General features: G+C 50.9%; 7 protein-coding genes and 4 long non-coding RNA genes across 24 annotated transcripts; 6 read left to right on the forward strand and 5 right to left on the reverse strand.

The window, feature by feature from the left end:
* Positions 1–4,114: 4,114 nt before the first annotated feature.
* Positions 4,115–22,498, reverse strand: LOC311420703. Its single transcript, XR_014684488.1, has 4 exons — positions 22,397–22,498; positions 22,023–22,210; positions 5,305–9,060; positions 4,115–5,259 (listed from the first exon to the last, which is right to left on the reverse strand). It is a non-coding gene; the product is annotated as an uncharacterized lncRNA (long non-coding RNA).
* A 21-nt stretch (positions 22,499–22,519) lies between these two features.
* Positions 22,520–23,578, forward strand: LOC311420704. Its single transcript, XR_014684489.1, has 2 exons — positions 22,520–22,729; positions 23,148–23,578. It is a non-coding gene; the product is annotated as an uncharacterized lncRNA (long non-coding RNA).
* Positions 23,579–36,080: 12,502 nt separating this feature from the next.
* RGS9 (regulator of G protein signaling 9) lies at positions 36,081–205,927 on the reverse strand. The gene is made up of 21 exons (XM_084491814.1): positions 205,924–205,927; positions 69,074–69,166; positions 63,554–63,650; positions 60,890–60,940; positions 60,620–60,726; positions 59,797–59,848; positions 58,736–58,794; positions 58,267–58,343; positions 56,430–56,511; positions 55,728–55,790; positions 50,432–50,461; positions 49,735–49,796; positions 47,379–47,492; positions 46,283–46,398; positions 45,772–45,859; positions 45,104–45,242; positions 43,838–43,923; positions 42,033–42,150; positions 38,545–38,936; positions 37,230–37,314; positions 36,081–36,856 (listed from the first exon to the last, which is right to left on the reverse strand). Exons 2-21 carry the CDS (start codon positions 69,134–69,136, stop codon positions 36,722–36,724), a joined length of 2,016 nt encoding a protein of 671 aa, XP_084347940.1. The 5' UTR covers positions 69,137–69,166; positions 205,924–205,927; the 3' UTR covers positions 36,081–36,721.
* GNA13 (G protein subunit alpha 13) lies at positions 74,695–103,872 on the forward strand. Its single transcript, XM_084491829.1, has 4 exons — positions 74,695–75,037; positions 76,709–76,935; positions 94,470–94,520; positions 98,940–103,872. The coding sequence occupies exons 1-4, from the start codon at positions 74,755–74,757 to the stop codon at positions 99,510–99,512; spliced, it is 1,134 nt and encodes a 377-aa protein (XP_084347955.1). The 5' UTR covers positions 74,695–74,754; the 3' UTR covers positions 99,513–103,872.
* Positions 105,758–149,993, forward strand: ARSG (arylsulfatase G). 8 transcript variants are annotated; one of them, XM_084491819.1, is made up of 16 exons: positions 105,758–106,342; positions 106,475–107,293; positions 108,671–109,166; positions 110,868–111,039; positions 111,955–112,080; positions 133,866–134,567; positions 134,774–134,961; positions 135,863–135,910; positions 135,980–136,094; positions 136,312–136,449; positions 138,548–138,720; positions 139,290–139,370; positions 142,321–142,429; positions 146,153–146,273; positions 149,226–149,316; positions 149,631–149,993. In XM_084491819.1, exons 6-16 carry the CDS (start codon positions 134,374–134,376, stop codon positions 149,957–149,959), a joined length of 1,587 nt encoding a protein of 528 aa, XP_084347945.1. In that variant the 5' UTR covers positions 105,758–106,342; positions 106,475–107,293; positions 108,671–109,166; positions 110,868–111,039; positions 111,955–112,080; positions 133,866–134,373; the 3' UTR covers positions 149,960–149,993. The 8 variants fall into 8 exon arrangements, with proteins under 8 accessions (XP_084347945.1, XP_084347948.1, XP_084347947.1 ...); XM_084491822.1 differs by having other exon boundaries at positions 108,675–109,166; XM_084491821.1 differs by having other exon boundaries at positions 108,875–109,166.
* SLC16A6 (solute carrier family 16 member 6) lies at positions 116,938–128,759 on the reverse strand. 2 transcript variants are annotated; one of them, XM_084491815.1, is made up of 6 exons: positions 128,565–128,759; positions 126,654–126,895; positions 125,921–126,064; positions 125,210–125,338; positions 123,239–124,066; positions 116,938–122,644 (listed from the first exon to the last, which is right to left on the reverse strand). In XM_084491815.1, the coding sequence occupies exons 2-6, from the start codon at positions 126,886–126,888 to the stop codon at positions 122,391–122,393; spliced, it is 1,590 nt and encodes a 529-aa protein (XP_084347941.1). In that variant the 5' UTR covers positions 126,889–126,895; positions 128,565–128,759; the 3' UTR covers positions 116,938–122,390. The 2 variants fall into 2 exon arrangements, with proteins under 2 accessions (XP_084347941.1, XP_084347942.1); XM_084491816.1 differs by lacking the exon at positions 128,565–128,759 and having other exon boundaries at positions 126,276–126,796.
* WIPI1 (WD repeat domain, phosphoinositide interacting 1) lies at positions 150,842–172,164 on the reverse strand. 2 transcript variants are annotated; one of them, XR_014684467.1, is made up of 13 exons: positions 172,057–172,164; positions 170,598–170,680; positions 168,928–169,097; positions 165,079–165,175; positions 161,117–161,214; positions 160,120–160,212; positions 159,688–159,758; positions 158,803–158,910; positions 157,873–158,037; positions 157,579–157,686; positions 156,193–156,314; positions 154,532–155,499; positions 150,842–151,399 (listed from the first exon to the last, which is right to left on the reverse strand). XR_014684467.1 is itself a non-coding variant. In XM_084491826.1 (13 exons), the coding sequence occupies exons 1-13, from the start codon at positions 172,143–172,145 to the stop codon at positions 151,352–151,354; spliced, it is 1,353 nt and encodes a 450-aa protein (XP_084347952.1). In that variant the 5' UTR covers positions 172,146–172,164; the 3' UTR covers positions 150,842–151,351. The 2 variants fall into 2 exon arrangements, 1 of the variants encoding a protein (XP_084347952.1); XM_084491826.1 differs by having other exon boundaries at positions 155,399–155,499.
* LOC311420687 lies at positions 169,111–171,468 on the forward strand. The gene is made up of 2 exons (XR_014684468.1): positions 169,111–169,452; positions 169,564–171,468. It is a non-coding gene; the product is annotated as an uncharacterized lncRNA (long non-coding RNA).
* Positions 184,520–200,306, forward strand: PRKAR1A (protein kinase cAMP-dependent type I regulatory subunit alpha). Of its 2 annotated transcripts, none has more exons than XM_084491827.1 (12): positions 184,520–184,634; positions 185,158–185,224; positions 186,592–186,770; positions 191,730–191,903; positions 192,521–192,612; positions 192,945–193,006; positions 193,511–193,557; positions 194,191–194,349; positions 195,008–195,068; positions 195,342–195,463; positions 196,039–196,120; positions 197,835–200,306. In XM_084491827.1, exons 3-12 carry the CDS (start codon positions 186,594–186,596, stop codon positions 198,005–198,007), a joined length of 1,149 nt encoding a protein of 382 aa, XP_084347953.1. In that variant the 5' UTR covers positions 184,520–184,634; positions 185,158–185,224; positions 186,592–186,593; the 3' UTR covers positions 198,008–200,306. The 2 variants fall into 2 exon arrangements, with proteins under 2 accessions (XP_084347953.1, XP_084347954.1); XM_084491828.1 differs by having other exon boundaries at positions 184,542–184,634; positions 185,161–185,224.
* On the reverse strand, positions 199,806–214,217 carry FAM20A (FAM20A golgi associated secretory pathway pseudokinase). 2 transcript variants are annotated; one of them, XR_014684466.1, is made up of 12 exons: positions 213,771–214,217; positions 209,153–209,337; positions 208,742–208,792; positions 208,456–208,534; positions 208,157–208,249; positions 207,243–207,358; positions 206,758–206,938; positions 205,780–205,889; positions 205,385–205,466; positions 205,248–205,307; positions 201,525–203,154; positions 199,806–200,593 (listed from the first exon to the last, which is right to left on the reverse strand). XR_014684466.1 is itself a non-coding variant. In XM_084491825.1 (11 exons), exons 1-11 carry the CDS (start codon positions 214,124–214,126, stop codon positions 202,890–202,892), a joined length of 1,578 nt encoding a protein of 525 aa, XP_084347951.1. In that variant the 5' UTR covers positions 214,127–214,217; the 3' UTR covers positions 199,806–202,889. The 2 variants fall into 2 exon arrangements, 1 of the variants encoding a protein (XP_084347951.1); XM_084491825.1 differs by having other exon boundaries at positions 199,806–203,154.
* A 10,610-nt stretch (positions 214,218–224,827) lies between these two features.
* Positions 224,828–231,054, forward strand: LOC311420663. 3 transcript variants are annotated; one of them, XR_014684459.1, is made up of 3 exons: positions 224,828–225,258; positions 225,409–225,562; positions 230,621–231,054. It is a non-coding gene; the product is annotated as an uncharacterized lncRNA (long non-coding RNA). The 3 variants fall into 3 exon arrangements; XR_014684460.1 differs by lacking the exon at positions 230,621–231,054 and adding an exon at positions 226,468–227,850; XR_014684461.1 differs by lacking the exon at positions 230,621–231,054 and adding an exon at positions 226,822–227,850.
* The last annotated feature ends 13,845 nt before the right edge of the window (positions 231,055–244,899 follow it).

The raw sequence follows: 244,899 nt of genomic DNA on the forward strand, positions 1-244,899 counted from the left end.
TTTGTAATGAACTCACGAGCCACAGCGATCGGTGTGGCGCTGTTAATTGGGGCACCCACCGTGCCGGCTTCCGAGCGGCTGCTGTTCGTGGCACCCGAGCGCTTCTTCTTCCAACAGGTTTGCTTTGCACGCCGGCACGCGCGGCTGCACGCAGCTGGATCCAGGTGGCTCTGGAAAACCAGACCAGGCTCCGGGGGGAGATTTCTCAGCGCAGTGTCCTCTGGAAGCCTGCTCTCCGTCCCGTCCCGGGGCGCTGGGGAGGAGGCTGGGGTTGGCGAGGTGTCCCATTAGCTTTATGGAAAGCCGTGTGCCTGGCCACCCAAGTATTTAGCTTCTGACGAGCTTCCACCTGCAGCAATAAGCTCGATCGGGTAATTAATACCAGCCTTTACTACCTGCGCTACCAGAACTGCTATGGAGATGACGGTTTTGTTATTTTTTAAAGAGCTTTCATGTGGTTACTGGGGCTTGTGAAAAAAAAAAAAAAAACTCTCTCCCCCCGATCGCCGTCTGTACGACTTGCTTTGTGTTTTCCTCCTCCCCCTACCCCCTTCCATGACTTTCGGGCTTTCAAGTCATGTAACGCTTCGACATGGCGCTGGGAGAACAGGGGAAGAACAGAATCATCACAAAGACATTTGAAAACCCAGCAAAACACTTTAGCAGCAGGGCTGGGTTAGTTAGCAGCTTTGTTTGGTTTGATTTCATCTTGAAGTTTATTTACCAGAGAAAGCTGGGCTCCAAGAGGCTGCATCTGTTTTTCCAGTGAGGATGTTCCAGCTTTTTTTTTTTTTTTTCTTTCTTTTGCAAGAAGCTAGGGAAGGAAAAAAGCCCAAACCTGTTGTTCTCCAGAGGGAGCTTGGCACGGCAGCTGGCCCAAGCCACATGTCCATGTTGGAAACAGCAGCGCACGGCTCCCACTCCACCTCACTCCCATCCCCACATCACCTTTTCTTCCTTCAGTCTCAATCACCAGGCTACTCCATCTGTGCTTGGGGTGCTCCAAGGCCAAAATTTCAGTTCTTTTTGCACCACTTGGTCTTGTATTTCCCACCCGAGGCCCTCAGAGGCACCTATTTAATGGATGACTGGTAGCTCAGGAGCTCAGCTGGACCTTGAGGGAGCGATGCTGGGCTCAGGGCTGCCCACACAGGTCTGGCTCTCCAGCACCCCTTAACTTTGAACATCAGCTTAAAGCAACTACCTAAATAAATGCTTCTTAGCCAAATGCACACGTCATGCATAGATCTGATAAAGTAAAACGACGTCAGCTCCATCTTTGAGTTCAACTACATCCCACTGTGGGGAGAAGGAGCTATTTGCTCTCCTCTGGTGTGTGGGTAGGAAGAGATATGGTCTCCTGGGATGAAGTCTGGGACCAGAAAAAGGGTGCTGGGGAGAAAGGCACCGCTCCTCAGAGGTAATGCAGGAGCCTCGGACGGTTGTGGCTGGAAGCCTGGAGAGGATTTGCAGTATAGCACATGGGCTGTGTGCTCCTGCACCGGGACCTGCAGGCTATGAGCCTCCTCGCTGAGGAGAGACAGCACATTTCACTCAGTAGTAGTGGGATCCCACAGCAGGCAACGATGCTACCAAAATATCCAGTATAGGGCCTCTGTGCTGGGCTTCCCTGGAGCTGGCGATGAATTTCTTGTAATGACTCCTGTGCCTTGCCCAGTAACTTGTTGCTCATCTTAAATCTAACTTTGAGAAATATTCAGTCATCATTTAAAGGCTCTAAGTGATAGAAAATCTGCCATACATCTGAAAAGGATGTTGGGATGATTAATTATGCTCTGTACAAAAGCTTTCCATCTTATTTTTGCTTTGACCTTTGGTAGCTCCAGCTTACTGGATCTCGCTAGTCTTTTGTCTGCAAGTTTAAAGGACCCTCTAACTCGAATTGATTACTGCGAATAAAGGGACCTTCTGCCATCCTCACTGCTTCAAAATGAGAACAAGGTGATTTCTTGGCAGTATAATCAAGTACAACCAGATGTGACGAGCTGCCATCTTGCAGAGGGAGCACAGCTGGATGCAGACACACACACCTGCTCACGTAGCACAGCTTTCACGAGCAGAAGCACGGGCATGAAGACCACAAAGGAAGGAAAGAGTAGCTGCATCCAGTGACCGCGTTGGGTTTTACCGTGTCGGAATTTCACGCAGGTTTGACAGGTTGCTGAAGATTTATTCCCCTTCCAAGAAAGGAGCAGCAGCTCCGAGAGCGGTCCAGCAGCTCAGCGAGCGGAGCGGCCCCTCTCCGGGCTGGGGACAGATGGCAGGAGCTCAGGAGGAGCGAGGAAATCAGTGCCACGACACTGAAGGGACCAGACAGCCACAAATTACCACTCCAGAAGGGATGTCTGGACCTGAGCACACAAGGGGGTTTTTGTTTCCTTGTTTTCTCGTTGTTTTGGAACTTTATGAGCATGAAGTTGTCTCCTCTCTGAGACCAGGCTTAGCAGTTGAGGGACATGATGAAAGCTGGCTGACAGTGCCTTTTCCTAGTATTTTAAGAAAAGAAAGGTATAGAGAGAGTCTATAAGGGGACTGGAAGAGTTATTGTAGTCCTGCACATCCCAAGGAATAACTGAATTTGGACAATGCCACCTTCCCCTTGCCATCAGGAGAAGGTACTGTTCCATGCCAGGCAGGGTGGTGTCGTCAGGACCTCGGCAGGAAGGAACGCATCAAAAAGCAGCAGCAGGAAAGGCTCTATTTTCAATTCTTCTGAAAAAAAGCATTTATTTTGAAATAACAGTTTGTTATTTCCTGAAGGTCACATTAAGATCAAACGTATTAAATGTCTGTCAGCCAAACCTGACCTTACTTTGAGAGAACATTCAGGCACACATTCTTCTGAAGTGTTTAGACAAATATGTGAGACATCAGGTTTCCCAAAAGTCTGCCTTATCTAAACTAAATCCCATTTATTTCAGTGGAACTGAAGAACTTTTCTGTAAATCTTGCAAGGCGTCTTCTGATTGTTTAGGCAGATAAATACCTCTGAAAACGTGTGCCTGCAGCTAGAATCCATCTTGCCACATGAGAGTTGGGTGCAGCCTCAGCCAGCCACATGAGCAGCTCCTATAACCAGTGGAGAGTGGATGTCACCCCCGGGCATTTCCTTAAACCTCCCCTGGGCATCACTAGGAGGACTGAAGCACTCTCCCCTTGGGGTACAACCTCTGTCTGTTGATCACAGCGGGACCTGAGATGTCCAATTCCAGCTAAAACGTGGGTTCAGTCTAAGTGAGGTGGATCCCAACCTCCTTAAATACATCTGAGAGATGAGCAAGGCGTGCTGGAAACATACTGCAAACACTTCTCTGAATTTGCAAATGGGTGAGCAGGATAACAAGCAAGGTGCATTGGGTCAGCGTGTGGTAGGAAAGCTCAGACTCCACCAGCAGGCAGGCTCTCCAGTAATGAAGCCTGAAGTTCAAACCCTTGAACGTTACCCAAAAGCAAATTTCGGGTCAAGTATTTTGTTGGTCAATCATCTAAGTCGTTTAAGAGGAAAGAGAAACGATCCCACATGACAGAGCTAATTTGCCAACGCTGATGGAGTGATAAAGTTTAACTCTTTCAGAATAAACAGAAGGAAGAAATAAAGTACAAAAACATGTACAAATAGCTCAGAATAACAAATAGAGGTGGTATTCTCTATAACTGGCCATCTGGAGCTACATCTGGAGCCTCGGTTGAGTCATACTGGTGAACCCTGTGCTTTGAGGAAAAAAGCTCCATTTCTTTGCTTTGGCCATCAGCATTGAAAACACAAACTGCAGCCTCAGAGCAACCAGTTTGACTGGGAAGTGAAAGCAGCGGGGAATTGTGGCTCCCTCTGAAGCAACGGAGCAGCAGAGGATCACCTCAAGGAACACGCCAGCAAGCTAGCAACACCCCCTAGAAAAGGCCACTTGAACAGCACAGCACCATCCATCACGGCCTCCCGAGGACAGCTTTATAGCCTTTAGGAACCAGGCTGGTAATTGCAACACAGAAACTTCGCACGCAGAGGGTTCGGAGCCCAAATGGCCCAGGGAGCCAGCAGCCTGCGGGCAGGCATTTGCATTTCCATCCTACAAGCGAGCGGGGCCAGGTCTGCTCTGGCTGGCCTAACTCCGGAGTTGTTCAGCTGAAGTCCTCTCCTCCTCTGCTTCAAAGAGAGGCCAGATGATCTGGTAGCATTATGTAAAACTATCAGTTTCTAATTATTCTCAAAGCGCTTGGCTCTTTCCATGTGAAAGGCCAGAGCTGAACTCTCCCTGGAAAGGTAACAGAGTACGGATCCCGGCGTGAAAACAGCCAAGAGCGCAGGATGTTTGCAATCTGTGCGAAGGGCCTGAGACCCTGCCTGGCAATACGAGAAGCCTGTCCAAAATCACGAGTTCTAAATTTAGCTCAGAGCACAGAACATTAGATCTGAATCTGTTTTTTTCCCTGGCAAAATGTATGTTCTGCAAATCTTATGATTTATTCATGTCGTTTGTTTTCCTTGGTCATCCCGGACACAGGATGGGAGCTGCTTGCAGACGCGATCCTGGAGAGCTGCGATTTGCCTTTTAGTATCACGGGAAAAGCGTGCTGTGCAAATGCAAGATTTGGAAAGATGATGTGGAGGCTTCCCAAGCCCCGAGGCACCACTGGCACTCGACACGCCAGGAGCCAGCGTAAGCAGCAGCGTGGCAGCACCAAGGGTCCCCGCTGCAGCACCTGCCTGACGCAGCCCTGCAGAGATCTCTGCGGTGAATGAGGTTTCACCGAGCCCACCAGCAGCTCTTCCACACGTGCACCACTGGACAGCATGGCCACAGATGGATGCTGAACAGTCCTCAGGGAGCATAGGCTGTTTCTCTAACATGCGTTTCCTACAGGAACATGTGTTATCTTTGGTTTCCAGCAGGACTTCTAAGCATAAGTGCCGTTAACTACGCTTTTAGTATTTGTGACTTGCTGTTTTGGCAAGATCGTGGCTTATCCCATGGGCTTGGGCGCTGCAAGGATCTGCCTGACATACCGGTGGCTTGCAGGGTGGGTGGGAAGACAATAAACCTGGCCACATACCAGGTAAGGGTATCACTTCTGTTCCCAGTTCTCTTTGATTTTTCCAGTACCAGAATCAGGAATACTTTGACTCCTCAGAGCAAAGCACAACCTCAGCAGAGGTCCCCAAAGAGGGCAGGGCTGCTCGAGAGGCTTGTTGGGAAAGGACTAGCACTAAATAGCAGCTGTAGGACCCCAGAAACCCAGCTTTAATGGGGACGTGTGGCCCACAGTGCCTGGAGAGCCCAGCACAGGGCACAGATGAAGAGCACAGCTCCTGTGTCCCCGCACACTCAGCACCTCCTGCATCCCAGCCCAGCACCTACACGCTCAGCTGACAGCCAGCTCTTGCTCCTCTCTGGACTAATTGCTGGCAACGTGTGTTTTCCCAGGCCTTTGGTACAAGCGGAGCAACTGCTCCATCTGATTTTATGTCGTCGTTCCCATGATAGCGCTGGGTAATTGTAACCAGCAGAACTCCTCTCGCTGTGCCTCCAAGGGACGGAGTCGGTGCTGGGCAGCGAGCACGCTCGTCTCTCTCAGCTCCACGCTAGCCACCGACGTGCCTTTGAAACCATTTGCATTTCAAAACCTGGGCAAATAGCTTTTCTAGTGATTAGGTCAGTTGACAGACAGCCTGTGTCCAAGGCAGAAAGAGGAAGGGAGCCTTGGCAAAGCCAGCAGGAAAGGGCAGAATGCTGCGTTTGGTGTGCCTGAAGCCACCCAAGGCCAGGCTGAGAAGGGACTGATAAAAGTGTCAGCATACGTCTATGGCAGCTATAAGTTTGCATACAACACTTACAAACTATTCAACAACACCACATTCACCATAAAAAAAGCTATCTGTTGAAAACTGGGATGAGATCTCCATCACCAAAGTAAGAGGTGCTGGTAGAAGTGGGTGCCCTGCGCTCACCCGGACCTTCGGTGCCTCAGCTGTGCAAGGGCTGCAGGAGATGGCAGAACAGTGATGGATCAATGCTGGTAATTCCTCTGAGAGTCTGAGATCAAAAGTACCACTAGAGGAGGGCAAAGCATTATATTAGCAAGAGCCAGTTGTTCTCCTCCTCCCTTGAGATCTCTTGCAGGTGATGTCCAAACACAGAGCTACACGCAGACCATTCCTGCGGCTCGGTATTTTCTTTCTTTTGCATTTATCCTGACTGAAAACTGGAAGGTAAATGTGACAAATATATGCACGCAGAGGGATCTACATCCTTGCTGGGCAGAGGCAGGCTGGATCTGCTCCCACTTCCCATTGCTGCTCACTTGTCAGCACTCCGAACGTATTTAATACAGGCACAAGAAAGGGAAGAGGCTTGAGCAGGAACGTGGGTTCAGTCCAACGCTTAGATCCTGAGAATGGAAAACTTGCTGTCCCTGAAGAGGAGAGTGGCTGGATTGTGGTTTGGGGAGGGAGAAATTTAATATGAGCCTGTAGAGTAAATAAACTGCAATCTCATCCCCATGCCTAGCGTGTGAGAATCGGCAGTCCCAGGCTGCGAGGGAGAAGCCCTGCCTTCGGTGGGTGCTGCAGCGAGGAGCAAAGCAAAACCAGATGCACGGGCAGGGTCAGCATCACCCACCAGGGCAGGGGTGTGATGCCCCAATTTGCTTCTTCGCAGAGGCTCCACATGCACTTGTGGTTGGGGAATGAATGGATGCTGCCCCTTGCACGTCCCCACCAAGCTACACCCGATCCCACTGCTCCAACACCAGGGTGTGGGGAAAGCAGCTCCGAGGGGCAGCGAAAGGAAATTTCCCTAAATCCTCTTGAATCCCCGAGGACACCCATGTGTCACAGAGCGAGGATCGGCCCGCGGAGCATCATTGTTCGCTTGAAAAATACCCACCGCAAACTTCCCCTACAATAAAAATGAAAACGGGGCCGAAACCATCCCAGAAGAGCAGCGCTGTAAGTTGGTGGCCAGCTCTGTAAACCGTCGGTCCCGGACTTTAATTTCCTGACGTGTCTCATTTCTCTGCCTCGCAAAAGGGAGCTGGAAAAATCCTCTCTCTTTTCCTTTCTCTCCTCCTCACAGTTGCTCTTTGAGCGAGGCCGTACCTAACAATTATTTGGGGAAACATTATGTTGACATTACTGTTTAGAAAATAAAGGGATTTTAAAGCTAGAGAGTAACATCATGACCATATAGCACTAGTGAATGATTAAAAATTTAGATGACTGCCTTTGAAACAATAAAAAGCTTTCGAAGCTTCTTAATGAGCAGCTATCAGAAATAAAGCATTTAAAACTTCAGAAAGTGCCTCTGTGGAAATTTCATTGTCTTTGATGCTGTAAAATAACTGCAGGGTGGATTCATTTCAAGTTCTTTTTAGCATACTGGTCGTTTAGAAATATTGGGAGATATCTTTCTTAGCAATATGTGGGGAAAACAATGTCTTGGTCGCTTTCATTTATCTGCAATTTGACAGGAGTGCAGTTTATTAACTTGAAAAGAGACAGATACATTATCTGAAACACAGAGAGTATAGTGGGTATTGCCTCCTTTTTATACCAGTGGGAGTCCATGACACTTTGAACTTGCTCACCATTAAACGCCTTCCTGAGTTGTTGAAGAGGCCTTTAAAAAGGCAGCCTGTGCATTTATGATGTAAATTCGTTATTTTGACAGTCTTTGAAATCTGTCATATTCACGTCCAATTTAATGCACCGCAAAAATTCTTTTCTTTTAAAATACTTTTAAGATTTCAAAGCCATTTTCATGTAGAAAACTATTGTTATACCTAATATATCCTGAAAGTGTTTTAGCAAAGGAACTTATATGATTCTGTTTTAAGTCATGTCAGGTTTTAAAACATGTCATTTCTTCAAATAAGCTTTGACCACGTTATCTTTTTTTTATTTTTTTTCATTAGTTAAAGTGCACTTGATTTCCACGGATACAATTAGTCGGGATATGTGCTACGGGATCATCACCGGATCAAATGGGGCTCTTTGAGGCTGTGTTCGGCGGAGCAATTGCCCACATATCTGAGATCAATACAGCCCAGCACACAGGTAGGCAGGCGCAGGGAGATGCGGGCTGGTTGAAGCACAGCATATTTAACAAGGACCTGGACCGGTGGGAAAATTAAACCGCTCCTTTTAAAATGATGAGCTCCGAGTATTTGCTCTGAGCGTGGAGTGGGGCGAGGAGGAGCGGGAGAGAAGAGGGCCAACGCGGCATCTGATGAAACCCAAGTTCAGTTTAATTCTGGTCGAATCCAAGCCTCAGACGTTTCAACTCCATCTTCAAGCCCAACAAACCTCCTTAGGCTCGCTAATCCTTATTACACAGTGGATTTTAGCTGTACCTGCACTTCTTTATCAGTTTGCAAGATATTTTCAGCCGGTACAGAGGTCTTCATGCAGCTCTGCTTCAAAGCGTTGTACAGAGGAGGCTCTGTAAAGACTTTCAGAGGGTGTTTACAGATGCCTTATCACGCCGGGAGAGGAGGTCGGTGGGCAGGGGGGACACATTGCTCCAAAGCAGCGCAGAACCATCCTAATCTAGGGAAACGATCAAATAGGAGTTTCAAAGATCTCCTACTACAAAGGGAGGAATTAAGCTCACTCCTCGCCTGCCCAGACTCCGGGGCTGTTTTGGAATCCATGGAAATATGCCTGGTGTACGGGGGAACCTTCCCCCAATGGTTTAAGTGCCATTTCACATGTCCCCGACGGCTGGCTTTAAAATACAGCGTATCGCCAGCGAGATAAACCGGGAGAATCATTACTTCGGTGGCATTTAACCCTATAATTGGGGTTTTTTTCAGCGCTGATTTTATAAGGTCACCCTGTTATTTCCTTTGCCGGCTGGCTTGTGATGGTGCTCTCACATGTTATTACTCTCTTCCATCACAAGGAATGATATTTCAGGACTGAAAGGTCGGGAGATTTGTAAGGACTGTCCTTTCCCACACGGCGATTGTCTGAAAGCTTCAAATAGTCAAAGGCTGAGCGCAAAGGTGTTTTAGATGGGGTCTCTGGGGCAGAAATCCCATCTGGTCCAGGGGTGGGAAAGAACTGTCAGGATCTGATCATTTTATAGTTAGATCATCTTGTCCCTCCACAAAGGAAGGATATATTTTCCCGATAGAGTTTGTATCAGATATTAAACCAATACTACGATTGATCTCGGGGAAAAAAAAAAAAAAAAAAAAAAAAAGGCCATTAAATCTCACAACTTGAAAAAGGCAGCTTGATCCTTGAAGCAGGGAATCCTGCAGTGCTCGCTGCCTGCTCACCCCACGGCCTGGCTGTGCTCGTTCACAGCATTCATTTCTGCTATCATTTCCCCGAGTTTCAGATTTCGTTGGCACGAGCAAAACCTTGGGCTGCATGAGAAAATACTTTGAAACGGTGCCTAATTGACTTGGGGCTGGTTCAGAATATAGTACACCGCATAAACCACCATAACATCAATCAGAGGGAGAAAGGATGTCCCCATGTTTGGCTTAAACTACGGGGTATTTCCTTTGCCGAAAGCATTTTAATCACGCTTAAGTATAGGTTTGCAGTGGCAAGGAGACCGACCCATTCCAGTTATTGATTTTTCCCACAGAAGGAGACTTCTGCGAGGCAGCCCGGCCGGAGAAACGCCCCAGGGTTCGTTGCACCAACTACAGCAACCTCGCAAGCCTCATCGGGTCGTCTGCTCTGCACTCCCCCAGCAGAAAGCATGTTCCTGTGGTCTGCGAGAGCAGCGTTTCCATCCGAGTTTGCTGGTTTTAGGCTCATTCTCTGGGATCTCACACTCCCCTCCAGCTTTCTTCCTGGGTTTTGTGCCCTTTCCCCTCGCCTCCCCCTCTCCAATTACCACCGGTTAGCTCCGACGGAGCCTCCCCGCAGGAAGAGAAACAGGATCCGCTTGTTAGGAACACACAAAGTTTTGTCATGGGGAACGCTGAGCACGGACAAAACCTGTGCTTCTCCTGGGCATGCCCACCCTGCCCGGCCAGCCGTGGGGCTGCCAAAAAATGCAGACACCAGCCAGCCCCAGGGACCTGCGGCCACCCACATCCAAGCATCGACTCCGCCACAGCAACTTCTGGAGCCGTGCCCGCAGGAGAGCCAACACCTCCTGGCATCGTCAGCATGGTTCAGGGGGGTCCCTGCTGCTTGTCCCCTAGAGCAGGATGCCATGGGCCATCATCATAGCTGGCCGCAGGGTCTGATCAGCAAAGGGAATAACGGGCACGAACGGGGCACAAAGATACTTGCATCTGCCACGACCTTTTGCCAGGGAGCATCTGGAGATCCACGGAGAGCCTGGACTCCACTACATCCCCAAATTCTGGCACCTTCAGGCCCTGACACTCTTAAAAACCAGCTAAGCCTTTAATTAATGCCTTTAACTCTCAAACAACCATTGATTAAATGTCTCCATTCACGGTCATGCGAACATCAGAGACCTGATTTTCAGTAAGCTTGGAGTGACCTCCATGAGAACGAGGGTCTCGAACCACACCAATCCAAGTCACATTTGGCAATTCACGCTGATCACTACTGCTATTAACTAACCAAGGGCCTCATCCTGCTGCTACATCAGCAGCCCACTGACACCACCTGGCTTCAGGCTGATTCTAGAAGCAGCGAAGCTGCAGACTGTGCCATTAATGTACATCGCCATCGCTGGAATTACTCAGAAATCAAACTCCCTGCCTGGGCACGCAGGGAACAATCATTAAGAGTGGTTTCAGTCATCATCTCCATTGCATAAGGCGAACAAGAACCTTGCCTTTTTTTTTTTTCTTCTCTTTCACTTCCCATGAAACAGTGGTGATTTGCTTACAGATATCAGCAAAGGAGAGGAGGAGAACAGGAGGAAGAAGCACATGTTCAGGCACTCTGATAAATCAGACAATACAGCAGGAGAAAGGATGAAAACCTTGAACGAGAATAAAAGCAGCAATCTCTAAGAAAGCCATATGAAAACCCAGCCATCCTATGACATGCTGTACATCTGTCTCATCCACTTGCGTGCAGACAAGAGCACAAACACATAAATGACAATTATATCCTGGCTGACGCCGGCAGCAATTTCCAGCCTCTTGAGATACCACCTCTGGGAATAGTCGTGAAATCAGAATTTTATTGGAATGAGGTTTCAGTGATAATTCCAGTTGGACAAATCTAGTTAGTGAATCACAGGCGTATACATGTCAGAGAGGATGGAGAGCCTTCCCCGTGCATCTCCTGCCACCGTTCCTCCTGTCTCGTGTAAGGGGCTGTTGGCTCACCTCTATCACCTGGTGGTGGCTGCCACAAGGACTCAAGCTGCTCCCTATGCACCCAAATCCAAACTGGCTTGGATTTTGGTGTTAGATCTGTTGCCTTTACTCCTACGTGAAAATTGAGAACAAGTGCAGATCTCAGAGTAATGTGTTCTGGCAAGAAACCCCGCTTAACAGGCAGGCTACTGAAACCTGCGCTCCCTGCAATTTCTAAATGGCTTTCAGGCATGGTCAATGTCCTGCCTGAAAAGAAAGACAGATGCTCCAAGGAAAAGCACGAGGAGCAGACCTTATCCTGCAGCTCTGTGTCCCAGACTCACTGCCACGTGCCTGGATCTGAAGCCCCAGGCTTCTCATGGGACTGGGAGGAACAACGACCCGCGCTCGTGTAGGAAAGAGCCGCTGTTCCTAACGCAAACATTGCCCAACCGTGTGAAAGGGCTCGGTGCCTCGGACACATGGATGCAATTCATGAAAGAATCCAAACAAGGCAAGATCAAGGAATCCTGAGCTGTTTTGCAACGTTTAGCCCAAGAACAAACACAGAGAGTCACTAAGGAGCGTCATGGCATTGGGAGGGACGCCAGGACACCCCGATATAGCAGCTTAACCGTGTCGAAGGGCAACGCAGAGAGCCAGAGACATCGCTGTGGCACAGAACCAACCCCTGCATGCTTCTTGTGGCTTCGAGCCCCTCCACGTCTCCCCCTGCCACCTGCCCACGGGTGCATGTGCCCAGCCCAGCTGCCTGCAGAGATGCTCTCAGTTCAGCCAAGCTCCCTCAACCCACGCCTTTTGCTAATATTCGCTTTTTTGTTACTTACCATGTGATTTATTTAATTTTTTGTCAGAGTAGCAGATCCTAACAGCAGGATTTACATCTATGACAAAGATAAAATTAAAAATAAAAAAAGGAAAATATAAAACCAAGAGGCAACTAAATATCTCCCAGACAGAAAGGGAAAGAGTAAAACTGCAGCAGTGGGTTGCAAAAGCAAAATCCATTGAACTTAGCAATCCTAGCAACACAGCCCTTTGTTTATGAGCCATCTGAAGCAAGTTTTACCCTGCAAGCTCCATGGGGATCCTTGATTTCCCTAGCCAAATTAACTAATTTTCCTAAATCATGCTAAAATCTGATCATTTGATCTGTCACTCAGAGCCTGTCCTGTACATAAATAACAACTCGGCACAGTTCTGATTGTGCAGACGGGGAGCAGTGACAGCACCCTGCGCGAGCAGGGCTGTGATGGATGCTGCGTGTTCTCCAGCAGCACGCCTCGGCGTAACGCTTTTTAGCCAGGAGGATCACAAGGAGCTCACCTTTTGCAGGAAAAAAAAAAATAAATCTTGAAAATGGCTGAGAGGAGAACTATTTTTAGGTTTGCCATAGATACAGAACAGATCGCATTTTTAGGGGGTATAAAAACATTGGCATTTAAATTCTCCAGTAGGTTAAGTGGGAGCGAGAGGCAGTGCAGCTTTGCAGTGCCTCTGGCTCGGAGCCCCCTGAGCACCAAGTGGGCAGACCTGGTCCTGCTGCTCTATAAGCAATGAGAAAAGTCACGCTTTTTGTGGCTGGATACAGCAGAATGACTCTTGACATGAAAATTATGGTCCAATTTGAAATTTCCAGGATATAAAATCCATCAGACTCGGGGCTGCTTCACTTGCCTATCTTCCGACAGGACTCCAACAGCTTTGCAGTCACCACGGGCTGATTCCTTCCATCCTGGTCCTTTTTCTAAGAAGGCTTTTGTCCATCAGTACCAGATGGAGACCTCAAACCTCATTGCAGTGAAGCTAAAATGCCAGAGACGACACAAAGCGATAACCTAAATGGAAATGCTGATGCTAGCTTCGTCTTTAAATATTCACATTTTTCCCTGCTGTCATTTCAGCGTCAAAGACTGTAAGCCCAGATAGACAGATATACAGACACAAATAAAGCTGTAAAAGAGCCTGGCATCTCTTTTTCTTTTCCCCCCTCGTGTTTTTATAACACTATTTGATCTGTTTCCCCAGCTACTAAGGTATGACTAACTACAGAAGAGGCTTGACAAAAGCAGCGGATTGCATCTGAAATTCATGCCATGTAGGTAAGTGACTGGGCACTTCAGGCCTGGGACACGTTCCCACGGCTCCAGTGTCCGTAGCTGGACAGGTTTCTTCTCCAGACCTTGCCCTAAGTGGCCATTCACAGAGCTGCTCCTGACAGTAGGGCCACAGCAGGAACATTTCGAGGGGAAAAGCCAAGGGGAGAAAGCACAGAGAAGCCAGTTTGGAAATACGGATGAAAATCTGACTCTGCCTCGCACACGGTGGTGCCAGCAGAGCTCCCCCTCTCCAGAATTTGAATGGGAAGCTGCTAAATATACTTTATAGCCTCTTTTTTTTTTATTATTAGTGTTTTACGCGCTTTTAGGTGAAGCTGTTGCTCACCTGTCTGGAAGCCCAGCTCACTGCAGGAGCACATCATCAGCATGGGCACTGCCCCTGCACCCTCCTGGCACCGCAATTGGGAGAGTTCCCAAGGCACAAAGCTGTTCTTGTAAGGCCTGCTCCATCTTTAACAAAAAAATCATTAAAAGAGTCAAATTCCCTGCTGCCTGCACACGCACGTCCAGCAGCTCTCCAGCCTGGGTGCATGTGCATAGCCCTTGGCACGTCTCGTGCGTGGTCTGGCAGCATCGCAGCTGAGCTGGGCAGGCAGAAAGGATAACTGGAGGCTGCCGACACCTCCCGTGGTGATGCTCGGTGTCAGGGGTGCAAATCCTCATTTGGGTTGAGGCCTCTTTAGGTTGGCGAAGTGATTCAGAAGGGCTGCAGTGATGCAACAGTCGTGGCACTGCCAGGAGCAGTGGAAGGATCTGCTGATATTCGGCCCCTTCGAGTTTTTCTTGGGGAGGAGGGAGTTGTTTGGTTCCCAGTTCCAGATTTCCTCCTGCAATTACATGTTTGTCCATGGAGGGGGGAAAAAAAAAAGCCTTCTATTGTAAAACTTGTCAAATGAGACCACCCAAGTGGCTGAAGGGAGGGAATGGGGAAGGAGGAAGAAATGCCTTGAAAACCATTTTCTTTTTGATGGTTTAGAAAGGGAATTGAATGTTATTGTCTCACTTTAAATATGTTCTTTATGAGGAGGTCATGTAGCAGGCACATCATTTTCTAATTACAACCACGCAGATAACATGGAAACAAAATAGATGGAGACTTTCCAAAACAGAGGACGCGCTTGCAAGCAACGTGCGGCACAGTTCATCTTCCGAGCCTCAAAACAAAGCGAGCAGCCTTACTCCAAAGGAGCTAGATGGAGTCGTAGGCTGTTAATCGCTTTCTTTTCCCCACTGTTTTATTGCCAGTGGGAAACCCAAACTCGGGCAGTCACTGGATATTAACTGGAAAGTGTTGTCTGGGCTCGGGCTGAGTGTTCCCAGGACGTGCTGGTGCTGTCCGTGGAAACAGCAACGGGTGAACCCAGACCTGCTGTAACACTGCCAGGGCCCAGGGAGCTTTCCCAGCAAAATTTACTCACTGTAAATTGGGTACGAAGGGAATTGTGTGCTCAAACCCCCCTCAGCTAACAGGAAATGAGGCTTAAGTGAAAACCAGCACTCATCTCCAAGCCCTTCTAGGCAGGCAGTGCCGAGGGGAGGCAGCAGCACGCACAGCTCATGGTGCTGGGGACAAAATGGACAAAAAGGGAAGCGTGGTCTTGGGGGAGATCTCAGGCAGGGCGATGGTGGATCTGCAGCATCCCAGCTGCCTTCTGGGCAGAGCAGAGCCCTGTCCTCCCTCCAGCCCCTCCGACGTTCCTGCTGGAGTTGCCTGGGATGTGCTGTCTCACGATGATCTCTTCCCTTGGGCTTTGGGAAGCTCCCTGCTTGGCACTGACAACACCAGGCATCCCCGGGATGCTGTGATTTCCATCTCTAGCTCAGGATGACGTGAAAGGCAGCACCTTCCCCATCAGCAGACAGAGCAAGGTGGCAAAAAGGAGAGGAAGCTGCAGGGAGATCTCACTCTGTGACACCACAGCAGGGGGCTGAGACCAGAGGCACAAAGCAGCACCCAGGGGAAGCTGCTTCTTCACCAGAGCTGGTGGGGGCCCATTTTCCCCCTGCCTCTCCAACACTCCAGCTTCCATTCCTTAGGGTGGCCAAGGAGGATTGGGGTGTCCTGCACTGCCCACATGCCCCAGGACACCCTTGGGGTCACATCCAGGGAGCTGGGTGAGATGTGCTGTGGGTGGGACACAGCCATGCATGGCCCAGTGCAACGTGAATCTCGCCACAGGGATGGAGAGCAACGGGAGAGGGCTGGGAGCGTGTCCCCAGGGTGCCCTTCATGGCCTGTCCCAGCTGCTGAGGTTGAAAGAGGAGATGTGTTTGGGAAGAAATCACCCAGAAAGGGTCCCCACAAGGGAACTCTGGGCTTTAATCCCCTCCAGGACTGGGATTTCCTACACAAGGAAAACCTTCCTGCATGAGATGGCGCAGTGGCTCCTGGTTGTTTGCTCTTACACTCCCTAACCTGCGTTTTCCCACAGGAAAAGAAACCAAAAAAAAGCAAAAACCAAACCCACACCACCTTTGAGTGAGGCCCTGGCTCCATCCAGCCTGGACTCAACCATAATGAGCGATCAGGGCTTTCCAAAAGGGCAATTCACATTGTTTACACTGCCGCAAACCCCTTCTCTGTTTGCCCAAGATGCTCAGGATAAAGGGATGGCTCTGGCCTCTGTATCTGAAGCAGCACAGTAGCATGTAATTGAGGGAGGACCACGTTTAGGCTAAGCTACCCTGATTGCAGTCCCCTGTAACAATAAATCAGGGGCTGAAAGCAAAGATGATGGGCTGGATCCTGCGCTCAGCAGCACTGTGGGAAAGCCTGGATTTAGGAGAACCCAAAGATGCCTCTCAGGTTCCTTCATCCTCAGCCCTCCCTATAAGAAGTGAGCCCATCTCCTTTTTGGAGGAGGCAACTCTGCCCGATAGTTGCACAGCATGGTTCAGACCCTGGTGTGGACTGAACTGCTTGCGTTTTTGTTATCTGTGATAACTGCAGGAGAAAGGAAAGCAGCAACGCCCACAGCGCCGCACCGCTCTTCTCTCACAGCTCGAGATGTTTCAGTTCCTCCTGATGCTTCACAGAAAAAGAGCAACCTCCCCCAAATCACATTCGTGGGCGCTGTGGATGGAGCCACTTCTCCTGGTCCAGATAAACTGCATCAGGAATCACAGACGGACAGATCGATGCCGTAACTTCTGTCACTAGCCTGAGACAATTCGAAGCCCAGCATCTTCTTCATTCCGCACACTTCTGCCAGGCAATTCTAATGAGGTCAAAATTATTTTCCTTCCTTTGCTCTAATCTCCTCAAAGAACAAAAAGAAGTATGAAAAGAAAACACAATATTTATTGTAAATCAGTGACTTCTGCATTAAAATGATCAAAGTGTGTTTGCTGCACACTTGAAGTTCAGATGCAAAGGGATTTCCAACTTAAATAAATAAAAGATTGTTTTTCTGTAATGCAAATTCGGAAGGAGCGATCCACACAAAGTAGTCAGACACGCTCTGCAGAAGGACTGTCCCCCTCCTACACCCCGCGTATTTTGCATGGGGGATGCTTTAAGCTGTTCAAAAGAAACATCTCTCCGTCAGGGCCTGCTGCCGTGTGCCGAGGGGAAACCAGTGGACGCCACTTGATGTGTGATTACGAGATGCAGCCTAATAATATAATTTCTCAGTTCAGATATTGATCCTTGGGAGCGATGCAGGGCTGGGAATAGAGCAAAGCAGGGGGGTGGAGAAATATCTGCTGCCCGTTTTCTCCTCTAACAACTCCCCAAAGAGCCAGAGCCTCATCCACCCCACACGGCCAGGCGTGCCAGGAGATCAAAACTCACCGGGGACACGCACTGTGCCTTTCAGGTAACTTATACTATTATTAACGATCATAAAAGAAACGATCACGGCGTTTTGCATCTCTTTCATCTGGCAAGCCTGCGAGCACACTTATTAATTGAGGAAGCCTCTCTTCTCTGCAAGGTGGATTTCAGCACTTCCTTGCTGGAGCAGGGAACTGAGGCACGGAGAACACGCCGTGACCCCGGTGCCACCGCTGTCACCGCATTGTCCTCGTTGCTTCCTCCCGTCACTGCCCCACGCTCCCAAGCTGAGCTGTTCCCTTTGGTCTGTGTCCCCGAAGACCACACACGAGAACAGACTCGCAGCCAACCTGCTCAGATGCCAGGCTGGGCTGCTGCAAGCTAAATGCTCTTGCTAGAGTTCAGGAAATAACGCATATTCCTGACAAAATCAGGTCTCACATCTCACCTGGCATTGCCGTCCTCCTGCCACTAAGCTCTGTGCATGCTGCAGAGGGGCTCACACCGAGGTGCAGCCACCAGCACTGCTCCAGCTGCTGCTAGAGCCAGGAAACCGCTCACAGGTGGCACTTGGGAAATTGAGACCTTTCCTCCTTCCCTGTGTTTCCAGAAGCTGCTCTGGTTAACCCCAAAACCACCACCTCACATGTCAGAAGCACTCATCTCAGGGAGACAGACAGAGCCTGAAGTCACCAGAAATATCCCAAATTCACAAAAAAACAAACAAAAAAAAAAAAAACACTGGAGGTTAGGGACATGCTCATGTCAGTATGTCCAAAGGGCAGGAAGGGGATTAGCGCATCAAAGCAACTAATTAGGGCACTGGCTTGTTTCTGAAACACGACCGGCTCTAACTCAAGGGGCGCAAAATGGAAGTTGAACCCGAAATATTTGTGGCAGACTCCTGGATCCTGTGGAAAGCAGTACACATGTTTAACTGTAGGTAAGTGAACGCTCCCATTAAGTGTGAGGCAAAACATGTGCTTAAGTGTTTGCAGAATGCAGGGCTAAATGCAAAACCGCTGGGTAACAGGGGGAGCAGCATTTGAGGAAAATAAGGTCACCTGCCCTCCGCAGATTAACCAAACCATCTCTCACTGCAAAATGACAAAGTTCACCCACAACACAGTCCAGGCTCCCTCGTAGACATGCACATTTTTTTGCAAACTACCCCAGGATGACAGCTTTTCAGCAAACCAGGACAAGCTCCAGGCCCTGGCTCAGGATCACGCTGCAGAGCTCAGATCCTGGTGAAAACTTCTCCAAATTCCCATGCCCTCCATCCCTCCAGGATCTGTGCCCACCTCCATGGCACCCTGGTGCAGAGGATGCTCTGCCCGAGCAGGACAGGTCCCCACAGACCCCAGTACATGACCAGCACCAAGAGCTGGGCTCAGATGCTGTATTTTGAAGCCAGCTGCAGCATCCTCTGCTGAGTCCCAGCTGCCAGGAGCTGGTGACGGGCTGGGCCCAGCAGGATGCTGTTTGTTGAGCTGGGAGCCTGAAAGGTGTCTCTTGCTTATGCATCTGAGCGAACGACTACATTACCATCTGATTTTTGGTTCCAAATAGGATAAAAATAGAGACTCATATACAAATTAAACATTGCTCTATGTATATTGTGTACCCTATAATTAGCAGGTAATAGTCGCTCTTTAATTAAATAAATTGTTACGCTAAATAGAAGGATTTTTGCTTAATTACAAGCTAATCCTATTTCCCCAGCATATGTGATATTTTCTTATCTCCCACAATGGAAGAGGCGCATTTGAATGGGAAGTACGTTTGTGTTCTCCTATGACATACAGGCTCGGGGAGAGACCTCGGTTTTCCGCAGAGCTGCTTGGCCCCTCATGCTGCAAAAACCTAAGGCCCTGTCACCAAGGAGGGGACAAAAGCTTTCAGGAGAAGAAACACAGAGGAACGTGCAAAGAGCAAATGCCTCCAAAGGGAGATGGGTGCCCGAGGCTGGGACCAGCTCCAGCAGCAGGGCAGCTCTGGGGTTTTCGGACACGTTCCTGAGGGTTTGCATCTTGCAGCAGAGCACAGGTTAAGTAAGACATCCTGCTTGTGTTATTTCCAAGCCCTCAGACCTTTAGAGAAATGAGTTGTAGCCAAGTAACTGAACCTGACAAAGTCAAAGGGTAATCCTGCCAGTTTAATAGACGGAGAAACTGAGGCCAGAGAAGCGTGGCAACAAACCTTGCATTGGGTCAGCAAACACCACCCAGGCACCGCTGCCAGCGCCTGCCTCTAACCACTGGGCTCGGTGGCTTTTGTGTTTCTCCTTTCCATTATGCATACCCTTCCTTTTTCCCTTAATGATTTAGTGATGTTTGTTCCCTCACACTGTGCGCAGACCTTGCAGATCAAAATAGCCAGTCATCTAAAAAAAATTCTTCATCCTTTGTTCTTCAAAGAAACCAAATAATCTCAATCCTTTGAGAAAACTCAAAGGGTGAAGGCAAAGCATCAGGACTGATGAGAACAATAGTGGTGTATCCCCCGATGAACAAGTAGATCTCTAGTGCTGTGTGGTTATTAAAAAAAATAATAATAATTCCTTGTAGTGAAAATTCCTGGGTCAATTACTTGTTGCCACAGGGAGATTTCCTAGGAGTTTTATTGTTATTATCACTATTCAATGATTATATGCAGCAACACAAAGGTGAGTTTTTATGTGAAGAGATGCAATGTTTGGTAAATCTTAAGCAGCACACAGCAGAGGAGGTGGGGGGGGGAGATCAAAGCCCCTGATATTCCTGCAACATTTTGGAGCCAATGACAGCCATTTATTGTTTCTTTCAGAGGCCCATAGTGTTTTTCCTCAGTAATGAAGGTTAAATAGTAAGATGGTAGTGACTGGACACGCAGCCATGGCATTTCTGCTATGAGCACATCCACAGGCACCATGGTCTTGCTGCCACATCCCTCACCTCTCAGGATGGTGGAGGAAAACCTTTGGGTTCCCATCACTTGCATCTGGCTTGGTTTCTGCCATCATGCTCCAGGCTGTGCCCAGTCAGAGCCTGCTCCGTTGGGCAGGAGCAAACACAAAATGGAGCTGGACAACGCTTCTGCAAAGTGCCTTTCTGATCCAAATAAAAGCTGCCTGTAATTCCCTTTTCAGTACCACAGCTTTGTGCACAGGGAGCACCTCCTCTGCAGCAACTTCCTCCAGCATGCAGAGGGCAAATACTGGTTTGTCTTTTATTTTATTTCATTTTTTTTCTGACTAAAGGCAAAAGGAAATATCAGAAAATACAAGAAAAAGTAGAAGGCCAATGCTTCTCCCCACATGCTGTGAATGGTAGCCTTCCTCTGACAAAGTAACACTAATTGTCCTTTTAAAAAAATATATACATATGTATATCAATACATATTTATAGACATACTGTTCCTTTCTCCTTCTGAGATGAATTACACATGTTTCCCAACCAGGTACAGCAGAAATGCTCCAGTTCACACCTGGAGCCTGCACTGAGAGCCACGTTTTGACTCAGAGCCTTTGACAAGCCCTCCGCAGGGTGTGCAGGCACCAATTTCTCCACACCCCAGCCCACCAAGCACACAGCCCCTGCCTGCACGAGCCATTTGCCCACCACTGCATGCCAGCCCAGCTCCTGGTGCCACACGTACAGACAATTTATTTGTCCCATCTTATTTTCTGAATGACAGAAATTTGGATTTTGCTCTGTTCACACTACCACAACACAGGACTAATGCTTTACCCAGTAACTCAATCCCAATCCCCTGCTCCCAGCAAGGTTTGTGCATCTGAATCACATCTCAGGGGGCCCCCACAGGTGCCACACAAGCAAAGCCACCGGCAGCCACACACCTCGTGGTTGCAGAAGCAGGGCCTGAAGAAGGAATGGTTCCCATTTAACCAGTTGCCTGAAGAGAATTAATGTGCTAAGTGTTCTGAACAGATACATTTGGATGTGAGCACTGATATGAGATGCTGTCTGGATATCAAATAGGTAGCTGAAATACATCTACCAAGCCCCTACTCTTTGATCACCAGAAGTCACTCAGCATTTACACATCACAGGAGGATGCTCAACACCAGAAGGCAGAGAGTCAGCCAAAAAGGAAGAAGGATAGCTGAGTATTTGTGTCTTAAAGATGTGCAGCCATTAAAAAAAATAAAAAATATAAAAATCACATATCCAGCCTCCCAAGGGCAGCAGCGCCTCATGCTCAGAGGATTTATGCATGCTTCACGTGATGATTAGCTCTGCCGTTCACCAAAGAGTTAAGAGATGTTTTCATTGCTCATGTCACCGAGTAATCTCACTTCCGATTCCTCTTACAGAGTCATGCCACAGGATCTCCTGTATTATTTACAGCCTCTCAAATGCCACTCCACAGCTGAAAGGCAGGACAGGGCTGTGGAAATACAGTTAATGCCTGAGGGCCTTACCCTCACCATGCCTGGACCCACACATCTGCGACATGGCCACCTGCAGTGCTCAGGGCTGGTGCCAGCCCAGGACATGAACCTGGCCAAGGAGGAAGGCTTCCTTACATCTCCTCAGTGCCCAGAAAGCCAGGGAAGACAGACTTGTTTTGCTTCCACAAACAAAAATGAGCATTGCACAAGGCATTTTTAGACTATATGGTTAAAAATCCCCTCAGACTGACTGATTTTAAGGTTAAAATAGGTTGTGATGCAGAGGGAGGAGCCCTGCCTGTTCTCACACAGGTACCAGGACACCAGACATGCCCCACACACCATGAGACCAGGTCAGAGCAGGTCCTGGACACAGAACACCCCCATCTCTGCCCAGACCTTTGCATCAAGGCCTCACTCACACCTACCACACTCAACTCACCCTTAGGGCCGCAGTCCTGCCAGCGCCTCCATGCCAGGCTCCCCCGTCCCATTGTCCTTCAGGGCTGTAGCAGAATCCCCAGCACGAGCAGGACTTGCTGCCAGCATCCCCACAACAGAGCCAAAAGGAGCAGACTGTGATCCTTGGGTGCAGATATCCCTGAGGAGGGCTGGGGCAGGGCTGGCAGCCTGTCAAGGCCAAATGAGAGGCACTTGTGGCCTGTGTTGCCACCTGGGCCACGTTCCCCTCTCAACTCCCCTCTGTGAAGGCAAAGACATCCCCACATAGCACAAATCAGCCCCAAATCAGCCCCAGGCCTCTCTCTGTTAAACTTACGGCCCTGTGAAACCTTTGGTACCTGGCCCCACGCTCACCTGGCTTGCTGCAAGTTCAGCACTCAACCCGGCTTCACCCAAAGCTTTTGCTCCAGCTTGCAAACTCCCCGAGCAAACCTGGTCCCAATTTGGAGTTGGTTTGAACTCAATTTGAGCTGATTTATAGTCTGGCATTAAACAACAACAACAACAACAACTGTGCTTCAAAATGGCAACTCTAACCATAATTTATGTGAGGCCAGATGGAACTCAGTGTTTTCCATTAAGTTTCAGCTGGATTTTGCAATTTTAGTTTTTGGTTAGAGAGCTAGAGCAAAACATGGAGGAAGGAATGGAAAGCAGCAATTAATTCACATAAAGCTTAACAGGAGGGTAGGTATATAAATGGCTTGCAGCACCGAGCGGTGCCCTTGTGTATGTGATTAGCTGTAAATGAAAGACAACAGTGGAAGTGTTGCTTTGAGCTTGTCCCTGTGCTGCTTGGCCAGGATTTCTTTCCACTCACCAGCCAACTTTGCAGCCCCTCAGATCAACTGTGCCATACACTATGCTGCAGTCCAAGCCATTGCAGCCTTGTCTCACAGCTACTTTCCTTGAGATCCCAATATTTTAGCACCTAGGATTAGGTCACAGTGCAGGCTGAACCTTTGGCATTTCTTCCCAGCAAAGAACTCATAAATTGATGTTTGAATATGCTCAGACCGAACCAATAGTTGAAAATTTGCTCCTCCCTGAGGTACCAAGTTTCAGGCTGGGTATTTTTTTTTTTTTTTTTTTTTTTTTTTTACAGAGGAATATCTGGAACCTTTTAAAGGATTAAAAATAAGTTGCAGTGGATCATTTGTTTGTGAGACAGAAGAGGCTTCAAAGATCCTCGAGCAGATCAAACAGGAGCGTTCAGAGGCTTCACAAACTGATGGAGGCCACCGGGCAGGAAGCGTCTCGAATGGCTTGCTCTTTTGTGCCCACATCAAAGTGCCCCTGCGTGACTGGCAGCCTTCTTTCTGGCCGGTGGTCCGCCGGGGACTGGGTGGCAGCAGAAAGAAGAGGATTTGCCTCCTCGTTCACCCCTGTGCAGTGTATGTGCAGGTCAGAGGAGATACTTGCACAGCGGTATGGCTTACAGCAGGACCTTCCCCTTGTGTTGCTTGCCCTGCTTGCTCTCTTGTCCTCTACTCATCCCTGCTTTTCCCTTCTTTTGGCTGGGCAAGAGGAAGCCATGTGAATGTGAAAATCTGCGGTGTGACCTACAGCCCACGTTGTACTCGCCTTATAGCTGGGGCTGCTATGCCAAAAAGTTTATTTATGGGATTTGTGGCCAACTGAAGGCAACGGGAAGAACACCGCTGGCAGAACTGTCTCGTGGGTGAGGCCTTGGGCTGATGGATCCTGGAAAACCTAAGTGAAGGGTTGGAGAATGCAGCTACTTGTCAAAGTGGGGGGCCTGAATGCACTTGTACTCCCCTTTTCTTTCTTCCTACCATTACTCTGAAGCTGCAGGAGGAGAAGGGAGCCTTCTGCTACCTCAGTCCTACAAATCTGGGCCCGGAGGAGTAATAGCTAAGGTGTGCAGTGAATAACTGCAGCCTCAGTACCCCTGCAGGCTGTGGCTCAGGACCAGGGCCCTAGGCTGGCCCAGAGACACCGCCTGCCTCAGCTGCCTGAGGTTCTGGCAGTCTGCATGTCCCAAACTGGACGGGGTCAAACTGGTGCTCAAAGGCTGCTGAGGAAAAGCTGGACCACAGCATGGGAGGCTGGAGGGATCTGTGTGACCAGGGCCTGATACTGCAGCTGAGGACCAAGCCCATTGATCTGCAAAAGGCTGCAGGAGCTGCAACCCGCCTGCATTAATTCAAGGCAGATACACCAGCAGCAGCCACGTGTGCCATGTGGCAGTGAGAACCTCCAGAGTTCATGGCAGGGGATGGCAGTTTAATGAAGTTTACTGTGAAATTAGCTAGGAAAACTCTACATAAAGGGAGGAGAAATACAGCCTGTACAGTGTGTGAGATCATTATATTACAGACACTTTCAAGGCCATTTCATAAGGAGACACTGGAAAAAAAAGACCTTATGAGAGACTAAAAAAATCCTGCACCTCTTAACATCCTGCACTTTTAACCAAAGGCTGAACTTGCACAGAGAGCAACGCTTTTCATATTTAAATCCAATCAGCACGATGGCAGGCCAGGGAGAAATATATCCAGGCTTTGGAGCCCAGCGATGATGGGGGGAGCACATAAAAATGGGGTCAGCTGGGAACAGAAGCTAGCAAAAGCCCTGGTGCAGCCACCAGTTCACTTTTGGGTTTTAAGGGGCAGCCAGTTGTTGTTCTACCAACTCTCCTTCAGCTGATCATCAAGCCCTAAAGAGGAGGTGTCGTGGTGGGGTGGTCACCCAGGTCACTGTGCAAAATCAGCAGCACTCTGCCCCTCAGATATATGGTTTTAGGAACTGTTCAGGTGGCCAAAAATGTCATCCATGGGAAGGAGAGGCTTGCTCCACTCCTGGGGAACACACTTCTTGCTCCCACTCTGTGCACCCCAAGGCTCAAAGCCTCCTTCGAGGCTGGCTGCTGCCAGCTCACCAGAGCATGCAGTCAGGGGGCAGGTAGGGAGCCCGTCTCCAATGTGTCTCAAAAATTTACCGTTCCTAACAAGGCTAAAACGATGGCATCTTAATTAGATGTAAAAATTACATCAAGCTCATTAACTAATTACAAGGGAAAGTCCCTGCAGCAGATGCCTGGATTGCCTAAAGTACTGCTTACTCTGAACTACTAACTTTGAAAAAGGATTCTGCTATTAAAGCATTATTTAGTTCCAAAAGCACAACAAACTCATCTATTTTTTATCATGTCTGTCCCATCTAATCCCTTTACAGCTTTTATGAAGTGTGTGCGAGGCAGGACGGGGGCGTAGGAAGACGTCCTTACAGCTGCCTGGGACCCTTCACGATGACACCAGGGGCCTTGGCAGGAGCCATCCGTCCCGTACCTGACACTCGGGGTCTGGGCTTCAACTGGTGCCTCCGCAGCTCCGTCAGGAGGAAAATATTGAATGGCCTGAGGGGTGAGGGCTGAAGCATAAAGTCATGGAGCAGCCAGGAGTAAATGCAGCCAATAAACTACCTATGGACAGCAGATCTTCTCCTTTCCTTTCCAGTGGGAGCTGATAAAGCAGGAGACAGAGATGGATATTGTGGTTACTCCTCATTGCGCCAGACAAGGACTCGAACTGGAAATACCATTTGTATCAGCGAGCACACATCGTTGCTTCCCAACCTGCTGGAGAGGCGCAGCTGTAGCAGATTCAGGGTACACAGGAAGCCAGCGGGGCTTCTTGTTGACCTCGTGAGTCAACGTGAAAGTGTTGTGAAACCCTCCCTTGTGCGGAGTGCCTCGGTGGTTCAGCAGGGTGAGCGTGCAATTTGCTGACAAACTGAACTCAGCGGAAACGTGCTGAGTGCTACGCAGAAATATTTGCGAGAGGTGGGCTCGCTTCAGGGAATACCAATTATATTTTCATTTTTTAACTGATAGCGGCTGACATGCAACCTGCAATAGCACACTCTCCACTTAGCTTTGAAAGGGTAGTTTCATGTTCAGAGAGCTAGCACAGGAAAGTAGGAAGAAATCTTGGCCAGTAGCAAAACAACAAACTTGATATGATCTCGAGAGGCTCATACAAAGGCTGGGTGCCCATTTGTCACCTACAAAGAAGCTCTGCTAATTCCAGTGGGAGTTACAGCAGAGAGAAGGTGGGACTCAGAGAGGAGAGGTGGCAGAGTGTGGCTGCAGTGTTTGTGGTGCTGGATCTGTGATGGAGTACGCCCAGAACCCAACCGGGATCTTTAGCAGAAATGCTAAACTGCACACCGACCTGAAAGAGAAATAATCTTTGTTTTCAGGTGCTTACAGGCTGCTTTCTGTCTCCCAGTGCGAGGGAACAAATGAGGGCTACACGAGTGACATGGGGCAGTAACACCAACAACACAGCGGAGATGAAGGGAAGGTCACCTGCAGAAAAGAGAGATTTGAGGCAGGGACCGGCTCTTTGTTGTGGGGTTTCAGGCACTGCAGTCACACCAGTAACACTTTCTCCCCATTAACTTGTAGTGGGAATTGAGTCGGGCCAGTTTTGCTCTGCTGTGGCAAAGGGATAAGAAGCTCCCGAGGTGTCCGCACCAGGAACCGTGGAAGATGCTGCCTCTGTGTCCGTGTTTCTGGAGTCGTGGTGCCCTTACCAACTGGAATACAGAAAATGCTGAAAGGTTTCAGAGAACCACAAGAACTGATCCCAATTTTGCAACAGCCTGCCCCATATCTGGCATCCTGCAGCCTGCGGGGCCTCAAGCCTCCACCAGCGTGGGCTCCCAGCTGCCTCCCAGCCTCGTCCCCTGGGGAAGAGGCACCCCCCTGCGATGTGTGTTCCAGCCATCCCAAAATATTTGCCCTTCTCCCCCCTTGAGGCTGCAGGAATGCCTTAAAACGTTTCTAATCGTGTAATCTCAGCTGTCACATGACCTCAGCGAGAGAAAATGGCCAAATTCAGAGGAAACTGTTTGCTTAAACCTACCATTAGCTCCCCCTCCCCGCCCCCCTTTAAATAAACAAACAAACAAACGAAAAACCCCGCAGCCTGTACGGGTGCTGCTGTTTTCCTTTCCCTCGAAAGCCGGAGGAATTGCATGCTCAGGGCACTTCAGCTATTCGAGGGCGCTCTGAAAGCCCCACGGCTGGCGAACAAGCCTCTCCTCTGCTCGCAGGGGCATTATCAATAAGGAGCGCCATAAATCGTCCGCTGAGCAGGAACTCAAAGACCAAAGCTGTGTAACTCAAACAGGCTCAAAGCAAAAGGAGTCCCTTTAGTGTGAGGGTGGTCTGTGTAAAGTTAGGAGACACCTGCTAGCAAGTCCTGAGACACTAGCATCTGTGTAAACTTGCCCCCTCCCTGCGCCCACAACCCTTCTAAGGTGTTGAATGAATCAGCTCCATGAAAAAGGCTCTGTCTGGGGCAGTTCTAAGGCTTACATACACCTAAGTAAAACAGAGCCGGTGCTGTGCGGCCCTGGGATGGATTACCAGGGACCACAGGGAGGCCTATTAATTATTGTGACAGCCCGATCTGCTTGCTGACTGGTGGCTGGAGCTGCGCAGAGGGGCGGGGGTGCGATAACACGGCCGCCCGTGCGAGGGCTTCGGGAGCCTGCCATGAACTCAAAGGGATGCGAGGAAAGCAGAGCATGAAGGAAAAGCCCAGGACTTTGGGGGTACCCAGCCTGGAGGGGACGGGGCCAGCCCCAGCACCCCGGTGCCACCCCAAAGGAGCGTGCTGGCAGCGCGGATCCGGCCGTCCAGGTGTGTGGGGCTGCAGTCCTTCACCCGCTGAGATGTGCCACGAGCAGGATTTGAGCCCTGGTTTGCTCTTAATTGAAAAGCAAAAGCTAAACAGTGAAATCTCTCCGCACAGGCCAGCACGCTTCCCTGTGAATTAAGCAGCGGGAATACATTAGCACTGGCAAACTGGAATCTGGAAATGCCAATATTTCACCAAAGCCGTTTTTTAATATGCAGCAGAGTCACACAGATCACTCTGAAGTTTCTAGCTGTAGGTGAAATCTTCTCATCACCAGCTCTCGCTATAATACGCGCTTATCTTAAAGGACATTTACTTTCCTGTGCTTACCGACTGTATTTGAATTGTCAAATGACACTTTGCTGGAAATATTAAAACCTAGAGGTCATGGAGGACCTGACTTGAAAGCAGGAACACGCATTCTTTCGTCTGAGCAAAAGTGCATATTTGGAATTTTAAATGCAAATTTTTTTTGGGGGGGGAGGAAGAATCGCTCTTCTGGCAGTCGAGTACAGGCAGCGCATTTGAAAGAAGGCTCTGCTTTAATTTTTGACAAGTGTTGCGAGCAGATACCCCACGCTGCTCTTAGGGGGAGGGGATGGAGCAGGGCTGTGACAGCGGGGTAACGGGGAGCCGGGGGGCCCCTACAGCCCCCTCTCCGCTTATCCTCCTGGTCGGTGTCTGCAAACAAGTGCCCCCACTCCCCGAGCAGCTCGCGGGCGGTCTGGCAGCCCAGTCCCTTGGGAGGGTGGTGAGGAGACGGGAGGTCTGGGGGCTCTGTCCCCCCCGGCCGCACGACCTTTGGCTCCGGTCCTAAGCCCCAGCAGCGAGCCAGGCTCCGGCTGCTGCGATACCCGCACGGCTCAGGCTGAAGAAAGGCAGGCGGTATCTGGCTTATATACTCTGACTGCAGGAATGTTTTCTTTCTGGGGGATAAGGCTTATCTGTTCCCCTCGTTCCTACTTCCTTTTAGGGTGTGCAGTGAATGGACAGGAAGGGGAAAGTAAAGATGTTTGGCATCTCTCTAAAAAAAAAAAAATCCTGGAGCAAAACCCCCTCATGGGACACTTGCAGATTAGCCAGAACCTTGCTGCTGGGCGGTGACACTCCATGGGACATGCCGAGGTGCATCCCAGGACATGCCTGGCTGCGGGGCCAGATCCTGCCAAGGGTGCTCAGGCAGTGAGCAGTGAGCCTGCATGCCTGAGAGGATGAGCAGCGACCACGCATGGAGGTAGAAACAAAACCCCTAGGGCTTCTGAGTGCAGTTTTCCTGACACCCCTCAGTTCCCATAGAGCTGGGCTGCTGGTAGGTCCAATATTTGGATGCAAGCCCCAAAAACGTAAAGGTTGCTCTGAAGAAAAGGGGGTGGAAGACACCTGCACATCAGGGAAGAGAATTCCCATCACCAGGCCCTCTCCTTCCCTTCCTCTTTACAAATACAGACGTGGTTTGAGCTACACAGACTGCAGACTTGCTCCTGGAGGTAACGCAGGGCAATCGTCCAGCACCATGACCAGCACTGCGCTTACCTGTGCCTGCAAATGTATTCATTGCTAGCCCATGCTGACATCAAGTTGTCCACCTCCTCCTGGACATTTTACCCTACACAACCTGGCTCAGTCTGTGCAGACGTGCTCCCAGTCACCCCATCACCTGGCCGTGGGTGCAGGACCTCCACCCCACGGGACTGCTTCACGCCCTCCTCACCATCCACAGAGCCCGCTCCGCGCCTCCCGGAGAGCTCCTCGGTGCTGATCTGCAGTTTGGATGCGGCGGTGTTTTTATACAGAAATGACATTATGACAAATGGTGAAGGATTAAATTACACTTCAATCAAATCAAGCCAAACCAGTAGGGATTGAGGTCCCAGTGGAAAGTATACATGGAGTTCCTCAGCTTCCTGATTTGAATGACTTTGTTCTTCTTCCAGAGAAAAGAGGGGGGTGAAGGAGAAGAGAGGGGAAAGGGAGAGGAGGGGGGAATTTGGCCTAAAATGAAACATTTTCCTTTTAAGTTGAACATTTGAAAATGGCTGGGAGGAAAGAACTGAAACCCTGTAATGGCTGATACTGAAGAACAGCCTGGGACTTTTGCTTTTCGAGAACAGAAGCCAGGGAGAGAGCTGTGGTGTGAAAAAGGCAACGCTGTGTGCCTTGAAGGGGAAGGTGTTTGCAGCAGCCCATCTCCTGCAGACACTGAAAACCCCCTGCAAGGCACTAACCCAATTAGCTTTGCGGAGAGCTGTGCTGTGAAAAGGCAAAGGCACTGACAGTGGTTTTGGTAAAGGCTAAAGACAGCTTCACTCTGCCTTGCACTCCCATCAGAGTCACTTTATTATCTTTGTATTACCAGATCTTGCACAGGTTGGCTCAAGAGCCTTTAGCTCCGCATCTCTGTCCAACTGGAAACCTTTCGTGCTGGTTCACAGCGCTCTTCTGAATGTGGGAGCCTTTCAAAACGCTGCAGAAACAGTCCTGGCATGAATGGAGCTGCCTGTAGACAGACAGATGTGCAGACAGACGGACAGGTAGCACGCTCTGGAAGTTGTGTTGGGTACTTTGGGCCAGAGCTTGTCCTAAATACCCACAGATTGCTGATTTCTACGTGCAGATCTTCAACGTTGTGCCCAAGAGATCCTGTAAGACAAAGCCCCTACAAGCCAAGCAGAACGTGGCAGGGACCCTTTGGCAAGCCCCTCTCCGAAGGGCAGTTTCCATTATTCTGGCCATAAGATGAGTGTCAGCCACGGGCACACCTGCTAGAAGACAAATCAAAATTTTAGCCTTACCGAAATGAAAGGCAAAACCTCCACTACAGCAGGGCTGGAAAATCATCCTCAGTGTATGGGAAAGCCTCTTCCACTGCCAGAAGAAGGAAGGCCACAACAGCACGCACAGGCACACGTCTACACATGTGCTCAGGCACACGCTCCAGCCCGCAGCTCAACGGGATGAAAAGCAGCAGATCATCCCTCTGCAAAAGTCGCTTTGCTCTGAAGTTTCTCCCCGCAGTAATAGGCTTTGCAAAGTATTTAAAGAATAACTTGAGCAATAATTCCCGGGAAACCGTTTGTTACCTATGGTTAATGTCCAATCTGTTCACATCACATCTCAACTTTCTTGGAAAAAAAAATCAAGGAGAACACTCGCGGAAATCAAGATCCAAATTGGTTCAGCCTCTGAGGATAATAAAGACTTAGAAATATGTATAAATTTAAGTGGTTTTGAATAAGGACAGAATTTCAAAAAGCAGTTGAATTGTTACTTTGAAATAAGCCATTATTTTCTGCTTTTTTAAATTCCAATCTTTAATAGGGGATGAGATCCAGACCGCCACGAACCAAGGAGAGTTTTTGATGCAAATGAAAAGCAGCATTTAAGAAGTCGAAGGATCCCATAATAGAGCCCACGCCAAACTGGCAGCTCCAAGATCTGCCTGGAACATCCAGGGGAACATCGGGCCCGGGAGATGAGAGCAGCAGGGCTGGGAGGCTCTTTTCGCACGCGCTGACCTCGCGATTCAGCGGGTGAGAGCAGCCCAGAGCAGGGTGGAGAAAACCCACAGGATTCTCATCCTTGTGCAAACATTTTCAGGAATGACGATGGGAGCTGTGGCTAGGTGGGAGAAGCTCGGTCTGTAGGTGTTGCATGCTTCCCCTGGCTGTACTGAGGCTTGAGCCCAGCCTCTCGGTGCAGCACCAGCCTTCCCCCTTTGCAGGGGGAAAACCCCTGCAAGGAAGCATCAGGGGTGTGAACATGATGCCACGCTTCCCCCCCACGCCACCCGTGCAGGGAGAAAGTGGGGAGCGGGGCGAAAATGGGAGCCAGCCCTCACAAAAGGGCCCAATTAGCCAACAAACAGCCCTCGTCCCACGTCCTTCAAAGGTGGCTCAGAAAATAAAAGGGCAGCAGTTGGGATTGGAGGGCCCAGGCGAAGTCGTGTACATCTATTTAACAAGAAAACTCATTGATAAGCAAACCACCTGATGCTTGCACAGCAGAAAAGAAAACACCTGGTTCTGCCTGTGGGTTGATAAGCCAATATCTTTAATCTTTTTTTTTTTCTTTTTTTTTTCTCTTGATGACTGAAGTACACACTCTGTGCGGCCCTATGCTCCAGCCACATTGGTAATAGTAACAAAGCTTTGATGTCCCCCTCATTCAACAGAATGTTGTTTAGTTCAAAGCGAAGAACAGAGGCAATTCTTTGCTTTTAAATTATTAGCTCCCTAAGTCTTCTGTAATGATATAGTTTGACTGAAGTGTGCAGTTTATTAACTACATAAAGACGATATTATTAGAGCGGAGAAAGGCAGCCGAAAGTTTTGCCTTTCAGCTCAGCAGCAGGGGTTTTTGATACTTTGATCTCAATCAATGCTAAATGTCTTTGTGAGATAGAGGGAGCAGCAGAAATTACCTTTGGCACCATGACTACATCAATTATTTAGTTCTTTTTCTTATAAATTAAAGTGTTCTTCAACTTTTACCCCAATTTTTTCTTCTTCGTCTCTCTTTTTTTTCTTTTTTTTTTTCCCCTTCAGTTGATTGGGAAAAAGAAAAAAAAATAATAATAAAAGCTGACTGGAAGAAGTCTGGCTGTGCACGTTAATAAAATTCCCACTGACCTTTCCCAGTCCTGGTCTGGAAGGGTCTTGTCTGGGGCGAGGAGACGGAGGCATGAGAACAGCAGCAGAAGGGGGGCTTGGGTTGATGTGCTGCTTAACCAAATGACTGCAGAGGTTCTTGCTACAAATTTGGCTGTGTCTAGCCTAATTTTATTTATTTATTGGTCATTTCCAATATTGCTAGCGTGAACGCAGACAGAAAAATGGGCCGCTCGATGAGAGCAAAAGGATTGCTCGGAGCAGGATGCGAAGTGCTGACATTTAGCAAAGCGCCTTCTGCTGCTCCTGGCGCCATGAGTGCACCAGAGGGAAGGTTTCAGAGCAGGAGAGGCCGCCCCACCCCAGGTATGACGCGGATAAATTCGGTCTCCTCGGGCATCATGCCGAGCCCTCGTTCTCAATAAAGCCACTAATGTGAGTTAGGGTGGAACGAACGTCACCAAATCCTACCCATATGCGAGTTTTGTCCTGCCTTGAGTTAGTCCCCTAGGGCTGACTGCTTCCACAGCCGATTTGTCCTGTCCTAAGGGCTGTGAGCGACCCCGTTCCCTGGGGACAGAGGGCACCCGGCATGATCGGAGTGGAGGTGAGCGAGGATAAAGCAGCCCGGTGCTTCCATGGGATGGCAGCAAGTGCGTGGACATTTCAGGGGATTTTGTGCTTTTAAATACTCAGAGAAGGGGCAGAGAGCTGAGCCAAGGAGGGAGGGTATTCCTGGGATTTATGGGGCAGAATTGGTGGCTGGGCCTCCGTGCTGTGTTATATCATGGTGTGTTAGAAGGCACTGGCACCAGAACCTCAGCTGGCAAGATGAGCAGCAGCAGGACCCACCACCAGGTCCGAGGCAGCCAGAGGATTGAAACAGTGTCCTCTGGCCTGAGGAATGTCAGTGAGGGAGAAATAAAAGAGGGCTTTGCAGAGATGTTGAAGCCTGAACTATAGGAACTTCAATATATTTATATGTAGAACATGTCGGAGAACAACATAATTCTGTTTTCATGGTGATCAAAGTTTTGCAAGAGGGAGGACTTGAGACAGTGTGCTAAGCTGCTATGGCAACATGAATTTTAAAAAGTAAACTGACTTGCAAGAGCTTATCTTTTCCTCTTTAGTGTGGTGTGGAAGAGATCTGGGGACCTTTACCCTACCGGGGATCCTGTGAGGTGCTCACCTCTGCTTGCAGGCCAGGGGTGTTGCAAAATGCACAAAACACATCCCTCGCGGCAAGGCGAGACCTCCCCCACCGACTGGAGTCCTTCCTGCATCCCCGAGGCCCTGCACCCCAAAAAGCCAAGTCATGCTGATGCTTTCGTAACGTATTTATCATAACACAGACCCTCAGGTGTCGGGGTGGCTGTGCTGTGAACCACTTGGGTTTCACCGAAATCCTCTTTTGGGCCCCAGGTGGGATGCTACACGCTGCAGTCCCCGCACAGAGGTGAATTCCGCCCACAGGGCAGGGTTTCCAAGGGCACCATGACGTGGGCTCAGCTCGCAGCTCGGCTTCCAAGCCACCCGCCCAAAATGTGAAGGCAGCGGCGTCAGGGATGCTGTGAAGAGCTGTCATGTTCTGAGTCAGCTGTTCTTCCCCGGCTGGCATTTCAGGCAGGAAGAGGCTGCTCGCAGAGCTATCCAAACCATGCGGCCTGCCAAAACCACACTGGGAACCTCATGGGAACAAGCCCTCTCCCGAGCCAGCTGGTACTTCCTGCTCCCGAGGCCTGATCCTGCGGGATGCTGAGCATCCTTTGTTCCGTTTTTAAATTAATGAGACTTGAGCGATGCACACTCTGAGACTTCAGGAAAAATTAAAAAAGAGGTGCTCAGCGCTTTTGGCACTCGGGCTCCGTTTCCCAGCTGGAGAGAACAGAGTGAAATGTCAGGCTGGAAGGGAGGCTTGAGAGATGCCGATCACCTGGGAAATAGACCTGAAATTTGGACATTTCAGCGAGGGTTTAGCTTCACTGAGATGCTGTGTCCCATCCTCCATCCTGCGGGTCGTGCCCAGCTGGATGCCCCAGCCCCACAGCACCACCACAGCCGCGGTGAGGCAGCACAGGAGGAGCAGGTCGGCCCCAAAGCTGGCAGCAGGATGCTGCCCATGGCTCCCATCCTATCCCAACAGTGTCCCCTTGAGGCTGTTGGCTGAGGCAGCCTGGGAAGAGCTCTCCCTGCGGCATGGGGAACCACAGAAGCTGGCCCACGGCTGCAGGGCGAGGATGCAACAACTCCCACTGGAGCTGGGGAGGCTGGAGGAGCCCAGCCCAGGAACCTCCACCTGGGAGAGGAGCGTGTTGTAGACACCGTGTGGCTAATTAAGCATCTCTCTTCTCCCTTCCCAATTCATCCAAACAATACCTAACATTGCAGCACGCCAGCATGGAGCTCTCCTGCAGCTGGAGATGCCCTCCTCCCAGGTGGCGGCCCCAGCAGCACCAGTAGCACCAGTAGCACCAGCAGCTGGCAGGCCACAGAGCCGTGGGAGGCGGGCAAGCAGGGCACGGGGCTCCCTCGCTGCTGCCAGAGCCTCCTTTCTTCTCTCCGCCAAACAGCAGGGAGTTTTCTGAGAAACTGCCCACAGGGAGCGATCACTTTTTCCAGTCATTAACCTTACACATCCCTCACATTATCGGAATACTTTGGATGTCTAAGTTGCTGCAGTGAGCTAATTCCTCCAGGTGACTCCAGGCAGCTTTAAATGGGCTACTGCACAGCGAGGGGATTTGAACTGCCGGAGCTGAAAGCGCTCCAGACTCCAGCACGCCAGGCCTCCGACGGGGGCGAGATCGTCAGATGTCACCGTGCGAGCGCGGCGGCGTGGCAGGAGGGATGTGGGGCCTCCAGAGCTCTGGTTTCCCTGCAGGCAGCTGGGGGTCTGCAGACCACGGGGGCTGATGGAAAGGAAGGAGGGAAAGCGAGGCGCAGGCTGGAGACTGACCACACAGGTGCCTGCCCCCCTGGGGAAAAATATACGGGTCTACAAAGTGAAAGAGATTGAAAGGAAAGCATTTCCTGAAGGGGTAAGTGATGGGAGCCCATAGTGCTGTCCTACGGGACGTGCATGGAGCTGTGTCTGGTGTAACTGTGTGATAGAGGGTGTCTGAGCAGCCAGGCTTGGATCCTGAGGTCTTCCCTCTGGTTTTGAGGAGGAGCGTGAGGCCAAGGGACCGTTTAATGCCCTGGCAATATTACAGTAATTCTTATCATATAGTGTGCGTGATATTAAATGGCAAAATGTAACTCTAATCCATCACATCTTCCTGTCGTGTTTCCTGGATTACACCGTAACTGCCTGATCAAGAGAGGCTGAGTAACAAGATCAACAAAAGCTATCACAGGAAACATATTTGTCTCTCATGGGCAGTGGGTGGACACTGCTAGTGACTGCCACAGCAGAACCAGATCCTTCCAGTAAAGCAACGCCAGGAAGAGCAAACACAGAGCCATATAAAGAGAGGCACAAAGTCCTGTTACCCTCAGTCACATCAAAACCTGGCGTGCAGGCACCGCGACTTCTGATGCAGCAAGGACTGCCCAGGTCTCATCCACGTTGTGTTCTACCAAAGTTATACCTCCTTTGCCTTTCTAGAGTTCTTGAGGCTGATTTATCAGGGCAAAGTCAGCCACGTACAACGCGCTGAACAGCACCTTCACCTCCTGCCATGCACACGGGGACCACTGAGCAGGCAGGAGGGGAGACTTCAAATCCCGCAGTAGAAATCAGCATGATGAACCACGTCAGCCACACAGGCAAAACTTCATTTACACTTAAAAAGTACAAAATAGCAACATCAAAAGTCACAGGCCGCATGGCCAACTTGCAGAATAATGGCCCGTGTCACACACATCCAGGAAACCCCTCTACATTTGAACAAAAAAAAATATCTTGAAACTCCAGTGAGACATAAGGAAAGCAATGTTCTGAGACTTTAGATTAAAAATCTAAGACTATGATAAAAACACAGTTAAAAATTGTGCATCAGGCAATGCATCAGTCTACGTTTGGAGAGGCTCAAAACGCCACCACAGAGTCACTTCTGACCTTCCTGAGTGTTGCAGGGATACAGTCCAATTCATGGTTTCAAGACCCATCCTGGCACTGAGAAGCCACAGAAGGGAAACTGGAGCTGAGGCAGAAGTGCTCTGGAGCCTTTGTTGCTCTCCTGCACCACTTGCTCTTCAGGATCCTTTTTGGTTTTGCTTAAGGGATGGTCCTATGCCATAGAACACTTGGCTTCTCAGGAAAGGTTTGAATTTTTTTCCCCAGCTATCAGCTGTTTCTTAATGAATTTGATTTAAAATTAAGAATTCTTATCAATAGTAAGAGGTGGACCCAAGCTGGGACACAGACACATCTGATCTTGGCAGTGCTTGAAGTCTTAGTCCTGCTCTGAAAAATGCCTGCAAGCTCTGCTCCAGCTGTGTTGTGTACAGTGTGCTGACACCTCATGGCAAAGCAAGTAACTCCGATAAGACACCATTTCCCAGGATATATGTACATAATTCTCCATCTGCTATAAGGCAAGAAATGAGGTTAATTTATCAAGAAGTCTATAATGAATGGATCTGAATATACTAAAGATAGGAAACTCAGTCCAGAAATGCTTCAAATTCTTGAATTACAAACAGATGGGTATATCAGAGTTCATTACTCATAGATGTCATAGCTGGAGCTGCCTTGATGCTGAAGGATGGCTCTAGTGCACTTCTTTAACAGCATGGCCCATGTACTGAGCCATACGTGGCAAACCTCAGCATCTCAGCAGGCGTCTGTTCGTTAGGGGGTCACATCTCGGCTGCTGCAGGCGCTGCTGGTTACCCAGCTCTGCCCTCCTCTGCGGGGCTCTCCCAGGGGCAGATCACCTCCTTTGCAGATTCCTTACAAACCTGGTGGCACTTGCGCTCTTCCTCCGCAGAGTCTACAGGGTAGATTCGTCTCTCCAAAGGAACGTCCATTTTTATTTGGAAGAAGCTGTGTTGTGAAATAAAAACTCATCACGCACAGGGCACTCCTTGATGTGCTCTCTGAAACAGCAAGCGTGCAGCACGGAGTCTGGCTTTGAGTGTTTTATTGTTCAAACCCCAAATCTCAAAGCAAAACTCCTGGGCACAAGCCCACATAGATGGAAAATGGAAAGAAAAAAAAAAAAAGTGCACTCCAACAGCTTTGAAGCAAAACTGCTGTGTGCTGGCGTGCACAGCCAGGTGGATAAAGAGCCCTCAGATTTGTGCTTCTGAATTTACAATATGGACTCAGCCACTTGGTCAGCAGTGTAGGTGGATTAATAGGGGCTGAGTAGACATTAATTTCAGTAAGGGACAAGGCCAGGGTTTGGTCTCAAAAGTGGCAGATTCTCTAGGCAAAAAATCCCCACTCTTACAGTATCCTGTTCCAAAACAACAAATGTTTTGAGGTTCTCTCTCAAGGTTTCTGCTCTCTTGTTACTTCTGGGTCTCCTCTGACCATTAAACCATACCTGAACCAGAGCTTGAGAATAAACACAAGCATTCAAGTGACTTTCAGAATTCGGGGACCTAAAGTAAAACCTAGGAACCTTACAGCATTAACAGGAGGCCTGAGTGCAGCAGAAAGGAACAACCAGGACCACCTCCTGCCTATCAGCAGAGAAAATGCTTCATGCAGAAAACAAACAGAAGCCAACAGGACAAGGCAGTTTTGAAAGGCTTTCTGTGATTCAGGACAGGCAGATCAAATACTAGTTGTGATTTGAGTTGTAAGAACCCTTCTGTAGCTGGGTTCACGGCATCACACAGCCACACAGTGCTAACAAAACACGCCAGCGACCAGCTGCCGTCGGTCTGAGGACCTGAAGGGCACCTTGTGGAGATTGTGAGACTGAATGGGAGAAATACCTGAATCGGACAAATTTCTGCTAATGCAAACAACAGCTCGGCCACACCGTACGCAGCTGCCTCACGGCCGCTGGTACCCAGGACAGGCGGGAAGATGGCGGCTCCTCCATTTTGTGCCCCAAAGCCTGTGAGGAGCGGAGCCGCTGCCCGCTTGCGAGGGAAGCCCTCAGCGAGCGGGCACGGGGGAAGACCGCGAGAGCTGACTGGAATATGAGGCAAAAAGCCTGCTTTGAGGGCTCTGTTGAGAATATTTAGCCACGAACTAACCACAAAACCAAACAATCCCTGAGGCGAGCCCTTGGGGAAGGCACCCAGGCGCGGCGCTTACCTGCTCACCGCCTTGGCGTCCTGCCGGAGCTGCCGCTCCCGCTCGCCCAGCGGCTGCACCTTTCCGTGGGGCATGGTCGGGCACCTTGGTGAGAGTGTGGCGAAGACGGGCGAGTTCAGGCAGCCCCTCCTCAGGAACCGTCTGAGGGAGAGGGCAGCCATACGGGGCTTGGCAGGTGCCGCAGTTCCCACCTTGTCGGGGAAGGGGCTGGGTATGGCCCCGCCGGGCTCCTGCTCCCTCTCGGTGCCCGCCATGCTGTCCAGGGCCACGCTGATGGGCGAGGGGCAGGCGGTGCTGTGGGGCAGGGCTGTGGGGCCGGGGGACGTGGGGGGCAGGCTGCTGGTGCCAGCGTAGACGGGCGGGCAAGGGGCCGGGGAGCTGAGGCGGCACGGCTGCGGGGAGGAAAAGGAGAGGCTCGGTCAGGGCAGCTGGCTTGTGTCCCCAAGCGTGGGGACAAGGCTTTGTCACCAGCCCCCTGTCCTGCACCCCCAGCCTGCCCAGAGGGGAGCGGAAGAGTCATGATTTTCTCATGGAAAGCACCAGGATTGGTGCTACCGGCCTTGGTGGGTGCTGGTGGATCAGACGGGGTGCTGCAGGAGACAGCAGCTTGTCTGAGTCTGCTGTTCTGAGAGTGTGAGCGCGGCTGTGTGTGGTACAGCCACGTTTAACCCAAAGCACCACTGTGCCAGCTGCTGTGGTGCCCGAGAAATAGGACAATGAGCTCAACCCCCTGATGACTGATAATACAAGACGTCACATCTTGTGCTGAAGGCCCCAGTGTCTCTAGCTGGTGCTGTGAAGACTCAGGCTGAGCTAACCAAGCCCTCAGGAAGAGCTGGGGGACAGATTTGTCCACAGAGTATGTGGTGCGTGCTCAGGACCTTCACCCACTTCACCACCAGCAGAAATGAAATGCAGCTCAAGTGGCCAAAGAGAAGTGCTTAGAGCAGAGGCACATACAGAAAATACACGCATGCATGGCAAAGAGATGACACAGTGAGGGATGAACATGCTGAGACAAGACAGAGAAGGATGAGCCGGGTTCTTTTTTCATTTTCTATTTATTTTTATTAGACAGATGAATGCGCGGAAGTGATGGCCAAGAAACAAACAACATGCTGCTCTGATTTCCAATGGAAACAAACAATTTCTTGGCTAACACAAAACAAAGTTCAATTTGTACCATGGTCACACTTTGTACCATGCAACCTTCCTCTTCAGGGACCGAGCAGCAAGGGACCAAGGAGCGGGACGCTGGGTTATACCAGCTTATTCAGCCTATAAGCAGAACAGAGCCAGCTTCTGCCTGCAAGTGGGGGACTGGTGTTTCACAAGCACGGTGACTCTAGAGCAGGCAGCATTAACCCATGGCGGTGGGGCAGCAATGCAAAGCGGAGATGATGAGAAAATCAGAGAAAGGAATGGACGGAGATAACATAAAAAGCAAAGAGACAGACAAAACAGAGGGAGAATCACAGGGACCGACTGGAACACACAGATTTGTTATTTATTATTTATACCCTGACTTGATCTTCCACGTGTTGCTGCTACTGGCAATCCCGACACGCTCGGTGTCCCACAGTACACAGACTGAAGGGACTGTAGAGCTCATCACAGCCAAGCAGCTGTGGACCAGCCCTGCCAAGCTCTTGAGTACCCTTCAGTGCTTTTATGTTAAGGTGAGGTGATGGTACAGTACTTCACACACAGAAGCCTTGAGGTTTTAAGCATTTACAGGCTGAGCCTGCTCCCCCTTACAGCATTGCAAAATTTGCTATTGCTTCCCTTGGGACTCAGCAAGCAGACCTTGACAGCAGCACTGAATACTCCTGTAACTTGATTTCAATTCCTCTAAACCATTTATCACTGTTAGGTTAACAGAGGTCACACAAATCTCCATAGCTCAGCTGCAAAATGAAGAAGGCTGGTTCTGAAGCGACACCAGATCAGACCACGTAGCCCTGATTCTGCCTCTGATAACACATACAGGGAGGGCAAGAATTGCCGTTCAGAGCTGTCTGGACCCATGGCCTGGCTGTCTCCCTGTCAGGGAGAGGCTGGTCTCCATACACCCTAATACCTCAGAATTCCCACTTGCATCCAGTTTTCTCTATCTCCATTTTCCTGTAAATTCATTGCAGTAATAAAAACGGATGAATAATGCAAGTAGGAGTTCAGAAGTTTCCTGTATTCCAGTGCTTCCCACCCAGTCCCTCCACTTCCCCTAAATTCTAACAAACAAGGAAGTTTTTCTGCTCCCCCACAATTCTCTTTACTGGCTTTGCAGGAATCTTCCCACTTCTGGTAATCATCAGCCTGGTCCAGACAGGCAGGGGGTTCCCAGCAAAGCCTGGAATCTCCCGAAGCTCTCTAGTGCTAACACAGTTATTTAGGTTTCCTTATTCTAAAGAGCAAAAGAACAAATGAAAAAACACTACTTAAAGTTGAAGTCAGCTCTTAACACCTCTGCCCTGTTTTCTCCTTGCCTCTGGGCTACAGACCAGTGACAACTAGAACTACCTCCTCTGAATTTTTTTAACATTATAAAATAGAATAGCAGGAAAAAGACAAGAGAAGAGGCAGAAAGGATTTGATAAAAGAAACACAAAGCTGTGGCTGTATCTCTTTAGCTCTCCAGCAGGCTCCTGAGAGGGATGGCTCTAAGCCTGCACACCTAGCTCGTTGTGTAGGGGAGGAACAGGGAGAGCAGAGCTTTCTACTGATCATCTCCAACGAGATGGGGGGATGTTGTTAAAATTCAAAGGGTCACCCAAACCTTCAGAAATGGCCGTGGTGCTATTCTCACAAGAAGCCTAGCCCACCCTTCTCTCTGTGACTCCTCTGCAGTGACTTGGAGGTGGAGGATACTTCGGGTGCCCTATGGCAGATGGAGAATTTATGTGACCGCTCCTCTCAGGGGGGTGCCCACTGTGCACCCCCTGGGAGGGTACACGTCCTGCTGAGAGGATGGATGCCAGCACGGACATGCTCTGAGGTGGACTGCCTCACCCTGCTCCGGGGAAGGCCGATTTGAACCCAAAGGACTGGGACAGCACAGCTCCACTCTCCCCTGTGCCATCCCAGCTCCTGGAGGAGCAGGAGGCAGGGAGAAGGGCCTGGGCTGCCCAACCTCCTGGGGTTTTGGGGCAGCCAGGAGGCATCGCACCTCCGTGGTGTGCACAAAGGGGTTCTGGCCCCGTGCCACGAGCCTGGCACAGCCAGCGGCCTGGCTCCGGCAGCATTCCCATGCCTGCCGTGCCTGGGAAGTGACATCTGCTGCTGCAGAAGCCATGGCAACATGCAGGAAGCAGGCTGCTGGCAGAGCTGGCCTGGGAAACCTAAAGCAGCACTGACACCTTCAGGAAGGGGAGACGAAGCTCAACACCAGCCTCAGCTTGTCTTTTCCCTGCGCTGTGCCCTGCAGGGCTCAGAGCCTACTTGGGAGGTTCCTGTTTGAGCTGGCTCCTCCGATCCAGCTTGCTCATGACCTGCGTGATGTCCACAGTGGTGGCAGCTTCTTTGGCTTTGGCCTCTTCCTCTTGCTGCCTCAGGATGACGGGGCTGGGGCTGGAGCGGAGCTGACGGCGGCCAAAAGGGAAATTGGAGCTGGGCAGAAAGAGAGAGAAGCAGGGTGTTACCGAGAGGTGGAAGGGCACCGAAACCACACCGACACTAACTGAGCAAGGAACAGTGTCCCTGAAACCCGTGCACCTCTGGTTGGCCTCAGGGACACGGAGTCACCAGTTGGAAAAAACACACTGGTTAAATCCCTGAGGCTGTGCACGGGGAGCGGGGCACCTGTCACAGCACCGCTGGTACCTGACCAGGCAGAAGAAAGGCTCTTCACACATGAAACAGAGATGAATCTCAGCATTTTGGCTGACTTTGCTCTCAAAGACTTTTGGTCTCTTAATGTCTCTCCCAGAGAGAAGCCAACGAGCACTCCAGGAGCTCATTACAGGAGGGCAGGCTCAGATACCGAGACAGAAATGCTGCTGGGCGCTGTCACGCACCCAACAACAGGGAAGTGCAAGTGCAGACTAGGTGGTTTAAACAGGGCTCAGTGACTCAGTGTCACACGCCAGCTGCAGAACTCCTAAAAGAGTAAAGGCGGTCTTGTTTCTGCTCCTAGTGGGGACACCGAGGCCAGGAGATGTCCAGTACACCGCTCTTTTGCTGTAAGCATTCAAAAGTAACTCACAGTCCTTGTGAACCCAAACAACGGCCATGGGGTGATTTTCTTCTCAATAAGATCAAGATAAGGAGCAGTGTGTGTGGTTCTGGCATCCCCGAGACCCCAAAAACACCTGCTATCTGCTTCAGCAGATGCATTACCAAGCAGTGCAAACAAATGTTAAACCTTGTCCGGACGGGGTGCCAGCCCTGCAGTGCCCTCAGCGTGCTGTCTCAGCACTGTGTGCCCAGGACAGGCCCTGACAGACGTGACGGTGGTCACTGGGGGTCAGCCAACATCTGCCAGCACCCTTGTGATGCGTGGCTCAGGGAAAAACTAACCAAGCCCCAAGCAGGAGGGTTTTGTTGGTTTAGTTTTTTTTTTTTTTTTCCACTGGCTTGAAACGGGCTCTGGATGAAGCGCTAGTGTGAAAGTCCACGATTCCTCTTTTTGCTTGTGAGGCTGGCGAGGGGAAGAGGAACAAAAAGAAGCACACCACCCAGCCTGGCTCTGACACTGCACATTCTGCTTCAAGAAGCAACTGCAGTTCAAACACTCCAAATTTGCCTTGCAACTCTTAGCTTGGTTTGGAAAAAGCCATTTCAAGCCTGCCCCTTCTCAGGCTGGCTACCTTGTGCCCTCACAGGTACAGTGCCATTCGTTTCCATTTTGGCTGCCTTTCACCTTCACTTCACAGGGTGTGAGCAGCTTTGTCCAGGCAGAGCTGAGCAGAATCCACCAAGGACCCTGCAGTGGCTCCGTGGCTCCTCCAGCAGCCAGTGCCTCGCGGCTGGGAGGTTTCCCATGCCCGGTACGCAGTGCTCTCTCCTTCCAGGAAAGGAGCCGTGATTAATTCAACAATCACAGCCTCTCTAAACAGACCCAACACACGAGGCAGCTGAGCAATCGGCAAGTATATTCTGGCTGCACGTGAGCCGTTTCCAAAGGGCTCACAAATAAAAGAGCATAATCAGTCTCAAAGCAAGGCATCTTCTAGTGAAAAAAATTATTTCATTAAGCAAACAGCTAAATCATAGTAATTTTGCTGCAGCTCAGGCTGTTTCTACCCTTGCTACAACAAGAAAAGCAAACCCCACAATTACATCCAGTTTCACTTGCCTTTTTTTGACAGTCTCTTGAGGCACAACAGCCTTGGCCAGCATTTCCTTGTATATTGGAGACTTTAAATAGCGGCCATAGGAGTCCTACTAGGAGAAAAAAGGGAAACTGGTTGTTACGGGCTGCAAACACCAAACACCACCAAATACAGCTGCTCGGGAAGATGGGAATTGGAAAATCTCACCCAGCAGCCTAAGAAACTTAGCATCTCTCAGGAAAACGTAGTTACTGAAACCAATACCCTTTCATCTTGCAAAATTCCCAAGATTTTTCTTTTTCCAGTAGAGTTTCCCAGGTAAGATTCAGACCAAGAGGTCTTAATCCAGGCCAGAGCTGTCCCACAGCCATTGCAGGGAGAAGTACTTATGTTTTGGAAGCCAAACCTTTCAGCAGCTGGCTAAAATCAATACAGCTCTTTTGCTTTCATTGTCCATCTACATTAGCTGCTGACCTGGCCAACGATGCTCCTTCCTGCTACGTGCATTTTGTATCACTTATAAGGAGGAGCTGTAGGCTATCGGTGGTCATCATGCCCTAGTGAAAGCCCCGACATTATTACCTCTTGCCCCTATCAGCCCTCAGCCTGCTGCACCAGGCAGACCTCAGAAAGGGGCATCCATCAACACAACCACAGAAAAATGCTTTAAAAAAATAAAAGCAGTAAAACTTATTTTCAAGAGATTAATCAGGTCTGGCTATGCTCTAGGGACACAACTCATGCAGCTGGATCACAGGTGCTCCTGCCTTTTCCATCCACTGCTATGAAACAGTTAGACACAAGCATCCCCCCACAGGGACACCTGATGTTGCACACAGTGTGGTACCAGCCAAATAAGGGAAAATAAAAGAAAATATAGCTGACTGTACTAAACGCTGATACTAGGAACATATAAAACTTCCAGGTGCTGAATTAACACTGAGTTAGCCTCACACCGGTTCTGCAGGTAAAAAGACACCAGCATTTCAAGTTTTCAGCCAGGGAGTCAAACGATTTGCTCGAGCCTTGCAGGAGCTGGTGACCAAGCTGATGTCAGAAAACAGGACTTGGAGCAGACACCCAACCTCGGCCACCGTGGGGGCAAGCTGCCTCGGAGGGAGGAAGCAGCAGCACAATACAAAGGCCTGAGCCAGTGCTTGCCTAAGTCAGCACATTGGAGGGATTTTTCCAACAGAGGCCACTTGAAAGCGACAGCTGATAACACTCAAAGGCACGGAAAGGCCCAGAGACCTGGAATCCCCCTCAGGCTTTGGAAACAAACACCAAACCTTTTTCATCAGCATGTAAATGTGGGTCTGAGCAGCATCCAGCACGTAGCGATGAGGGTGCTTGAGGCCTTTGACAGTGATGCCCATTGTGGTGCCGTCAATGTTAATCCAGCGCCTTGCTCCTGGAGCCAGGAAGAGCCTGCAAGGGGGAGGATCAACAGGGCCATTAACAAGTGAATTCCCAGAGATTCCTCTGCCTCCGGATGAAAGGAAAAGTCCCTTCAACTTCCCACTACAATTTGCTGTCCTAATCTTGGGCAATCGATCTCCTCCTCAGCAGAGTGAGCTGTGTGACCTACAGTTGCTTCCTCAATGTAAAACTAATTTTACCTCACTGGAATCAAAAGGGTCTCTCCACTCGCCTTGTGGCAGCCCCAAGATATTTGCTATTCCAAACCTGTATTGAAAATACACGCTGAGACCCCTCCTTGATGAGATTTAAATGTCATACTGGAGAACAGAGGGGAAAAGGAGCTCGATAACAAAACAATATTTATGCTTTCATCTTCACGAGCTCCTTTCCTACACAGGGACATAGCACAGCCATACTTAATGACAGCTTACAGAGGAAAGCCTCGGGAATAAATTGTTTGGAGAATGTGAACACAAGGAAGGAGTATATGGGACTCATGCAGAAAGTTTAAGAAATGTAAAATTTCCACACTCACTTGTAAATTTCTTCTGCTTTTTCTTTGACCTTGGATTGGTCTCCGTACTTGAGATCCTCACAGGCTTCCCAGAAACTCAGATTCTCTCCTGCATAACAAGGACTCAATCAGCAGAGAGCGAGAGCAAGGAATTTGCAATCCCATTTATTAACTCCTAAACCGAATTTGTTTGATTCAGTACAAGATGGCCCCAGCTCAGAGTCTTACAGCCACCTGTAAATCTCCTTGAGCCTGCAGGAGGAAACCGCCTTCCACTGCCTTCTGCTCAGTGATAAAACCTGCAGGAGGATGTGAATTCATCCAGTTCCAGCTTGCCTGGGACCAGTGCCCTCGCCCAAGGCTGCTCTGCGCTGTATTTTGGGTCCTGTGCCACTAGGTGGTATTGCACGCACTGGCAGCACAGCCACTGCCTCCAAAATCACTTCTACTCGCTCCACTTTTTGACTTTGTCATTATGTAGGACCAAAGCATCTATTGGAGTCTAAAGGAAAGGGGCAGCGAGCAGACCCACCGCTGAACTCCTTCTTCAGGAAGAGCTGGAAGTTCTGCCGACCTTTGGGGTCCCGGATCAGCTCGCTGAAGTTGAAGGCCCAGCGCTCCACACGCATTCTGGTGGGGACTTCCACCCTGCAAAGGATGAAGGCAAACAGCACCGCCAGTTTCACGGGGCCCATCTAAATGGCAGATTAATTAAAACTGAACCGTGCTTTGCTGGGGTGTCAGGAGACTTCTCGGCATTTTCTGTTTTGCAGAATGCCGTAACGAGCTCCTCGAGTCAGCCCACTAAGCAAGCAGTAATTAAGCAACTTGGTACACAGTGGGATGAGGATTTATCTTGGGTTTATTCTGCTCTCACAATGCCGGCCCAGCTTTGATGGAGGTTTGACTCAGTCCCGTTCTGGAGGAGGGACTGGTTGGTGCTCAAAGCTTTGCTTCGCATAAAGGCACTCTGTGAAGGTACCTTTGGGGCTGTCTAACGGGATATCAGCACTGTAACAGGATTGCTGCTGTCACGTTAGAACCAGCTACATGCTGTATGCTTCAAACCCGGAGATGCCTCTGTGTAATTAGCAGATGCTGTCTGAATGGAACACCAAGGGAGACTGCAGAGAAGGGGTGGACCACCAGCAGGTGTCTCCAACCCAAAGTCTCTATAAGAAAGCAACTTCAGGTGTGTGTGGAGACCAAATAGCTGAACTCCGAATTGCTACACCACTGGCAGCAGCTGAAGTAGTAAGGTTAGCACTAAATCCAGTGCTATACCTGAGCATAACTGGTCATGTTCCACACTGCTGTGCTAGTAAAACTGGACTGCACTTATCCTAGGGGAGGATTAGACCCACTCGGCAGCTTTTAAGTGCATACTCCCAACAGTTCAGACATTTCTGTAACATTAAAGAAGGCCCCACTTCAAGAAGATAATGCTGCAAGTTCAGCACAAAGTATTCCCAGGAGACACTTTCTGTAGCTGTGTCAGAAAGGGAATGCTTCCCTGCTCACAACCAGAGACCGGATATCACGATGAGATCAATGCTTCCCCTTTCTGATTTCTATCAGCATAAAGGTCAGCGTAAACCACAGGCTGGCAAACGAATATAAATACATACAGCTTGGCGTTGAGATCCCAGAACTCAGGGTCGTCTGTTACCCAGGGGTTGCTGGGGAGACATCCTGACAGGATAGGGTCATTGGAGAGGAACTGCTCAGAGTACTTCACAAGCCTGCAGGCAAATCCAGCAAAACGAAAATCTTAATTTGCAAGCAGAGTTGCTGCCAGCCCCGTTACAACCACCAAGTGGCTGCACAGATTTCGGGTATCTTCAGAGGCGCAGCCTTACCACGGGGGTCTGCAACGTGACCCCTGCCTTACTGCAAAAATTGATTCATTAGTGCTGTTCATCTTTTCCCCTTGCCTAGCAGTAATCTCCCGAGTGTCTTTCAAAGCAGGGATTTTGTCAGCTCAAGTGCTGGGAAATCCCAGTCTCTCCTCCCTCCGTTTTGCCTCCTCACTTCAAGAAGTGGGACTGAGCCCCCAGACGAGTGCTGGTTCCTTCTCCAGCCAGCAGCTCAGCCTGAGAAACGCCTGCCCGTGCTGTTTCGTGCCACACACTACAAGGAGGGAAGTGCCAGAGAAGAGGAAAGCAAGCATGGTGTTTGCTCGGGCTGGGTTCTCTGCAGCCTCCTGGCAGGGTGTGGGAGAGCCCAGCGAGCTCTGGGAGAGGTGAAGTGGTGCTGGGGGCTTCCCCGTGCCACTGCTCACCTACCACACAGCCCATTCCTCTGCAAATGAGTCTGAGGGCTCAGCACAAAGCAAAAATCTCCCTACCCTAGCAGGAACCAGACAAACATTTCTCCTACCTTCTAGGCTGGCGAGACTGGTAATTACAACCAATTTCACTAATGTCCTGGAATTTTAGCTTTCTCCTCCCTTTTTCATTCTTGAAAAAAAAAAAAATTCCTCTGGTTTCTCTGTTTAAAACTCCTTCCAGGCCAAGCTGCTTTTATGTGCTCAGAGCTGGGAGCGCACTGTCCAAGGGCCCGTAGCTAACAGGCACCTTGGCACGGATCCCTCGGTTCTACAATGCGACTGCACAAAGCACACCGCAGGTTTGGCACAGGAGTGCTTGATCCTATCTTCTCATCCAAAATGCCAAGGCATTCAGCACCTGCATAATTCCATCCGATCCATGTATTCTAATCAAGCTGCAAATCTAAACCTGTCAACTCGGGTAACATTGCTCCGTCCTTTGAATGATGAGTGCTTTGCAGCTCCTCCTAAATCAATGCAATGCTCTGATGCATGCACATTATCTACTCTCTGATCTTATCCTCATCAATAATAATTTGATTTGGAGCAAATCCCATAGCTCAAGGTGGGGATCCAACTTTTCTAAGGAGTTTTTGATCCAGACACTGGGTATTATCCATCATAAGACAAAGAGTACTGTGTAAAAAATGTTTGTGCCAAACAGTTAAGCACTGCAAAATTCCTAAAGGCAGACAGGTGCCCCCAGCTCCAGCTCACAGGTTGGAAAATTGAGGCAAGGAGCATTTCATGCAACCAGGCAGTCAGTGACAGGTGAAGAAACAGAGCTGCTGGTGCCTTGCAAGCTGTGGTTCTCAGGAGATGGCACAGCTTCCTGGGCTCATCCTCCTATTTCGTTCATCCGTAACTATCTTCTGTCTAACAGGCCTGAGCATCGTGTTTATCTCAGGTTTTATAGGAAACACTGGATGGCAAGGACTATGTGAAACAGCCTGGGGATGTGGACTGCACCTCCAGGGAGCTGCCCAGCACACAGGATTCCAGGTAAGAAACACCCGTGGCAAATGCAGCAGCAGCTAACGCTAGGACTGGGAGCTTTGCACTTAATTGGCTTCATCAAAAATCTGATCAGGAAACACTCCCACTGAGAAGAGGACTTGCTAATTAATTGCTTGGACTTTTCCTGGGGAGGAAAGTGTGTTCCTTCGTAATGCAGACTAATCAGAGACTCCCCCAGCCCTGCTGCCTTCTGAGGGCGATACCTTTTGAGCAGGAACACTCCCTGGGGCTGAATCCTGAGGCCAGGAGTGTCGATCTGTCTCCCTGCCTACTCATCCCACACAGAACAGGCACAGGACATAGGGCTGCACCCCAGCAGGCCAGCCTCCAGAGCTGCTTTTCCAGCCTGCAGAGCCAATCTCAAAGGGAAGCTCAGCTGAGAGGCTGAAGCTGCTCTGCAGGCGGTTGTAGTAAAGCTCCTTTAGCTGCAAGGGGCTCTTCATCGTGACTGGGGCTCTGCCCCCCCCTCTGCCTTGTGCCTTCAGGCACAGACAGGCAGGACGCAGACAGCACTGAGCGTGGCCACCGGCTCGATTCCCCCGGTGAGTCACTGGCTGCCAGAGCAGAGCTGAATCATCTCGCTAGAGATGAGCGCCGGAGCCTAATTAAGGTGTGGACAGAAAGAAATCAGGACTTACCCTCCAAGGGAGACGGAAGATTTCACTCTGGACTTCATGATGGCCAGCTGATAGTACATGATCTGAGAGGGATGAGAAACAGCCGTGGTTAGGAGCAGGGAGATGTGAAGACGAGGCCAGCTCCATCCGAACCTGAGTGCTGGAGGAGGGCATCCTCCCAGTAACCCGCTGGATGCCCACGGAATCACAGAATCCCTCAGCTGTCACAGTGAAGGGGCTATTTTCACCGAGCTTATTGCAAATATCACCAGAGCATTTTGCAATGTGCAAGTAATTAAAACCACTCTCCATGCTATATAAAAATTGGGTAATAGCTACCATTCTGGGCACCTAGAAACGCTCTGGATGATTTAGCATGTAATTATCATTGATCCTTGGCTGTCTCTACGCTGGCGCCGCTGGATGTAGCTCCCATGATTTCCCCACCACTAATTTTGATCGATTGGATTTCAGCCCCGGTGTCAGCCCTTGCTGAGCCTTCCCATCGCTGGGAGAGCTGCTGGCTGCCTGTAGTGGGAGAAAACATCCTGAAAACATATTGACTGGAAGCTTCATAGCTCAGAGACTCTGACAGCCAAACCCAGGCATCTTTAAAAAGAGTTTATCCCCTGCAAAGGGGGCTTTGGTCCCCCACACAATACTGAAATAAGCAATACATACAGGCTGAACGTGTAGAAATAAGGGACTGGTTAGTTACCTCTCTCCTATAAACATCCATTGTTTTTTTCTGTAACATAAAGAAACAAAAACCATTAAATTGGGGTGGGTGCTTGCACTCACCTTTTTTTGAAACACGAAAACACTATCGTGGGGCTGCTGTTGTGCAGTGCTCTCCAATTAATTCTCATTACAATTAAAATCAAACACAGCAGCTCAGCTAATCAGGGTACCATCAAAGCTAAGAGCATCCACACACCGTAAATCGTGCCATTAGCTCTATTTACTATTTAGTGTTGCTTCTTCCATCACAGCCTGCCTGTGTGCCTTCAATTAAGGGGGTATTCTAATGTAGCTAAAATAGATTCGTTTACGAGACACAGATTAGATCATTCAATACTCGCTAAAGGAGACAGGAACCAACACATTGCAAAATACAAACACCACAATTAAAAGCCTCAGATGCAGTATCTGCTGCGCAAGGGGTGCTTACGTCGGGGTTTGAGGAACGCAGACTGTGTTAGATGTCATCCACAAATGAGCAAGCAATTGAAGGCAAGAAATTAACTGCAGGGTGTTTATTCACCCAGCTTCCTTTGAAGCACAGTTACTTTGTGGGAAATAAACTTGAGGAAGGAGAGCGAAAGACAGGCTCAGTCGGTGATGCTCCCAGCAAGCCTTTAAAGGCTTCTGCAGCCTTTCAGTTCTGCATCTCCCATTTTAGCCAACAAGAGCCCTGCAGCTCCTCTGCGGCCCAGAATCACCCCAGCCAATTAACCCCGTGGCAGACACCAGGCTGCAGAGTGCCTGCTGGAAGCGCAGCGTTTGTGAGCGGCGAGGAAGGAAACATCTGCAGCAAATGCCAGAGGCAGCCTGCGTCTCCCACCTTCCCAGCAGGGAACCTGCACACAGAGCTGCCCCTTTTGGGGCTGACACATCAACGGGGTACAAAGCTCTTGGTCAACAACAGGATCGTTGGCCACAGGGCCGTACAGCCTCAGAGCTGGAAGGCACAAGGACTACAGAGCAGCTTTTCACCCTTCTCGGCTTAGCTGAACCCCTGATGCCAGGAAAGGTCTTGTGCGGGCACCTCTTCTTCCCCCCCCCCCCCCATTTCTACAGCAGCATTATTGTTTCAGATACACTTTAGAAATGGAAGTCAAAATAAAATTAAAATAAATAAATAAATAAATAAATAAACTTGCCACCTGCTTGCACAGAGAAACGAGCTGCAGTCACTGTCCTAGAAACGCCCTCTTTAGAGAACTTTCTGTTTCAGGTCACCTAATTCCTGCACAAGAGGAGCTCACTGTCTGCTTGGGGAACCTGAGACACAAGTGAGGCCCCATCAGATTTCCAAAGCGCCAGCTGACCTGTTCCGTTTGAGGAAACTTAAGAGTGGCTGGGGCATTTACTTTAGGAAAACCAAGAGGTTAAAACCATTAGAGGATTTTAAAAGGCCCCTCATGTCGTCTTCTGCTTTGTCAGGCGGGTGCCTTGGGCAGGCACGGTGCAGGGGTGAGGAGGTGGACGCTGGCTAACGGCTGGACGGCAGCTCATGAGGCTGTTAGGTTGGGTTTGTCTTCTACAGGGGTCTCAGAGTCACGCAGCACACCACACACACACGAGACAAATAGCTGTGGGGAAAGAGAAAGAGAACCCAGTGAGTTAAGCGTTACACAGAGCCAGAAATAAATTAAACTACCAGCACTGACGAGAAGTTATGTGTACATATGTAAAAAAAAAAAAATCAAAGCTAATGAGACATCTGCATACAGGGAAAGATTTTTTGTAGGTGCATCCTACACCGAGGACCCCCTCCTGCTGCAGCAGGTAGGAGCTGGGGGCGATGGCATGAGAAGGGCTGAGCATGGCTCAGTTGTCACAAACACTGAACTGGAGAGGACTCAAACAGGAGCCCAGCACGGAGCACAGCATCCATCGCCCCACCGATGACTGCAGGCGCTGGCTGTGCTCAGCCCTCTCCAGTTCTGAAACCAATAGCAACTGGGAAGGATCTCAGCTGTCTCACGCCATGGCTGCACATCATTTCATTTTCCTTCCTCCCACAGTGCTCCCCACAGCAGCATTTCCAGCTTTGCTGCTGGTACAAGGACCCTGGATATTCTCTGTCTCCTTTTGAGCTCCACCAGTTGTCCCCGCTGCACTCCCCACCCTGACCCCCAGCTGCTGACAGCAGCAAGGCCCCATAGCACCCATCTGCCCTCTGCCATTTAGAAGGAAATCACATTTGGAACAAAAGTGTAATTTCTCATAACGAGATTAATTTTGCAATGCGCTTAATGAGTGACTTAGCGCAATTACCGTGGATAAGCTCCCCAGCCCTGCAGGCTTCCAATCAAAATGGCAATTAGTGAAAGAGCTCCGGCTGACTCAGGCAAGGGCCACATGCTCATTAGAAGCACATCCTCCTCCCCGGGACCCAGAGCAGCCTCGGCACAGCCCGCTGCTGCCAGCTGAGCGCTCCCCGTGCACGCAGCTGCAAAGCGGAGCTGGGAGCCAGCCAGCACCCAAGCCAAGGGCTGATCCACGTGGCTGGAGCCCCGAGCTCCTACAGGGAGCTGGGACATCCCCTGCTAGCTTCCAGCTGGATGACAGACCTCCTCTGCTCTCGGCGTGGGCCGTCCTGACCACGCTGTGGAGATGATGGTGATGGGTTTTGGCCCATCGGGCTGCTGCGCAGTGTTTGCAGGGGATGCAAACAGCTGGACAGCAGCTTTCACGTGTGCCCAGATGGAGCTCAGAGGGAATTTTAGACCTGGTCGAATCACCCTGCAGCCTGTCTGTTCCCCGAATGATGGCAATGCCCCCCTTGCAGGTCAGTAAGCAGCAAAAATGAGCACGGGGATGCTGCGCAAAGCACCTGCGCCAAGCACGGGGCAGCACCAACAGCCTGCCCCCTGCACAGCTCGCTTTCCTGCAGTCAGAGCAAAAACCTGCAGGCACCGCCTGTCTCAATGAGCAGCAGCACTGGAGCATGCAGCCAGCTGCTTCTGCACACACAAACCCCCCTTTTGGTGTGCAAACCTCCCTGCAGGCAGCCAGCGGGGAGCCCTGCACTCCAGAGGCAAATTCAGCACCTAGCACACACCCATCTGCACACACAGCCCTGCTGCGCTCGTGTTTCCCCCCCCAACAGGTGGAAATCAGCCTTTGAGCAGTCCAGATGTTGGGTTCCTTTCAAATAGCCGTTTTTCCCCCCGATCTTGTTTATTTGCTCCTGATCCCGTTGGTTCACCAGACGGATGCAGCGGAAGCCGCGTGTTTATGGGGCAGCCAAACTGACGGGGGCTGGGGAAAATCAAGGTCAGCAGCGACTACAGGGAACTGCTGCAGCTGGTTTGCTGCATGCAACATGCCAGGGTGTTTCGTTCAGGAGTCCCTGAATCGAGCATGGTGATTTTGGCTAGGCTAGAGCACCATTTTAAAGGCCTTCTGCTCACAGAAGAAGGCAAAAGCCGCACCTGCAGGAGAGCCAGTGGGCTCTGGCAGTTGCCTGGTAACTCACTGAGCAGCGATGCTTCATCCTGAGCCCGAGACCTGGGTTAAAAAAGGCTAAAGCAGCCCTTAATTAGCTGATCAATGGACAACGATTGCTGCCTTGCTTCTCCTGTCCAGCTACAACTCCTAACTCATTCTCATAGCGTGCCCACGGGTGAGCGATGAAAGTCCCCTTGGAAGGAGTGCAACGTGTGGCTGAGCGCCTGTTTATCTATCAATAAGAGCGAGCAGCTCACCAAAGGGTCTGAGGCAAGCGAAAAAGAGATGTTCTTGCCACTAGCAGCTTCAAAGAAGCCATCCTGATGTCAGGAATTAATTATCACTGGGAGTCTTTTCTTTCTCGGCTGTCAAGATAAAGGTAAATTAATTGGCCAGTGAAGTCAAGCTATTTCTAGTGGGATCGGAGTCAAAAATCCAACAAATGGGTGCTGGATTCAAGCCCTCGTTTTCTGCTCCTGTTGTTTCACCTATGTCAGAGCAAGAGGCTGGGCCCACGGAAATCATCAGTAAAACTCCCTGCTGCCTTAGCGAGGGATGGGATACAAACAAATACAGCCCAGGTCCGAATTTACAGACAGATTCACCCCTTCTGCCCAACAGAGGCTGCTGAGCCACAGGTGTTTCTGTTTGTTATGCTTTCTGCAGCCTGCAGGGAAAAAGAAAAAAAAAAAAAAAAGCTTCAAGTCCAGTGGTGAATATGTGTGAGCTTTTGGCTGTCCACAGACTTTGGATTTTTTTTTGGTTTTGGATAACTATGGGCTGTCAGGCTATTTGCTAAGCTAAAACCTCTTGTGTCAGCTGTAAAACTGTGGGTGAGAAGCTGGCTACTCCTCTTCCATTTCTCTCTTTCCCCCCTCCTGCTCTCTCTCTCTCTCTCTCTCTGTTTCTCTTTCCCTCTCTCTCAAAAAAAGGGCTCTCTGCAGCTGCTACTTACAGCAAGAAAAAAAATAAAATACACCCCAAACCTACATTTTGCTCATTTTCAGTCTCTATGGTAACAGAACACAGTTGGCCAAAGCAATTATCCTGCCTCTGGCTGTTGAGATGTTTAAAGGCTGTTACAAAAATGAGAAGTTGTGGGAATGCAGCGAGTGTGATCGCAGTCCCATTTGCATTTAATTGCTGAGACACGCTCTGGCTTCACTTTCAGATGAACACCATTAAGTGCACAAACACAGGATCGCTTTAAAGGGCTGAGGAAGGAGCAGGAGATCAGCTCCAGCTCCTCCTCGAGCTGCGTTCACCTCATTGTGGACTCCAAACCAGTCCCACCCAGTTGCAGCCTCCACAGTCTCAGTTCATTAATTGTGTTTCTTGATGGTTCGGCCTCACAATGTGAATTCTCACACAACTATTGTGTCTCCCACCCACCACCCCAACTTTTTGCCACACATTTACCCCCACGGAGGGATTCTGCCATTTTATTTTAAACTCGAATCTTTCCTCTGGTCCTTTACACTCCTCAAGCCCACACTGAGTTCATTCAGCACTAATAACAAGGCAGCAATCAGCATCTGCGGGTAGAGGATTCCGTAATTCAGCCTCACCAGCAGAGAAAACACTTCCTCTAGCTACACACACACTGACGGCTGTGTCATGGAAGCTGATAAAGCCAGAAGAAGCTGCCAAAACCTATTTTGAGGGCCCCACACCCTGGACAATGAGACAGCTTCAACTTCTGGCACATTTGGCTGTCGTGGCCGGGCTGACTTGTACAGCCCGCGTTCCCCCCAAAAAACACCATCCCTGGGGACATTGTCTGGGTCCTCCCAAACGAATCCAACAGTGAACAAACGTTGCCTCACCTGGTTTACCTTATTTTCATTGGGATCGGTCGCGCGGTCTAACCCATACTCCAGGACGTCGAGCATGCCGGGCTGTTAGGAGCAGGAAACAAGCAGAGCTTTGTCACTGATTTAAAGTCTGGGGGACACACGAATGCACAGGGAGGTTCCCAAGCCCTGAGGGCTGCCACTCGTCACTCTCCACTCTCACCTTCAAAGCCTCTGACCCGAGAGCACAGAGCACAGCCCCAGAGCAGGCTGCGAGCAGCACAGGTTTGCCTGGCACTGCTGAGCACGCGTGCCCCAGGGGAGCTCTGCCCCGTCTCTGGGAACTCTCCCCTTGAGCACGGATGCTGCAGCCAAATCTCCTTCCCTTGCCCCTGGGAGAGCAATCACGGGGAAGGTGGTGTGAATTCTGGGCTCATTTTGCATCCCAGACTGGTTGTGGCTGGGAAGGCTGGTGGAGCTGTGGATTGCTCCCGTTTGGACACACAACCTCTCCCCACACCTCTTTTCCATGGTTGCCACTGAGTCAGTCAATTCTTCAGCCCTGTGGCCCCCTTTTCCTCTGCTCATGGCTCTCTACATTTCATAGAGGGTCCAGGCTGCAACGGGGTGCACACCCTGGGGCTGTGACCATGGCTGTTCCCCTAGCAGGCAGGAGCTTGTCCCAGGGGCTCTAAGGAGGGCACTGCTGAGACAGAAAGCCACACACCTCCATCCTCTACTTACAGGAGTCCGGTTCACAAGCCAGTAGGCTCTCTCCTGGCAATCCAGGGCGTACCTGTCCGCCTTCTTCCGCTCCTTCCCTGCCCTGCAAAGCCAAGAACAGGAAATCAGGAATGTTCCTCCCCTAAAAACATCAAGATGACAAAGGTGGCACATCCTCAGCCCCCCCACCATGGGTCCCAGCCTGGCTGCACAATGCTCTGCATCAGGCTCCTGACCACAGCCTCGCACAGCTAATTCTGGCCTACGCCGCCCGCCGTTCACATGGCCGCGCATGACTGCCTCTCCTCCCTGCTTCTAGCTTTTGAGAAATCGTCTTCTTCCCGAGCTCAGCTGGAAGCAGACACATCCTCTTTTGATCAGGCAGCCAGCCCTGTGGTCGGGTTTCACCCTGAAACCCCCGCTGCCTGCAGCCAGCCCCACTGCTTCGTGTCCATCCACCCCCGATGGCACCGTGTGGTACCTGAGCAGTGCTCTGCAGAGATGCTGCCCACACCCAGCCTGGCACCCCTCGGTAAAAGGCACATTTCTCAGAGAAATTATTTGGAAAGCAGTGCCAAGCTGCGTTCCCAGGCACTAAAAAACTCAATCTCTACTATTATTAAGCAGAAGAGGAACTAGCGTGGTTTGGGGCTGAACCAACTCATTTTTTCCCAGACGAGTTCTGGGCACATTTCAGTGCTGAGCATGGGCAAGGGAACATCCCCGACGGGGTGTTTGCATGGGGCCACCCTGCTGTGGCCGAATGCGGTGGCTGTGGGCTGCTCTGCACCACTCAGCACCACCAAACAGCCTCAGCCACGCTGAATCCACTAGTTCAGGCACTGTGTCAGCATCCACCTCCAGAATGGCATTTGGTATCTCTGAGCCCAAGTTTGACCTCAATTTACAAGAGCAACAGCGCCGTGCTTAATGAGACAGTTATCTGATGAGCTGCACGCTGACGGCTTGGCTCCCATCCCAGCAAAGGCAGAAACGGCTGCAGAACGGCAGGGGCAGCGCATGGCACGCTGCAAGGTAAGAAATGCTAAAAGGAAGCCACAGAACGAGGCGAGATCTTATCTCCAAAGGAGCGATCCCATCTCATTTCCACCAACTTTCCTGGGAATCTGACGGATTCAGCTCCCCACATCAAGTTGTTCTGGCACGCTGCCTAAGCATGTATTTCAGAGTTTTCTCCAGAAGTCTCTGCTGGGAACACTTCTTGAGTCAGCCCTGAAGTTCTGCCGTGAGACGTGTACAAACAGTAACTGAAACAGCCCAGTAATAGCTGGTGGCCAGACCTGCAAATGCTCACGGACAACCTTGGCATTGAGCTAAAGGCAGCTGTACCTCACGGGGTTGCATGCTGCAGCAGCTTCTGCAGGGAGTCGCATCAGGTGCAACATCTCAGCCTCCCCTTTCACACTTGTACATGTGCAAAAACCACTTGTGAAGAGCCATGTGCTTATGTCAGCTGGAAGGGCTCCCACCCCTGTGCTCTCGCTCTGACAAACCACACTGATTCCTGGTCCCTGGTGGACAAATGTCAGGCAGGGAGAGAAATGCAGGTGCAGCAGGTGAGGGTGAGACTTCACAAGGAGGTGTCCAGTCATATGAAAACGGCTGAAATCCTGCACTTGTGATGTGTGTAGTGAGCAAAGTTTCCATGTTCAATGGAGAACCCCTCAGCCTGATATGAACAGCAGCTTTATTTCACCATCCTGAGGAGCACTCGCAAGTTATTTTAAAACTGCAGTTTATGCTTTAAGCTGTAATTTAACTGTGTACCGAGACAGGAAAGCTCTGCCTCCTCATACCCTCCCCAGTGATGCAAATAACAGAACGCAAGTCAACTCACTTATACTGCTCTTTGGCTTGCATAATAACAAAATCCCACTTGTAGTTTATTTTTTTATTGAGCATGTTGTAATGTTCCTGGAATAAAAATGAAAAAGCAGTTAGTGTGAAAATTCTGGATAAGGTGCTCCCAGACTGGGGTTTTCTTCACTCTCCATAGCTCCACCAGGCCAGGCTGGCAACTGAGCCAAAAAATCTGGATTGCTCTGAATGTAATTATATGAATTGCAACAATTTGAAATGCCCTAGCAAGGAGAGCAATTACTCCTGCTAAAATTGTCACTGAATTAAAAGTATTTTTCTGCATTAGCCAAATATTTCAATTCCACAGCTTTGGTTTTTGACACAAATGGAGTAACACCTCATTGAAAAGAGATGATTTTTGCCATGCCCCTTTCACAGCAATGGAGGGCTACAAATTATACAGCAACTTAGGGGGTTGCAGTGGAATGAGTACAGCATCTCCTTACCTTTTCATATTCTTCTAAAATCCCCTTCTTCTTAATGTTCTTCTTTGCTAGGTAAATTGCTGTGGACAGAGAAGCACACAAGCGGTCAGCTATACTTGGACCAACAAATTCAAGAATAATTAATAAATTGCCCCCGTGGAAAACACAGGGACCTTGGTCTGTTATAATTCCCTCCTGGGCATGAGCTCCAAGCTCACAAAACCTCACTGAAGAGAAATGAACCTGCTGCTTTGCTTTGTCACCAGCACTTCGCAAGGCAATGTGTTGGTGGGGAACAACCACGGTGGTGTGTGCCTTCCACCAGCAGCTCCTCCTCCTCTGGGAGCTCAGGCAGGGTTTCAGGGGTCAAACTATACTGGGACAAATCTTTAAGATGTTGAGGTTTCTTAGAGTTCATCCTCCAAGTTTTCCAGTTACAGGCCAATGTTTTCTTCCAAGTTCTATTTAAAGCATTCCAACGTAAAATGTGCTTTTTTTCCAGAAGTTCTACAGCACAACATAGATAAAACCACAGAGGACAATCTTGGCATAAACAAACTCATCCATGAACTACACAACCCGGAGGAGCAAATCAAGCTGATCAGCCCTAGTTTCATCACCAGCCCGATACTAAAAGGCATCCTAATGGCAGCAGAAGATTGAGAGGGAAGAGCTGTCAAGAGATATTGGCAGGCACCGTGCATGATGTACAGAAAGAACCATCTCTGGATGCAGGGCTCGATCCGAACCTTCAGGAAGACAGCCTTGGGCTCATATCCAGAAATACACTTAAGGATTTAGGGAAATCTGACCTTGTGTTTAAAGTCTTCTGTACCCAGCAGAGCATTTTAGGTGCATTCCAGTCTGATGGAACTTGTTGGAATGTAAGAGGAGTTTAAGCACGTCACATCACCAAGGGCACGGCAAGGTGTGCACATCCAGAGCGTTCCCTCTGTTCAGCATCACACACCACCGTTCACAAAACAGTATGAAAGAAAACCTAAGGGCTGGTCACAGGACTGCAAGCACAAACACGTGGACTGGTTATATCCCTCCTAGACACATACAACGCTATCACGTACCGTAGTCTGTGTCATCAGCAGGCCAGCTCTGCGTGGGCCAGAAATACGGCGTCTGCAGAAAAAAACAAGCCTTTTGCTAGTGCACAACAGCCTTGAACTCATGCCAAGCAGCACACAGCACTGCCCACACTAGAGGGAGAAGAAACCTTTCCTCTGCCCCGCTGAGAACCTGAGCTCCTTAGCGGTGTCAGCACGCGCGGCGGTGCAGGACGGCTACAGGAGAAGAATCGGGGTCATCAGGCTGCCGATGCCAACCCCACTTCTGCCCTGCAGCCACTTAACGTGGCCAACCTTACACTGCTGCCTGGGCATTTGGACCGAGATGTTGGAGCCTGATCTGTCAGCATGAGGGAAACAGACTTCTCATTCAAAGTACCCCTAATTTCCCATCAGAGTGGAAGCTCTCCAGCCGTGAACCTTGATAAAATCCCACCTTTACTGTGGGTTTTGTGCATTCACTATTCAGCCTCCCCACATCATGCTACAATCACTCACGGATTCCACTTGCTACATTAAAGCTGGAAGGAAGCATACATTTGCAGGAAAGGACAGCTATTTTAAAGCTGAGCAGGAACACTAATTTAGTTAAAGGAAGTATCACGGTTTGCCTGTAAACCGTGCTCTGATACCCAGCACTGACATCAGGCTGGGGAAACTGGCCTGAGGCTGCTCTGTGGATCCCTTCTTCCTTCCTCCCATACCCTGAGTGATTTGCATGGCTACAGCGCAGGGCCTCGTGGCTCCAGCTCCTGGGGAACTGCCCTCAGAGCCCGTTTCCAAACCTCATGCTGAGCTCCCTCGCTTTACACAAGGTGTAACTCACCTGGAACCTGTACAGACTCCCATCTGTCTTCAGGGTGAGATTCTTTGGCTCCTGAAGAGGGTAGATGTACCCATATTTGACGAACAGGTCCCCCAGGTGTAGTGCCTCTGAAAACAGAGAAGGCAGATGTTTGATTGCATGGAAACACTGAGCTGGAATTTGGAAGTGAGCTGCTACTCAGGAGAGTATTCATCTAGGAGGTTTTGTCTATGCAGATCTTAAAGTTTTACAGCTCAGATTTGCAAATCACTTTTTACATTTTCTACCCACCTTCATCAGTGATCTGCAGACGCTGGAGAATCCACTGCAGTATGTCGTTACCTGTAAAGCAGAGAACACATCAGGCACTTGAAAGCAGGAGTGTGCAATCTGCAGGCCAAAAGGAGACCTCTCCACTCCTCACCTAACGCCGTCCCTGGAGCCCAGGGACTGCACAGACCCCTTCTTGCAAATATCACGGCCGGTATCTCCCTGGCCATGCTGTCATTATGGTGTTCTCCTGACCGTGTAGGTGTCAGTCTTTGTCTGGGAGCAGGAGCACGAGGCAGGCAGCGAACTCAGGAGGACACACTCACGTGTACAGAAGCACACACGGCCTGAGCAATGCTTAAACCCTAACCACTGGGTGGCTTGGGTGGTGCAACCGCTTACACTCACGGGAAAAGGGAAGTGCCCCTTGTTTTGCAAATCTTGCCTTGAAAGATTCCCTGCAGAGCATCTCCGGGTTCACAAAGCATGGTCCTGTCCTGATTGTAATAACAGCCCGGTGACCAGTCCCCTCCAGCCCTCTAAGGGAGACAAGTTTCAGAGCAGAAGGGTATCCAGGTCTTAGATCCAAGCTGCAGCAGTAACAGGCCACGTGAAACCCACACAAGATCTCTGCATTCACAAACTCTCCATCTCCCCCTGGTTTTGGTCAGTCCTACCCCGGTCAGCACAAACATCCACTGGTTTTAGTTTTCTGTTCTGGGAGGCAAACTGCATTAACCTCCTTCCACGTAAACAGGACCAGAGGAAAGCGCACTCAACTCCTGATCAGTTATTGGCCTTTTCCTCCAAAAGTCTCCCAGGATTGCAGATCGAAACGCTGACCTTTCTTGACATTGCAGTGATGACTTAGCTTTCTAATAGGGGCTTAGAGCTCTTATCCTACCGCCTGCTTCCTGAAATAGATGAAATTAAAGGATTATCTCATCACTCATTTCTAGACAGCTCGCTCTGTAAGCTTTTTCTCCCAAAGGCACGCATTGAACACGAACGTTTCTTTGTCTCCTCGGCTGTAAGCCATTTTACTGATGCTGAATCCACCCAGTTAGCTGCCTGCACGCAAAGACCTGAGCTCTCCTCTGTGCATCTGCGTCCACTGATTGAATCACCCTCCTGTCTTCACCATCCCTTTATTAAAAACGAATTAGTCTCTTACGCAACACCCAGAAGCCAGTCGGTACACATGCAACTCTTGCAACACCAAAACCATCACAGTTCAGAGAGTGATGACTGCGGTGCAAGGAGACTGCAACTCCCTTGCCTAGCAGAATTGGACTGAAATGCATGACTTGTGCGAGAGGTAACGTGCAGCAAGTCTGGCTAAGGAAGCAGAACAAAGCCCACGGCACGCAAAGACAACGAGCAGCAACGGGCATCTTCCCTCCACACCAGCCAGCCACGGCCTTTTGGGAAGTGGTGTTTCACACCGGCCAGACATCAGGAGAAGTACTTGTTCCCTCTGCACTTGGTGTGGCTGGCACGTCATCTGCACGACAGGAGGAACTTTTCTGCCCTAACCATGCAGTAAGGACTAGGGGAGGCAAGAACACGTCTTTTGCAGATGCAGAGCACCCCAACAAGGTCTGCTGTGTGACAGCTGTGTGAGCCAGGCTCTCGATATGCTACAACACATGGAGGATGCTCGTGAGAATGAGCTTCACCCAACTTCTCCTTACCCTTTCACTGCCTCTGACTGGATCCATGGGCAACTGCCTTAAACCTCTGTGCCTCTGCTTCTGCATTTAAGGGAAAAAAAAAACAGGGCAAACAAAATGCAGAGCCTACAGGGCTTCGCAAACGTGCTCGGGATGAATTCAGCTATTTGGCTGAGCTCTCTCCTGATTTGCCCACAGCAAGCTCTTTGGTTTCAGGGGGATTTTGTGTTCTGAATTTCAAAGTTCTGCAGAAAAAAAATAAAAAAAAATCAGGAGGAAACATTGGTTCAGTATGTGTGAATATTTATAGGGGAAGGTCCCCCACAAGAGCTTTTGTGGAGGCTTGGAGAACAGGGAACGGAGGTACTGGTGGTGCATTGCTGCTGCCCTGTGAAAGGAGCTAGCAGGCACAAAGGAGACTGTGCTAAGAGCTGCCTGTACCGCTAGACGTGACACCTCACAACCCAGCTACACATCTTGTTTCTTCTCCAGCCCGCTTGAAGGAGGGAAAGCTGTCACTTAGAGGCAAAGGAGTGGGCTGAATATTTTGTTCTTTTCCTGCATGATGAAGAAAAATGATTATTATCAGAAAATGTTAAAGGGGAGACTAATTGCTTGTTGCTCATTTCTGAAGCATGATACCTCATTTCGATTCCACTCTGCCTCTTTTAATCAGATCTTAATATTTATCCTTATTTGTGACCCAGCATCGCCAGCAATACTCCAGGTCTGGAGCTGCAGCACCTGTTCACCTCTGCTCTAAGAGAAACTCACGTGAGATAGGTGAAAGTGCGTGATTAGAAATCTGTGTCTCTTATTCAAAGAGCTAGGAATGAAACAAGACACGAGTGAAAGATAAAGGGAGATCTCACGGGCCATACAGCAAATATTCATTGCGAACATGGGCTCCAACGTGCCCCCATGAAGCAATAACGCAGGGGTGGCCAAGGAGCCTGCACACACAGTTTTTCTGTGATGAAGTTTTTGGCCTGGACCCCAGAGAAGCTCTTACCTGCCACAGCATGGGGGATGTTGGTGATCATCACCCTCTGCGTCTGCGTCTTGATGCCCGTGTCTGGGTTCTGCATCTCCATCATCAGCGCCTCGATCTGCAACACATAATGGGATGGGTTACAGGAGGGGGCTCAGCACCACTGCAGCTCCCAGCAGCATCCCAGGAATGGGTGCAACACCTCAACACCTCCCCTTTCCAGGAGGGTTCCTACTCCTCCTACAAAAGCCAATGTCAGCTTTTGTGCTGACTCAGTGTCACTGCCTCCTACAGACAGCACATGCACAGGCAGGGTGTGCAGACGAGGGACAGGAACTAACCACGCCATTCGAGATAAATGTTAAAAAAAAAAAACAACTTATTTTTTGTTTGTTTTCTTTTTTAAGCAGGCCTAACACCGCAACATTTTTCTTTTATTGACAGAAATCTCTGCTACCCATCAAAGTTCTTCTCCGGCTCAGTGGGCTCCTGGCTGGGGCAATACGGGAAAAAAAAAAAAAAAAAAAAAAAAGGAAGGAAATAAAATCTGGAAAGCTGCTTTTGTTGCAAAAATACCCCAGCTCTGCACACTTGTAGGTATTGCACCATGCACCGAGAAAACAAGCAATATTTTGGCCGTCACCCAGCCAGCAAAGGTTCTGCTTCTGGTCTGCAGAGAACAACCAAGAAGAGCACCGGGAAAAACCCCGCGCTTTGCTGTGGGGCTGAGCAAGAAGCGAGAGCCCCGGGCAGACGAGAAGGGCCCAACCTGAGGAAGCACAGCTGGGGATTTTCAAAGGCATTTTCCTTCTCTTACATTTGATGTCCTGACAGCAACACCCTAACAGAGCACGAGCCTCCTGCTCGCGCTCAGGACCCTCTGCTGAGGTGAGGGGTCTGCAGAAGATGCTCTTCCTTTTGCCTTCTGCTGCCAGAGATATTCAATCAAAATTGCCCCACCAGGACCGATTCGGTCTCTCCACACTTCCATTCAGAGGCAGTAGCTTTTTAGCTGGGATCAGTGGATTTAATGAACGGGACTTGATGACACCCCGGCACAATGAGGGGCATTGTTTCCACAGGCACCACAGTGACTTTGGTCCCTGGGCTTGCCAAGTTCAGCGAGGATTTAAGCTGTAGTGACAGGATGCAATCTGGGCTTGACAGTAAACATGTATTTTCAGCTGTTTTTAAAGCCAGCGTCAAATTATTACTGTAACAGAGAGAGCTGCTAACATCTCACACAAGTACTTCGATATAAATACTCCCATAAAATACTTCAAAATAGCAAAACCAGACCCAAACCAATGCAATGTGATGATTTTTTAAAGACATTTTAACTGACCCACTGAACTGAACCCACTTGGTGACAGCACCATCTTGGCCAGATGCAGCACGGACAAAGTCGTCACCTCCTTGGTTACCTTCTGAGATCTGAGACTTGTGGGTTCAGCTTCAGCCCTGAGGATGAGGAACGGGACTTTTCTTGTGCAAGAGAGCTGGAAGACCCTAATTTACTCACTCTGAGCTGAAAGTCCTCCCTGTCTCCAGCCCACATGGCTCTGCAATCACTTGGGTCCCAATTTCAGCCTCAGCAAGTCCCAGACCAGGCGTGGAGAGGCGCCCACGCGGTCACACAATATGGGTTGAAGCAGGACGGTCCCACAGGCAGGGCACTGATTTAGGAACCTCATATTGAGTTCAAATCCCCGAGATCCCCCTAAGCAAATGCAGGGGATCTCGGGGAATTCCCTTAGCCTCTCTGTAACCCTCTGCTCTGCAAGGCAGCATCTCCTCACCCCGCAGGGACACCGGGAGGTAAATTCAGGCTGCCCATTGCCACCAAATTGCTGCACACCGGGCAAACCCCAGCTCAGCCTGCCTCTTCCCCTTCTCCCAGGGGAACTCCAGCTCGTTCCAGGTTGCTGGAGACAAGGAGCCCACCAGCGGGAGGCCCGGTTAAAACCCAGCGAGGGTATTTCCCTGCTTTGCTAAGGGCTGTCACCCATTTTTTCACGCTTTGGGCCGGGGAAGCGGCGCCTGGTTTGAGCTCTGCAGGGCGAGAAGCCACATCCTGCCCTCGGTCGATGGGTGGGGGACGTGCAGAGAGGTAAATACGAGAGGAGCCGGGCTCTGGAGCAAGCTCGCCTCGAGCACTGAGCTGCCACAAGGCTCGAACCCCGCTGAGGAGTCCCGCCGGGCCAGCCGGAGCATCGGCACAGGGGCGGCGTCACCCCAAAAACCACAGCGAAGACAACAGGAAAACTGCCTCCCGACCGCTCGGCGGGGTTGTGATGTGCAGAGCGAAGCTCCCCAAGCCGGCAGCGGTAAGAAAAAGCATTTCGGGAGCCCCCACGATGGAGAGGGGCCTCCCTGCGAGGTGCTCACCGGCGGCTGATGTGCTTCGGATGGAAAGATGAGGAGTTTTCCAGCAGCTCCGGTGCTGGAATTAAACACCTGCAGCCTCCGCCGTGACCATGTGCCCAGCTCTGGTCCCCCCCAGTGCCTCGCACCACCTGTAAAAAAACCCCAAACACCTCCCTGCCCCGCTCCCCAGCACACACTCCCATCGTTACTCCAGCCTCGCAAGGCTAACTCCATTTTTTTTTTTTCTGTTTATGACAGTCCTGCTTTGCATATTCAGTGATGATCAGGAAAAATATAAAAGAAAAGAAAAGAAGAGTCCCTTGTTACCCAGCTAAAACTTCCTGCTTTACCTTAGCCAAAGCTGAGGGCTGGAGGCCTGTTCCCATCCCACACACACACACCCTGAGGCTGTAACTGGGGAAAGGAGGGCTGTAAATGGGAAAGGAGGGCTGTAAATGGGGAAAGGAGGGCTGTAAATGGGAAAGGAGGGCTGTAAATGGGGAAAGGAGGGCTGTGGCTGCCTCTGCCCTTCCTCATCAGGCCGCCAACCCCACTGCCAATTAAAGCCACAAGGAAGCAAACCCAAAGCAAAGGGCAGCTGTGCGCCCGGCCTCACCAGGGCACGAGCTTCTTGTCCCTAGGAGACCATGGGGAATGAGGAAGGGGCTCGCCTGTGCCCACCTCATCTGTGGGGATGGGGCAGGACAGACTGGGCATCACACCACCCACAGGTTTCCTGGCAGCTCAGCTCCAGCAGCGTACGGGGCCTCAGGTAAACGGGAGCCTCCTGAAGGGCTCCTTCCAGTGACACCCCAATTCCAGCGCTAACACCCCGCTGGAAACGGCCAGGGGGATGAAGAGAAGCTGGAGAGCCTCTGTGGGATGAGGGTACCGGGATGAGAAGCCCCTGGCCCTGCTGCAGGCCCAGGAGGAGCTGCCCGGCCACCAGGGACCAGAGCAAGGAGGAGGCAGAGGCAAATCCAGCAAACCCTACCCACCAGCTCTGAGTCACGATGCAGCTCCTGTGGCACAGCAAGGAAAAGCACACAGCCCACCAGCTGCCGGCGAGCACGGCCCCTGGCAAAGTCCCATCGCAGCATCTGGCCTGAAATGTGCCTTTTGGGGGCTTTTTCCCTGTCCTGAGGGACTTCCTTGGCAGTTTAGGAAAAAAAAAATGTAATAAATCAGCCTAAGCATCAGTCACGGGCATTTTGTGGGGAGCATCACAGAGTCCTGGGGGGCTCCTTGGTTCCCCTGGGGGTCAGACACGAAGAGCGAGGCCCGCAGAGCAGCCCCACAGCAGGTACACGGCGCTGCCCACCCCCAGAGCAAACCCCTTTTTATCTCCCCTGTCTGACCACGGGACTGCTCCGGCCACGAGCAGCCTGCTGGAGACACATCACAGCTGTAAGGGTACCACGGACCCGCGGGCACCCAGCAACGCAGGAAACCCCTTGTGCTGCTGGCACGAACCACAGCTACGGCATCCGTGCCAGCCGGTGGCGAAGCACGAGCATGGATTTAAGCAATTAACAAAGCTTCTCTCCAGGAGTTTAGCTCCTCGAGGCTCTAAGCCCGCAGGGCACTCGCTGGAGGCGTGCCAGGCACTTGGATCCCACCGGGGACAGTCACGAAAGGTCTGTGGGGTGGCAGGGCTGTGCCCCGGGGATGCAGCCATCAGCACAGGTACTGTAAGAGCTGAGGCTCATCCACAGCTTCCCTGAGGTCTGGAAGAAAGAGAGGAGGAAGGGAAGCAGAGGTGAGAGCCGAAGCTGGCCCGCTGACAATCCAGGAGCTCCCCTTCCTCAGCACTAGAGCAAGAACTCGAATCCTCTGCTGCTCAGTGAGCTGCTGTGCTTGAACAGCTCTGCCCACCTGAGGAACTCCGAGCGCTTTGCGAGGATGGCTACACCCCCGTGGAGCAGCTGAAGCACGGCTGGGGGAGGTTTTCCCAAAGCACACAGCTTCTCCTCCGCGCTCCTGCGTAAAACCCCGCGGGGTGTTACTCAGTGCAGAGTTTGGCCCAGCGTGTTTCCTCCGGCAGGGCTCCCCAGCCGAATTTACCTCGAAAGACACAGCCCCGAAGAAAATCTCCTCCTTGCTTCCTCCAGTAAGAGGAGCACGGGGGGGCTCTTGTCGTGCCGGGCTCTCACCTGAGCGCTGAACAGCCTCAATTTTACCCCCTTTTTCCCCCAGAACCTCCCCAGCTCCTCAGGTCGGGGGCGTTGCAGGAGAGCTGTGATTCGAGCAGCGGCTGGGGGCTGTGCTCGTCACTGGGAATCCAGCTAATTCCACTCAACAAGATAAGCCACGGGCAGGAGAGGTGGGTGGCAGGGAAGCTAGCTTAACACTCTGCTTTCTGAAACCTCGGCAGAGAGCAGCTGGGCTAAAACCGGTTACACTTCTGAATGAATTCTGCAGGAAAAAAAAAAACACACCGAACGCTTTACAAGATTACACATCGCATCCAAACGCGTGGGCATGCGTCTTCCCACTCCTTCAACTGTTTCTGGTCACAAATACGCTCGTTTCTGGAAAAGGAAAAAGTGGAAAGAGGCAGGGAGCGAGCAGCTGGCCAGGACGCGTGCCCTGGAAGCAGGCAGTGGCTGGGAGCGCTGGGAACGCACCGCAGGCCGTAACACGGAGCAGAAGTGGGCGGCCAGGCACCGTGTGCGATGGGATTTCCCCTAGGGAATGACACGGTTTTTGGGGAAACACGTAGGAGAGGGAGAAAAACTGGCACAATAATTCACCTGAAGCAGTTCTAAATAAATAAATCAAAATTGCAGATTTCTTTTCCCCTGTGACTTCTGACCAGCTTGCCCCCAGCCCCCTAACCCCAACCCGGGCGGGTGCCAGCAGGGCTCCAGGTGGCTCCGCAACAGGTCCTGGCCCCGGGGATGGGGACGGGACCCCAAAAAGGCTCCGGGGAGCTGCAGCCCGGCGGGATGCTCGGGTGGCTGTGGCGCGGGGCGGACACAGGGACCCCTGCCTGGAGCATCCGAGAGCACTGCCTCGAGCATGGCATGGCATAGGATTGCATGGCACGGCACGATATAGCATAGCATGTCACGATATAGCATGGCACGTCACGACACGGCATCGCATGTCACGACATGGCTTAATACGAGCCCGGCGTAACCCCCAGCGCTGCCAGGCGGGCTGTGAGCTCACCTTTTTCAGGAAGGCCATCCGAGGCCGGTAGCGCTGCCCCTGGTCCAGCCGTGTGACCGTCATTGCGGAGCGGAGCGGGGCCGAGCCGAGCCGTGCCCGCCGGGCAGCACCTGCCCCCCGCCGCCCCCCGCCACCGCCACCTCCCGGTCCCCTCCGGGGGCGGAGCCTCCGCCGCGCGTCGTAGCCAATCAGCGCCCGCCGCGCCCCGCGCTCATTTGCATAGAGGCGAGGGGCGGTGCGGCTGCCGCCTCGGGGCGCTAGTGGGGAGATGGAGGGGGGCGTGGCTTCAACGGGGTGGGCGTGGTCTGGGAGTGTGTGGGCGTGGTCTGGGCAGGGTCGGATTCTGCTCTGGGCGCTGGGCGCTGGGTGCTGGGTGCTGGGGGCTGCCCCTGGGGGGCTTTGGGGGATGCTCCTGGGGGGCTCTGGGGTCTGGGGCTGCCCCTGGGGGGCTCTAGGGTTTGGGGGCTGCCCCTGGGGGGCTTTGGGGGATGCTCCTGGGGGGCTCTGGGGTGCTCCTGGGGGGCTCTGGGGTCTGGGGGCTTCCCCTGGGGGGCTCTGGGGGATGCTCCTGGGGGGCTCTGGGGGCCAGGCATGGGGGGCAGGCAGGGATTTGTCCCCAGCAGGCTCCCTGCAGATCCCCCACGCAGCGCTCCCATTACAGAATCAGGGAGAAACCCTCCCCAAAACGCTGCTGGCGGGGGTAACGCAGGGTGCGCAGGGTGCTGTGGCCACAGGCAGGGGCTCAGGCACTCGCGCCCTGAATGGCAGCGGCTGTCACCAGCCCTGCCCGTGTCGTTTTGGGGCTTGGGTGGATTTGTCATGCAGGGAAAGGGTGAGTAACGGTGCCCGGAGGAAGCCCGCAGGGTTACGGGGCGCTTCCTCGCGAGGCAGCCGTGTCACACCGCTGGGTGGGGGATCGGGACCTGATGGCAGCGCTGGAAACTGTGAGCGGGGTTTGTGGGGTCGCTCGGGTGAAGGGCGGAATTTCCTCCTGCTGCTGGGGAGCACAGGGGGCTGGGACACCCCACACACCGCAGCTGATGGTGCCGGGGCTCGGGGTGGGCATCCCCTGCGCCTCCTGCCCGCCGGGTGGGCACGGTGCCTTTTGTCCTTGCACACCTATAGGTGCTGCGTGTGTGCAGCCACCCACTGCAGATCCGTTTCCACCACACTTTGTGACAGCTCCGACGTGCCACGCTGTGCTCATGTGCTTCAGGAAAGCACGCTGGCTCAAACAGAGCTTCCTCCCTTCGTACCGACACCCTGAAGGCACAGGCGTTGCTCTGCTGCCCTCGTGGAAGTTTTATCTCCATCTCTGCTCTTTCACAGCGTCTGAACAAGCCAGTGCTTTGGAAGGCTCCTCTCCTGTGTCTGCTTGGAGCCATTCCCATGTGAAATCCCCGTGTGAGTCACAGCAGCCGCTGGCTCGCAGACACTCCTTACTTTCCAGAGGCTTTTCCACCGTGCTGCGGTCTGTGCTGCTTGCTAACTTGATGCTGATGAGTAACCTCTGGCATTCCACACGCTCGTATCAAAGTTAGCCTACCTCATGCTCCAAGGCATCAGCTGCCTGCCAGAAGGAGCAGGAGGAGAGCTCTGCACGCGCTTGCAGTGCCTCCTAATTCAAGTGCTGAGTTGTTGTTGGGTTTCTCAAAATCCTCAGATCCTCAGGCCCTCCAAAACTGCCAAGACGACAGAAGCTCTGGTGGCACTGCCTGTTCTGTGGGCAAACAGGAGAGAGGGAATTACAAGGGGAGTCCAATGAAGAAAGGGAAAAAACAGTGAAAGCGTGCAGGCATTTTGAAGGTGGTAGCGAACAAAAGTGAGACAGATACTGGCAGGAGAATAGGATGTCTGTAACTCCTGGACATGATACCAGGGTAAATGGCACTCAAAAATATGTAGTTCAATTTCTTGGTTTTGTAAGCCAACTGGGAAAACTCTTTATAAATTACAGGTTTTTTTTTTTCTGAACTGCTCTTGGCGCTGCCCCCCTGCAAGACCCAGAAGCAGCCCAGGTGAGATGCAAACACCGGCCTAAATAAAGGATCGGTTACCACCAACTGCATGCACCCCATGCAGAGGAGCACAACCAGTCATTTCACCCCAAAACACTGCCTTTACATGTGCCATTGAGGCATCTAGGTGTCTTATTCAGGAGAAACACTTTTGAAAACTGGTGCTACCCATGAATTCAAAAAAAAAAAAAAAAAACACAAAACTTCCTTGCAGGAGATCCAGGAGAAATAGCTGGAAGGAGCTCCAGCTGAGGTGGGAGCTCTAACCTTGCCGAGCCCCGAAGCTCCTGGCGATGTTAGACCCTGCTGTCCCATCCTGACACCCTCCTCGTAGCCCAGGTTTGGATTTTTTCAATTTCTATTCTTCCCTGACAAGCTCAAATAAAACTCATGAGCATGTCTCTGCCTGTTACAAAGCAACCTCGTGTCTTTGTTACAAAAACGCCCGATATAAATTCAGCGATGATAACACCTGGAAATGACACAAACCAGCAAACACAGAGATCAGAGATGAGCCGCGCTTCACCTGCTGCCCAGGTGAATTACCCCAGCTCCTAATGCACCACGGCAGATTTGCCACGTGAAGCACGAGACATCTAAAGCTGATTAGACAAGCTTGTAAAGGGCAGACAGCCCTGGGCTTTAATGACAAAACCCTCCCTGGTGGAGAACGGAGAGACATTTACTGTCCCTGATACAGTCCTGCAGTTATTTGTGTGAATTTGTGAGTCAGGAAAGCAACGGGCTTGGACAGCGGGGCAGAGCAGCAGACAGAGGGCTGGCAGAAGCCTTGCAGGCTCCCTGCCTTCCCACTGATTTCTGGTTCCCTGTGTTATTCCTGACCTGTTCCACACAGGGAAAGGTCTGCTCAGAATTAAACTGTGTCTTCTGGTCCTCCTTGTGAAGTCCCTGTCAGTAACTTTCACTCTCACCAGATGAAGCAACAATTCTTGTTGCTTTCTCTTGTGGAAAGTGCTGCAGGTGGAATCCCCCCTGGTTTAAAGATCACATTTCCTACGTGGTTGCCCCTTCTTCACACATCAGAAGTTCATCATGCAACACAAAAGGCATGTGGTGAGTAACTACCTTTCTATCTAAGGAAACAGGGGCCAGCGGTGAGGGGAAGGAAAGAGTAACGTAAATGAATCAGTGAGAATGGCCCTGCAAGTGTGTCAAGCTCAGACTGAATTTCGGTACGCAGTTCCTTCCAGGAAGATTTCAAAGCAGTTTATCAAAAAAAAAGAGTGCAAACTTGGCAGAGAGAGAGGCATGACTTAATCTCAGGTCTCCCGATAAGGCAATGGTTGAAGCAGTATCTCCCAGCCCATTGTCCTGTGTGGCAGGGCACAGGCACTCCAAGTGAGAGGCTTCCTCAGCTGCCGCATGGGAAGAGCCGTGAGCAGGAACGGGCAGCAAAGATTCATTTCCCATCACTCCTGGACTTTCCAGGGACAGGAATGCTAAGTTAAGAAGTGTCAAAGGGGAAGGAAAAAAAAAAAAAAAAAGAAAAGAAAACAGAAAAACCTTGTGCACCCTGCCTTGGAGATGAAACTTGGCTGCTTGGGAGAGAGGATGCAGCTGGGCTCGCTCACACCTGACGCAGGACGGAGCTATTTGGCTTCCCCTGCTGAGCTGGCTAACATACAGCCTCCTCTCCATGGAAATCTGTCATCCTCAGAGCAGGAATAGCCCTTCCCTCTCTGCAGTACCCTGAGGGCCATGTTGGTTTGCCAGGAGATTGGGAACAGTGCACCTAGGAGACTTTGAAGGGCTTGGCCACTGCTGGGAACGTAAAAGGGAGAGGAGCGATGGCAGCACTGAGGGCAAGCCACGGATGGCCAAGCCCTTAGGAGATGTGGACAGCTGGAAATGTAGAATGCAAGTATCAGAGAAGGAGGTGACAAATTTGGGAGCCAGCAGCAGTGACAGGGAGCTGCCCAGGGATGGCCAGCAGGAAGCAGCTGCCTGGAGCACTGCGGCTGGAGGGAGAGGCTCCAGCAAGTCACTGGGAAGGCAAATGGGTGGGCAGAGTGACGCGAAAAGAGGGAAAAGTGGAAGGAAAAGGGCAAAACTGAGGCTGCCAGGGAGAGCTGATGAGGGACCAAAGCAGCCTTGAAGGAAGCACAGGTAGACCCAGGAGACACCTGGCTATCCTGAAACAGATCTGACCTCTGGTGAAGGATATCCTGGGTTAGGAAGGTGGTTTTGCTGTTGAAAGACACCAAGAAATAGCTATTACTCTTCATTCGTTCCCCTGTTATTGTTGCCGCCCAGGTTTTAGTTGCATTTTGCTGACAGCCTGGAAGAGAAGGACTTGTTATGGCATCCCTGCACAGGCCTGGCTGTCAGCTACCTCTTCTGCTTCACAACTTTTATTTTTCCTAAACTGCATCTACTGCCTTCTGCATTTTTTTGTTGTTATACTTCACTGGTAGGTGTTAATTTGCTTCTCAGAAAGGAGGTAATCACTGTTTTTAAACCTTGGACAAGAGCTCACAAATTACTGTCTTCCATGTCTGTACTAAAACCACCAGGATGTGCTTATTAGGTGACTATATGAATTTTATACCACATCCTGCCCTCCTATAAGAAATATTGTTTTGTTTTGTTTTTGCAAAGCCATATGGAAGGAGACCCTTCCAGTAGAGGCACAGTGATATTTCCTTGAGTTAAATTCGACTCAGTTTCCTCTGTCCTTTCTTCCTATTTTCTAATTTAGGATTATCGTTAGAAAAAGCAGAAACACGCCGAGAGAAAAGATCAGCAAGCATCACATTTGAGATGTAAGGAGAGATGAAAAAAACATTTAATGTTGCCAGTTATCCCGTGGACCACATCTTGTCAGCACAGTCCTGCATTAGCAGTGTCGTGTCACCTCACACAACGCTGGTTTATGTGTCAGCGTTTGTAGGGTAATTTTTTCATGTTGTATATGTGATTAGCAGAGCAATTGTGCCGAGGGATGGATCACATGAGGAGTTGGATTTTCAATCCTTGTTTGTGCTCAGTATATTACTTGCTTTATCCATCACATGAAGAGACATTAACTTTTAGGAAAACTTCACTATTAAATACATTCAAGGGCCAAGCCCCGCTGGGAGGCCAGCAGTGTTCATTCAGCATGTTATATATGGAATGATAATTCGTGTCAAGAAAATGGTTGATATTAATAAAGAAGGGGGAGATTTGCGAGTGTATACTTTATTTTTAAGTATAAATATTACAAAATTCAGATTGAGTTGAGACTTCATTTATAACCAGCGTGTTGCCATCACCCAGCAGCACGGCAACACTCTCCTCAGCAGAACCAAGCAGCGCACACCGAAACGTTGAGCCCACCTCCACAAAACCACTCGAGCCGCAAAGATATTTTAGTATAAAACCATTTTATTTCCTCGCCGAGAACGCTTCACCAAGACCTGAGCACCCCGAGGTGCGGGTTTGTGTGTGTGTGTGTGGGGCGGGGGGGCGGTGAAGCGCCTCACATCCACCATGGCGCCGCGCTTCCCGCCATTTCCTGTCAGGCCCGGGCGGCGCGCGGGCGGGGCGGTGGCGGCGCTGACGCGAGGCGGGGCGGGGGGCGCATGCGCGCTGCGCAGGGCGGGCTGGTGCGGGCCGGGCCGGGCCGGGCGGCCGCTCCCCTGGCTGGCAGAGCGCGCTAAGATGGCGGACTTCCTGCCGTCCCGCTCCGTCCTGTCGGGCTGCTTCCCCGGCTGCCTGCTGACCAGCGGCGAGGCCGAGCAGCAGCGCAAGTCGAAGGAGATCGACAAGTGCCTGAACCGCGAGAAGACCTACGTCAAGCGCCTGGTGAAGATCCTGCTGCTGGGCGCCGGGGAGAGCGGCAAGTCCACCTTCCTCAAGCAGATGAGGATCATCCACGGGCAGGATTGGGATCGGGCGGCTCGGGAGGAGTTTCGGGCCACTATTTACAGCAATGTGATCAAAGGTGCGTGTTTGGGGATCGTCTCCGTTCTGTGGTAGACTTGGGTCGCCGCCCTGAGGGGCTGGGGGCGGCTGTGGGGTGCTGGGGCCGGTTTTAGGGCCGCCCCGTGGCTGCCCCGGCCCCATAGTGAGGAGACTCCGGTCCTGGCCCCTCATAGGGTTCGTCCCGGCCGGGCTTGGTGGCCCCCAGAGCGAGGGGTGAGCCCTCATGACGGGAAAAAGACCCCCCTGGTAGGGTGTGGGGAGGGGATGGGGCCTGGGGTGGAGGGGGAAAGGGTTTGAGCCCCTCGTTTTGGGGGTAAAAGGGCTGCCCCCGGCTGGGGCCTCGCCCGGCAGCCACCTCCGGGGTGCATGGCTCCAGGTTTCGCTGCTGTCACCCTCCTGCATCTGCCACGCTTGCTCTCTCTGCTTCCCAAATCACTGCCTTTGCTGGTCAGGTTGGAGTTGGAGCTGGGTGACGTTGGGACAAAGTCTGAACCAAGTTTCCTGAGGCAGCACAGTACAGGTATCAGCCCCGCTCCTCAACAGGGCTCCTAAATCCCACTGGTTCTCGGAGTTGCTTTACAAGGCTTTACAAATCGGGTCTGAAAAAAATCAAAAATAGCAAGGTAGTGAAAATCACAAACAGGAAGGTTGATGAGGTTACAGTCTATTAATAAAGTAATTCTTACTGCGCACGAGTATACCCGTAGGAACTGCAGGTCGTCTTTTGCTGAAATCATTGCTTTTGACAGATACAACAGTCAGAGTGGAATTGAAAAAGTACCGTGGTGTTGAAGGGGCATGTCATCTTACAGCAGTCTGTCAGTGCGCCTTACTTATACCTTCCCCCACACCTTTACAGTTGCTTATTCTTCCTGGGTTATTATTTCTTTGCCACTAGTAAATCTAATAGTAGAATTTAGTTCATTTGATTTATCAGTATCAGCACAGTGGTCTTTTTTTTATTCGAAGACCTGTGTAAGGCGAGTTTAAAATAATCAGTTTCTCCTACAGAGCATTTACTTTAAAAAAAAAACCTACAATAACTGTGGGAAAGTCTTTATGTAAAACAATTCATTCTGCTCTTAAGTGGTAAAACACAGAGTTCAGAAAGTGCTGTGACTTTAGTAACTGTAGTCTACATATCTGTGAAAATATTAAAGGCAGTGACAACTCTCTACAATGAGTTATAACTATACACAAAGTTAGTAAGAATACGAGGACTAGGCAACCTTAAAAAAAGCCATCAGATTCTTTAATGTATTTTGAAATAAGCTTTTAAACATGTTTCCTGTGTCTTGTTTTTCTGCCAGGTAAATATAATGGCGGTAAAATGTTTTTGGAGATCAGAGGAAAGTAGGAATATCTGTAAAAGTTATTTACATAGTAGCATAGATTGGGGATTTAGTAATTACTGTACTTCTGCAGGAGTTAAACTTGTACTTTGGATGTTACACCGTTTATTAAGGCCGTGCTTTTCTGCTAGCAATTCTCTGAGTTTTGATATTACCTGGAAATGTAGTACTTAAAATCAGTTTTTCAGACCCTTTCTTATTTTCTGCTGGGCGCATAGTCTTACTGAGCCTCGATTGTACAGAGTGAGGGTATTGTTTGAATCCTCACAGACTTGTAGGCCAGTGAAACATTAGATGCTGAGAAATCCTAATTGCGCTGCTCTTTCATGTTGTTAAAGGTGTGAGAGTCCTCGTAGATGCCAGAGAGAAACTTCATATCCCGTGGGGAGATCCTGCTAACCAGAGCAATGGAGATACGATGATGGCTTTTGATACCCGGTCGGTCACGGTGGTGCAAGGGATGGTGGAGACGGCAGTTTTTTTACAGTACCTCCCGGCCATAAGAGCTCTCTGGGCAGACAGTGGCATCCAGCACGCGTACGACAGGCGCAGAGAATTCCAGCTGGTAAGATTTGATATTTGGAGTTTTCAGCGGGGTGTGTGCCGTGTCTTATTCCTATTTCGCTTTTCAGTGAAACGGGAAAAATTGATTCCTGGGCGGCCTCCTTATGGGTTTTGAGCGTTTTGGGTGGCAGACTGGTACACTGGTGTTGCAGACGGATGCTTAGCTCCTTCCCCAATCTTGTTTTCCAAAACCAAGATTAATGTAGAGCTCCTGACATAATTGTCCTCATTTAATATGTGAGAAAGCTCAGCTGTAGAGTGCTTTTTATGTTCTGCCACAGGGCTAGGACCTGTCTAGTGTTTTTTATGTATGATTATTTTACCTTACGTATGATTATTTTTTACCTCGTGCTAACTGGTGCGTTAACTTTAAAAATTAAAAATCTTAGTTCACCATAAAGGAAGACTTGATAGTAATGTGATTTTTAGGAAAAGGTATGCATGGGTTAATGAGAAGAATTCAAAAACCACTCCCTTCTCTATTCCAATTTGAGCAATCTAGCAAACATTCCCTCTATACTTCCTGTTTAATTTAGAATGTCTATGCTAATTCTCGTGTAATGAGATTTTTGTTATATGGAAGTTCTCGGCTGAAGATGGAGTATACAATTCAACAGTAGGGTTGGGAAGGAAAAGGGAATGTCCTGATTCTCGAGTTGGAGCTTTAACTGTTTGTGACAGCTAAAGTCCCTCGATTTCCATGCTAATGGTGTAAAAGGAAATGAAGACTTAAGTTAATTTGCTGTTTGTTTTGTAGGCCTCTGTAGTGAAATGCCAATGGCATAGGGTTTCTTAGGGGTGGGGTTGCAGGTTGAGAACCTTAAAATAGATTAAATCTGTTCCTGTAGGTCTCTTAAACCTAAGTGGCTTTGTGTTTTTATGTCTTAAAAATAACCTTTGTGTTAGTGTGAATCTGAACAATAGCTGATGATGCCTCCCGTTGAGCTATTATGAACGATTGTGTAATCGTAGGCTGTCTTAAAGAGGTTGTGTAAATACTCTTTATAAATATGTATTGCCCTAATCCTGGAGTGTCTTCCAGAGCCTGCTGAATGGCAGGTGCTCGAGTAGCCTATCGCCTGCCCGGCCTGGTACTGCGCTGGCTAAATAGGTTCCTAGGGAGATCTGACGCTTGCATTTTGCATTTGGAGTGATCAGAAAGGGGTAACCGACCGCTCTGCTGCGTTCAAGATCCTCTTCTGGTGCAGATGTGACTTCTAGTGACGTAACTGCTGTGCTGGAGTGAGCCGTTTTAAAATCCGTTAAGTAAAATCGTTTCGTCTTTACTAGGCACGCTTGGTGACTTCAGGTTAAATAGCTCCCTTTTCCTTCGCTGCTGCTGCTGTCATCTCGAGTTTCTGACAAGTAGGTTCTTTCCATAACTGAACCATGTGCAGAGTTTCACTTTGAGTAGGAGCTGAAGAGGTTTTCTTCTGAATCTACTGAGGGGAAAGAAAAAGATTGCTATGTTTTCGGTAGCCCCTAAATCTGTATAGTATTATCTACTATATATATATGTCTTGGTTTAGGACAGAATTTAAAGTACTTCTTGAAGTGTTACGCATAGTTGAGTATTGTCCTAATACTAGACTTTGCAGATAGGTAACTGCTTTATTTATACTTACATTGCTGTATTTCCTAAATCCTTTCAAAATCTCAGCCCAATGTATTTCTGCCAAGTTAGAAGCATGAGGAAAAAAGACAAAAAACAAACAAAAAAAAAAGCTGAATGATGTCATTGTATTGAGTACAAGCAGCGTGATAAAGTGATGCCTGAGCGTCAAGTCTCAGTTTTGCCCCAGTAAGCTTAAACATGAGTTATGAGAGAGCTCCACGTGCAGAACGGAAGGACAGACTCCTGAAAGCAGTGCACGGTTTTGTCATAGCTGCTGGCAGACTTTTATAGAAACATGTTCAGAGTTCAGGTACACGTCGTGGTGTGGAGGGAAGACACCAATGATGGAGGAGGGAGTTATGGGTGTTCCCCGAGTCAGGAGGTAGGGTGGAGGAAACTGGAAGACACACAGATCAGTTGTATTGAGAACTGACTCTTGAAATAAGGCTTAAAAGACTGAAAATGGCTGGTATTGGAATATGGGGAGTAAAAGACAAATACTGTTCTACGTCCAGTTCAACTGCATGCAGCAAAAAATGAAAGGAGAGAGATCAGCAATAGTATAATTATATGTTTAGGGGAGAGGGAAGAGTGTTGTTTAAAAAAAAAAAAAAAAAAAGTCCAGTGCTGGGACCGAGCATGGTAGAAGAGAATTATTTGCCTGCATCTACTCCAGACTGAGGGAGCTGAGCTTTTTTCCACTGGACTGAGTTTGACACTGCACTGAAAACATGGTTCCTATTATGAGGGCACAGGCAGGAATGCTGAGAAAATGCTGTTTACGATGGGAATAAGACAGTTTGGGGCAAAGGTAGAGGTGTGCAAATGAAGAACAGCGGTGATGGATAAGGAGTGAAACAAATTTACATGGAAATCCAGGAGAAAAGGAAGCAACAGTGCTGCTCTAGGAGCCATTTGCACTTGGAAGAGATAGGTAGTACAGAAAAACAGAGGCCAGGATTAAAGTTTCTGCATTTATAAGCTAAAATTTGAAGGTGTTTGTGAGAGATCATGGAGCTGTTCTTGCTTCTGTTTCGTTTTAGTCCGTCTTCCATTCATAGTGCCAGACATGACTCTGGGAGCCTGAAGAAACAACGTAGGCTTTTTATAGCAGTGTGAGGGGGAAAAACAGAACGCGGTTAGATTTTAATGGAATTAGAAATCAGCATTTCCATGCCCAGTTCTTCCTCATTTTGGTAACTTCAGTGGTCATGCGAATAGAATATCATCTGGTTCCCTTGGTGACATAGGGGCCTGCTGGCCAGGCACAGCTCTGTTTGAAAACTCATCAGTTCGCCCCGTGTGATGCTTTAAAACTGGAAAGAGCTAATGGCAGTTTATAGTGCAACATACACAACTTCAGTACTGCTCAGTTGGTCAGTATAACAATCCCTCAAACTTTGTTACAACCCAAAGCCATTCAAGTACCAACATGGGTACCTGCAGGTTATTTTGGATCCATAGCTTAGATTCTGCAGTTAAGCTTGGGATTTTGGGCATCCTCAAGCTTGCTCTTCATCTCCTGAAATTTTCTCCTATGGCCTTGCGTCAGATAGCAAACGTGGATTATTGATGGAGTTGGTCTGTATCACCCTAATGCTTTGTCATCCAATTAACGTTTTGGATTTCCCATTGCAAATTGATTTCCAATTAAAAAAAAAAAAAAAAAATCTCTTGAAGGGACTTGTATAACCATACCCATTAGCTTAATTCTGCAGCATGCAGACCAGTGGTTAGTTTCAGCACAAAACCCAGTCACTATTCCAGTTGGTCAGAAAGCCGATGAATGCTGGAGTGAAATTTGTGTCACTTTGTTTGGAGGAGGTGGGAAGCAGCATATTTATTCGTATGGATGAGGAAGAAAACAGAGGTGTGTTGTTTTTTGTTTCTTTTTAAACTGTAAAGGCTGTCTCAGGACCTACCTAGAGCTTTTTCCTGGCTGTTATGTTTATACTCAGGAGGTACTCAGACTTCTGTGGCCGCAAAGGTTTGCTGCTCTCATCGAGACTTGCTTTGAGGTGCTGGCAGCTGAGGAAGCGCCTTGCTCTGGTGCTGTGTGTCTGTACCACCGAGGACAGGGCCCCTGTGTGCTGCCTCTCACCTCAGTTCGCCATGAACCTGCAGGTCCTGAGGCTTGCTGCTAGAGTCACTAACAAAGAAGGATTTTGAAACCATCTCCGTGAGTCTTCTGCTTCTCTGAGACTGGAAAAGAGGGATGCAATCTTCAGATGCGTACTGTACATGCCTTACTTGCAAATCACACCGATTTTTGTAAATGCTGTGACCCTTCAGTGCCAGGAGGCAGCGATGACACTCTGTTCTGACAGCATTTGCATAGAAGTGCAGCCACGGGTACAGCAAGGACGACTGGATGTGCGTTTACTTCTGGGTCCTGTTTACTTTTGTGACATGTCTGCTAGTGCTTGATCAGATTATAGAAGACAGGAAAAGGCGTGTTCAGCTTGAAGTTCTGCTAGTTTTGCTGCAGCTTCTCTGTAGCATTTTCAGAGCGTTGTTTGTTTTACTGGAAGATAGTGTTTCGTCTTATTCTTTTGGGGCTTCTCTGCCTTCTGTCTCTGAGTATCGATGGGGCTGTTGTATGTAAGAGATCATCAAATTTCTGTGAATTTTCATTTATGGAAAGAGTCCGCCCTCAAATAGCCACTGCAAAGCATTAGCAATATTTGCCATTCTTTCAGGTCCGTGGGCCACAGGTCTGTGCCTGGTTATAGCATAGTGGTGCTGAGAAGGCCGGTGGTTTGACAGCTGACTAGGCTGCCCCGAGTTGGCGTCTTCCTCTTTCTCAAGTGTGGACGCACGTCTTAGGAAACCGTTGTGAGGTCAGTGCCTCAGCAGCTCTGAAGTCACTGGTGTAGAACTTGGAAAAAGGCAGCGTGTGTTATCTGCACTTTGTCGGTGTCTTCTACATCATGCTTGTGACACAGAACTTCCAAAGCTTTTCAGCAGCTTGTGCCCTCTGGCATGTGTAAATATTCCTCCCAGTATTCATCCTCTGCAGCCTCCCCAGACCCCCAACCTGGGGGCAGAGATGTCTTTTGTTTGCTTTTCTCCCTTCAATTTCCCAGATCTCCTGAAGTGTATAGGTAGCTCTTCTATTTCAGATGTGCTTGAGTGCATAAACTGTCAGAAAGTTTCCTAGACTGATGTAAGAGTCTTCATTGCAGGCATGAGATCCACTCCCCCAGTGTTTCTGTAAACACATGCATTGACTTAATCATATAATTGAGAGTTACCGTATTTAAATAAAGCATAGTGATTACACTGAATGGTACTTAAATCTTAGTGGTGGGGGAAAAAAACACACCACAAGCCTGCTTGCTGCTTTGTCGGTGTTGAAATATGAATTATTTTCCCCTTTTGCCCTGGCCTGCCAAACGTCCCATCACAGGATGGCACGTGTACGGTGAGCTTTGCTCGTTAAAACCCCTGGAAGAGTTAGAGCTGCTTGCTGTCCTTTGGTCTTTCCTTACACATGAAACGGATTTACCAAAGATTGTTGCTATAACTGCGGAAAGAAAAATGTTTTACAAATTTCTACTTAAAAATGAGTCATTCAGATTCTCGGGAGAGGCTCGGAGTCTTTGCTGTTTTGCTGTTTTTCTTGCCCTGGTGACAAGATCATGCTGATTTGTATTAATAAGGCTCTTTATAGCGATTAACGCTTGAGTCAAACAATAAGGAGGCTTGAGCTTCCTTATTCTTGCTTTTTGGCCAGGAACATGTGTACTAGTGCTCTGGGTAATGGGGATTGGCCGTAAGATTTTAATTGAGCTCAATTACCTTCAAATGAGCTTTAACTTTTAATTTCACACAAATGCTAATTTTCTTCATCTTCCAAATTGGGATTAGGATTTCTGTCTGAACCTCTGAGTTGCTGTGCCTTGAACGGCTGCTGCTGGGGCTGCCGGCTTCCCTTCGTGCCGTTCTCCCTTCCCTGCCTGCGAAGTTTGCAGCAGCAAGGCACTGAAGTACCTGGAGTGGTCTTGTAGTTCCAGCTGATTTGTGCTGCAGGCTGGTCTCGTTTTACTGATGAACATCTCCATCAGTTTTCTTTCCTGAACGCATAGGAAGTAGATTTGCTGGTGCCCACGGTAGGGTTTTTTTCACGTTTAAGAGTTATTTTGATATGGCCTTTGTCTCCACTTGCAAAGTGGTGACTGTGGTTGTTATGCTGCATGCTGCCAAGGCCTTTGGTGCAGAATGTGCAGCTACTCCAACTGTGTGCGTATATATACAAACAACATAAAAATTATTCTTAATCCAGAGTGATATCTGTACTTAAAACTGTATTTTTTTTTCAGTGAGGGCCCTCTCGATATTAACCTGTTATCCCGATACACACACATGAGACAGAAGCACGTTGAGTCAACTTCCAACCAACAATGCTAGCAACTTTCTGGGGGCTACTGTGCTACTTTTCTCAATTTAAACTCAATCCAGATACCTGCTTATGGGCAACAACTGCTTTTAAAATGCTGCCTTCCACAATAGTTTGAGAGCACAGTGCCGGGTTGTTATGCAAATTCAGGCTTGAACAGCCAAGGCAATATTGATCGTGTGCCTTAGTTTTCTAAAGATTTTGTTGCAGAAGACTAGAAGATGACGTTGTTCTTTCTGCAAAGCTCTGGATTTCTATAAATGAGCCTTGATTAAAAGCAACAGTAAAGGTAAAATGAAAGTGCTGTTCTGAACACGCTGTACGTGTCAGCAACCTCTAAAGAGTTCACAGGAAGAGACTTTCTCAGCCTTTCATGACTTGAATGGGTAAACCAGTTCTCAGCAACTTCTTTTAAATTGGTGCAAATGTGCTAGATGAGCTTCAGCTGCTCCTGCTGCCCAAAGGCTAATGTGAGACCTCGGTACAAACGCTGGTTCAGAGCCGATTTCCGTATTAACTAACCTGCAGTACACGACATGTTAGTACCTGTAGCACTGCATATTGCACCGTTTCACAAAACTTCAGTATAGCAATGGCTAGGACTTGTTCTTTGGCCACGTAGAAATGAATTACTAAACATAAGCCCGATCTACACTACAAAGTCCCAGTATCCATAGCTGTCAGCAAATCTGCATGCTGGCAAAACATGTGGGATGAGAGCAGCTGTGACGTTCCATCTATACAGGTGAAATTAATTTTGCACCTGAGGCAAAGAATAGAGCGATCTTTTTCATATGCAAAATGGGATCCTCTAGGATTAAGGTGCAGTGCCAGGGGCAGCGTTGATTTGTGCTGCTGTTCCCTAATTTGAGTTTACTGTAATGAGATTTCAGCCTTGGAGGCTGGTAAGTCTCCTCTCGCTGAGCACGTGATACTTGGGTTGCATTCGGGTGACTGGGCTGTCTGCGTTGACCTGAACTTCAGTTTGTGATGAGTGCTATCGAAATGCGTGCTGTTTGTGCCACAGCTCCTATGCAGAAGCAGCAAAATGGTAGGAAACTTTAGCTGGTGGTAGCTGAGGAAATTGCTTAAGAAAATGTGAGAAAACGTAAAATACAGCTGACCTGACTGCGAAAGAAAAGCAATAGAACAACGTTACTGGTGTAAGAAGTAAAATCTGTTCCATGTCACTCTGATTCTCCATACCAGCCTCGTGTCTGCTCACACTTTGGTTTTGAAGTATCCAAATTTACCACAAATTGTCTGAGAAGTTCAGATGGTGCAGGGCCTGTCAGAATGCTGAGCTGTAATCTTGACAGAGTACCAAGTGGTATCTTGTTCTGCTCTGGAATATGAAGCTTTTGTTTATAATATGTTAAGGATGAAGAAATTGGTCATAAAACACGACATTAGTTAACCCGAGAACCTCAAACATTAAATGTGCTCAGTCTAAATGGAATAATCCTGGTGAGCAAGAGCTTGGCCTTGTTCTCTACAACCAAAGTTGCTCTGTGGAACAAATTTAAGTGGTGAATAAAGAAGTTGAAGACTCAGCAGCTAAAGAAGGTCCTAAATAAGTTCTAATATGTTCTTATCAACAACGAGCATCGGGTAATATGACTGAAAGGTTATGGAATTTTAAATGCAGGAAACAACCTGATTTTTTTTTTTTTTTTGCCATCACAATGCTTTTAGCCTGACAAATTTAACAATTTCAGAGAAGTAAAAATGTGGACCATAACAGGCAGTGAGCTGCCTTCTGCAGCACTTAATTCACTGTACCGTGCTGCATGCTTCTCTGTCAGGCATTCGTGCCTTAAATTTCTGCCTGGTACTTTAGAGTCTCTTCAGTTAAAGTAGCTAGAGTGTTGTGCACCTACTCCTTGACTTATAACCAAGGCCACAAATCCTCTTTTTGGTGAGAGGTATGGGAAGGCACAATCATGTGAGTTTCTGTGTCTTTCTCCCACGTTTAATGATGCCAGAGAAATGATTCTAAAAAAACGCCTGCAGTCTCAGCAGGCTGCCTAGAGACGCGTGGTGGTGTTTGATCACCCACTGGTGACCGAACGGAGAGGATGCAGAAGCTGCAGGGAAGGAAGGAGCAGCGTGCTGCAGCCTTCTGCCAGCCAGAGGCCTGCCTCAAAACCCTGTGCAACAGTTGCACAGGGCCTTTAGTAGGTTAATTGCTAGTACGAAATCCTAAATTCTGCAAAATGTTCGCAGCCTCTTGGATATTGCTCCTCTTTAGGGAGTCTTCAGGACCTGGCTTTATTAATTTGAGTGCTTTGGATGCAACTTTGCTACTTCTTAAAGAAATTAATGTTCACGTAATGGTACTTGTAGGTCTTTCACAAGACATAGTAAATTTATCGCTGAATCTTATCAGATAGCTTGTAACAAGAGCTGGGATGTTTGTATGTTATAGATGCTTAATTCTGCTGGTGGAGCGCTGTTTGCAAACAGAAGTACCAGAACTTAATTGAAATGGATTCTGCTAATTGAGGCAGAGGAAGGAAATAGAAAGCATTTGGTCGCCTGGATTTCTCATGAGGCTGAAATAGAAACCAAATGTGTGTTGTAAAACTGAATCCTAGGGATACTTCAGTGTCTGCATCAGTGTCTAGTTTAGGGTTCTGCTTTTAAAACATTATGATTTAGTTTACAGAATATGCAATCAGATGCTTTTCAAGCATCTTAAAGTTCAACATGACCAGTTTTAGTGCTGATGTGTTTCCGCATGCCAAATATTTCTCGTGTTTTTTGGAGCCTTCACCAGTCCTGTCCAACTTGGAAGCGAGCGGGGCTCTCTCTCCATGATGGATGGCAGATCTGCAGACTCACTCCTGCTTCAGCGTTAGATGAAATGCACTTGGAGTTGCAAACACATGAAGTCATGGAGCCAGTGGGTCACTGCACTGAAAGAGGAGCAAATGTTTACAGTCTGGTTCCAGTCTGTGTTGTGTGCAAAACATCGAGTTTATATAGATGCTTCCTGGAGTGTAAATAGTAATTGGGAGGTGGCTGTTTCGTCTCGGTCAGTGCCTCTTTTCGGATGGCTTCTGCTAGGCGTGTGGGGGGGTGTTGTGACCTGGGAGAGTTGTTTTGTCAATGAAATTTTGAAAATCTTTCACAAAGTATCGGTGTCTTTCCTAAAGGAAATTTTCTAGAAGAGGAGTTTGGATCTGTAAATAGGGAGGGAGTAAAAAGGTCTTTGAAGGAAGCAAGTGCACCTGATCGGGTGGATAGCGTGTCCTAATTCGTGTTCATGGATTGGTTTCTCTTCAGGTTCTGGCAAACGTAAGCATCTTTATTGCATGGTCTGGGTTTGCAGATGCCGTGTCCCAGCTGCCGTTTATTGCGTTTGTTCACCTGGCTCTGATCTCTGGAGGAGGCTGCAGCAGCCTTCTGTTTGCTTCACGTTCAGAATGCTCCTGAGCTGGTCCTAAGGCTCTGTGGTGTGCCAGTATGAATGCTGCTTGTGGCTGGGGTTTGCTGCTGGGCTGTACAAACAGCACATCGCTTGGTACAACCTAAAGCTACTCCGTTTTTTAGTATTTTCAGCTGCTAGTGGAATATGGCATGCTCTGCTTTTTGAGCAATCTTTCAGAGTTAGCTGGAAATGTCACAGCTGAGTGCTGTACGTGGAAGCGACTGCAGTTCAGTAGGTTTTAGTGCAGAGTTGTCTCTGCTCTCGCCTAGAAGCTGTAGTGAGTGTTCGTACTTGTAAGGGAGCTTTATTAGGAAGCTGGCAATTAAATCCCTCCAGGAGCGAGGAGGGATACCTAGCTAAGAAAAATGAAACTGGATTTTCTGCCTCATCGTAACACAATTCAAAACTGCTGGGAGCAGCGCCAGGTTGGCATTTTGTAAGGCATTGTAGCGCTTTGCAGGGCAGTGCGACACCAGATTTGGTGCAAGAAAAACAGTTTTGCCAGGGCCTTCTTCGAGCAGTTTGCTGTTGACTCAGGCGCACGTGGCTCGGTTGCCTCCCCTGCTCCACACGCAGCTGTTGGGGTTTGGCAGCAGGAGCAGCTCCGCGTGCCTGGGTGCCCAGCAGCCCGCAGGTGCTGCGGGGTGGCTGCAGTGCAGGCGCCCAGGTGGACGTGCTCCGTCTACCTCCGTTCGTTAACCACGTTTGGAGAATTGTGCTTTAATTGGATTGCCCGGTAAATAGGGGATAATAGATTAAAGGGATATTGTTGGGTTAAAAACCCTTCTTAAACTTTTTCACCTTTCGCTGTTAGTGCCATTACACAAGATAAAAATGTCAATCGTGAAATAATTACGTGAGACTCCTCCCTCATTTGGTTCTTCTGGAGCTTCACACAGAGCCCCCTCCACCAAATTGCATCCAGCTGCTGTGAATCCAAACTCTGCTCTACTACCAAACAGTTTCTCAAATCACTACTTCTTGAATCAAGGCTTAAACCTTTCTTTTTTTGAGGACAGACACTCAGCCACGTGACTGAATGCAAGAGAGGTTTCACTTCTACGCTGCGTGATGCATTGCTGATTGCTCTGAAAAAAGGCAAACACAACTTGAGCTGCACATAGGAAGTGCTGAAAAGAGGAAATAGGATAGTGCTCTCAGCAGAGGTAGGATGAGCAGTGACGCATTTGTGACGTGCATTGGTGGAGAAAAGAATTGTTTTGTTGCCCCTATAAAAGCAAATGTAGTCTCTATCTGAAACTCTCCAGGTCAGTAGAAAAAAAGAATGCTGAGACTAATCCCAGTACGCTTAAGTTTTATCTTGAAAATGGACAGATCAGAACTGAGCTGGCTGTTCTGCTGGTTGAACTGGAGAGAAAGAAGCTAGGAGACCCTAAAATGTCTGGTCTTGACGTAAGGTATCTGTGCATTAGCCCTTCTGAGGCTGCTGTTTCATTAATGCTTCCACTGGCAGCAGTGCAGTTTTCAAGCAGTTTGCCCTCCCTTCTTGGGGGGGGTGAGTTCAATGTAGATCAGTTGTTGGATCTGGTTGTACCACAAGGCTGCAATCCTGCTTTTGTGGGCATAAATGGGGGCTGCTTTGGGAAGGAGTGCCAGTTTGTGCTGGTTTTAACATAACTTGGTCCATAATTAACACTTAGAAAAAGGAAACATTTCTCTTTAGGAAATGTTTTCTGTTAGCACATTTTCAAATATTTTGATCGAGGCCTGCAGTTTGGTAAGTAAAAGTACTGCTGCTTATGCTGATGTGTTTCTCTCAGTATCTTAGCACCGTTATAACAAGGCTGTCTTACTGTATAAGCTTACTGTACATTCTGAAACACTGCTAAGAAAATTGTTCCCTAAACAGAGAGTGGTGCATCAAGCGTCAGAGCAGAGGAATGGCAACTGGGAAACAACTCGTTTCCCCCCAGCCACAGGAGATGCTGGGGGAGTTACTGAAATGTTAATGTAAAATAGGGAAAATACCTGTTTATTTAAAATTCAGTTCCTTGAATAAATAACTGCCATGAAAGTGTAGAAGTTTCATCCTTTTCTGTTGACTGAGGCATGCTTGAAAGAGGAACCCTCGTTAGAAAGCACCGGGAGCAGTGAACAATTATTAAGTTGTAGGAACATGGGAGTTGAGAAGGAACCATGATTATTTTAACTCTGAGGCTAGTGAAAGAAACTGAACAAATTTAATGCCTGGACATGAGACTGGGCTCAGCTTTTACTGCTCTAACAATCGATGTAATTTTGGATGAGCTGAACATCTTAATTAGGGCTGGATGCATTCATGGCATGAGTGCACCGTCTCCATCATCTGCTGCTTTCATGCAGAGTTCTGAGTATCACCGGTTTGGGGGGAGAGGGCTGTGGTGCTCTTCAGTGCAGATTTCCTGGTGAGAGAGACCTCTCTTTGAGTAAACCATCTCCGTGAACTGCTTCTGGGCTTATTACGGGAATTTCTGAACACTGCTAAAACCTCAAATGCAGCACTATTGATCTGCAGTCAGACTTCTTCTGAGTCAGCAGGGTTTGGGGTGGGGCTCGAAAATAAAGGTTAGAGATCTTTTTTGTTGGATTTGTTGTTAAAGTCCTCAGTCTTTAAGTCTTCAATAGCAAAAACTGTACATAATGGGGTGTAGCTTTTAAGGATTATTAGGGTAAAATGAAGCATTTTAGTGCTCTGGTTCTTTCTACATTCTCTCCTCCTTCAGGCTGCTTTTCCACAGTTACAGGTGGTTTGCTTTCTGTGCCAATTTAGGTATATCCATGGCAACTTAAAAATGGTGTAGTTACCTGGTCTTCCTCTAAACTAGGCTTTCTTTTTTTTTTTCTTTTTTTTTAAAAAGTGCTTTTTGTTGCTGTTATTTTGTTTGTAATAGGAGAGGAAATGTTGGTTGCTCTTTTCCCAGAAATTCAAATAAGGTCAAGAAGAGAAAATGATTGGTTTCTGTAATTCTATTCTAGTAACCAAGCTCTATCTCCTATTAGCATTAAATATCTGATTTACTCTTCCAAATACTTAAGTCTTGTCAACTTAGTGTGCTCTATTGAACTTGCAGCCAAACTGCAGTTTGATAAATCGTGTGTTTATTTAAAGCTTGCGATGACTAAATCTTTATTTGATGCTTTTCCTCTCCCTTCTTTAATTGATAGCTTTTGGGAAAAAAACGTAGTGTCTGTGTTCCCCCAGAGCAACTAGAATTCATGTAGCTATCTTAAGGTGTCATCAAATCATGTTTTGGTTGCTGACATGGGGTTTTCATGGAAACCAAATAAATTGGTGCCATTTCCGGGCTTTAAAAGCAGTGTTCATCTGCTGTACGTTTCACCTAGTTTTCCTCCCCTCCCCAAAATAGTTTGTGGTTACTGTCCAGAATGTCACCACTTAGTGCCTCGAGCAAAGTAATCTCTCTCTGTGCCATGTTTCGTTTATACAAGATTAAGAATCTGCTTTACTTCAGGAGACCACATGAGCACTTGTCCTGTTGGTAAATAACCACTGCTGTGGTCCTCTTCTTGCAGGAAGGTTGTGTTACCCACAACTCGGGCTCCTCAGACAGGCATGAGCAAGGCTGGTTGAAATGAACACAGTGGGAGGGGAAGCTGTAGTTCTAATGTCAATACCTTGATAAGAGCATGATTTAGTTGTGCTTTCTTATAAATCACTTGCGTGTTCGTGATAAAACGACTTGGCTTGACTTCCCTCAGTAAGGATCATAAGACTCCAGGAGGCACACAAGCTGTTTTGATTCAAACCTTTCTGAAAATGGAATAGTTGACAGTTATGAATAAAGTTATTTAACAGTCAACTTCCTGTGGTTTACATGCATTTCTGAATCAGGAGGAGGCTGGAGGGTTGCAGCTGAAATATATATGCCTCGCCTGAACAAAAAAGGGCATCTTTTACCAGCAAAGCGATCGCTTAAAATCCGAGATTCTAATACGGCTTACTTAAATCCTGCACTGGAGGTAGGAGAGCACAGTTGTCTGACACGGGGAGATGTCTGAAGCTAGCAGAGGCCGGTTGTTTCTGCAGCACATGTTCAGGAAGATGGCTTTGTCGCAGTGCTTGTTGTTTCAAGTTGCTGTACATCAACACGTGCACAAGAAGTGTGTTCAGGCCTGCTACACGTGTGACTTTGCTGCTTCTGTTGGCGTCTTTGGGCCTGTGCTCAGAGCTCAGCGGGAGGAAACGAGCAGTGGACAAGTCAGAGGGGCTCGGTGCTGTGGTCCATGTAGCAGAACAGGTCGCTGGTAACCTTCAGCCACACCTCGGGAGTTTGCAGTTGAGAGCTGCTGACTGTAAAAATGACTTGAAAGGGCTCACCTGCATTAAAAAAATAAATTCACCTGGGGCTAATTTAAGACCTTCCCATAATGTGAGTAGCACCATCTATATGATGTAATGTGTTCTGTGAACGTGTTCGTGGCCCTACATTTTGGGGCTGTGCTCTAACAGTTGCCTGATGTGCTGTGTTTAGCTTGGACGAGAAGCTGGGTACCAGAGAGCAGCTGGTCCCTACCTCATGTTTATATCAGGTATCAAATCAGCACGTGGTTTTTTGTTGTTTTTTTTTTCCCCCCTTCACTCCTAATTCTCACAGGTACTTTCTGATACATTTTTTGACCCCTAAAATAGAATTAAAGATGCATTATTTCTGGCTTTGTGACTTGTTAAGGACCTCTGTGTAGAAAGAGGCTCCCGAAGTGAGCTGGCTGCATCGCCATGCCTTAACTAGATTTTTAAATTGGAGTTCGGTGCTTTGTGCTCACAGGAGGTGGGTTTAAAGACAACAGTTATGTACTGGAAAACCCAACTTCTTCAACGGAGAGAGACCTTGCAGTTCTCAAGCTGTTAGTTTTGTTTTTGGGTGGCTCCCCTGTCTCGCGGCTGGGAACGCTGGAGCACCGAGCTGCTGCTGCGGCGGCCACGTGGCAGGGGTAGGACGTGGTCAGCCGCATGGGAGCTACTGGGGCAGAGTGGGGAAACCCGGCTGCTTTTTTTCGAGTCCTGTCAGGTAAAGCAGCTCGCTTACAGTTTGTCTGAAGGGAAATTCTAGAACGTGCCAGGTGGACGTTGAAGCCAACTGCCTAAATACAGCCCATGTCATCAGTTCACCGTGCGAGACCTCGTTCTCTATCTAGTATCAGGACAGTCAAACACCGAAACTGTCTTTGGACCTGCTGTCATATGAGACTGCAAATGGATCATCATCTTACTCAGCTTTAATTGCTGGTAGTAAATCTTTGCTTGGTTTTCTTTTTTTTTTTTTTTTCCTGTGGGTTTCTCTTAATCATTACATAAAACATACAGCTCTCCAACCTCTGCAAAGCTATCTAAAGCCTTGCTTGGTTGCTTTATAGTGCTGCCTTTTTAAAGCTTATTGAAGATGTGTCAAAACCCTTCAGTATTGCAGTAGTGCTCTCTGATAACAATCTGTTAATCGTGGCAGTTTGCTGTTCAGGAGTGTCAGTGGTTAGCAGCGTTTGGCCTGCAATGTGAAAATGTCCAGGTCAGGGAAAAAATTACCTCAAGTCAAGCCCCTGGCTTGCAGCTGTATGACATGGGGAGTGTCTGGGATAGAGGGAAGAACAGAAGATAAATTTGAAGGTCTTTTGAGTTCCTGATCACATACAAATTGATAAAAGCCCATGACTGAACAGCTTTTATCCTCAAGGATAATACAGGTCCAGTTTGCTGCTGATGTGGAGGAGGGAAATTGGTCTGCTGCTGCTGCTCTAACCTCACTGTGCTTGCAGCTGATGGCTTTTATAGCTCAGTCTCCTGAGTTTCACACCAGCCACCATGATATTTATCTGCTGTTGACTTTGACCCATGACAGCCTAAGAGCTGGAGCAGTCTTCTCAGCATGCTTTCTCCCCAGTTACTTTACTGATGTTGGATGTGTGTCCCTAGAGCACTACCATTGCTACAGGACAATGTATTTTGTGTGTGTGTTTTCTGGAAATCCCTTCTTTTGGGAAGCTGCTTCTGTTGCTTTGTGACCTTTCCAGGCAGTGGCTCGCTTGCATGCTTGCTCCAAGCCCTGGGATTCACAGGAGAGGTAGCAAGTTGTGCGTTCCAGCACTGTGGAGTTAATGCTTCTTCAGGGAGTTAGCATTGCTGTAAGTAGCATGCAAAAAGAGCTAGGATTAAAATATGTGTATGCACACACACAGCCCTCCAGCCTCTGAGGCCCAGGTATTCTAGAATGAATGCCTCCACTTAACGAGTCTGAAATCTGGCCAATTCGTACTTACTCATGTGGGGGAGGAGGGTTCTCGGCTCCAACTAGAACCTAAACAAGAAATTAAATCTGACCTTAACTTTTATTTTGCCTTAACATTCACCTGAAGACGGTGGTTTTAGTACTTGGAAGGCCTGAATTCTGACCCTGCTACTCCTGTTAAGGAAGCTCTAAGCAGAAGTACTCCTGATAGATTTGTGCATCAAGATTGTGTTTTTGTTGCCTGTGGAACAGGAAAGCGCTTCCACCTACGCTTTCTTTACAGGACTGAGACCAGAACTGATTTCTGAAGTGCTGGAAAAGATGTAGGTATAAAGTGCTCAGTGCAGTCATGGCAAGTGGTTGCTGTTGTGCCCCAGCAGTCTGGTCTGTGTTACCACTGCAGCTCGTCACCGTAGAGAGAATAGGTCATGTAAGTCAAAATGGAAAGTAGAATAAAGTAGTAGATTGCTGATGGACTCTGTTCCTGCAGGTGTGTCGAGCACAAGGCACATTTCAGCCTTGTCTAGATAAAGGTTGGTGTTCAGAGTGCACGGTAAAGGTGCAGTAGCTGCCTGCACGAAGTGACTCTTGAATCACCTGCAAACCTTGCAAAGGGGCATGGCTCAGGTGTGTGCCAGAACCCTTCTTGTGCTGTTACTTTACCCTAGCCTGGCACTGCTGCGTAGATGACAGACTAATACTGAGATTCGATAGTCTTCCTAGATAAATCTGGCAAGTTCAAGTGAGGGGGAAATCATGACTGAGGTGTGACTGCTGTCCTAGTTCACTTGTCTGGCTTGGGGGTAGCTGCCCTGGTGCTGGATACGTGGTGGGTTTGTCATTGATGGAACATGGTCAGAATTCCTGCTCTGCATCCACAGAGTGCGAGCACAGATGGTTCCCTTTGAGTATTAGTAACAAGTAAGTGACGTTACAGCTTGGTTAGCAAGAGTTTCCAAAAGGAATCACGTTTCTGCTTCTGTCATGAAGCTGAGAATCCTAAGAAGGTGGTACTCTGCTTTGCGATGATCTTAATCGGTGTGTTTTGCCTGTTGTAATTGAACTCAGGTCCAGCAGCATCCCTGTAAGGGTTCTTCCTTAATGTCAGCACCTTAACAGAGGCCTGGAGGGCTGACTGCAGTCAGGGTTATAAACACAAGCTTTAGTTGTGCGTTTCTGGAGGCATTAAGAACTGACCTTACTACTTGCAAGGTCAATGATGGCTTGATTTGGAAGGTAGGCCGTGTGGTAGGTTTGTTAACGCGCAGTATTGCTGCGTGGAGGGAGCTCTGATTGCTAATCCCAAGGAAGGGGTTCTTGTCCTACTTGGTTTTTGACATGAAAGTTCACCAAAATGCTTCAACTGCTGTGGTTTCTCTTCTGCCCATCGTCTGTTGTGTGCAGGGGGAGTACCTGTATGAATGGGACCTTAAGGCAATGCAGTTATAAATTAACTTATCTCCCATGATTAATCCTCGCCTCTGAGTGCCTGTATGTGCAGACTCTTCAAAGGGCTGGAAGAATTGAATGAGTCTTTTCATAATGAAGGCGTGGTTGCTTCTTTGGTAGTCCCTATGAATAACACAGTAGGATTTACCTAGCGATTCTAAACTTGGAAAGAACTTAACTACCATCAATGTGGCAGCCTATGCTTTATAAAGCTTAAATATTAACTGGCCTCAAATAACTTCAATTGTGCACTTAGGATTGCTGCTTAAGAAAAAAAAAAAAAAAGTATTTAAAGCTTCCAGCAGTTTAGATTCAGGTGAATTAACAGGACTTCAGAATATAAACCACTAGAATCAAGTGTTCTGCTTACTAACTAACCTTTCGCTTTGTTTTCTAGGGGGAATCTGTAAAATACTTTTTGGACAATTTGGATAAACTTGGAGAACAAGTAAGTTTGTGTTTGTTTTTTTTCCATTTGTGAGTTTTAATTGGTCTTTAATCTCTGGATTTTAAGTAGATGAAATGTAATTTTGTGTCTACTCCAGTAACTTTAGCTGACTTTGCCTGTCCCATTATCTCAGCAGATCATCACTGATGCGTCAGAAACACAGGGCGTTGTGAGGGCCAAGTGTCTTTGGCAATAGAATTTCTATGGAAATTGAACAAAAAGCAAGTTACAAATGTTTGTCCAGACAGAGGATTGTTAAAGTGGCATTGCAGCATGCATTGGTATCCAAAAATGGTTGTTGTTTTATTTTTGAATACCCACTTGTAAACACGAAGCTAAATCAGCATACAAATCGGGGTACCTTTCTGTAGTTAGAGTCAACAGATTTCCTATGGAATAAAATGTTTTTTCTCTGGGGAAAAAGACGAAACTTCTGTAGAATACTTTTAGATAAAGTGCTGGTTACTGCTTCAATGATGAAGCTGTGTGCCAATAGTCATTAGTCTTGTATTGCAGAAACAGCATGTGAAAAATTGCCTTTAAAAGGGGATGGCAGCTTGAACTCCATGGGGAGGTGGTTTCTCCATGGTCATTTCCAGCTGATGGGTAACAAATGATGAAGGGATCCAAACCACTTCAAATAAGTAAAATTAAGCATGATGTAACAGGATTCTTTTTCTCTTCAGCAGATAAATAAATTTTGAGCCAGCCAGTTCAAAGCAGACAAGCAGTATTTTTTCTAAATAGAGCACTGGTGATCATCTTATTGAGTCCATGCTCTTCCCAGGTATCTTGCTTGAACTCCAGCACTCTTTGAATTTTTATTGGTCTTGAGTTACAAGAGAATACAAAAACTGCATTCACTTTAACAAACTACTTAAATTACCATTACTGGTGGGTTTCTCATAGCCTCTGAATCCAACGCCACTCTAATTTCAAAGATTTTTTTCCCTGCATATTTGTGCACACTTGGGTGTGGATCTTTGCAGCTTCTCATTCAGAGAAGAATCCTGTACTAGAAACTTTGATCTGTCCTTTGATTAAAGCATAAAACTAGAGGTCAGTAGTTTGAAGGACAAAAAATCTATGTAGGTATGTGTGCACACAAATTGTAGCTCTGATACTGTTGTGGGAGTGCTGAGCTCTGAATTACAGCATTCCCAATTTAAAGTTAGACCAAATGCTGCTGAGACACAAAGGATTCTTCAAGATCTGATTCAAAAATGTTAGGTCTTTGTGGAAAAAGCGCTAGCTACGTTTTGTTACTGAGAGTGAAAGATTTGATAGGTTCTTCTGGTTTGTTCTTATCTATATGCAAGATTTGTCTAATGATTGTTTCTTCAAACTGTATTAATGTAAGTATTTTACTATTCTTATCTGATAAGCGGATACAACTAGGCTGTCCTGCAACTAAATTGCTTATAAACAGACAGACCTCCAATTCATGCGCCTCTTGCCAAAAAGGAGCTCCCGTGCCTCATGCCAAAAAGGGAGCTGCTGATAAGAGCACATAGGGAAAAGAACTCACTGTTCAGATCTAATCAGCTCAGCAGAGTAAGAGTGGCTGGGGTCGGCTGGATTCCTTGCAACTCCTTGTGAGTTCCGCTGCCAGGGCAGGCTACACTTACTCAAAGTATCTCATAACAAGACATCGGTTTCCATGGTGTGGCTGGATCTTACTCATACCGTAAATGCCAATTTTAACTGGGCAAACAGTGATGTGATAGCTGAAATAGCTACCCGATAACCAAAAGTTCTCCTTTTGAAGAAAGCAGACCATAGTGAATTTGAGGAGGACAACAATTTGGGAAGAAAGTGAAGGGTAGAAAAGAAGCTGAAGTCACTTTTAGGGGTCAGTGTCAGTCTGAATCCCTGGGAAGAGCTGATGCTTGTGGACAAGCTGAGCTGCACAGAAAGGAGGAAAAAAGGTGACAAAACAGTCAACATAAGTGGGAAAAGTATAGAAAAGTAGAGAGGATTGAGATGCTTGCAGGACAAGTACAAATTAACATTGGAGAGACACTGAAAGGACATGGAAAATAATCCTAGGTGCTGGCCCAGGACTTACCTAATGCTGCAGGCTTCGGACACAGAGCATGGGATCAGCAGTGAGCAAAGGACTGTATCTGAACTGCTGTAGGAGCAAGCTGCTAGTATCCAAAGGATCTCTGCACGAGGGAGTAAAGAACAGGATCATCATTCAAAAAGAGCATTAAAGGGCTGGGAGATCTCTTTTGGAGCTGTTGTTTTTAGCTTCCAGTAGCCAAATGATGTCTCTACACCAAGCACTTGACTTCCAGTGCACTCATTTGCAGCCTGTTACATCAGAGTAGCCAATTATCAAGGATAAAACATGGTAGGTTTTCTTCTGTGCATGTAGAAGTTGAAAGCACTTGAAAATGTTTTAGTTGTGGTTGCAAGTGTAGAAGGAATTTTAAATGAATAATGATACTCAAGAGGGAATTTGTCAGGAATTCTGGGATAAGCTGCTTTTCTTGAAAGCTTTACTGAATAAATGGTCAGGGCTGGCTCCCAGAAGAGTCTGCTTTGTCCTCGTTCCAGTAGTGAAGACTATGTATATGGCTCTTCCTATTTGATTTTATTCATTTATTTACTTTAAGGATAGCAGTCACTCCTGAACTTCCCTAAGGCTTTCTGGTTTTGTTCTGAGACCTTGTGACCGACTTCCTGAATAAAAAATACATGTTTGTAAGATGGAAATAAGCGTTGAACCTGCAACATTTCTCTTCCCAAAGTGTTTACAGTCAACTTTACTCAAAATATCCTTCTGGTGCCATTTGATAGTCATTGCTCTCTTCAGAGTCACAGGAGGGTTGAGGTTGGAAGGGACCTCTGGAGATCAACCAGTCCAGCCCCCTGCCAAGCAGGGTCACTAGAGCACGTTGCACAAGATATTCCTCTGGTAGCCCACAGGATTGCTCTTGTTGGTCTCCCTCCCTAACAGTTTTTGGTTGAAAAGACCCAAAGTAAACCTAACAAATATCAAAAATCTCACTACCCTTTATATTTGCTTCTTTTTTGTGTCAGAAGAGGATGGAAGTATGTCTGGTGCTCATTTTGAGGAGAAGTTGGTGCTGCTTCACAGTTGAACTGCCCTATGGATTTGGGTGGTGCAGGCTCGAGATGTGTATTAGTTGGACAGCAAAAAGTGCAGGGTGGGGAGCCTGAGCTTCGGAGAACTGCTCTGTGATTGCAAGCCGTGATAAAAATACGGGGCTTAGTCCTGGGCAGCTCCAAATAAAGACTCAGGAGTTCAAACAAAACAGCCCAGCTAGTTTCACTTTCGAGCTTACATAGTAAAGGAACTTGATCCTTGAATTTTTGGAGCATTACACTTCCCTTATGATTTTTAAGTTGCTTTCTTAAGGCTGCGGGTCACATTTTTCCAGCTTCCATAAATTTGGAATACCGGTATTCGAATTACCGTGTAGTTTGCCTCCTGCCCCCAGCTCCCAGGTTAGTAGTTGAATCAGCCTTTGTGGGCTATTGTCTTACACATCATAAAAGCTTCAGGCTTGGTAGCTGGCAGTGCCAAAGGAAGGCCACAGATCATTCACTAAGAAGAGAGTAAAGATCCAGCTCTGAAACCCAAACCATTCCCTCTGAAGCTATGAGAAATGTTGGAAAAATGTAAGGAAGAGTTTCAGTAAGAAGGGAACAAGAAAGCTGTAGGCTTCGGCACCAACCAGCTGTTATAGGTGCACTTGTTAAATAGCACAAGGCTTGGGCCATATGGAAGAATGTAATTCTTAGAGTGAAGAAATCCCCAGTATGAGTCTTGATTTTTTTCATGCCATCAAAAGCTGACTAATAAGAATTTGGCTTTTCGTAAGCATCTGCTGACAATGATTGTGTAAAAACTGCAGGAACTCGAACAGCCCCTGCTTAAACAGCTCTTTTTTTGAGGCAGCTGTGCAGTATGCAGGAGAACATGGGGCAAATTGAGTGCCCACAGTTAAAATAGGATAATACCACGGGTATTGGTTTGAGAAACCTGTGTGAGACCCCATTTGCTGCATTCTGGTGTTGGTGCCAAGCTTGTCCCCCAGTTTTGTGGGGAAGATGAATGAAGCAGAAAGAATCCAGAATGAGGGGAAATGGCGCGAGGAGCTGCTGGGACACCTTTCAGGGTTGTTCAGGGATGCTTGTCATGTGGCGAATGGAAAGCTTCAGTTCTCTGCGGGTAGCAAATGTTTGGATTTAACATGGGGTGGGTTTCCTGCTTTAGACTCTAGATCTTTACAAAATGCTTGGGTTGGAATAGAAATATACATACGTGTGTACATTTGTTCAAAAGCTCACGCTGTTCCCCTGCAAGCTTGCTCTTGATTGCAGGTCAGCTGGGATCATCATGCCTGTGCCTTGTGTTCTAATCACCAAACTCCTTTATTTTTTTAGGATTACCTTCCCTCACAGCAAGACATCCTGCTGGCACGAAGACCCACAAAAGGGATTCATGAGTACGACTTTGAAATAAAAAATGTTCCTTTCAAAATGGTTGATGTAGGTGGCCAAAGGTCAGAACGGAAACGGTGGTTTGAATGCTTCGACAGTGTCACATCGATACTCTTCCTCGTGTCCTCAAGTGAGTTTGACCAAGTGCTTATGGAGGATCGGCAAACGAATCGCCTCACGGAGTCCCTGAACATTTTTGAAACAATAGTCAATAACCGGGTTTTCAGCAACGTCTCCATCATTCTCTTCTTAAATAAGACGGACTTGCTTGAGGAAAAAGTACAAAAAGTGAGCATCAAAGACTATTTTCCAGAATTTGAAGGGGATCCCCACTGCTTAACAGATGTCCAAAAATTCCTGGTGGATTGTTTTCGTACCAAACGCCGGGACCAGCAGCAGAAGCCCCTCTACCACCACTTCACCACTGCTATTAACACAGAAAACATCCGGCTAGTTTTCCGTGATGTCAAGGATACCATCCTTCACGACAACCTCAAGCAGCTTATGCTACAGTGATGTGCAAAGAGACATTTTTATTTGAGTAACTATTGTGTGTTTTTTTTTAACTAGGAGTTTACAGCAGGAATAGAGAAATTCAGATCCTGTCAGACTTCTTGATATGTGGCTAAAAGCTGCTGCTGAACACATTATTGCCAATTTCTGCAGTAATTCAGGCTTAATCTCTACCAGTGTAGCTTCAAGTTGACTCAAGTTGTAATTTCATAGCAGACCTATGTCTAAGTTACCTGTAAAGTGATTAAATTTGACCTTTTGAGAAGAACATGTACATTATCCTAGAAAATTCATTCCACCTTCAGAATTCCAAGCCCAAACTTGAGTGAAATCGTTGCAATTGTTAAGCTTTGGCAGTAATTTTTGGGGGGAGAAAACTTTTCACATTTGACTTCATAACAAAGACTGTGATACTGTAGCTGACTTACGATTTCTCAGGTCTGTTGTTGGCTAGAAAACCCACACATCCCTTGCTGGAATCGTGTATTTGAAGCTAGAATTCCTGGGTGTAACGTACTTCCTATTCAAGTATAAATCTTTGCATGGGGTTTGACTAGGATACGCTTTAAAAATACTTAGGTTGGGAACTACAGACATCTGGCAGGAAGTACCCGTGCAGGCAGCAGTCCCGAGACGAGGGATCAGCGAAAGGCACAGCACACTGCTCCACTCCTTCGCAGCGTAAGTACTCCACGTCTCAGAGCCATGGCGAAGCACAGAGCACTATGAGATGGTCCTTCTGAAATTCGGATGTGGGAAGGGGGAGCAAGCTAAACTTGTATTTCTGATCTTCACAAGCCAGATGTTACGCGCAGGTACCTTACCGTTCTTGAAGCGCTTCAATATATCGCTGGGTTATCGTAGTGTGCCTCCTCTCAGTCGGTAAGCATCTGGTGATGGATGGAAGTACTCGCAGACCTAAGTGCCTCCTTGTGTTCTGTCCTCCTACAGCAGTTTCAGTGGCCTTATGAGCGTTTGTGTTCCCAGCAGAGGCCTTGTGTAGCTGACACCGTGAAGATGAATGTTTTTTTTTTAAAGGGAAAAACCAACATATCGCAGCAGAACGTGCTTCAGCTGATGAGGTTCTTTGGGAGACTTCCCAAATGGGGTCTACCAGTCCGAAGTGTACTTGAGCCAAATCCGTTGCACAGCATGCTCCCGAGTGCTGGCTGTGACTAATAATACTTTACCAAAAGTTCCATTTCAAATTTTTTTTGGGGGGTGGGGGTACCGTTGCCATATGATTACAAAATAAGAAAATGCTTCTTGCCCAGAAACCCTCATGCAGCATGCATCTGAGTGAGCTCGCCAAGGTGCCAACGTGTTTTTAAGTAGTGCCGCTACCAAGTCTCCCCCAGGCTGTAGCTTTAGTCTGTTCAGCTTGCCACTGGCAAATTCCTGTGGATTGTGATGCTGGCCAATGTTTCCTTCAAGGAGTTTTTATTAACACGGCACGTGGGTGGCGAGAGGAGTGACGTGATATCCTCACTGCTTGGAGCAGTGTCCCTGCAGCTGTGAGCACGTTAGGACATAGGAAAACTGCCCATCGCCTGAACTTAGCCTTTCCTCACTGTGACTGTAAGTTGTGTTAACATCTCTGGACCTCATTCTCCTGCCCGTGGAAGGGGAATGGTGTGTTTTAATTTAGTTAAGTGCTTTGAAAGACCTCTATTTTTTATATCATCCAAGGAGTAGTCATAGATTAGTCTGCAGTGTCTGCGGTGAGGCACTATTTTGGGAGGAAAGGGTTCTGAAAGGAGCTTTGGAGAAGTCAGTGCATAATCCTCTCAAGGAAGTCAGTGCAGCACTGATGTCAAGAGGATTAATACAATCTTTAGATGGGGATATTTAATGAAGCTTTTGCCTCCGTAGCAGGCATGAATATGATTACTTTGGGTTTTGTCTTCAGTTCATATGTCAGCAATTCAAGAGGGGTGAACTAAAGGCCTTTAAATACCCTCCGTAGCCCTTTTTGAAGGATTGGGCAACGTGCACGTAACGAGGGTCCAAAAGTTCTCCCTTTTCCTCCCTGGGGAAGGATTACAGGTTGATCTGGCTGAGCTCTAAGTGCTGTGTGAGCAGGCAACAAACCTCTGTCCAGTAGCCTCCGAGTGTGTAACAAAGTCCATTGTTTGCAAGCAGAAGTTGAACAAACCCACACCCTTGGAGTGAGGGCAATTAACCATTGGAACAAATCAACAGGAGGAGTAAGAGACTTTTTTCTTTCCACTGCTGACAGTTGTTTGAACAAGTTTCTTTTGAAAAGAGACTTAAGTCTGCTCTAATTAAAATAATTAATTTGGAGAGGGTCTGTAGTACGTGTTTTGCAGGACGTCAGACTTGATGATTAAAGACTGGGTATTGGATGATGATGAATACTACCAGGAATCAGTCTAAAATCAGTTTTATGTGAAGTGTTGATGAATTTTTGTCTAGGGACCTGTTAATTTACTTAAAGATCCTCAGAACTGATGTCAGTCTAAGGATGTAATCAGTATCACCAAGGCACTGGACGCTTCTGGTATTAGTTAAAGTAGGAAAAATACTCAGCAGGCTTCTCCCTGAACCAACACCAAAAAATAAACCTAACCCCTCCCTGTTTTTAATCCTTTCAGATCATTTTCCCTGTGAACACCGGGGCCTGCGAGGTAGCGAGGTGGGCCCAACAATGCTGGGTCACTTCTGCCAAAGTCGGCCCTGGGAGATAAAAGCACTATGTGAATCTCAGGCAGCAATGAATTAATTTTAATGAACTTACTGAATCAAATCACTTGCCTTTCCCACTCCCACTTCTTTCCAGGGAGTGAGGCAAGCAGCCTTGCTGTAACTGTTTACATGGTTCCTAGGTTAACGTGCTGGGTAAACAACGTGAATCAACATCGGGCTTCTCCGTCTCCAAACTCACTATTCATTAGCTACCTGAAAAGAAGCACATCACGTACTGTTGTCTGTCTTTTTGATTTCATTCTAAATATAACTCCTTCATAGCGGGATTTAATTTTGGTACAAGAGCTGAAGGGCTGATGTCGTTGAGCAGACTGATTTTATTTTTCTGAAGCTTGAGGCAAGCGAACAAGTCACACGTGGCTGGTAAGAGTCACGCTCGTTAGCGGCAGCCAGTCTGCGGTACGGAGGCAGGAGATGTTTCCAGTGAAGGTGGGGAAGCAAGGTTCACAAAACTTTATACCACTGTCTTGTCCAGTCCTCCTGTAGGTGAAGGTGAAATCGGTGTTTTTGGGACTGTTCCCGGCTGCGGTGCGTTCAGCTGCATTGTCTGATACCTTAAAACTGTGGCTGTTCATCAGGGCTTTAAAAATTTGTACTTTTTTATGTCTTGTATGTGGGAGCATAAGCCATCAGCTTGTGTAAGACTTAAAGCTTTCTTTCGGAATACCCACTGATTTAAAAAAAAATAAAAAAAAAGATAAAAGGTGGGTTCATTGATCTCAATGGCTGTATATTGGACTCGTTTGTCTAGTAAGTGGCTTTAAATTCTGCCCATCAGAATTATCCTCGCAAATTGTTCAGATGAGGTGAGTGTTTCAAGCTTTGTGACACTTGGCTAATAATAGTATTTATGATCAGTTCCGGAGAGCTTATCAAACTGCTTCTGCTCGTCGTGTTTAGAAGCAACTCACTGCTTAAAGACTGAGAACTGTACGCGTTTGATGTGGCCGTTGCCATCAGGAGACTCCTCTAGCTGTTTCTCTTCAAGGTTGATTGCAAATTGTTCATTTTCCGCCAGTAACGTTTCCTGTTCCAGATCGGAAGCTTCATGCCATACCGAATTGTCCACAAGTGAACTTTACAGGTCTTGTCTGTTTGATGGTACCATTAATTAACATAGTTGTTTTTTAATTACACAGCATTGCAATACAGTGCCATTTTGCAATTTCTTTGCATTGTACTTGAAAATGAATTGCAGACTATTTAAAACCGCTTTCCTGCGCTTCCAGTAGCAGTGAGAGCTTACCTTACGTGAAGCCTTTATGTAAAAATATATTTTGTAACAACCTCATAGATCTTTAACAAAACCAAGATTTGTATTAGCTTTGTATAAATGTTTGTGGCTTACACTTTTATATGTTTAACTTTTTATAAACTTTCCAGGGACTACTTTTTATTGTAAATTTTTTTTCTCTTTGCTTTAGTTTAAGATTGGCAATAAGTTATTTCTAAGGGATGGCTTAGAAGAAAAAGCATCGCTTCCTTTTTATAAAACGGTTAAATCAATTAGTTTAAAACCTCTTCCATTTGCTTGTACATCGCTCTGTACATACTCTCCAAAAGTGTTGCCTTTCAGCTATTAATATTTGCCTTGTGTACAAAAATTACTGACAATGAATAAACATATACAGCCTCATATTGGTATGATGAAATCATTTTTTGGATTTGTCCTCAGTGTGTGGAAGCTTTCAGCTGACTTCTCTGTTATGTTTCAGCCACGTCTTGTGTTTCAAACAAAGGAAGTACCCGTGGAGGTCTCTGGTCCCCAGCAAGCTCTTTGCTAAGAGAGCTTGTGCTGATTCCTGATTGCTTTTCCTACAGTAAAAGTGAATTTGCTGAAGTTGCGTTTGGCAACCAGTTTGGTACTCAATATTTAAAATATTGATGATGCTTGTGTGTGTCGGTGTGGGTGGCAAGCCTCTGTATAAATCATGTATCTCGGTATTGCAGAGTTAGGCTCTTCTTTAATTATTTTTAGCTGTTTTCTGAATAAGCCAGCCTCAGCCTCCTCCAGAAACGGTTCGCTGGCTGTTCTGCAGCAAAACAGTGATTTCTCCTTGTCAGCCTTCATAGGCCTGAGATTTGCGTGGCGTGCTGTGAACATGAAATCTCTGGAAACACTCAGAGCAAGTCATGCTGCTGTATATGGGTAGTTCTTCATACGAATATTTGTCTCGATAATGGTAATACATAAGCTGTAAAAGTTCTTGGGTCTATGTAAATCTTCTGTGGATTAACAGGAACCTGCGTTCTCCTCCCTACCTTCTGCACTGTGAAGAGCAGAATTCATTTATGGCAAGGAGACACCTCAGCTCTCTGAAACTGTGAGTGAGAAAACCCTGAAATATGACCGGAAACTTTACCCTGCTTTGCAGTGCAGTTTTGATTCTGGGTCTCGCCGGTTCCTAGAGCAGTTGTTTCTGAAGAACTCCAGCCCTATCACTCGATCACTTTCCTGCACCAAAATCATTTTAGCAAATGAACGGCATCGGTGGTGCTCTGGCTTTGAAAATCAATCCAGGTTTGCTTGAAAGCTTGTTTTCTTACATACCGTGTTTCCTGAGATGCAGTCAGCTACCTGAGGAATAAAACATCCAGAACTTACCAGATATTTAGAAAATAAATCCAGTGTTACAAGAGTAATTGTTCAAGGTTCATGTAGGCTTCTAGTTAAGGGCTGGGTGAATAAAGCTGTCATTAGGAATGCCTTTTCCTTATTGCCTGGGAGGGCCTTCTGAGGATTCATTGAGTGCTGGTCACGTAAAATGACTTTTCTGAAATATGCATGCTCTCAGTGATTGAAAATAAGCTCCTTTAGCAGAGCCTGGTTAGTAATGTTGTTCTTTTCAGCAGGAACTTGTGAATTCTGGTAACCTCACAGCACTGAGGGACCTGCAGCTGACAGTGCAAGGAGAGCCAGAGGAGGGGCAGGGAAGGACTTACTGGATTTCTGAGCAAGTGGAAATTTCTTCACTTTCATCAAGCTCTTGATTTAACAAAACACCTAATTGCACACGCTAGTGAAAGTAGGTTGGGTTTTTGAGCCTCTTCCTTCCTGTTAAAGCAACTCGGTGATTACACAATAACTGCCATAAGGGAACAAAAATCAAGAGAAGTTCTGCTGCGAAAGCTCCCTGCTGCCCGGGCTGGGCATGGCCACGGTTCAGAGCTGACCTTGGGTCCTGCTCCTGGAGGGGACCTGGTGGGTTATGCTCAGCTCTGGGGCAGCTGAAGGGCTGAGTGCTGGAGGAGCAGCTGCCAGGGGACAGCTTGTCAGGGGGTAGGGGTGGAAATCAGACAAGATGTCTTTGGTGCAGGATTTTTTCCTTGAAAAAAAAAATGTAATTGCATCAAGTTGTTTCTGGATGTCCTACCTAAGGCACTGCTCAGGTGTTTTCCACACAAGATGTTTGCACCATATGTGAAATGTGAATTACCAGGTGAAACTAGTAAGAGTCCAGATAGCCAAAGTCCCGCAAGGTCCTGCAGGAGTGTGGGGTTCTTTTGTGCCTAATTTTAGATAATATTGCATTATTTTGTTCTTTCTTCCCGTGTGCTTTTATGCACACTGAAAAATGAGGGGCAAAACATTTGTTCTTGCTGGATTGCAACTCCTGTGACTAGCAGCTGCCTGGGCTCTCTGATTCCTGCTTGCTAAAGCCAAAAGAAAAGCTCTCACAAGGCCGCAGAGCGAGCCTCGTGCTCCGGCCTGTGAAAACTGCTGCGTTGGAGCCCGAATCCTTACACTTGAGTTCAGTAAACAAGTTGCGATGACTCGGAGATAAGGAATCAAAACATCCAGCAGAAACAAGCTGCGCGCTCGGCCGGGAGGAGCAGTCGCCGCCCATGCATGGAGCCGGAGGCGCTCGGGGCCAAGCAACCGCGCGGCGGAGGAAGTGGAGCGGTTTGATCAACAGCTGAGCCCTCGGCCTAGGAACGGGAGCTCGCTGTCAGCCGTTCCGGGCTCTGCTTCAGCACAACCTCCAGTTTGGGGCTTGGAAGATTAAAATTCAGAGGGTACTGCCTCTAAGCCCCAGGCTGTCCCCAGCAAGTTGTGTGTTTGCTGCCCTGCGGGCAGCGAGGGCTGCAGGGCACCAGAGGGTAAGGTAGGAATGTGTTTGTCAGCAGGCACAGGACGTGCATAAACCTAATTTCTCTGGCTGGAGGGTTTACAATGTGATGCAACAGGGCCCAGTAATATGATGCTGATCAGCACCAACTGATTTTGTTTCGTTTAGGACTCAGGAGGAAGCCTAAGAGTCTGTGGACCCATCAGAAGTGAATCCCCCCCCTTTGGATTCCAGCGTTGAGCAGAGTGGATCTTGTGTCTGGCCAGCACAGAAGATGCTCACTGTCTTCGTGGGCCCCTTCCTGCTGAAGTTTTGCTTACAGCCAAACTCCTGCTCGATTTCCATTTCTCCAATCCAGCACTGGACTAAACCTCTGATGTCTCTGAGCCATGTTACAGGCTCTGCCCTGCGTTTGCTGTCTTACGCTGCCTGCAGCCTGGAAGACAGTTAACTTTATGTAAAAGAAAGCCACCCCTTTATCAGATTCAAAGGGGAAGCAGTAGTGGAGAAAAGGGTGTGCGTTTTACCTTGAAAAGTCCCCCCCCCTGACTCGTGTGCTGTGTTCCATACACGACCTATACCACACAAGTGATGTTTGTGGCATGACACCAGCCCCAAACAATTTATCTCTAGCAACTCACCACATCAGGCTGTGAAGTCAGTGAGCACTTCCACAATTAGTATGTGTGATCAGCGCCCCTGACGGGAGGTTCAACTCTGTACCCGCAGCCTTTGGTTGGGAGTTGTTGTTTTAAGCTTTTATAGAAAGAAAAGGCAGTATCTGTAAATGATACAGATCTCTGTGTGGTTGCCTAGGCATAATGTTTTGCACATTTCTGTACGATCTTGAGTCTCTTACATTAATCCAAACCTAATCACGGAAGCAGCTACGAATTGATGGCCGTTCCTGGTGAAACCTCTCTTTTTCCCCGAAGAAAAAGAAAACAAGCAAACAGAACCTTCAAAGAAACCAGCATTTTCAAAGAGGTAAGATCAGGATTTGCATGGGAGCAAGTTGAGCGAGCCTTCAGCGGCGACAGCCTTCTTAGCTCATGTCTGGCATTTGCTAAAAATTGCCTAGAATTAAGGAGAAAACTTCCTCTTATTCATGCAGCAGACCCAAGCAGACTGTTCTTCCCTCACCTCTGCAATACTAAGGGAGAAATATTTTCTCCAGAATTTAGCAAATCCTAAATCCTCTTTTTGTTCCAAGCGAAATGTTGCCGTTCGTTATGCTTGTAATAAATCAGTGCATAATTATCTCCACTATCTTTTATTTGTGGATGTCTTTGAGGCAAGGGAACATTTTTTCTCTGTACGAACGTCAGCAGTAAGTCACCCTGAATGTTTCTTTGTCATGTCAGAGCACTGATTGACACTGATTTCTTCCTTCAGAAAGGAAACTCCGTTTGCCTGCAACAGTAGGATAAATACGGGGAGAGTATTTATACATTTGATATGCAAATTAATCGCCAAAAGTAGCTCCTCTCTAAGAGGCTAGCAAGGTAAAATGTTTTATATTTCCCTCTTAACAGAAGCAGGGATCAAATATGAAAGCATCTGGATGACAGCCAACCCTTTAGCTGGAGCCAGGCTGTATTTTCATTGTCTCCATACCCTGTCTCATTTGCTTTCAGCAAGACAAATGCCTGCGATTATGCCAAAGTCAGGAGAGCACAGGAGGAAAATACAGCCTCGCACCTCTGCTTATGGCTTTGGTGGTGGAAATCACCGCTTTGCTGCCCAGAGCTACTGCCCCAATTTAGGCAGTTTGGAGGACCAGCCTGTCCGAGGGCCAGTTTCCATCATTAGAGGAAGAGAAGCAGCTCCAGAGAGCAGTTCTCAGCCTGAAGCTGTGTCCCAGGTAGCTCTCCAGTCACTCCCTGGCGGGGCCGCTTTCTCCCCAAGGCAGCGACCAGCTCAGGCTTCGTCACTGCACTTTCAGACACCTCGGGTGAAATGAAATCACCTCCTGGGTGCTGTGCTTCCCCAACAAATGTAGGCAGTGTGATGTGAGCATGTAAATTTTGGCAGAGCACTCCGCATCCTTGGAGGAAAGGATCTATTCTATTCTGTGTCTGTCTTCTTGCTAAGAATTATTTTCCGTACAGGATCCTCCAGTAGCTTCATGGCAGCATTTCACTGCTTCCGTCTCCATGTTCACTTTTCAACAGTCACAAGCCACTGCAAATAAATGGCTCCAGACCTTGGCAGTTGTGTAGGAAATAAGCCCGCGTTTTACAGATCCTTAAAAGCAAGGAAAAAAAAACAAAACACCATAATTCCTCGTTTCCTTAGCTGGAGCTCTTTGGATCACATATTTTTGTCTCATGGGCTAATTTTTTTTCTCCATCTTCCTGTCAGACAGGACTTCTGTTTGTGCAGGCGTCAGTGTTGCTCCATCTCCACGTCTTGTTCAGCATGGGTAAACTCAGCCTGAGAAGAGCTCTTAAGGCAATACTTAGGAAAAATAGGCCAGAGCTGAAAATGTTAGGACGAGAACCAGCAGATAAGTAACATGCAGCTAGGTTGTTTGACATAACCAGTGAGATTATTTACTATTCTCAGTTCTGCCCAGAGCACTGGTGATGTTTGGAAGCAATTCGCTATCAGCTGCAGGGAAGCACCAGCTCATGCCTCGCTGGGCCTGAAAGCAACGAGGACGATGGAGGTTGAGATGTTGGCGGCATCTGAACCGCCGCTGTTTACTGCAGACAAAATCGTCTCAGAGAAGCACCATGATCCGAGCGCGGAACTGGATTCCAGGACCGTCTGAGCACTAAATATAGCGGCCGTGCTAACTCAGCGGCTCTGGGCGCAGCAGATAACATCCTGCTTCGGGACGGCTCGCAGGAGTCAGGCGAGGGGAGGTGTGAAATTCAATCCCTGTCAGGGCACTGGCAAGCAGTTCTTGGGCATCCTGGGATCTCTCTCTTTTCACTGTCTTGGTTTATATCTTTTTGAAATGCTTGAGAGAACAATAAAAAGATTAGGAAAAATTAAAGGACATATTTTGGTATCGTGGGATAAATTCTTCCTTCATCTGCACATAGTGTCTTCCAACAGGCCTCTGTGATGTTTGCTAAAGCTTCTGAACACGGAAAACATCACAAGTGTTAAATATCAGACCTTTGTTTGTTTGTTGTTTTAATAAAAACACCCAAGGACTATTAGGCGTGTTGGGGAAGAGCTGCTTCTGGCAGGGGAATAGAGAGGGTGCGCCTACAAACCCAGTAAGCCCTGGGTACCTCACACCACAACGTTCCTGTGCAAAGCTTCTCCTGCCTGTTGTAGGCAGGCCCCTGTGGGGTCCAATTCCCTCGGGACACCCTGTGGGGTGCCTCTTTGGCTGTGGCATTTCATTTCCCCATTGCTACAAGTCCTACACGAGTCCTACACCCGTGACAGGGCGATGCTCTGAAGGTCCCCATGAAGCTCCCTTTTGCTCGCTGCTGTTTCCACGCAGCTCTGGTGTGTAAAGTTGCAAAGTGCGTGGTGTGGCCCTCTTTGTTGTACCCTCCTTGCCACCGTTTGCTTTGCTTGTGCCACCAAATTTATCGATTTTATCCGCTCCGCTCAGGCGTGACCATGCCCCATGTGGTGCTGTGCTGTGTGAATGGGCTGCTCGGGGGGGGATTTGGGGGCCACCAGCCCGGCTCAGGGGGCACCCCCAGTCCTGGGGACATCGATTTGAGGAACCAAAGCGGCTCCAGGCTGGCTGGGGACCGAGACCAGGGGCTTTTCTGAGGCACTGGGGGCCCGGTCCCAGCCCCGGCCGGGGCTCCGCCCGCCGCGGGCCCGGCGCCCCCGTGAGGAGAAAGGGGCGGAGGGCGGCCGGGGGAAGGCTCCGGGCCTCAGCCCTCGATCTCCGGCCTGCCCCGAGCCCCGAGGCCTCGCTGCGAGGAGCCGGGACCCGGCCCAGGCGAGGGCCCCGTCCCACCGGGACTCGGCGGCACCGAGGGCCCGGGGGCGGCTCCGGCAGCACCGCGGCCTGCCGGGTTGACCTGGCCGCCCTGCTGCCGGCCCCGGAATCGCGGCGCGTTCGCATTGTTTCCTGTCTCGTTTTCACCGCTTTTTAATTAACCGTGTTCAGAAAGTACGCTCCTCCTCTCAGACGCCTTCCTGTTGTAAATAGGGGCTGAAAATATCCAAAATCAGCCAAGGCCTGGTGCGCCTGTTTGACTCTTCCTTCAGCCGGGGCTTCAATAAGCAAAGCCCTGCTCTGTCACAACAGGAGATAACCTGCGTTGCAGGAACTGTTGGTAAATATCGTGAGTTTGGACCACTGCACGTAGTTATTTTATCCTTTAGCTACGGGTTAAGGTGGCAACAAGGTCCTGGGGTTGTCAGGAGTTGTAAAAGAGCGCATGTGTAGTCGGGGCATGTTACAAATGCTACACAACAGCTCTGTGTGTGTTTTTCTGCCACAAAATGGATTGAAATTCATTAAAAATTGAAATAAGTATTACAGCTCTGGGAAAAAGCTGTTAAGCAAGTTGGTTGGCTTATCCTGCAGCAAGAAAATTAATAACCTTCTGTCTTTTTTGGATCCCTCCTACAGGTTTGTTCGAGGAGTCAGAAGTTAGCACAGAAGATGATGTGACATTGAAGGAGTGCTGTGAAGCCTTCTCCAGAGATCTGACTGAAAATCCTGGAACCCATTCCAGTTTCACGTACAGCGTGTGCTTTTGGAGTAGATGAACACGCTACAAGTAGCCTACAGACTCCTGCAGGTACATAATGGTGACAAACTGATGAACAGAGGGAACTTGGGATTCTTTGTTAGTCACTAATCAGAGGGGAGATGTCTGATAAAAGACTTTTCTTAGGGCCTTGTACTGAAGAAAATAGGTGTGAACACAGTTTAGAGGCTGGTGTCTTGCAAGCCCAAATCCCAGCTCCTGCAGTTATTTGATTCTGTAACTTTTATTCATTTAAGTAGTCCCATTGCAGACAGCAGGATGATCTAAGAGCAGCAGGCTCATGCTTCGTGAGCTGGTTGAATTACTCCTTTACATCTGTGAAGTCCATGCTCTGTCAGCCACTGAGTATGAGAAATAAACCCCCTAAATTAATGCAGTGGATAGATAGATGTTTTGCCTGTTGTTGAGCATAATAATGTAGGATTTGTGTTCTTGTCAAACTTGGTTAGGTTAAGAAGAAATCTGGGAGAGCACAGTAATAAAATTTGCTGTTTGATCACTCATAATGGTGATTTTTTTGTGATGTGGTCTATTAGGAATTTTGCTGAGCCCACTTAGCATCTGTAGGATTAGGAAGACTTTTTTCCTCTAGCAATCAGCAATTGATTCAAATATCTAAATTTCTTACTGTCCTTTCTTTCTGTTTTTATAAAATAATATTTCAACAATCTGTGAACCAAATAAAATAAAAAATAATTTTAAAAAGGGGTAAATTTTGCGAAGGCCCAAATCTGCAAAGAGGACTTGCACTTAAAAAGTCTCTCTTTGGAATATTACTGTATCTGAATACTCAGACTTTCCTGCTCAACAGCATGTATTTACATATGTAAAAATAATCCTGCATGTTCAGAGCTTTTCTATATATTTCTGCTTCTATCCGGACAAAAGTTATTTATTTTTTTCCTGACAAAAGCCTTTTCATTGATTTTTTTCTTTTTCCCCCAGGGGATCTGTTGAAATACCCGAAGGAGAAAAGACAGCTGCTTTGTGTGTTGCGGGAATAGCAATGACAGAGCTTTATCCAGATTGAGTCTTGGAATTCCGTCTTTGGACAAGCTTCCTTGACAAAAGGTATCGTGTCTTACAGCATAACTTTGTATGTTTGAATACTCGAATGGCTTTCAAAATGTGAACAAACAGCTTAAGCTGGACCTGGTGATCCTTGTAGCTCCCTTCCAGCTGAACAATTTTATTCTGTTATATTCTAATAGAAAAAATGCCAACTCATGCTTGCTGTGTATGTGTAGTAGAAGGTGAGCAGCGATACTCAGCGCCTCGCAGTTTGTTTTATGGCTCTGTGATTTTTAGAAGATGGATATATTTCCAACTCATTAAGTTCTAATCATTGGAAAAAGCAATCCCACAAGTGGTATTGATTCACTGTGCTGCTCAGGCACCCTTTCTTTTGCCATATTTCCCATGCAAATACAATCCAGGAGGGGAATTCCTAACAAATGCAGGCTGCCATGTAGCCTGCAACTGAACTTTTTGGTTGCAAGGGGAAAAAAAAAAAAGTGTGTATGTTTTTATATACTAAAAATCTTCATTACATGTGACCGACTGGATTTAAGTCTAATGTAACTTTGCTGTAAACTTAAAGGCAGAGAGTATGAAAGGGCAGTAGGGGAAAGAGCCAGGCCCTCTGAGATCTCATGCCATGTTCAGAGCATGAGTTTGCCTCCTGGTCACAGCAGGATTCTCTGATACCTAAACCATGCCGGTCATAAATACGCTCTTTGGCCCTTCCCTCATAAAACAAAGGCTGTGTTCATTAAAGCTATTGAGGGATTGACAAAGCTCGACTTTGCTAAGGACATCGTGCTTAAAAAGTCAGATTCATACAGTGAATTCATACAGGGTACGTGGCTGTGTGGGTACAGGCAGTAGCAATCCTATAGTGACTTCAGTGAGAAATGCAGCTTTAAAAACAGCATGGAAAGCTGAAAAGCGATGATGACAGCGAGGTTAGAGTTCAGCATGCCAACTGCAGCCAGGCTCCAGGCTCACCTTTCCCGTTTGGTAGCAGCCAAGCCCAGCAGTGCCTCTGCTCCCACACTTTAGCAGGACCAAGCTCCCCAGTGCACCTCACCTGCAGCCCACGCTGGCTTTTTAGGCTGCTGGAGGTGGCTGCAGCCTCTTTTATCCGAACCCCTGGGGCTGCTCCGAGCTTCTCCATCCAGCGGGGGCGGCAGCAGGGGGCGCCCACGGCCCGTGCAGCCCGGTCCTAGCCCTGATCCCATCCCTGCTCCCCCCGAAGCCAGCAGCAGGTACCGGGGGCAGCCGGGGGCTTCGCCTTTGCCAGCTTCTCAGGGGATTTCTGACTTTGGGAGTAGCAGGGGCCGGCTGGAGGGAAGCAGGCAGCTTTTCCACTGCTGCTGTGCTTTTTTTCACGGCTCCTTTACTCCTGGGCTCAGCTTTGCTGCTGCTGAGGTCCCGCAAGGTGAGCTGGAGCCCGTTTCGTGGTAGGTGCTGTCGGTGGAAAGGAGTGGAGGAAGGTGAGGAGGTGGAGGTAGGAACAGTTTACCTAACACGGTCAGTTTTTCAGACCTGAAGAGGGAAATTTGGTGTATTTTGGGGTTCTGTGGCTGCAGTGCGTGGTGCAGGGCTCCAGGCAGGCACCTTTTGCCCACCTCATTTCCACACACTGCCCTCGGCCTCATCACTACAGCAAGCTGTCACATCTGGGGACGGGGCAGGCACAGAAACCAGCACCCAAACTTTCCTTCCCCTCCAGCAGCACCGGGGCTGTGCTGCTGGCAGCCCCTGCCGCAGAGCTCCCTCTGCTCATCCACCTGCACGGCGTTGCTGCCTCTACCTCCTAGCAGGGCAAACCACGGAGCTCTGGGGGCAGGGAGAGTTTCGAGCTGGTGCCTGGAGCTGCTGCACGTGCACAGCCTCAGCTGCTTCCCGTCGCTGTCACCGCAGATCTGCTGTGCTGGGGCAGGAGCAGTGCTTCCTGCCTGCCTGCAGCGTGTCTTCAAAGCTAAACAGCCCTTCCCAAGGCCTCCTGGGGATAAAGGTGTCCAGGAGCAGACTGGTATTACCCAAACAGCCTGGGCAGATTGGTGGCTTGCCTTTTTTTCTTCGAGCTGCGTGGCAGCTCCTCTCTCTCTCTCTCTCTCTGTACAGGGTGATGGGAGCAGGAGCCCTGCCTGGGAGCTGCCACCTAGCCCTTGAGATTTGGTTACAACACCCATGGCGTGTGCCGGTCAGCCTCGTTTTTAACTTCCTGGCGGGGTGAATTTCACAAGCCCTCCCTCAGTTTGTGTTTCAGCTGTTGCTGTAGATACTGTAGCTTCTGCCTGTGCGTGTTTTCTTGTTTTTCTCATCGTTCTGCAGCCTTGCAAATGTAAGAACTAAGGGAGCACGTAAGTTCAGGGTTTCCAAAGGAAACTGTGGTCTGAGACATGCAAAGAAATGTCAGTGGCAGAGAGTTATACATGTGGTTAGTAACAAACTGTTTATTTGTTTTGCTAACAAGAAGCAGGTGTTACAGAGGAGTCAGGGTGTTTGGGAGCAAAGCAGGAGGGTTCTGCTGGGGGGGGGTGACAACCTTCTAGCTAGCATTAACCCCTGCTGGCTTTACACACGAGAAGTGGAACGTGGTGATAAGAAAGAATGAGTTTGAAAGTAGCTTTAATCTTGTTAAGAGAAAAATCTTTCAACTTTCTTATTCCTTCTTGCCCATGTAACGTGTTATGTCAGCACTGTCAGGGCTGAAGGCAATAGCAAAACAGTGACAGGACCCAGTATGGGATTCGAGACACTCACCAAAGCCTCTCGAAGTGTTTGAGGAGAGCTGCAGGTGGTTATTAGCAGGACTAAAGCACACGGGAAGAGCGTCCAGCACATACGGAAAAGCTCCTGTATTTAAAGGGTTATTTTCCATCATTTACTACGAACTATTTTAAAACGCGCCGTGTGACAAGAATCTACCAGTGCCTTAAAAATTCTTCACTGAAAAGCTAATGCTTGTATCATCCCTTGGCTGCCGCTGGTTGCTAACACGATGCTGCAGTGTTTGGTCTCTGCTGGTGCCGCGTGTATCCAGGAACGTTTGTCTGCAGCTTCTTTTACAAACGGGGCCCGGGGTGTGCTGTACGGCACGCAGCTGCAGCAGATTCTTGGGCTGTTTAATTCTTCCTTTATTGCCAGGCCAGTAACAGAATTGCCGGAGTGAGAGTCCCCGTGCGGAAGTAAGGGAGTGTTTGCAGGTGAAAGGAGCGGCTGTGAATGAGCAGCTAAATTTAGGGCGCTGTAGGTGGGGAGAAATGGTCTCTGAGCATGACACGTGCTGGCCTGAAAGAGCCTCTGTGGGTACCAGGATGTGTCCGTAGAGAGAGGGTAACAAGGAGAGGATCAAAAGTTGCACCCAGGAGTTTGCAGGAAGGTTGAGCGAAGGCGCCTTGAGCTTTAATCCAGGTTGTTTACGTAGCTTCTATTTTTTTCTGAATCCGGTTCGCGGATTTAATTGGCACTTCATGTGAAAGGTTTAATTTCCTGGGCCGGGGTGTTATTTGTAATTACTGTTATCAGGATTTGGTTAGGCTTTCATTTGCTTCACGTCACCCAGGTAGGATATTTCCTTTGCTGGAAAATTGACTCGCTGTGCCCAGGGCCCCAAATGAAGCTGACAGGTGAGAGTTCCCACTGCGCCCAATTTTCGGGATTAATTTTTGCTCCCTGGTGCACAAATCTCCCTTTGCTCTCCCTTCCTGGTCTCACACACTGTGAGCAATTAATGTTTCTGAAGCGTGTGAATTATCTGCTGTTCTGACAACGAGGAAGTACACACCAAGTGCATCTATGTATGTAAATGCTGTGTTGAAATAGAATGCTTGCACATTCTGATGTTTGTTACTGGCATTTCCTTGCATATGAACAAGTGAATTTGGTAGAAATACAGTTTCTGCTCAGTTCTCCCTTTACACACTGTTAGCTGACCACTTTGGCCCCTTCTTCTGCACCAAGAAATCCCACGTGTAGGTTGGGCTGCAAGATCAGTGTCCTTCCTGGAAGAATATTGTCCAGAAAACACTTCCAAGTGCTGCCACTGATCAGATTGCACCAACTCAGCGGCCTGCAGAGGTGGGACGTGCCCTCTGCAAGCACGTACATTGGTAAAATAAAGAAACAAGTCTATTATTGATAGATTTTAGGAGCCTGTAACCTTTTGAAGAGCACCGTTGGCAGTGCTCTGCTCAGCCTTGCTTTCTTCCTGCATTTAAAGTGAGGTGTGTGTTTGAAGAAATTCGTGAAAATGCTTGTTTGGTTCCGAGCTGCCCAAAACAGGCGGAAAAAGCATCTTAGAGGTGTGAGGATACCGCAGGAAAGGATAGGGGCAGTCTCAGTGAAAACATTTCATGAACTAGAGATTGAATGTGGTGTGGTATTTAAATATCGAGGGGATCTGTTCACCCCAGGGTTTCTTCTGGTGGCTGTCAAGGGAGCGCGCTTCCAGGTTCACTCCTGAGAGCCCTCGGTTGTGATACTGAGAGGAGTTCTGGAGGGCTCCGACTCTCCACCAGCCAAGGCGGCACAAAAACAGCCAGAAAAAGGGAGAGGAAACATAAAGCCTGCAGACTCTGCCTTTCCAGGTATGGTTTATTTAATGTATTTTATTACTAGCAGCATGTGGGGAATGGCGTGAGTCATGGAGGGAGGGAGGCAGCTCTGTGCAGTGAGTGCGTCAGCTTTGGGGGCTTTCTTGGCAATGTCCTGGAGGGAATCTGGCTTTTCCTGGAGGTGCTGAGCCAGCCTGAGCCCTGTGGCTGTGGGACCGGCTGCCAGCAACACTCCCAGCCCTGCGGCACCCGATAATGCCGTGGGGCTGTTCCTCCCGAGTGGCTGCCGCTGATAAGCTCTTGCTGATAACGCCGGGGGTGCGTAAGGAAGGGAGATACAAGTGCAGGCAGGGTTTGCTGATTTACTTGGTATGATCAGGGCAAGCTCAGAGCTCGTGCTGGAGGCCTGGGCTGTTGCAGGAGGAGGGGAAGGGACATTTCCCAGCAGGCAGGGAGCTGTGCACACAAGAGCAGCCTCTTCCCCTCACTCTGCTGCAGGTTTTCTGGGGGAATGCAGGGCGTGAGTGCCAGAGCGTAGTGGTTACTGTGCTAGCTCCCTCCTGCACGTGCTGAATTGTGAGCACAAGTGGCAGGGGAAGCCCAGTTGTCCTCAAAGCTCTGCTCCCACCGGTTGGGGCTGCGGTGGGACACCTACCTGGTATGGAGCTGGTGCCTGCTGCCCACGTGCCCGTCTCCTGCAGGCCCTCAAACCCAGCTGCAATTTCTCTGGTTATTTCATAACTTCGACTCATTTTGCAGCAGGTTAAAACAAAAAAACAAAACATAAAAAAAACCACAGCCACATCAATGGCAAAATGCAAAAGCCTCGATGTGCTTGAAATGCCTCCCTGCGATCACTTCCCGTGGCGTTGGTGTAACCTCGCGGAGACCAAAAGGAAATCGCCAGAGCGCCCGGGGAGGGCAGGATCTGACCCAGCACGAGGAGATGCTGGGCACGAGGAGATGCTGAGCAGGAGGTGATGCTCGGTCTCGCTGCTGCTGGGGCTCCCTGGGGCCGGTTTGTGCCGTGCCGCTGCCAGCCGGGCTGTGGCAGGCAGCCGGCAGCGGCCGCAGCAGAAAAACCCGTTCACAACATTAATGAAAGCTTTGACAAAAAGGAAGCCGGGGAAGCTATTGTCTCGTTGGCCTTATTCTCATAATGTCTGCGTGTAATAAGTCTTTTGGTTATGCTTGTGGCTTCTGTGACAAAGCAGTGATTTAGGGGGCTGTCTTTACAGAGGCAGAGCTGCTCGCACGGGCCAAAGTGTTGGTGAGTAATATTTTACCGCAAATTGTCGTAACTGGAGCTTGACAACTGCTGTAGGAAAGAGGGTGGGGGGTTGTGTTTGATTTATTAGGTGGCTTGCTGCAATTTGCAAGAAGGAAAATTAAAAAAAAAATAAAAAAAAAAAATAAAAAAGAAAAGCTTTATGCTAACACAGCCCTGAGTTTGCATATCCTGCAAGTAAAAGTCTGGGTGAGCAAAACTGCGGGGGGAAGATCTCAAAATCTCGGCGTGTTCCTGCCAGGAGCCCCAGAGGTGGCTTGCATCCGTGGGAGGCACACACGTTGCAGCTGCAGATGGGGTTCTGTAACCGAGAGCAGCTTCGGATGCTCGAGAGCCTTTCCCAGGCCTCGTGCAGCAGCGCTACACTAGAGGGAACTCTTCCCTCTCCAGCCCCAACGGCATCCCCCGTCCTTCTGGATGCATGCTGGTGGTGCAGAACCTCACTGACCGGAGGGGAAAGCGAGTCCTCGGCGTGGCACTGCAGGACCGAGGAGGGATTTGGCCTTCCGATGTCACCAAGTGGTCAAGTGCAGGGTCCCACCTCTGGAAAACGGCGCCTTGTCGTTGTCTTTCAGCAAAGCCAGCAGTTCAGCGAGCTACAACCGAGCTCTGAACATCCTAAGGATGAGCCTTAAAGAGGGAGAGGGACTGCTGTCAGTGCTTGCATCACCAAAAAATTCAGGTCATGTTTACTACGGGCAGCTGGAAAACAATGATCTCAGATGCTAACAAGTAACATCTGAGGGGAATCATTAAAACACTTGTGTTGTTTTGTAAGCACCTACTTCATTTTTTTCCGGTCTCTCCCAGACCAGTTTAGCTATTTTTAAAGACTTGTTTGTCCCTTTAGGAACCTGACGTTGGCTTATCTAAAACAAGTGAAAAAAAAAAACTAAGAGCTTGCCGTTCCCTTTAGTTTTAAATGGAAAAAATGACAAAAAACAACATTGTACAGCTTCCTTTCTGCTGTAGAATGGACAGACACCTAGGGGCTGAGGGCTGCTTGTCCTGCTGCAAGCTGCCCTTGTGCAATTTCCTTTACTTACATCTGCCTGGCAGTGGCCTCGTTGGCTAGATGGCTACAGGAGTATAAAATCTTGTACAAGTCCTTTGGAAAGGGATACCGAGGCTCACAGAAGTGACTCCTGTCACTCGTTGCCCTCTGATTTACTGGCATGAAGTAGCTATACACAGTTACTGAATAAAAGCATTTCCACCCTATTTTGTTCTGGCATTAATGCCTTCATACCAGGATGAGCAGGGAGGTCATGGGCCATTAATTTAAACCAGGTGGGAAGAATTACTCCAAATTGTTTGTGTGCTGGGAGACATCTGATAGTGTTACAGTTTTATGTGCTCATCTTTATAAGGATATGAACAGTGTGCGGCCTTTGTAGTGCTTTTTTGTTGTTGTTTTGGGGAAGTTGTTGCAAAGCGTGTTTGTTCACTGCTGCAATGGAGCCAGAGTCAGATTGGGAGACAGATTGGCTTCCTGGGAGCTTGGTATTTGTGTCGTCTGCTCTGCTTGCACGTGTGATCACCTACCTCTGTCCTGGGACTGCTGCAACTAGAATGCAAATAAATTGCAATTAATGCCTGTCGGTGGTGCGATGAGTCCTTCAACGAGTCATTTGCAGATCTAACCCATGCTCGTATTTGGAATTTAGCAGCGTGGCCGTATTACTCCTGGTAGGGTTTGGTGAGTCTAGGAGTTACAGGTTAAACAGGGAAGGGTGTAACGTCGCGTGGTGGAGGGAGAAATAAGGTTTGGGGAAGGGAAAAGTGCCCCTTAGTGCGACTGGCCTGGTATTTATTAGTTTGATTTTTGATATGGGAGCCGCCTAGCCTGGCACGTAGAAAGTATTCTGCAATTCAGCGAGATGATAAAATAATTACATGATTGCCTGCTTCTTGAAGCCGCGAGGATAATGTCCCTAAGCACCGCCAATTCAGCCACCGCTCAGAAGGAGAAAAGGCTGCCCAGAACCAGGCCTGCGCTGCTGAGGGTTTGCAGGAGTCTCCTTGAGGTCAGCACCAAGCAGATGGCTTCCAAACAGCTCATTTAAAGGAAGGTATGATTGTAGGATTGCCCAATTTGCAGGGTAACCACGCCGCTTCAGCCCGAGGAAGTGCGACACCACAGCCCCGGGAGGGGAAGCAGCAGCGGGACCCCAAAGCACCACGAGGCCAGCAGAGACCCAGCCCTGCTCCTAGGGACAGGCAGGAGGGAGGCACGGAAAGGAGCTCCTTCATTTTCTTAATCATTCAAAAAAAAGGGAAAAAAAGGAAAAGTTTATTGCAAAGTCAGTGTTTTAGGGTTTTTTTTTCCAGAGCCCACTAGGTGTGTTACAAATGGGTAGATCCTGCTCTGGGCGCACTGAAGCCCGCGTCTGGGTCTGCCGAGCCCGCGCACACACAGACAGGACAGAAACGTACGGCGAGGTCAGTGACAAACGTATTATTTGATCTGTATTGGAAATTGTTGTAAAAAAAGTTACAGTAGAACCTCGTAAATCTGCAGAACAGGGAGCTTTCACACACACGCAAAACCTGGAGGCCTTATTCCACTTCCAAGCAGAGTTGTAATAGCAAAGTGCTGTAGTGAGGTCTCATATTACAAAGACTTCAATAATCTTACAATTATAGGCTACAGAACATTTACCCAAATGCTTGAAGTATCATAAATTAACAATAAATAAAGTACATCTGAATGCAACGCGGGATTTGTTCAGTTACTCACTGACTCGCAACACTCGAGTTCTCGGTAAGGGGTCTTCCAGTCCTTGGCGCGACGCAGCGAGGTTCTGCTGTGGGTGATAAAGTGCTGAGGCATAGAAAGGACACGAGACTGCAGCATGGTCACAACAGTTTTCAGGCAGTGACGATGGATTGCTCTAGCCACTTCGTTGCATGAGTGCCTGTTTCTATATTTTTTTCTTTTTTTTGGACATCTAAGACAAAAACAAATCAAGCACCTTCCCAAAGAGGAGTTCTACAGATTGTCCCACGTTTCTATGGCTGGTAAAAGACACGGACATGTCAGTGTAGCAGTTAATGCATGATGCCACTTCCACTTAAATACACAGAAATGCTTTTTTTTTTTCCAAAGCACGTGTACTCAAACTGAAACAGACTCGTTTTATTTGTTCCCCCTGAGTTGCCTAGAGGCGGTAAGATGCACATAGGTGGGGTAAGCAAGCTTGTGTCACTGGGAGTAGGAATCGCTCCTGTTAAGACTAAATGAACAGCTAGTACGTGGTCTTTTATACTTCCTTTTACACATTAAATACACACGGGCTCCAGTTCTTTTTCTCACTGAAGTCAGCAGCAAAAGGCCTCTCACTGAGGTTGGGGAGGAAGGGGCACTGCTAGGACCAGCGCCTGGCCAGGACAGCATCGAGGGACTCCACATTCGTTCAGAGATGTGGCAGAGCTGTCCCCGTGCACCCCTAGGTGAGACGTTTGGGTACATTCAGATGTTAAGACACGCTGGGCCAAATCCTCACTGCGTGGCGGTCTGCCTACGGCAGTAGAGCCAGGTCCACTGACAGCAGCTGAGGCCTTATGGAAGGAGAGAGTGAATCTGTAGGGTTTTTATTATTATTATTTTAAATAACAAGGGGGTTACCTAGGGCCTACCTATTAAAAACAGCTATAGTCTATGCTGTGAGTTTCCCCAACAATTTCACAAGCTAGCAATACAAGATAGGTATTGAAAGGTTTGATGTAAAGACAGTTTTCCATTATGCAAAAGATTATTTTTCCTCTCCAGTTAAGATAATGTCCTTTAACTATCTTAGAATAAATTAATAAATACTAGTTAAATTAGAAACAGTACATCTGGGCAGACTAGTGATACAAGGCGGTTCGAAGGAAACCAATCAGGAGAAGAAAAATGATCTTATCATGAAATATGTGCAGTAATAACTGGCCACAAAGACATATGGAACCTCTGATTTCCCAGCATTTGTGACATTCAAGTTAATTAGAAGAACAATAGCAATGGTTTAAGTCAGCTATCTAGGCTAGCCTCCTCCTCAAGTCTAAAATATAAGTCCGTATTCTTCCGAAAGAAAATGCAGTTGGCTACTAGTGTTGCACAAATACTCATCTCTAGTTGGTGCAGTTGGTTTGTGACTGTGCAGGATCTGCAGTACGGGATGAACGGAGCCAGTCAGAGACTGCACTGCCAGGTTGCCTTGCACGGGCTGCTTCTGCTGTTCTGGTTTCCACGTGGGATCAGTCGAGCCTTTACCTATGCGTGTTATCGGGAAAGCAGGAGTGTGCATCACAGCTTCATGCTAGACACGAATTATTCTTATGTGGCTATCTGTATTTTCTATGGAGCTTTCCATTGTTGGTTAAAAAAGTTCTAACAATAAAAAAAAAAAGTTGTTTGTTAATAGCAACTGTTCTGTTCACATTTAAAATTTCACATTCCCTTTAGAATGGAGTTTTAAAATGTGGAGCAGAGCTGACACGTTCCCCAGGCTTACACCAAGTTCATTAGATGGAGAAGGGACAGTTTTTTACGCCGCGCTGTCACAGCCTTTTCCTGAATGATCTGCTTTTCCGATATCCATTTCGATGAAGTCCTCTGGCAAGTCTTGCGTGCCTTCCGCCGTGCCTTCTGCTGCACCTTCCTCCGCGCCCGGCTGCTGCTGGTGGCACAGCCCAGCCTTGCACGGCCTCACCAAGGACAGAAACACAGCACCCAGGACCATGCCAGCAGCACAGGAGTAGAAGGCTGAGCTGTAGTTCTGTGTTTTATCCACTAAGACACCTATGGAAGACACATTTACACCAGTTAGCCGCAACTTTACCCCACGCTCTTGCCCACCCCACTTAGAAGAGGATTCCTACGGGGCCCACTGCATCAATATTTGCAAGGAAGAGATAACTGATGACAAACAGATGCTACCTTAAAGGAAAGGTGGGAAAACATTACATTTAGTCATCTTTCTGCAAGTCAGAAGACCTGAGTCACTGCAGGGACACTAGGACTGAAATACTTCTCCTCTGATAGACGTCACTTTTTTTTTTTTTTTTGCAGTGTGTGGTAAGACCACCTGCACAGGGAAAGCAGTCTGCTTCTGCCGCTCACTACAGCCTGAACTGATGCCAGCGTTGGGTTTCTAACAGGATCAGGGCAGCACTGCAGCATTTTGCTCTGCCCTGAGGTTCCTCCGTGGAGCCTGCCTCGTCTTTGGGACTCTGCAGAGCTGCATTGCAGCAGTCTTCTGGCTCTGAGAGCCTCCTCGCGCTAGCTGCAGGTCTTTAGGGTAGCACTACGACTAGGGCCATCGCAATACCTTCTAGACAGGTCAGCACCAGCATTTATCAGGCACCCAAAAAGCACGAGGGAAGTTTTAGTTACCTGCAAGGGGTGGGCCAGCCAACCCAGCTAAGCTCTGAATGAAGACGTAGACTCCAGCTGCAGAAGACATTTTTGCAATGCCAACCACGTCGTCTTCTGCCAGCAGAGGAATGTGTGTGCCCGCTACTGTTCCCAGCATGAACCCGAAAAATATGCTACATGTCATCAGCCCCCAGAACTCGGAGGCGAAAGGGAAGGCAAACAGTGCTACAGACAGCAGAACGACACAGATGAGCTCGATGTAGATCTTGCGGATAGGCTTTTTGTTGAGAACCCAGCCAGCTGAAATTCTGCCAAAGACCTCTGCGATCGCCATGGCAGACAGTATGTATGCAGAGTGGTCTTTGCTGATGCCCAGGCTGCGACTCAGGGGAATGATGTACAGGGAGGGAGCGAAGAACCCCAGGGTAGCAAATAGGCCAAAGAATGCATAACAGATAAAGCTAGAGTCTCTCATCACAGAAAAGTCCAGTAGTTTGGTTTTTGGTTCTGTAGGGGGGCTGTTGTTTCCAACGAGGGTCTGTGCATGTTCCTTTGGTTCTTCACTTTTCGGCTCTGCTTTGGTGTTTCCAGGCACATTTCTGGGTGAGGTAGTTATTTCGACTCCTGAGTCAATGGACTCTATTGAGGTGCGTGTTTGCTCGTTTTCAAGCATGTACTTTGTCTCCGTGGGCTCCTCCGGAGGCTGCGCTTTCACTTCTTCTTCTGCCTGCTCTTTGATGACAATGGGGCGCAGCAGCGACCCGCAGACGACGATGCTCAGCTGCAGCACCCCAACAGACAGCAGGCTGTATCTCCAGCCGATCTGCTCCTTCAGAGCAGTAATTGCTGAGGAAAGAGAGCACAGGAACAGAGCGTAACTAAAAACCCCTGCGGCCACACCAAGCAGCTGTCTGAATTTCAGGTTAGCGGAGCAACCAAAGCCGTGGCACTTCGGGCACCAGTCAAAGGGTCCTGAGCACCTCAAAGGGTCCTGAATACCCTTGTGGGCCCCTCCTGCCCTGCCCAGGGCCACCCAGGGGTGGGCACCCAGATCTCAGCAGGGAGCCCAGGCACCACATCTCACATCTGGCTAGCAGAAGCCATCTCGCCGCTTGTCACTTCGGAGGTCCCAGGGGGTTTGGGATGTGCAGGGATGGAGGTGGGGTTATTTTTAGTGAATGAGAGCGAACGCAACGCTTGAGTTTCCTCTTTCAGCTGACCCCACCCTGCAACCAGCTACCAGAGGAAGTCTCTCGGCCTTGCTCAAAGGTGCGTGCGGCTGCTTCATTACAAGCCCTCAGCTGCAACGAGATGAGCTCTGGGATGGGCATTAGCCAAGCAGAAGGGTGCACACGAGGCTGCTACTGAAGGAAAGGCCCAAGACACACTGCTGGGGACAGGGCAGGATGGGGACAGGGCAGGATGGGGCCATGTGGGATGCTCTCCCCTCCTGGGCTGGGGGCAGGTCCCCAGCAGGCTGTGGCCGTCCATCTGCCTGTGCTCGGCACGAGCCCACTAACCTTTAGGAGCAGTTATTTGTGCTGCCTGTGTTTTAAATAGCTGGAGTTTCTCAAGTCTTATTTTTAGCCTGCCAGCTCTATATAGGGAGCCAGCGGGTCGGGTGGCAGCGTGGCAGGGCTCAGTGTGCCAGGCAGCACTGGGGGGAGTGCAGCCCTTTCCCCAGCACCTGCCTGTGCCCCTTTCCCTCTCCCTGCTGCAGCTCGGGGTGGCTGCAGGGACCCCAGCACCATCCCTCGTGCTGGGGGACTCGGGATCCCTCCCTGATGCACAGCACCTCAGCTGGGGAGGGTGTTTGCCATGGTCAGACCGCTCTTTAGGATTACAAGTAAGAGCCACAGACACATCAGCTACAACCCAGGGGCTGCAGCAGCTCATGGCAAGGCCAACGAGCACCTCTTGGTTGGGAGAAGGCTCAGGGCAGGATTGGGGTGTAGGCATGCAGGAATTCACAAAATTCAGGCACTGTACCTGGTGCGAAGGAGAAGACAGCAAAACATTCCCCTGTCGATGCCACTGCTGTGACCAGCGAGCGCCTTTTGTCAAAATACTGTGATAAAATGGTGACAGTCGGGAGGAAAGAGAGGCAGTATCCGAGGCCTGTGAATAAATGCCAAAAATTGCCATAACAACAAGAAAGGGAGGGGGAAACACTGATGCGAGAACACGTTAAGTCAGCTTTCCTGGTGGTGAGATTACAGTATCATTTCGGCCAACTCAGCAAGTCACCCTGGAAGAAAACCATTGGGGAAACCAAAATGTTATTTTTTTAAATTGGACGAGAGAAAAAAAACAAAAGCAAAACCCAAGAAGAAAACAAAACACAAGGCCCAAAACCCCAAACCTGCTAGGCAGTGCCTCCTGTTCCCAAACACAGCAGTATTTGCTTTCAGGACCTCATCTGCTTTAAGGCTCTGAGCCCGCAGCAGTTGCTCCCGTACGCGAGGCAAAGCTCCCTGGCAGCAGATGTGAGCGGGGCACCCAGGCCAGATTGGAAAAAGGGCGAGACAACAGGGACAAGAAGCGAGGGAAAAGGAGGAGGATTTGACCTGCGAAGGGCTCTCTCCTCCCCAGCGATCCCAGTTAAACCAGCAGCGAGCGGGGCTCCTGCCCAGCGCCCAGGCAGAGCTCGCTGGAAGCCACGTGAAGGCGCACGGAGGGACTGGGACGGGGACAACTCACCAGAAACGAGGCCGATGGTGACGTACATGTCCGCGACGGTGCGGGCGAAGGAGGCAGTGACCATGCCCGTGCTGACCAGCACCCCGCCGGCCATCACGACGAAGCGGTGACCGAAGCGATTGCTTAGGACGGTTGACAGAGGAGCTGTGGGCAGCACAGGTCGGTGGTTAACACACAGGTCAGCAGCTTGCCCTGCTGCCAACCCCTTCGGAGCTTCTCCTCGCACCTCTGCCCTCTCCCTGTCCCCACCACGTTATCACCTTCCCCGTTCAACCTCGCAGAGCATCGCCCCTGCAGCCACCCCCGGGTAAAAAGCTTCCAGAAGAGACCCAGGCACGGCAGCCCGGGGACAAACCTGCTGCAAAACCCATTGAAACAAGCGGGTTTCGGTGAAGCTCAGGTTACGTTTGAGGCTTTTCACTGAGGAATTAGGTTGTGAAATTCTCTTTTCATCGGTTTCATTGCTGATGAGAGCCGAGCAGCCGGGCTGGGCTCAGCCCCTGGAGCCAGGGACGGGGGCTGCACCCTCATGCCATGCAGGACAAGAGGCTCAGAGGGACTGGCAGGTCCAGACAGCCGTTCTGTGGTGTTCCAGGAACACGGCCTCCAGGCTTTATGGGGTTACGTGTCGTGGAGCCATTAGAGACAAGTCCCAGATATCCCAGATACCGGGCCCTCGGGTGCTGAGTCAGCAGCGCGACTGCACCTTCCGACCGGTGCCCTTTACTCTTACCTGTGAAGGTCTGCACAAACACACAGATGGATATGATCCAGGATATCCTGCTGTTGGTTTCGTCAAAGCTGTCCATCAGGTCGTTGAAGAAGACGCCGAAGGATTTGATGATGCCGTACGTCAGAGCTTCCACGAAGAAGAAAGCAAAAGCAACCGTCCAACCCCATCCTCCGTCAGGCACTTTAGTATAAACATTTGGAGTGGTGCACGGCATTTTTACAGCTTTGACCGTCATTTTTGAGCTGGGAGAGAGGAGAGAACAAGCCAGGCATCAGCCTCAGAAGAATTCTGCTTACGGAGGCACGGCCTAGCAGCCAAACCATCAGTAAGGTGCCCTCAGCCAGTCCCTGGGCTGCTGAGGAATTAAATGCAGGCGCTGGGCTCGAGTTCCTCCCTCGATGGTCCCGCAGGGACCATTTCTGCTCCTGCCCTTTGAACCGAGGGCTAGAAACTCCCCGCTCAGCACCAGGGTGAGCTGTTCCCAGCAGCAAAACCCAGCGAGCGGCTGCGGTTCAGCGCAGGGGGCTGGATGCAGTTCGTGAAAGATCCACCGCGGCACCCGGAGAGGGCTGGGATCGCCCAGGCTTCCCACGGCGCTCCCCGTCCCCGATCCTCCCGCCTCCCTGACATCCAGGGGGACACCCACCAGCACCTTTGGGTGCTGCCTACTTTCCTGCGGGGCTGCTCGGTGCCACGAGCCGGCACGCTGCTGCAAGCCGAAGCCGCCGTGCGTCGCCGTGAGCGGCTGCCGGTGCTCGGGGCGGCTGGCAGCTCCCCGGGTGCGTGCTCCTTCCCCAAAAAAACACCGCTCCGGGGCTGCGAGCCCTGCCTGCCCTCACCTTCCCGGGGGTCTGTGTGGCCGCAGCAGGGACGCCCCCGCTGCCAGCAGCTCCCCACGCAGCCCTCGGGCTCAGCCGCGCCGCGACACCTGCGGTGACGGGGATGGGGACATCCCGATGGTGGGGCACAGCACCCAGACAGTTTGGGGGACGGCAGGGGGCTGCACCCCAAAAGCTTCCACCCCCCTTCCCTGCTCTGCCAGGCGTTTCCCTCCTCCATTTTCCACCCCAAACGGCTCCGGCAGCGCTTCCCCATCCCACGGGGGAACTTCTCGCCCATCGCCCGCCCGGCTGCGGCACCCACGGGTGACAGCGAGTGGCCTCGGGGGGACCTGGCGAGGGCTCTGCGCCCCCCCAGGGGGGTGTAGGGGGCACCCAGCACCCCGCTGCCCCTCCATGGGGTGCCCCAAGGTGGGTTGGGGCCGGTGCACGGCTCTCCAAGGGGGTTCTGCCAAGGGATGGAGCCGGGCGTGGGCTCCAGCATCCTTCCCGTGGCTTGGGAAAGGGGGCCACGACCACCGGTGGGGCTCGAAGTTTGTCCGTCCCCCCCCCCCCCCAAAAAAAAAAAAAGGGTGCGGGGTCGGGGCTGAGCTCCCGGGGTCACGGTACCGGGGGTGGGGGCGAGGTGAGGAGGAACCCTGCTATTTAGGGAAAAAAAAAACGAAATAATCCCAGGTCTCGGCGTGCATAATGGGCATTTTGGGATCGAGGGGGATTAAAGTGAGCCGTGGGAGGGGGATAGGGATAGAGGGGGGGTGAGGATAAAGCCCCCCCCGCATCACTTGGGGCACATTTCAGCCCTGATTTCTGCATCGCCACCGCCGCACCGGCTCCTCGGCGGGCGCCGGGGCCGCCGGCTAAAAATAAAGGGATGCGGAAAAGGGGAGGGGAGGCAAAGTGGAGAGGGGGGGGGGGGGCACAAAATACCCCCAAAAAATCAAAAAAAACCACAAAAGAATCGCAAAAAAAAAAAAAATAATAACAAACCAACCTTCTAACCCAGCCCTCCCCCACCCCAAATAGCAAAAAAAAAAAAATTAAAAAAAAAAAAAAAAAAAAAAACCAAACTCACCGGGGTGCAGGGGGGCTAGGGGCGGCCCATGGTCGGCAGCCCCCCCCCCTCCTTGGGCGAAGGAGGCGGCCCCGCTGCCCGCCGGCTGCTCCCGGGGCCCCCGCGGCTGCTGCCGGTGCCCGCGGCCGCTCGGGGCCGGCCCTTTATAGACCGGCTGCAGCCGGTCCCCGCCGGCGGCTCCGCAGCGCCATGTGCGCGCCCGGCGCGGCTGCGGCGCGGCTCGGAACGGAACGGAACGGGGAGGGGTTGGGGGGGGGGGATATGGGGGGGTAAGGGGGGGTGATGGGGGGGTAAGGGGGAGGTTGGGGGGGGATAAGGGGGGGTTATGGGGGGTTATGGGGGGTTTGGGGGGATTAATGGGGGGTTTGGGGGGATTATGGGGGGTTTGGGGGGGTTAATGGGGGTTGGGGGGGGATAAGGAGGGGTTATGGGGGGTGTAGGAGGGTTAATGGAGGGGTTGGGGGGGGATAAGGGGGGTTGGAGGGGGTTAATGGGGGTTGGGGGGGGTAATGGGGGGGTATAGGGGGGTTAATGGGGGTTGGGGGGGTAATGGGGGGTTATGGGGGAGTAAGGGGGAGGTATGGGGGGGTTATGGGGGAATAAGGGGGGTTGGGAGGGGTTAATGGGGGGATTAATGGGGGGTTTGGGGGGATTATGGGGGGATTATGGGGGGGTTGGGGGGGATAAGAGGGGTTTGGGGGAGATAATAGGGGTTTGGAGGGGGTTTGGGGCGATATGGGGGGGTTGGAGGGGGTTAATGGGGGCTTTGGGGGGATTAATGGGGGGTTTGAGGGGATATGGAGGGGGTTATGGGGGGTGTAGGAGGCTTAATGGGGGGAGTTGAGGGGGGTTAATGGGGGGTTAGGGGGGTTTGGAGGGGGTTAATGGGGTTTTGGGGGGATTAATGGGGGGTTTGAGGGGATATGGAGGGGGCTTAATGGGGTTTGGAGGGGGTTAATGGGGGGTTTGGGGGGTTATGGGGGGTGTAGGAGGGGTTATGGGGGGTGTAGGAGGCTTAATGGGGGGAGTTGAGGGGGGATAAGGGGGGGTTGGAGGGGGTTAATGGGGGGTTAGGGGGGTTTGGAAGAGGTTAATGGGGGTCTAGGGGGGTTTGGAGGGGATATGGGGAGGATATGGGAGATTTGGGGGGGTTATGGGGGGGATATGGGGGGTTTGGAGGGGGTTAATGGGGGGTTATGGGGGATGTGGGGGGGATGTGGGGGCTTTGGGGGGGTTAATGGGGGTTATGGGGGGTTTGGAGGGGGGTAATGGGAGGGTGTGGGGGGGGTTGGGGGGTTAATGGGGGTTGGGGTGGATAGGGGGGTTATTGGGGCATTAAGGGGGGCTTTGGGGGTTAATGGGGGGTTGGGGGGGTTAATGGGGCGTTAATGGGAGGTTTGGGGGGCTTAACGAGGGGGGTTGGGAGGAGATGGGGGATTTGGAGGGGGTTATGGGGCGTTGGAGGGGGTTAATGGGGGTTAAGGGAGGGTCGTGGCAGATTTTGGGGGGTCGTGGGGGTTAAAGGGTGGGGTTATGGGGGTTGGAGAGGGTTTAAGGGGGCTTATAGGGGGTTTAGGGGGGTCGTAGGGGGTTTTAGAGGGAGTTATGTTGGGCTTGAGGGGGTTTAAGGGGGTTCGGGGGGAGTTAAATGGGGGGTTTAAGGGGGGGTATGAGCGGCACCTGCTGGGGTTTGCCGTGGGAGTCAAACTGGGAGCGGGCGGCACCGACTGGGCCCCAGTGTGCCTGGGGGAGGAAGGGAATGGGGCACCGGGGGCACGGCACGGCAGCGGCTGCCTGCACCCAGCTGCGGGGCTGGGGCTCGAGCCATGGTGCTGCAGGGTTTCCCCGAATTTTCCTTCAGATCAGTAAAAAAATAAAAATAATAAAAATAGGACCCGTGTGCTGGGGGAACGGGGGATGTGGCGATGCCGGCTCCTAGCCCTGGGGAGATTGCCCGAGGTGAAACGTTCCTTGGGTTCCCAACCCGGCTGTGGAGCTGGTGCTTTGGGTTCGCTTTTAACAATGGGAATTGCCAGCGGGGCCATACAGGTGCACTCAGTGGGCAGCGGGGGCAAAATTCTGCAAACTTTGAACAAATCGGGCAAATACGTTCTCGATTCCACTTAGCCAAAGCAATTAACTTTGATTAATTCCTGCCGGCAATGCCTGTCCATCAGCTGCTGACCCCAGCGAGCCTCCGTCCCCCTCCCCACCTCGTAATTCTTAGGGTGCCAGCGGCTCTGGGCCACCAGGAGAGGTTCGTGCCTCGGGGGGAGAAATCAGCACGCAGATATCTTTGGCACGAAAAGAACCCCAGCACGACGGCAATTTATTGGTGTTTCTTGTCAGTCCTTTTCATCTCCCTCTCTGCTTTCCCATTCCCCTCCCTGGTGCTCCCCAAGACGCGGCGAGGCTCCGGGGAGCTTCCAAACGCTTTCCCCCATCATTTGCCCTCCGATCCTGGGCTGATCCTGCCCTTTGATGGGCTCTGAGCTCCTCAGGAGCAGCGTGTGCAGCTCTGCAAAACAGCAGCAGAGAGCAAATGCCCTGGCCGTGGGCATAAATCAGGAGCTGAGCCACGAGGAGAAGGGAGCACAGGGCCTCGGAGTTCATTTCTGCTGCTCGGCCCTGCCCCGCGTGTGCAATGTTTGCTCTGCAAAGCCCCAGCAGGGAGATGGGTGAAAAACATTCCCCCCGTCTCGGGACCTGGCAGAAATCCTAGTAAATCTGCAGAAGGATGTTGTTGTCAGCGCTGCTTCTTCTGGTAGGGGAACGGGTGTCAACTGTTCCAGCCCCAAAACCTTTTCCTGGAAGAAAGTCCCGGGTTCGGAGCAGCGGTACCGGGAATGGGGCCTCGCTGCCAAACGTGCTGGGAACGAGGAGGCAGGATCCCTGCACCCTCTGCCCTACATGGAAAGCTCACAAAGCACCTGCCGCCCTTTGCTGCGCTCAAATTAGAAATAAAGCCTGGGTTTCATTACTTTGGGAACAAAACAAGGATTTTTTTTTCCCCCTGGCAGGAATGCGGCCGGGCATCCGTCCTCGTGCAGGGCTGGGGTTTGAGACTCTGCTCTCCTGCTGCTCCGCTCGCCAGGCAGGAGCAAAAATGTGCAAGAATGCGAAAAATGTGAAAACGCCGGCGCTGGCCCCCAGATTTGGAAACCTCGGGTTAATGTGTAATAAGGAGGTGATGGATCTGTGCGGTGCGGGGCAGGGAGCTCGGCCGCTCGGGGTTAGGAGGTGCCGGTGGCATCCCCGGGCAGGGCAGGGTGCTGCCCTCGCCTGCCCGGACCCGCCAGCCCCCGAGGTGCCTTCTCCTATTCCTCCTCCTCTTCTCGGCGCAGGCTGCGGAGGCTTTTGGGGTTTTTCTCAACTGGTTCATCTGGTTCTGCCCTGTCCCCCCCCTGCTCTCCGCGAGCTGCACCGTCGGCCTCGCAGACCCACGATTTCACCGGGTTTTTGTCCTTATTCCCGGTTACGCAGTGCCCGGTGTGATGCCCGTGCATCCCCGGTGTGACAGCGGAGCCCACGCCGTGCTGGGGGATCTCCGAGCGGGTTATCGGGGCGGGGGAAGAGGCCTCAATTCCTGGGGGTAATTACGCACGAGGAGCTAATCGGGCTGCAGCCGGAGCGCAGCGTTTCCTGCTGACAACTGCTTAGCACGAGGCGAGGCGCCGTGTTCCCACCGTAGGCAGCCAGGGAGAATCTTTTCAGCGGCACGTTGGGTGTTTTTATTTTTTTATTTTTTTTTGCAGAAAAACCCTGCCCTTTGTGAGCTCTGGCTGAGCATCGGGTGATGTGGTGCTGCGGGGCGAGCTGTGGTGGGGATGGGTGTCCCCGTAACAAGTTGGGGACGGGGACAGGGACCCAGCGGCCCCGTTCCCTGCTGCCCACCCGCAGGTGGTGCCGGTACGGGTGCCCACAGCCATGGGCACATCCCGGTCCTGCACACGGGCACACAAAGGACGATGCAAATCGCTCCTTGCTGGAATTTGGACCCGCTGCCGATTGTCCCGGCGTGGGCAGGGAGAGCGGGGCGAGAGGCACGGGCGCGTCCTGCTGCCTTCCCCCTCTCCCCTTCCAAATGGCTTCGAGGAGCGGAGATCGAGAGGTTCCGCCTGACGCTGCTGCAGCAACGGAGGCCCCGGCTGACTTCCCGTGTAAATTAGAGAGAAGAGAGCGTCCTTTGAGAGCGGCTCCGATTGTTTTCCTTAGCCCTGTCACGCCGGCGTTACCTCCCCAAAGCAAACAGCCGGCCCTGCCAAGCTCCGGGCTGCCTCTCGCTATCTGGATGCTCGGGGCGGCGGCGGGGTGGCGGGTGGTGCTGCGCCCTATCGCCCCGGCCAGAAGCAGCCCAGGAGCCCTCGGGTCAGCCTCCGAGCAGCTGGGCTCCTTTCTCATATTTGCATTAAAAAAAAACAAAACAAAACAAAACGTGACCTTGCCCGTGCCTTTTCTACGGGGAGCGCGCGGGCTTGATTTCTCTCGAGGATGGGGTTTTGTGGGGTGGTGGGGAGGGGAATGGTTTGAGGCCAGCCCCGGCACAGGATGGGGTCAGGGCTGCTGGGGCTCGATTCGGGGAGCTGCTGGACACCGGTGGAGGTGCCAGAGGGTTGAATTACACAGCGTGGCTTCCTGACAAGGCTGCGGCCGGCCGGGCTCAGCACGGCTCAGCCGGGATGCTTACGTGGAGCTCAGCCGAACTTCGGGCCTGTTCCTCGCCCCCCTGAACCTCTTGGAGACCCCCCGGTCCTCCTGCCCCATCACCGCGTCCCCCAGCCCTTTGTGTGCTGAAGCAGAGCTCCAGGGTGGCTTTTCCCCTGCCACTGCTGTGCGGGAGCCCCTCTGGCAGCTCATCCCGGATCAGCGCCCTGCTGTGCTGCGGAGCTGACAGCCCCCAGCTTTTAAGATGCGCATGGCAAACCCAGAAATAAATAATTTTGCCAGCTACAAAACTCCTGGCCTACAGGTGGGGCTCATCCTGTCCCCTCTCCTGCCTCCTGTCATGTCACCCTTAGGTTTGTGGCCATCCCCTTCCCTCCTCGCCCTCCTGGCTCATCTCCGTGGCTCTTGTCCTGCTTGGTCGCGTGTCCCCGGGGCGCATTCCTGCTCCCGTGCAGGGCTTGGCGTGGTTTTGGCAAACCTCAGCAGCTTCACCTCGCTTTGGCCGTAGCTCTGTGCTTTCAGGGTCACATCTCCGCTGTCACTTTGGGGTGTTCGCTCTCGGTGCCTCTTTACCACCTGTGGCCAAGTCCAGGGGGCTCCTGCAGGTGCTGACGGCTCCGCGTGTCTTTGGCACAGGCGATCTCCTGGTGGTGGCTCCTGGATGATGCCAAGGACAGTGTGACAGTCATCGAGACAGCCACAGCAGTTCTTTGTCCACTTCGGGGAGCCGAGGACGTGTTCTGCTGCCAGCTCCACGTGTTAACGTTGCAGAGAAGGAGCCGCTCATCAGACACGAACGTCGCCCCGACAGGAGCTGCTGCACGAACCGAGCGCGCTTCTGGAGGGAAAACTCACAATTTGGTTTTGCGCTTAATTAGATATTTACCGGGAAGCAAAGCAAGCTAAAAATAGGGCGACAGTGACTTCAAAGAGACTGCCTGACTTCGAAGAACGACACCTCCGCCAGCGCTGGCTTTAGGAATATCAGCTGTGCCTGCAGGCGAGATGGAGCAGGCGTTTCGGCCGGCCCTGTAGGCGAGGCAGCGAAGCAGCAGCCTGGCAAAGGAGGAGTGCCTGGAGAGGGGACATCGGAATCAGGGCGAGGGACAGCAGCGAGCAGGGTCACATCGTGCCGGGTGGCACCATGGGGACCCCATCCCCGTTGGCCGTGCTGCTGCTGGCCGTGCTGGTGGCACTCTGCGCTCCCCCCGCGGCACAGGGGCGGCCCAGCTTCATGGTCATCCTGGCGGATGATCTGGGCTGGGGGGACCTCGGGGCCAACTGGGCCCAGACGAAGGAGACGCCGAATTTGGATGAGCTGGCTGCCCAAGGGACCAGGTAACGGCTGGGCCCCCTCCCTGGTGCAAAATGAGCATCCTTGGGTGCTCTGCCCTGCTGCGAAGGGGGTTTTGCTCCCAGCACGGGTTTGGTGATGTGGTTTTGGAGAGGCCGGCACCCTGCGCAGCACATCCCTGCACAGGGGAGGCACAGGGCAGCACCACCCCGTGCAGATCTCGCCAGCCCAGGCTCTGTTCCTTCTCCAGGTTCGTGGATTTCCACTCGGCCGCCTCCACCTGCTCCCCGTCCCGCGCCTCGCTGCTCACGGGGCGCCTCGGGGCGCGCAACGGGGTGACCCACAACTTCGCCATCACCTCGCTGGGCGGCCTGCCCCTCAACGAGACCACGCTGGCAGAGGTGCTGCGGGCAGCAGGGTACAGCACGGGGGCGATAGGTAAGGCTGGGGGAGGCACTGGCCGGGGTGAAGGTGCCCGTGTCCGGGATGAAGGTGCCCAGGATGAAGGTGTCCCCCACGGAGGAGGTGCAGCGGGTAGCTGGCAGCAAGAAGAAAGCCTAAAGGATGAGCGGGAGGGATTCTGCGCTTCCCCCTCTCCTCCCTGCAATCCCCAGATTTCGTATTCAAGCGTAAGACGCAGCCTGAAATTTGGGCCTTGCCCCAGTTTCCAGTCGAAGCCGCGCTTGCTTAACCCTACCCTGGAAATGCTGAATTGTTCGTAGGAAACGTGAGGGCGCCGAGCGGCTCTGCCCGCGCACGCCCCGCGGGTTGTGATGCTGGGCGTGATGCTGGGTGGGACACAGCGTCCCCTGGCAGCACTGGGATGGGATTTTTGATGCTGCTGGTCCGTGACATTGGGCCCCTACAGCACGCTCCACCCTGTGTGCAAGCACCAAGTCCTTTGCTCCCCCCGATCGCGTGTGTTGGGGCTGCACTGGCACAGAAGCCCTTCCTTTCCCTTCTCCCGCTCCGTTTTTGCTGTTCCCCCTCTCCTATCATCACTGTGCTCGCTGTGAGCAAGCCTCGGGACGTGGAGGACCCGAGGATGAAGCTGGATCTTTGGCCTAGGTTAGGAAGTTGTCTCCTCCGAACGCGGAGGCCCCAAAGAGCCTTTTAAGGCTGGAGACGGCCGGTCTGCACGGACACGAGATACCTTCGGCATTTTTTCTGGCTTTCTGCAAAAAAGGCATGCTGGAAATGGGGCCAGCACAAACAAGTGGCCTTTCTCGCTGCTAGATTAAAACCTCCTGCGCTGCGCCTTGCGGGCAGTCGCTTGTGACGGCAGCGCCCGGAGCCGAGTTAACCTCTGAGATGATTTTTTTTTAATTTTATTTTGCAGGCAAATGGCACCTGGGGCACCACGGCCGCCACCACCCCACGTCCCGAGGTAAGGACGCATCCAAGCCGAGCGCCCCGTGTTCACCAGGCTCCCACTGACCCCCTCCTTGCCCCACAGGCTTCGACTATTATTTTGGGATCCCCTACAGCAACGACATGGGCTGCACGGACACCCCCGGCTACAACGTGCCGCCCTGCCCGCCCTGCCCGCGGTACGGCGCCGCCGCCACCAGGTACGGCTCCGGGCACGGCACCGCGAGGTGGGATTTGGGATTTGCAGCCCCAGCCCCTCACCCTGCTCCTTGCTGCCCTGCTTGTGCTCCCTGGAAATGCCCCGGGGAGGCGAAAAATGTGGGGTGAGGGGCAGCGAGCACCCTGTGCCGCGGGGACATCAGCGTGCTGCTGGTCCCCTCTGCGGTGCGAGCGGCACGGGGCGCCTTCTTCCCACAGCCCCGGTGACAAGGAGTGCTACAGGGACGTGGCCCTTCCTCTCTTCGAGAACCTCACCATTACCCAGCAGCCCGTCAACCTCAGTAGCCTGACGGAGCGCTACGCGGAGGCGGCGGCGCGCTTCGTCCAGCGGGCAAGGTGAGGGTGCCACACACTGTCCCTATCCCCATCCCCGTTCCTGTCCCTGTTCCCGTCCCCGTGCCAGCCTCTGGGTCTCTGCAAGCGCTTTGTGCTCGTTCTGGGGTCCCTGGGGATCACCAAGCTTTGTGGGCGACCTCCCGCAGTGGTGCGGGGCCGTGCGGAGTCCAGGCTTGCAGATCCTCAAGGTGCAGAGCAGATCCTTGGAGACGACAGCCCCCGAGCCCTGCTGACGGGTTTGGTAATGCTGATCCCTATTAGCTGAGGATTAGGAGCTGTGACTTTGCAAAACGCCTTCCTGCAGCGCCCTACGAGGCCGGCTCGGGGATGGTGCCCGCTGCCCGGCCCCGACCTGGGGGCTGCGTGTGCAGGGGTGCAAAAAAAAAAGGCTCTGGGCTGTAATGGGGGCAAAGGGATGGGAGAAACGGGGGGAGGACTGCCAGGAAAGGGCTGTGTCAGCGCCCTGGATAAATCTGGAGCTGTTTTGGGGTTATCTGAGTTTATGGAGAACAGGATTAAACAGGTGCCTGCCTTTCCTCTCCCTCTCTTTGATGGCTTGCTTCAGTTTTCCTCTGCCTGACTCACTCGTTATGGGGCAATGAAAAGAACACAGAATTTGTCATCTCGGTGTTTTTTTAACCAGCCGCGTCAAGGTTGAGCAATTCAGTGAGATTTGGCTCTGCCCGGGACACTTCGAGCACAGCAAACACGGGAGCAAAAGCCAAGGACGTCGGTCTTAAGTTATTGATTAAATGTTTGCTCCGTTTTCGGGAGGGAGAGGGGCCGAATGAGGAATGCGAGAGGCAAACGGGGTTCCCAGCTGAGTGCCAGGGTAAGGGCAGTGCTCTCCGGAGCCCTGCAGATTGTTTTCCATGGCTCTGCGTGCCAGCCTGCTCACGCCACCCCCTCGAAGGGGCCGGGAGGAGCTCCCCGTGTTTGCAGAGCCCTTCGGGGCTCCAGGCGCGAGCCGGGCGGTGCCGTGCCCCAGGTGGTGGCAGGACCAAGGGGCCCTGCCCCAGCACGGGCCTCGTGCAGAAATTTCTGCTGATAAGAAGTCACGGGGACGCAGGGGATGTTCCCGCACCGAGTGGTGGCCCCAACAAAGGTGACGTGAATGAGGCAAAGGAAGGAAAACAAGGTCGGGGGGACCCCAAAAGCTGCCCCCAGCTGCGGGCACGGGTTGGGGCGCGCAGCCACGCAGGCACGTCCCCGGGATCCGGCCCCTCCCCGCCGCCCGCCATCCCACCCTTCCCCTCCGAGGTCCCTGAGGAAGAGCGGCCTCGTCGGAGCAGATAAATATAGCCGTAAACAAGCAAACAGGACGTGTCCTCTGATGATTTAAAAGCAAACAGGCAGCGGGGCAGCGCGCGGCGAGCGGGACGTTGCCGCGAACATGCCTCGCTCCCTGTCCAGGGCTGGGCTGCGGCATCGGGGTCGTCCTTGTGCTGCTCGTCCTCCTCTGAAATAACTTCCCGGAGCAGCAGGGGATGAGCACAGCGTGCCGGGGGGGGAGTAAAATGCCAAAACGGGCCCCGGGAGAGAGGGGAGGAAGAAGGATGCGAGGGGCGCGTTGATGCGGGGCGTTCTGCTCCCGGCTGGGAGCCGTGGGATGCGGGGGGCCGGAGGAAGGGGCGAGCCCGTCCCGAACGTGAGCTCCTCGGGGAAGGACAGCCCTGGCACCCGTGGGGGCAGGAAGGGAAGGAAGCAGTGGCAGGGAGGTTTCAGCAGGAGCGGGGAAGAAGTGACTCACGGGGGGAAGCTGCACGTTCGTCCTGGAGCTTCCTCCCAGCGGCGGTGCCGGGGCAGGTGCGGGCACACGAAGGTGCCCCCCGGGGACGTGCCCTGCCCGGTGGGGGACAAACCACAGCCCCCCACACCTGCCTGTCCAAAAGCAGGAGCAATCCTGCTTTCCTTCCAACACTTCTTTGAGGTTTTGGGACCAAGCATCCTGCGGGGCGGGCGGGTTTGCAGCCATCTGGTTTGGGAAGGGTCACAGCTCCCTGTCCCCAGCTCATCAGTGTCACCACCACGGTGACCTCCTGCACCGTCCTCCCCTTCCCCTCTCCCCAACCTAAATTTGCTCCCCTGTTCCCTGCAGTGACAGCGGGCGCCCCTTCTTCCTCTACGTGGCTCTGGCCCACATGCACGTGCCCCTGGAGGTGAGCGTGCCGCCGGGCAGCGACGTCTACGGAGCCGCCCTGCGCGAGATGGACGCCTTGGTGGGGCGGCTGCGGCGCCTCGCCAGCCCCGACACGCTGCTGTGGTTCACAGGTAACGCAGCAGGACCTCCCGTGGCAGCGGGGTGACAGCTCTGTGACAACCCTGGCCGTTCAGGGGAACGGTCCTGGTGTTTTTCCCCAGCCCTCGGTGCTCCGTGCCCGGGGGATGGAGGAACCGGGGCTGCCACCGCTGGGGATGGGGCTCCCAGCCCAGCTCAGCTGGTGCTCACCCCACCACCCACCTCGGCCACAGCCCTGCCTAATTAAAGCTCAAATCCTTGCTCGTTAAGAAGCCCAAATCCGCTCAGGCTGGGCAGCCTCCCTAATGAGGACGCCCTGCTCCTGGCACAGGATCTGCCCGGCTGCTTGTTAATGCCTGGAGCCGGCGGCAGCCGCCTTGTGCCCCACTCCAGCCGCTCACCTGGGGCGTGGGCAGCCCCCAGGAACGAGCCCTGCCCCTAAATAAACCTTTAGGGACAAAACCAACTCTGCTGGCTGGGTCCTGTGCTGCTCTTGGTGTTGTAGGGCAGCCCCAAGGGGATGGGAAGGGGCTGTGGGGACCTTGCTCGTGCCCCAGAGCAGAGGTGCCCCTGCTCATAGGGACGTTGCTTTCTCTTGCAGGTGACAACGGCCCTTGGGCACAGAAGTGCGAGCTGGCGGGACGGCTGGGGCCCTTGGTGGGGGCCTGGCAGAGGACACGAGGTGACCTTATAGTGGGGGGGGGGGCTCCCTGAACCCGGGGGTGCGCGGGGGCTGCTGCCAGGAGCCCTCCCCTGCCCCCAGCACCCAGCGGGGAGCGCTGCTCTGCCCCTGCCTTTGGGGCAGCTGTGGGTTGGGTTGCCTTGAAGACTTCTCCAAACGTTCCTTGTCATTAAAACAGACACAGCGAAGTCTGTTTTCCCCTAAAATTACCTCTGGGTGGGATCGGAGCCCCCCAGGTCCCTGTTACCCCTTTGCAAGCTCAGGGGGAGCAGCTGCTGCTTTCAGCCCCTTGGTGCAGCAGCTCCTGGGGTGCCACGCTCCTGGAGAGAGCTGGGGAGGACTGGGGGTCACTGGGGAACACTGGGGGGCCCCGTGGGCAATGGGGAAGGTGAGCTCCTGCCCTTCATCTGCTCAGGTCCCGATGCCCTCACAGCCCCTGCCCGGGGCCCTTGAGCCCAGCCCGGCGGGACTTTTTATTTTCTTTCTCTCCAACTTTTTTTTTTTTTATTATTATTATATTTTTTTCCCCTCCTTTTTCCGGCCAAGCCATCTGGTCGGTGGGTTTCTTTCGGCCGGAGCGGCCAGAAGCATGCATGAGTCAGGCGCTTCCCACTTCTGCTTGTGTTACGCGCCGTAAGCACGGCTCGGGGTCAGCACAAGGGGGGGGGGACACGAGGGGGAAGGGGACACGGGGACAGCGCCGCTCCCCCCCTCCTCCTCCTCCTGACACCCACCCAGCAGAGGAAACCGAGGCTGATCCCATGTGAGCCTGGCCGTGGGGCTGCCCCCTGGAGCTCCCCCCTCTGCTCCCATTCCCGTTCCCAGTGCCGTGGGGGTGCTGGGGCAGGAATCCCGAATCCTAAACCTTCGTTTTCTGGGTAAACAAACCCCGCCGCCGACCTGGGTTGCTCTTGAGCAACCGAGGGTCACAAGCTCCCCGCGCACATGGTCGGGAACAAACCTCCAGCAGCACGGCCCCTTTCCAGCAGCTCGCTGCCCACACGCAGCCCTGCGAAAACAACCCCAAAAAGCTCCTCCTGGGCTGCCGGCTCTCCAGGAGCTGCCTCTAAAACCCCAGGGACTTCCGAGCCCCCCCTCCCGACTGTTGTGGGATCAGGGAGCTGCCAAGTTCCCCCCCGGGCACCGTGCCCGTGGGAGGCTCGGGGGTCCCGGCTGGGGGGCATCTCCCCCTCCCCAGCTCCCTGGGGACAGGGAGGAAGGGGAGGTGCTGCTGCTCGGGATTATATAGGTTTCGCATGGCTTGGCGTTTCCTTTTAGGGTCCAACCCAAATTCCAGGAATGTTTTCCACCGATTTCGGTGGTCACTGCCGTCAGCCCGCGCCCATGGAGAGCAGCAGCCCCGCGTGCTGGGCCCCCCGCTCCGAGGCGAGGGCTGCAGGGGGGGAGCTTCCCCTCCCCTCCCCGGGAGCCCCCAGCCCTCTTGGGAAGCCCAGCTCCCATCCCCTGGCCCCAAACACCCCAAAAAGGGGAATCAGAGGGACATGCGTGTTTTGGGGTGTCGGCTGGGGGTGTTTTGGGACGGGTCTGGAAGGCTCCGGCCCTGTTGTGCCCCCGCTGGGGAGCAGGGCCGCGGCGCTTCTTGTCCCTGCGTGGAAAGCTCAGCTCTTTCCTGGAAAGCTGTGGCCTCCCCGGGCTTGCATCATCCCGAGAGAAATCCCTGCCTGGCTTTGGGGCGTTGCAGCCCCGATGCAACCAGGAGTGGCACCGTCAGCTCATGCATGGGCAGCTCGGGCTTCCCTCAGCTCCTTGGCTGCTCCATCCACGGATGGACGGGCGGACAGACGGACGGACAGCCCCGCTCCTCCTGCCCTCGGGGTGCTGGGCTGTGCAGAAACCCCTCAAAAAGCCAACACGGTGCTGCGAGGATTGTTTAATACCCCAGCAGAGGCACCAGCAGGCTGATGTTATAACTGGGATCGTTCCTGATGGCATCAGAGAGCACCGTGCCGCAGCTGCACGCGATGTGTCGGGTGCGGCTGCAGTCGGGGTGCACGGGGCATCCCAAAAACAGCCCCCGAGCAGCCAGCAGGGCTGGGGCTGGTGGTGCAGGAGGAGCAGGACCAGGAGGAGCAGGAGGAGCAGGAGGATCCCCTCGCTCTTGGCTCTGCCGGAGGAAATGGCTCCGGGTGCGCGCCGTTGCCATGTGCACGCTGAAAGCCGGGCAGACAAAGGGCTTGGGAAGTTGGTGCCGTGAATGGGGCCGGGAGTTTCCCTCTGCTCCAGTCCCAGTCCCTTCCCCCATGGCTGCTTGGGGACTTTTGTGGCACTGCTCAGCCCCCCCGTTTTGTTGCTCAGCCCCCCGTTTCCACCCTCAGCCCCCATCTGGGTGCAGGCAGGGGCTGGGCGACTTCCCCACGTTCCCCCTTCCCAAACCCCGTGCAGAGCGGGGCCCCTGGGCTGTGGCAGGGAACGAGCTGAAGGGTTAAGGTGAGTCAGGCGGCAGGAGGGAGCTGCCTGTTATCAGCAGGAATGTATTTGTAATGAAGCCGGGGCAGCTGCTGGAGCTTTATCTGCCCGAGGGCGCTGTGCACTTGGTGCCGCTCGCAGCCCCGCACCCTCTGCACCAGGAGGGAGCCCCTGGGCGAAATTCCTGCGTCTCCTGCCCGCTCCGTGCCACCGAGGGGGCTCAGCTCCTGCTGGATGTTAGCGCTCAGCTGCCTCTCTCATCACTCGCTGGAGCAGGCGAGAAACAAAAGGCAGTGCCAAACCGAGCCCCCTTTCCCCTCTCTCCTTGTTTCTTGTAAAAAACCCTACAAAATTCTTCTCCCTCCCCTGACCCAGCTCCAAAACCCAGCAAAACCTTCCCCCACTAGGGTCACCTAACAGCCCAGCGGGTCCCTTTCCATGGGCACCTCTGGGCTCGGGGTTTTCCCCCTGCTGCAAAGCTCCTGCACAGCCGGGTGCTGAGCGTGGCCGCTTTCTCCTGCAGGTGGGAGCCCGGCCAAGCAGACGACGTGGGAAGGAGGCCACCGCGTCCCAGCGCTGGTGTATTGGCCTGGCCGTGTCCCTGCTGCACGCAGCAGCCGTGCCATGCTGAGGTAGGGGCTGGCTCTGGGTTTGGGGTGGCCTCTGCCTGCACCCCACTGCCCGTGTGGGCACGGCGTGCTCCTGCCATCCCCGCGAGGACACGCTGGAGGTGACACCTCCAACCCCAAGGGGATGGCTGGGATGGCAGCAGCAGGATCAGTGCCCTGCTTGGGCATCACCTGCGCTGTGGTGCCGCGCTTGTGTCCCGTCCCAAAAGACTCCAAGGCTCGGAAGCCCGTTTTGTGGGGCCGCTGGCTCCGTGCTAGCAGCTGCCGGGCTCGGTGCGCCTCTTCCCCGCGGTGGCCGAGCGCCTCCCGGTAATTAAAAGCTGCCGATGTTCCCTGAACCCAGCCAGAAGCAGGCTTCGGCTTTGTGGGCTGCGAATGGCTTTCTGTGGGGGAGGGCTGTGGGGACGGCTGGCCTGGGGGGCGGCTTCTGATCAGAGCAGGATGCGGCCGGGCTCTGAGGTTGCCCTGGCTGCTGCTGCTGGGCTGGGAGCCGAGGGGAAGGGTCCGGAGCTGTGGCACCCGGGGATGGCATGGGGGGCCCCTCCGTGCAGCAAACAGAGCTCTGGGAGCTGGATTTTGGCAAGGACAATGTTCAAACCATGCACTGGAGCACTGATGTGTTGCCGAGGGAGCAAGGTGCGTGGTACCAGGCACCCCTGGGGTTTCATTTGCAAACCCTTTCCCTGTTCCCTGTCCCCTCTCCAGCCCCCTCTCCCCGTGCACCCTGCACCGCAGCAGCCGTGGGGTCCCGGTTCTCTCCCTCGCCCTTATCTCCTGCCTTTCCAGCCCAGCAGGTTGGGCAGCTGTAAAGTCACAACGCTGCCAGCAGCGCGGCCCTGCTGCGTGCCAGGCGCTCACGGAGGGGCCGTGCAGCTCCCCAGGAGTTTCCTCATTTTCCTTTTTCTCACTATTTCGAAGGCAAAGCTGCGATCCCTGGGCTGCTGTGACCCGGGGACCGCCCTGCCAAGCGCCCTGGCTGCGGGGCCGGGTGGTTTCCAGCCGCGTGCGCTCCCCGTGCCGCGCGGCCGCCGGTCACCTCGGTGCTGACGTCCCTGCAGCTGGGCTCGGTCCCACCTCGGGGCTCCTCCGGTAAACACAGCCCTAAACACAGCCCGGCCTTGCCAAAGCTGCTGGCCCAGCTGCACGCCTTTGCTTATTCAGAAATGCCTACGGGAGATTGGAGCCTGCCCGCCTCAGACGCGGAAATTCAAAGTCAACAAACCCCGAGGAGGTTTCGTAAAGTTCAGGCGTGTGACACGGAGCAACAAAAGGCAGGAGGCTGCCAGCTGGGCGCTGCTGGCACGGCCCCAGCCCAGGAGTGCCAGGCAGCAGCAGCCTGGGGCCGTGTGGTCCCTGGTGTTTTGAGGGTCCTGGGGGACACCCAAGCCCCTGGTGCTGGCTGTGGAGTTGTTCTGAGGGCACCAACGGGATGGGTTTTCCACCCGAAATGCTTCCGAGCCAGGCAGGTTGGTTCATCGGTGTCCTCACGTCCTCCCCGTCCCACCCAAGCCATGAAGACCCGGTTCCTGAAGGTCTCCAAAAGAGTTGGAGGCTTTCTCAGCCCTCGTTGGGCCCACAGGCTGGCACGTTGAAGGGAGAGGAGCTGACGTCCCCGAGCAGCCGCGGGGCGAGGCGGTGGCGGTGCCGTGTCACCGGGCACGGGGCGGCTGCTTGCTGCCCAAATAACGCGGTGGAAAGCTTCACCTCCCCAACAGGGAGAGCTGAGAGCTGCAGAGAGCATTAAAGGCGTGCAGTGGGGCTGGGAAATCTCTGCTGGGAAGGGCACAGGGGCAGGCATTACCTGCCTGCTCGGCGCCCTTCTGCCCCAGGTCATGAAAACACTGGCAGAGTTTTGTAGCCTGCCCCGGGAGGAAAATCCCCCAGCCACGTCTGCACCCTGCCTGTGGACAGGGGTCCCTGGGGTCCCTGCCCATGCCCTCCTCGAGCTCCTTCCCCCCAGGGGTTTGTGGCCAGGCCGTGCATGGCCTCACCTCGTTTACCCCCCTTCGTTACCTCCCCTGTGTGGGGTGAGTGTGGCCGGGGTGCTGCGCCCTGCCCCGCGCCTGCACAGACCTGCAGCCGCTCGGCGCGCCCTGCACGGAGCTGCCTCGTCGGCTCTTCTTAATTACGTTTAATTGCCTGAGCTTCCTGCCGTGCCCAAGCTGGGTGCTGAAGAAATAGGTCAGTGGGGTGGCCAAGGAGGAAAGCGCAGAGCCCTGGGGCCAGCAGGGCTGGGGCTGCTGCAGGTGGGGGACCCGGATCTCAGCCTGGGGCTTTCAGGGCTGATTTTTAGCCCCGTCCTGTGCACCCCTCGGAGCTGAGCCCTTGCTAAGGGCCTCTGAGCAGCTGAAAACGCGTGGCTTCATCTCCGTTTGTTGCTTGGAGCCTTGGACCTGTCTCACACCGCCCCAGCTTTCCCCTTTCTGCTTTGCTGTGATGGTTCCCGGGGTGCCCAGCTGCTGTTTCGGGGTACCTGTGCCAAGAATGGGTACAGAGGCACGGTGCTGGGGCCGGATCCTGCGGGATGTGCCCCGGGCAGTGCCGTGGGGCAGCCCCACGGGGAGCTCAGCGGCTCCTGCAGGGATGCGCCCAGCTCCCAGCGGGGAGCCAGAGGTTTTCGGCGCCTCCCGACCGCTCGGGCCGTCTCCATGAGAGCCGCGTAGCCGGGGCTGCCTTTCAGCTCTCCTCAGCATTGTTTGTTCTTATTTGTCCTCTCGGTCTCTTAGCAGCTAAATTAAAACTCATTGAATGCGAGAAACAGGGGCCCTAAAGTCCCGGGCTGTTTTCTCTCTCTGCTCACGCAACCGGGCAGCAGCAGCGAGGGGCCCCGATCCCGCAGCGCGGCCGCTGCTGCACCCCGAGGTGCCAGAACCAGGGGGTGCTGAGATCCCGGAGCTTTTGGCAGGGTGCGGGGTGTGAGTGTCCCCCCATCCGAGCCACCTGCCAGGAGCAGGCAGTGCCACGATGTCTCTTGGAGAGGGAGGGATGTGACACTTGTGCCACGCAGCGGGCACGGCTCTGCTCGACCCCTGGCCCTTCCCGAGCCTCCAGGGAAGGGAGCGTGGGGAATCGCTGCCTCTGGGGTCTGGCCCCAGGCCACAACTCGCAGGCAGAAGGCACCAACGTGAGGCTCTCGCCCTCTGTGTCCCCGAGGAGCCCGCTGGAGGTGGCAGGACCCCGGGTCACCCGCGCCCTGCGCACGGGGAGCAGCCGGGACCCAGCCCCGAGGGCTCTTCTGTGGCTGAGGCCCCTGAGAAGAGAGGATCCTGGTGGAATTGCTGACAGGCGTTTTGGTAGAAGCGCACAAAATAGCAGCGCTCTCATTTTCCATTCTGGCTCCTATGGCTCGTGCTGCGCGATGCAAAAGCAAGACCACATTTTCCTGGGGCTGCGGGAGCCGCTGGGGCTGGCGCCGAAAGTCCCTGCGCTTGCACTTTCTGCCGGGGGGTGACCCGGTGCCTTCCCCGCGTGCCCGGCCACGCTGTGCTGGGGGGACAGCGGGGTGGGGGCTGCCCAGTGCCCACCGTGCCCCAGAACCTGCGGGTGCAGCAGTGGCAGCACTCGGGGAACCCCCCGTGCCATGCCCGAGGTGGTCACAGCATCGCTGGGTCATTGGGAAGCAGCCAGGGACCCCCCGGGCAGGGGGCTGCAGGGTGCAGGTGGGGCTGGGGGGGCTCCTTGGGGTGCTCGGCTCCGTGCTCAGCTGAAACCTGCCTCTTTCCCCAGCACCCTGGACATCTTCCCCACGCTGGTGGCCCTGGCTGGAGCGACGCTTCCCCCAAACCGGCGTTTTGACGGCTTGGACGTGTCCCCGGTTCTCTTTGGGCAGTCGGACGTGGGGCACGAGGTAAGGCAGGGCCCCTTTCTGCTGACAGCCCCCTCCCGAGCTGCCTCGGAGCTGGAGGGGAGGTGGGCAGAGAGGGGATGGGATCGGAAGGGCTCGGGGCCGGAGCACGCAGCCCCGTGGGAGCACCGGCCCCACTGGCTGCGTGCCTGCACCTCCGGTGGCCCCGCCGAGCGCAGCGTGGTTCTGCTCCTTCCTGGTCACAGGAGGTGCACAGGCGTGGGAAACAAAAGATCCCCAGGGCTCAGACCTAGCTGTATCTGCTTTATTTATCTTGACAGATAGAGACATAATTAAGCGCTTCTTCTCCGAGCTCCTTGGCTCGGAAACGTGCCCGTTATTGATGTTCGAGTGGGGCAGCCAGCCCCGTGTCCTGCAGCTCCCCACCCATGCAACAATAGGAGCTGTTGACAGCTCCTTTAAGCATGAAAAACGCAGCTAGGAGAACAAGGAGCATGGCGGTGCGTTTTTCTCAGAGTTTCACAAGATCTTTGCTGAACCAAGAAAACAAAAAAAAAAGGCAGCTCTAAAAGCAGTCCCACAGATCCAGCCCGATTTCGCTTTTCAAGTCCGCCCTCCTGCGAGCACCGCAAGCCAGCTCCCAGCAGGGATCCTGGATCTGCTTCCCGTGTCCATCAGGGTTTTGGTATTTAGTTCGTATTTACGGAACCCTCCACTGAACCGTGAGATAAACTGGGGAAGAGGATGGGACACGGCCAGCGTGCGCTCCAGCTGCTCTTTGGGATGATTAACCCTCTTCTTGCGTGCTCGTGGTGCTGGAGAGGGGGACTGGTGCTCGGCAGCTTTGGCACCAGCACGTGGTGCGGGGCTGGGGAGGGCTCAGGTTCCTTCCTACATGCTTTGGGACGAGGAATCAACTCCCCAAACTGGGGCTGAGTCCCCAGCTGCTGCCTTTTTGGGGGCACTTTCGCTGCCATGGGGTGCAAGCAGCAGCGAATGAACCCCTGTGGTTGTGACCTGCAGCCCTGGGCGCCGCGTCCCTGGAGGTCACCGTTGGGTTGTCCCCACCTGTCCCCAATTCCCTGGGGACCCCCAGCCCCAGGCTGTGTGTGACGGGGTGGCTCTCGGCACGGCGAGCATGGCCCCGCTCCCTCCCCGCGCGGCGCCTTTCATCAGCGAGCGGCTGATGGCAAAACCACCTCGGCTGTCGCCGGGTTTTCCTTGACACAAATCCTGCCGGAGAGGTTCCTTTTCTCGCCCCGCCGCCCGACGGCCGCACGCCGCTGACAGCTGCTTTTCTCCTTGGGGCTGGCGCGAGGCTGCGGCCCCGTAACCTTGCTGACGTCCCGGCCCCGGCACAACCTGTGACGGTGCTGGGCCGGGGCCAAGGTCCTGTTTTGAGCAAAGGCTATTTACAGTAAAAATAAACACATCCTACGAAACGCATCAAGGGTACGAGCGGCTGACAAATACGCTCTTTCCATGAGCTTAATGTCAGAGGGGTGTGCTCCTCCTCCCCACGCACTCGCCGGCTTACGAAAACAGCCCGGAGCTGGGAGTTCAGATGGAGGGTTCGCTGAGGAGAAGGGTGCTTTGTTGTTTTTTTTTTTTCTTTTCATTTTTTTTGTTCTTTAATAACAAAGTCACGGGTTGCGGACCTGAGAACGCTTCTTGAAAGGGCCCAATCGAAACAAGCTCCTCACTTCTGCGGTGAATGGGAACGGATTTTCTTAGCGTGGGGGTTTACGAGGCGCGTTTAGGAACGAGCCCCCTGTTGTTTCGGTGCCTCTGGAGCCAGGCAGCAGCATCCGAGCCGTGCTGCTCAGGTTAAAGGGTGCAGGCACAGCCGAGCTCTGAGGCTGGAAGCAGACAAACGGGTTGAATTCCTGCTATTTTGGCTTCGTGGGCCCTTAAATAATTACCGAGTGCTGCTTTGCAGCTGCTTGGTTCCGGCTGAGGGTGCCAGCATAACCTGCAGCACGCATTTCCTCCTCGCAGCACACTCACGCTGTGACCTCTCCCAGCTCACACCCGAGCCTCCCACATGCAAGTTGTCATTTTTTTTCCGTAAAATACGTTTTTTAAACCAAATTCCAGATGGTGATTATTTATTTTTTTTAATCCTGCAACTGAAGGCAATGGAGGAAGCCGGGAGCACCTGGAGGTCCCCCCGGATCCCGGTGTTTTGGGGGAGCGATGGGTGGCAGCCACGAGGCTCCCAGGGCGAGCAGAGCCCGCGGTGGTGCCCGGGGCAGGGCTCCCGTGCCGGACACCTGCTAAGTCATTACAGCACTGATCAGCTGCGAACACTGTTACTAAACTTGGCACCGCAGCTGCCTACAACTCCGGCAGATGTTTCTAGTTTTTAGCACAGTGGAAATTTCTTGAATCACTTTTAAACGCAATTCCCAGGGAGGAAACCTCTGGTGACTCATCACTCAGCGGAGCCATTGGCTCCGCAGCGATATTATCTGACGGAGACCGCCGAACCATCCAGCTCACTTGTCTTCTCCCTCCCCGGTGCCAAGGCAGGCGTCCTGTGCGGATCAAGTGTCCTAAATACCGAGCTGCAGAGACTCGACCCGCCCTTCCCAATTCCCTTCTCCTCACCCCGGCTCCCTGCTGCTGTCAGGGCAGGGAGCGCTCCCCCCTCGGCGTGGGTCAGCTGGAGACGCAGCGGGCACGGTGCTCCGGCACCTCACCTCCGAGCACAGCCCCTGCCTTGCTGGAGCTGAGCTCAGCCCGAGCTCGTGGCTTGGCCACTGGCCATCGGTTCTGATCCCTGAGATGTTTCTGCCACCGGGGAGGTGACCTTGGAGGAACACGAGGCACAAGCGAGGTGCTGGCGCTCAGTTCCCTTCTGCTGAGCTGCTGCTGGGCTGAGCAGTGTCCCTAAATGTGTGCAGGGGTGGGGCACGGTCCCGTGCTGGGAGGGAGCAGGTATCGAACAGAGCAGGTTTGCTCTGCAGTGGGCTTCTTCTCTTCTTCCTTCAGGTTCTGCTTCACCCCAACAGCGGGGCAGCCGGGAAGGACGGAGCGATCGAGGCGCTGCGGCTGGCTCAGTACAAGGCGTTCTACACCACAGGTAGGCTGGCTCTGGTACAGATCATACCGCCAGGAAAAAAGCTTCTGAGGTTCCCGTTTCCCTGCAGTATGGGTAAAAACCAAAGCGGGTTCATGCAGGCAGGAGCAAGCCCAGCAAGGAGCGCGTGGGTGCCCACCTGTGTGCGCAGTGCGGGGTTGGCTCCAGAAGCACCCGCAGCCTGGCACTGGGACCTGGGCTGCCAGGGCTGGGCCACGGTGGGAAGGGGCCACCACGGACTGGTGAGGAGCCCAGAGGTGGTGCCGGGGCAGGGGTGAGCAGCCTGGGACTCCCGTGGTGTTTGCTTTTCTCCCTAGGAGGGGCGAAGGCTTGCGACGGAAGCGTTGGGCCAGAGGAGCGCCACCAGCCACCCCTCATTTTCAACCTGGATCGCGATATCCAGGAACAGGAGCCTTTGGATGTGGCATCCGCAGAGTATCAGGCAGTGCTGCCTGCAATCAGCCGGGCTTACGCCCGGGCTCTGGAGGATATTGCAACAGACAACGTCTCGGTTGCAGATTACTCCCGAGATCCAGCGGCGGTGCCGTGCTGCAGCGCACAGCACGTGGCTTGCCGATGCCAAGCGCCTCCCGCGGCCTCGCTGCACTGCAGCACGGAGAGAAGAGCAACGAGGCGCTGTCTTTAAGCAAATAATTGCCTGAGCTGCTCCTTTTTCCATTCTGGTTTGGTGAATTTGACCGTTGTTCCTACTGGCTCCGGGTTTGAGGTTGGCCAGAGGGCAGGGACAGAGGCTGCGGCTCGCTTCGCTCCGTGCTGTGGGGTGATTTAGTCATGGGTCAGGGGGAGCAGGTGGAGGGGTCCCCATGGGTGCAGCTCTGCTCAGAGCAGGGCTGTGCCCCCAGCTGCAGGATTCCCCTGCGGCTGGAGGAGCAGCTCACTGCAGTACCTGGTGGCTCTGCACGCAAAAAGGCTTTTGGTAGGGCCCGGCGGCTGAGAAAAAGTCATTTTTTTCATTAAAACTGAGCAGAGCAGGGCTCCAGGCAGAGAAACAGCTCCTGTGCGATGCTGTGGGGTGGGAACAGCTCTTTTGGGGCGTGAGTGGGCACAGGCACAGGCCTGGGGAGTTGTGGAGGCAACACAGAGGGCGCAGCTGAAACTCAGAAACCACCAGGATTTCCCAGCAGCCGAGCGAGGGTTTTCTGAAACGCTTTTGGCCTCCAATTTACGCACCCGAGATCTTTCTTTGGACAAGCCGTAAGCGGCTTGTCTCAATCGAAGCAAGGTGTTACACCAGCCGCAGGGAACTGGGAGTTGTAATTACGGGCAGCGCTGCCCAAATTAGAGGGGGCTGCCCAACCGTCTGCAATTAGCTCTGGCCTGCAGCCTCCTGCCCTCCCGTCCTGGCACGGCCGCCAGCAGCAGGGCAGCGCGGCTTTGGCCAGGCTGGGGCCAGGCACAGCCGGAGCCTTTTCCCTCCCACCAGCGCCCCAAACCCACTCGCTGAAGCTTAATCAAGACTGACATCTTTAGGGCCCCACAAAGAACAGCAGGAGCAGGGGCAGCGAGCTGCCAGGGACAGACCGTGACTTTATTTCTGTCTTTAAACGGAGCAAATTGCATCTTCTCTAATATCACTGCAAAAATACTTTGCCTGGGTAAAATAGGCTTATCCTGTACAAAGACATAAGTTCAATATCTCTCGCTGTAAGTACATTTATACACATAAAACGGCATAAATTAGAAAAGGGAAAAAAACGGGTATATAAAATTCTGGTTACATACAAATCTGATTAAATTAGCATTTACAATGTGGTTCTAGGATACCTGTTAAATATAGCGCTGTGCAGACAGTACATTGACACCCGCCCAGACACGATTAAAAAGAGGGGGCTGGCGGGCCGGGCGGGCCAGGTAGTCGCTCACACGTACTGTAGTAAAAAGCAGTGGCCCACCTTGGATTTTTTTTTTTTTTGTATTTTTTCCTTTTCTTGAGGACACGCAAACCTCTTCTTCGAAATTCCTGGCTTTTCCAAAGCACTTCCCAGCAGCTGTCCTACGCGCGGATGTTTGCGTCTCATCATGACCTCTTCGCTCTGCCCGGCTGACCTCCACGGCACAAGATTATCTACCAAAATCAAAACAGAATGGCCTTACTTTTCCCAGCAACAGGGTGTGTTTCAAGTCGGTTTTACGCACATGGGAGGAGAAGGGGGAGGGATGTCCTGCAGTGTTTTACTTTCCATTCCAAGGCAGATTTGTGAGAGGTTTATTTATTTACTCCCCCCCTCCCCAAATTTACAGCCCTGGGAACAGGAACCATCTGGCCTGGCGATAAGGGCCTCTTGCATCTAGCTGGCATGGCACGGCGCGCAGCCACGCTTGCAGGACTTGGGTTACTTGGGGTGAGCCTCATTCGCCCCACTGGGGGCTCCCAGAGCTCACCTTCTGGCATGGCAGGAGGGGAAAGGAGCTGGATGGGGCTCTCTGGGGCTTTCTGGGGCCTCCAGCTGGAACCCGGAGCTAAACACCTACATTTGGGGCTGAATGGGGTGAGGGGAAGCCTACCCTAAGTACCAGCAACGCCTTTCGGTGATAAAGCACGGAGAGGAAATGGGGAGCAGCAAAGACCCCGAGACACTTCATTCAAACACAGCCACAAGAGGAGATCAGAGACCCCGGGAAGATCCACACCTGCTTCTGGAAGCTCGGGCAGAGCCCCCCAGGTGGGTGCCCCCACGCAGACCCCAGGGCACGGCTCTGCCCGGCTGGGTGCCAGCCTGGCCGCAAGCCCCCAGCGGTGCCGGTGCCATCCCCACACCCGGCTGCCGGAGGGGCTGTGCCCGTTCATCCCCCCCACAGCCTGCAGGAACACCACTTGCCTGGTTCTGAGGCACAAAGCCTTGGTGCTGGATTGCCTGAGGAGCTCAGGTGCTGTATTGATAAGCTGGGCTTAACCCTGCAAGCCCCAGCTGCCCCAAATGCCCCTCTGGGGGCAGGAGCTGTGTAAGGAACACGAGGCCACTTAGGTTTGGCCAGACTTGCTCAGCCCCCCTTTGAAATATTACTGAGTATTACTGCAGTTCCACAGCTGAATCTATCGCCTTCTGCTAGCAGCAGGGCTGCCCGCAAGTTTTGGAGGCAGCCAAGAATCAATGTGCTGTGAGTGAAGGGGATGTTTTTAAAGACTGAGCATCAGCAAGGGGATGAAGAGCTGACAGCTGACTGCTGTCCACAACCTATCCCGACGGAAAGAAGTGCCTGTCCTGATAAAACCTTCACATCAGCTCCGGTCCTGAAGCTGACAAGCTTCAGAGTGCAACCAGACACAGGACTGATCATGTCTGCCTGGAAAGGCACTGACCAAGCTGCCGAAAGAAATCCCCTTTCCTACTGAATTCCAGCAGTGTTAGGAGATCCCCTGGTATGGATTCTTCAGGTCCACGCACATCATCTGGCCTCGTTCTTGCTCAATCCTGTAGGATTTCTTCTGTCAAACCTCACAGCCCTACCCTGCGGTGCCTCCTGAAAGGCTGAGCTGGCTGAGAGCACCCTGCCAGGCTCCAGCACACACCAGCAACTCCCAACACCACTGGAAACGTCAGTGACACCAATGAATCCATAGAGGAGTGGCAACTGCTTAGCCAGGTGATGAGAAAACGGCTGGGACCATCACAACCATACACAGCCAGAGCTGGGCTCGTTCTTCCCTTCCCACGAAGCCGTCCGATGGTGCAGCCTCCTCCCAGTCTCAGCACAGCACCTCCTTCTCCCCTCAGGCTTCAGCCCGCTGTCCATCTCAGTGATGCCTGTGCACCTCCTGCAGAAGCTCAACAGCTACTCCAGAGCCACTGGCGGACCTGAAAGCACTTAATCCATCCCATCAGTGCAAGCAAGAGACGGAACTGAACATGCTTAACCTCTTGCCACAGGGTTCTTCAGCAGTGCTGCCATAATTAGGTTCAATAGCCACATTAATTCTTGGTGAGGGCAGGTTGTGTGAGCCCTCCTTGGGCTTCTCATCTCTTCTCTGACCTGTCCCTCCTTCCAGTTAATGAAGAGGCCGTTTTCTGCAATCACACCACATCGTGCCTTAGACTGAAGCTGCATTTCCTTGTTATTAACAGCTGAGCCTCTGGAGTCTTGCTCACCAGCACTTGAGAGCAAAATGTTTCAAAATGGAGCGGAACTGCTGGGTCTAAGCACGGCCGCTTCTCCAAAAGTATGTCTGAGTTCAAAGCCACGCTCGTGGCGTGGGCTGCGGGTGAATATTCCATTTTGTCACAAGTTTTGAGGTTTTTAAACGTCTTTTTGTTGCACACTGGAAAACAAACACAACCCTTCCCATGTTTCTGCAAAACAGAACGCTGTCAAAACATTTTTGTTGGATAAGGTCAGGTTTTCTCTCCCTCCTTCTCCTCGCAGAAGTGACCGATCCCTGAAACCCCTCTCGAACGAGTCACCGAGACCGAACATTGCAGCACTGAGAAAACAGCGGAGTTCAGTGAAATTCAGAGCATCAAAACAAACCGAGCCAGCCTCCGTAAGCACTAACCCAGCAGGAGCCAGCTCGTAGGCCAGATGCAAAACACATTACCGTCAGCAGCGGAGGGGGAAAACCTGAGGTCCTAGCTGCAGACACGAGCTGGAAGCTCCAACCACGAAGCCACCGCACCAGGGAGTAGCTGTGGAGAGCTTCTTCCCTCCCCCCCACCTCCTCCCTACCGTTACACATGTTAAGTTGCTCTGCCGGGTTAATTACAGCACAGGATTTTGCCAGATCAAAGTCCATTTAATGAAGGGCCTGCTGCTGTACAGCGGGGGCTTGGGGCTGGTTTTGCACAGCGCAGTCCCAGCAGGCAGGCTCATTCAGGAGCAGCGTGGTTCCTGCTCGCTGGCCTTTGCGTGTCCCCCAAGCACATGTTGGAGAGCAGGTTCATCAGAAGGAAGCAAAGGATTTCTCTCTGGCCCTGCTGCTCCTTGGAACATTCCTTCCAGATGCCTGGGCTGGCAGCTGCTCTGCAGCCAAACAGACTGAAGGGGAGACATTTTAAATGGCCTTCTTAGGGGACATTTAGGGGAAATAGAGAACTCCTGTTCTCGGTTTGTAACAGGCTGTGTCACAGGTAAGAAAAGAGAATCGGCCTAAGGATTATGTGACTTGAAGAGCTGCTCCTAGGCAGTGTTTCAAAGGGAGCCGTGAGCTAATCATCCCTTATATAAATAACACTTTGCATCAGTTAATATGAAAGTGCCTTACAGAGGTCAGCCTCAGCATATGGAACAAATCCTGGGATCCCAATGAAGCTTTCGCTTCCTCCTTCTTCAGGCACAACTCCAGCAGCAGGATATGTAAAAATGGAGTAAAGGTTTCAAAATTCTGCCAAGTCTACAACTGGAAATCCATTACAATAATCTGCTATATTAATGCATTGTTATTATGAAGACACTGCTGATTACAGTACCGTAAGCAACATCTGTCCAGTTAACAGTTAAATGTTTAACACAATAAATGCTTATATAATAGGAAGAGAAGCAGGAGAGACACTGCCAGGCTTAAGTTAGATTTTATAAAGCCAGTGTGTTCTTCCAATGGTAACTGAGAAAGTGCTACTTAAAAATCAAAAAAAGGTTTAAAACTCTGTTAATGCTATTCAGCTTTGTACTCAGAAAAGGAGACTCCTTTTCAGTCAGCTCGGAAATGGTGAGACTGATGAGGTTCAGGTATGTTCCAGTTGTTTCCCATAAACTAATACAACTGACGGGAAATGCAACAGGGAATACTACATTTTTATTTCTAAATGCTGGTATTGTTCAGATTAAAACTACTCCTGCTAATACTAAAAATCTGAGCAAGGCACAAAGGTCAGCTCTGGATCTGCACTTCATTCTGCTACTTTGTTCGGTTCCCTCTCTAACTATTACACTGATCATCTCTGCCCCATCCCTAACTGCCATTTAGGGGGGTGTAACTTTCCTGGCACTGTCCCTATACCTTAATTAGTTATTTTAGGCTTCACAGTGAACTGGGACAAGGTCAGGGCAACAGTATCTCTTCTGTAAGAGGTTAACACTTTCTTCTTAGCATGAGGGCTGAATTGCTGTTTTAGGGGTCCCGAATGCTCACAGGAGGAAACTCATTCTCGTCGTCAAGACACACTGGTCCGGTTGCAAACTCATGCTCTGGGATGACCTCTCCTCGCAGGGCGCCGCCGTCCTCCGAATAACCTGCCAAAGTGAAAACGCAGAACGTGGCTGATAAATGGATGCACGGAGGCTGGAAACAAACAGCTGCGATGTTGTTTTATCACTGATCTAACCCAGAGCTGGTTCCTGTGGCATTTGGCAGAGCACCGAGGGATGGTTGTGGAGAAAGGTATCTCTGCCAGTGCTACCCGTTAGGGAATGGACTACGTGGCTAGCTCCTGTGGCAGCAGTTGGCTTCCTCCCACCCTAAATGTAAGCCCCAATTCCAAAATGGGATCCCCATCTGTATGCACTCAACACTACGGAATAACAGTTCAGTGCTAGCTCTGTTTCTGTGAAGTGTAACAGGTTCAGGAGAATCTGTAGTGAACTTGACACAAAAAAAAATATAGTGAGATCTGACTTCCAGAGCCACGGTTCCAACTCCTGGAAACCCGTCTGGTAGCTGGCAGGCTGCTGTCGGACCAGCTCCAAAGCTCGGATGTGGTTTCTGCTCGGCCAGGGGCCTGTTTGTGAGCAGCGCTGCACAAGGGGCCCAGCAAGCAGAGCAGAGAACGCCTGAGCCATCCCGGGGGAGGGACTGGGTGAGCTCCAGAGGGCCCTGCAGTCACGGGGTGTTTTGCTACAACGAACCCTTGGAAGTTTGGGACCTTGCCACTTTGCTCCAGGGGCTTTCTTGCTCCTTTGCCCCAGGGAAGGGCAGCCGATGCTCACCTGGCATGGTCGAAGTTGAAGGCACTGTGCTTTGTCTGGCTACAGTCGCTGCGTACGATTGAGGTACTGGAGGCTGAAGGTCGTTTTCTTTGTTCTCCTCCGTTTTTCCTGAGCCAAGCAGACTGATTGTAGAGGGGCAAGAGGGGAGAAGAGTTAGTGCTGATTCCGTCCGTTCCTCCCCCAGCACCGGCCGATACATGGCGGGCATCCACGGCTCCCTGAAGCACCTCGCCTGCCTGTACCAGTGCAGCCAGGCTCTGCCTGCAGCCCTTACAGTGCTGCAGAGGAGATCATTGTGCTCCACAAATAAAGCAGGGGGGAGCAGAAGATAGGGAAAGCACTACTTCAGCTGGAGGACAATGCTGGCATGAGAATAGAAGGGAACAGACTGACCACAAAAGCTTTAGGTTACAAAGGCAAACAGTGTTTCTAATCACGGAGGGGGCTCCGAAGGGCTTCCAACAGGAGTGGACTAGATGAGAAAAGCAGCGCTGGCTAGTTTGGGACGGAGTTTGAGCAGAGATATAGTGTGATGTAATGTAACTCATGACCCAAGGGCCCTTTTCAGTCCTCTGATGCTAAAAGAGGAACCCACACAGGACGCTGGCCTGCCAGCTCCGGACGGCTGCTTCACAACGGGAGCACGGGGGCGGCAGCGGGGTCTGACGGAGGCAGGAGGCCGGCGGCCGGAGCACGCTGGACAGCGCAGCTTTCAAGTGCCTTTGTTTTGTGGCTTTTAAAAAAATAAAAAAATAAAAAAAAATCTGCTGGCATTTTCCTGGCCGGCAGCCACGTCCCGGCTGAGAGAACATGTTACATCGCACCCCACCCCAAAGGCTTCACATCTGGAGCCAAGGAGCCCAGATGTGGGGCTCTGCGCTTCATTTTATTGGCGCGCAAACGGAACGGCAGCACGGCAGGCTCTGCTTTGGCACCGCGAGCCTGCAGGCATGCGTGTGTGTGAGTTTTTGTTGACGGAAGCTCCCAGTGCCTCTCCACGCCATCACACCCCCAAAATCGGCTCTCCAGCACCCACTCCTGCCTGGAGAAGGTGCTCTGCTCTCCTGCCCCCGCGGTGGTCAGTGCTCTGCTGCTGGAGACATCTCCTGAGGCACAGCCTGCCCAGCTCTGCCATCTAGGCTGAGATGTCCCACAGCTGCCGAGGGATTTGGGATGTCTCTGGTTTCTTCTTCAAGATGCCCCAGGTCCCTGCCTGCTGACACAGTCCTCTCTGACGTCTGTCAGCTCAAGCAACTAAAATCAGGAGTCAGTTCTAAAGTTCTTGCTCCTACAGCTCCATTTTGTGCTTTCAGGTGAAATTCCCTTTCTTAATTTTCAAAAATCAGCCTCTGGATCAATCGGGTAGGGATCTCCAGCACACTGTACCTGTGTTTCTTAATTAAGACGCACTCTCCTCCATCTTGCGGGTCCAGGTTGTAGATGTAGAGATGTCCATCTGAGGTGGTCACCAGCAGCCGAGGCAGCTTCTGAATCCTAACACGAAAAGCACTGTGAGCCCACACGTGATGGCTGCACGCACGGAAGCAGCAAACACGCTCACTGCGTGCTCGGCAGCAGGCACGGGTGCCAGATAACGGGCCACAGCGTGGTGTTCCCCACAGATAGCTGTGTCTGCTCAAAGGCTGGCGTGGCAGAGGGGCCACGGGTGTCAATACGTACGTGGAGAGGGCGCAGACGTTCCTCTGCCCGGAGGTGTTGAGGCGTACAGTGGCGAAAGCTCGGTCCTGGTTTATCATGCCTGATACCTGGGCGGGGAGGTAGTTGGTAGCAGCCTGGAACATCTTCCCCATGTACCCGCTCCAGGTGGGAGGCTCTTCTGGCCGGCTGCGGGGTCACAAAGCAGCATCAGTAGGGCTACCACGGCCATCCGTGCCAGAACAGATTAGGAACGATGAAAATCATCCTGATCTCACGTACGTGGAAGGCTTTCTTTGGAGCAGCTGTGCCCCTGGGCACCTTTAAAGAAGCCCTTCTCTGTCTACCAAGAAGGGTTGATGTGTTTGCACCAAAGAAAACAACACGGAGCTGATCCCTGTGCTGCACTTTCTGTTCCTGGTGCCCACCACAGCATTAGAAGCCTGCAGAGCACCCCCTTGCCCTGCCAGGGCAGACTCATAGTAGCACATTCACAGACCGAATGATCTGGTATCAAAATTCCCCTTTCTCTCCTGCAGCAGCAGAAACCCTTCCTGTGGGTGAGCCACACGGGCTCGTTTGCCAGGGGCTCTCATGCCTCTGGTGGGACCCTTCTGGCATCTCGTGGAGAGCCCCAGCACAGCGGAGAGCCTGGGTTTGCTCTGGCAGCTCCAGCACGAGCAGCACCTTGCTGCCAGGGGAAGGCTGGAGACAGGGAAGGAGGCAGGGGACAGTGGCAGCTCGTAAACACAGAATAAGCCTTGGGGAGCTGACAGCAGGGACACAGTGTGTGGCTTTCCAAGGAGTGAGTCCATCAGGACACAAAGCCAACGAGACAGTTTGCAGCTGGTGGAGAGTATGTGGCGAGGAAACGGAGGCCAGCTGCGTAAAGGCAGGTGCCTGAAGCACAAACAGCCCTGGGGCAGGCGGGTGAGCCCAGGTTATCCCCCTCACCTGTCAGTGAGATGCTCCAGTTTAAAGATGTGCACCGTCTCCGTGTTGCTGGAAGCACACAGGAACTGGGAATCCATGCTGAATACCAGGGAGCTGATGTTCACGTACCTAGGGCCAAGGAGACATGGGCTGGTCACCTCTTGGCACGTTACCGAATGGAACCTGCTGGGTTTTGCTCAGAGAAGAGGACAGGGAGGAAGGGGACCCATACAGAGGGAGAAGCCCCCTGCCTGGCTGCTGCTGAGGCTGCCTCGTGACAGCAGCTGAAGCTTTTGGAACTGCAAAGGCCAGGGAGGACATCCAAGGAGCTGGATGGCCCAGGTGCAGGTGGCATCTCTTCTGTGCAGGCGCAGCAGGGCCAGGGTATGCCAGACATGGCAGGCTGTGTACTTGCAGGCGTGTAAAATCACAGGTCAGGGATCGGGGAGAGAGGAAGATCAGGAAAGGATCTCCTGAAGCATTTGACGGGGACTACAGAAGGGCAGCAACAGCCCATCGCTGCCATCAAGACTTGGGCTCTGCGCAAATGACTTTGTAGCTTCACAACACCTCCTTTGAGAAGACAAGAGCCAGGATAACTCCGGAGACTTCATTATTTCAAGTAAGGAGCAACAGAAGGATGGAGTAAATGGGCTGAATCTACCTCTGTTCTCTGCAATTGTCCCGTTCCGTGGCACACTGAATTGAATCACTGCACTGCCAGCGGCAGTTGGGCGCAGCGTGGCCTCCTGGCACAATGACATTTCTATCTGATACGCTCGCCCTTGTTTTCTTTCTGCAAAAGATGCCAGAGCCGCCAGGATCTGACGTTGCCATGCCCCTGTGTTTACATTTCTGCTCCGGGAGCCCTCTGTCAGCTTGTCACCGACAGAAGAATGAACTGACCTTTTCATCCCTCGCCGGAATTCATAGAGCTTTTGCCCACCAGGAATGGAAAACACACGAATGACTGTGCCCTGCAAAAAATGCAAGTGGAAAGATCACACAGGAGCAGGGCAAAGAGAGTGAGCCCTTTCTCTGACACACCCAGGCAACTCCGTACACACGAAGGCATCGTTTGCCAGCCCGGGTCAACAGGAACTCAATGCAGTGGCCTCTTACAAGTGGGAATCCCTTTATTGCCCCTCCCCTGTGAGCTGCCTTTAGGAAGGGGCTGCCCTGAGGCCCTGCTCTCCCTGCAGCAGGCAGGACGAAGTGCTAGGGCTGGCTGCGAGCCCTCTGCCAGCTGCGGGCTGGCTGTGGCGACAAGGTTAATGCAGCAGCACTCTCTCACTCACTCACTCACTCACTCACTCACTCACTCTCTCACTCACTCACTTTTTCGGAAGCGCTTGCCAGCTTCGAGCCGGTGGAGTTGAAGGTCAGGGCAGCCAGAGGGCCGTCATGGGCAGGAATTGTGCAGGCTGTTTTCTGTAGGACAGAAGGGAATGTGAGTGCAGAGAGACACGCTGCTCCTCGGCCTGCGTAAGGGCAGGGTGTTCCCTGTCCAGCACCGCCTGTGTGTATTCACGGGACCGTATCACAGTTCTGGGATCCCTTCAGCAGCCTCAACATTTGTTATCTCTGCCCCACCTCGAGCTCCCTCCCTGCGCGCAGCAGGCACTGGGATTACAAAGAGCTCCTTTCAGGTGCACCCGAGCAGGCTGCAGGCTCGTGGCTGTGCCCTCGCTGCAGCCTGGCAGGTCTCTGTGCACACCGTGCCTGTACGGCACACGCTGCTGCAGTGACGCCACTCAGATGCCTGCGGGGAGCCCAGGCCCTCGCTCGTACCTCTCACAGCAGCAGCGCGCCTTCCCTGCGAGCTCTGCTCCTCCCCTGCTGCAGATCCTCAGCTCCTGCTGCACGTACAGAGCGGCAGCCTTATGTAATCCCAAGCCCTGGCATAAACCGCAGCTAAGCGTGACCCTAGCCAGGGAGAGATTTCCTGAGGGGCTGCGGGCACCCTGCCCTCCCCATGACTTTGGGTTCAGCATCTTTTCCAGCCTGTGGTGGGGCAAAGCAGCAGCTCCAACCTCTGTAAGCCACCCCAGTCACATCGTTCCCTCTGTGCACGCTGCCAAAGCTCACGTGAACCCTTGTCTGTGTCAGCCTGGCAGCTGCCCCCCAGCTGCAGAGGCAGGGGGCACGTTTACCTCCACATCCAGAGCTGGGAAACGGATGTTCTGACCTCAGAGGCTGCCTCCCCAGGAGTTTCTTGTAGCCTAGCTCGGCGGAGTGCATTTGTTCATCCTCCCCAAAGGCCCCGCTGGCTTTGCTGTGGTGCTGTTTGTTTCCAGGCCCTGCCGGTATCCACACGGGCGAGCTCTGCACTTACCAAAGTGTTTCCGTCGTAAAGCGCGATCTCTCCGCTGGTCGCGCTGCCGGGATAAGCCAAGTAGGAGTTGGCGTGGTTGATCGAGAGAGCGCACAGACCTGGCAAGGCGAGAGGGGTGCAGCTGAGCTTGTTTGCTGCCGGAGGACACAAAGCAGAGACGTGGCCACGCACACCGCGGGGGTCGAGGCGCTGCCTTATTTTGGGCCAGTGGCCGGTACCAGGCGCGGGCCGGCTGCGCGCTGGCGATGCCTCAGCCGTGGGGACACCTGCTGGTGTGGGCCAGTACGGCTCCCTGCTCCCCGCCACGGCCTCCCCCAAATCCTGCTCGGAAAAAGCCCAGGTCCTGCTTAGTAGCAGGGTCTTGGCTTCTCCCCCTTCATCATCTCCTTTGAGAAGGCAGGAGCCATGAAACATGAAACACAAGGAGGGACATCCTGGTCTCTGGGCTAGCAGGACTCCTGTCCAGGCTCACCTGGACACCTCTGGATGTGAGCAGGGTGTAAGCACACACCTGGAGGTTCAGGTGAGCCGTGCAGCCTGCACACAGCCCCAGAAGGACGCCTGTGCAGCAGCTGTGGGGCTGGGCAGTGCCACTTCCTTCTCCCAGAGGAAAAGGGAAGCAGAGAAAGGCACAGCAAATGCCACGGTTGTGCAGGGAGGTTCTGGCAAACAAGGAAACTCGAACCTAGCTGAATTGTAACCATGGAGGGAATCCTACGCTGGAACGACCGTCTGTTTGTGTGCCAACACGAGCAGAAGTCTCCCAAACTTCCCCTTCCAAGAGAGCAGGAATTACAGGAGACAAGTGGATGGATGGATGGATGTGTGCGTCGGCCTCTCCATCCGCCTGCCCCCTGAGTGACCTAGGAAAAGAGCATCCCTTCCTGCCTCTGCTTTCTGCTGCTGGCTCAGGACCATCCCAGCAGCTCCTGTTGCACACAGCAACGGGTCTCACTCGCTTCCTGCACCGCGGCCGCGTGCTCCCATCTCTCCCAGAACTCACACAGGGATTCGGCACAACCCCGAGCTTCCTGGCTGCTGCCCGGGGTCCCACGTAGCCCCACATGCAGAGGAAGCTGCGGGGTTAAAGGCTGTCGGGGATCCCACCAGGCTCCGTGCCACGCTCCCCGGACAGGACGCGCACACACGTCGTGTCAGGACGCTGCCCTGGCCCCGGCCCAGCAGCAGGGAAGGATCAGCTGAAGCTTTTGTTTCAGGTTGTTGTTTCTAACTAAACAAAGAGACCGCAGCAGCGGAGCCAGGAGCTGCGGGATCAGCCAGGGGCCCCAGAGGTCCACTCCCCATCAATCAGAAGTGTTTACGTCGTGCCAGGGACCGTGCGCGCTGGAGGAGAGGAGCTGCAGCGGCAAAGTGCTGGCAATTAAAAGGCAGGTGGATGGCACCCAAGGAGGGAGGGGTGGCAGGAGAGCAAGGACAGCCCAGAGACTGCTTGTGAAGAGCACGAGGGGCGTCTGAGGAGGGTCTTCTCCCAGCCTGGCAGCCCCCGGGATCGTCGCAGCCCTTGCTCTAAGCAGAGGATCGAGAGGAGGCTCCAGCTGAACAAAGCGAGCTCTGAGCCGGCCGGCGTGAGTCAGCCTCTCCCTCTGCTCCGCGCCTGTCTGGAAGAGGCAAACGGGAAACCAGGCCAGGGGAAAACACAGATGGAGTGTACTGAGCTGACCTCGGGGACGCACAGAAAAACGGCACCACAAGGGACACGGGCGGCCTTTGAAGATGCCCTTCTGCTCTCGGCACCTGACAGCCCCCGTGAGGGTTGGTGCATGCAGCAGGGGGCTCAGGAAGGGGGCACAGCCTCGCGCTGCTCAGCACAGAGCCCCTGGGAGTGCTGCTTCACAGGTGGCTTCCCCAAGCAGCGTGGAGAAAGGCTGCTGCACTAGGGAAGCCTGGCCTGGCTCCCCAGCCAGCAGCTCCAGCGGGATCTGAGGGGTGAGGGGATCCACACAAGGTGGTTCCCAAAGCTGCAGCTCTCAGCCCTCGTGGCACGCACGTCAGCAGGAGCTCAGTGACCTCCTCAGCACAAATCCTGCCTCTGCCATGAGTCACCTCGCAGCCACGGCGCTCCCTTGGGCTCTCCTGCCTTCCCTGGAGCAAATCAGGCCGGGACTCGCTGGGGACGGGAGCCACCGGCGCTCTCCTGCATGGCAAAGGCTCCCACGCCGGTGTGCTCAGGGTGGCGAGCAGCCAGCCCTGCTCCCAGGGCGCTGCGTTGCCCCGGGGACTTTGCTTCACTCCCACGGGGCTGCGGCGCGGCTCAGACACGCTCGGGTGCTTCTCGCCTGGAGCTGGAAGCTCACGACTAAGCAGAGTGGTTTCCTCTCAGGAAAAAGATTCACTCCTTCTTTGAGCACACATGAAAAACACCAGACTCGCCCTCCCCGGGCATTTTCCTCGCTCTCTCTCTCCTGCATGGAGGAGGCCGGGCAGACCTCACTGAGGGGGCAGCCCGGAGCGTGTGCAGTCAGCATGGAAAGTCCGTGCATATCACCACTGCAGGAAGCATCGCCCCTCCCAGCCTGTGCGTGCGAGGGAGCCGGAGGTCACCGCACTTCCCCCAGAGCTGTGAGACAGCAGCGCTGGCTGCCCCTGAGTGCTGTGAGATCCCCGGGCCCAGCCCTGCATTGCCAAGCAGCTGAAGGACAACAGAGGGTTGGGAGCTGGGTTCTGAGCAGTGGCGGGTGCAGATCTCACAGTGACTGCCCCAGGGGAGGGCAGAAAATCCCCGGATCCCTGCTCGGAAAGGGCTTGGCAAAGGAGAGAGAAGGCTGGGCCGCCTCGGCCTCCCGGACACACTGTGCATGGGGTCAGGCCTGGGAGCAGCGCAGATGTTTGGGGACAAAGGCAGCACACGTGGCACAGCACTTGTCATTCAGCTCATTTGGTGACAGCTGCTGCGGTAAAAGTGTTTTAGAAAACTAAGCTCGTATGAAGTCCTGCGATCCGCAGCAGCCTCGTCCTGTCCCAGGAACTGCTGATTGCTGCTGCTCTTAAACCGGGACCCGACCGTTCAGCCTGCCTGCAAACAGCTCCAGGCCTGGGTTTCCCCGTCCCTCCTGCCACAGCGGAGCTTTCTCAGGAAGGTTTTAAACTGTAATTGTATTTGCGGCGCTGAGGACGTTTAATCCATATGAAGAGGCCATCTGTTAAGACCTGAAGTAGGTCAGGGGAGAAGCTGGAACAGCATCCCTTGAAAGCCCAGAAGCAGCCAGGCGTGAGCGCATCGATAACTTCACAGGCAGCCGCCCCCGAGACGATGCCGCAGCCGGTGATGGGATCGCACCGCGCGCCGCCGGCACGCAGCCAACTTTCCCTGCTCGCCGCTAAAAATAGCTCCTCTCCCATCAGCAGGAAGGCCGGATTCACCCCACGCTGCACAGGGAGGATCTGTTCTGCTGCCACCTGCCCTGCCCTGCCCTGCCCTTTGGGTTTCCCGTGTGCTTGGTGTAACATCAGGTGGCGGCCCAGGCTGCTGGGAACTCCCTGGGTGCTCGGAGGCACGGTGTGGCTACTGCAAAGCGCTGCGGGGCTCTGACACGGGGCAGAAGGAAGGGCAGCGAGCCCCAGAGCTGAAGGATTTGAAGTTGTCCTGTACACGGAGGGAAGCTTGAAGTCCTGGCCTGCCCTACAGCTTCACTTGTACAAATGTGCTCTCCGGCAAGCTGTGTGGCCATCCTGCAGGAGGATGGGGTGAGACCGAACCTCACTCAAACCCTGCTGACCGTTTCTGCTCTCCTTCGAAGCATTTGCTCAGGGCAGAGCAAGGTTTCCTCTCTCACAAGCCCAGCTGACTGCCTCCAGACACTGCTGGCTCCTCAGTGCTGAATTAGCCGTGCTGCTGCGGGTGCACAGACTGCGGGCTGGTTTAATTCTAGCACGAATACCGGGGCTGAACAAAGCTCCTGCAGAGCCCAGCTCTGCCTTTCACACAGTTCTGCCGCGCTTACCTGTTGCATTGGGAGGCGTATCCATAATCGTCTTCAAAAGCTTCATGTCCTTAATGTTGTGGATGTAAATTGACTCCTCCAGGCAAACAATCAGCCTCTGCAAGGACACAAGGGACGTGAACAGAACCTCACCAGCGCAGGCATGATGCCTCTACCTGCTGCTCCCACAGCTCTCACAGCCCCATCTTTGCTGCCAGAAAAGCTCTGCAGGGATTTTACTGAAATGCGACAGAAATGTGATCTCCTCTGCTTCTGCATCCCCTCTCACTGGACAGCCTTTGATTTTGTACGGCTCTGCTTCTGAGGGCTGCCTGCATCTGCTTTTGCATTAGAAAGCAGATAAAACGTGGTGATTTCTGTTCCTTTTAAGAGCTGATCCTCCACATCTCCAGGCCCCAGAACATGAGGAAACGCCTGGGTTACACCCTAGGTCCCGGTTACCATCTATTTCTACCCCAACTCTTCTTTGATGTTTTTTTCATAGCAAATTACTTCCATTACATTATTTTTTTTTAATAGAAATTTACTTTTTTTTCATACAGGCCACAGGGCAGAGAGGCTGCCACTCCTGCTCATTAGGATGCCTACAGATGGGCTTGCCTGCCCCTTGCCCTGACTTCTTCCCAGTTTGGGAGCAAGCACCCAAGCACCGGGCCTCCCATTTCTGCTAAACCCAACGTGTCGACATCAGCAGGCAGGATTGTGCTGTGTGTGCCCAGAATTGTGTAGAATTGTATAAAACCGGGCGGGAACAATTTGTTCAGGGACGGACACAGGGGTTAGTGCTTCCCATCTAGTATTTACACCATCCTGGCAGACGGGCAGGGTATTTCTCAGTTAATGTGCTTGCACCTCTTCTGTGGAATGAACTCATCAGGAACACCCACTCCCTCAGCCAAGAGGCAGCTGCTAAGCGAGGAGCTGCCAAACGATAGGCAGGAAAGGCAGAAAGGAAAAAGGAAGCCTAATGTTGCAACCTGAGCATGAGGCCACCGCTTCTGTGATCACTCAGCTTTGTGTCTCAGATCTCTACGTGTTACAGAAGCATTTTGCAGAGGCTTTTTTGGGACCGGGCTTTGGATCTGGCCGAGGGGTTGTGCTGTCTAACCCCAGGGAGCGCACAGCTCCACCTGTATTAGTGCCAAGCGTCCAGAAGCCCTGAAAACATCCCAATAAAAATGTAAGGTCAGACTCTGCCCAGGCTCCTGAAGATGAAGCATCCGAATCCATGCACAGGAAGCCGCCACCTCTTTAGAAATGAGGCCACTTATTTAGTAGCTAAATGTGGAGTTCAGTTACTAACTTGAAAACACCCACATTAGAAAATCTTTGCTTTCCTCCACCATTCCTCTCGGATCAAACTCTTTCCCACTTCTATTCCTGCTAACCACAGCATCTGGGGCTGTGTCAGAGCCATTTTGCATTTCCAGGAAGACTTTGCCTTTTCTCCAGTAACAGCCATCAGCTTGCAGAGACCGTCAGAGCAATATTTATACAGCTGACTTCGGCAAAGCCACCCTGTGCTTTCCCAGAACTGCAAGGCGTGCTGCTAGTGCTGCACAGGTGAAGGGAGACTTTAAACAACAGCAGCCAGAGCTGCAGCAGGGGGGGCTGGCACCAACAGGGACAAAACCCAGGAAAAGGACAAGCTGAGTGATGGGGGTGGGAGCTGAAGAGGCAAAAGAGGCCTGGGCAAGCTCACTGGGAGTGGAGAGGGCTGGTTCTCTGCCTCCTGCCCTCTGTGCAGCCCTGCAGCCCAGGCTGGCATCAGTGTAAGAGCTGTCGAGGTGAGGAAAGGTTTTTATCCTCACTCTGCACACAGACAGAGCCTCAGAGAAGGTGCTTGGTGCTGTGATTGCTACACAGAGTTCAAGGCCCTGCTTCCTGCGTTTCTCTGTAGTGCTCCAGTTTGACAGGGCTCAGGTTAGCGGCTGAGCTGTATGTTGAGGACTTAAACATGCTGGGCATGGACACAGCCAGAAAAAATATCAAAGCTCTCCAAAGAATTCAGGAGGGTTTTGGTACAGTAACTGAAAATCCAGGGAGGTTACAGCAGAGCTTCTCAGCAATCCCACAGCACAGCCTTATCACCCCCTTTGAGATAAATTGTGATCTAGTTTAATGCAAACTCGAGTTACAGTGGAGCCTGAAACAAGGAATTCCCATGGATCAGCAACAACCGAGGGACTATTTTGCTTGCACAACAAGGATTTTCCACAGAGAGGTCAAATCAAAACATTTACCATTTGTTTGAGATCTGTTCCTGCTTTGTTACCGTCTTCCTGTGTTAATGGCTTGTATGGGACTCGGCCTTATATGGACTTTTAGAAGAGCAAGGCTTTCATACTGAACCCCAGGAAGGTGTTCAAACATGGCAGCATGAGCAGAACCCGACTGCCACCAGCTTAAATCTTGAACGTAGATTGGAATTGCACAGTTGCACAAAGCAGAGTTATTACTCTGCACTCGGATGGTGTTCCTCTGGGCTCCCAGGTCAGAGCAGCAGGCAGACCTCGAGTTAGCTCTGAAATTCAGGTATCACGACGGGTGTGATCACAGCACTGCCCAGGCCAGAGAGTAGGTGCCTCCACCAAGGAGGAAGGTCGTGCTCATACCCTGAGCTCTGCTGCACAGGTAGAAATCTCTCCTCTGGGGACAGCGCCCTTGGCTTCTAGCTCATCAAAGCCCAGTGATTTATCTTCTGCCTGCCCAGCTATCTGTAATATCTTCAAATCTCTTCAGGTTTGCCTGTGCTATGGTTGGTGGGTGAGCTCAGCCTGGGATTTGAACCCAAGCTCGTAACGCAGCCAAGGAGTGAAACTGCCTACACATCATCCTCAGTCACTGGAACAGCACATGGGAAAAATCCTGGACTTCTTTTCCTCCCAGATCTCCTAGAACTGCTAAGCAGAACCTCCCAGTTTATTTTTATACATATACATCTATCTGCAATTCAGCGGAAGTCCTCGTTCTGCCAGCTCCATTGTACATTTAAGTGAAAAAAATCAATTTAGGACAGATTTAATTGAAGTACAGGAACTTCTCGTCAAACACAGCTTTACTGGAAACTCAACCCAGAGTTTCCTTACGGGAGAGCTTTACTGCAGGACCCACTGTTGCTAACTGAGGAGAGGCTGATTATATACAATTACCCAGACTGCTCATTTCTTCATTGTAAAATGTCCTCAGCTTCTTTTGGCATATACTTTGAAAATAATTATGGAAAAAAAAGAGACTTTAAATCTTACAAATAGGGCTCAGGACTGTGTGAGGCTGTGTCAGTTCAGAGAACAATCTAAAAGCCTTCTTCCCAGTGGCCAGAATGTTTCCTATACCTGTAAAAATAAAACCCGGCAGCTAGCAGTACTTGAGCAGCTTTTTGCCTCATCGATGGGGTTAAGATACTCTTGGATTTTGTTACCAACTCTGACAGTCTCATTTGCAACAAAGATGGCAGAGGTGGTCCGGAAGTCAGGAAGTGGAATCCAAGGGAGGGAGGAAGATGAAAATGTGTTTTTTTTGGGCAGAACTGCATGCTGAATAGGCAAGGAGACAAACAACAAAAACTCTTTGTGTAATTGTGAAGAAAACAAGGACCCAGCATTATTTTACTCAAGCAGTTATGGCAGTTGACATCCACAGCCCTCCTCCTCCTCTCTCAGAGGTTACACGGCCTGAGGTGGAGCTGGCAGAGGAGAACGTGTACCTACCTACCCCTCAAAGCCCTGTTCAGAGTGCAAACAGAGCCGGGCAGCAGGGTCCCAGCTGGCCTCTGCTCCGTGCACAGTCAGCACCAGCACAGAGCCAAACTGGGAGAGCTCTGGGCAGCCCAATTCCCCAGCCTCTTACCTGACGGTTCAGCCGGATGGACAGTATGTTACTGGAATAGCTGTAGTTGCAGATCTCCGTCCCTTTCTTGAAGTGGTAGACATTCATTTGCTGTGGCTTGGCATGACTGACCACGACCACAAGGCTGCTGGAGAACAGACGCTCCACGATGTAAACATCTGGGATTTCATCTGGGCACAGAAGGAAAGCGAGGCAGCCTTTAGCTTGGTTTATGGTTGGCTGGTTTGCTGTGACAAATGAGACTCAGGAGGGAATAGGGTTGGAAGGCTCCGTGCTAAGAAGCTCAACATCTGCTCTTGTTAAAAACTTCTCATAAAGGGCACAAAGCATCAAAGGAGGAAGGGGTTAAGGAAACCGCCCTGGATGCAGAATGCTGTTGTGCCCCTCCTGGGCAGGGCTCTCCAGCTGCAGGCAATCCTTGGGAACGGGATATAAAAAGGAAGCCCTCACCTTTACCAAAGGAAATGAGAGTCAGCTTGGTCAGGGACCTTCCTGGAGGCAGCAAGCATGCCAGGGCTTACTGAGGTAAGGAACAAGCTGCGTGGAACTCGCTGGCCGCTCTGTGTGGTGTCTGATTTCTCCCAGCCTCCTTAAGGCAGGGGAAAGCTGATATGTTTAATCCCTCCTCCTCACTAGGGTCATGCTCTCTGCAGAGCTCTGGCATGGCTGTGGTGAACAGTGGTGTGGGATGTCTCGCAGTGACTGCTTGGGATGACTCCTCTTAGCCTGAAAAGGCACCGTTACAACGGCCCTGCTGGACTTGTACCTGAGTCATCAGGGACTCTACTTTCTAATTAGACAGCCCAGAACCATACCCAGGGCTTGGGCTGTCCTGCACTGGGGGTACAAGGACTGCTCTGAAGATATTCCTGCCTCTCAGCCCATTACCTTGAGCACAGCACCAGCAGGGATCTGTTTCTTTTGTCTCTGGATCTGCCTCTGAGGGGAATCCAAGCTCCTAAACAACTTTAAAAGATGGCTGTGGCTTGCTGCCATATGGCAGCTCACTTACCCTGTAAGGCAAAGGAGCCTGAACTGTGCCACAGATGAGGCAGCTATGCCTGGCTGCTGAAGCTCCCACTACAGCTGGAGGGGAGGGAGGCATCTCCCGGGGGTGAGTTGGATCTTGTTTGGTGCATCTCTGCTGAAACAACCCTGGTGATGGCCTGAACCAGACTACAGAGCGTGTGCTGCAGAAGGCTGTACCTGGCTTTGGCTGTTAAGCCTGCTGTGAGTGACCTTCTTACACTGGAAGCCCACTAAAACCATCTCAAGGTAAATATCACAGAACCTGCACTGGTGGCCTGCAGCTTCCCAGGCGTGCCTGAAACACGTAGCAGTGATCTAGCTCTGAACGCTGGCTTGCAAGACAAGCTGCTGCTGTCAGACTGACAAAGGAGTGAGAAAGAAGCTGGATTCTAAGCTTGTGGGACTCCTCCAGCTCAGTGAAAGTACTGCGGGTGACTCAGAAGCTTCTCTGAGGCTGCAGCTCGCTCTAAAGGCTGCTACACACAGGGCAGTAAACAGAGCTGCTCCTCTCCTGATAAGGGAACAGCAGAGACAGATGCCATCTCTGCAGCAGCCGTACACAGAATCACTCACTCAAAGCAGGCCGAAGTTCAGTAACGCAGCTAAAGCTGTCAGCCACCGCTCAGAAAGAGGAGACTTACTGCTTTCGTGGACCTGGTCCAGGTGCTCCACAGAACTTAAGGAGAAAAGCTTGTATCCAGTTGTGGTTCCAATTGCCAGAGAGCTGCAAAAATGAGACAGAGATGAGATCTGATGGCAAGGTTATGGCCTGAGTTCCTGCAGATAAGGGGCCGGGGCAGTTCCTGACCCAGCGATCTGTCAAGGCACAACTCCAGCTTCAACCTCAAGCACGTAAGGTGGGAAACTCCAGCATTGTGCTTTGTCTGTGGCTGCCGCAGCCTGCAGAAAGCAAGCACCCCTGTGGGCCAGCACAACATCACCCACTGTGTGATCCTGGGGTGATGGATGGACAGAACACCTCCAGGGATGGGGCATCCCCAACTTCTCTGGGCAGCCTGTGCCAGGGCCTCAACACCCTGAGTGAAGAACTTCCTCCAATCCAAATCTCCCCTCTTCTAGTTTAAAATTATTCCCCTTTGTTCTGTCAACATCTGACTGAACAAAAACTCCCTCTCCATCTTTTTTTTATAAGCCCCCTTCAAGCACTGAAGGGCTGCAGTGAGGTCCCCTGGTCCCTTCTCTTCTGTAGCTGAGCATCCCCAGCTCTCAGCCTTTCTCCACAGCAGAGGTGCTCCAGCCCCTTGATCATCCTTGTGGCCTCCTCTGGGCCTGCTCCAACAGCCCCGCATCCTCCTTGTGCTGAGGGCTGCAGACCTGGGTGCGGGGTCACAGAACCATTAGGGTTAGAAAAACCCTCCAAATGCCCCCTACCACCAAACCTTGTCCCCAAGCACCACATCCAACCTTCCCTTGAACACCCCCAGGGCCGGTGACCCCACCACCTCCCCGCACAACCCCTGACCACCCTTTCTGAGCGGAAACATCTCCTAATTCCAACCTGACCCTCCCCTGGCACAACTTGAGGCCGTTCCCTCTCATCTTATCGCTGGTTATCTGTGAGAGGAGACCATCCCCAGCTCCACACGCGTTCCCTCAGGTACCTGCAGGGCATGACAAGCCCTCCACAGGCCTCATTGCCTCTCACCTCACAGGACCTGGACCCCTCATAGGACTGGGACCTGTCACAGGACCCCTCATGGGACCCCTCAAAGGACCTGGACTCCTCACAGGACTGGGACTGGGACCCCTCGAAGGACTCCTTATGGGACCAGGACCCCTCATAGGTCCCCTCAAAGGGCCCATCACAGGACCCCTCATGGGACCTGGACACCTCATGGGCCCCCTCACAGCACCGGGACCCTTCATAGGACCAGGACCCCTCAGGGGACCCCTCACAGCACCAGGACCCCCCTAAAGAACCCCTCACAGGCCCAGGCCCCCCCACATCCCCCCTCAGAGGCCCGGGACCCCCCCCAGGCCCCCTGACAGGCCCCGAACCCCCCAAAGCCCCCCCAAACCCTCCTGTGGCGGCCCCGCTGCCCCTCCCCCGTCACCCCCCGGCCTCCCCCCGCCGCTTACGTGCGGTCCTGGTTGTAGGAGCAGCAGCTGAGCGCCGCGGGCCCGCCCTGCCCCAGCCCCTGCCCCTGCCCCTGCCCCAGCTCCGCCATGCAGCGCCCGCGGCCCGGCCCCGGCCCCGGCCCCGCTCCCGGCCCCGGCCCCGGCCCCGCCGTGCTGGCGGCGCCGCCGCCGCTTCCCATTGGCCGGCGGCTCCCCGTAAGGCCCGCCCCGCCCGGGGATGGGCATGCGGTTCGACCAATGGAAAAGGGAGAAGCGGGGAGGTCCCGCCCGCCGGGGTGGGAGGGAGGGCGGCGATTGGCTGCGGGTGGGGAAGGGACGCGCCTGGCCACGTGGTGGTGTTGTGGGTGCGGCGGGCGGGGCCGTAGGGGAGGGGGGGGGCAGAGCGGGGAGGGGGTGAGGAGGGAGGGGAGGGGTTTGTAGGGTTTGGTAGTTGTTTTTTTTTTTTTTTTTTTTTTTTTTTTTTTTTTTTTTTTTTTTTAACCTTTTTTACGGTTTTGTAGGTTTTTTTCTTAAGGTTTTTTAGTTTTTTTTTTTGTTTTGTTTTTTTTTTACCTTTTTTCGTTTTTGTAGGTTTATTTTTTTTTTTACCTTTTTTACGGTTTTGTAGGTTTTTAACCTTTTTTATGGTTTTGTAGTTTTTTTAAAACCTTTTTTACAGTTATGTAGTTTTTTTTTTTACCTTTTTTACGGTTTTGTATTTTTTTTTTTTTACCTTTTTTACAGTTTTGTAGTTTTTTTTTTTACCTTTTTTACGGCTTTGTAGGGTTTTTTATGGTTTTGTATGGCTCTGTGGGGTTGGGTTCTGTTGGGTTGGGTTTTGTTGGGTCAGTTCAGTTGGGTTAGGATAGGTTGAGTTGGGTTAAGTCAGGTTGGGTTCGTTCGGGTTAGGTCCCGTTGGGTTAGGACAGGTTGGGTTGGGTTGGGTTTGTTTAGGGCAGATTTGGTTGGGTTAGGTCGGGTTTGGTCAGGTCAGGTCGGGTTAGGTTCGGTTAGGTCAGATTAGGTCAGGTTTGGTTGGTTGGGTTAGGTCAGGTTGGGTTAGGTTGGGTTGGGTTGGGTTAGGTTCAGCTAGATCAGGTTCAGTTGGGTTGAGGTGGGCTGGGTTGGGTTTGGTTAGGTCAGGTTGGGTTAGGTTGGGTTAAATTCGGTTTGGTCAGGTTTGGTTGGTTGGGTTGGGTCTGGTTGGGTTAGGTCTGGTTGGGTTGGGTTAGGTCTGGTTGGGTTGGGTTTGGTTAGGTCAGGTTTGGTTGGGTCAGGTCGGGTTTGGTCAGGTTGGGTTGGATTAGGTCAGGTTAGGTCGGGGTTGGATTCGGTTAGGTTCACTTAGCTTGCATTGGGTTTGATTCTGTTGGGTTAGGTCGTGTTAGATTGGGTTTGGTTAGGTTGGGCCAGGTTAGGTCAGGTTGGGTTGCGTTAGGTTGGATTAGATTTGGATTAGTTTGGTTGGGTTAGGCTGGGTTAGGTTCAGGTGCTTTAGGTCAGGTTCAGTTTGGTTAGGTTGGGTCGGGTTGGGTTGGGTTGGTTTAACCCACAGGTTTGGTGTCAGGCGGTGAGGCCCTGGCTCGAGGAGAAGCTGTGGGTGCCCCATCCCTGGAGGGGGCTTCGGGCAGCCTGTGGGGGGCTGTAAGGGCCCTTCCCACCAAAACCACTCTGTGATTAAACACCAGGGGTGAACAAATCCCATCTTGGCATCGCCGTGTGGTGCAGGAGGGGCGACAGCAGCAGCCAGCATCTGCCTGGGGGTTTGCGTCAGGTATTAGGAAACGTCACTGGGATGTGGGGTGTGGGGGCACACTTTCTGCCTCCCAGCTGGGCAAAGCTGTGGCTGACCTGAGGCTCCAGAGGCCTCTGAAGCATTTCTGCGTGATAAATGGGACAAACGAGGTACTGTGCTGGAGGGACAAGGTGCTGGAGCATGAAAGGAGTAAGTGATAGGAGGAAAACCTTGTGATGATGCTCGGTCTCGCTGATTGCGACACAAGACAGTCCTCCTTTCAGGGAGGGTTTTTTTTTTTTTCCCTCACGTTGCAGCCTCCTTAGCTAAACAGGGCTTTGAAGAGTCTTTTAGATCTTTACAGAATTTACAGCCTAAGCTTGCTGCATTTGCGCACGCAGCGAGCTTTATTCATGTGATTAATGCCCCTGCTACCTTGTGGGGTCGGATCCACCAGCAAAAAACACACACAAAAAAAAGCGGAGCCGGTCTCTAAATGACAAACGTTCTAGAAGTCAGTACAATGACACTAACAGTGCACAGGAACGCAGGGGCAGAGCCTGCAAACCCCCTAATTAGATGAGTAATCCTCATGTGAGTGCTGAAGTCATTGGTCCTAGATCACTTGATGTGCACCGCAGGACTTTTGGAAAAAGACCCACATGCAATACCATCTAAATGAGGCAGATTCCATGCGGACACATCCAGCCGCCCTGATTAATCCCCCTCTGCAGCGTGTGGCCCTTCGAGTGGCCGTAACGTTCCCCTTTCAGTGTTTAAGACCTGCAACTGTGAAGATGATTGATTTCAGGAGGAAGTATGACAACAAACAGCTTTGAAACAGCGCTGGCTTGGAGTGAAGCTGATAGCGGGCTGACCCTGGGCCGTCGAGCGCAAGAACTGCCCTGCAAAGGCAGCAGGGGAGCCATTCAAAATTCATCATGTTTTGGGGGGAAGCATCTTCTGTTCACAGGAGCCTGGTGAGGAGCACTAATAAAGCTGCAAATGAAACAGAAAAGCTGGTTCTGAACGGCCTGAGACTGTCCCTGTGGGTTCGGCACAGTTTGGTTTTGAAATAGTGATGTCAAAGGGAAAGCAGGGCTGGGGAGCAGGGAAAAGTTGTGTTTTGTTTTGTTGTTTTTAAAAAGGGAGTCAGTGCCTTGTATTTCAAAAAAAACAAACAAACAAACAAACAAAAACCAACAAAACAGTTTCTGAGCAACTGCCATGGTTGGATGTTTGCTGCTTGGGTAATCAGACAAAACTACCATGAGCTGGTTTTAAAATGAAGCCTAGATAAAGCAGAGCCACAGAAGCATCCGAGGCTTGGGCAACAATTATTTTTCTAGTTTGACTGATGCAACCAAGTTGGTCAATCTTTCGGCTAGCTGCCTACGAGGGCTATTTAATCAGCAGAGGTGGGAGAAACAAACTGTTCTCGTCCTCTGCTGCAGAGCAAAAACCTCTGGTGGCCTTTGGAACGGGGGTTCTTGAGCACAGCGGTGGTGGTGGCTGTAAGGCCAGGACAAAAACGGAGCAAGCTGCTCCTCTGTGTGTTGGTGAAGCTGTCTCACAGGAGCTCTCGGAGATCTCAGGGTCTCTGAAAGATCAGGGCTTGGGCTTCAGGCACGAAATTGAAGTTGAGGTGCCGTTTGAGGAAGCTGTGGGTCTTTCTGGTAAAGAAATCAGGTGTCTCAAATGTAAAGAAATTGTTAAATTCTGGTTTTCAGGAGTGCAGCTTTGGAAGGAGGTAGTAGTGAGGGGCCAGGGGCTGAATTCCTTTTTGGGATCTGGTGATATGTCACACCTGGGGCAGGGGTCTGGCAGGGCCAGCAGGGTGTCATGCCAGACACAGGAAGGATCGCTCTCGCTCTGATGCGTGCGTTTGCTGGGAAGAATGCATCAGGAGCTGGCTTCCCTTTCCTGACCTTCCTTTTCCCGACCTTCCCCTTTTCCTTTTCCTTTTCCTGTGACTGCAGTGACTACGTCAGGTGCTGTAATTTCTGACAGTAGCAACCTCAGCTCAGTCGTTAACTCTAAACCCAGGCCAGAGCGTGGCCATCTCCTTGTGAATGTTTTTCAGTGCAGGAAATGTTGCAGGACAGCTGTTGGTTTGCGTTCTCCACCCTGGGGTGCAGGTATTCAAGCCCTGAGGAGGAAATGGGGGTAAAGAAGCTGGGAAACCAGGTGCTGTGCCTCAGAGGCCCTCTCCCAGCCAGGGCATTCTGCTTGCTGCTGTTTGACATGAGGAGGGTTAGGTGCCTTTTGGTATCTTTTAGGCTTTCCCCTGGTTCAGTGTTGAAATTCCAACCAAGCTGTCCTTTATCAGATAAAAGCCTGCTTACCAACGATATGTCAGGTATTTGCATGAAGTCTGTTACAGGAAAAAAAAAAAAAGGTCTTGGCAGGGGCTAAATCTGCTGAGTATCCTTCACTGGTATTCGTGATAACCATGAGGGTCTGGAGCCTTCCAGGAAAAAGCAGGCAGGAGGGAACAGGCAAAAAAAAATGAATTTCTAACCAGAACAAGCACCTCTCACAGCCAGAAATCATTGTTTGTCTGGGAAAGGAGTGGGGAGAGGTCACACTCACTCTTTTGCTTTGCCCTTGCTTATCGCCCTTACCCAGTGGTCTCATGAGTGAGGAAGAAGGGGTTGCAATGCCTTCTTTAGGGGGTTTGATAGCATGAACTGCGAGCACTAAACCACCAGCCCGGCTGCTCTAGGATCTGCAGGCAATAAATGCTGCCATCTGGTGCCCCGAGCCCAGATGCACACACCGTGCGTGCTGGGCAGGCATCGGTACACAGCAGTGCTCCTGTACAGCCCTTGCGGAATGGGGAGAACAAGAACAGTGTTTGGTTACCCTCTGGATTGTCCTGCCCCTCTAGCAGCTTTCGGTATTGTAAAAACACTGACTTCAGAGAGAGCCAAGTAGTCCTGATAATAATATTTTATGTACAGGAATGTGGGAATTAATTTATACCTCACATTTTCCTGCTACAGAGTTGTGGTTGTTTTTTTTTTTTTTTTTTTTTTTTTTTTTTTTTCCCCTACTACTGTGGAAAAGTGCAAAGAAAGTGGAGAACTGGACTGTATATGCATAACACCAGTGGCTTTTCCAAACAGATCACTCCATTTAGCTGATGTTCACAATCTTCATTTGCTGCACATTGATGGCTGATAAAAACAATTAAATCCTTTAGAAGTTCCCCTCCTCTGGTCAGGTTCTTTGTTATGATTATAGGTCTCTACATTTTATGTAATATGATCTTTAAGGATTCCTATTTTTTTGTTCCTCTACTGCATAGTCTATATTCCTACAATTTATTTATGCAAAAAGTATGTTGAATAACAGGGAGATGGGGTGATCTGTTTGTCTTTTTCTGAGACAGTCTCTCAAATGCTGTCTCTCCCAGCCCTAGGAATGCTTCATTTAGAAAATGACATTTGAGAATAATGAGCAATGTGGAACTGCTCCTCATGGCTAGACCATCAGGTCTAGCTCTCCTCTCTCATCAGGTAACTGTGCTGGGTTCTTATTCTTAAACAAACCTGAATCTGTTGCTGAGATGTGTTGCACCGAGTGCTCTCCTGGTGTATCAGAACTGCAGTTAGATGGACGGGTGCTTGAGCCATCGCAGCCCAGCTGGGCTTGATGCAGTGATGAAGCTGCAGTAACCCGAGTTCCTTCTGCTGGAGATGAATTCCCAGTCCTGTCACAGCTCCCACCGTCCAAACTGGTGCTGAGGCCAGTTGGAGCTGACCTATTGATCCGGTTTTCGAATCTATGTGCAAGAACAGACGTTGCTGGCTCCTGTGTCATGAAATTATATAAACCTTTTGATGGTTTCAAGAGAAGTACTGGAAAGGTCTTGCTCATCAAGCCTTTACCCAAACATCACGCATCCTCTGACCTTCACCCATGTCATCGCTCGGAGTTTGCTTGTGCTTAACCCCCTCCTGGCACAACCTCATGGCCACTCTGAGGTTGGAAGAACCCTGATTGTAAGACCTAGGCCCTGCACCAAAGGGTCTTGTACCAAATGTAAAAAAACAGGGTGCAGAGAAACAACAAAACAATGGACAGGACATATTTGGGGCAGTTATCAAGCAGACCGGCTTGTCTGCAGATCAGGCTGGATGGATTCTAACATGGTGTTTGGGGAGTGGGAAAGAGCCACACAGAAGATGTGTGTGCCATGTGCATAAAGCAGTTTCAATGCACTTTGTTTAATTACAGAAACCAGGAAAGATGCACTGAGTCCTTGTGAGTTACCTGCTGGCACTTATGTCAGTCAGGGTGACAGAAGGACGAGAGCTGAGTCGTGTCGGACTCCACAGCCACTCACCAAAGTTTTCTGGGAGCTTTGCTTCTGGTAGTTTTTCCTTTTCAGTTTTAGGTGCTGACCCTGAGCAAAATGCTGCCATTTACCATGCTGTTGTTTGCAAGCAGCCCTTGCAGAAGTGCTCGCCAAGGTCAGGGAAGAGCTTGCAACCTAGTGCTGCTTCTCCTTGCAAGGTGGATTAACGCTCCTTATCTTGTCCTCACTCTGGAGAACATCCCATTTCCCTGGCTAGGATTAGGGGATCACACTTACCCTGGTAACAGATTATCTCGCTGGAGGCTTTCACAAATTGGCTCGCTGCACTGCTCGTAGCAGAGGTACGGGCTGGGTTGCTGATCTTCGTGTCTCCGAGGTACACGCCAGGGTCTTTAAAGTCTTTGGAGAGTCTTCAGCTGAGAACCACAAGACCTGCACCACGGAGAGCAAAGGGGTTAAAACTGGAAAGGGGGGAGAAAACTTTTGCCTTCCCTTTAACTTTAGGCACAGCCCTAATTGTAATTCCTCTGTAATTAACCTAAAGACCAAAGAATGTTCTGACCGGAGAGATCAGAACGAGAACGTTGTGAAAGGGACAGTGGGAGCACAGAGAGGCCCTGTTGGAGGGGTGGGCAGGTTCCTGCACAGCCTGCTGCGACCAGGGCAGGGGGCAACTGCTGAGTGAAGCTGGAGGGATAACACCTGGAGATGCAGGCTCATTTATTCAGGCCAAGCTCCTGGCACGTCTGCCTGCCTCGTGATCTGGGTGGCTTTGTCCCTTTTCGTGCTAGAGGCGACAAGGAGGGGCTCTGAGGAGAAATGGCACAAAACGTTGGTATAATAAATACATTACTGGAGCACGCAAACATCTCATGGATTCATCCTCAGTCCAGAAAGAGCTTTTATCCTCCCCCTGCTGCGGGAAGCCGAGTTGAAGGGAGGCCGAGTGACTTCCACAAGAGGCTGGAAATCAGCGGCAGAGCAGGAACTAGACCCATGTCTCTTGATCAGTGCTGCTTCAGATCCAAGGGGTACAGTTTAGGAGTGAAAAAGGCTGTACTGCCTTGCTGTGGCACGCAGCACATGCCAGGCAAGTCCACATGCCAGGCAAGTTGTAGCTGACATTTCAAAGACCTATTGTTTTTAAAGCGGGTTCCTTCCATCTGCAAAAATGTCCCATTATCTTGTGGGGAGGGAGCAGTGTGTGAGGCGGGGAGGGAGGCCCAGGCTTACATCAGAAATCGCTCGTTCCTGTGGCCGGTTTGTTAGATGTCAGTCCAGACATTGTTTGGATGTCGGTCCAGACCACGAATGGTGGCTCTGGCCATGACGTGTTTACTTTGCCACCTGCTTTCAGAGACAAGCACATAAGCAAAGGACTGTTTTAAAGGTTTTTGTGTGTGTTTACCTTGCAGAAGAACTGTGTCACAGATGATGCTCTGAGAGGGAGCTCTCCCCAAGCCTGCTTTTACGTTAAAAGCCAGGGAACTGAGGATTCTTTGCAGCGGAAGTATTTACATTCTATTGCAAAACAAACAGTGGTAGTACTTCACAGGCGTTCTTGGAAAAGAAGTCAACAGTAGCTGCTCGCTATCTCATTGCTCTTTCATTCGGTTTGCGTCAGAGACCTTACAAGTCAAGAATCACATCTGCAGCTGCTCGGGCAGTTCACGAACTGCTGAGGCTGCCCAGAGGTTGTGTGAAGTTAACAATGCAAATGAAAGAAGATTTGCATGGAAATCGCAGGAGCCACAAACCTGTTGCTCTCCCCTCCCTCTCTCTGGAGGACTGATCCCCACTGGGTCTTTTTTTGCGGTGTTTCAGTTGCTGCTTTTTCTCTCCCGGTTCTCTGCCCTGCATCTGTTTCCCACTGTGTTTATCCTCGTCCTCGCTGGGAGCTGAGAGCCCTCGAAGTCCTTCGAGGTGTGTGCACAGACAGGGCAGGGAGTTTCCATTAAATATCATCAGGACTTGCCTTAACAGGTTAACCTAGGAAGGCTGCTTAGGGTCTTCTTGCCCTGCTGCTGAGGTCCAGGCTAATTGCTAACCGAGATGCCATCCCATAACTCAGAAGAAAGGGAGAACGTGGAGCTCAGGTTAAACATGGTTGAACAGCAGGCAGAACACAATTATCCGTGCTAGGATTTAATCAGGGTATCACGGCTTTTTCCAGCTGTCCCTGAGCCCATCCTTAAACAAACACGGACAGGAGCTGGGTGACATACCTGGGATAATCACGCCACCCTGGCTGCGCTGCCTTCCTCATGCTGCTGAGCTCTTTAGCATTGTCTCAGGAGGTGAAATGTTCCCAGCGCTGCCCCATGGGTGTTGGAAACCTTCCTGCTGGGAACCACGCCGAGCGTCTGAAGGGCTGTGCTGCAGCAGGCACGTCTCGCAGACGGGAGCGGGTTCCCTGGCTGGCCTATCTTTAGGATCTGGGCACTTAAGGGCTTTTTTTTTTTTTTTTTTTGCCTTGGCTCTCGGTTGCTCCGCTTTGAGACTTACCAGGCGTTTTCTTCTTCAAAGTAACATATGGAAATGATTTGGGATCTGCTGCTCAAAGCAAACTGGTTTTGCAGCGGGGACCATTTCTCACAGCTGTCTGCCCCGTTGATGGGGGGCAGGACCAAAGCTGGGATCCGTGCACCATCTTCCAGGGTCTGAGCAGGTTTTTAGCCCCCAGCACAGGTGATGATGGGGTTAGAGCACGAAGCTGTTTGCCAGATGGCACGGGTTGTGATCATACCAGCTCCTTGCTCTGCATTGTTCCTCCTTCATGTGGCAAAATTACCAATGTTGACACGGGATTGATTCACACTGCCACGCACCCAGAGGCTCAGGCCACCTGGGCACAGTGTGCATCGCTGTGTGCAAGCACCGTTTCCCTCCTTGCAGGTGGAAAATTGAAGTGTCCCACCAAAAAGCTGTCAAGTCCATACAGACAGACAACGCCAGGGCTTGGCGTGGACACCAGGAGCCCTCAAACAGTCTCTTGTTAAACAGTACGAGATTTTTTTCTGCCTTTTGGCTCCCGATCTATGGATCTTTCTATGAATCACACTGTATCAGCTGAGTGGGACATGGCGTGCAGCGAGAGACGGCTACTTGCTATGCCTGTTAAAGCTTAAACCAAATTACAAGGAGATATATCCAAAGTACACAGCGTGAACTCTGCCTCTGGCACTGCCAGGGTCCGCAGCGAGCTCCCAGGTTTTTTGTCCTCTGGCTGTGATTGCTGCTGGATGCGAATTTGAGGCTGTTGGGACTGATGGCAGTTTCTGCTGGTAGAAGAAACCTTCCAGGATCAGTAAAGCATTTTAATTCCCCGTTTCCCCCACCCCAAGGCAGCGCACAGCAGTGTGCCCGTTGCACTGTGCCTCTTTGGGTTTTGCTTGTTGGCACCCCATGGGCAGATAAGGATATCACGTTGGGATGGTATCCTCAGGAGAAATCCCTGCTGTTATAGCTGTCGTGCATCGCTCCAGATACCCGCAGGCCTTCTTAACTCCGCTGCCACCGAAGAACCCGTCGGGAACCTCTTTTACTTCTGTGCCCACAGCAGGGGTAGATGATTTCTGTGCTTTTATTTCTCAACCTTCTCTTCCCTGACCTCCCCAATCACTGCCCTGCTGGCAGAGCGCAATCGTTCACGGAGGTATTTCTTCTGGCCTAGTGATGTGTTTTTATTGATTTTTTTTTTTTCCTTTCAGATGGATCCAGTGACTCCTCAGCCACTTCAAGCTGCTTTTCGTGTCCTGTTCACACTGCTCCTTGTGCCCCACACCATCCTCACTGCTCCACGTGCATCCTTCTCTCCCAGCTGCCTTGGCCTGGACCTCCCTCCCTGTAGCTAACTCACTGTGCCAGCCTGCTCTCATCGGCCTCCTTGGTGAACGCCAGAAGGCTTTATGCTTGTAGGATCATTCTGAGTCAGTCAGTATCTCTCTGGGGTTTGTGTGATTGCATGGTGGCAAGCAGAGCACAAAGCCTTGATTTTTCCCTTCCCAGTGACCATTCTCAGCTTCTATTGCTGTTGAGCACCACGTTGATAAATGGTACCATAAAAATTATGGTAATAAATTTAGTCTTTGTAAGAACTTCTGGGAAGCTTTGTTAAAAAGCAAACAAGTCTTCCCTCTTGGGATATTTCAGATGCTTTTTACAGAGAAATTTATTGGTCTTTTATGGGACCAGGAATACGTCTCCTCCATGACTTAATGCAGAGTGGAGGTGAGCGAAATGCCTAAGAATGATGAGGTGGCATTATCACTCAGCTGGTGAAGAGAATTGTGATGATCTTGAAGAGGGCTGCTGGTTTTAATAATGAAAATAGTGCTGTTGAATCCCTCCTTGTGAAGCTGAAGCAAAAGTGGCTAACGACATAAGCCAAACACACAATACTGCATGAAAATGAGTGGACATACTGCTCCAGGTTCTCCGAGGTTATTTATGTAACTGAGTCCTCTTAAGTTACAGGGACTTAAATATCTTTAGGCAACGGATTCCCACACATCCACAGTGTCTGTCCTTTTAACTCTTGTCTTGAGAAGAAATAGGAACTGCTGTTTGAAACCAGTTCTAGGCTTGACATAACTACTGACTCCTGTGGGTGCTGACCAAGGATCAGTTTTGCCCGTGATATGGACCTTTGCCATTTTACTCCAGAATCTGCCCAGAAATATTATACTTCAGGCAGTTTCTTGGTTTAAAAATGACAGCAACCAGGCTGCTAAAATCCACTAAGTCCTGTCTGCAGCTCCCTGCAAGGCCACACTGATGATTCGCAGCCCCTGCCTGGGGCCTGGGGAGCCATCTCTCCTTGTCCATTCTCAGACTCTGCTGGTATTTACCCGTCTAGGAAAACGAACGGCTCACCACGAAGAGCGTGTGAGGGTTACCATCACTGAAATCACTGCCATGCTAACCCACGGTGCTTGCCACTGGGGTTTGAGCAAGGACTGACTTACACCTTCCTGAAAAGGACATTATAGAGTGGTGTTTTAGATGAAGCTGAATAGAAACATGATTTTATGGAGTTCTTATTCATGTAACCAGATGGAGCTAGTATGGTTCTGTGAAAGCACAGTCCCCCTCCTCATGGAGGCTTGCTGCCCCGCTCTCTCTGAGCCCTGCAGTGGGATGTTGTGCTGGCAGGCCTCTGTGCTTCAGCAGCCACCGCCTCGGGCAACAGATTGCTCCATGAGAAACTCCAACGCGTGAAATTGTTGGAAATGCAAGTTGTGGGAACAGGGCTGACGGTAATGCAAGTTATTTACTCGGGAACGTTTATTATTTAATTAGGCAGTTAAGGCTGGAGGTTGACTGTAATTCAGAGCAGACCCAATGAAATGGGGTTCTGTTTTCTTTGTATTTTTCTTTTACCTCTTGAACAGCACATGAATATGTACAAACACATGCTTACAAGGAGCATGATTTCGCTTCCAGAGATAAGTCACAGTTGACTCAGTGGAGGAATTGTGCACGGTTAAACACGAGGAACCTCAGGTTGGCATCACAAAGGCTCCTTTTGAAAGCCAGCTCTGTTCCTTTTATTAAACCACGGCATTGCCACCTGAACTCTGGCTCCAGAGCTGGGGGAAGGATGGCAGCAGGGCACGGGGAGGATGGCAGTGGGGTGTGCTGCTGTTTTCCTCCACAAAGGGAACGCTGCGGAACAGGTCTCACGTGTGGGGCTGAGCCTTGTTCCGGATGGGATCCCTTCCAAAAACACCAGGGCTTGTGCAAACAACGAGGAGTGAGATGTGACAGTGACAGACAGACGGTGAAAAGCGAGGGTAAAAAGGAAAAAGGAAAAAAAAAAAAGTGTGTAGGGGTGACTGCACAGAACTTTTTTCAGTTTCTTTCCAGAAAAATGTTGGTTTTGTTACGGAGTGTTACCAGCTGAGCATGTAATTTGTTATTTGCTTATAGTGTGCTGTACTCTGTGTGACTGATATTAAGGATTCCGTACAATTCGTATTGAGATGGGCTTGATTTTTTTTTGTAAAATCTCATGTTTTTGGCTTAGTGTCAGAAACTCCTGCACCCTGGCTTCTGATTAACCCCTAACCCTCAGAAGCCTTCGAAGACTGAAGGAACATGAACTCGGGGGCTGGTTGTGGTCTGTCACAACCGTCTCTTAGCCTCAAAACCCGCCCTAAACCCCAAAAACCTAAATTTTCCGTCACACACCTCCCCTGCGAGCTAATGGCGGACAGCTCTGCCCGCAGCCCTCCCTCATCACCCAGTGGGCCCCACCAGGCGGCGCCCGCTCCCCTCAGCACCCCAACCCGGGGCTCCTCTTAAAGCGGCGCTCCCCTTTCCCTCCAACCCTCCCGTAGCCAAACCTCGCCGCGAGCCCTGCCCCTTTAAGGTTACCATGGCGACCGCGCTCGGGGCGAGAGCGAGGCGCATTGACGTCACGGCGGGCGGCGGTTGGCCGGCGCGCTCCGTTTCCGTTGGGAGCCGTCGCTGAGGCCGAGGCCGGGCCGGGGCCGGGGCCGGGGGGCGCTGAGGGCCCGGCGGAGCCGCCCCACGCAGGTGGGAGCCGGGCCCGGGCCCGGGGAGGGCTCGGTGGGAGCCGTGAGGCCTCAGCGAGGCTCGGGGGGAGGCCTCCGGGCCCGGCCCTGCCGCCGGGAGCGGCCCCGGGCCGGCAGCGGAGCGAGGGGGAGCCCCCGCGCGGCGGTGGGGGAGGGCCCGGGGTCGTTATTTGCGTGTTTTGTTTTTATTTTTTTAATTATTTGTCGTTGTCTGAGCGCCTCGGGTGGCTTAATTAGCGCCGGGCTTCGTTAAGCAGCGCGGGGGGCTTCGTTAAGCAGGGCCGGCCCTCGTGGGTTGGCGCGGATCGGCGCTAATTAGCGCCGACCCCCGGTAATTAGGGTTGGAGCGTGTTAATTAGCGCCGCCCTTCGCCCTTCACGGGCTCCGAAGCTGTGTGGGGCCTTGCTGAGGCCCGCAGCGCCCGGCCGGGTGCTGTGTGTGGTGCTGAGCGGCCTGTGTTAGCTGCTCCAAGGGCCTGGCAGCTCCCAAAATCTCCCCTTCTGACTCCGTTTTCTTTCTTTCAGAAGCTGATCCTGGGATCAACGTATCTTGCTGTGTGTTCCTGAGCTGTTGTCGTTATCCCCCCACCAGGTAACTGTCTCTATATTTCATCAAAAATGCCCTGAGAAATGATTTCCTAATTCTTCATTTAGTGCTTTATGAAAACATGGCCTGAGATTAATGTATTCTATAAATATATATACATAGAAATATATTAAAAATTGTAACAAAAGGAAAAAAAGCCACATTGCTTAAAAACATTTTTATGAAAGTACTACAGCTGGCGCTGCAATTTTAAAGTCTCCTGAAAACCTGGTATCATAATGGGTCTGCCTAAAGGTGTGTTCCTGATAACTTACAGTTGAAGAAACGTTTTGGGGATTGCAGTGAAATAGTTACGAGGTGTGGAACAATTTAAACTGGAGAGCAGCATTCTAGGAGAAACGCTTCTAATCGTATAACTTTCATTAACGAACTGCTTTGGCAGTCAGTGAGCTTGCTCTGATTTGACCTTACCGTCTTCCACGTTTCACTTCCTAATGCCTTTAATGCTCGCCTCTCAGATTCCCAGCTTCCACCCACCTATCTCCTGAGCATAATCCTCTTGACCCCGTGTCTGGCTTTCAGCTGGGACAGAGTTAATCTTCATAGTAGCAGCTACGGTGCTGTGTTTGGGAATTAGGAGGAAAGTGATGGTGATAACACGTGGCTGCTTTAGCTGTTGCTGGGCAGTGCTCCTACAAAGCCAGGGGTGTTTCAGCTTCCAGGAGGCTGGGGATGCAGGATGAGCAGGGAGGGGACGCAGCCAGGACAGCTGGCCCAGGCTGTCCGGATGTCCTGGACCTCGTGGCGTCATGCTCAGTGATAAAACGGGGACACTTGGCTGGGGGCTGCTGCTCGGGGACAAGCTGGGCATCAGTCAGCTGCTGGTGAGCGTTTGCCTTGTGCATCACTTGTTTTGTTTGTTCTTTTCTGTCCTAGTTTCTTTTTGGTTCTCTCCCCCATCCCAGTGGTGCAGGGCTGTGTGGTGCTTAGCTGGCTGCTGGGTTAAACCACAGCACCCCACACAGGCCATGCAACACTGCTTGTAAGTGAGCCTCCAATCCTGCAAAATCTTAGATTTTTATCAGCAGAATGTTAAGATGGAAACCTTTCCTGACTACGTGCTCAGAGAGCTGGGGTTACTGAAGCTTTTCCAGCACAAGCAAATGCTCTTCCCATTCTGCTTGTGTCTACAGAGCATCCAGATTTTTTATTATTTCATCCCACGTGCTAAATAAGTTCCTAACTTTTTCTCTCACAATTTAACTTTGTCATAAAGATGGTTTTACACTCTGATATCAGGAAGATGATAACGCAACATCATTTTCTTTTAGGCAGCACAACGTGCCTGATTACTGAGCAGCAGCATCCTTGTTTCCACTAATTATTTAACCTTCTCTTTCTCTTACTTTCAGCAATGGCAGCTTCTAGCAGCAGCAGCAGTGAGGAGGAGCGTAGCCTTCGGGAATGTGAACTTTACGTCCAAAAACACAACATCCAGCAACTCCTAAAGGATTGCATTGTGCAGTTATGCACCGTGAGACCTGACCGGCCCATGGGATTCCTCAGGGAATACTTTGAAAGATTGGAGAAGGTAAAAATAAGTGTTGTGAGAGAAGGAACAACCTAAACTAACACCATCTCAGTGTGACGTAGCGGCTGAGGCTCAGATCTGGCCTGTGTTCCTGTTGGCTGTTTGGATCTTGAATTGATGCTTTTGGAGAACCAATTTTCTGTATTTTTTTGTTAGCTGATTGTGGTGTAAAAGCACCTTTGTCATAAAAAAGGACTTAGGGCAAGAAATTAACTGACAAGGATACAGGTGTAATCCCCATCTAGTATTTACTGACAAGCTAATAGGGCATGAAGTCCTGTCTGTGGTCAGATATCCGTGGTGTGTGACCTCTGTGGATGCTGACAATAGTCACTGGTTTATTACCTCGAGACTAATTATTTATGTTGATTCAGGTACTGCAGGGAAGCAGTCAGCCAGTTGTAGTTACCCAAGCCCAGCTGAAGTCAAATGGAAGTATTTGGTTTCCAAATTTGTAGGAGACCAAGCCTGTTTCTGCCTTCTGCTGGGAGTTAAGTGTTACTGTCCCAGCTTTGTTCCTCTTGTTTTTCCTCAAGGTCTCTTTGGTATTTTTCTTGTTAACATTCTATGATCTTGGGAATGGAAAGTGTTCTGTCCGTTCAGTGCTCATATCTGAAACAATTTAACATTCATTTGAACAGTTCATTGTGTACATCAGTATCTAGCAGATAGGAGAAAAAGCTGCTATGAAAACGTGAGTTTTTTAAGGGCTGCTGCAGAGGAAAGGCTGGGTATAACCAGTGTGTTCAGGACATGTCATCAGTAAATGATGTAGCTGTGACCTTACACAGCAGTCATTTGCAGGTGCTGCTCTAACTGCTTGTTTTGTATGGGAGCTATATCTTTATCTTATTTTTATTCTAGGTAGTTATAACTAATTGCTGGAGTAAAGAAGACAGATTAATGCTAGAGATCATAACTATGTGTAGTAGAAGTAGTCTTCTAATGGAAGTGTTGGTGGTAGATAGTAGAAAATGATTAAACCCTGCAGTCTCTCCTCCTGGAGCTCACAGTGTGTTTGAGAAATGTTTTTGCTTTTGGACAAGAACTCTGTATAACATCTGACTCTTTTCTGTGGTAACATCTTGTGTACATCCTCTTTCAAAATCCCAGCAGCAAACCAGGTAGTAATCATGTTCCTAAAAATCCTTTGTCCCCACCTGTTACCAGGCCTATTTTCAACCTCATATTCTTGGGTTTGAGCATGGATAGATTCTAAAGATTTTTGTATCAGCGTTTAAGGTAAATTAAAAAAAAAAAAACAAAAAAAAAACTCACTTTAAAAATGATCACAGTAAACTGACTGACTGCACTTAGAATAAGCTGTAAACCAATCCATGTGTAGGGATATAAAATAGGAATATTTAGGTTCTTTTCTATAGCAGGCTGACGTTCAACATATTTAGTTTTAAAGGGAACTTGATTTGCCTTTGCGTTCAGGGCTAGGCTTGTCATCCTGGTAGTCACGTGTATTTTGGAGTTGAATAACTCTTGATGTTTTTGTTCTGGTGCAAATAGCCTGTCTGTGTACTCTGTCAGCCTACAAGGAAGCTGAAAGTAAAACTGGTTAGGTAATGTTTATTGCCCTCAAATTACTCTTTCAATTTTGTTCAGTCTTCTATTATGAGTAGTGTTGGCGTGGGTTATACATCCCAACTAGTACAGCTGTAGTATGGTGAAAACCATAGCTTTTTTCTTCCAAATTTACTGAATTTAAAACTTGCTACAGATTTGTTGATGTGATTTCACCATTCAGTCTAATGGATCGGTCTTAGTTTGACCAGGTAACGTTGGACCTTAATAGCTATCAGGTAACAGAGCAGTGGGTGTCCTGCGCTACGTTAACAAGCTCCTCTGACGCCCCTGTCCGGAAAGCACCAATGCTAAGTACTGTTATTAACCAGCTCTAACCTGCTAGGTAGTTCTGGCTGAGCAAAAACATGTGGAACAATCTATTTTACTTCCCACGAGTAACGTCTGTTACATCTTTAGTAACACAGAGCAACTTTTCAATATCCCTCTTTAAATCTGCTAATCTGTTACACTGAATGAAAGCGAGGCTGAGATGCAGCGTGATTAAGTTTTTATTAAGAGTGACTTTTGAATGAACCTGATTCAAAACCGAAGCTGGGTTTCTATTTTCTCCCTAGTTATCCTGACAAGTCATCTCTTCGCAGCTGATTCATTGACGTGTTAGTGCAATACATTGAAGACGTTTAAACATGCTTTTGAATTTGTGTTCTACAACATTAAAATTACTGCCTCTGAAGCAGTTAGAGCTACGATAGGAATTTGCATGTCCTCTTCGGTTATGAAAGCTTTCCCATGAATTTGATTACTGCATGGAGATGAAATGGCACCCAATCAATTTGTGGGGCACCAAGGCTTCTGCTGCTGTGCGAGCATGTCTGATAACAGCAGCGCGTGCTAAAAGCTGCCCGGTGCTGGGTGTGCTGTGTCATCTGGTTTGAGCTGTGGAAATGTAGCAGACTGTTACTGTCCCATGGACTTGTTTTGTGTATGTGGGACTGGATAGAAAACTGAATTTATAAAGCTAGTGATTGATGTCTGAGCCCTACACCTGCTCCTCATCACCTCCCTGTCTGCACAAACTCATACCTAAATGTCTAGCAGAAATTTTAACGCTGCATTTTTTTTGTAACTTGAGTTCTTCCAAATATGTGGATAGATAGTATAAATTAAATACAAATTAACCAGAAGGAAACAACTGTTCTGGAGTAATAACAATTACCAGATACCAGGGTATGCAGTGCAGAACTTAGTTCTGAAATCATGGTCGTCTTCAGTAGCTGATAGAATTCATATGTGATTATGTGAGGCTCATTACTTTAATATTTCTTACTTGCAACTAATAATTTAAATGGGCTTAACAATAGCTATTTCTTATCTGTCAGGAAAAAAATTAAGCTTACAGTTAGTGGTCACTGATGATGAAAACTTTGTCTGGACTGCTCTGTTAGTTGAAAGCTCAATATTTGGATGCAATGTGTAGGCTAAAGTTAGTACTAAAACTTTTTTAAAATCCCAGTGATGGTTGTACTAATCAGTACGGAGCAAAATTAATGCCTTTCTCCAGTAAATGTTTTATTTCTAGTAGTTTCTAAACTTGAACAAACACGTTCAAACACGTTTTCTCATGCAAATGAGACTGGTTATATTCTAGGGTACCAGAGAATAACAGCTGTCGCTCCTTTCTGTCAGGGCCTGGTGTGATTTATCTCGGATCCGGTGGCGTAATACGTGTGGTTTGGTGTCAGGAATGCTACAAGTTGTATTTTAAAAACATGAACGCATAGAAAGCTGCTGTTAGGAAAGCAGTGAGTTCCTAGCATGTCCCTTCCTACGTGGCACGGAGTTGTCCTGCAATGCATAATGCAAATGTGATGATTTGTCTCATTTTGGGGTCAGCTTCCTCTTGATACGTGTTTAAATAGACTGTCTAGAGTAGCTGATATACTTTAATACTTTATCTTCTCCACCTGTAACCTTTCTGTGTCCATGTCCTACCTTAACAGACTTAACATGATGTTAAATCTCAGCTCAGGCAGAGTTACTAGTTGTGCTTTTTCTCATGGTGCAGTTCCTCAAGCAGGCCATGGTGCTGGCGAGCCTCTCGTTGTGATGTACAGCTCCCTGGCTCGATGCTACCGAAGTGCTTCTGTCCCTGAAAGTTACAGGATTTCAGTGTTTGTGTGTTTTCTGTGATGCTGGAAGAGATCCAGCAGCTGACGTTCACTCACTGTAAAAGTGCCGAGGCTTTAAATACATCTTGCCCCCATGGCTTTGAAAAGTAGCACTATTTTAATGGACAGAAAGCAGGAAGCGAAGTCCAGTTTGACAGATCGGTGCTCTTGGGCTATCCGAGAGGTATAAAATGTAAACTCCCTGTAATGGTTATCTGACTTTCCTCAAAGTGGTGGTGTTATACTGGTTTTAAATAGCTGCTGTGTACCTCCGGGGAGGAGTGTGGCAGCCAAGCTGCCCAACAGGGCTGGGGACAGCCTTATCAAGGACACCAGGACAAACCCAGCTCTTACGCGCTTCGAGTTCTTGCAGAACAGATGACTCCTTGTTCTTTTAAGGCATTTCCCAAAACTGTTTCCTTAAAGCAGGGAGAAAGTCATTTGAGCTGCTATGACTCAAATGCTTTGGCTTTGAGGTTGGCTTTTTTTTTTTTTAAAGGCAGATCTTACGTACCAGAAGATTCACCTTGCTAAAAGAATCGAGTCTTTGTGCGTCAGGTTAGCTAGACTTCATTTGACTGGAAGTGTGCTGGCTTTCTGCAAAATTACTATGACACAGCACAAAAGGTAACTGAGGGAAATAAGGGAAAGGTCTGTACAAAGTTTACAGATCTGCAGTTTGAGGTGTGGGGGCAAAAAATACTGTTTGGCCTTTAGCATCCTTCTTCCACCTCTTTTGTAAGCAGTGTAGATATTTCTCTCCGAAAATAAATGATGTTACCAAGTGTTGAGTTGGTCCATGGTTTCACCTTGTTTCAGAAGGTTCTTGTGTAACATATATTTATGAGGAGTCCTCCTTTTGCCTTTCAAAGGAAAAAAGGCTCAATACCTTGCAGCAGAGGGAAGGAGCTCCTGGGTTTGTTATTGGGAATGTGTCTTTATCGTTTGCAGATTTTTCATTGTCTGTTGAATGCACTAGTGGAAAGTAGAATCAAGTTTATACCTCTTAATTTATCAAACCAGTAGTGTCGTTTATTAAAATAAACACCATTGTGAGATGAACGTTATGAAAGGCATATCTTCCATCTCCTTGGAAAAGGGCTTTGATCTTGCTTACTCTAATCTCCTTGCTTGCCTTAAGTAAGAGTACACAGGAAGCTCCCTTGCACTGGCAGACTAAATTGGAATGTGATATCTAACTGCTTTTTTGCTGTACTGGATTAAGTGACACAGATATCTCTTCCTTCCTGTTCAGGAGGAAACAAAACAGTTGTTGAACCAACAGAAGTCTGGTTCACGCTCAGACTCACGGGAGGATGAAATCTCTCCTCCTCCTCCTGTGAACCCTGTGGTTAAGGGTCGAAGACGACGTGGGGCCATCAGTGCAGAAGTCTACACAGAAGAGGATGCTGCGTCTTATGTTAGAAAGGTGCTCTATTTTTTTTTTTTTAATGTTGCCAGGAACTGGAACTGCAATCTAAGAGTTTACCTAAGACCACTTACTACCCAGTGTGTTAAGTCACACTGAGCTCCTGTGGTCTGTTAAGTCATGTGATGGCTGTAAAAAGCAGACCTGTGTCTCTGTCACTGGAGGTTAGGATAAACTGGCATTCAGTTAAACCATTTGTGTGGAACTTTGACCTGTTCCCTTTGAAGTAATGTGTTTATATATTTATACATACTTTTAATATACACACCCAGTGCTTCCAGTTATCCAGCAGCTGCAACAATTTAAGTTTAGCCTAGTGGCACAGCAGATTCCCTGCTATTCATAGGGAAACAGGTTGAACAGACACTTGCACTCTTGCAGGAGAAACTACAATGTTAGCATGGAATGATGTTTTTACAGTTCAAGGTTGTATTTACCTTCTGAATAAACTGGCTGTAAATGCTGACTGTATTTATTTATTAGTTCTATAGTGCTTGAAAGAATCTGGAGAAACTTGGTCAGAGTTTTGTAGCAATTTGATCCATTTATTTATCCTGAGGAATACAAATTTTTTTCTTTAGGAATTTAAACAGTAACTTTTTCTGATTATGTCCTAGGTTATTCCAAAAGATTATAAGACTATGGCTGCATTGGCAAAAGCTATTGAGAAGAATGTGCTGTTTGCCCATCTTGATGACAACGAGAGGAGGTAGGAATAAATCTTTGTAGGAGTCTTAAAGTATCTTAAAGTGCAGATTTCTGAAGAGCTAAATGTTTTGTAACGTACAAAGCTGCCCAGTTTCTTTATAAGTCAGTGTAACAGTACACAAATTACAGGGAAAGTAGTGGCTGGTTGGAGATGTATGAATGTATGCACAGAATCACAGATTAGTTGGAGTGGCAGATTTTTTTTTTTTTTTTTTATAAGATCAGCTAGTTCTAACCTGTCTGTGGTGGTCAGGGACATCTTCCACTAGATTAGGTTGCTGCACATGCTGCAGTTGTCAAAGCAGTTGTCTAATCCTGGTATCCCTCTTTCAGTGACATCTTTGATGCTATGTTCCCCGTCACTTACATTGCAGGCGAGACCGTCATACAGCAAGGCAAGTAGTAATGCTTACGTTGATAAATAAGATGGAGGTGATGAGCAGGCTCTGATCTGGTGATGGTGTTTGCATGTTTCTTTGGAAATAAAAACTGCCTGGATGCAGTGAGTCTTGTATGTTACCTGAAGCACAGCTCAGGCTGTAAAGTAAGGAGTGGAGCCATTGTGGGAATATGCGTGTGTTATTTACTGTGAATTGATGGCTCTGTAGAACACATTACGACAGTTTTTGGATCCAGTATGCCTTTCCAGTGTTCCTGGAAGTGCTGCTGATATACTGCATACCAGTAGATGTCCTCTTTCACAGAACTAAGAGGAGTGTGAAATCAGCAAAATGTGAAATTTCACCCTGCAAACTGTGTAAAATTGGTCTCTGCCAACGTCATTACATTCTACACATCAAAGCTGGCAGAGGTGCCAATTTTGTAAAAAACACGAATACTTGCCTGTTTTTACTTTTTTAGTGTTTATTTTTCATTCTTTTTTTGTTTTTCATCTTTAGGTGATGAAGGTGATAACTTCTATGTTGTTGATCAAGGAGAAATGGATGTAAGCATTACTGGTAGTCTATTAATGATGTGTGATATTTGTAGACCTCTCTTACAGGTCCTTACTTTGGCAGCTTTTCTCTTAAGAAATTCTTGTTGTAGAAGCTTTTGCTTTGGAGCTGTTTTACTCCTTAGTGACAGCTCAGTCTATACAGACTGAGCTGTGTTGCCCTTCAAAACAAAGGATTCAGATGCTAATAGAATACTAATACTTTATAGGTGTAGGGAGAAGTCAAATTAAGGTGTGGGACAGACTATAAGAATGACTAGCCTTTTTATTTTCCATCCACAGTTTTCTGTGACAGCCTTTTCTAAGACCTTTTGAGTTCTCTGTGTTTCATAGAGATCTTAAGATTTTATTTCCTACCCAAAGGTCTCTGGAGTTCACATGCGTAGTCTCTGTGCACGTGATACAGAGAACAGTCCCTTTGTCAATGAAAATTCAACTTCTGGCTGGCTTTGGGGTTGTCTCTAAAGCATTGATGAAACCCCAAAATGGTCCCCTTTCACTGTACAGATGTGAGAATTTCCCTTCATTACAAAGGAAATGCAGGGTAACGAAAGCTTCACGCTGTCTTCAACTGGCTTGCAAGACGCTGTGAGCTTTGGCTTAGCGCCATGCACTGCCTTCCAGGTGTATGTGAACAACGAGTGGGCAACCAGTGTCGGTGAGGGTGGAAGCTTTGGAGAACTTGCCCTTATATATGGAACTCCTCGTGCCGCAACCGTCAAAGCGAAGACAAATGTGAAGTTGTGGGGCATTGACAGAGATAGCTACAGAAGGATCCTGATGGCAAGTATTTTTCTAGCTGACATATGGCTCGTGCAATTAGCTCAAGGAGCTGTGTGCTAACCTGGAGTTATGCTTTTGGTTTAACTGTTCGGTCAACTTCTGCTGGTCACCTGACTTTTTATCTGCTTGCCTTTTGCTGGGGTTGTTTATTCAAAATCCTGCTATCGTGTGCAATCAGAAAGCTTATCGCTTCTCATGTGCATACGGGAATGGGGCAGGGGATGGCCTTGCATTAGGGAATGAAACATTTCCAGCACTATGAATGCAATGTAGTTCCCTGGACTGAAATTATAACACCTCTTGGTTAAATTGTCAGTTGTTTAGATTCTGCTCTGTATTATAGCCATCCATTTGTAGATTGTGTGTGTGTGAACGACAGCTGTAGAAAAACTTGAGTGGGTGTTGTGAATCTTTGTAAGGTTATACAATAATACATTTTAGCAATGTCAAGACCATAATAAATAAGGCTGCTGAACTTTCTGAAATATTACGGAGATAATGAAATTTGAAAACACCTGGTTTTGTGGGGCTTGGGGTGTGTGTGACAGGATGCACAACGTCTGGTTAAGCTGTATATTTTTTTCATTGAAGTTTAGTAGAGACCTCATATCAAACGAGATGTAGACAAAAAAAAAACTTTTTTTTTTTTTCCCTGTAGGGGAGTACTTTGAGAAAGAGAAAGATGTATGAGGAATTCCTTAGTAAAGTGTCTATACTGGGTAAGTAAGAAGATGTTGTTCTGAAGTGGAATAAATTGCCATATTGCAATTAAGGTGTTAAGTACCATTATGATTATTGACTATTGTGGTAATCCATGAAGCAGACTGTAAAGGCTGTATTGCTTTTTTCTGTATCATTCCAAAGTAATTCCAATTGAAATCTTTATCTGATGCACAAATGTAGCTGTTTGTAGGCTGTCTAAAAGGACAGATAAAAAAAGTATAGCTTGTACCTCAAAAAGGCAAGTTATTAACGAGCTATTAACTTTCTAGAATCTTTGGACAAGTGGGAGCGCCTAACTGTAGCTGATGCATTAGAACCGGTACAGTTTGAGGATGGGCAAAAGATTGTGGTCCAGGGAGAGCCAGGAGATGAATTCTTCATCATCTTGGAGGTAAGCAAGGCCGAAAGTCCTAAATGTTTGTTAATATTTTTAACATTGCTTATTCTGTCCCTAAATAGACATTTGGAGAAATACAAAATGCAGGAATGTACTTTTTGAGAATTCCTCGTGAGATGCAATCTTGCTGGACATGCAGAAGCTTATATTTAGCTTGACTATTTTTACAAGTGGTACTTCCAGGAAAAAAAAAATAAATCTGGCTTAACCCAGTTTGTCCTGTTTAGGAGAGAGGAGACCCATTCTAGATAGCTGGTAATGTCTTGCTAGTGGTATCATTGCCTTCTCTTTTTGCTATTTTTACTGTAATATTCTTACTGATACAAGAAAAATGGGAAGAAATCAGTGCTGTGGTAAGTAAATACCCAAGATGCTTTAAGCTTAAAGAAGAGAGAGGACCAGCTGTTCCTATGGAGCAGTCTGGTGAGCTATGCATGAACTGTGAAGTGGTTTTTAAAGACTGAGATATCAGAACAGTTATTTCTGCAAAGCAACTCATTCCTTCTGGAATTCGATGTTTCAAGTGGTATCAGAAATTCCAATTGCTTAATTGCTGTGATTTATTAAAGGGCACAGCTGCAGTGTTACAGCGTCGATCAGAAAACGAAGAATTTGTTGAAGTGGGCAGACTGGCACCTTCTGATTATTTTGGTGAGTTCTGTCATGACAGCTGTGATTACATAACCCCCATCAGAGTTTTACCTGTGCTGTGTGGATGATAGTAATGGGATGGATTTGTTTAAACGCTGTTTTGGCTAATTCGCTTGCTTCACTCAATGTCAGGTGAGTATCAGTCACTTGGCATTGGAGTGTGCATGCACCTTACAGAGAAGCAGTTGTGGGTTACTGTGATTCTGAACGGACTGGTGGTCATTGGGTCTGAACTCCCTACTCCAAGCAGGGTTAACTTTGAAATTGCATGTTATTGCTCAGGGCTCTGTCCAGTTGAGTTTCTTGTGTGTTCAGGGATGGAGATCCCACAGCCTCTCTGAGCAATCCCTTTCACTGTTTAACCAGCTTCTATTTAATGTTTAAACACTTCCCTCTGTCAAAAAAACAAAAACAAAAAAAAAATAACAACAAACAAAACCACCACAACAACAATTTACTCAAGTTTAAGGTACATCCTCTCATTGTTTTTTGAATTGTCCTCTTGCAAAAGCCTTCTGGCTGTCCTTTCAGTTTTCCAGCTCTGTAGATGATGTAACCAGCAAATACTCTGTTGCAAGGCCTGAAGTGGGATGAGCTCAGGAGTGCAGTAATGGTGCTGGCTCAGGCCAAAGGTCTGCTGAAAGATCTGCTTAGGTCTCGGTAACTAGTACCAGATGTTTGTTCTACATTTGTCAAGCTTCAGTCTCTTCTAAGTTTTCCCCTGATGTATATCTCTGAGTTTCCTACTACTACACTAAATGTTACCATTGTGTTCAGGTGCTGCAGATCTGTCCCCAAGGACTTTACTCTCCTTTAGAACCTGCTTACTCTTTTGCAAGCTTCTGTTTTGGAGGCTAGTGAGTTTGAGGTTTTAATTGGGCACAGAGGAAGAGTTTTTTCACCTTCCTTTTGAACATCCCTTCTGATAATGCAGGCAAATTTATTCTCTGAGGAACACTGAGTTCTTTCCTCAGTCCTGAATATGAAGGCAACCAGTCTAACAGCTTAAAAACAAACCAGCCTGAAAGTTGTTGTGGGCTTTTTCATGCTGCTGCTGGGATTGTTGAGCATAGCTGTTACCACCAAAGGGAACAACAGCATGAAGAAAACTTAATTTCAAAACACATTAGTGGTTGTAACAGGTATTTGAAACAAAGCTTTTGGCGTGTTTGTGCACAGCTTATGAAATGGGAATCCCAGGCTTGGGATGCTCATTTTGTAGCACTCAATGGCAAGGTCACGTTCTTGATTTTTGGCTAGCTAAATGTCAAAAGCTTCTGTCTTGTGCATTAACAGTCTTACATCAATACTGCAGTCTTGTCCTTTGTGTCTGAGGAGTTTGGGTTGAACAGTAGCATACCTTACATATTAGAAAAACAAGTACTGGGTTAGGAAAATTACATAGTTAACTGAGGTGTGAGCCTTTTTCAAATAGAAACTTGAAAGTTTTCTAGGTTGTCTTCAGAGACTTGAATGCAGACAGACTGGTAAATAAAAAAAAACACTTCAGTCTGCTCATAAAGTTTTTTTTTTTTCCTTAATCTGGCTTCACAATTGCTTCCAACGTAACTATACAGACACTTGTTCTGATCAGCGTTAAAACCCGAATTAACTTCGGTTCAATTCCTGCAGCAGCTTGAAATACAACATGGTAATTTCTTTGGTTCTTTGCACCTCAATTTTTAATGCTGTTCGCACTTTCCTGTTGCTCTAGGTGAAATAGCTTTGTTGATGAACCGTCCCCGTGCTGCCACAGTTGTTGCTCGTGGCCTGTTGAAATGTGTAAAGCTCGATCGACCCCGATTTGAACGTGTCCTGGGTCCGTGCTCGGATATTCTCAAGCGAAACATCCAGCAGTACAACAGTTTTGTATCGCTGTCTGTCTGAAACCTTCCTCCCTATCAGAAACATGCTTCACGAATGCACACTGCTTTCTTACCCTTGTGCAGAGCCACATTGCCACTGGCATTTGCAGCTTCCTGTCTGTTTAAAAAAAAAAAAAAAAGGTTAAATTGCTTTTCATGGCACTACTTTTAATTTAGAGCATATTAGTTTTGTGCTCTCTGTCCCATTAAATAAATAGAAAAAGTTCTATGGAGATGTTTGCTGTTACGGCTTCTTTCTGTGCAACTGCGTCCAACTTGGGCAAATGCAGCAAATGCAGCCTTGCTTTTCTGAAGAAGAGGTCTCCAGGCACCATGCCAATTGCCATAGAGTAAGGAGGTAACTGGGAAGAGTGGGGTGGAAATCTAAAGGTGTTTCTCAAGCTGTTGGACAGACTTTAAGGCTGTGGTCATAATCTGCTGTATTTCTTTTCAAATGAGAACTGCCCTTGTAATTGAGCTTCTTGGGGCTTGGGGTTTTCTTTTTTAATTTTCTGGGTACTGTAATCCTGGGGTCAATTGTGAGGCATCAGCTGCTAAGAAAGCCACAGTTGGAATTTAACAGTATACTTGTTCCTGTGTCTGCTGGTTTAAGGTTGCTTAGTTATGTTTTTGTCAAGTGTAAATCAAAGCTTTCAAGGTTAATAGTTCCGGTGAACTACTGCAGTTGTTACTTAATTTGCTGACTTGCCGCAACTGATTATTTCTCTTGTTTTCTCTTTGATAGATTTGCCACTCGGAACTTCCTGTTCAAAGTGGCAAGAACCAAATATTGCATTAAATGCCTAACTTTGGTCTCGAGTACGTAGATCGATGTAAGAATGGTGCAGCTCTCTAGCTGATATTAATGTTCAAGTCCTAGATTGGTGCAGAAATTGGAAGCAAGCGTTTTATTTCCCCTGTGACTCTTGCTTGCTTTGTATTCCTCAGTTGATGTTTTTTTTTTTTTTTTTTTTTAAATGATCGTTAGTTCAGGTGACCCTTTGAAACCAGGGAAATTTTAAACTTTGAGCATTTATGGCCAGCATTAATTGCAGGGGGTGAGATTGCTGGTTCATACAGATGCCATTATACTTGGTGGAGAATGTGAGGCGGAAAAAGTGAATGTTTTAACTTTCCTGCAGCGCTCAGTTATTTTAAGTATGTTTGTTTTAAAATTCATAATTTTTAAAAAAGACTGATCATGAATCTAATTTAAATACAAAAGGTGCATTCTTTTTCCTTGCTTATCCAATTTCCATGACACAGATTTCATACTTTTTTTTCCAAGTTCAATATGTTGCGGAGTCTTAAATGTATTTCAGTATTTACCAGCTTTGTGTTACATTACTCTGTGCGCACCAGTACTTCCCGAAAGTTTTTACTGAATTCCACGGTTCGATAATGGTAGGCAATTTTTAAAGTTTCCTTTAAACTGTAATTTATATAAAAGTAGTGTAGGTTTGTATTTGGGAGTGACAGCAAGCAGTTTTGCATTTGTTGTGCAACTACTCTTAATGATGGAGCCCTCATTTTATTTCCTTTCCAAGATGATGAATGCAAATTCAACAGACTTCCTCCCAGGCCTGTCAAAAACAGTCTGTTAATTGATGCTAAATAATTCCGAGGGTATTGTGCTTTTACAAAAGGTTTCGTGGTATTTCCAAACATGAAATTCCAAGAGTGGGATTTAAATGCTTGTGGTTTGAGTTCTCTTTTCAGAAGATATTGAGTAGACGATTTCTGCCAGAGCCCTTAAGGAGTAAGCAAATGCTACTTTTTTTTTTGTTAAAACTGTTCCCTTCAGTTTTGACTCTATCCAGGTTTCTCCTTCATGTGTTCTTCACGTTACTTTAAAGCACCAAAAACTGTGTAAACTAGTTAGAGCTCCACAAAAAAATGCACATTTTTTTATATAAGGCTTTCTAATCAAATTTCACTACTGCATCTTTTTAGCTTGCTGTTTACTCCCTTTTGTAGTTTTACCTACAAGATTTTAAGAAAAATCAGCTAAGTCTGAGTTAAATATTATTCACAGTTATAGCTTTACCTTTGTGTGCAATTTAAATATGTTTGAAACCACAATTGGCATAGTTTTGCCTTAGCTAACATTCAGGGCTTTAGAAGTAATTTTTTGCTAGTCCACCTTTAGCGAATTTATGAAGTCTATTGCCCTAGAAAGCTATAGTCAACCAGAGGACCATTTTTGTATTGTTACCTGACTATATAAGTCTGATTTACTGTATGTGCTAATATATTATATTCCTTTTGTTATAGATTGTCCTAATGGCAGGTAAAGCAATAAAATGATTTAAATTCTTAAACGCAATCAGTCTCTTTTTTTCCACCCCCCATCCCTGTATTATGTTTTCCTTCAGCATTAGAGGATGCCTTAATAATGAGCCGGTGGAAATGGAGAAACTTAAGGGATTAGCTTGCTGTTAGCTCTCGAGGATGGAGTTCAAATCCTAGCTTACAATACAACTGAATCACCCCCTCTGGAGCCTGTGGCGCTTGCTATCCCCGAGCCATGCTGTGCCTCTGACCCAGGAACTTCTCCATACTTCTGTGATTTGCTTTTGAAACAAACACTGCTTAGAGGTACCGGCGGCTTGCTTGAGTGTCTCTCAAGTCATTTCTGCTGTTATGATCTCTTGTAAAGGCAGCTCATTCCTGGCACAGCCACTGTTACTGGAGCTCCTAAACTTCTGTAAGTTGTCTGCTCCCATCTCTGCATGCCCTTAGGGAACGTTTTGAACTCTATCACACTTTCAAGAAGCAGTAAGGAGCTACCATGTAAGGGAAAACACAAGGAGAAAGAAACCTTGTAACCCGTTAGCATAACAGCCATTAAAATATCCATCTGCTTGGTTCCTTCATCTTAGCCTTCCTTTCTCCCCTTCCCTTGATTTAAAAAAAAAAAAAAAAAGTTTTCAGCCTATGATTTTTTTAAACTTTAACTTTTTAGTACTTCCCTTTCCAGTCTTGTAACTTTGAAGCTATCTTCTGCAGCAGTAGCTACAGCATAACAGTATTCAAATTTATTTTGGTGTTTGTTATGTATGTTGCAAGCACAAGTCACCAGTAGAGGGAGAAGCAACTTTGGGAATACAGCATGCTGTACTGCACTAACTGCTGGACTGCTGAGAGGGAGTTAAATCCTTTTATTTTAATCTATGATCTGATGATCTGTCCACAAGAGTTGATGTGAAAAAAAAAAAAGTCTAAGACTACCACTGTGGAGAACTCTGACTGATTAAGGGTATCAAAAATATGCTTTAGTGAAAGCTGGAAATGGGATGACACGGCTGAATCCTAAGTCAGGACAGACTAAAAGAGCCAGGTGTGAGGTTTGTTTGCTTTTGTTTTTTCTTTCTTTTCCTGACCTTTGTGGCTTCAGAATATTGGCCCACTCTGCTAAGCACAAACACTCCAAACTTCCTTGCTCGTAAGAACGAGCAGAACAGGCACCTGTACTCAAATTACATCTTCATAATAAAATTACGTCTATGCTTTCTTCTGTAGCTTTACAGTGTGGAGACAGGTAGGCGATTGCAGATTTACTGTGAGGTTGGATTGGGCTTCAGTACGGTTCCCTGCAAAAGCAACAGCAGTGGCCAAACAAGCTTTGTTACTTCTTACATGCTGCAGGCACTGCCAGCGTCACCGAGCTCTCGTTAGGCTGGGCAGAATTCCAGCCTACAGGAAAATGAGCCTAGGGTACGTGAAGCAGCTTGCTGTGAACCTGAGCAGTCGGCGGTGCTGCGGATGGCTTTTGTTTAACTTAAAGGTTAGTTTAGAATGAGCTTCCAGCAGATTGATTGTTTTTTTTCCTTAAGGATGATAAATTATCAACAACGTTCTCAACGACTTTCCCTAGGCTGCCAAAAAGCTCGGAGTAATTCTCAAACAGTTAAAGCAAAAAGCTATTAAAGAGAGCTTCAGTAATCAAACCATTCATACGCCTCGGCCTTGGGAGGCCAGGGGAAAATTACAAACTGAAAGATCTCTGATAACTCCCTCCCTACTCTTTTTTGGTCTTCAGTTCCTATTGCATCTCCTCAAAATAAGCAGAGATAAGGGCAGGGGAGACCATTTATATTTCCCAGGGAATTCTGGTAACTTGAGTGACTTCAAAGCTACAAGAAGATGACCTTTGAAGGAGCCCTCTGCTTTGGCAACATGTTTTTTTTACTAGAAGTGGGTATCATCGTGAATTGTAAATACAGTCCTATGTCTCTGAGACATTCGATTTTTTTTTTATTATTATTATTATTTTTAACAGGGCTGTACTCTATGGGGTCAATACATATCTGCCTTCCTGCTATAACCCTGACTGGTTCTTCCACCCATGGGGCAGGTAGAAATAGAAGTGATTTTCCTGCCCTGGGGGGCAGTGGGCTTCTGGGCACCTTCACAGATCAAAGCAGAGCAGGTCCATCGCTTTCTGCTGAGACCAGGAGGCAAGGGACAGGTCTGATGGTGAATTCCCTGCAGAGGTGCTCGAGGCTGGCCGTGGGGAATCGGCGTCACCTCATATCAGAGCAGCAGGCAAAGTAAGGCTGCCCCTTCCTCAGATACTCACTCCTGATTACAGAACACAGCCTTGGTAAGAGGAAAATGCTCTTGGCATCTCTTTATTCAAGCCTCATCCTTGGATCTAGTTTGTGTCCTTCACAGCAAGGCTGAGATCCTGGGCAGGCTGAGCCCCGCGTGCCCCCCAGGACATGTCCCACCTCGGGGTGCCCCAGCCAGGCCACAGCGCGATCCTCGAAGATCTCCCAAAGAGTTTCTCCTCCCAGTCTCGCAGGTGGAGGGAGCACAATTTGTAGGTGGAAATTACCAGCTATTAAAACGTTGCTTGCCTCGCAGGGGTCTCCCCTGCCTCTGAGCATGAGTTCAGGACTTTACGTGCTCAGCTTGGCCCTGTCCGACGTGGGAGCCCCGGCTGGCATGGTGTCGTTGGCCACCACCCTGGCTTCTCCGTAGGTGTCTATGCATTTCCTCACAGCCCTCAGGATGAGCTGGAGCCGCCTGTCCAGAGCCAGGAGATGGGGCTCGGTGAGGACAGGTGCCAGGGGGTCCTGCAGGAGCGATTCCCTCATCACATCGCTGAGCCGGTACTCGGGCTCGGCCAAGAGCTGCAGTCGCAACCACGTCATCCGCTTTATTCTGGAAGGGAGAGAAATCAGAAACGTGAGCCTTTTGCAGCCTAGCGAGAATTGGCTGGCTGATCAGTAACAGTGCTGTGTTCCCAAAGATATTTATGGGGCAGAGGGAGAGGTAAAAATGAAGGGGCATGTCTTAGCTGGTGGTGAGTGAGGAAAAGTCTCCTGTCAAAACTGAGCAAAAAGAGAGTATCTTGTGGAACTGATCTAACTGACATCTCACCTGAAGAGGGACTGACACTTAAATATTTCCCTTTGATGGAAAGCAGGATGAAAAGCTGTATTCTTGAAATGCTTCTGGGACTGAAACTAAGTATACTGAAATTACTTACTTGATCCTCAGCAAAAGCGTTTTGATTTCAGCATCTCTATTACTGAATTGATCGGTAATTTTAATTATTGCCTTCTAAATTTCCAAAAAGTTGCAGCCCACGTTTGTGGAACCAGTCCCATTTAGCCAGGATTTTCAGAGAGCAAAAGGTGCAGCCAGGAGCGTTTCAGCCAGGTGCAGAAATTGCCCTTGCATGCCTGTTATTTACCCAGGCCATCCATCAGTACCGTGATGGATGGCAAAGGTGCTTGCTGCCGCTGTGCCACGCTCCTGGGAGCCACATGAGGCACCACGGCTGGCTGCCACCAGGACAGGTACTTTAAATTGTGCTCAAGGGCTTGCCTTGCATGTGTGATCCAGATGAAGCCACAAAAAAGGACTGGCCCAGCACTAAACCCAGCTCACCATCGGAGCGCACGACTCTGCTGCTGCCGGAGGGAGCCCTGTGCGGTCCCTCCTGGTGAGGGGTGACCCTAGGAGCTGCTGTGGGTAAACACCAGCTGTGTTTGCTCTGCGATGGTGCTCGGAGGTGGAGAACGGGGTAGTCTGACCCTGCAGGGAGCAGCTCTTTTAATGCCCTAACAGTTGCATAAGAAATTGGCAGAAGGTGGAAGGGAGCGCGGGATGGAAAGCCTGCCACCAGCTCAACTCCCCTCCTGCACGGCACGGTGAACCCTCCAACAGGCTGAAGTGTTGAAGATTTGACCCAGAGCTTTCTAGAGACCTCAGCCAAGAAGATGCATGTGCCAGATTAATTGGGGGCTGTTTTCAGGCTTATCTGCTCCTCGTTTTGGGTTTTAACAGAGGAAAAAGATCACCTCTTACTGCACAGCTACATCTGTGCCACTTTCTGTACTCGGGAGCAGACACGTGGAGGGCACAGACACATCGGTGACCTCTGGACTTAAAGAAACCTTTCCACTTCTTTCCAAACATTTTTTGGATGCTCCCCCGCACCGAATGGATCATCTGGTCCAGGAAATAAGGTTTTGTGCAGCTCCCTCAGGCAGCACAAGTTGCTTTTATGCTGTTCCAGGCCAGAGCTGGCTTATTAAAAGGTGCGACTTGCAGGGCTTGTTACTGCTGCCACCAGGAGCACTAAATTAAGGACAGCTTCTGGGGGGTGGATCTGGATGAATAGGAAGGATCTGACCTGTGGCTAGTACTGTTTGGTCAAATTAAGAGGCAGAATTAATTTGAACCCCGCAAAACAGGAGTTCAGGTGAAGGATTCACTGAGAGCCTGCAATTACAAGTGAAAAGTCCTGCTAGGTGCAAATGGCAGTTTTTAAAATTAGATCTGGTAATACAAACGTGGGGGGGGGGAGTGCAATTACCGCCCCGAGGCTTAGCTGGAGCAGGTACAGCAAGGAAATAGGTTGGGCATCTCCTAAAGAGAAACCACGGGGAAGAGCAGCTGTTTTCCTGCCTCTGTAATTTAACTTTCAGCTGTTGATTTATGTGAATTAATAAAGGGGCAGCAAAGATAGGATTCAAACAGTAAAATTGATGAGCTGCTCCGTAGTGCCATGGGAAGAAACCTGATCAACTACCAAAGCTTTTGGATGGAGATTTCCGAGCTTCGTGTCGGGCGGATAGCACCTCACGTCGATGGGCTGGGAAGTGCCGGGCGATGGCTGGAAGGGATCGATCCAGCAGAAAAAGCAGCAAAAGCCCTTCCACATGCAAGACCAATGCTTTGGTGGGCATTCAAGCATCTTACGCTTGCCTGCTGCTCTGCAAGGCAGCTGTTCACGGGGCACTTACATGCAGCACTGGGTGAGCGGGGCCAGGATGGAGGTTTCGTCGTGGGAATGCCGCCCGAACCTGTGGGTAAGGAGGGAGCTCAGCGCCGTGCCGCCTGCCCCCACCCTCCCTGCCTGCCCCCAGCCTCCCCGCCTCACCCCCTGGCGTTGTCCAGGTGCAGGAGGAAGCCGTCATCCCCAAACTTGGTGAACATCTCGTAGTGGTGGCGGTCCATGTTCCCTGGTAAAGGGGAGACACAGGAGCAGAGTTTCCCTTGCAAGTGCCCGAGTGATTTTCCAGTTTACCCTGCGTTTTCTTTCCAATCCACATGAAATGCTCGCTGGGAGTGTCCGAGACACTTGGAGCTGCTCCCCTGGAGCTGACTGGGATGGGTTTGGGGCTGCCCCATGCCTGCTCACCATTAGGAGCTGCCCCAAACCCTCCCTGGAGCAGCAGGGATGGCTCCAGCAAACCCTGCGGTGGGGCAGGGAGGACGGAGCACTGATGAAGGGCCCCCGTGGAAGGAAGAGCGTTGTTGCCCTGTTCACCCTACCTATTAGGAAGTCAAATATGGCCATGTCGATGATGTTCAGCAGCCGGTTGCCACTGCTGTAGGGGTAGATCTCCTTCACAGTGTCGCAGTAGAGTGGATTCACCTCCCACCTGCAGGAGACCGAGGGGAAGGGGGGACGCGGTCAGCCGTGCCCTAACAGCTCCCAAAGCCACCTCCTGTGTGGAGAGCTGGGATGGACGCCTCGGCCCTGCTGCTGGAGCCACGTCTCTGCTAGGAAGGGGTGCCCCTGAGAGCAGGGCCATGGCCTCCAACGCTGCCTTCGCCTCCTCTTGGGTGTGCAGGGAGGCCGAAAGCTGAAACCAGGGGCCAGACCTGAATCCGGCCTTGCTGCCTCTGCCCGGCCTCCATTTGACAGTTCATAGAATCACAGAATTAGAGAATATCCTGAGTTGGAAGGGATTCACAAGGATCACCAAGTCCAACTCCTGGCCCCACACAGGCCTACCCAAAAATTCAGACCATATAACTGAGAGCACAGTCCAAATACTTCGTAAACTCCAACAGGCTTGGTGCTGTGACTACGTCCCTGGGGAGCCTGCTCCAGTGCCTGACAACCCTCTCAGTGAAGAACCTCTTCCTGATATCCAGCTTGAACCTCCCCCGTCACAGCCTGACCCCATTCCCTCGGGTCCTGTCACTGGTCACTAATAACTGATTGGTGCCTGCCCCTCCGCTCCCCCTCATGAGGAAGCTGTAGGCTGCCATGAGGCCTCCCCTCAGCCTCCTCTTCTCCAGGCTGAAGAGGCCAAGTGAACCAGGTTATTAGGCTAAACAGGCCCAGTGAACCAAGTTATTAGGCTAAAAAGACCTAGTTGGACCCGGTGGTCTTTGTGGGTCCCTCCCAGCTGGAGCTGCTCCCTCCCATTCCCTGTCTGCCCGCCCGCATCCTTTTTGTTCCCCTCCCCATGCTCCCCTAAGACACAGATATGGAAGCAGCGGCGGCATTTACCCACTTACTCCTCTTTTCCATCAAACGAGTAGGAGCGGATCCAGGGGTTTGGGATGGAGAGTCGTGGCGCCAGGTTGAGAGAGGGCAGGAAGGCGGAGAGGGAGCCCTCCAGGAGGTGGGGGTTCCCGCACACCGCGTACTCCGTCTTGCACATGTAGGGGCACTTGGCGAAGAAGCACACGTTGCTGGCTGCAGGGAACAGAGCAGAGCTGGGGGAAGGAGCTGAGGGATGCAGGAGGCTGCAGAGGAGCCCAGACTGACCCCTGCCCCATCACACGACGGGTACTGGGTGTCTGTAACCATAAAATGGATGTGAACTGCCAAATTGTGTGGGATACATGAATTTTGGTTGATGGACAGTCCCTGCCAAGGGAGAGGATGGGAAAAGTGGGCAGATAAAAGAGCTCAACTCTGTTTCTGCATGAGTTGCTCTTCCACCTGCCTTGCCCAAGCTGCCTGCAGCCCTAGCTCGTGCAGCCGAGTGCTCGCCTACCTGGCGAGACGAAGAAGACGCTCTGCAGGACTTCATTCTTGGTGACCTCCAGGATCTCCTTGGTGACATTGATCAACCTCCCGACGGTGGGGGGCACCCGGCGGAAATCCAGGATCCTGCACGGGGAAAGGGACACGATGGCAATGGACAGCGAGGCAGGGCAGCGGGCATTGCCTGCATCCCTCCTGTTCACAAATCATTGGTCTTCATCCCCTTGTTTTTGCAGTGACTGCACCCAAATGGATTTTTTTCCCTCTGGCTTCTTTCTAGCAAATAGCCAGGATCGTTTTACCCTCTGCAATAAAACGAGGCTGAGTTTTATTCTGGTATGTTAATAGCTGTCGCCTGGGACTGTCTGGATGTGCTCCAGGATTTGTATCGTTTCCCTAACCAGTTGCTCCTGTCTCCTTGCGTGCAAGCCCTGTCTTTTGGGAGGCAGCCGAGCCCTCGGGGCCTTTCTGTGAGGTGGGTGCTGAGCATTGAGGCACTGACCCTGGTGCCACGCAGCTGGGATGGGGGGCGGTGAGGGGGCTCGCCCCGCTCAGAGGAGCTCAATCTCAGCCGCTCCATCTCACATGGTCATTAAAAAATCAGGGCCTGGGGCAGGAAGACATTCATGTCTGAGAATGGAAAACCTCTGCTGACTGCTGAGTCAGCACCAGCGGGTGAAACAGCCGAGGCTGTGCCCTGCTCCTCGGGCAATGCCCTCTGCTTCCAAGAAGCAATCCAGTTGCAGCCTGCCCGGTCCCTTCCAGCCTGCTTCCCAAGGCAAACGTGAGTCCTCGGCTTCTGCTGGGGACTGTTCCCAAATATCCAGCTCCCACCACGGTGCTTGCAGAGGTGATTTCTGGCCCAGCAGCTCAGCAGGGCTCAGCGCCAAGCTGCCCACGGGCACAGCACCCGGCAGCCCAGACCTGTCAAGGTGGAAGGCGGCGATCTCCGCGTTGTGCCGCTGGAAGTCGACGAAGTAGAAGAAATCCTCGGGTGTCTCCTCCTCACGTTTCTGCCTGGAAGAGATCAGGGGGTGAGCACAGGGCAAGCACAGGGAGCTGCACGCTCAGATCCCAGGCAGATGCAGGGCACACTGGGGAATCCAGGGAGAAACGAGGGAAAACAGCCCTCTGGGGAAGGGATGCACAGTCTCTGGTGGAAAAAACAGCCAGCTGGTGGGAGAAAAGCACCCTGAGGTCCTTTTTTTAAGGCTCTGCCTTACCTCATGGGCTTGAACATGGCTTTCCCGAAGTCCTGGAACCTGAGGACCAGCTTCAGGTGCACACCACTGGGCTTCACGACTGAGGAGGAAATTAAACCGGCTTAAATTGGAGGGTGAGGGGCTTGGCACTGTCTGGTGAAGGGCATCTTTGCCACGGGTTAGGGCAGAGGAGCTGGAAAGGAGGGGTCCCAGCGTCACCCTGCCCGGCTGGGTGAAGTGATGGATGATGTGGGGATGTTTGGTGTGGGCTGGCAGGGACAGTGGGGACCCGAGGGGACTCACTCACTCTGGCTGCAGTCACAGGCTCCCAGCAGAGCTTTCTCGTCCTGGCTGTAGTCTGCAAGGACAGGGGGAACGGTGAGGAAGGGGCCGTGCAGGGCTCGCCCTCCTGCTGCCCACCCCCTGCACCGCCACGGCTCCCTGCAGCCTGTCGGGATGAGCTGCAATGCAACAGGCCCACAGCGTGGCACCAAAAATCCTGGAGAAATGACCCCAGCCATGCCCCTTCTCCCATCTCAAGGCAAACCAACGACAACCACACAGCACAAAACCCAAAAGAAAACCAGCGCAGGGCTCGGGACATCCCCCAGCAGGACGGATCCCCGTGCCCTGGTGGCAGAAGAGAACCTGGTGGGGCTGAAGCCACCGACCACGGGTGTAGGGCCCGTCCCCGTCCCCGTGCCAGGACACAGCTCACCGGCACTGACGGTGGAGAAATCCCGCATGTCCCGGAGCAGCCTGCTGACGGCGGGGCTGGAACGAGGGTAGAGCCCATCCCGGCTGATGCCCAGGTGGAATTGGAGCCAGCTGGCCTCCGGCCGCAGCGGCAGCAGCGTGGCCGGGGACGTCAGGTTGAGCTCCTCCCGGTACAGCTTGTGTCTCCTGCAGGACAGCGGGCACAGGGTGAGGAGGATGAGGCATGGGATGGGAATCCTCGGTGCTCTGGGGTCGCTGTCTGATGGGGTGGGTATGGTGCTGCTCGAGGGGAAACTGAGGCAGGGGGCTGGCTGCAGTGTGAGGTGTCTGGAGAGCCCAGGGGAACAACGGGGGCTTGTTCTCCTCAGAGGATTTTCTTTACCATCACTATGTCTATGCCAGAGCTTTTTCCTGAGCCCGGAGGTCCCAGGCAGCAGGGCTGGCATGTTAGGAAAATCTCTGGGGTCTGAAATTGCTTCCCAAGATCTGTGGCCTGTGCTTTAGTGAGCAGGGAGGCTGGAGGCCGCCTGGCAGCGTCCTGCCCTAGATCTCTTAAATTCGGGGTTGAATCCAGCCCTTTCCTGGTGGATGGAGCCCTGGGGGCCTCCTGGGTGCTGCAACAAACCCAGGAGATCTCCACAAGCCACCAGCATTTCCCTCATATTCAAAACACCGGTGGTTTCGCCCCAAACTTGGCTAAACTACCACCAAATGTCACTCATGCAGCTGGCAGAGGACACAGCGTTAGTTTCTCATTAACGCCGGCAGAGCCTGCAAATACAGGCCTGACAGGGGGAAAACGAAGCCCAGTTTGCTCTGAAAGTGCCGAGACACAGCAGGGAGGGCAAACAGGGGGCTGATAACGAGTGGTTCATTAACCCGGGGCCTGTGATGGAGCCGATGGAGGCAGGGAGGTGCCAAGAGCCTCTATCCTTGAGCAGGGCAGTGGCTTTTGTGGGGCTGTCCCATCTTTTGTGGGGCTGTCCCATCTGCCTTCTCCACCCGAGCACGTTTGGAGGTGCTGAGGGGCCCTTCTTGGTATCAGCTGGGGTGAAATGGAGGGAAGGGAGCAAGCAGGGGGTCGGGGCAGCCCGTTCCCTCTCCGAATTTGTATTGGGATTTTGGGTCAGCGGGACCAGGCCAGCCAGAGGCACGCGGTCAGCATGCATCCCCAGAGCGGGACAGAAAAGACCCCGGTGTCCCGTTTTGGGGAATGACTCAGGAATTTTCCCTAGGGAATTTCCCTGCCCGAATATTTTACCATATTTGCTCTCCCGCTTCCCATGCAGGCGGCCCGTTCCCCCGCGGGTGGCGGTGAGCAATGGGGAAAAAATGCAGCCGTTGGGCAAGGGAAGGCAGCTCGCAGCCGGCAGCTCCGGCCACAACGTGCAGCGGGCACGGTGCTGCAGGGCCTGCGGCCCCCTGCAAGCCTTGAAACCCAAAACATGGCTCCCTCGGCCTCTCCTGTCCCCCCAGGATTCCAGAAATGTTTCCCTGTAAGAACAGAGCTCTGCAAAAGACATAATAATGTAAAAAAAATAATAATAATAAAAAGGGTTCATTTATAGCTTGCTATAAATAGCCCCGGGGTTGCCCAGGCTTTGTGCTCAGATGGATCCAGCAGCAGAAGGCCAGGGCTGCGAGGGGCACGGTGTGGGGTGACACCGGGCTTGGGGTACTGGTGTCTGCTGGCCCTGGTGTCCCCGTGCTACCGGGCTCTGTGCCGTGGGCAGGGCTGACCACTCAGTCAGAGTCTGGGGCATTGAAGCTGCTCCTTCGAGGATAAAAATAAGCTCTGGAGTTTTTCAGCAGGTTGTTTTGTTTGTTTGGAAGGGGCACGGCTGTTTCTTTGCTCTTCCCTTCCCGCATCCCCACCAGCCTCAGCAGATGGTTGGCATCCTGCAGCTCCGTTCCTCGCCCGATACCAGGGGAAGGCAACGGGACGGGCAGCGAGCGCTGCGTGCAGGTAGGATGCACCTCGCCGTGCTCCCTCACTGCTCTCATCCCAACTCTGCCACATCCAGGACCACGCCACGGACTGGCAGAGTCCCAGACCGATTTATTCCCTTGCAGACACAAAAACGAAGCAGTTGTGCCATGCATTAGGTACGGGGGTTGGCCCCGCTTAAGGGGAGCACCCGGGCACACTGCGGGGTGTGCTGGGGGCCAGGCCTAGGAGCAGAAACAGGGAGGACGCCAGCCGTGCAGTGCTTCTGGCCTCCTGGAGCCATAAATTCATCTGTGCCCACAGCAACGAATGGCCTTACGAAACGCAGCAGCCCTGGTGAGTGCCTCCTCGTTCTGTGCTCAGTTTGCAGTGCCAAGGAAAGGAGAGGCCCCAGCGCCTTCCCTGTTTACGAGCACCATATATTTTATTTCCAAGTGGCTGAGGAGCAATCAATACGCTGCCCCCTTCTCCCCAGAGGTGCAATTGGAAGTCAAACAAGGGCAGGCGGCCCTGCAGATCTCCTCCTGGCTCCAGAACGGCCAAACCTCCGAGCACAAGGCAACGTGTGGCCACGGCATCAGTGCCGAGAGCGCTTTTAAACAAAGCAGCAAATACCAGAGGGAAACGCAGCCTTCTGACCAAACAGCAGGGCCCGTCCTGCAGGCTGGGCTGCAGATCATGCCATTGCTGCTGCGAGCACCTGGCCTCAAGTGCTCTTCTGGAGGTGCTTAGGATCCTGGTGCTGGTCACGTCCCCTCTCCCCGCGGTCCCATCCTGCTCCCCGAATCCTGGCGTGTCCCCGAGGCGTTGCTCAGCCTCAGGTGCAGTGCCCAGCCTGGTCCCCGGGATGCTCACCATCGCCGCCAAACTGAGCTCTGTGCTGAAACCCAGCTCAGCACCCACCTGCCCTGCGCCTCCCCACAGCACCAGGGGCTCGAGGGGATCCTGGAGAGGCTTTGCCCTCCCCCGGGCTGCCTCCAGCAAAGGCAGAGCCTCTCGGGGCCCCGACCCTGCTCAGAACACAGAACAGCTCCAGCCCTGCCACCGCCGCATCCCCGAGGCTCTCCCCACCACTTTGTGCACCGTTTTGTTATTTTTAGTTGCTGCTGCTTAAGCGAAGAGTCCAAGGGCAGCCGGCGGTGCTCCGTGCATTAATGGCTTTGCTTTTGGCTGTGGCTCTGCTCGGAGCTTGGCAGCGGTGCAGCGGGCACAGGAAGGACCACACTGGGCTCTGCTGGGACATGGCAAGTTCGGGGACAGACAGTGGCCACATCCCCTCCTGCCCTGTGTGGTTTTGGAGTGGGAAGCAGCGGGGTTGCTGCCTGCACCCTAGCTCCTTGCCGGGCTTCTTGTGCACTGGGAGCATTGCAAAGCCGTGTGCTCATCGCCTGCACCCCGCTGCTGCTCGCCGTCCCACCCAGCTGATGTAAAAACCCCTTTACAGCACTGCCTCGCCCCATCCTCAGTCACCGGGCAGGGAGAGAAGGAAGAGGCCAGGGGGGTGAAGGGAGGAGCGGGGACGCAGGGGATGCTGGCTGCTGCCAGCTGGGACACAGCCCTCCTGCGAGGGGATTTGGGGCAGGGACCACGCTCGGAGTTGGTGCCCAGGGTCACCATCCCTCGGGTGACAGCACCACGGAAGGGCTGGGGACGGGGGGACAGGGGAAGTTTTCCCACGACCATGGCTGGGGCTGGGAGAGGCAGCAAGAAGAGAGCTGTGCTGGGAGAGCGGCTCGGAGCTGGGAATCGCTTTCTGGCTAAAAGTCAAAGCCTCCACACCTTCTCTTGCAGCAGAGAAGTTGGCAAGGGGAGCAGGAGAGGGGCTGGACGGGCAGCCAGCCCCCCAGCACCGCTATCACAGACTGCAGTGACAGTCGGGGGCTCCGGCTGTCACCCAGCTGGGTGACAAGGAACTGCTGGGCACAAGGAACCTGTTCTGTTCTGTCCCCAAGCTGAAAAAGGTGGCACAGAGCAGAGGCACTTATCCCCGGGGTGACACAGCTGACAGGGGCTCATCCTTCACCTCCTCACCTCCCCCAGCAGAGCAGCAGGGACCCCAGGAAGCCCCCAGGCACATCCCATGGGGTGATGGGGATGGGGTAGCCAGGGATGGGTGCTCAGGGATGGGTACCTGGGGATGGGTACCTGGGGAGGGGTATCTGGGGAGGGGTATCCAGAGATGGAGATCCCAAAGATGGATACCTGGAGATGGGTGCCCAGAAATGGGTATCTGGAGATGGGGTTCCTGGAGGTGGGTACCCAGAAATAGGTACCAGGTATGGGTACCTGGAGATGGGTACCTGGGGATGGGGTTCCCAGAGACGGGTGCCCGGAGATGAATGCTGGAGATGGGTGCCAGGGATGGGTACCCAGAAATGGGTACCTGGGGATGGGATTCCTGGAGACGGGTACCCAGAAACAGGTTCTAGGGATGGGTGCCAGAGACAGACACCTGGAGACGGGGTTCCCAGAGATGGGTACCCAGTGATGGGGTTCCTAGAGATGGGTTCCCAGAGAGATGGGGTTCCCGGAGATGGGTCCCAGAGATGGCTCCCCAGAGACAGGATACCCAGAGATGGGTGCCAGCGCCGGCTCCCCAGAACCAGCCACGGGGGAGCCGTCTACCGGGGCCGGGTTTGCGGGGTCCGGGTGCCGCGGCGGCGGGACGCACCTGTTCCAGCGGGCCGCTTTCCGCCGGTAGTAGCGCAGGGCTTCGCGGGCGCCCAGCAGGGGCTCAGCGGGGCCGGGGGGCGCGGTGGCTCGGTACAGCGGGTGCCCGAAGAGGCGCCGCAGCGCGGAGGCGGCGGCGCGGCCGCGGGGTGGCGGCGGCGGCGGCGGCGGGGAGGGGACGGAGGCGGCGGCGGCGGTAGCGGGGCGAGGGGGGCGGCAGGGGCAGCCCGGACCCCCCGGTCCCTCCGGAGCCAGCTCCTTGCGCACCCGCGGCCAGAGATGGAAGTAGAGATCTGCGGCCAGCAGCGCCCCGAGCAGCAGCAGCACGGCCGGCCGGTCCCGCCGCGGTCCCGGCATGGCCGGCGAAGGGAACCGGGAGGCACCCGGTTGGGGGTTATTTATTTATTTATTTATTATTTTTTTGTTATTTTTTTATTTTTTTTGGAAAGGGGGGGAATCGGTAGCCCTGCCCCAGCCGCCGCCGTCGCCTCCTCCCGGTGCAGGACGCGGGGGGGAGCCCGAGCGGCGGAGCGGGGCGTGCGGGCACCTCGGGGCGGGGAGCGGGCAGGGCGCTGGGGGCCGGCCCCCGCCGCGGGGAGAGGCCGGGGCGGGGAGAAAGGGAGAGCGGGGGACCCGGGGAGCTGCCCCCCGGACCTCTGTCCCCACCCCCGGTCCCGTTCTCTCGAAAGCGGAGGCTGCTGGAGGGGAGCGGGGTGCGCACCCCTCAGGGTGCTGGGGGGTCCTGCGGGGTGCTGAGGGGTCCTAGGGGATGCTGGAGGGTCCTGAGGGGGTGCTGGAGGGCTCTGGGGGTTGCTGAGGGGTCCTGGGGGGTTCCTGAGGGGTCCTGGGGTGTGTGGGGCTGGGGGCAAGTTGTGGGTGCAGAGCGGGCAGCCCCCCCAGCTGCACTGCGACCCCTCCACCGTGCTGCTGGCACACGGCTCCTGCTCGGCTTTTATTTCTTTAAGGACTTAAAAAAAATAAATAAAAAGACTCGAGGAAACTCGCCCCGGTGGTTTGCTCCCAGAGGCTCGCGGTGGGAACGTGCTGGGACGGGCTGTGGGAGCACTGGGAGCTGCTGGGGGACGTCCAGGGGGCCGGAGAGCCCCGGGGTGAGGTTTGGGGGTGCCAGCGCGGAGCAGGTTGAGAAGCACCAGGCCAAAGGAGGAAAATGGAGGAGAAACTGGCTGTAAACAAAGGGAGCGTGACCAGACTAGCCTGGCTCCGGCGCTCTGCTGAAGGGAGAACAAAAAATAAACTGCAGAAAGAGGGAAAGTCAAGTACGGCTTCGGCTGCCTGGAGCAGAGGCTTTGGGACCTGTGCTGGGATTTGGGTTTTTGAGCCACGCAAACGGGCATCTGTCAGCAGAGCTGTTGGTCAAGCAAATGTCCTGGAGCCTGCGGTGTGCCTTTTGCAGGAGCTGATCCCCTGGGGGGTGGCTGGAGGGCTCCTGGGGGTGCCTCTGTCCCTGAGTGTGCCGTGGGCATGGCACGGGCTCCTGCCCGCAGCCCAGTCCCCATGAGCCTGCCAAAATGCCTTCCTGTGCCACCTCCCCTCCCTCTCTTCATCTTCGGAAGATGCTGGTTCATGTTCTGCACCTCTGCTGGTTCATATTCTCCTGCAGAAATGCAATTTCAGAATTGCTCTGCTCCGTTCTTCTCGTATTTGAAGCTTTGGGGCTTGAGCTATTGGGGAGGTCACTTTTTTTGTATAATACCAAGTTTTCTGTATTTTCCACAGTATGTCAGAAAATCGCAGGCACGAACCTCAGCTGAACACGAGGGTTCAAACCGTCCTCAAACCATTGTCATAATAACCCCAATAATAAGCAATGACCTGTGGCCAACAATGGGACTTTTCCCCCCGTTTTTGTTTAAAAAAAGGAGCTTATCCAGCTGAAGTTAACCAAATCTGGAGCTGAACATGCCAGAATGAATCACCGGGGACAAACACGGCTCCCGTTGAAAGCCTCCATTGATTCACGTTAAACTCATAGACCAACTTTGACAAACTCTCCATCAAAACTGCCTAATGCTTGCTTCGTTCTTAATCCTCTCTGAGCTGCTGCCCGCTGCTAATCTCTGCCAGAAACCACTATTAAATCTTTCCTGGTTCGCAACGCTAATTCTGAGCAACTGCACCGGGAGAAAAACCATCAGCCGGGCCCGCGTCTTTGTGCTATTTGCGTGCTCCGCAGGAAGATCATTTAGTTTCTAATGAGACTAATTAAAAAGAAACAAAAAAAAAAATAATAAATCGATTCCATTAATCTGTACTCAATTGAAGCCCTGCGATCCTTCCCAAAGTGGTAGTGACTGCCACGGGCTGGAATGCCAAATTATCACTCTCATTATTATTTAATGCTGCCGGGGTCTTGCTGCCACAGCCCCAAATTTTTGGCATGGCTTTTGTCCTGGGCACAGCCTGCTCCTGCTGCCTGTTGGGGTTTGTGCCTTTGGGATTTGCAGGATGGGGCCATTCCTGCGGGAATGCTTTATTTGTTACCCCATTCGTTGTGCTCCCCAGGGCGCTTGGACCAAGCTCCCTCTGCTCTTGGCCCACCTCTGGCACTGATTTCAGCCCGGGTCTCCTCTGAATCTCCAACACAAGAAGCAGTGAAGGAGGAGACCATATTTCATGGGTCAGCGCTGGTGCTGCCTCCCCTGGGCACCAGGTTGTGCCCTGGCACCCTGTGGTGCTCAGCCGAGCGGAGGGAGATGGGGAGATGATCCCAAACCTAACCTGCAAAACCTGCTGTGATAGGACCCGGACAGCTAAAGAGGAATCAAATTACCATTTGGAATTGCCGTGAGATAATTGGCCTCATTTACTATTTTAAGAGCGAAGAAAAGGCTCCCTCCTCCAGACAGTTGCAATGGAGAAAGAGTCAGGCGTGGATGATGTCCCCAAACATATCATTAAAGCTTTAAATAAACGTGCAATGACATCCTGTGTGAAGAAGGACTTCCTTTCTATTTCAGATAGTAACCAGCAGGTCATTTGCAAAGTCATTTTTTAATAAACAGAAGGTTTTCCTTTTTTTCTTTCTTTCTTTTTTTTTTTTTACAACAAAAGATTTTCCATTTTTTTGTTATTTTATTTTTATTTTTCATAATATATTGGGAAATGTACATAATTTGAATTCTTTCACACATTGCTGGCTTTAAAATGATCTTCTTCAGAGAGGTGTCTTGCTTGCCAGCAGGTAAATGCCTCTGCCTGCCGCTCCTTCCTCTCCCTGCTGGAAATGGCACAGAAATGACCCAGGCCAACTCCGCTGATTGTAATGTTTGCAGAAGGGAGAAGGAGATGAGAACTGTTCTTTTCTCCCCGTCTCATTAATTACTGGGATTAAACACCAAGGCAGCCACACAACATTAGAAAGAAAACACAAATACAAGGCGGGGGAGCCAAGTATTTGCCATTTCACTGGGAAAATGTGTCCGGCACATCAGGATGCAGGAACGCAGCTCCGTCCTGGTCACAGGGATTGAGGCTGGTACCCCCAAAACTGTGCCCCTAAAGCAGATGAGGACTACTGGGAAAAGACTGGCCCAGGGTCAGGGGTTTGTTCTGTACGTGGAGCTTATAAAAAAGGTGGCTGCAGTTCCTGTCCCTGATGGGGAAAGAGAAAAGCTCGAAGGGAGCGGGGGAGCCTGGGGGCACGTTGAGCAGCTGGAAATAGAGGTGATGCCACGGCTTGGGCTACCCCAGGGAAAAACCTGGGTGATTTGTGGTGCTTCTGGCTGCAAATCTCACCTGGAGCCCTTGGAGCTGGCCACCTCCTGACCCCCTCCCACCCTCTATGCAGGTCGGGAGCTGCTGGCTCTGGCTCCCAGGTGACATCAGATGCTCAGACCCTGAGTTTTGGCAGGGAAGGGCCCCAGATGTGCCATGCACTGAGCTCGGGGCTCATCCTGCTCCCCCCACACCTTCAGCCCCCTTCCCGTGCTGCAGAAAACATTTAGAAACGTGAAAAGTGGAGAAGGTGGATGAGGAGAGGTGCCCCAGGCACAACACCCCTGGTGCTTCCCCACGGGACCCCCAGCAGCTCTCACGGGCTCGTGTTCATGTTCTCCCCCACCTCCCCTCCTAGCAGCTCCTTGAGGCTCATCCTCTTGGCTCAGCAAGCTCTCCGCTTCTCTGGGCTCCCCTCTGGCAGTTTGCTTTTGCACTGCTGAGCACAAACAAGGTGAAAAACCATTTGCAGTCCAGGAGAGGGCATGACATGGATGTTATGTGCCAGAGCTGTTCATGTTTGGGTCGAGCGTGGTGTTGCTTTTCCTCCTGACCTCTCCCCCTCTGACTATCCCTGAAGGCGCTATGAAGGTTTGGGTGGCTGAGGCAGGATCCCATGTCCAGGAAGAACATAAGGGTGGCGAGACCCAAATCATTAAGGCTGGAAAAGACCTCCAAGACCCGCTGGTCCAACCATCCACTGGGACAAACGAGGTCTGGAAGGCTCCAGTCGTGCCCCCTGCACCAGTACCCCTTCCCATCCAAAGGACACTGACCCACAGCCCCTGAAAAAGTTGCTAAGGAGCGGAGCTGCTGCAGGGCTCGTGGGGGATGCTGGTGACCCCTGCTCGTGCTGCTGCGTGCCCGTGCCCTGCAGAGGGGAGGCCGCGGCGCCGTTTGTCTTGGCCGCGCTGGGGCTGGCTGGAAGCGGCGCTGACCTCTTAAGCAATGCTGGGTTTTTGGCCGTCTGGCCGCTGGCTCAACTTGAGCTGAACCTCGGAGAGCTGGCTTCCCAGCTAGTGCAAAGAAAACAACTCTCTGCAGCCGCCCGGCTCGCCGGCCTCTGCCGAGGAGGAAGGGAGAAGCGCGTCTGCGCCGCGAGAGGTTAAATAGCACAGCGCATTCCTCCGCTGCGAGCCGTGCTGGGCTGCATGGGCGCGTCCTTTAACCAGTGCTTAGTTTCTGGAATTACTTTTATTGGTAGTTAACTGTGTAATGGTCTCCGAGGAACATCTGGTCCGTGATTTGAAAGGAAGGTTCTTCAAGCCCTTGCTGAGAGCAATTATTTTTGGATACAAGTGGAGGCTGTAGAGCCATTAAGAAGATAAAATGCAGATTGTTTGCAGAGGCTTTTTTTTTTTTCTTTTTTTTTTTTTCTTTTTAAATTTAAATGGCTTTCAAAGAGAGGAGCTTTTAGTATTTTTTTCTATTAGCAGGCAGAGTCGCAGAACTGAGCAGAGGGGCTGGAACCTGGGACAAGGTGCTGAGGGACAGACAGGAGAGTCAGGCACAGAGCAGGGCAGCGGGCTGCAACCTCCCTCCCAGTCCCTGTAACATCTTCCCCATCCTGCAATAGCTCACCCGTCCATCAGTTCCTCTGTAAAACCACTGTGGGACCTCCTCTGTAATGATTTAAAGCCTGTCAGCAGGCAGGGGCTGTTTACAAACAGAAAATGAAGGGCTTTGTGCTTTCTTCCACCAAAGGGTGAATCCCAAACCTCCCGACGCCCAGCCCGGAGCCAGCTCATCCAGACCGCAAAGGAAAATCGCCAGCCTCTGATTTTTGGCCATGGTAGGCTGCGATGGCAGGTGGAAATCTTTACCCCAAAGCATATGGATTCTCAAAAGAAAAGCAGGAATTTATCAGGAGAAAATCAGCTGTGAGTTAAGTGTGGTTTTTACACCATGCCCCTCCATGGAGGGAGCTGGCGGACTCCTCTTGGTCTGCAAGAGCAGTGCTTTAAATTATTCAGAGGAAACTATACAATCTTGGCTGCTGTTTGCTGTTATGATTGCACATCTTGTCCCGGTGAAAACCACACGCAGACAGGCTGTAAAATTATGGCTGGTTTTTAGTAGGGAGATAAAATGAAGCTGTTACACCAGGTAAGAATGGGAGCTTTCACTCTATCCTGGTGAGACCAGGAATTTGGGAAGGACCCTGGGCTCTTTGCTTTGGGGAGGCTTGGAAGTGCCAAAGGATCAGTTGTGAGATGAAGGAGACTCTGATTTTTTGTGTTTTCAGGTGAAAAGGGCACTGCAGGAGGGGGGTGGAGGAAAATGTGGCTCCCCAACCTTTCCCAGAAAAAATTAGGAAAAAAAAGGGGGAAAACCTGCCATGACCCCAGGCTTGTGGTTCACAGCTTTGATGTGGTTCATCAATGGGAACACCAGCAGCTCTGCTGGGGCAGGAGGTGGTTGTACTGGGGCAGGAGGTCCTGGAGCCCTGAACCTCCAAAGGGCTTCGGGCCCCCTTCGTGGCTGCAAGAGGACTTTGGCTTGAAGGCAGCCAGGAGGTCGCTGGGGTTGGGGCTTAGAGACGAGTTTCAAAAGTTTCAAATAACAACAGTTAGAATAATATAACATGATATCGTATAATATAACATGATATAGTATAATATAACATGATATAATATAATGTAACATGATATAACAAAACATGATATAACATAACATAACATGATATGATGCATAATATAATGGAATATAATAAACGTATTAATAACAATATGATTATAACAATAGTCAAAAATAATAATTAAAGCTGTTAATTGACAAGCACTGGTGTGTAGGGATGGTCAGCAGCAGCTTGTTGCTTCTCGAGGTTGAGGTTGCTGCAGAGATTTGTAAGCTTCCTTCTGGGCAGCACTGTGGCCGTGCTCAGTTTTTCCCGTTTCCATTAGTTTTTGTTTGTTTTTCCCACTCCTGGCTGCCCTCTCTGCTGCTCACCAGGTCATCCTAACCCAGGCCAGTATCAGGCAGCCCAGGGCAGTGGGTGGCTTTGCACTTTTTGTGCTGGGGGCTCTGTGAAGACAGAATTTTGGAGCAAAAGTAACGATTTTGGAACGGAGCATTCACGTGGGGAGCTGCGCCACAAGGATTTATTAAATAGCTCATTCTGCAATAAACGCAGCGTAAATTACATACAAAACAGAACAAATGGAGGAGCCGGGGAGGCCCTGGAGGACAAGTGCTCCATTCATAAGCACTCCGGAGCAGGCATGTCTCCTGGGCTGGCGTTCACCCTGCAGCCTGCAGGCTCCTCCGCCCTCCTTGCCATCGAAACAGCTCAGGAGTTTGGGCTGGAGCTGAGTGTCAGCCTTGCTTCCTGTTTGCTCACTTTGCTGCAAGTCAACAATAATATTGAGATTTATTTTTTTCCTTTTTTAAGGAGAAACGGTGACTCTCATGCGCTAACAGAAATGAGTGTCCTGCTGAAGAGCTGCTGAGCCACGCGTGCTCACCCAGGAGCCTGTGTCTGTCTCCATAAAATGGAGTGTTCAGGTCAAATTAAGATGTAATGATGGCACTGGGACTTCTCGTAGGTTAAAATGTCTCTCTATAAAATGCCTCCAGCATTTTAAGCACGGGCACTCGAGCCTGGATGATGACCTTTGACTCAACTTGCCTGCCAGTTCGGCCTCGGGGTCCCTCTCTGCGGAGGGGCTGGGGCAAAGCAGAGACCTCACTGTTTTGCTGGAGAGCCAGCAATGAGACATTTATTGAAACAAGAGAATAACGAGGATAGTTTTAACAAGGCTCGGAAGAAGTGGTCTCTTATCAGCAATTAACTGAGTTGTTATTCAACTCGGTTATTAACCCTCAGTGAGTACCGGGGCAGGGAACAGCGTGTAGGGCAGAGAGGGAGCTGCCATCTGGAGGGAAGGGGTTGGCCTGGGGTAATAGGGTTCATACAGAAGCAGCACAGCTCCACTGATTTTCAGGCAGAACATCAGCAAACAGCTTTCCTGATAGCCCCTGGGACAAGCCTTTGAGCACAGCTGCTGGCGGGTGGGTTAAAACACATGGGGAAGGGTCAGGATGGGTGTGGGGGCTGCTGGTGGCACAGCAGGATATCAGGGAATGAACCCCATGGTGCTTATTACCTCCTAGGAAGGATGGAGATGATTCAATTCCTTTGTCAAGGCTTAAAAATGCCTTGCTGGGCTGTGATTTACCGAGGCAAGGTGCATTGCAACTGAGCCTGTGCTTTGCCTGCAGCCAGGAGGGCGGTGGGAAGGGGTCTGCAGGTCGGGGGGATATCTGGGCAGCCCTTGGTGACAAATCCACCCCTCACTTCTCTCCCTTGTCCCCTCAGCCAGGAGAACGGGGCTGTTTTCCCCAAGGCACAGGCAGACTTCTCCATCCAAGCATGTTGTGAGCAGTGGGGAAAGCCTCGGAGGGGGCTGATGCCAGTTTTAGTACAGGTCCCTGCAGCAGAAATAGATCTTCCTGGGCACGCACTTAAACCTTCGCAAATTATATCTCAGGTTAAACTGCTCATTAAAGTGCCACGGGGAGTTTCAGGCTAGCTGGGTTCGTCATCGCAGGAGATAGGCCGAAAATTACAGCAACTGGGGAAGAACGTGGATTTGAATCCTGGGGCCTGTGGTGAAAGTCGATGCAAAGTGAGTTATGCCACCTCATGATGGATGTTCACATCTGGATTCATCTGGAGCTGAAGTATTTCTATAGTACAACCTTTCTCCAGCGAGCTACGATAAGAACTCCTGCAGGGGGGGTTTTGCTGGCCCTTGGATTCCCATTTCTGCCTTCCTTGCTCATCTGGAGGCAAATGCCTGTGAAATGGGCTGGAATCTGATGAAATCTGCTGTGTGTGAGCACAGAGCAGGGAATATTTCTCCCTGCACTTGGTGTTTTGTCCTCTGCGGTGGTGGGGAGCAAGAGGCGGTGGATTCCTCCTCTGTTTTGTCCTGGCTGCTGGAGCTGCAGAGCCACCCTGATGCACAGGGATGTCTGATCCTGTTGTGAAAACCAGTCAGGGAAACAATTTAATTTGCAAGCACTAAGGGGAAGATTTAGAGCTGCATGTAATTTAGTAAATATCCATTATAATCAACAGACTCATGTGGATTTAGTAGTGGAAAATCTTGAATTTGGCCCTGGAGTTGTAGGGGAAACCAGCTGCCGTGCCAAGACGTGACGAATAGCTGGGAGCAGTAATGTTTTCTAGCAGCTCTGGGGGTACAGGAGGTGTCTGTTCACCTCCTCTTCCATGCTTTGCCTTGTGTTGGTTGGGTGGTGCCTCTCAAAGCTTCCAAATAGATTAAAAAAAAAGTAATATTTCACTGCACAAAACACGAACATTTAGTCCATGTGCCCAAAGTGAGATCAAACCAGCAAGCTTTCCCCTGGGCCGGGAGGTGGGTGCCCTGTTGGCTCAGACTCTGACACGCCAAAAGCTGTTCAAAACATCTGTGAACCAAACAGCTCAAAGAACAGCAAGAGGAAAAAAAATCAATTTTAGTTGTGCAATTCTTTTTTTTTTTTTTTTTTTTTCCCCTTTTTCAAATTACCCACCTTTCTTCCCAGGCTTCAGCTCGCACAAAGGCCAAGTCTTTGCTGTATTTATTGCCCAGGACCTCGACGGGGAAATGCTGAGAGTCTGTTGATAGAAAAAGCTGAAAATTACTGAGTATCTGCACAACGCTCAATTGCTGTCCATCTTCCCCACCATTTTATTTCAACACAAAGAGCAAATAACTGTGTGCCGGGATTGCAGCTATTGCCCAATTACGCAGTTATTCATGACATGCAGATTACAGGGCAAGGATTATAGCTGGGGTTGCTGTGGTTTTACCAGCTCCCTGAGTGCCATGATCTTATAAGCACTGGATTTAATTTTTTTTGCTCGTATGACAATGTTTAGCTTTAGCTGGAGACACAATTAAGTAGGCAGGTTGTGAAATGCTCCTTAGCTGCCGGGGCACCGCAAGTGTGAAATCGCCCTGAAAATAAAGTGAGAACTGAATCTTTCTTTGCCTGGACTGAGCTTCTCCTGTTATGTTCTGGATGTGGTCCTGAGAGCTGGCACTGCCTCACAGGGCCATTAGCAAGGCAAAAATAGCCCTGGCTTCAGCCACATCCAAGCTGCTGGTTAGGAGCCCATTGGTGTTTGGGTGATGAGGGGAGAACAGGCTGAACGTGGAGCTTGAGGAACCAGTTGATTTTTGCTCGCTGTGGGATCGCGGATCAGCAGGTTATCTTTTTTATTAAAGACAGAAAAGCTACAGTTTTAGAACCAAAGTACAGAAAGGCAGTTTAAAAAATAACCCCAAATGTATATCCAGGGGGGATTTGGGGCTGGGACCAGTGGCTTGGTGGGGCTGGCCAGTGGACGGCTGCTGGGGCAGCAGGGCAGGAGCTGTGCCCACCCGACCTGGCATCAGCTCGGGGTGCAAACCCTGCCCTCACTCATCAGTGAGCCCTCACAGACATCAGCATCCATCCCGTTCCTCCAAAAGCCCCATTTTAGCACCCGGGAGCGTGTGGGTGTGCAAGGATCCTGCCGGGGGCGCGCTGCTGGAGCCGATTTCTAATTATAGCTAATTGCAGGGCCGATGCTCTCTGGGTTTGGGCTGATACACGTCCAATGATTTCCTGTTGTTCTGTGCTCTGCGGACACGTACCCGGAGGCAATGGGGTGGACGTGGTTTCTGAGGGCATCCAGCCAGGCAAGCACACACTCTTCCCTTTCCTTCCTGTGCACATACCTCGGTGGAGCAAAGCGCCCGCTGCGGGCTCGCTCTGCGGTCCCGGGCGATGTTAACACTCAGTTTTATTAAATAGTGTAGCAATCCCTCAGGCAGATGAAGTGGTCTGGTTCAGCAAAGCCCAGGGAGCAGGGTGGCTTGGCCACGCTGGGCTCCTGCTGCAGGTTTTGGGGACCTCTCATGTCCCCAAAAGCACCGCACGTTCCTTGGTGCTGCTGAGCTGCAGGGCTTTGCATCCAGCCCTTCAGAAAGCTCTGGCACACGGGTACTTGCTGAAAAAAAATGGAGCCAATGTTGGGTCTTGGCTGGAAGCATGGTGAGGAGAAGGCAAAGAGAAGGTGAGGGTCTCTGATGAGGATTTCTCTGTCGGCTGTGCAGGGTTGTGGTCTCTTTGCTCTGATAAACTGCACCTGGGGGATGCTGATGTGGTGCTGGGGGCAGCTGGAGTCGGCTGAAGGGCTGCAGGGAAATGCAGGGCTGGGGGAGCCCCATGGAGCATCCTGCTGATGGAAGGCTGCTGTGCCCAGGGAGAATCCCTGAAGGGAGGAGGAATCGCGTGGATCCGGTGCTGAATGCCATAAGACTCAATCAAACAAAACATAAACCAATAAAACCCACACCTCTTTATTACAGAGATTTATCTTGCTGGGCTGGGGCCTGACAGCCACCAGCAGATGCTCATCATCTCCATGGCTTTATTGGCTTCTGGGGCATCCTCGTAATTGCCCTAAGTGGGAGATGATTCCCCAGCATCTGGCACGTGTTAATACTGATCTGAAGCATTTATCAACCCACCTAAGGACAGCACATACGTGCTTGGTATGTGGTCAGAGACAAATCTAAAGGATCATAATTTGATCTTATTTCTCCTTGTAACTGCTGCTGAGTGGCAGGGTGGCCATCCCCGGACCCCGATGCTGTTTGAACAGATCCAGATGGGGAGGTGCTGCCCAGATGCCGTGCCCTGGTTGTGGCGATGGGTAGGGAAGTGCTGCCCAATTCCCCTGGCCTCATTCAGGGGTTGTATTGCAGGAGCTGCTGAAATGCTCTTTTATTTATAAATGGCACTACGTGCCCCTCAGCTGATGGAAAAGGCCTTTAGCAGCTCAGGCTAAATAGAAATCTTCCAATAAGTGAAAACTGCTTCTGAAACTATTTTTTTTTTAAGAGGGTTTGTGTCCAAAACTCCTCTCCTGACCCTGGCTGCAGACAGCGATGAGCACAGCTGCTTGGAAACCTCTCCGCTGGGCCTCTTGCAATGGTGCAGAGAAATAGAGAAATGCTGCCCGGTGCTGCCCCTCCGCAGGTGCTGCTTTCATTCCAGGTAGGAACAAAAACTTGCTTTGTAAATTTTTTTCTCCCCATGTCCTCCCTCCAAGCAGCCTGGCCGTGGGGCACTGCAACCTTTGGCCAAATGCAAGCCTTGGTGTGGGCAGCAGCAGGGCACAGCTCCGACCTTCCCGGCAGGGCGCTGGGGGTGGAGGTGCCTGCAGGAGACAACCATGCTCGAGGGTCTGTGGGGACAGGGGAGCGAAATATTTCCCCGGCCCGCTCCCGGCTGAGGAATGCTGCTCGGGCTGAGGCAGTGAGCAGGGGCAGGGACACGAAATTCTTCCTGCTCGCCGGCATCCAGCGCTGTCTAGACTTCGTAGCGCACCGCCCGGCCTTGAACTGCTGCCACGGCATCTCCCAGCGCTTCCCCGCGGTGGAAGCGGAGCAGCCTGCGCTCTGCCAAAGCCTCAGTCACGCGAACGAGCCCCCAGTTCCCGGCGCCTTTGGCAATTCGTCCCGCTGAGCCAGTGAACGTGCGGCAGGTGGGAGCGAAGCTTGTTTCCAAACCCACAGCCTGCTGGAAACAAAAAAACCCAACCTGATTTCCACCAGGAGGGACGGCCACGTCTCCCTCCGTGCTGGTGGAGATGCCCGGCTGTGGGGAGGGGTCCTACTGCAAAGGGAACACCCAGACCAGCTCTCTGGGATGCTGATCTTCAGGCCAAACATCATTTCCCTCTCTAATATTGATCCCACTCATTGTTTGTGTGCTGGCAGGTTTGGGTGCCTGGGATGGTGCTCCTTGGAGAGCTTTGGTTTCCAGAGGTCAGGTCCCAAGCGTGCACATCAATTCTCTGCTGCTTGGTGTGAAACAGAGGCAGCTCAGCTCCTCTTTTTTTTTTTTCCTTTTTTTTTTTTTTTTTTTCTATATTGCATGTTCCTGCACTCTGTCGAAAGGCCGTGCATCCCTCTGCAAGTGCTGGGTGGGAACAGGCAGGGAGAGGTGCAACCAGTGAAATGCTGTGAGGTCCCAGCAGGGGATTCACCCTGGTGTGAATCTGGACTTTGTGTGAACAAGGTTTTCAGACGAAGTTTGTGGTTTATGGCATTTGTGCATCTCAGGCTGACGCATCATATGTAGGTTTGGCACCAGGACTGACATGTCAGGACCCATACAGAATCCTTGCTGATTAATCCTGCTGATGAGGGGTCCTGCTCTGCCTTCCCCAGGAAGGACGGGGGAGGCACACATTAGGGCTGTGCATCCAGAACGAGCAGTCAGTGCCTACACGCTTCCTAATTTACATGCAGGGAGACAGGCACGGAGAGCTGTGCTGAAGTCTGTAACAAATGCTGAGAAAACCTGCAGAGTCCTGCTCCCGCTTCCTGCTCGAAATCCCACACAACAGCCCCCGATACACAGGGCCGGGAGCCAAAGGCTCTGAAGTCAATGGAAAGATTCCCCCTGACTTTAATGGGCTTTGCATAAGTGCCTAATTCCTTCCTGCTCGTGGGCTCTCTTGGACTTGCTTATGGAAACAACTGCAGGCACAAAGCGTTGCAGCGAGCTGCAAACCCCTCAAAGCAGCGCAAAGGCAGATCCTGCTCTCTTCCCAGACAGCTGGAATGGGTTTTGTTTGACACGGAGCCTGAGCTGTGTCCTTCCAGCCAGCGCCGTGGCTGCAGTGTGAACGAGCGTCAGAACAAACACGTTCGTGGTCAGCCACGGGGCCGGAGCCAGGCCGTTCCCAGCAGGATGGGAAGCACAAGGCAGTGCAGGGCAGGCTGTGTCCACGCCACACCAAGCCCAGCCTCAGCAGCTTTGACACACCGGCATCTCCCCGAGGGATGCTCCTCGGGGCTGGCTCAGCCCCTGCAAGGCGCACGCTGCTGGGAAGGACTGGGTGACGCTGCCCCGTTTGGTCACCGCCTTGTGAAAAGTCAGTTTTTTTTTTTTGGCCCAGGCTGTAGCCAAATATTGTCCCACCTAGGGGAACCCAAAACTGCAGAGAGGAGGAAATGAGACCCAAACTCCACGAGGCTCTTGCTTTCTGTGAAGCCTCTGGGAAGGAGCAGTGCCGTGGCTGCGTGATGGAGGCGCCACGTGCGTGCCATCAGTCACCTGCGCCGCTCCTGTCGGACCGAGCGGTGTTATCGGGCAGATGGTTTGGTCTTTAAATAGCCCACAGATGCCACATCTGACCCTGCTAGAGGAGCAGAGACTTCCACAAGGGATCTATCTGAGTATTTGAGAAGAGCAGAAACTATTTTCCATCAGGGAAGGTTGCTCTGCTGACCCCAGGGAGGGGGCTGCTGATGATCCCTCGCTCTGTCTCTACGCCTAGAAACATTCCAGACTTACTTAGGGGAGTTGTTTTCTTTTTTGCTTTGCTGCTCAAACTCAGAATATATATATACATATATATTTGTTATTTCTTTTCTCTACACGCCCAAATTCAACTGGGATTCAGCCCCAACCAGCTACACACCCCTGGCTCGCCATAGACCTGCAGGAGCAGTGTGGTTGTGGTGGCTTGGGCACAAACGCGTGCCAGGAGCACCCCAGGATGAGTTGCACCTCGCTTCCACAGCTGGGCATTCCCCAGGAGAAAAGGAAGCTCCACAGCACAAAGCCTGACCTGGGCAATCCATGGAAAAGTCAGGCAGCTGCAGCGAACTCCACCGGGACCCCCATACCCTGATTTAGATAATGCTTCCCTTCAGGTTTCTTAGGATTTCCAGCACCTGCCCACTGGTTGTACTGGAGACGTGGCTGGATGAGAGCTCCCAGCTCAGAGCCTTAGGGATGAAAAAATGCTGGCCCAGCGCTTTCAGAGGATTACTTTGCTTTTTAAACCCGCTGACTGCAATCTGGGCTGATCTCACTGTTGCAGAGGAAAACAGGCAGGAGACTGGGGCGTGGATGACGTGATGAGTTCATCTCTTTGCAGTCTGGCCAGGTACACATTCTTTTCCCCCGGAACTTAATTAAAATGCATACATCTTTCCTCAACATTTTTATGAAGCTCGATGGTAAATAACGGTCACTCTGCAATTACACCAACATTAACTTATTTTCCTGGCTGGAAAGGACAGATCCAAGGGCAGAGTGTTGGTTATGAAATGCCTGGTTTTACAGGGTCATTTTTAAAATTCAGCTCTTCTCCACGTAGGACTGGTTTTTACGACTGGAAATTTTGCAGTGTTGCATTCTACTCGAAATTACCGCTGCTCGAATGTGCCAAAGCTCGGGACGGTTTGTCCCATTTTCTCCTCTCAACCTGACCGGTTCCATGAAATCAAAACCCAACTCGGGATGCCCAAATTTCTCAAATTGTGCTGCATGTGCCCACTTTTAGACATGTTGCCAGGACGGTTGTGCTACGAGAGAGGGCAGCAGCAAAGGTGCAAACAGGTAGAGCAGAAACCCCTAGCCCAGAAGGAAATGGGAATTACTGCCCAGGCAGGACAATAACTGGAAGGATAATCGTTCTGCTGGGCAGAAAACAAAACAGACGACAAAATGGAAACGTGTGGCCTGAGCAGGAGATACCTGGCTCCAGGGGAGGTCCCGGAGCTGAGCTGATGGCAGCCAGCTCTGCAAGTCCAACACCTCCCGACGTGCTCCCATCCTTCAGTACAGCACCGTGTGGATCGGGCCCAAAAGGTCTCTCCCCAGCAGCACAGAGCAGGCTGAGTTTCTCTCGTGGGGCAGTGCTGGCACCAAGCCTCAGCACCAGTGAGTGGCTTGGGTTTCGGCCACAGCTACGAGGTGGGAAAGGAGCTTGTGGCCTCGCTTGGGTGCTTCATGGCTTGGCCATGGGCAAGGAGGATGGACGGGCACCCTGTCTCACCTCCACCCCCTTCTAATTTAGCACACGCCTGGAACAAGGCGGTGCTGTCTGTACAACACGTGGCGTCTGCGCGACAAATGGGGCATCACTGGGGCTTTTCGCTGCTGCCCCAGAAATCCGGGGCTGGAGTGATGGGAGCAACAGAAGAGGTCCAAGGAGATCCAAGGGCTTAGCTCAGCTGCCTGCTCTGGGGACGAGTTAATCAGCTGCAGTACGTGAGGTCTGCAAGGCACGGCCAGCAGCGTGCCGAGGGGAAGCGCTGCAGCTAACAGAGCGCTGGTGGGTGCGCAAAAACCTTCCTGGCAGTGAGATTTATTACACTGTGGTGGTGTCTTTCACGCTAAGTGGCAGATGCCTCATCAAGCATGATATTTAGCACAGGATGGGAGCGGTGTGGCTGGAGGGAATCATTTTCTGCCTGCCAGGCTCTGGGCATGTTGGGCACGGCGCTGGCTTGGTGGCCGCCACCGTTCCCGGCACGCTTGGAGGCAGAAAGGGAATTTCAGAAATCAGATTTTTGTCGGGTGCCTAATTGACTCATCATCCCTGCCCCCCCTTTGCACGTACGTTTGCTCTGCCCTGAAATGTGAGCTAAACGGGGCTGGTGAGAGATGTTCCCTGAATATAGCCGGGGAGGGAGAGGACTGAGGAGGGTGAAAAGGGAGGAAATTCCTGCCAGTTTTTAAAACAGGAGATTGTAAAAGACTGAAAAAAAAAAAAAAACAACAAACCAAAACAAAACAAAACACCATACATTATAAAATAAAAAAAATAACAAAAAAAGAACTGGTGGTTTCCTAAGCCAGTTAGCATTCCTGGAAGTTGATGAGGCCCTGGATTATTGTGGGTTTTTCGACATCTTTCAGTTTTTTGGGATAGTCTGTCTGAAGTGTGGGCATGTGTGGGTAGAGAACTGGGGAATATGCAGAGGGAAAAAACAGAGCTAAAAATGGTCAGAGAGAGGCAGGAACAGGATGACTGCATATGCAGTCTTTTTATTTTATTTTATATTTGATTTGATTTGATTTTTTATTTATGTTGACCATGTATGTGCACATGTAGCAGCCAGCGTGCATCCCATCTCCTCCACATTTTTATTGCATGCCCTATAAGAAGGGTCCAGGCTGTAGTTTCAGCACCTGGGAGCATCTTGCAGGAATAACCAATCATTGCCCCGATGCCCTATTTTTTTCCCCCTCAGCTGGCAGCTTCCTTTGAAGACATTCATATCTGCATTATTTTTTTTTTTTTCCCAGCAGGTTAATTAATAGTTGACTCATCACCTCGAAGGCTAATGGATATTTATCCAGATGATGAAGGAAATGAATGCCTTCCATAAATAGCTGCAGCTAACAACGCGTCCTTATTTATGCTGCTTCTCCTTCAGGAAACAAACTCTGCTGGAGGAGCTGATCCCAGCCTCTTTTCGGGTTGTTTGTGCTCTGGCCTGGTGTGGTGGGGATTTTATTTGCTAACCCTGGTGCCCTGTGCTGGGGGAGGGATTGCCCCACCTAGGCTGGCAAAGGTGATGGTGGCCGTGGGTGTTTGCATGGGCTGGAGCTCTCTGGCTCTCCGGCAGCATGGTTTTTAGTTTTGGCCACTGAAAAAAATCCCGGATCGCTTTCAGAATATCGGCGAGCCCTTTCCAAGTTCCCATCTGCTTCAAATAAAGGGTGTTTATTGTCTTTGTCTCCAGCTCCGCAGCTATTGTCAGCGGTGACCTCAATGAGGAGCGCATTAGGAGTCACGCCTCCTCGCTTGTCGCTCACACGCATGGGATTTGGGAGAAATTTTGGGCTTTGGCCCCTCGCTTGTACCCTCCTGCCGGGGCTGCTCAGCACCTACAAGAGAGCTGGAGGAAGGTCCCTGTTCTCCATGCACATTTCAAGGGCAGAGCTCCAAGGAGAAGGACGGAGGCTGGACTGGAGGAGGGATGGGGGGAACCCGACGTGCTCCCTCTCTTGGTTTTCATCACAAGTGATGCAATTTGTGAGGCTGCCTCCAGGAAGTACCAGGAGTCACACAATTGTGTAAAATCTCAGCTTTTGTTCATTTTCCCATCCCTCACAAAAACGCAAGCTGAAAGTTTCGAGCAGAAAGGAACAGCTAGACTTTTTTTTTCTTTTCTTTTCTTTTTTTTTTTTTTTAATGACAATTTTAAAAGTCTGTGCCTCTTTGGATAATTTTTTTTTTTTTTTCTTTTCTTTTAGGGACGTTGGCTCATGAATTTTTAATCCTTGAGCTTGGCAGCACTGGTTGAATTAGAAAGAGAACAACTGATTTTAATGAGTGTACGATTAATGCAGATGAGCTTGGCTGAAACCTCGATCCAGCTGAGGGGAGAGGATTTTTCTCCCTGCACCTCCCAGCCGGCCCCACATATCCTCGCTGCTCATCACCTGGGGGAGATGCTCTATCCCCCACTAGCATTCAGGCTCGTACTTTTCATTCACCATGACATATCCCTTCCTGGAGAGCTGCTTTATTTGTTTGAAAAAGTGCTTAACTCCCTGGGTAGTATAACCAGAAGTTGTTGATGGACCAGCATCCCAGCACACACTGGTGTTGGGCAGAGCTCTCCCACTGCTGTCCCGTTAGCTTAATGACTTGCTTTCCCATACACCTTAAATTAGAGATTTGTATCATGCGTGATTTTATTACCTGAGCAATAAAGAAAGACGGAGGAGGCTGAGCTGAACTAATTTGATTTGATTCTGTGGGCAGCCGGTAGTTTTCTCTCTGATTTTTTTTTTTTTTTTATACGTGTTTCAGCCAGGCAGTGATTTCAGAGCCCAAACCGCTGCAGGCTTCACCTGCTCGGGCTCTTGGGTAAATATAGTGGGAGTGTTCATGAGCAGAGTGTGACAAACCGTGAATTATGAGCAGTCTCATAATACCTGGGAGGTATTATGGAGTCTGTAATGCCTGGGCTCCTCAAACCTGGGAGGGCATCAGGGACCGTGGAGAAGGTGGGTGAGTTTGATGGTGAATTGTGTCCCTCTCGTGCCTTATTGAGCCTTGCCTGGCCATGGGTAAGGCACATCGTGCTTCAGCATCCCACCTTGGTGCAGAAGGAAGAGCCTTGTAAATGCATTGCACATGTCTAGGACCCCAGCCCGAGGGCTTCTTGCCCACAAACCCTCTGCATCCCATGGGGATTAACAGGGGCTGGCAGCAAAGCCTGGGCACAGCCGAGGTGGATGAAGGACGAGGCTGTTCTCTGGGGAACTGGGTGCCACTGAAAGCCAAAACCATGCAGAAAGAGCGAGGAGCAGCCAGGGCTCCACCAGCCCATCCCAGCTTTCATTTTCCAACTCACAACGCACGGTCACAGTCCCTGGGCTGACGTTTCCACCCACAAACTCAGTGCCCTTTTTTCGGGCTCGTCTGAAATTACCCACAGAGCGTGGCTGTGCATTGAAGAGCACATTTTTTTTTTCCCCTTTTAGCACAGCAACTTCCTTTATTTTTCCTGGGCTCAACTTGAAGCTTGTACTTTGGTTTTTAAGAATTTTTGTCGGGCTTTTATTGCCCTGACGGGGAGACCAAAGTGGAACATCTGATCGCTGGGATAAACACGTCCCAAGATAAAGGGTTTGCACATCCTGTTTTTGAAGCTGGTCTTGTAAAATGTTCAAAAGCTTTTTCTATTTAATCACTGTCTGTAAATGGCTTAAACCTTTTGCAGCTATTGTTAGGGGCAGCATCTATAAGTCAGTGGTCATGACTTTGCGCACTCAATGTGAGAAATAATAAATAAATGCGTTAAGTGGAAATTTATTAAGCGCACAGTGGCTCAGCTACATTCCTGGTTTTATATTGGAAAAAATTGTTAAATTTGATGTCCAGGAGTTCCCGGAGTCATTTCATGGAGAGAAGGTGGATTCACCTGGATTCCCAAGCTGGGTCAGCCCCTGCACAGAGCCGGAGGAGGTGACCGAACAGAGCAGGAAACGTTGCCCATCGAGGTTGCTTTCTTCTGAGGTCTCTTAAACCTCGGACGTGCGCTCACATGTGCACTTTTGAGTGATTTTATCACTCTGTTGGAGGAGCACTGTAGAGGCCTGACCTCACAATAAATCCACGCAGGCTCCAGAAGCTCTGTTAACATCCCCAGCACGGGGCCGGGACCCGGCGTGCCCCAGCAGCCTGAATCAGTGACCCCGTGGTGCTTCACGCTGCCGTCTGCCAGATTTTGGGCTTCAGCCTGCTGCTCCCAGCCCTGCAATAACACTCGTGCCTCCTACGGCTGCTGTTTGTCTTCAAAGCACTCTGCGAACATTAATTATGCCTAAAATGCTGGTTGAGAAGCCCTCACGGTTTGCCCAGAGCCTTGAGATGATCTGAGGAGGTGAACGGGAGCTTTCTGTGCCAAGGGCCTGGTTTCAGACCCATTATTTGACCCGAGCCATTGCCTCCTCCACAGCATGAGAGGAGCCGAGCCTGAACCCAGGGACCTGCAGGGGTGGAGAGGGTAGAGACACTCGGGGCTTGTTTTCCAGGCGGAAAATCTTGCCTCAGCCTCACCTCCCTGTTTGCTGCAGAGGGAAAGTGGCCTCAAACTTGGACCTTTCTTTTCTTGTGGCTTCTGGCTCCAGTCTGGCAGTGGACTCGACCTGGGGCCGTGTTTTTTCCAGTGGGTTTGGGCAGCAGGTGACAAATGCACTGGAAAAGAAGTGGGGCCAGGCAGAGCACCGTCCCCCTGTCCCCTCCCCAGGTCCCAGAGACTGGAGGATGCTGCAAGAGCCCTGCTGCAAGAACTTAATCCACCATTATTATTATTATTATTTTTTATTATTATTTTTTAAGGAGGAAAAGACAGGGTTCGGCTGCATGTGGAAGAGCCCTCCCTGGCTGGGGTATTGCAGAGGGCGATTGCAGAGGGGTTCATCCCTCCTGGAGTCATGAAAGAATGATTTTGGGAGGGCTCACTGGGTGCCACATGTGTTTGTGCCACGGTGACAGCCGTTACTGGAGGTTTTTCCAATATTAGGGATGACAAACAAGGCGGGCAGGCTCCTGCAGGCAGGCAGAGCTGCTGGGTGCTGGGGGCAGTGTGGGAGCAAGCCTGCACAAACCTGTCCCAGCTCCCGGGGGAGCACAGCCCCGGCACCTCAAGGAACCTCCTCGTTTCCTATGAATTCTGCAAATTTCAGCCAAGGAAAGTCTCTGAGAGAAGAACCAAGGAAAAACTTCATCCCTGCTGATATGGGCAAGCTTTAAGCTCCTGATGCAGACTGTACAGGAGGTGGGGATGCTGTGGCATGAGGACAAGGAGAATATTTTGGCCCTGGCTGGAGACGTGGGAGCTTTATCCAGGGGTCTCGGAGCTGGCACCCAGGCTGCAGCCCCTGCGGGTGGGAAAGGAGAGGATTTGCTGCTGGTTCCCTTGGGGCAGTGGCTATGGGGTCAGCCAAAAGCCCCAGCCAGCCAAGTTTCTGCCCAAATTTTTTTGCCTGCTCTGTTTGCTTTGGATCATTACTCATTTATTTCTTTTTACACCCATCTTCCAGCAGAAGCAAGGGCAGGAACGGAAAGAGCTCTGCAACACCACTTGGGTAGTCTCAAAATGCCTCGTGCTCATCCTCACAGCACCTTTGGGAACAGAGACAATGTTCAAACGCCCGTTTTACAGCACCAGGCACTCAGCACTGCAGAAAAAGAAATCCTTTGTGGTGCTGGAGAGAAAATGTGCGTGGCTGCGAGCTGCACAGATCCAATTTCATCGCGGTGAGCTCGAGGAGGTACATTCAGCCTTATTTTTATGCTCATACGTGACTTGCAGTGACTAATTGCTGAGAACTCCCTCCTCCCGTGTGTCTGCAGATGTCTGTGATTTCAAAGCACAGCGACTGGAGCCACCGCTGGAGGGCACAGGAGATGAAAACCACTCTCGCTGCCTCCAAATGGCCCCACACGTGTTCCTCGCCTATAGCAACAGACATTATTTGTCCCAGGATAAGACATCACCTATGTATTTAATCATTCACCCAGGGATGTAAATGGCTTTTCAGTGAAGCTGGAGCCGAGGGATCCCCACACAACCCAGCCTGGTGGCACTGGGAGGGAAGAGAGCTGGACTGGGACTGTGCCTCCCAGGCAAACTATGGCTGCAGGGGATGCTGAGAAGGGATGTGGAGCTCGAGCCCTTCATTTTGAGGCTGTTTTGGATATTTTATATCGATGCTGTGGACACCTGCCCTGAACTCAGTGCCAGAGAAGGTGGTTTAAATGTTGCTGGGTGTTTCTACATGGCTCTGTGGATGGAGAAAGGGAGAACCTCAGAGAAATGCTCCCTAAAGGAGGGGTTGCCATGCCACGTGGGGACCTAGGGGCTGTGCTGGGACCACCTGCCCCACAGAAAATCAGCTGCCAACAGCACTTTTGTGCTGAGTTCTGGGGCCAGCCAGGAGATGGAGCTGCGAGTAGAAACATTGGGGAGCCACCACCTCCGAGCCTGCAGGGACCCCAGGTATCTGCCCAGCAGGGACCAGCCGTCCCCAGCTCTGTGTGCTGGGAGCACCCATGGCAGGGCTCAGCGGTGCCACTGGGGGCTTTTGGGGACGTCTCCCCTGGGTGCTGCACCCTCAGCACCTCCCCAGCCCAGCCGGAGATGCCACGAGTTCTTTTGGGCCTTTTCACCTTCACAGCTCATGGCTCCGTTCTCAGCCATCCTTACCTTCACATCTCCGGCAGACAAAGAGAGGATCGCTGCGTTAGCTGTGTCACCAGGGAGAGCTTAAATATTGTGATTAAGAAATTCCTGTCCTCTCGCATAGCCTGCTCAGACGTGCAGGAAGAAACCTTGGCAATTAGACTCCCTGCGCACTGACAGCAGGACAGCAGGGCAGAAGTTCTTTTTTCTTTTCTTTCCCTTCCTTTCCTTTTTTTTTTTTTTTTTTTTTTTTTTTTTTCTTTTTCTTTTTTTTCTCTCTCTTTTTTTTTTTTTTTTTCCTTTTTCTTTTCCCAGTCTGGATGCTTCTGTGATTTTAGAGCAGCAGGGAAAAAGGGCCTGTTTGATTTTCTTCATTATGCTAACCTCAGTTTGACTTTCTGATTGCCAAAACATGATAAATGAAACAGATTACCTAGAGATTCCCAAATATTTGCTTTTGAATATATTTTTTTTTCCTGAGCCTCATTAAGGCATTAAAGCATGCAGATTTTATCTATACTTTCTTCTTAGAGCAGTACAGTATTGACATGTATTAATAGCCATATATTTTTTTTTTCATTTGAAATTAAAACCAGATAGATACTTCTCATGCTTTCCTTTCAAATCTTATTTTAAAAAATATTGAGCAAGCGTATTTTGTTTTTCTTTTCTCCCAGCCCTGCTGTAAAGGACGGTCACTAACAAAATGTTTTCAGTCCTGAATCTTCGTGCATCACTGGGTGCAGTTTTGTAGATGTAGGGACAGGTTGTAGAAGGATATAATGTACAGATACAAGAAGAATGTGGTTTCCAACAGTAACAGACAAGAAAAGAGATTTAATTTATATAATAATCTGTATAATGTCTGCAATCAGGTGGAACAGAGCAGCTCAGACATGATAAGACAGCCCGTGATGTGCCTGGGCGCATCTCTCCGATGCTAAATGCTGTTGAAAGATTTCATCCCCCGGGACTTAAGGACAAAAGTCCAGAAATATCTCTTGGCTGAGAGCCCCCAGGCACACCCTGAGCTCTCTGCTCTCTGGGAGGGTGGCTGGGGCAGCGCATGAAGATGACACACAAAAGCCACCCCAACGTACCTGGCGGGGGTTCTGCTGGAGCCCCAAAAATCGAGACACCTCCTGGGTGTTTGTGGTGTGCATTCTCCTCTTCCTGCACCTGCCCATGGTCCCACAGAGGTCATGGGGCAGCGTGAAGATGTGATGAGGTGTCCTTGTACCACCCACCTGGGTTGGGAAAGGGCTTCTTGGAGCACATCGGGGCGGCGTGATGGTGCGGGAGCTGTCCTCTGGGATCCCGGGGAAGGTGCTGGAGTAAATGGCCTGAGCTTCTCTGCTGCTGTCCTGTTCCATTGTAGGAAAGAGAACTTATTCATGGAGCAGGGTGGGGACAGAGCATCCTTTGGGTGGCACCACACCAGCCCCAGCCGTGCGGAGAGCACCACAGCTGGTGCTGTGTCTCGCGGTGCTCCTGGAGCTCTCCTCCTCCGGGCGTGACCCCAGGAGCTCTGCTGGACGGGAAAGCAGCTCCTTTGGAAGGGTTTGCTGCAGTTCTCTCCAGACCCACTCAACGAGCTCTAATAATAACCAACTGCCTTTCTATTTATAAACGAGAACAGCAGCGAGGAGCGAGGCTTGGGCAGCTGGGGCCACCACTGCGCTGCGGCTCTCACCCTGCACCACCGGGCTGTTTGTCCCCGCTGTCCTGCTGGGGACCTGGCCACCCTGCCCTTGTGCATGGGAAAAGGCACTTCCCTGGCCTGTTTCCTTTGAATAAACACACTATTTATTTATTTATTTATTTGTTTGTTTGCTTCAGCCACTGGCAAAGCAGTGAGGGCGTGGGCATACATTTGGGAGGGTGAGATTTAAGGAAAATGACAGAAGCACCTTTATCCCCCAGGTGTGTGCCTCTGGCTGCAAATATTGGACCTTCAGGACCACCACAGCTCCTGGCATCACAGCAGCTGGCAGGGCTCGATGGGGAGGCAGGAGAACCCTTCTCGTTCCCTCTGCTGGCAGAGGGGGGTCTCAGGCTCCATCTGCCCCCCCAGATCAGGGCTGGCACTGCTGGTGAGGTCTGGGCACGTACTGAGCAAACAAAACCCCTGGGGGAAGGTTTGCTGTGTGGAAGAAGTGAATATCCCTGCTGCTGGTGGCTGCTGCAGCTCTGGGAACACTGGCCACGTCCACAGTTTCTGTGGTCCAGCACTTGGAGCTCCCCCTTCCCACCTGCAGAGCCTCACATCCACCAAAAGCCACTGGTGGGGAGCAGAGCAGTGCAGCACAGACTGCTCGCTCCTAGGAGAGGCAGCGGTGCCACCTTCAGCACTTCAGCTGAGTGATGCAGCTTTATCAACGTGATGCAGCTTTATCGACGGGTTGTCCTCAGACACAGCCCAGTCCTTACAATCCTCACCACCTCTCCTCCTGCCCCTGCAGCCCGCAGAGCTGAGTGTTCCCCCTCTGCTGATGCTCGCAGCCATGAGGTGAGGGTGTTGCCAGCACCCTGGGCGATGCTCCTGGCTGGGAAATTAGGGTAGGAGGTGGTTGTGTATCAGAGTCCTAAATCTTTCGCAGACTGTGCATGAATCAGTCCTTCATTGCCATAATTTCTCATTAGTTCTGCCTCCCTAGCAGCCATCACAATGATGTGTGGCGGGTGGCACATCCCATTAGGGTTTGGGTGACAAAGCCATCCCAAAACGAGCAGCGCACTGCAGCAGGCCACTGGAGCATGTCCTGATGGTGAGCACGGGGAGAACTGTCCCTAGGGGATCTGCTCACAGTGTGCCCAAGCAGATGGGTCCCAGCACCCAGCTTGTCCACCAGTGCGAGTGAGCAGTCACCAGAACTCCACATTTAGCAGTGCCGCACGCACACGGAGGGACCCCTCACATTTCTTGCTAAAAGATAGCAGAACAACCGTTTTTTCTGCCCCAAGTCCCAGACCTTACCCCAAATCATCCCTTTTGCAGCGTGCACGGCGCACATTTAACCCAGCACCGCTCCCAAGCTCCATCCCCCTGCAGCATCTCGAGCACCTCGCCCCTGCCCACGGCTGCGGGATGGGGGCGGCTGCTGCGCCCTGCGGCCGGGGGCTCAGCCACGGGGGCGAGGGGCTCCAGGGGGCACGGGGAGGGCTATGAGCAGGGCTGGGACAGCAGGAATGTCTCCGAAGGTGCTCGGCACCGTGTCGGGACGCCTCGGCAGCCCTGCACCGCCGCCGTGTCCCCAGGAGGTGGCACAGCGCGAATGGAGATGCTGGGAGCAGCCCGGGGCCGCTGCACCCCCCGGGTCGCAGCCAAGTGATTCACAGGGGCAGTTCCAGGAAAGGGAAGAAAAGGCCCGCATCTCGTTTCTCGGAACCCCATTGTGCAAAATTTTTTTACATGAAAAAAAAAAAAAAAGAAAAAGAAAAAGGAAAAAAAAAAAAAAAGAACAAAACCTATTTTATTTTGAGAGAAGTGAAAAGCTGAGCGCTTTTCCCACTGCTGCAAACATGCAGCTGTCCGGACATCCACTGCTGTGGTCCCAACAGCCTTTCCCCCGTGAGCAGAGCCTCTTCCGACCCCTGCTCCTGCTCCTCTCATCTGCTGCCCTCGTTCCCTGCTCCCACAGCCCCCCCGGCATTGTGCTCCTTCGGCTTTTATCACCTCCTGTTAATAAACCACAGGGTGCAGGACCAGGGGTGTCGGGGCTGAGCGAGGACAGTGCCTGGCCTCGGAGCCTCCCACCTCTGTGTTTGCTCACTCCCAGGCTGGACCAAACATGTTTTCCCTATGTTGTGCTCGTCCTTGCTTATGGGAGCACTTTTTAGGCACCTGCAGCTGAGGAGATGCAGCTGGAAATGGCAAGGCGGTGTTTTTGCCTAGCCATTGGCACTGTTCCCTTTCTAGGAAAGGCAGAACAGGGGAGGTACAATCAGGAGATCAGTCATCTGGAGGCCCGAAGAAAGATTTGTTTTCAGCCAAGCACTGGCTGGAGGGCTTCTGCTGTAAACATTGCATTTCTAGTAAATTATTGACCATGTTTCACTCGAATGGATGATTTTGAAAGGCGCTGATATCGTTGGCAAACCGTATCCTGTGCCACTGTGCCACTTAGTCCAAGCCCAGTTTGTAACCAAAAAAGGGAGATTTCTTCCCAGAAATTCATTCTTTCCTGGTTTTCCCTTCTTGGATTTTCATGTTAAAAATTAATGAAGCACTCAGTCAACAGCAGCTTAACGGGGTCCCTAGAGACCAAGGACCACCCTCTGTCCCCCCGATGGGTCCTTTGAAGGCAGGAGAACAAGGACAGGGCAGGCACCACTTCTTGCTTTTGCCCATTTCTTGCTTTTTGGTCTCTTGTGACCAGCAAATACAAATCCTGGTGTGAGATGCAGAGGGATGGGATGGGTTCCTCAGCTGGGGGTAGCATGGCTGTGCTGCAAAACGCTGCCAAGAGTTTTCTGTCCTACCCCGAGAGGAGAAAAATGTGGTGGTTTTAAGGCCAGTTATTTTTCAGATTAAAGAAAAAAAAAAAAAAAAAAAAAATCTTGCTTCTTTGTGTTCTTCTTTCTGAATTCCTACTTAGCATCCTGAAAGCCCTTCAGAGGATTTGCATTTAGAACATGAAATGAATTTCTCACAATGAGGCCAAAGAAAAGCGAGGCGCGTGGGTGGAAGGAGCTGTGGCCCCTGCCAGCAGCCAGCGCCAGCGAGTGGATGTCCTCAGCTGCCTCAGGTGAGGCCAAACCCAGCAGAGCTCTGCCTCGAGTCCTCCTCATGTCCCACAGCCCTTGCTTTGAGGTTAAAAATTTGTTTTAAATAAATAACCATTTAAATAAATGGATGCTGGGACTGGCAACATAAGGGTTGTTTCCAACAGCCCAGTGCAGACCTTGCCTTTCAGCCCGTCTGTGGACACGGGACTTACTTGAATAGCTGAAGAAACCTTAAAAAAGACCCTTTTATCTTTGTCCTTATGGCATCACCCACGTTTCTTGGGTGAAGAAGAAAAAGAAAGGACCTGCTCCTGCACACCCCAAGCCCATGGGAAGGATCTGCCTTTGGTGTCTGTGCTGAAATCCATCCGACTGTCCTCACCCGATCCCAGGCTTGCCCAGGGACACAATACTTGCAGGTCTAGATGACTTTGGATACTTTCAAATAGCCAAAATTAATTTGGAAAAGCAGAAAGGCCTGCGGGAGGGAACGTACCCAGTCCCCGTGACCACAGACACCCAGGTGCTCAGCTCCTGCCCAGCCCCATTCCCTCCTCACCCATCCACAAAGCACTGCCCGATTCCTGTGGCAGGACATGGGGAGGCACACGGACAGACGGACACTTGCATTCTGCCTGGAACACAAGTTCGTGAACTCCTGTTATCATTAAAGCCTGATTTAATTAAAACATCATGCCTTACACAATCCTCTCCCTCTTTTTAAAAAACGTTTCCTGCTTTTTCCAGCTGGACAAGTTATCCCTCTGCCTGCTTTGAAGTAAATATTTTGTTGGGTTTGGCTGCTGTCACAGCTACACAGAGCCTTCTGCCTGATATTTTATCCATCTGGTGCTGAAGGGCTGCAGAGCAGCTTCAGCCTGAAGCCTCGTGAGGGTGCAGAGATGCTGCGGGGAGTTAAGGAGCACCAAGGCAAGGGAAGGAACGGTCTTCTTGGCTTTCACGTGCATCCTAATTCATGCCTTAAAAATGAAATGCTCTCAGTGATGCTCGACTGGACGTCCTGGCACTCGTTGGGGAGCACAACCCAGGCCGGCTGAGCCGAGGACCCGCTGCAGCCCGCTCAGGGGGCAGCAATCCAAGCCCCATTTCCTCTTTTGTCTCCGGTGAATGGAAAAAGCGGCTTGGCCTCCATGCTGCGGGGGCTGCCAGCATCTGCCTTGCCTCATTCCCCGTGCTGCAGGAACAGCTGGCTCTGCACGGGGCGGCCAGCTGCGGGCAGCTGTGCTCGCTGGGACGGAGCCTCCTGGGGGCTTCAGGGCTTATTTTATTTTATTTTATTTTATTTTATTTTATTTTATTTTATTTTATTTTATTTTATTTTATTTTATTATTTTATTTTATTTTATTTTATTTTATTTTATTTTATTTTATTTTATTTTATTTTATTTTATTTTATTTTATTTTATTTTAATTTCATTCATTTCACAGCATTTCATTTCATCTCATTTCAATCTTGCTTTGTTTTATTTCATTTATATTTTGTTTTATTTTATCCATATCCTGCTTTCTTTGTACTTTATTTTACTTGTACCAGGGATGCCCTGAAAAAAGGATGTTTAATGCTCAGACGAGCCATGAGGTCTTGAGATGTCCTGCAGGACACCAACCCTTTGCGTAGCATCTCTCAGCCTTACCCTCCTCCGTACAAGTTTGGCTCATTGATATTTTGAAGCTTTCATTGCTGCTTTTCCTGAAGTGCCTTGAAATTTGAAAATTTCAGGCCAGCCCCACCTTTCTCCCCTAACCCTAAGACATGGGCTGCTCCTTGATGTCACTCGGGGGTGCCTCGATGGCAGCTGCAGGGGGAGGTTTGAGGTTTGTCCCCCAGCCCCTCAGCTCAGGGCAGGGGAGGGAGGGAGGCGGGGGTGACCTCTGAAGGGAACGTTCAGGAAGCCTGCTTGCTTCTAGGAAATCACACTCTTGTCCTCTTGTCCTTTTTTTTTTTTTTTTTCCTGATGAAAATGTTAAGTGCTCGTGAACTTTTCGAGCACTTTTGTTCATTCCCTGCTGCCAGCTGAGCCCGGCTTTGTGCTGGGGACAGACCCCTTTTCTCCAAGTGCTGGCCACGGCCCAGCTCCTGGAAGTCCTGATGTGGTGCTGGCGATGGCACCAGCCCCGTCCCCCTTCCCTGGGGGCCCACACGAAGCCTCAGTCCCAACCAGCTCCCCATGGGGGGCTCTGTGGGGGGCTCTGCCCTTCTCCTCCTTGTGCAGGAGAGGATGGAGCCAGCTCCAGCTGCCTGGCATGGGAAGCACCAAAGAGCACCCAGAACAACCCGCCAGCCCCGTGCTAGCAGGCAGGTCGGGGGCAGTTACTTAAAAAAAACACGGTACAAGTGCTTTTGGAAGGAGCAGCCACGGCTGGAGATGCTCCAAGGAAAGGAAAAACGCAGTCCAGCCTCAGCAGTGCAATTGCCCCAGGGAGATGTCACACCTTGTCCTTCCCTCTGCTTCCCTGACCCCCCCATGCACCCGGCTTCCCCTCGCCATCCCCTGTCACTCTGGGACAGGACTGGGGGAAGTTTGCTGGGATTTTGTTATTGTTTGCATCATTCAAAGGCCTTCAAATGGACCCTGTCACCTGGCTGTGATAGAAAAGAGATTTCCTGGTGAAAGGAGTGAGGTCTGCATGTAGGGACAGAGATATGGAGGGGAACAGCAAAATATGATATAAACTGCTGTGATATGGAGAGGGTGGTGGCTTGCACAGCCCTGAGTTCCCCACAGCCGCAGAGACCCCTTCCCTTTCACCGAGTTTGGATTTTCTGCAGCCCAGTGCAGGAGAAGGTGACCGAAATGCTTGGGGATTTCACATACCCCATTTCCCAGGGGCAGGGAGTAAAAGCGGAGCTGTTGTGCAAGCGGGAGGGAACAAGGAGCCCTCTGAGCGAGCGCCCCGAGCACCAGGCGCGGTTTGGGGCTGGGTGTGCAACCTACACAGGCAGAGATTGCGACACAGCCACCAGGTTATGTAAAGAAATCTGGATTCATATCTTCTGTGAGGGTTTTAGCTCCAGCAAATGAGCTGAGTGCAGGCATAACGTGTGCCTGTTTTTTTTTTTTTTTTTTTTTTTCCAGGAGGAAAATCCTCTCATTAATCTTTACACCAGAGGAAACGAATCCTTCCAAAGACCTGACTCATGGGATTGCTGACATGAAGAGCAGGAAGGGTTTGTTGGATCAGGCATGGGGATGTTGCATGTAAGAATTATAGGTGATATAAATTCAAACTCTTCTCAGGGCTGGCATAGAGCACCACATCATTTCCCATGTCATGCCATGGAGACACTTCCCATGGCAGGGTTTGGGGCCCTGAACTTTGCTTGCCCACAACAAACCAGATCTGATGGGTTTCAGAGCACAATTTAGGGTTGGCACCACTGCTCCTGCAAGGTCTGCCCGGCTCCTGACCATGGCCATACACCATTGCCCTTCTGGGACACCTGGAAACACCCAGGACACCCAGGGAAGGCCGTGTCCTGGTTTTGACTTGTGGCATATTCACTGGCCATTGCAGCAAAAAGATAAAGCCCTGAGCAGGTACGAGGTTAATTTTCAAGTGCAGAGCAACTCTAGAAGGGAGTGATGGATATATAGAGATGAGCAGAACTGGCAGCAGCTTTGCTTTCCAGAAAGATTAACAGCAGCTCCCATCCCTTCCCTTTCCAGAAACTCTGCAAATGTACCAGGACTTCCACTTTCCACAGAAAATATTTCTGTGCTGCTGCCATGACCCTCGGTGGGTTGCGAGCCCTAAATGCTTTCCTGCCAGAGGCTGCGCCAGAGGAGCACGTCCCCCGTTACTGCTCTTGTTTTCACACGCTGCTCCTGCCCTGCCCTCCAAAGGCTTTGCAGCTGGCAGCTCTTCAGCTTCCCCTCGGCTAGAACAAACTCACAGCGCGGGCCGTAACAAGCTGCTGACAGGAGGCTGCTGCTCCGGGGGTGCGAGGAGCACTCCGACCTCGACTGCAAAACAGCCAAGGCGAGCCATGCCCCGGGGAGTGGCTGCTTGCAGGCTCAGGACCCCTGCCCAAGTGGTGACAGCCTTTTGGGGGGATCCGGCCGCTGAGCTGGGTGTGTGATGGTGCCTCGTGGGCACCAGGGCAGATGGAGCAGATATTTCCCCGTTGCT

The sequence above is a fragment of the Aythya ferina genome, assembly GCF_964211825.1.
Source record: "Aythya ferina genome assembly, chromosome: 18".
Taxonomy (NCBI): Eukaryota; Metazoa; Chordata; class Aves; order Anseriformes; family Anatidae; genus Aythya; species Aythya ferina.

Coding starts and splice junctions, on each gene's coding strand:
- RGS9 (XM_084491814.1), bottom strand. CDS start 69,136: ATGACGGTCACACGGCTGGACCAGGGGCAGCGCTACCGGCCTCGGATG. Junction 50,462..55,727: donor CCGATCCCAATGAAAATAAG/GTAAACCAGGTG, acceptor TTTATGTTACAG/AAAAAAACAATGGATGTTTA. Junction 45,860..46,282: donor CCTGAAGAAGGAGTTCAGCG/GTGGGTCTGCTC, acceptor CTTGTTATGCAG/GAGAGAATCTGAGTTTCTGG.
- GNA13 (XM_084491829.1), top strand. CDS start 74,755: ATGGCGGACTTCCTGCCGTCCCGCTCCGTCCTGTCGGGCTGCTTCCCC. Junction 76,936..94,469: donor GGCGCAGAGAATTCCAGCTG/GTAAGATTTGAT, acceptor TTTGTTTTCTAG/GGGGAATCTGTAAAATACTT. Junction 94,521..98,939: donor TGGATAAACTTGGAGAACAA/GTAAGTTTGTGT, acceptor TTATTTTTTTAG/GATTACCTTCCCTCACAGCA.
- SLC16A6 (XM_084491815.1), bottom strand. CDS start 126,888: ATGACGGTCAAAGCTGTAAAAATGCCGTGCACCACTCCAAATGTTTAT. Junction 126,065..126,653: donor GTTTGTGCAGACCTTCACAG/GTAAGAGTAAAG, acceptor TGCTGCCCACAG/CTCCTCTGTCAACCGTCCTA. Junction 124,067..125,209: donor TGTCTTCTCCTTCGCACCAG/GTACAGTGCCTG, acceptor CTCTTTCCTCAG/CAATTACTGCTCTGAAGGAG.
- ARSG (XM_084491819.1), top strand. CDS start 134,374: ATGGGGACCCCATCCCCGTTGGCCGTGCTGCTGCTGGCCGTGCTGGTG. Junction 136,450..138,547: donor CGCTTCGTCCAGCGGGCAAG/GTGAGGGTGCCA, acceptor TGTTCCCTGCAG/TGACAGCGGGCGCCCCTTCT. Junction 139,371..142,320: donor GGCCTGGCAGAGGACACGAG/GTGACCTTATAG, acceptor TTTCTCCTGCAG/GTGGGAGCCCGGCCAAGCAG.
- WIPI1 (XM_084491826.1), bottom strand. CDS start 172,145: ATGGCGGAGCTGGGGCAGGGGCAGGGGCAGGGGCTGGGGCAGGGCGGG. Junction 161,215..165,078: donor TACGCCTCCCAATGCAACAG/GTAAGCGCGGCA, acceptor TCGCCTTGCCAG/GTCTGTGCGCTCTCTCGATC. Junction 151,400..155,398: donor ACGAGAATGAGTTTCCTCCT/GTGAGCATTCGG, acceptor TGATTTTGGTAG/ATAATCTTGTGCCGTGGAGG.
- PRKAR1A (XM_084491827.1), top strand. CDS start 186,594: ATGGCAGCTTCTAGCAGCAGCAGCAGTGAGGAGGAGCGTAGCCTTCGG. Junction 192,613..192,944: donor CTTGATGACAACGAGAGGAG/GTAGGAATAAAT, acceptor TCCCTCTTTCAG/TGACATCTTTGATGCTATGT. Junction 196,121..197,834: donor GGCACCTTCTGATTATTTTG/GTGAGTTCTGTC, acceptor CTGTTGCTCTAG/GTGAAATAGCTTTGTTGATG.
- FAM20A (XM_084491825.1), bottom strand. CDS start 214,126: ATGCCGGGACCGCGGCGGGACCGGCCGGCCGTGCTGCTGCTGCTCGGG. Junction 209,338..213,770: donor AAAGCGGCCCGCTGGAACAG/GTGCGTCCCGCC, acceptor GCTGTCCTGCAG/GAGACACAAGCTGTACCGGG. Junction 206,939..207,242: donor CGTCTTCTTCGTCTCGCCAG/GTAGGCGAGCAC, acceptor TGTTCCCTGCAG/CCAGCAACGTGTGCTTCTTC.